Source organism: Phocoena sinus, chromosome 8 (genome assembly GCF_008692025.1).
Source record: "Phocoena sinus isolate mPhoSin1 chromosome 8, mPhoSin1.pri, whole genome shotgun sequence".
NCBI lineage: Eukaryota > Metazoa > Chordata > Mammalia > Artiodactyla > Phocoenidae > Phocoena > Phocoena sinus.
This window is the reverse complement of record NC_045770.1, coordinates 55094638-55313139: the sequence shown is the minus strand read 5'-3', so window position 1 is coordinate 55313139 and position 218502 is coordinate 55094638. Positions and strand designations below refer to the sequence as shown.

At 40.2% G+C, this 218502-nt stretch overlaps 2 protein-coding genes across 5 annotated transcripts; both read right to left on the bottom strand.

Moving 5' to 3' along the window:
* Window positions 1–257: 257 nt before the first annotated feature.
* On the bottom strand, window positions 258–27651 carry GDPD4 (glycerophosphodiester phosphodiesterase domain containing 4). The gene is made up of 6 exons (XM_032641142.1): window positions 27646–27651; window positions 27337–27558; window positions 26098–26252; window positions 12928–13075; window positions 1104–1186; window positions 258–327 (listed from the first exon to the last, which is right to left on the bottom strand). Exons 1-6 carry the CDS (start codon window positions 27649–27651, stop codon window positions 258–260), a joined length of 684 nt encoding a protein of 227 aa, XP_032497033.1.
* Window positions 27652–64660: 37009 nt separating this feature from the next.
* PAK1 (p21 (RAC1) activated kinase 1) lies at window positions 64661–215713 on the bottom strand. Of its 4 annotated transcripts, none has more exons than XM_032641290.1 (15): window positions 215133–215713; window positions 132355–132565; window positions 120657–120757; window positions 120003–120150; window positions 115957–115994; window positions 98988–99104; window positions 95637–95811; window positions 93457–93520; window positions 90580–90628; window positions 84918–85030; window positions 78921–79038; window positions 74770–74869; window positions 73534–73730; window positions 70630–70767; window positions 64661–65999 (listed from the first exon to the last, which is right to left on the bottom strand). In XM_032641290.1, the coding sequence occupies exons 2-15, from the start codon at window positions 132542–132544 to the stop codon at window positions 65913–65915; spliced, it is 1635 nt and encodes a 544-aa protein (XP_032497181.1). In that variant the 5' UTR covers window positions 132545–132565; window positions 215133–215713; the 3' UTR covers window positions 64661–65912. The 4 variants fall into 4 exon arrangements, with proteins under 4 accessions (XP_032497181.1, XP_032497184.1, XP_032497183.1 ...); XM_032641293.1 differs by having other exon boundaries at window positions 64661–67665; window positions 215133–215269; XM_032641292.1 differs by lacking the exon at window positions 215133–215713 and adding an exon at window positions 199209–199309.
* Between the last annotated feature and the right edge of the window lie 2789 nt (window positions 215714–218502).

Here is a 218502-nt window from a genome sequence, read left to right as displayed (position 1 = left end):
TAGGTACTCAATAACTATGTGATGAATGAATGTATCAACAAGTGAACAAAAAATACCCGTGTTCAAAATCTTCCAAGGAGTCTCATTGTTTAGAGGATAAAGTCCACAATGAATCCTGATGCCAAGGGCCCTCCAGAATCTGTGCCCAGCCTCTTTGTCCCAACTTCTCACTGGTCCCCACTCTTTCAACGCTTGTCAAAAACATTAAAGGCAGGCCCTGTATCCTGGAGGCAATGGGTAGGAATTAAGAGAGTGGGCTAGGCCTCTGATTTACCTGTGTGAATGCCAGTGCTCTGGAGTAATTTTTCTTTTTGGCTCTCTCTCCACCTGGAAGGAAGCAGACTATCCATGAGCCTCACAGACCTCTTCCAAAATAGGCCATAATTCAAGGCAGTGGCCAGAAAAGAACATTATCCAGTCAAATTCTACCTTAAGCAGAGGGTTTGTAGTTTCCGCCTTTAAAGGAGAACTCAAATGAGGAAATGATGGGCATGATGAAGTCTAAACAACCATGGACTCTTCTAGCTAAAATTCTTCTACCAGATGTCCCCTCTCCCACCCTGAACCTTGCAATCTTGAAGCATTTTCCCTCAAGAATTCTCAAATGTTATTTTCTTGGACAGATAAAAAGACTATGGTCTGGAAAGGGGCAGTGATTTTCCCAGGGTCACCCAGAAACTAAAGGCAAAGCCACAACTAAAATCCAGGCTCCCCAGTTTGTGAACTTGCTCTTTACACAGCACTCTGCATGTCCAATTTTGTGGAAGGTGGGAAGGTGGAGACACTTGTTCTGAGCAACCTTCAATCCCTGTCCTCTCCCAACTGATCCACACCAAAACAGTAGTAACAGGATTTGATTAAGCTTTAGTGAGAGTCCTTATTCTTAGAATATGGTCTCATTTTTAGGAGGTAGAAGGGGTTGTGAGGAGCTGCAAGCAGCATGAGGAGAAATGGGAGGTTCAGATGATAAAACCCTGTCTTCCTGAGAATTCGCCATATAGAATTATGGGGAAAATGTAACTGTTTTTTCTCAAATTTACATAAGGACCATTTATATTTTTATTTTGGGAAAAAATCATTTAAAATTACAAACATACGCTTACCAATGAAAATAAAATATGGCAACAATGAAAACTGCAGAAACACACTCCATGAGAATCCACATGAACTTATAGTAACTTGGTGTCTGCAAAATAGAAAATAGTTAAAGGATTTACAGCTAGAAGGGATTTTAGATCATGTAGGCCAGGTCCCTTGCTTGGCTGCCAGGGAGGAGAGGGGGCAGACCAGGCAGAGGAACCTTGATGATGGGGTTGGTCTCAAACACAGAGAGTACCTGCTGCTATCCTAACAATCCCCCCTTACATGTGCCAAAGGATAAAATACTTCCCACACTTCTCCCTGGACCCTCAAGATAGGTGTTTGAGGGAGTCCCAGAGATGTCACAGAGCAAGTGTATTCTGGACCCAGGACTACAGCCCAAGTTTCTTGACTTCCAGTGTTCTATGTTTTCATGGCATGGCTTCCCAAACCTGGCTGTGCATCCAAATCTACCTGAGCAGCTTTTAGTAATACAGGTTCCTGGGCCTCACTACAGACTCAGGAATTAGAATTTCTGTATTTTTAACAAGCTTCCCAGGAAAAAGCAACCAGTCTGTGAACCAGCATTTAGGAATCCTTCTCCTAAATCAGCATGCTTCAGATAAATATGTTGAAATTATAATTCTTAATTAACACGCCAACTTCTCCAGTCTCCTTGCCTGAATCACCCAGTTCACAGAGCTCCATCTTCTAGGTTCTCTTGTATGAGTTTTTCATTTCGCTAGTTTACTCATCCCTTTCCACCTTCATTGTCCCCCTTCTAGTATTACTTGATGGTACTGGGTCTATCATTTTTATTTTTTCTTATGCCATTTCCACCCTATCCCATGGTCTTTCCTTGGACTGATTAACCATGATAATAATAACAATAACATGAACTATCATGATAATGATGAGAACAACAACTAACATTAATGAGAATTTACAGGAGTTAAGGAAGCATTCCAAGCACTTCAAAGGTATTTTCACAGTTAATCCTCACAACAGCTCTACTAGGCACGTACATTAGAAGCTCTTAACCAACTTCCACTAAATTGAGGCTCTTCATCCTCTCTGGGAACCTAACTGACCTGTGCTTTGGCCTGCTTCAGGATGCCCACTAAGTGAGCTGTACCGTCACCAAGAATCAGTTGTTCTTACTACCCAAATGGCTTAGAACAGCTGCACCAGTTGTTTAAATTGCGCTGTGTAATTCAGTGTTACTTAAATCTGAGCTTAAAAAAGTATGTCATTTTCAAGGAAACTAAGTCGATGCTTTGAAAAACTTGATGAAGAAAGAAAAGGTCATTAAAAAATAAACTGCTTTTGATTTAGGTATGAGAGAAACACTAAGAGATGAGGGGAGGATTATAAAAAACTGGGTGGCTTCCTCATTCCCGTCATTTCTCCAAATGACTTCACGTTGTTTTACTTTTAATTTTTTAAAGTATTTATTTATTTATGTATCTTGGCTGCGCCGGGTCTTAGTTGAGGCATGCAGGATCTTTTAGTTTCGGCATGCAGGATCTTTTTGTTGTGGCATACAGACTCCTAGTTGCGGCATGCGGACCTCTTAGTTGTGGCATGCAGACTTAGTTGCAGCATGCAGGCTTTTTGGTTGTGGCATACGGGAATTTTTAGTTGCAGCATGCGGGTTTCTTAGTTGTGGCATGCAGGATCTTTTAGTTGCAGCATGTGGGCTTCTTAGTTGCAACATGCGAACTCTTAGTTGTGGCATGCATGTGGGATCTAGTTCCCTGACCAGGGATCAAACCCAGACCCCATGTATTGGGAGCGCAGAGTCTTACCCTCTGGACCACCAGGGAAGTCCCTCAAGTTCTTGTTGTGCTTTAAGGAAACAAAACGTAGAAATCATAGATGGTTCATTGGAAAGTATACATAAGCAAGAGAATACAGAATTCAATCAGCTGAAATACACTCAAAGGAAAGACATTGAGTCTATGTCAAAAAGTGAATGATTTAAATTAAAATGTGTGAGGTATGTATGTGGTAGATTGTTAATAAAAAAGACCAAAATATTCCTCCCAAAATGCAGGTCTATATGCAATGTGACTTTGCTGTTCCTCTCCATCAAAAGGTAAAGTCTGTTTCTTCCCTGCCCCACCTTGAATCTGGACTTGACCATGTGATTTTCTTTGGCCAATGGAACATTAGCAAACATCACACTGGGATATCCTTGAAAAGGTATGTGCATTGGGACTTGACCTCTCTTGCTGCTGAGAACCCAATGCAACCAGGTGAACATACACAAGCTGGATTCCTTAAGGATGACTGACCAAACGAAGAGAGACCACAGTCATCTCAGGTAAGACCATAGACATATGAATGAGGCCATCCTACCACTTAGTCCAACCAAACTGGCTGAGCACAGAGAAACCACTCAGCCATCATAGAGAATGTGACAAACATTTATTTGTTTTAAGCCACTAAGTATTAGGTACATTTTTTTTAATGTAGTAAAAAGCTAATACACTGTATATCATTTTTTTTTTTTTTTTTTTTGCGGTACATGGGCCTCTCACTGTTGTGGCCTCTCCCGTTGCGGAGCACAGGCTCCGGACTCGCAGGCTCAGCGGCCGTGGCTCACGGGCCTAGCTGCTCCGCGGCATGTGGGATCTTCCCAGACCGGGACACGAACCAGTGTCCCCTGCATCGGCAGGCGGACTCCCAACCACTGCGCCACCAGGGAAGCCCCACTGTATATCATTTATTTCACGATTCCCCATTTAGAATTTTTGAATTAACAGACCGCTAAGCAAACAGGATTATTTTGGATAAAATTGCTTCTATTGTAGTATTTTTTTAAACATCTTTATTGGAGTATAATTGCTTTACAATGGTGTGTTAGTTTCTACTGTATAACAAAGTGCATCAGCTATACAGATACATATATCCCCATATATTCTCCCTCTTGCAGCTCCCTCCCACCCTCCCTATCCCACTCCTCTTGGTGGTCACAAAATTCCAAGCTGATCCCTCTGTGCTGTGTGGCTGCTTCCTACTAGCCATCTGTTTTAGATTTGGAAGTGTGTATATGTCCACGCCACTCTCTCACTTCGTCCCAGCTTACCCTTCCCCCTCCCTGTGTCCTCAAGTCGATTCTCTACATCCGCATTTTTATTCCTTTCCTGCCCTTAGGTTCTTCAGAACCTTTTTTTTCCCCACATTCCATATATATGTGTTAGCCTACAGTATTTGTTTTTCTCTTTCTGACTTACTTCACTCTGTATGACAGACTCTAGGTCCATCCACCTCAGTATAAATAACTCAATTTTGTCTCTTTTTATGGTTCAGTAATATTCCATTGTATATATGTGCCACATCTTCTTTATGCATTCATCTGTCGATGGACACTTAGATTGCTTCCATGTCCTGGCTATTGTAAATAAAGCTGCAATGAATATTGTGGTACATGACTCTTTTTGAATTATGGTTTTCTCAGGGTATATGCCCAGTAGTGGAATTGCTGGGTCGTACATTAGTTCTATTTGTAGTTTTTGAAGGAAGCTCCATACTGTTCTCCATAGCGGCTGTATCAATTTACATTTCCACCAACAGTGCAAGAGTGTTCCCTTTTCTCCACACCCTCTCTAGCATTTATTATTTGTAGATTTTCTGGTGATGGCCATTCTGACTGGTGTGAGGTGATACCTCATTGTAGTTTTCATTTGCATTTCTCTAATGATTAGTGATGTTGAGCATCCTTTCTTGTGTTTCTTGGCAATCTGTATATCTTCTTTGGAGAAATGTCTATTTAGGTTTTCTGCCCATTTTTGGATGGGTTGTTTGTTGTTTTAATATCGAGCTGCATCAGTTACTTATAAATTTTGGAGATTAATCCTTTGTCAGTTGCTTCATTTGCAAATATTTTCTCCCATTCTGAGGGTTGTCTTTTGGTCTTGTTTATGGTTTCCTTTGCTGTGCAAAAGCTTTTAAGTTTCATTAGGTCCCATGTTTTACTTTCGTTTTTATTTCCATTTCTCTAGGAGGTGGGTCAAAAAGGATCTTGCTGAGATTTATGTCATAGGGTGCTCTGCCTATGTTTTCCTCTAAGAGTTTTATAGTGTCTGGCCTTATATTTAGGTCTTTAATCCATTTTGAGTTTATTTTTGTGTATGGTGCTAGGGAGTGTTCTAACTTCATTCTTTTACATGTAGCTGTCCAGTTTTCCAGCACCACTTATTGAAGGGGCTGTCTTTTCTCCATTGTATACTCTGGCCTCCTTTGTCAAAGATAAGGTGACCATATGTGCATGGGATTACCTCTGGGATTTCTATCCTGTTCCATTGATCTATATGTCTGTTTTTGTGCCAGTACCATACTGTCTTGATTACTGTAGCTTTGTAGTATAGTCTGAAGTCTGGGAGCCTGATTCCTCCAGCTCCATTTTTCTTTCTCAAGATGGCTTTGGCTATTCAGGGTCTTTTGTGTTTCCATACAAATTATGAAAGTTTTTGTTGTAGTTCTGTGAAAAATACCATTGGTAGTTTGACAGGGATTGCATTGAATCTGTAGTTTGCTTTTGGTAGTACAGTCATTTTCACAATGTTGATTCTTCCAATCCAAGAACATGGTATATCTCTCCTTCTGTTTGTAGCATCTTTAATTTCTTTCATCAGTGTCTTATAGATTTCTGCATATGGGTCTTTTGTCTCCTTAGGTAGGTTTATTCCTAGATATTTTATTCTTTTTGTTGCAATGGTAAATGCAACTGTTTCCTTAATTTCCCTGTCAGATTTTTCATCATTAGTGTATAGGAATGCAAGAGGTATCTGTGCATTAATTTTGTAACCTGCTACTTTACCAAAACCATTGATTAGCTCTAGTAGTTTTCTGGTAGCATCTTTAGGATACTCTATGTATAGCATCATGTCATCTAAAACAGTGACAGCTCTACTTCTTCTTTTCTGATTTGGATTCCTTTTATTTCCTTTTCTTCTCTGATTGCTGTGGCTAGAACTTCCAAAACTATGTTGAATAATAGTAGTGAGAGTGGACAATCTTGTCTTGTTCTTGATCTTAGAGGAAATGTTTTCAGTTTTTCACCGCTGAGAATGATGTTGGCTGTGGGTTTGTCATACATGGCCTTTGTTATATTGAGGTAAGTTCCCTCTATGCCTACTTTCTGTAGGGTTTTTGGCTGTTTAATTAGGTCGAAAGCTTTTTCTGCAGCTATTGAGATGATCATATGGTTTTTCTCCTTCAATTTGTTAATATGGTTTATCACATTGATTAATTTGCGTACATTGAAGAATCCTTGCATTCCTGGGATAAACCCCACTTGACCATGGTGTATGATCCTTTTAATGTGCTGTTAGATTCTGTTTGCTAGTATTTTGTTGACTCTATGTTCATCAGTGATATTGGCCTGTAGTTTTCTTTTTTGTGTGACATCTTTGTCTCGTTTTGGTATCAGGGTGATGGTGGCCTCGTAGAATGAGTTTGGGAGTGTTCCTCCCGCTGCTATATTTTGGAAGAGTTAGAGAACGATAGGTTGTAGCTGTTCTCTAAATGTTTGATAGAATTCATCTGTGAAGCCATCTGGTCCTGGGCTTTTGCTGGCTGGAAGATTTTTAATCACAGTTTCAATTTCAGTGCTTGTGATCCGTCTGTTTATATTTTCTATTTCTTCCTGGTTCAGTCTGGGAACGTTGTGCTTTTCTAAGAATTTGTCTATTTCTTCCACATTGTCCATTTTATTGGCATAGAGTTGCTTGTAGTAATCTCTCATGATCCTTTGTATTTCTGCAGTGTCAGTTGTTACTTCTCCTTTTTCATTTCTAATTCTATTGATTTGAGTCTTCTCCCTTTTTTCCTTGATGAGTCTGGCTAATGGTTTATCAATTTTGCTTATCTTCTCAAAGAACCAGCTTTTAGTTTTATTGATCTTTGTTATTATTTCCTTCATTTCTATTTCATTTATTTCTAATCTGATCTTTATGATTTCTTTCCTTCTGCTAACATTGGGGGTTTTTGTTCTTTCTCTAATTGCTTTAGGTGTAAGGTTAGGTTGTTTATTTGAGATATGTCTTGGTTCTTGAGGTAGGATTGTGTTGCTATAAACTTCCCCCTTAGAACTGCTTTTGCTGCATCCCATAGGTTTTGGGTCCTCGTGTTTTCATTGTCATTTGTTTCCAGGTATTTTTTGATTTCCTCTTTGATTTCTTCAGTGATCTCTTGGTTATTTAATAGTGTATTGTTTAGCCTCCTTGTGGTTGTATTTTTTACAGATTTTTTCCTGTAATTGATATCTAGTCTCATAGCATTGTGATTGGAAAAGATACTTGATATGATTTCAATTTTCTTAAATTTACCAAGGCTTGATTTGTGACCCATGATAAGATCTATCCTGGAGAATGTTCCATGAGCACTTGAGAAGAAAGTGTATTGTTCTTTTTGGATGGAATGTCCAAAAAATATCAATTAAGTGCATCTTGTTTAATGTGTCATTTAAAGCTTGTTTATTTATTTTCATTTTGGATGATCTGTCCATTGGTGAAAGTGGGGTGTTAAACTCCTCTACTATGATTGTGTTACTGTCGATTTCCCCTTTTATGGCTGTTAGCATTTGCCTTATATATTGAGGTGCTCCTATGTTGGGTGCATAAATGTTTACAATTGTTATATCTTCTTCTTGGATTGATCCCTTGAGCATTATGTAGTGTCCTTCTTTGTCTCTTGTAACACTCTTTATTTTAAAGTCTACTTTGGCTGATATGAGAACTGCTACTTCGGCTTTTTTTTGATTTCCATTTGCATGGAATATCTTTTTCCATCCCCTCACTTTCAGTCTGTATGTGTCCCTAGGTCTGAAGTGGGTCTCTTGTAGACAGCATATATATGGGTCTTGTTTATGTATCCATTCAGCCAGTCTATGTCTTTTGGTTGGAGTATTTAATGCGTTTACATTTAAGGTAATTATCGATATGTATTTTCCTATTACCATTTTCTTAATTGTTTTGGGTTTGTTAGTGAAGGTCTCTTCCTTCTGTTGTGTTTTCTCCCTAGAGAAGTTCCTTTAGCATTTGTTGTAAAGCTGGTTTGGTGGTGCTGGATTCTCTTAGCTTTTGCTTGTCTGTAAAGGTTTTAATTTCTCTGTTGAATATGAATGAGGTCCTTGCTGGGTAGAGTAATCTTGGTTGTAGGTTTTTCCCCTTTCATCACTTTAAATACGTCCTGCCACTCCCTTCTGGCTTGCAGAGTTTCTGCTGAAAGATCAGCTGTTAACCTTATGGGGATTCCCTTGTATGTTATTCATTGTTTTTCCCTTGCTGCTTTTACTATTTTTTCTTTGCATTTAATTTTTGATAGTTTGATTAATATGTGTCTTTCTCCTTGGATTTATCCTGTGTGGGGCTCTGTGCTTCCTGGACTTGATTGACTATTTCCTTTCCCATATTAGGGAGGTTTTCAACTATAATCTCTTCAAATATTTTCTCAGTCCCTTTCTTTTTCTCTTCTTCTTCTGGGACCCCTATAATTTGAATGTTGGTGCGTTTAATGTTGTCCCAGAAGTCTCTGAGACGGTCCTCAATTCTTTTCATTCTTTTTCTTTATTCTGCACTGTGGTAGTTATTTCCACTATTTTATCTTCCAGGTCACTTATCCGTTTTTTGCCTCAGTTATTCTGCTACTGATTCCTTCTAGAGAATTTTAAATTTCATTTATTGTGATGTTCATCATTGTTTGTTGCTCTTTAGCTCTTCTAGGTCCTTGTTAAATGTTTCTTGTATTTTCTCCATCCTATTTCCAAGATTTTGTATCATCTTTACTATCATTACTCTGAGTTCTTTTTCAGGTAGACTGCCTATTTCCTCTTCATTTGTTTGTTCTGGTGGGTTTTTACTTTGCTCCTTCATCTGTTCTGTGTTCCTCTGTCTTCTCATTTTGCTTAACTTACTGTGTTTGGGGTCTTTTTGGAGGCTGCAAGTTCGTAGCTCCCGTTGTTTTTGGTGTCTGCTGCCAGTGAGTAAGGTTGGTTCAGTGGGTTGTGTAGGCTTCCTGGTGGAGGGGACTGGTGCCTGTGTTCTGATGGATGAGGCCGGATCTTTTTTTTCTGGTGGGTAGGACCGTGTCTGGTGGTGTGTTTTAGTGTGTCTGTGACCTTTTTATGATTTTAGGCAGCCTCTCTGCTAATGGGTGGGGTTGTGTTCCTCTCTTCCTTGTTGTTTGGCATAGGGTGTACAGCACTGTAGCTTGCTGGTCTTTGAGCGGAGCTGGGTCTTAGCGTTAAGAGGGATATCTCTGGGAGAGCTTTTGCCATTTGATATTATGTGGAGCTGGGAGGTCTCTGGTGGACCAGTGTCCTCAACTCGGCTCTCCCACCTCAGAGGCACAGGCCTTGACACCCAGCCGGAGCACCAGGATCCTGTCAGCCACATGGCTCAGAAGAGAAGGTAGATGGGAAAGAAAGGAAGGATGGAAGGAAGGAAGGAAGGAGGGAGGGAGGGAGGGAGGGAAGGAAGGAAGGTAGGAAAGAAGGACGGAAGGAAAGAATAAAGTTATTAAAATTAAAAAATTTTTAATTATTAAAAACTAAAAAAATTTAAAGAAAGAAAAGGAAAGAAAGAAGAGAGCAACCAAACCAAAAAACCAATGATAACATGTGCTAAAAACGACACAGACACACACACACACAAATGGACAGATAGAATCCTAGGATAAATGGTAAAAGCAAAGCTATACAGACAAAATCACACAAAGAAGCATACACATACACACAAAAAGAGAAAAAGGAAAAAAAAATATATATATATATAAATAAAAAAGGAGAGCAACCAAATCAATAAACAAATCTACCAATGATAATAAACTCTAAATATTAAACTAAGATAAACATAAAACCTGAAACAAATTAGGTGCAGAAAGCAAACCCCAAGTCTACAGTTGCTCCCAAAGTCCACTGCTTCAATTTTGGGATGATTCGTTGTCTATTCAGGTATTCCAGAGATGCAGGGTACGTCAAGTTGATTGTGGAGATTTAATCCACTGCCCCTGAGGCTGCTGGGAGAAATTTCCCTTTCTCTACTTTGTCCGCACAGCTCCTAGGGTTCAGCTTTGGATTTGGCCCTGCCTCTGCATGTAGGTCACCTGAGGGCGTCTGTTCTTTGCTCAGACAGGACAGGGTTAAAGTAGCAGCTGATTAGGGGGCTCTGGGTCACTCAGGCCGGGAGGAGGGAGGGTTACAGAATGCAAGGCGAGCCTGCGGCGGCAGAGGCCAGCATGACGTTGCAGCAGCCTGAGGCACGCCCTGTGTTCTCCAGGGGAAGTTGTCCCTGGATCACGGGACCCTGGCAGTGGCGGGCTGCACAGGCTCCCGGGAGGGGAGGTGTGCATAGTGCCCTCTGCTTGCACACAGGCTTCTTGGTGGCTGCAGCGGCAGCAGCAGCCTCAGCGCTTCATGCCTGTCTCTGGTGTCTGCGCTGATAGCCGCGGCTCACACCTGTCTCTGGAGCTCGTTTAGGCAGTGCTGTGAATCCCCTCTCCTCAAGCACCCCAAAACAATGGTCTCTTGCCTCTTCGGCAGTTCCAGACTTTCCCCCAGACTCCCTCCCAGCTAGCTGTGGTGCACTAGCCCCCTTCAGGCTGTGTTCACGCAGCCAATCCCAGTCCTCTCCCTGGGATCTGACCTCCGAAGTCCGAGCCTCAGCTCCCAGCCCTCACCCACCCCGGCGGATGAATAGACAAGCCTTTCAGGCTGATGAGTGCTGGGCGGCACCGATCCTCTGTGAGGAAATCTCTCCGCTTTGCCCTCCACACCCCTGTTGCTGCGCTGTCCTCCGTGGCTCCGAAGCTTCCCCCCTCCGCCACCTGCAGCCTCCGCCAGCGAAGGGCCTTCCTAGTGTGTGGAAGCTTTTCCTCCTTCACAGCTCCCTCCCAGAGGTGCAGGTCCCGTCCCTATTCTTTTGTCTCTGTTTTTTCTTTTTTTTTTGCCCTACCCAGGTACGTGGGGGAGTTTCTTGCTTTTTGGGAAGTCTGAGGTCTTCTGCCAGCGTTCAGTAAGTGTTCTGTAGGAGTTGTTCCACATGTAGATGGATTTCTGATGTATTTGTGTGGAGGAAGGTGATCTCCACATCTTACTCCTCCACCATCTTGAAGGTTTCCCTATTGTAGTGTTTTTATTCCCAATTTACAAATAAACAAATAACCTGTCTGAGGCCCAGACAGGTTAACTAACATTTCCAAGGTCACACAGTAAGTGGTAGAGCCAAGATTTGAATCTGCATATTCTAACCCAGAGTGTGGGCTGCTTAGGAAAGTCCTTGGGATACTGGCCCCACCTCCCTGAACAAAGTGACTTTGGGTCCTTAAAAAAAAAAAGCCCAGGCCAGGTGTAGAAGGAAGTTTTTTACTTACATTCTTTTATACTCTTTGAATTTTGAATCACATGAATTTATTATCAATTCAAATATTATGAATTAAAATATTAAAATGAAAAGTTTTACTTAATAAAGTTTTATTTGATATATACAAAGGGACAACTTTAAGACATTACTGATTTAGGGGGGATAGGATTATGGAGGAGTGTACTGCTTTCTAATGTATGGATTTTCATAATGATTGAATTTTATATAATGAACAAGTTTACTTTGCAATCAATTTTAAAAAACAAAAATGTTAGAAAAGTATATAGTACATACATGAAGCGGGATGGTATGGGGACAGACAAGTGGAGAGGCTTTACCTATGCCAAGGGACCTGCCATCCAAGGTTTCCTTGAGGGTCATCTATAGAAAACTGCCCGAGCCACCAAGAAAGAAGAGGTAAGCAATTTTACACTGCCACCAGAGGGCCTCAGTACAGCACTGGCCCTGTGAGATTGTGCCCTTGGCCTTGATCCCCTTTCTCCTGCTCCTGACCCTGATCAAGACAGAAACAAGGGCCAGTGAACCTGGAGTTATGGAGAAAGCAACAAGAAATATTTAGGCCTCTCATTTAAAAAGCTTTAATTTTCAAGGCAGTTTAGAGTCTGGGTTATTCTCTGGACTAGACTGTTGATGCTGAACTGAGGCTTTTTGGTGACTAAATTATCTAAGAGTGACTAGAAAAGCTATGGGATCTGAGTGAGACCGCATTCAAGGGCAAGGAAAGATCTAGTTCACAGAGCAGTTTACAGAGTCAGTGGAGAGAAATTAAGCTGTTTTCTCTTATAGATGTCCGACTCAGTCAACATACTCTACACTGATTTGAAAAACAGCTTCTGTAGCAGTTAACTGGTTAGCTGGGGTTCCCTCTACAGACAGTAAGTGGTGGGATTTAGCTGGGATTAAAACACAGGTCTTCAGGTCCCCACACTTCTGGCCATAAGCAGTAGCAGGACAGAGGTGAAATCAAGCTCGGTGGCTGGACACTCACTCTCCTCTGCTCAGGACACACAGTTTTCACTTTGGAATCAAGTACACTTGATTTTCTCCCCACACCCCATGCCACTGTCATTGTTGTTGTGCCTATAGGAAGGTGTGGCTGCAGTAACAAAACTCTGGAGTCAGACCTCATTTTGAATCTTGTATCATGTGAAGCTACAAACTTCAGATCCCCCATGGGGATACTCCTAGTGGCTAACTCAGAGGGTTAAATTACATAATGCATGAAAGGCAGTGTGAAGATTCAATATTAATTCAATTATTAAAACAACATTAATTTTTCCCTGAAAATCACAGAAGGATCTGGGTGAGAGAAAGGGGAATGCCATTTCCAATGTCACATAAATCTCTGCTCTTAAGCAGCTTCCCTGGGGACTGCACAGTAGGCAGTGTAGGGGTGGGGTGGGGGACAGAGACCCCTATTATACCAGAGTTGGAAGAACAATCTGGACCATTAGCTCACCATGAAGAAGTAAGGGTGATTTATCTCATTTAGGACCTGAATGTTGTCTGTGGTCACTGAATGAATGCTGGAGCACCAGGCCAGTGAGAAAAGCCAAGGTTCACTGACGATGTATAAGTTGATGTTGATGTTAACTGCTTTATATTCTCTGGGAAGAAAAAGAACCCACAGGAGATTTAGACTTAATCTTACTCTCATCATGTAAAAGGGAAACAGCCACCATGTCTGTGAAAGGCTGTTGCTTAAATCACCAGAAGTAGTTGGTAGTAGGACAACTTATGATATGACATGCAGAATGAGCTCATGTTACGGTGAGATAAAGGACTGGATTTAATACCTTTCCTCCTGTACCAACAGTAGTATTTTAGTAAACTGGCTTCCTAAGGGAAAGAGGAGGGAAGGAAGGAAGGAAGGAGGAGAGGGAGAGTGGGAGGGAGGGAGGAAGGAAAGGGAGACAGAGGGAAAGAAAAAAGAAGAAAGGCCCTAACTGTAGAATTTGCCAATTTCCATGGTGTAAATACTCCCACAATTTGCTCCCATAAGCTGAAATGCACCAGCTCCAGTACATTGTTTTATAGCAAATGTACTTCCTTCCATCAGAGTACTTACCACACTCTACTCTATTTATCTGCTTTCCTATCAGTCTTCTTTACTTGACTGTAAGCAAATTAAAAGCAGAGACTGTGTCTTACTCATCTCTGTATATCCAGTACCTAGCATACCTGCCTTCAGAAATAGTTAAAGGAAGGAATGAAGAAATGAATACCAATTTGGTGAATATTTAAATTTCAAATATAAAGAATTTTTATAAGCATTGAGTAGGGGGAATGGAACACAACACTTCCCAATGTCAGAACTTCAAATGTCAGTAAATATTTGTGCACTATCTACAGAAACAGTAGAAGAACACCTAGTCAAGTTGTTATTTTCAGAGATTAAATTTCTCAGAAAATACACCATGTAAGTGCCTTCAAAAGACTTTTTAAACCCTGAGATGGTATAGCATATTGAAAACAGCTCTGTACAAGCCTGGGTTTGAATCCCAGCTCTGTCACATACTAACCTGGCAATTTCTTAGGCTCAGTGTATACACTGTAAAATAAAAATAACCATACCACCTTTACAGGAGTGCTTGCCATTAGTTACCCAATATGTTAGATTGCCTTTAAGAGAATTCTACAGATCACCTAAAGATAAATTTAAAAAATAGAAATAAGGAAATGGTTTTTAAAAACCTACTTTTTATACTTTTTGAAACCAACACATAAAAACCAAACACATTTCTATATATTAATAAACATATAGAAATTGAAATTTAAAACAATACTATTAGCAATCACTCCAAAGAAAATTAAATACTTAGGTATAAACTTAACAAAACAAGGAAGGATCTGAAAGCTGTAAACTGCATAATAGTGATGAAAGAATATGTTTAAAACATAGGAGAAATCTTTGAGATCTAAGAGCTAGACCAAGAACTCTTAGACTTGACACTAAAAGCATGATCCATAAAAGGTAAAATATTAACTATTTTGTAACTATGGAATCTATTGAAGGCTTTCAACTTCCAGGGGAGTTTTGGATGGTAAGTTATAGTTAACTTTGGTTGATTTCATCACTTGGCACAGCAGCAGTTACAGTACACCAGCCCCTAGCCCCATGGCAGGCAGCTGTGCCCATGTTCCTGAAGCAGCTTGCACACACCTTGTAGGAGCCAAGGTGAGCCAAAAGGATGCTATCCTTCATATATTAGGTATCTGTGCTCTGATCACTGACTGATGCTTCCATCCACAGAGCTGTAGACAGAGTAGGGAAGCCATGATTTTTGTACCTTCCCCCATTGTTGCAAACCCCTCCCACTCCCACTGAAGTGACCACCAGGGGTTAAAAGGGCCAGCACTCTTTCCTCCCCACCTTTTTTCTTTTTTTCCCTTTTTGGGAGTCATACATTAAAGACTAGGACATGCAAAAGCAACTTTATATATGGGGAAAATTAGAAAGTGACATGTATGAGCAGGGAAAGGAACAGAAGAGATTTGAGAAGAACTCAGGCTGATCCTTGGCACAGAGACAGCCAACAACAACAAATAAATAACAAAAATACAGCATACCTTGAGGAAGGGAAGAATCTGATTTCCAGAGTTACCAGATTATTAGATTGAAATATACATTTTTCAACAAAAAAAAATCACAAGGCATACTAAGAAACAAGAAAATAGGGTCCATTCAAAGGAAAAAAAATAACTTGATAAAAACTGTTCCCAGAAAAGAGCTGTTGGCAGATATGCTAGACAAGGACTTGGAAACAAGTATTTTAAAGATACTCAAAGAACTAAAGGAAGATGTAGATAAAGTTTTAAAATGTGTAAACAAAATTTAAATATTAATAAAGAACATAAATCCTAAAAGAGAAACCAAAAAGAATTCTAGAACTGAACAGTATAGTAACTGAAATGAAAATTTTATTATTAGGATCCAAAGGCAGATTTGAGCAGGTAGAAGAAAGAATTGGTGAAGTTGAAGACAGGCCAATAGACGTTAACCATTCTGAAGAACAGAAAGAAAAAAATTGAAGAAAATGAACAGCCTAAGATGTCTATGGGACACCATCAAACAGATCAATATATGCATTCTTGGAGTCCCAAAAGGAAAAGAGAAATAGACCAGGACAGAAAGAATATTTGAAAAAATAATGGCTTAAAACTTCTCAAATTTGATCAAAGATATGAAGGAAAACATCCAAGAAGATCAACAAACTCCAAATAAGATGAATTCAAAGGGACTCACACTGAGATGCATTATAATCAGATTTTCAAAAGCCAGAGAGAGAATGCTGAAAGCACCAAGAGAGAAGCAACTTGTCTCATACAAGGGATCCTCAACATCACCAGCAGATTTCTCATCAGAACTTTGGAGGTCAGAAGGCAGTGGACCAACCTATTCAAAGTGTTAAAATACCGTCAATGAAGGATCTTATATCCAGAAAAACTGTCATTCAGAAGTGAGAAACAAATTAAGATATTCCCAGAAGAACTAAAGCTGAGGGAGTTCATGGCCACTAGACTCACCTTGCAAGAAAAACTAAATGGAGTTCTGCAAGGTGAAATGAATGGACACTAGACAGTTACTCAAAACTGAAGGAAGAAATAAAGATCTCAATAAAAGCAAATATATGGGCAATTATAAAAGCTAGTACTATTGTAACACTGGTTTGTGACTGTACTTTTTATTTTCTACATGATTTAAGAGACTAATATATCTAAAGAAAAAAAATTATTAGTCTAAAAGTTAGTATTATTGTAAATTTGGTTTGTAGCTCCAAAAGTTGTTTTCTATGTAATTTGAGACTAATGCCTTTTTTTAAATTACTAGTTTACGTTTTGGGGCACACAATGTATAAAGATTTAATTTTCTGATGTTAACAACCCAGAAAGGTAGGAATAGATCTGTAAAGGAAAAGAGTTTTTCTATATTATTGAAATTAAGCTGATATAAATTCAAATAAGAGTGTTAAAGCTTTAGGATAGTAAATGTAATTCCCATGCTAACCACAAATAAAATAGATATAGAATATACACCCCCCAAAAATGAGAAAAGGATTTAAACATTTCACTATAAAAGGTCAACAAAACAAGAAAGAAAATTGTAATGCAGAAACCAAAGTGACAAAAAAGGCATAAGGCATACAGAAAGTAAAGAAAGAAAAAAAAAACAGATGACAGAAACAAAATAACGAATATTTACAGAAATGACAGAAGTAACAGTGTGACAAAATCCCTCCTTGTCAGTAATTATTTTAAATATAAATGGGTCAAACTCTCTAAGTAAAAGACAGAGACTGGCAGAACAGATAAAACATATGTTTCAATTCATGATGTCTACAAGAGACTCACTTTATATTCAAAGACACAGATGGATTACAAAGGAAAGGATGGAAAGACAATCCATGCAGATAGTAACCAACAAGAGCAGGGGTGGCTATGCTGATATTAGACAAAATAGGCTTTATATCAAGGTTATAAGAGACAAAGAAGGACATTATATATTAATAAGAGGTTCAATACAGCAAGAAGATACAACAATTATAAACATTTACACACCTAATGGCAGATCAGCAAAATTTACAGAGCAAAAACTAACAGAATTGAAGGGAGAAATAGACAGCTGTACAATAATCATTAGAGATTTCAATATCCCACTCTCAACAATGGATAGAACAACCACACCAAAGATAAGTAAGGAAATAGAGTACTTAATCAACACAAGGACTAACTATATCTAACAGACATATACATAATACTCAGCCCAACACTAACAACATACACATTCTTCTCAGGTGCACACTTTGCAAGATAGACCACATGTTAGGCAACAAATTAAGTCTCGATAGATTCAAACAGATTGATACCATACAAGTATCTCCTCCAACCACAACAAGATGAAATTAGAAGTCAATGACAGAAGCAAAACTGGAAAATTCACATATTTGTGGAACTTAACACACTTTTAAACTACCAGTGGATCAAGAAAGAAATCACAAGGGAAATTACAAAATACTTGGAGACAAATGAGAATAAAAACACAACATACCAAAACTTATGGTATGCAGCAAAAGGGGTGTTGGGCGTAAATTCATAGTTATACATGCTTACTTTTAAAAAACAAGAAAGATCTCAAATCAGCATCCTAACTTTGTAACTTAAGGAACTAGAAAAAGATGAACAAATTGATCCAACATAGCAAAAGAAAGAAAATAATACAAGATTAGAGCAGATATAAATGAAATTGAAAACAGAAAACCAATAGAGAAAATCAATGAACCCAAAGGTTTGTTCTTCAAAAAGATCAACAAAATTGATAAACCTTTATCTAGATGTACTATTAATAAAAAGAGAAACTCAAATTACTGAAAGCAGAAATAAAAGTGGGGACATTACTACCAATTTTACAGAAATAAAAAGGATTATAAGAGAGTACTATGAACAGCTGTATCCCAACAAATTGGATAACCTAGATGAAACAAATTCCTAGAAACACAAAACCTACCTTTTAATCATAAAGAATTAGAAAATACAAATAGACATACAATGAATAAGGAGATTGAATCATTAACCAAAAACCTTCCAACAAAGAAAAGTCCTGGACCCATTGCCCTCACTGTTGAATTCCACCAAACCTTTCAAGAAGAACTAATACTAACCCATTAGGATAGCTACATCAAGAAAAAAAAAAACAGAAATCAACAAGGGTGCAGAGGATATAGAGAAATTGGAACACCTGTGTACTGTTGATAGAGCTATTATGGAAAGCAGTATGACAGTTCCTCAAAATATTAAAAATAGGATTACCATATGATCCACAAAGTCCACTTAATGGATATATTGCCAAAACAATTGAAAGAAGGGTCTTGAAGAGATATTTGTACACCCATGTTCATAGCAGCATTATTCACTATAGCTAGAATGTGGAAGCAACTCAAGTGTTCATCAACTGATGAATGAATAAGCAAACTGTGGTGTATACGTGCAATGGAATATTATTTAGCCTTAAAAAAGAAAGAAATTCTGCAATGGATGGATTTAACATGGATGAACCTAGAGCATTTTATGCTAAGTGAAATAAGCCAGTTGCAAAAAGACAAATACTACATGATTCCACTTATATAAGTCAAAATCAGAGAAAGAATGCAGAATGGTGGTTGCCAGGGTCTGGGGGTGGGGGAGCTAGTAGGGATGTTATTGTTTAATGAGTATAGAATTTGAGCTTATAAGACAAAAAGAGTTAGGTAGCTTGATGGCAGAGATGGCTGCACAATGTAATGAATGTATATTAGAATGACTGAACTGTATGTTTACAAATGATTAAAACAGTACATTTTATATTATATGTATTTTTACCACAGTTAAAACACTTTCTAAAAATGACTAAAATCTGAATAAACTATAGACTTTTAATTTAAAAACCTTATGTTCACATGAAAACCTGTACACAAATGTTCATAACAGATTTATTTATAATAGCTCATAAAGAGAAACAGTCAGATAGCCATAAGTTGGTGAATGATTAAACAAACTTCAGTACCTCCACACAATGGAATACTACTCAGAAATGAAAAAGGATAAACTATTATATACGTAATAACCTGGATAACTCTCAAAGGGAATTATAGTGAATGAAAAAAAGCCAATCACAACAGGTTATATACTCTACGATACTATTTATATTACATTCTCAAAATGACAAAATAATAAAAGTAGAGAACAGATTAGTGATTGTGGGTTTGAGGTGAGGGGAAGTGGATGGAAGTAAGGGGAGTGTAGTTATCAAAGGGAAACAAAAAGAACACTTCCAGTGATGAAACTAGTCTGTCTTGGTTGTGGCACTGGATATACAATCCTACACATGTGATAAAACTGCACAGAGCTATATATACAATAACACACAAGATGAATATAAGTAAAACTGGGGAAATTTGAATAAGATTGGTGGATTGCATCAATGTCAATACCTTGGTTTTGATATTGTACTAAAGTTTTACAAGTTTTACCATTGGAGTAAACTGGGTAAAAGGTATACAGGATCATTTTGTGTTATTTCTTACAGGTTAATATGCAATTATCTCAAAATAAAAAGTTTAATTTAAAAAATACAATTTTTTTAACATCTTTATTGGGGTATAATTGCTTTACAATGGTGTGTTAGTTTCTGCTTTATAACAAAGTGAATCAGTTATACATATACATATGTTCCCATATCTCTTCCCTTTTGCATCTCCCTCCCTCCCACCCTCCGTATCCCACCCCTCCAGGCGGTCACAAAGCACTGAGCTGATCTCCCTGTGCTATGCGGCTGCTTCCCACTAGCTATCTACCTTACGTTTGGTAGTGTATATACGTCCATGCCTCTCTCTTGCTTTGTCACAGCTCACCCTTCCCCCTCCCCATATCCTCAAGTCCGTTCTCTAGTAGCTGTGTGTCTTTATTCCTGTCTTACCCCTAAGATCTTCATGACATTTTTTTTTCTTAAATTCCATATATATGTGTTAGCATACAGTATTTGTCTTTCTCTTTCTGACTTACTTCACTCTGTATGACAGACTCTAGGTCTATCCACCTCATTACAAATAGCTCAATTTCGTTTCTTTTTATGGCTGAGTAATATTCCATTGTATCTATGTGCCACATCTTCTTTATCCATTCATCCAATGATGGGCACTTAGGTTGTTTCCATCTCCGGGCTATTGTAAATAGAGCTTCAATGAACATTTTGGTACATGACTCTTTTTGAATTATGGTTTTCTCAGGGTATATGCCCAGTAGTGGGATTGCTGGGTCATATGGTAGTTCTATTTGTAGTTTTTTAAGGAACCTCCATACTGTTCTCCATAGTGGCTGTACCAATTCACATTCCCACCAGCAGTGCAAGAGTGTTCCCTTTTCTCCACACCCTCTCCAGCATTTATTGTTTCTAGATTTTTTTCAAGATGGCCATTCTGACTGGTGTGAGATGATATCTCATTGTAGTTTTGATTTGCATTTCTCTAATGATTAATGATGTTGAGCATTCTTTCATATGTTTGTTGGCAGTCTGTATATCTTCTTTGGAGAAATGTCTATTTAGGTCTTCTGCCCATTTTTGGATTGGGTTGTTTTCTTTTTGGTTATTGAGCTGCATGAGCTGCTTGTAAATTTTGGAGATTAATCCTTTGTCAGTTGCTTTATTTGCAAATATTTTCTCCCATTCTGAGGGTTGTCTTTTGGTCTTGTTTATGGTTTCCTTTGCTGTGCAAAAGCTTTGAAGTGTCATTAGGTCCCATTTGTTTATTTTTGTTTTTATTTCCATTTCTCTAGGAGGTGGGTCAAAAAGGATCTTGCTGTGATTTATGTCATAGAGTGTTCTGCCTAAGTTTTCCTCTAAGAGTTTGATAGTTTCTGGCCTTACATTTAGGTCTTTAATCCATTTTGAGCTTATTTTTGTGTGTGGTGTTAAGGAGTGATCTAATCTCATACTTTTACATGTGCCTGTCCAGTTTTCCCAGCACCACTTATTGAAGAGGCTGTCCTTTCTCCACTGTACATTCCTGCCTCCTTTATCAAAGATAAGGTGACCACATGTGCGTGGGTTTATCTCTGGGCTTTCTATCCTGTTCCATTGATCTATCTTTCTGTTTTTGTGCCAGTACCATACTGTCTTGATTACTGTCGCTTTGTAGTATAGTCTGAAGTCAGGGAGCCTGATTCCTCCAGCTCCGTTTTTCGTTCTCAAGATTGCTCTGGCTATTCGGGGTCTTTTGTGTTTCCATACAAATTGTGAAATTTTTTGTTCTAGTTCTGTGAAAAATGCCAGTCGTAGTCAATTTTTTAAAATATAATAAAAATGTACTCTGGGTTTATAACAAAAATATTATTTATAACAACAATAGCACAAAGGGCAGCAGTCAATGGAATTAAGATTTTAATATTCTATACTCTATATTATGGAATAAGTTAACTCAAGGTAGATTGTAATAAGATAAGGATACTTTTTATAATTCATACAGCAACCAGTAAAAAATAATTTAAAAATGTAAGAAGCCAGTAGAGGAGATAGAATAGAATACTAAAAAATAATTGATTAACTAAAAAAATTAAAAGGCAGGAAAAGAATGACCAAAATAAACAACCTAGAATAAAAAGGACAAATAGAAAAAAATAGTATGATGTAATATAAACCCAAGTATATTAATTATTAAACTAAATATTAATGGGCCAAGCATTCCCATTTAAAGGCAGAGACTGTCCTACTAAATATAAAAGCAAGAACCAATAATATTTTATGACATGTTTATAAAAGACGTACTTTAAATATAAAGACACAAAGCAGTTGAAAGACAAAGGAAACAAAAAGAAATATCACACAAATACTAATTATAAGAAAGCAAGTGTGGCAATATTAATAAAAGTAATCTTTAGGCAAGAATTATAACCAGAGAAAATGGACATTTCATAATGAAAGGGTGGATTCACCAAAAAGATCTAACAATTCTAAAATGCAAATACACCTAATAAAAGAGCTTAAAATATGAGAAGCCAAACAACTATAACAATCACAATAACAGCAACAAACAGAGCTAAAGGGAGAAATATACAAATCAACAATCATAGTTGGAGATACTACACCCCCTTCTCCATAACTGACAGATGATGCACAAGGAGGCCTTAATTTCTCTCTGACTGAAAAGGTTGCTCCCAGAAGAAAGAAGGAAGAAGACATGGTCTAATCTCCTTGTCAACATGATACCCACATATTTTCTAAATATAATAATAATATTTACCAGGAAGAGAGGCCTTATGTATAGAACATTTTTTAAAAGGATGTTTCTGGTTGAGTATTTCTTTATTATATATTTTGTAAATAAATACAGAATGTGGATTTATGAGGCATGCATCCCTGGAGAAAGTCACATAAGCCATACAACTCCCTGGGAGTATTAAATGCAGATGTTCTGTGACTCAAATGCTCTCCTTCTAAGTGAAATAACCCTGCAAACACTCACTTGGAGGCCGTATCTATTACTGTGGGCCACAGAGTATGGGTCCAATAAAGGAAGAAACCTGCAAAGTTGAAATCAATGTCTCTAACCTCTCCTTGCTTTGTCTGAGCCTCTTGATAGACTGCTGTATCTTTGAAATTAATAATAAAACTTCATAGTAGGTAAGTTCTCTGATGTGCGAGTTTGATCTGCAAACTAATGTTTCGTGTTAACTGAATAGAAAAAGCAGGGGGAAGATGCAGTATAAAATGCTTAAAAAGACTATCAACCAATTTAAACTAATTGATATTTATAGAATATCACACCCAACAAATGAAGAGAGCTCACCTTTTTCAGGTGGACATGGGAAGTTCACCAAGATATACAGCACAGTGGTCTATAAGAAAAGTTTAAATACATTTAAAGTATTGAAATCATGTGTTTTATAATGTTCACCGAGCACTCTTGATTAGCACCAAGGTGAGCTTTGGTGAGATTTTTTATCATTTCTATGTGTCTGGACTACAGGAAGAAATCAATGGGGAGGAGATTTATAAATCAGCATTCATGTCAAGACAAATCAAAATAATGCCTCTATTATTTCAATCAATAAACCATCTTTATTCCCAACATCTGATATACACATTGTGTCCATCTGTTTGTATTTCAAATTGGCAGCTTTGCCTTATACCAAAACAAACCTTTCAAAGGCGTGTCAATAAAATTAAAAATTTAAAAAGAAAAAAAATAAAGTATTGAAATCATATAGAGCTGTTCTCTGGTCACAGTGACCTTAAACCAGAAGTCAATAACACTAGATAGACGGAAAATCCTCAAATTTTAAAAAAGTTAGCAACATGTTTCTAAATAATCCATGAGTCAAGTGGGAAATAAAAAAACTTTTAAATATTTTAAGTTGGACAATAAGGATATATCAAAATTATCTGTGGAATGCAATTAAAGCAATGCTTGCAGGGAAATTTACAGCCTTAAATGTTTACATTAGAAAGGAAGATCTAGAATCAATCACCTAATTTTCTGCTTCTAAAAGAAGAGCAGGGGCTTCCCTGGTGGCGCAGTGGTTGAGAGTCCGCCTGCCGACGCAGGGGACGTGGGTTCGTGCCCCGGTGCGGGAAGATTCCACGTGCCGCGGAGCGGCTGGGCCCGTGAGCCATGGCCGCTGAGCCTGTGCTCCGCAACGGGAGAGGTCCGCGTACCGCAAAAAAAAAAAAAAAAAGAAGAGCAAATTAAACCTAAAGGAAATAGAAGAAAGAAAATAATAAAGATAACAGCAGTCAAAGAAATAGGAAAGAAAATGTGCAACAGAATAAAGCTAACAAAGCCAAAATTTGGTGTTTTGAAATGGTTAGTAAGATTCATAAACCCCTGGCAAGACTGACCAGGAATCAGAGGGAAAATAAAAATGTTCAGTACCAAAATGTATTGGAACTACAGGTGACAGTTGCACAACACTGTGAATGCACTAAATGCCACTGAATCGTTTACTTTAAAATGGTTAACTTCATGTGAACTTCACCTCACTAAATTTTTAATAAATTAAAATTTTTTAAACACTCAAAAATTCCCGCATCAGAAATAAAACAGAGGGCATCTCTATATTCATATAAGTTTGATCAAAGTAATGTATTTAAAGCATTCTCAGTCAAAATGGCAAGGTCACAATGTCTTGTGAGTGTGGTCTGATGGAAGTAGGCACTGCTCACAGAGAATGTATTGGAAATGTGATCATAATAAGTATTCTGGTCATGAACAGTATACAAATAACAAGTTACAACCGCTTAACTTCTTAAAATTTAGTGTTTCTTGAGGGGAATGACTTGGAATAAAGTCTGCTCATGAACTGTCACAATCAACCTTGTATTATAGGCATATGGAAGAAACCCTTCTTCTTATTATTAGAATATATAGTTTCCTTAAGAGAAAGGATGATGCCTCGCTTATGTTGACTTTTCACATAAAACTAGCATGGCGCGCTGTACATATTACTACTCAGTGAATATTTGCTGAGCTAAATTAAACTGCTTGGTTTTCTAATAGGACTTAGGATATGATCTCTCTTAAGTCTGATGCCAGCTGAAACTATGCCCATATAACTACGGCCAATGAATAACTAAAGGCTTATTAGTGAAAGAATTTGGACTCTGGAGTCTGTCAGGCCTATATTTAAATCTCAGTGTGGTCCCTTACTGACCAACTGTATTGACTTTGGTGAATTACCTAACCTCCCTGAACGTTTCCTCTTTAGAGGCAAGATTCCTCATTCGCAGAATGGTGGTGATGATAATTTCCAGGGCACAGCATGTAAGGATGGTGATGATAAAAGCAACATTCATACAACAACACATGAACAACAATATGTTCATACATTTGCCCAGCATTTTGCTCTGTGCATATATGCATTATGTCACTTAATCTTTTAACCATTCTATCAAGTTACTGTTATCCTTAATTTTCAAATGAGAAAACTGATGAGTAGAAACTTGTCCAAAGTCACACGTGTAGCTGATGGGTAAGCCAGAATTTCAAAAAGAGCCTGTGGTCTACCAACAGAACTTGACACATAATAAAGGCTCAATAGTGGAAGCTATTATAATTATTTCCAACTACTAGATTAATCTAAATTATGGTTAGGAGAGAAGGAAATCATCTTGGAGCCATTTTCTCTTTGATAAAAAAGTAAAAGGAAATAGAAATACACTCAAAACAGAGGAGTAGTTGGGCAAAGAGAAATCTTCTGAATGGGAAAAAGAGGTAATACATGTATAATTATCTAATTCTAAAAGAAAAAAGACATATTTTATGATCATCTCCCCCCATGGCCAGAGAGGCTGGAAAAGTCGGAACATGAACAGAGGTGTATCCAACAGCCTAGCTCATGGCTTGAGATACAGAAAGATATCTAGGGGAATTTTTACTAGCTCAAGAGATTTTGGAGATATATATGTATATCTGAACAAAATACATATACATGTTCAGACTGTCTCTGAAGCCTTTACAATTATCTGGAAAAAATTATTTTTAATCTAAGAGAAAGGGAATATGGATTAAATTAAACAGTGATTAATAATATTTAAGTTTGAAAAAGTTACCACTTTATTCCCAGGTGCTTTTAATTCTAAAAATCTGTCTCTGATTACATATTTATAAATGTGGTGGTTAAGAATTTCAGTTTCTTCTCATACTTGGCTGTTTTAAGGGTTTTTCTAATAATGATTTAATTATGTTCTGAATTATATCTATAAGAAATCTGGCTATCTGGATTACAAAGTTATTTACAAGGTACTGCAATCCATCTAGTAATGGCAGAAGGAAATCGACAACTTTCTGAGTTCTGACTTTTCAATGATCAATTTATATAAAAACAAAAACACCAAGCATACAAAAAGGTGTGTTGAATGATGAGAGATTGAAGCATGAAGGAGGAGCTGAAGAGTATGTTCCAGGAAGAGTCTACCCTTGATAAATGTTTGTTGGCAGAGATGGAGGGAAGGGTAAGAAGATGAAAACAGGAGATTCCAAAAAGATAGCCACACACAGAAATCTTGAGGTGGGAGGGGGAACCTAAGTAGCTTGGTTGGGATACAGATTTCGTGCAAGTAAGGCAATATATGCCAAAAGAGATGTGGTCAAACACTTACCTCAATCCACTGTAGAACAGCCTCTTGTGGTCAACATTTATTCTACTGATATTTTCTTTTGTGAGGCGTTCAATGGAGAATAACTGGCCCACTTGCTGAAAACCAGGAGCTCTTTTCCTGACATACTCCCTATCAAAACCAGGCAACCAAAAAATCTGTAAGGAAAAACAGGAAGTCTTTCAGTGGATAATCCAGCTGTTTAGGTACAAACAGCCCCAAGTAGAATGGCTGGAGCCCCATTCCAGCATGGGTAACAGTCTATAGGGAGCAGAGAGATTCTAGCCCTTGGTGATAGAGTCAACCTGGCCTAATATTGTCTAATGAATTCTTATAATGGGGCTTTCACCCAGGTTGTTCTGGAGCTGAGTTTTCCCAGTTAACATCATGGGACCAAGGGTCCACTGTGTCCTCACACTGGCCAGAGTGGATGAGGAGCTGGTACGTGTGCATGAAAGGTGGGAATCATAAACATCTCCTCTGGCTAATGATGCTAAAAATCATCTTTGCAGGGGGTCATTTCCTGCCTATGGGGAATGCTATTAGGACTCATCGGTGGAAATAGTTCTATTTGCAAAAAGACACATATTTGTCCCACTCATAGCCTTCTTCTATATTCTGAGAATTTAAGACATTTGGAATGACTGACTGCCCAAATGCAGAGTTGCTTCTGAAAAACATGATAAAAAAGTCTCTGCTCAAAAAGTCTCTTTATATGTCATTAACGAAAGCCAAGTCCTCAAAGCCTTAGTGTTCCATACCAAGGCTCTTTCTTTTTTCTCTTTTTTTTTTTATAAGGACCAATGGCTATAGAACTTGAGTGGCTTGGCCAATTAAATAAATTATTCCCCCCAGTGGGGAACAGCAACTAAGAGAAGAAAGATGGGGTAGATTCTTTCTCCCCGTTACCTCGAGGCTCCTTCTAATAGCTGTATGCTGGTGACGGTGCAGGTCACATCATATAGCCATTACACACATTCCCTTTTAACAGAGTGGTGACATTTCATTTGGTTTGTAATAGCAAATAGCCTCAATGTTTTTCCCCACTGATGTAAATTTCATTGGGTCATTCTTAGATGGCCACATATAGCTGTATAAAGTAGTCATCTCCATTTTTACAGGGAGCAGAATTATTTTAGGATCCCAGGGAAGATCTACAAGGTAGGTCAGATTCAGCTGCTATGCTCCTGGGACATGCTACCCACCTCCCAATCTCTACCATAAATACTAAGATAGACATACCAGATGTTGCTCAATCTTAGAGTCAAGGATCACGCTTACTACATGGCGGACATACAAGCTTCTGTGAAAATGTCTTGGTGCAGGGGCATTAAGATCAAATATCACAGATTTTTTTTCCTTCTGTGCAAGTTCCAATAATTCAGTTAGTTTTGGAATCTTCTGATTTCCTGCTTTTTCTCTATCAGCCTCTGATAGGGACTTTATATTGTAAAATGGTTTGAACTAAAAATAAATATATCAGAGAAAACACTGGCTCCTATCAAAAGCATTTTCCAATTCTCCTGCTTTTAGTCCCACACTCAGCCCTACCTCCATGTTGGTCCATTACCATTCAACCCACCAGGCCCTCCAAAATACTGGTCCTGAGAGAAGATTTGCCAAGAAGAGATATTAAATGTAATCTCCATAGGTAATCATGGTATTTGGAATGATTTATTCTATATTGTAGAACCTGCTGTATTTGTACTGAAGGTCCTTCATGTTCTTGTCTTGAAGTTCCTTTTCAACCTTTTTTTAACTATAACTCAAAATATTACAATCCCCTTTCAGTTGCACTGGCTTCCACATTTTCTCTCACTGTTCTAGTTTTGTGTAATGGAAAGAGAATAGGCTTTGACTTCAGACTGAATTGAATTCAATCCCAGCTCTATCACTCATTTGCCTTTGATACCATATCCACCTGTTAAAATCCTATCCTCAAACTGCAAAGCCCAGTTCAAATGCTACCTCCTTAATGAACCCTCCCTTAAATATTCCTAAACTAAAGAGACTTCAATGGTGCTAAACCCCAATGACCCATTTTTAGGCCTTTGTAACTGTATGTCTCATTCTGCCTTCTTCAGTCATTTGTACATATCCTAGACCAGATTCAAATCCTAGCTTCATATACTTCTTGCTGTGTAACATTGGTAAAACCATTTAAAATGTCAAAGTCTTCATTACCCTAATATAAAATGGGGAAGGGGAGAAGTAATCTATGTATTCACAGGATTATTTTGAAGATCAAGTATGATAAAATATTTACCAGGTCTAGGAGCATGTCTGGTACACAGAGAAGTGCACAATTCACAATAGTTCCCTCACTCTCTACTGCTTCTACTGCAGTGCAACTCCCTAATGGCAGGAACTGTTATAATTTCTTTGCAGTACACAGCATTTCATCTTATACCTCAGTCCATACATATGTTAGCTATATTAACTTTAATAGATGACTACTTTTATTGTCATTTGCCAATTTGTAGGTAAAGTCAGTGATAACAGGCTATCTCTCAGAAGGAATAATCTCTCTTTTTCTCTATACAACTTTATCTTCATTCTCCTTCTCACACTTTCCATTTCTTCTCCATCCTTTGACTTCCTAAGCAACCTGCCCTTTCTCACCTTTTTCTCAAGAAAGAATAAATCACATTGCACAATATTCCCATGCTATACCTGAAGGCAGATCGTAAGTCTGGAATTAAACCATGGTCTACATCTGAGTAGAGGTTTATAAGTAAAGGTTTTCTTAATCCTCAGGAAAATCGAAATTTGCTTTGGAATAAAAGCTTTTGTTAGATTCTACCAGATCTAGACCAACTGATGCACTTAATCATTAGACCTTCATGAGGGGAAAATTGTTAAAAGAACAGGATGGGAAAGACCAAGAAAGGATTTAAATAACTCAGCTGTGCATAATTTTTAAAATGTCCCTGAATGGGCAAAAGGAATAAGAAATGCACTATACAAGGACATTTATTTATGAAACCTTTACTTTAATGATAAAGTGGATGAAAAATTCAAAATAGTAAAACTATAAAGATTAATCAATAGGAGAGTTTAAAACTAGATTCCAGTAATCTCTAAATAGCATTACAGGGTAGATCTAATATCTGAAGTAAGTTGAGCCTCTTTTTTATATATAAAATGGGAAGACTTATTCAGAAAAATAAACTGGAAAGGGACAATGCCAGTTTAGACTATCTCCAATGTAAAGTTGAACATTTTCAAAACAGTACTAAAAAGTCCTTGGTTCTCTATGCCTATGCTTAGAAAAATTTCAAGTAGAAGAGCCAGTGGGTGATTCAATGTATCATATTGGTTTAGAAGTAGGAAAATTATCCACAATCTGCCCAATGATGCCACTTTGAGGGAAACAATACCACTCAACAGACAATTATGAGAACTATCTGTAAATATCAATGAACAACAATACAGTTTTCTTGTTGATACAGGTACAACTACCTTTACTATTAATGTCACTACCATAGAAAATCACATTTCTCAGAGCACTAAAACCAAGAAGTGGGAATTTTTAACAATCCTAAGTCCTTTTCCATGTCTTTATCTATAACTGTTAGAAGAATACTACTTTCTTCTCTATGGCACATTCTTATAAGCTTTGTTAGGAACCTACTTTGCAAGAACCACCAGAAGAAATGTACCACAGAAAAATTATTATCAGGAGTCACAGAAAATTCTACTGCACATTATCAAATTGTAACTATGGACTTGAGTATGTTGATTCAAAACAATAACCAAATAATTGTCCACGGTACCAGAACCTAAGGGGAAAAGAGGCAGAATAATTGGAGTTAAACCCACAAGAGTTCAGATTGACTCTGTTGACACTGTTGCCTAAGATCCTATTAATGCTGAAGTTAGAAAAGATCTAAGCCAACTATAACAGCCAACTATAACAGGCAATATAACAAGGCTTAATTATCCCTTGCATTAGTCCAAGCAATATGTCTATTTTACATGTTTTTTAAAAACCCCAAAACTGAGATGGTGGTCTGCCACCAATATCTGTGAGCTATTAACCAAAGAGTTATACCTCATTTTCTAGCACTGCCTAACCTGAATGTACTCTCTTTGGTCCTATCTTTACTTTCTTTCATTTCCTAGCTTATAAAGATAGCCAATATTTATTGCTTTCACCAGAGCAAAATCAACACTTCACCTGGAAAGTTATGTTTCAGGCATTTATGGAAGTCCCATCCTACTTATCTCAAGTCTTAAACCAAGATCTTAAGGATATGCAGTAACCCATACCCATCTTGAAATTCTAAGACTGACTCTATAATTCTATTCACATAGACTCTAAGGAGAAATTTTAACTCTACAAAATAACATTTCATTATCCAGGAATCAGCGTGGCCCTGTGTGAAGGGCCATACACTAAACATTTTTGACTTTGTTAGACATATAGTCTATGTCACGATTATTCAACTCTGCTATTATATTGCAAAAGCAGCCATAGACAATTCATAAGTGAATAAGTATGGCTATGTTCCAATAAAACTTTATTTATGGATACTGAAATTTGACTTTTATATAATTTTTATGTGTCATGAAACATTATTCTTTTGATTTTTCTTCAACCATTTAAAAATGCAAAAACCATTCTGAGCTCACAAGCTATAAAATAGTCAGTGGGCTGGATTTGAACAGCAGGCCATAGTTTGCAAACCCCTGACCTCGGCCATGACCTATTGGCTAAGGAGAGACATAATCTAGTGAGAGATTACAAATTAACCAAAATTATCCAAGGCCAAACACTCAAGAAAATTAAGATGATTTCTGGGATTAACTGGATGTTGTAGAGTATAGGTGGCAAGCTTTTTTGAAATAGCTCTCTGTATGATTTGACTTACATCTTGGAACCATTCTCACAAAACACAGAAAGACCTTCAGTGATCTCAAAATTATTTCTTCAACCATCATCTTTGCTGATCTTCCAGATCATCATAAATCTTTCTTTTTGAAAGTAAAAGGGAAGGCCATAGTCTATGGGTATTAATTTAACGACAAGACATACATCAAAGACTCTGCCTATTTATGCCTATTCCTTGATCCAAGGCTTTTTATCTTTGCCTCAGAAAAACATGCAGTCTTAGCTAAATTAGTCTAATAATCTTCAGATCTCATAATAGGTTCATCTATTTTATGGTACCACATTCAATATAATACCTCTTGTTAACTTAAAATATCCAGTATTTTTATATTAGTTGATTAATTACAAAATACCTACCTTCTCTTTCTCATATTACCAGTTACTAATGTAACACGCTTAAGAGCAACTGTATTATCCTTATCAACAAAGGAGAATCTCATCATTTCTATAATTTGAGAACTGCCCATACCTGGAACAGATCTTTTGGATGCTGCTATATCAAATCTTGATTTAATGTTACTTATTGATAGGTTAAACTTAAAAATGAAAAAAGGTAATAATAGGCTGATTATGCAATAATTTTTCTAGATTCCCTTATAGAATCTCAGATCCATTACCAGATATCAAATTGGCTCAACTGGCCAAAATTATGGCTGTCTCTATGGCATGTGGGATTACTAAAAATAAAAGGGTAAATATATGCATTGCTTGTTTGCCTTTCAAGTGATTCACAACTTTGGAATGTTATGGGGGAAAAAATAGAGATTTTTAACCTCTTCAGTTATCTGTATTAAAAATGAATAATAAATACGCATATTACTAGATGTTTTGGAACTCCCCAAACAAATTGCTGTCCTGAAGGTAGAGCCCCACAGTAAAACAGACATTAGAGGAAATACTTGGACAGATCATCAACAGATGATCTAAACAGAATGCTCTGATTAATGTCCTTAGACAAGGGCCTCTTATAGAAAAGAAAGACCAACCTATGGAATTCAAGAATTCCATCATTAATGCAAACTTGGTAATTGAAGAGAAATTTATTCTCTCACAGTTTGGAGGCCAAAATCCTAAAACCAAGGTGTTATCAGGCCCATGCTCACTCTGGCGGCTCTGGCGGAGAATCTGTCTGTACTAGCTTCAGGTGACTGCTGACATGCCTTGGCCTTCTTTGGCTAATAGCCACATCACTCCAGTTCCTACCTCCATGATCACATCGCTTCCCTCCTCTGTGTGGTCTCCTCTATATGTATGTCTGTTCTCCCCTTGTCTCTCCATTACAACAATACATGATTATATTTAAGGCCCACCCAGATAATCCAGGATAAGCTCCTTCTTTCCAGATCCTTAACTTAATCACATCTTTTGCCTTTATGATAATGGTCACAGGTTCTAGGGGTTAGCATGTGGCTATATCTTTTCTGGGGTGACCAATCAACCTACTACACCAACTCAATAATGATTATCTGTGTAAGTAATACCTAAATGAAGGGAAATGTACTTAAGCTAGTAGAAGATTTTTAAAAATGCTTGGGGTGTAATAGTGAATGTTTGTCATGACAATTCTCAGAGAAAATATACATAAAACTTCACTAAAGTTGGTTGTGTCTCTTGCATAATTTCTGTCTTCTTTTAATATGTGGGAATCAAGCTTTTTGATATTAACCCAGGACAAGGTTAAATGTTCTATGGGGCTGTTAGACCTCTCCAATTGTAGGACTCCCCAAACCCTTAGAAAACAATATCTGCTTATAAAGGCAGACATTGACTTTATATATATATATATATATATATACACATATATAAGTTTTCCTAGGAAACAGCCTTCTAAGGATATTGATTCCATCAACAGGAATTGAATAATTTGAGGTAATTATCAAAAATTTGTCTTTCACTTTGGCTGATACAATAAATATATAATTTATTATAGTATTATAAATAACATAGCCCAAGCCCTTGGCATACAACATCACAGTTTAAATTCTTTAGCCTGAGTAAATATAGAAAATAAAAAAGCACTAAATTTACTTTTAACCAACTAGCACCACTGTTAACACTTTGTGTTGTAGCTCCATTGGGTGGGTGATGTTTATTAAATGCAATTATAAGGACCTGCATTGGACTTGGTTTTGTGGCAGTGGATGGTACTTGAAATGCAGTGTTACAGGAAAATTAATTTATCAATGCCATTAACTATACATTTTCAACAACACTGAGAGAGAAGAAATGAGTATGACACACAGATTTGCTTACTAAACCCTGGATAACCATTCATTCAGCAAGCTTATGCTGTGCGTTCATAAAACACCAATCCTGCTCTCAAGATATTCACAGTATAGTAAGGGAGATAAGACAGACAAATAAAACATGATATAAGTTCCATGACAGTGGTCACTGAAAAAGTGACCTTCTTAGAGTTGGACTACAGTAACAATAAAATACAATTTGCAGAAAACTTCAAATGCATTATTTAATTCAACCGCAGAACACTACATTAAAAATGAAAAAACTGAAGCTTTAGAAGCATAAATGACATGCCCAATGGTTCAGCTAATAGGTAAATGATAAGAGACACCCAACTGTTCAACAATTGATGAACAATTCCAGGCAAAAATCTAACCCTGATGCTGGGATGCTTTCCTCAGCTGTATTATTTCCCACTATAAATATGCTAGAATAAGGGTCTTCAAAGTACTGGTTAGTAATGAGGTGGGGAGTTTGTACCAGAATATATTTTAACCAACTACTTTCTTCACCAAGAAATCTTGCTATGTAAAGAAAAAAGTCAACTGAACTAAACAGTGTGTTTAGTGACACAGCTGATTTAAATTATCCGGTTGTTCTAGAATAATAATAATTAAAAACAAATAGGTGGGTACAATAAGTTACAGAAGATTTGAGAGAAAGTGAACTATAGTTGCTTTAGTTTATGATAACTGAAAATAATGAATGTGGTAAGAATCAATTAAACACAATAAAATTTTGACAAAGTTGGTTCAGAAACAAACTCATTTAAGATTTTTTCAAGTCTTGTGAATCCTTTACCAACAAATGTTATATTATTGCAAGATTGTAATTCAGTTTTCTCTTTGTTAAAATAACAAAAACTGATCTTTGAATATTCAGTCTTTTCCTTAAAATATGGACTAAATCTTTATTTACATTGTGGGTCATCTGCCCAAAACATCTGTCCCATTTTTCCCCAAAATAACTGCGTACTTTGTGGTAACCTTGGCATGCCTGGTATTATTTTTAAATAAAAACAGAAGTTCCTCACTTCTGAAGGAACTCAAGTTCCTTTAAATTATGTTATCTTCTGCTATTTTTATTTTAAAACATTGTATTACCAGTCTGCTTAATAGGTAGTAAAACTACAAACATTCATTGTTCTCAAGTACTTAATATTCTTAAGTGACCAACCCACTACAATAACATTTTTTATATCACCTTTCCAGTATAGGACTCTAAATTCAGAAAAACAGAACTCCTTGAACAACGCAGGAGTTAGAGGTGCTGATCCCCACGTAGTCAAAAATCTGACTATAACTTTACAGTCGGTCCTCTTTACCCACAGTTCTGCATCTGCGGATTCAACCAACCCACAGATGGTGCAGTACTCAGTATGCATTTTTTTTTTTAAATCTGCATGTAAGTGTACCCATGCAGTTCAAGCCCATATTGTTCAAGGGTCAACTGTAAAATTATTAAATACTTTTACAACCAAATTATGTGCTGTTTCTTAGATAGCAAAATATCAAAGGTTGACTTCTTCATGCTATATGCCATATCCTACTTACAAGCAAGAAGGATGCCAGAAACACTTAGATATGTTTGGTATGCTCTGAATTACTCTTAATCTTGGCAATATTCCTTGTTTACAAATCTATGGTAAGTGTATGCTTATCATTATAAGCAACAGCCAAATGGTTTTCCAGAGTGGCTGTATCATTTTGCATTCCCACCAGCAATGCATGGGAGTCCAATGGATCCATATTCTCACCAGTTATTGCTATTCCCAAGACTTTCTTTTTTTGAAGTCATTCTATAGGTTTTACCATAGTATCTCATTGTGGCTTAAATTTGCATTTCCTTAATGATTAATTAAATTGAGCATTTTTTCATGTGCTTATTTGCCATCCAGGTACTTCTTTGGTGAAGTAGCTATTCAAATATTTGGCCATTTTTTAAATGGCTTAATTTCTGATTTTTGAGTTTGGGGTTTTTTTTTTTAATTATTCTAGATAAAAGTCATTTATCAGATATGTGATTTGCAAATATTTTCTCCCAGTCTGTGACTTGTCTTTTCATTCTCTTAACAATGTATTTCACAGAGCAAGTTTTTCATTTTGATAAGGATCAACTTATCAATTTTTTTCTTTTAAGGAGCATGCTTTTGTTGTTCTAAGAACTCTTTACTAATCCAGGGTCACTGCAATTTTCTTCTACACTTTCTACCAGAAGTCTATACTGAATAATAAAAATAGAAGATTTTATTTAAGTGTCATTTATTCCTTCTCTGATGCTCTTTCTTTCATGTCGATCCAAGTTTCTGACCTATGTTATTTTCCTTCTCTTTGAAGAACTTCTTTTGATGTTTCTTGCAAGGCAATTCTCTTGGTGACAAATTACCTCGGTTTTTGTTTGAACAAGTCTTTATTTCTCCTTTAATTTTGAAGAATAATTTTGCTGGATATATAATTTTAGGTCAGTGGGTTTTTTTCTTTCAACATTATAAATTGTATACTCTTCTTGTTTGCATGGTTTCTGATGAGCAGTCTGACGTAATTCTTATCTTTGCTCCTCTGTAGGTGAGGATTTTTACCCTTCTCTTTGGATTCTTTTCTTTGTCTTTGGTTTTCTGCAGTTTAAATATAGTATGGCTAGGTATAGATCTTTTGGGTATTTATCCTGCTTGGTGTTCTCTGAGCTTCCTGGATATGTGGTTTGGTTTCTGTCATTAATTTTGGAAAATTTTCTGCCATTAGTACTTCAAATATTTCTTCTGTTCTTTTCACTTTTTCTTTCTCCATTTGGAATTCCTATCACATGTATGTTATACCTTTTGTAACTATCCCACAATTCTTGGCTATTCTGTCCTGTTCTTTTCTTTTCTTTTTTTTTTTTACATTTCAGTGTAGGAAGTTTCTAGTGATATATCTTCAATATCACTGATTTTTCCTTATCATTTTCCAGCCTACCGATGAGTCCATCAAAGGCCTTCTTTATTTCTGTTAAATGTTTTTGATTTCTAGTGGTTCCATTTGATTCTTTCCTAGAGTTTCCATCTCTCTGCTTACACTACTTATTTTTTCTTTCATGTTGTCTACTTTTCCCACACTTCTAATATGTTAGAGCCCTTAACATATTAATTATAATTATTTTAAATTCTCTGACATTTCCAAAGTCTGTGTTATATCTGAGTCTGGTTGTGATGCTTGCTTTGTCTCTTCATACTGTGTTTTTTCTTGTCTTTTAACATATCTTATAATTTTTTTGCTGGAAGTTGGATATGACGTAAACAGTAATAGGAACTGAGATAACCATGCTTTTACTGTCAGGTTTTATATTAATCTGGCTAGGACCTGGACTATGTTTAATGTCTGCTATAGCTATAGGTACCAGAGGATTCAGTTTCCTTGTTTTATTTTGTGTCCTATCCTATTTCTCTGGGTTCCTTAAGAACTTAAACAGAGTCTGTTTAAGTTCTCTCAGTCATAATCCACTTTTATTATACAAAAGCCCTGTTCATGTAAGGTGCTGAGGAAGGGAAGTATACTATAACCTTATGATTAAATCTTTGTATTTTTTAGTGGGTCTGAGTCTGGGCTATGACTTTCAAAAGCATTTCTTAGTATTTTTTTTCTCTACCTTTACATGACAGAAAGGCTAGAGAGGGCTTGAGTTGACTGATTTCCCTCCCCATGTATTTGATAAGGTTATGGTAATGTGGTTACTTCTGGAGACTAAGCCTTTGTAATGGAGAATACTCTGGATGTATTTCAAAAGGGTTATATTCTCCTTTCCCTGTTCAAAACCCGGAGATGATTTTGTTTTCTTGATCTTCACTGTAAGAACCTGATGGAGTTCCTGGAGGCAAAACCCACAAAAATGTGGGGGCCTGTATAAAACTGGGCCCTCAGGAGTTTTTAAGACTCAAACTAGTTCACACTCAGCCTTCAGCAATTACTCAATATTACCACTTAAACTGCTCCTACCAGTTACTGGCTCCAATGGCTTCTGCTTCTGGTAAGCTGATCTTGGCTGTGATTCTCTATATTCACTTGTCTCTCCAGATTTCAGAGTAACGGTTTGCCCTACAACTTCAATTCTCAAATGTATCCAAGAAAATTCATTGATTTTCAGTTTGCTTGGATTTTTTCTTGTTTTGAGGGCAGTGACAACTTCCAAACTCCTTATATATCGAAGTTGAAAACTGGAAGTCCTCTCTGATTAGATTAAGGGGGTTTGGGGGTTTGCTTTCTTCAAATATTGACTTTGTATCCTGTGTCCACCCTAAACTCACCTATTAATTCTTGGATATTTCTGGTAGATTCCTTGGGATTTTATACATAGACAATCAGGTCCTCTGCAAACAGAAATAGTTCTCTTTCTTCCTTTGCAATCTGAATGCCTTTTTCCTTACTTATTGCACAGGCTACGACTAACAATATGATGTTAAATAGAGTGATGAGGCATCCTCCCTTTTGCCAGGTCTTATGGAAATGAATTCAGTCTTTCACCACTCAGTATGATGGAGGCTATAGGTATACTGTTAAGAAAGTTGCTTTCTGTTTTTAGTTTTCTGAGAGAGTTTATCAAGAATGGAACTTGATTATATTATTTTCTTCTTTGTGTATGTTAACATGATAAAATTCATTCATTTTCAACTGTGAACCAGACTTGCATTCTCAGGATAAAACCCCTTTGATCATGACATGTTATCCTTTTTATATATTACTGGATTCAGTTTGTTAATATTTTGTTGAGGATGTCTACATTTCTATCCACAAGGGATACTGTTCTAAAGATGTTTTCAAATGGCTGGGACTTCCCTGGCTGTCCAGTGATTAAGACTCCATGCTCCTGATGCAGGGGGCAAGGGTTTGATCCCTGGTCAGGGAACTAAGATCCCCCATGCCGCACAGTGCAGCCTAAAAAAAAAAAAAGGATTTCTTCAAATGCCTTTTTATGGATTTGTTACCAGAGAAATGCTGATATCATAAAAATTCATTAGAAATTATTCTCTCCTCTTCTATATTCTGGAAGGTATTTGTAGAATTGGTCTTATTTCTTCCTTGTGCATTTTGTAGAATTCACCACTGAATATGTAACCAAGCAGGACCCCATGGGGGCCTTCCCAGGACAGATCCTCCCCCATATCCTCTGCTTTAGCTCCTCTCTGAAGTACCTAGATAACAGTATTTGATGCACATTTCCTGAGTTGTTTTGCAGATGTAAAAATCCCCCCTCTCCAACAAACGGAAGGTGTTAACTACTTGAGACCATGAGCACATAGCCCCAGGCCTTCTGGAGCCTAAGGACTGATAATGTTAATCCCTGTGACACCACCCTTATACCTCACCATCAGCCAATCAGAGAATTGTGCACAAGCTGATTACATACCCTTCAAACCCCTGCTCCCTCACCTGGCTTGTAAAAGTGCTTTGCCGAGGGCTTCTCTGGTGGCACAGTGGTTGAGAGTCCGCCTGCTGATACGGGTTCGTGCCCTGGTCCAGGAAGATCCCACATGCCGTGGAGCGGCTGGGCCCGTGAGTCATGGTCGCTGAGCCTGCACATCCGAAGCCTGTGCTCCACAACGGGAGAGGCCACAACAGTGAGAGGCCCCCCGTACCGCAAAAAACAAAACAAAACAAAGAAAAAGTGCTTTGCCGAAACCCTTCAGGGACCTCAGGGCTTTTTAGGGCATGAGCCACCTTGTCTCCTTGCATGGCCTTGCAAAAAATCTTGCTCTGCTCCAGACTCTGACGTTTCAGTTTGTTTGGCCTCAATGTGTGTTGGGCACACGAACTTATGTTAACAAATACATCAGCAACTGGAATCTTCTGTTGGAAGTATTTACACTACAGATTCAATTTATTTAATAGATATAATACTATTTAGTTTGTGCATTTCTTCTTGAGTGAGTTTTGGTAGTTTGTGTCTTTAAAGAATTGTTCCATTTCATCTAAATTGTCACCTTTATGAGCATAGAGTTGTTCATAGAAAATGGTGTGCTGCTACATGTTTAACAATGGGCTCTCCATGAATATAAAGGCCTGATCTGTACTGTTTGCCAATTTTTGTTGCTTAAATACTACAACCATGCCTAATATCATAACTGGTTTAACAACTAGTTTCAAAAAGTTCTGAAATGTAATAACTGGCCCTCATGAGCCAATATGAGCCAGCTCCACAGTTCACACTATTTCATTATTATCCATTTTTAATGTCTGGAGAGTCTGTAATGAGGAACATTCTTTCTTTCCTTAATATTGAAAATTTGTCTTCTCCGTTTTTGTCTTGGTCAGTTGACTAGAGGTTAATCAATTTTGTTGGTCTCTTTAAAGAATAAGTTTTTGTTTCACTGAGTTTTCTATTTCTCTGTATCTATTTCATTGATTTCTGTTCTTTATAATTTCTTCTGCTTATTTTGGGTTTAATTTGCTCTTCTTTTTCTAGTTTCTTAAAGAGAAAGCTTAGATTATTTATCTGAGACTCTTCTTTTCTAATATAAGCAGATAATCCTAGGGTTTTTCCTCTAAGCAGTGCTTTAGTTGTAGTCCACCAATTTTAATATGTTGTATTTTTATCTTCTTTCAGTTCAAAGTATTTTCTAACTTTCCTTGACATTTGCCTTTTATCTATGGGTTATTTAGAGGTGTGTTTGTTTAATATTTGGGAATTTTCCAATTCTAAAAAAGAACCAAACAGAAATTCTGGAGTCAAAGAACTCAACAAATGCAGTAGAATGCACTGAAAATAGAGCAGATCAGATGAAAGAGAGAACAGTGAGCTGTAAGATAGGAGTCTAAAAATAATTTGGGTAGGAGATAGAACTAAGGTTTTTAAAAAGTAAAAAAAAAAAAGAAAAATCCCTGCAAGAGGTATCAGACTCCATTATTAGAGCCAACATAAGAATAATGGGTATACCAGAAAGAGAAGAAAAAGAAAAGGGGACAGAGAGTTTACTAAAGGAAATAATAGTTGAGAAATTCCAAACCTGGGCAAAGACCTGGACATCCATGAAATTAATTGATCACCTTATTATCTCAGTGCAAAAAACCTTCTCCAAGACACACTATAATGTAGCTGTCAAAAGTCAATGATACAGAAAAAAAATCTTAAAGACTGCTGTTGGGGGTGGTGGGGAGTAACCTTCAAAAAAAACCAACCCACTAGACTATCATCAAATTTCTCAGCAGAAACTCTACAGGCCAGGAGGGAGTGGAATGACATATACAAAATATTGAAAGATAAAAATTGCCACCCAGAAAACTCTATCCAGCAAAGTTATCCTTCAGATATGAAGGAGAAACAAAGGCTTTCCTAGACAAACAAAAGCTGAGGGAATTTGCTACCACTAGACCTGCCTTACCACAAATGTTGAAAGGAACTCTTCTATCTGAAAAGAAAAGACAAAAGTACACAAAACTCTAAGTAAGGTGATAAATAGGATTAGGAAACTGTAACTCTATTTTAGAATAGGGTGTTAAACATTTGATTATAGCATAAAGGTTAATGGAAAAGAGCACTAAAATGGACTATAGCCACTGTAATTCAGTAATGAACTCACAGTATAAAAAGAGGTAATTTCTGGCAACAAAATTATAAAAGGGGAAGAAGAAAAGGACAGAACCTGTATGGGCAAATGAAGATAAGTTGCTATCAGTAGAAAACGGACTAATTTATTTATGAGACATTTTATTCAAACCTCATGGTAACTGCAAAAGAAAAATCTAGTGCAGAGACATGAAACATTTAAAAAGGGGGAAACTGAGCAAACTATCATGGAAAACCAATTTAAAAAGGTATACGGAGAGCTTGGCCAAGACGACAGAGTAGGAAGACCCTCAGTTCACCTCCTCTCATGGGTTCACCAAAATTACAAATATTTACAGAGCAACTATTGATGAGAAAGACCAGAATCTAGCAGGAAAAATCTTCTATAGTTAAGATATAAAGAAGGAATCATGAGACATGTAGGAGGGGTGAGGTTGCAGTAAAACCATACCCCCAGGTGGGAAACCCACAAATGGGAGGTTAATTGCAATTGCAGAAGTCTTCCCCAAGAAGCAATAGTTCTGAGCCCCACATAGGGCTCCCCAGCCAAGGGATCCTGCACCAGGAAGATGACCCCACAGAGCATTTGGCTTTGAAGGCCAGCAGGGCTTACTTTGGGGAGACGCAGAGGGCTGTGGGAAATAGAGACTCCATTTCTTCTTTTTTTTAATAAATTTATTTATTTATGGTTGTGTTGGGTCTTCGTTGCTGCACGTGGGCTTTCTCTAGTTGTGGCAAGTGGGGTCGTTGTGGTGCACAGACTTCTCATTGCAGTGACTTCTCTTGTTTCAGAGCACAGACTCTAGGCACGTGGGCTTCAGTAGTTGTGGCACGTGGGCTTATTTGCCCTGCGGCATGTGGGATCTTCCCGGACCAGGGCTCGAACCCGTGTTCCCTGCATTGGCAGGTGGATTCTTAACCACTGCATCACCAGAGAAGTCCCAGAGACTCCATTCTTAAAAGGCGAACAGAAAATCTCACATGATCCAGGACCCAGGGCAGAAGCAGAAATTTGAAAGAAGCCTGGTTTAGACATACCTGCTGATCTCAGAGTCTCCCAGAGAGGCAGGAGGCAACTGGAGCTCATCCTGGGGACAAAAACACTGGTAGCAGCCATTTTCGGCAGCTCATTCTACCACATGGACACTGGTGCTGGCAAGCACCATTTTGCAATCCTCCCTCTAGCTTATTAACACTGGGACCCAGCCCAACCCAACAGCCTGTCAGCACCAGTACTGAGACACCTCAGGCCAAGCAGCTACCTGGGTGGGGACACAGCTCCACTCTCCAGTAGGCAGGCTGCCTTAAGACCCCCTGAGCCCACAGGTGACCTGGGACACAGCCCACACACCAGTACACAGGCACTAGACCCAGGACCCCAGGGCCCTGCAGCCAGAGACCCTAGGACACACCTCTGCCAGTGAGTGGACTGGCACTAGCCCCAGGACTCAGCTTCATCCACTGGTGGGTGGGAACCAGCAACAGGATCCCTTGGGCCCTGATCCCACCAACCAGCAGGTGGACACCAGCCCCAGGACCAATGTAGCCCCAGAGCCTGCCATAGCAGGACCCAAACCACCTACCAGCAGGCTGGTACCACCCCAGGACCCCCTGGGTCAGAGCCCTACCTACCAGAAGGCCAACACCAGCTCTGAGACACCTTGGGCCCCTCACCCAGCTATCCCAGGATAAAGCCCCACCCACCAGTGGGCTGACATAAGCTTTTGGACACCCTGGACTCCAGAGCCAGCTGTGTAAGGAACTGGCTCCACCCAACAGCAAGCCACACCAGCTCCAGTACCCCCAGGACCCTGCAGCAAGAGATTCTGACACCCACCTCTGCCCACCAGTGAACTGGCACTAGCCCATGATGCCCCAGGCCCTGGCCCCACACCAGCAGGCCACACCAGCACCAAGATACCTTGGACTCCTCAGCCAGCCACTCTGAGGTCCAGTGCCACTCACCAGCAGGTCAGTACCAGTTTTGAGATACCTCGGAAACCACAGCCAGCCATGTCAGGAACCAGCACCCCCACCAGCAGACCAACAAAAGCAGTAAAATCAAATACGTCTGCAATTAGCATTAAAGGATACAAAACAAAAAGCAGTAAGATATGATGTCAAAAACCATGGGGAAAGAAGACTGAAAATGCAGAGTTATTAAAATGAGTTAGAAATTAAGAGATTAGCAACTTAAAATATTTACATATATATATATAAGTATATATATAAATAGATATATGTAAATAGATACACACACACACACACACACACATAAACACACATTGCTCTTATACACCTCAGGGTAACCAGAAACCACAAATGTATAACAGATACACACACAAAAAAGAGAAAGGAATCCAAACATAACACTAAAGGTAGTCATCAAATCACAAGGAGAGAGGAAAAGAGAAGACAAAAGGAACAAAAAAGAACTATAAAAACAATTAACAAAATGGCAATAAGTATATACCAATCCGTAATTACTTTAAATATAAATGGCCTAAATGTTCCAGTCAAAAGACCTAGAGTGGCTGAATGAATACAAAAACAAGACCCATATGTATGGTACCTACAAGAGACTCACTTCAGATCTAATGACACAGACACAGAGAAAGCAGGGGATGGAAAAAGATATTGCATGCAAATGGAAACAAAGAAAAAGCCAGGGTAGCAATACTTATATCAGACAAAATAGACATTAAAGCAAAGATTGTAACAAGAGACAAAGAAGGACATTACATAATGATCAAGGGATCAACCAAAGAAGATATAAAAATTGAAATATGTATTTACCCAACATAGGCGCACCTAAATACATAAAACAAATATTAACAGAAAAACATAAAAATACTATGAGAATTTAACACCCCACTTGCATCAATTGACAGATCATCCATAGAAAATCAATAAGGGAGATCAGCTCAGTGCTTTGTGACCACCTAGAGGGGTGGGATAGGGAGGAAGGGAGTGAGACACCACAGGGAGGGGATATGGGGATATATGTATACGTATAGCTGATTCACTTTGTGATAGAGCAGAAACTCACACATCATTGTAAAGCAATTATACTCCCATAAAGATGTTAAAAAAATAAATAAATAAAAATAAAAAGATAAGTGTAAAACATGAAAAAAAAAGAAAATCAATGAGAAAACACGGCTTAAATGACACATTAGATGAAATGTGTATCTATTAGACTTAATAGAATATTCCATCCCAAAGCAGCAGGAGACAGACACATTCTTTTTGAGTGCACATGGAAAATTCTGCAGGAAAGGCCACAAAACAAGTCTCAATAAATTTAAGAAGATTGAAATGATATCAAACAACTGTCCTGACCAAAATGTTATGAGACTAGAAATCAACTACAAGGAAAAAAACTGCAAATACACAAACACGTAGAGACTAAACAATAAGCTTACTAAACAACAAATGGATCACTGAAGAAATCAAAGAAGAAATTTAAAAATACCTGGAGACAAATGAAAACAAGCCAACATCTATGGAACACAGCAAAAGCAGTTTTAAGAGGGGAGTTTATAGTGACACAAGACTGCCTCAGGAAACAAGAAAAATCCGAAATGAACAACCTACCCTTACACCTAAAGGAACTAGGAAAAGAAGAACACACAAAACCCAAAGTTTAAAATGAAAGAAATACAAAGATCAGAGCAAAAAATCAATGAAATAGAGACTAAAAAAATAAACAAAAGAAAAGATCAATGAAACTAAGATCTGGTTTTTTTAAAAGATAAACAAAATTGATAAACCTTTAGCCATAGTCATCAAGAAAAAGAGAGCATCCTTAGCAGGTGCAAACTATTATATATAGAATGGATAAACAACAAGGTTCTACTGTATGGCCCAGGGAACTATATTCAATATTCTGTAATAAATCATAATGGAAAAGAATATGAAAGACAATATTATATATATATATATATATATCCAGAAACTAAGACAACATTGTAAATCAACTATACTTCAATAAAAAATAAATTAAAAAAAAAGAAAAAGAGAGGGCCCAAATCAATAAATCAGAAATGAAAAAAGTTACAACTGACACCACAAGAATATAAAGTATCACGAGAGATTACTACAAACAACTGTATGCCAATAAATTGACAATCTAGAAGAAATGGAAAAACTCCTAGAAATGTAAGATCTCCTAAGATTGAACCAGGAAGAAATAGAAAATATGAACAGACCAATTACCAGTAGTGAAACTGAATCAGTAGTATAAAAACAAACAAACAAACAAAAACAACAACAACAAAAACCCAATTCCCAATAAACAAAGTCCAGGACCAGAGGGTTTCAAAGGTGAATTATACCAATGTTTAGAGAAGAGTTAACACCTATCTTCCTCAAAATATTCCCAAAAATTGCAGAGGAAGGAATGCTTCCAAACTCTTTCTATGAAGCCAGCATCACCCTAATACCAAAATCAAAGATACAACACACAGAAAAAATTACAGGCCAATATCACTGAATAACATAGGTGCAAAAATTCTAAACAAACTATTAGAAACTGAATTCAACAACACATTAAAAGGTCCATACACCATGATCAAGTGGGATTCATCCCAAGGATACAAGAATGGTTCAATATCCACAAACCAATGTGATACACCACATTAACAAATTGAAGAATAAAAATCATACGATCATTTCAATAGATGCAGAAAAGCTTTCGACATGGTTCAACATTCATCTATGATAAAAACTCTCAACAAAGTGGGTATTGAGGGAACATATGCCAACATAAGAAAGACCATGTATGATAAGCCCACAGCTAACATCATTGTCAAAGGTGAAAAGCTGAAAGCATTTCTTCTAAGATCAGGATCAAAACAAGGATGCCCACTCTCACCACTTTTTCTATATACTAACAATGAACTGTCAGAAAGAGAATTAAGAAAATAATTCCATTACTGTACCAAGAAGAATAAAATATCTAGGAATAAATCTAACTAAGGAAGTAAAAGAATTGAACTCAGAAAACTATAAGATGCTGATGAAATAACTGAAGACAAAACAAACAGATGGAAAGATATACTGTTCATGGATTAGAAAATTAATATTATTAAAATGACAATATTACCCAAGGCATCTACAGATTCAGTGTAATCCCTGTCAAAATACCAATGGCATTTTTCATATATCTAGAACAAATAATTTTAAAATTTGTATGGAAACACAAAAGAGTGTGAAGAGCCAAAACAATCTTGACAAAGAAGAACAGAGATGTAGGAATCATGCTCCTGGACTTCAGACTATACGACAAAGCTACAGTAATCAAAACCGTATGGGCCTTTCCAGTTTTTATAGCAGGAGGTGGTCCTGTCTCTTAAAGTAGAGGACTTCCCAAATACAAGAACAGTCTGGGGCTCAGAGTAGCCTGCCCAAGATATGCCATAATGCATATTATTTTGAATTAAAGTTACTTGAGAGAGGAGATTCAAGATGGCAGAGGAGTAGAAGGACGTGGAGTTCATCTCTCTCTATGGAAGCATCAGGAATACATCTATAGATGCAACAATTCTCACAGAACACCAGCTGAAAACTAGCAGAAGACCTTGGACCCCGGAAAGAACTATAAAAATCCCTACATAACTGGGCAGGATGGAAAAAGAAGGGAGAGGAGGAGGAGAGGAAGTGGGACAGGGCCTACACGCCGAGGCAGGGGAGCTGAAGCAGAGGAGAGATTCCCGAATTCGGGGAAACCCTCTCTCCAACACAGAAATCGACCGGGACAGAAGGGAAGCATCTGAGGCTGTCGGAAGAGGGCCAAGTGGCCAGTCTGTGACAGATGGGACAGAGTGAGAAATACACAGATAGTCTGTACCATGGCCCAACGTGCCCCGGACTTGGAGGTGTGTTCACAGATGTGCAAGGGGGCTGGGAGCTGGAGTGTGGGGATTTGAGAAGAGGCCTGGAGGGAGAACTGCTGTTGGCTGTGGGTAGACGGACTGAGGGGACAGGAGGGAGGAAACCCGCAGCAGGGAATGCCTACAGAGGAAGACTGGACTGCCTTGGAAGCAGGGCATTCTTGCTGAGTCACACACAGGGGAAGGAGCTGCTCTTGTAACCTCTCTCTCCCCACATGCCAGTGCCTGCTGCTGAGCAATAAAAAAAGCCCCCTCAGAGCTGGCCTTCATGCACTGGCTGCAGGGCAAAAAAAAAAAAAAAGCCCGGGGAAGGGACCTTCACGATGGCGGAGGAGTAAGACGTGGAAGTCACCCTCCTCCCCACAAACACATCAGAAATACATCTACATGTGGAACAACTCCTACAGAAGACCTCAGACTTCCCAAAAGGCAAGAAACTCCCCCACGTACCTGGGTAGGGGAAAAGAAAAAAGAAAAAACAGAGACAAAAGATTAGGGATGGGACCTGCACCTCTGGAGGAGGAAAACTTTCCACACACTAGGAAGCCCCTTCACTGGCAGAGACGGGGGGTGGGAGGGGGAAAGCTTCGGAGCCATGGAGGAGAGCACAGCAACAGGTGTGCAGAGGGCAAGGCAGAGAGATTCCCGCACAGAGGATCGGTGCCAACCAGCCCTCACCAGCCTGAGAGGCTCGTCTGCTCACCCACCACGGTGGGTGGGGGCTGGGAGATGAGGCTCGGGCTTCAGAGGTCAGGTCCCAGGGAGAGGACTGGGATTGGCTGCGTGAACACAGCCTGAAGGAGGCTAGTGTGCCACAGATAGCTGGGAGGGAGTCCGTGAAAAATTCTGGACCTCCCTAAGAGGCAAGAGACCATTGTTCCAGGGTGTGTGAGGGGAGGGGATTCCTTTCCAGTGTGCCAACAGAAGGCAGAGCACCACCTAAACAAGCTCCAGAGATGGGCACGAGCCATGGCTATCAGCTTGAACACCAGAGACAGGCATGAAACGCTAACACTGCTGCTACAGCCACTAAGAATCCTGTGTGCAAGCACAGGTCACTATACACAGCTCCCCCACCCTGCCCCAGGAGCCTGTGCAGTCCGCCAATGCCAGGGTTCCGTGATCCAGGGACAACTTCCCCGGGAGAACACAAGGCACACCTCAGGCTGTTGCAATGTCGTACTGGCCCCTGCCGCTGCAGGCTCACCTGGCATTCCAATTATAACTACTGTACACCTCCCTCTCCCCGGCATGAGTGAGCCGGAGCCCCTAATCAGCTGCTGCTTTAACCCCATTCTGTCTGAGCGGGAACAGAAGGCTGAGGGCAACCTACATGCAGAGGTGGGGCCTAAACCAAAGATGAACCCCAGGAGCTGTGCGAACAAAGAAGAGAAAGAGAAATTTCTCCATGCACCCTCAGGAGCAGTGAACTAAATCCCCAAAATCAACTTGAGGTACCCTGCATCTGTGGAATACTTGAATAGACAATGAATCAGCCCAAAACTGAGGCAGTGGACTTTGGGAGCAACTGTAGACTTGGGGTTTGCTGTCTGCAACTGACTAGTTTCTGATTTTTATGTTATCTTAGCATAGTGTTTAGCACTTGTTATCATTGGTGGATTTGTTTATTGGTTTGGTTGCTCTCTTCTTTTTAATTACTTCTTTATTTTTGTATTTTAATTATTTTTTTATTTTAATAATTTTATTGTATTTTTTTCTCTTTTTTTTCTCCCCCTTTTCTTCTAAGCCATGTGGCTAACAGGGTCGTGGTGCTCCAGCCTGCTGTAGGCCTGAGCCTCTGAGTTGGGAGAGCCCAGTTCAGAACATTGGAACACCAGAGACCTCGTGGCCCCACGTAATATCAATCAGCGAGAGCTCTACCAGAGACCTAAGTCTCAACGCTAAGACCTAGCTCCATGCAACAGCCAGCAAACTCCACTGCTGGATGCCTCATACCAAACAACTAGCAAGACAGGGACACAACCACACACATTAGCAGAGAGGCTGCCTGAAATCATAATAAGGCCACAGACACCCCAAAACACACCACCGGACGCGATCCTACTCACCAGAAAAACAAGATCCAGCCTCATCCACCAGAACACAGGCACCAGTCCCCTCCACCAGGAAGCCTACACAACCCATTGAACCAACCTTACCCACTGGAGGCAGACACCAAAAACAACGGGAACTATGAACCTGCAGCCTGTGAAAAGGAGACCCCAAACACAGTAAGTTAAGCAAAATGAGAAGACAGAGAAACACACAGCAGATGAAGGAGCAAGGTAAAAACCCACCAGAACAAACAAATGAAGAAGAAATAGGCAGTCTACCTGAAAAAATATTCAGAGTAATGATAGTAAAGATGATCCAAAATCTTGGAAATAGAATGGAGAAAATACAAGAAATGTTTAACAAGGACTAGAAGAACTAAAGAGCAAACAAACAATGATGAACAACAAAATAAATGAAATTAAAAATTTTCTAGAAGGAATGAATAGCAGAATAACTGAGGCAGAAGAACAGATAAGTGACTTGGAAGATAAAACAGTGGAAATAACTACCATAGAGCAGAATACAGAAAAAAGAATGAAAAGAATTGAAGATAGTCTCAGAGACCTCTGGGACAACATTAAACGCACCAACATTCGAATTATAGAGGTCCCAGATGAAAAAGAAAAAACAAAAGGGTCTGAGAAAATCTTTGAAGTGATTATAGTTGAAAACTTCCCTAATTTGAGAAAGGAAATAGTCAAGTCCAGGAAGCACAGAGAGTCCCATACAGGATAAATGCAAGGAGAAACATGCCAAGACACATGTTAATCAAACTATCAAAAATTAAATCCAGAGAAAAAATGGTAAAAGCAGCAAGGGAAAAACAACATACATGGAATCCCCATAAGGTTAACAGCTGATCTTTCAGCAGAAAGTCTGAAAGCCAGAAGGGAGTGGCAGGACATTTTTAAAGTAATGAAAGGGAAACTCCTACAACCAAGATTACTCTACCTGGCAAGGATCTCATTCAGATTCGACAGAGAAATCAAAATGTTTACAGACAAGCAAAAGCTAAGAGAATTCAGCACCACCAAACCATTTACAACAAAAGCTAAAGGGACTTCTCTAGGCAGGAAACACAAAAGAAGGAAAAGACCTACAAAAACAAACCCAAAACAATGAAGAAAATGTTAACAGCAACATACATGTCGATAATTACCTTAAATGTAAATAGATTAAATGCTCTGACCAAAAGACATAGGCTGGTTGAATGGATACAAAAAGAAGACCTGTATATATGCTGTCTACAAGAGAGCCACTTCTGACCTAGGGACACATACAAAGTTAAGGGATGGAAAAAGAAATTCCATGCAAATGAAAATCAAAAGAAAGCTGCAATAGCAATTCTCATATCAGATGGGGAATTCCCTGGCTGTCCAATGGTTAGGACTCCGTGCTCTCACTGCCGAGGGCCCAGGTTCAATCCCTGGTCGGGGAACTAAGATCCCACAGGTCATGCCGTGCAGTGGAAAAAAAAAAAAAAGGAAAAAGATATACCTTTTACATGTATCAGTATTCCATTACCAGGATAATGCTATGTACCAAGCATGGACAAAACCTTAGTCACACATAACAAAAAGCATCTACTACTCACACATCTGAGTTGATTGGCTCTCAATTCTGCTTATCTAGACTGGCCTCAGCTAGAATGACCAGACAACTCTGCTCCATGCGTCACTCAACCAGGTTGGCCTGAGTATGTTCTCATGGTGATGGAAGTTGTCCAAGAGAACAAGTCTCAATGTCAAGCCCATCTCAAGCTTCTGCTTCAAGGGGTGTCTTGAAGTCAAAGTCAACTCATGGTAGAGGGCACTGTAAAGTTGCATGGCAAAGGGTGTGAACACAAAGAGTGTAATTAAAGGAAGGGTGAGAATCGAGGCCAAATGATATAATCTACCTCACTATATTATCAGCAAATCAAAAAACCTTGAGGCAAAAAGCATTAGCAAAGGGGCTTCCGTGGTGGTGCAGTGGTTGAGAGTCCGCCTGCAGATGCCGGGGACACGGGGTCATGCCCCGGTCCGGGAAGATCCCACATGCCGCGGAGCGGCTGGGCCCGTGAGCCATGGCCGCTGAGCCTGCGCGTCCGGAGCCTGTGCTCCGCAACGGGAGAGGCCACAACAGTGAGAGGCCCGCGTACCGCAAAAAAAATAAAATAAAAATCATTAGCAGAGACAAAGAGGGACATTTCATAATGATAAGAAATTACTTTTAAACAATTTTCCATTTATAGGCAACTAATCACACAGCCTCTGTAGGAGAAACAGACAAATCCACAATCATTGTGGGAAATTAAGCACACTTCTCTCAATAAAAGATATAATAAGCAGATAAAAAAGTCTGTAAGGATATAGAAGATTTTAACAACTTAATAAATTAGTCTTAATAAACATTTATAAAACACTGTACTCAATTATGACTGCATAATTTATATTCTTTTCAAATGGAAATGGAACATTTATCAAAAGTACAATTAAGCCAGAAATCAGTAAGAAAAAGAGAACTAGAAAATCCCACATTTGGGAATTAAACACCATATTTATAAAAACCCATGGGTCAAAGGAAAAAGACCACAATTGAAATGAGAAAAGAGTTTGAATCGGTTAATGATGAAACTACATGAACTTGGTATGACTAGCTGCAAATATTGGAGCGTCTAAGAAATATGCTGTGAACCAAAGTTCTGTGACTGGGAGGAAGGTGAGCTGCTTGAATACCGAATAAAAGGGAGCATTTAAACCAGAATCATTACCATAACCACTCTCCACATATCTACAGATCTCTAATTTTGTGTTCAACAGCCAGAGTAGGCAAGTTCACATGAAAATCAACAATATTTAGGGAAAGATCAATAGATATTGTTTCCCTTGAAGCTCCTTCTCTGATTTCCAAACCCATGTATCCAACAGCCTACTGAAATCCCCACCTGGATTTTTCAGGGGCATTTCAAAATTAATATGTCCAAAACTGAACCCTTGACTTTCCTTCCAAAACCTATTCCTCTTGAAGTCTGTCCCATCTCAGCAAAGGGCACCACTCTTCACACAGTTGCCTGAGGCAAAAACCTGGGCTTGCCTGTCAGGATTAAGATACCAGAAGACGACTCACTCTCCCCCCATAAAAACTAGAAAACTGGACAAAATGCATGAAACAACTACTTTCAGACATTGAAAAGGCAGCCGTGAGCAGTGACCCTCAAGAGAGAAACAGACGAGCGCGCCCTTCACACCTGCAGGGACTTCCAGATAAGCCGAGCCACCGGGCCTGCCCAGGGGGTGCGGGGCTTGGTACCGCTGTGCCGAATGGGGACTGGGGGCCGGCTCAGGTGGAGCCCTTTGTTTTCAGCGTCGTCCCTCGGACAGGGGTCACAGTGGCAGCTTGCAGCTACAGCTTCACCTGACGTGGTGAACTGACTGGGTAGAGGGCCTCAGGTGTGCCTGCCAACTTGAGAGTATTAATGTATTAGAGCATTTTCTAGAGATGCTTACGGGGGAAGCACGGAACTGGCCACGGTACTTACTGTAACTTCGCAGCCCCAGACCTAAACCTGGAACTCAGGCTGGAGAAGCCGGCGTCTCTCAAGATGGAGGCCAGGCGGAAGGAGGAGCCCAAGGCTGCAGGGGCGGGTGGGCGTGGCTAGGGGCCTGGCCCCAGATGCCCAGTCAGACACTAAGACTGAATCTAAAGCCGACACCCGACCTTAGCTCCGAGCACCACGCTTTAAATGTCTTTTCAGGTTTACCCTGTTTGTTTTGTTTTTGTTCTTCTAAAAATAACATAAATATAAACTTAACTCTTGTTAACATTTAGTTCAGGCATTATTTTCCAGCCCACTTATTCATAGATTGTCTTTTTTTTTTTTTTTACTATTTTTTCTTGCCTTTTTTTCCCCAAGCTGCTTCAAAAATAGACCTGTTTTAGTCTTGTTTCTTTGTTTAATCTTTGATTCATACAGCTATTTCTCTAGCTCTGACCTCATTTCTGAGCTCTAGATTCTTGTCTCCAACTGCCTGCTGGTCATCTTCATCTGAATGTCCTGCTGTAGACACCTCAAACTCAGTAAACCTTAACCTAAATTATCTTTCCATCTCCTGTGGCTCCAAATTGCTAAATAATAAGATCTGAAACCTACTCCTCATTCTTAACTCCTCCTTTTCCTCTGCAAACCCCCTCCCACCTTATACCAACCAAATTCTGCTTATTATATTTCCTTATTAATATATGAATATATTAATATTCATTTCTATTCATTTCTCCTAGTCATTCTCTTGTTAATTTCAATGCCCACTAGGCCCCTAATCATCTTCCTGGGTATCAACTGCTTAGTACTGCTATCTATGATAAGCGTTAAGGTAGTTACTACAGTAGACTCCCAAAGAATCTCACTGCTTCCAGTTTATCTTTCACAAAATCTACCTTTCAAAGATCAGGTAGTGATCTTGTTAAAATGCAAACCTGAACACGGTTAAAATTCATTCCTAAGGTTAAAGTTTAAGCTCCTTAAATTGGATCCTGCCTTTCTCTCCAGCTTCATCTTCCACCTACTCTCCTTCATCCTCACTCATATTGAAACTCCAGCAAAACCAAACCACTTGTACTGCTCCCCTACACCATTGTGTATCTTTCTTCGTGTTGTCCCTACTGCCAGGCTGACCCACTTCCCACCCCCCAACTTTCACCTGTTAACTCCTCTTGTTGGTGGAAAACTCAGCTCAGGAAGCCTTCTTTGATCATCACCACCCATTCCTCACCACCAGACTCGGTTAAATACTTCTTCCTCTTGTCCCATATGTCCCTCCAAATGATTGCACCCACTGAGATTAGGTAGCAATCAAGGGATTAAGCGATCTTTTATGATATGAAGATTTTCTGAAACTTCATTCTGACTTTTTCTTTAGACACCTTTTCCTCTTATCAACAGAGAATGAAACAAGCTGTAGAGGTTGGTCCCATGTTAGGGCAAATACAGACCTGATCCTATCACTCTTGGTTTCAAAGCAGAAGCATAAAACTAAAGCATGCAATACAGAATATAGAAAAGGCTACCAAAGAGCTTATCAAATAAGTCTAATTATCACATTATTATTTCAAAGAACACAAGTATTCAATTAATCTCTGTGGGAGGCTTTAACTTTTAACTTGCCTGTTAAAAATCAGTAATGAAAGTTGACTTGGGGACATGAAAGTAAGAAACCACAGATTTCCCATTGATATCTAGGAAGGTTATTTTCCCAGCTTTATTGTCCCAACAAAACAGACTCAATTTTGTAAACTCATTAATCTAATTAATTTGTAATAAATATTGTTTTAAGTGTGGTGGGCCCTATCTGATCCTAGACAAAAAGTATGATGAACTCAAACAAGACTGTGTTGGAAGAACTTAGGTTTTTTTTGAAGACTCAAAACTACAAACTGAAAGTTTGTTAGTCATTTCTTCAAAACTCTACTTTCCTTCTGTAGAATATAGATTCTTAGTCCAATAGCTTCCACAAGGAGCAAGATGACCTGAGATGGTTTTTTCTAGTGATCATTGTTACACTATCATCTAAGGGAAAATTCTGCTTAAAATGACATAAGAGAAATTGTAGTTTGCTATGGACCATAAAGTCTAATTCAAATACTTTGCAAACGTATATTCTCCCTCTCTGTCTCTCTCTGTCTCTCTCTCTCTCTCTCTCTCTCTCTCTCTCACACACACACACACACACACACACACACACACAAAGCTGTATGCTATTTAAACATCTAGGATGGCACATGGTCACCTAGGCCTTTGCATATAGGAGAGGTTTCTCAGCAAAATATAAGAAGCTAGTAGTAGTATAAAAACACAGCAAATTCCTAACTTTGCCTGCATCCTAAAGTCTAGTCAATATCTATCTCAACTTTTTGTTTTCTAATTACTGTAAAAGCAATTTTATTGCTCACTGCTTGGAATGAAGGATGAGTCAGGGGTTGTTTTAAGTACCAGTTACCTAAATCTGAACAATGATAAAATTGACACAAAGAAAGAGATAAATTTGAGACCTATAGATAAATGTCACCTCATCAGCTGAGTGCCAGCCTCTGATTTCTCTTTCTTGGCAGCATGCTGGGGCTTGATGCAGATTCTAGTCAACTGTGCAGCAGTGTATCAACCCCAAAGTTTGGGCCTTATTGCTGCTAAATATATACGGCATGCCTGTTGTAACAAATGTCCTTATTAAAAGGAATGAATCTCCTTTTAAGTGGAAGGTCACTGAAATTAACATTTTGCTTTTAATACACCCATAATAAAGAAATATTGAACTACAAGTCTGAAAGAGATACTAAATACTAACATTAGGGCTTAATCCCTTAGCAGCTTGGCAAGAAAGAAAAAGAGGTCCATGCTTTTGAACAGAATATCCTCAAGCAGCCTCAAGTGGATACAGGTTTTTATCAATGTTGATTGGCCTTTGATTCTGTGGACCAAAACCAGTTACTGGCTAACAGGCTCAAGCACAACTTAGACTCCTAGTTGTTGGTTCTTCTATGAAACCTTCAATTTAGTGCCAATAAAAGAGTACGAGGCATAAAGTCTCCTGACAGACCAGGTAATTCCAAGCATTATAAAATAGGACTGCATTTGCTATGTGACAGGGATCGTGTTGAATGCTTGCACACGTTTTATTTCCTCAGGGTCTTAGAGTTAAATACTATATTGTACTCATTTCACAGGTCTAGAAACTGAGGCTCAGAAAGATTAAGTAGCTTCTCCACAGTCACACATACCTCTGACAGAGCCAAAAATTAACCCAGCCCATTTGACTCCAATTACACTGTGCTACTTTGTTTCCTTAGACCTATGTGCTTCAGTTAAGTGGCTACTAGTCACCTATGGCTATTTAAGTTTTAATTAATACAAGTTAAATAAAATGTAAAAGTCAGTTCCTTAGTCACTAACCAAATTTCAAGTGTTTAATAGCTGCGTGTGGCTGGTGGCTACCATACTAGACAATACAGTTATAGAATTCATTATTGCAGAAAGTTCAATGGACAGTGCTGGTCTAGAGTCTCTGGTAACTGGGAAGCTCTCTCTCTTTTCTGATAATGAGAATTACCTAAATTACCTTGTTACTTGACTTCCAGGAAGTCAAGTATCAAGTATACTTTAGCTCAAGTATAGCAATACTTTAGCCCCTGTGGTCAACATATTTGTGTTCATCTTTTTTTTGGTCCTGATTTTCTGCTTGTATTTTTTTCTTATTGTTTCACTGAAAATGTTCTGTTTGCAGGTTTTCTTAAATTATTTATGGAAAAGGCAGGATATAAATATAAATAAATAAAAAGCAGGACACATGACCTGATTTTTGTATGACCTTTCTGGTATAAGGTGCAGAATAGGACTCATGAGCCAGCTATATGCTGTCTTCAATAAGCTCACTTCAAATATAACAATATAGGCTGGATTAAAGTAAATGCATGGAAAAAGTTTTATCATGAATCAAAGGAAAGCAGAAGAGGCTACATTCATACCAGATAAATTATATTTCAGAGCAAAGATAATTACTAGAAACAGAGAAGGACATTATATAATGATAAAAAGGTCAATCCACAAAGAAGATATAGCAATTCTAAATATGTATTTGCAGCAGACAACAAAATTACAAAATATGTGAATGAAAAATTGATAGAACTAAAAGAGAAATGGACAGATCCACAATAACAGTTGAAGTCTTCAACACCCAACTCACAACAATTGATAGGACAATTAGACTGAGAATCAGCGAATATGTAGAATTCAACAACAACATCAACCAACAGGATCTAATGGATATTTATAGAATACTCCACCCAAGAGCATCAGAATATGCATCCTTTTCAAGTGTGTATAGAACATATAATAACATAGACCATATTCTGTGCTTGAAAACAAACCTCAACAAATTTAAAAGGGTTTAAATCATACACAGTGTTTTGTCTGATCCACTGGAATCAAACTGGAAGTCATAACAGAAGGATAACATAAAAATCTACAAATATTTACAAACTAAACCACATACTTCTAAATAATCTATGGGTCAAAGAACAAATCTCAAGGTAAATTTTTAAAACACACTGAACTGAATGAAAGTGAAAATACAACACAAAAAATTGTGGGACACACCTAAGGCTGCGTTGAGAGGGAAATTTATGGCACTAAATGCATAAATTAGAAAAGAGGAAGTCTCAAATCAATAATCTAAACTCCCATCTCAAGAACCTAGAAAAAGAAGAGCAAAATAAACCATAACATAGAGCAAACAAAGCCAGCAGAAAGAAAGAAATTATAATAAAGAGGTATGAGGCAGGAGGGAAGTAGATGTGGCTATAAAAGTAATATGTGGTAATAGAAATGTCTGCATTTTCATTATATCGATGTCAACATTTTGGTTGTGATATTGTTCTATAGTTTTGCAAGGCATTACCAGTGGAGGACACTGGATAAAGAGTGTGTGGAATACCTCTGTATTATTTCTTACATTTCATGTGACTACAATTATCTCAAAATAAAGAGTTTAATTTCAAATACAAACAACAAAATAAGAGTATTTTATAACACAAATATAAAAAGAATAATTATCCAGAATATACAAAAAATTTCAACAAATAAAATATTTAAAAGATGACAAAGTAGAAAAAAATGAGGAAAAGATTTGAAAAGTCACTTCACAAAAGAGTAAAAGCTATATGAAATACTGCAGTACACACACCAGATTGGTTATGATGAAATAGTCTGACAATATCAAATGTTAGCAAGGACTGACTCAGCAATGTGAAAAAGGTTGAGCAATGTGTATGAACTCCAACACTGGTGGGAGATTAGAGTGGTGCAACTTCTTTGTAAAACTCTTAGGCATTATCTTAAAATAATTGAAGAGATACATGCCCTGTGATCTAATAATTCCACACCTAGGGTATCTTCTAGATAAATGTGTGCTTGTGGGCACCAGGATAAATATACAACACTGTTCACAGCAGCATTACTTGTCATAGCCCCAAATAGCAGCTAACTTACGTGCTCAACAGAAGAACGAATAAATAATACCTGCACATTCATACGACTGAATAACATAGACCAAGCAAAGTCAGATGACCAGACAGCACACACACCAGGCCTTTAGAATAGGATTTATAGGAGGAAACCAACAGCAGGTTTGGAAGTCCCCTGTTGCTCACTGCAATTTGGAGTCAGCACACAGGGATGAAAGGGATCCTGGTCCTGGCATGAATATGGCTGTACAGTGTCTCCTAATCAACTCCCTCCTCTCTCACTGCCAATAAGGAAGGTTGTTTCTTCACAAAGGAAGAGATTTAAAACCATAGAGTGGCTGCCTGACAAGGGTTGTGATCCAATAGATGCATGACATGGCAGAACCATGGCTTCTAGCCCCATTCACCACTTTATCATACATCAGGTAGGAGTGCACAGGCTGTTTCCTGACGAGAGGCAAAAGGACATGTCTTGATATGGCAGACAAGCATTCCAGTAGAATTGATTTCCTTAAGCATTCAAATGTAGCTAGTTCCCATGGAGCTCAAAAGCCATGTCTTTTCTAGGAGGCCAGCCTGCAGAGAATCTTGGGAAAGTTAGCCCTTATTTCTCCACCACCTCCAATCTCGGTGTGGCCTCTATGCATTATACCCCATTCCATCTGTCATATACACCATTTCAATCTATAGGCAACCCTGGAGAATGGTTACTACAGTGACTAGGGCAGTGGTTCTCAAAGTGGGGCTGTTGGAATCACCTTGAGGCCTCATCTGCAGAATGCAGATCCACGGAGGTCTCTGAGAATTTGCAGGAGTTCTCAGATAACGCTAATGTTGCTGGTGCAGGTACCACACTTTGAAAATCTCTGGAAAAAGGAAAGCCATGAATAGTCCTTTCCTAAATCAGGGGCTAAGGGAACTTAGACTCAGACAAGAAATGAGGTACCGGAGTTCTGACTGGGGTACATTGGATAACTATCGTGCCTTTCCCCGTATGCAGAATACAGATTATTCTACTTGCCACTAATCATGATCCATAAAAGCAAGATGTGTTGATTAGGGCACAGACAGCCCTTTGGCTATAAGATTATGAAGATCAGTTCTGTGATCTAAATCCACCTGGTTAAAATAATAACAATAATAAATAAAATCATCCTGGCTAAGGAGTCCAGGCTAATCCACCCAGTGACTAGAATGGTCTCTAGTTAAGAGACTCTAGGACTAGAGTTAAGCTATAGCATAACTGGCAGATTTCCTACTGTCTTCAGCCACAATTACCCCCAACCAGGAGTACGACTACGTCATGTCTCCTAGCCCTCCCCGCCACTGCCAACTGGGAAGTTTTCTCCTTTACATCTCAGCCAGGTGGTGGCTATGGGCCTGAGAATCACAGAAAACATGAAACAGCTGTGTTATCACCTCAGGTTCTAGGTCATGGTTCATGGAGGGAAACAGGTGACAGCCATTTGACCACACAGGAAAATAGCCTAGGAAGGGCATATTATGCCGTCCATTGTTGTGTGTTTTTGTGTGTACGCGTGTACACTGTGTGTAGTTAAAGTTAACATTCATAGTTACAGGGCTTGAATAAAAACTAACCAAGACCTGTAGGATTGCTCCCAAGTCTTTCCCAATCACCAAGAATCTTGTCATCCCAGGAGGTAGGAAAAGAACTAAACATGGAACTTAAGTGTCCATTGTTCACAGTCAATTTCATAGGCAGGGAGTGGGTAGTATAATTCAATGGAGTAACATAGGAAACTGGGAGTAGATAAGTGTTAGGAAACACTGGAGTGCTTCAAGCTCCCTTTGCTGCATCCAGTAACTGATGACTGATTCAGCATTGTGACAGATTAGCAAAGGAGCCACTGTCAATAAGTGATGCACGGAAGAATGGGGTGGGCTGGGTGATAATCCTCCGGAAGGGATCCAAGTATAAGATGTACTTCCTCCAAATGCCTCCCATGGTTTCAGGTATTCCCTTATTTCTGGTGAGAGGCTTCTTCTGAAAACATCTATAACTGGCCCAACATAATCACCTTAACAGGAACCCAGGAGTAGCCCCATCACCACCAATCTCCTTGCTCCATGGTCCCATAGGAGTTGGACTGCATTTAGTTACACCCAGAGGTGAGGACACCTAGCACAATGCTAGGTGGCAAGGTTTACAATAATATCAAATGCAGGATAAAGATATTACTGTGACCTCAGTTGGATGGGCCGCCACTACCCAGCCTCATGGCGTAGCAGTGCCTTCAGGTTGGATCTGCTCACTCTTAGTACAGGGTATTGTGCAGACTTCCCAACTACCAAAGAGAATCAGGTTTAGGAAAAAGTGCAGAGGTGTAGAAAGGAACATCTAGGTTCAGGTCCATGTACTACTCCAGTTATTTCCCCATCCCCTAACTGCTGGGTCCCTAACAGATGGCTGAGAGCATATAGACCCTTGCAGGGTTTGCTGGGCAGAATTCTAAGATGGCCCTTCTACGGTCTGAATGTGTCCCTCTCCCCCAAATTCATGTTGGAATCCTAATGCCCAATGTGATGGTATTAGGAGGTGGGCCCTCTGGAGGTGCTTAGGTCACGAAGGTGGAGCCCTGATGAATGTGATTAGTGCTCTTATAAAAGAGACCCCATAGAGCTCCCTAGTCCCTTCCACTATGTGAGGACACAGAGAGAAATTGGCAGTCTGCAACCTAGAAGAGGGCCTTCACCAGGACCTGACCATACTGACACCATGATCTTAGACTTCCTAGCCTCCAGAACTGAGAAATAAATTTCTGTTGTTTATAAGCTACCCAGTCTGTGGTATTTTGTTATAGCAGCCCAAACAGACTAAGACAGCCCCCCAATATTCCCTGCCTTTGGTATACGTGTACCTTTTCCCAGTTGTTCAATACATACAGTAATATAGGTACTATAGTGAAGGGATTTTGCAGATGTAATTAAGTTCCCAAATCAGTTGACTTTAAGATAGGGTGATTATCTAAATAAGGTTGACCTAATCATGTAAGCCCTTTAAAAGCAGTTTTCTCTGGCTAGTTGCCAAAGTGGATGTCAAAGAGCTATGTTCTAGCTGGTATAGAAGAAAGCAAACATTCATTTTATGAACTGCCTATGGGGGCCATGTGGCAAGAAACTTCAGGCAGCCTCTAAGAGCTGGGTCTCCCGCTGACAGCAAGAAAATGAGCACCTCAGGAACTTCTCTGGTGGCGCAGTGGTTAAGAAGCTGCCTGCCAATGCAGGGGATGTGGGTTCGAGCCCTGGTCCGGGAAGATCCTATATGCCACGGAGCAACTAAGCCCACGTGCCACAACTACTGAGCCTGCAAGCCACAACTACTGAGCCCGTGTGCCACAACTACTGAAGCCCATGTGCCTAGAGCCCCTGCTCCCCAACAAGAGAAGCCACAGCAGTGAGAAGCCCATGCACTGCAACAAAGAGTAGCCCCTGCTCGCTACAACTAGAGAAAGCCTGCATGTAGCAATGAAGACCCAACACAGCCAAAATAAATAAATTTTAAAAAAAGAAAATGAGGACCTCAGTCCTACAACTACAAGAAAATGAATTCTACCAACAACCAGTGAGCCTGGAAGATAACTCCAAGCCCCACATGAACTACAGCCCTGGCTCACACCTGGACTTTCAGCCTGATGAGACCTTGAACAGAAAAACCAGCTGGAACCGAGCAGAACCCTGCGCCCCCCTCCCAAGTACAAATCCCCTCTATGTCTCCTGCCTCTTCTTTATAGAAAAGCTGAAGTCTCCAGGCCTTCCTGAGTCACAAAAGAGTAGGCTCAAGCAGCTAATGATTAGGACAATAGAATCACAGACTCAGTGTCTGATGCACATTGCTGAGTTGTTTTACAGACACTGTAACTGCCACCAGAGGGAAAAAGCTAACTGCACGATGATCAGACATGATCATGACATGAACTGCTCCATCTTGAGCAATATTGAACCTATGGCTAGCACAATTCCAAGAACTGGCCTTAAGAGAATGGGATTAACACTATTGCTCATAATAATCTATATCCTTGTGGGCATCAAAATAATTTAGCTTGTTCTGCCTTTCTATGTAAATGAGCAACTACAATGGTCAGCAAAGAGATGGTACAGACCCACGTCAACATCTTCCACTCTAAGAACATGACGCCCTATTTCAGCGTGAAGAAGTTACAGAAGACCGACCTTCACTCATAATCCCATAGAAATGGAACGATGTTCTGACAAGCGGGGATTTGTAAGGAGCTTTTGGCAGGAAAGAGCTCTTGGCAGGAAAAAGCTCTCTGCAGGAGGCACCCTTTTGTCTTGTCACTAACCTTAAACCAGGCACCCCCATGCTCTACTCATCCCTGGCCCTAGCACACCTTTCAAATCTTTTGATCACACAATACCTTGTCTAATCTCTTGGTTCATTCTGTAGATCAAAGAAGTAGAAATGAAGTAATTAACAGATGACCAGATCTCTTCCCTAGGTTCCCCTTCAGTAATATTGTGAACAAACTCTGTGAACAAGATAGCATCTAAAGAAAAATCACGCGAAGTCAACAAGCCAGCACACAAGCCTGCACAGTGTGGGATGGCGACGACTCTGACCTCCATCTCAACGATTAACTGAGATTATGTCCCTTTTTCCCTTTAAACGCTTTCACGGCTGAGCAGAATCTTTGGAGATGGTTTTGGGGGAACAATGAATCCACCAGCTCCCCGGATTGCTGGCACTCTGATTAAAAGCAACTTTCCTTTCTACCAACATCTGTCTCTTTCTCTCGAGTATTGATTTTCGAGCAACAACCAGATGGACCTGATTCGGTAAAACAGCCACATCATGCTCCAGCTTCTGACCTATAGAAACTGCGAGACAGTTTGTGTTGTTTTAAGCCACGATGTTTGTGGAAATTTGTTATGCAGTAATAGAAAACTAACACATAGGGGACAGATGTGTTCAGTACTCATATAGAATTAGATAAGCAGTGATTGTCTACGAGTAGAGAGTTTCAGAGTTCTGTTTCCACACTCTGCAGGCAAGGAAAGGCATGGAAATATGCGGTTAAGCTGCATGGACCTGAAGAATATTCCATTATCTGAGTGGATGTCTAGATATACCAGTAGTAAATGTTACCAAACAAAAGTTTGAGTGTCAGACACACAGTAAGGCCAAACAAACCGAAACACGAGAGTCTGGAGCAGAGACAGGCTTATTGCAGAGCCAAGCAAGGAGAACGGGTGGCTCGTGCTCAAAAACCCTGAACTCCCCAATGGTTTCTGGAGAAAAGTTTTTACAGGCAAAATTTGGGGTGAGGGCTGAAGGGTTGTGTGACTTCTTCTGATTGGTTGGTGGTGAGGTAACAGGTTGATGTTCCAGGAATCTTGCGCTCAGCCTGTACCATCCTCCACCTGCATGGGGGCCTTAGTTTCTGCAGAAGAACTCAAAGATGTTGTTACGTATATCCCTTGAGGAGGAACCAGGATCCTGCTTTAATGGCTACATTACAGTTTCTTTTTTTTTTTGGCTGTACTGCACAGCATGTGGGATCTTAGTTTCCCAGCCAGGGATCAAACCCACACCCCCTGCATTAGACGTGTGGAGTCTTAACCACTGGACCATCAAGAAAGTCCTGCACTACAGTTTCTTGATTATTCCTCCTTTGTTTCTGCATTTCCTTACTTCACTGATTAGAAACTGTTTAATCTGCTCTTTGGAACTCAGTAAGGTCTAGAAGGCTGAAGCCTTGATCCTGCAAATAAGAAAGGAGGGGACATGGAACTGCTTTTGTGCCCAGGTGGGCCCCACAGGGTCCTGTTTGGTTTCATAAACAGTCATCCCTCTAATGCTTAAACTGAGTGTTGGAAAGTTCACAGGACAGCCAACACTGGGGTTTTAAAACCCAACCAATCAGATAACTCTAAGATTCCAGAGGGGTAATTAACTAACAATTCCTCAGCCCTCATCAGACTAACCAGTTTACTTCTGCAATCTCAAAGTAAGGAGGTACAATCTTTGGGTCTTCATCATTCCTGTCTTCTGATGGGCCATACCATCATCTAACATTCCTTCTACCTTATACATAAGCAATCCAATTGTACTTGTCCTTTCAGTAACTGCATGGAGGTTCTCCTGTGCCTGTGTATTTTTTTTCATAATATTGGGGGTCACCAATCATCACTTTTGACCCCTTAATCTAAAAGCCATAACCACATAGCTTTATAAGAGTTGTTGGCTCACTCAGTCCTCGCTGGAGTTACCTCCTTCACTTGGAGGTGGGGATGGGGAGTGTGATGGTTAGTTCTGTCAACTTGTCTGGGAAGCCCATTATCTGGTTAAATGTTATTTCTGGGTGTGTCTTTGAGGGTGTATCCAGAAGAGTTTAGCATTTGAATTGATGGACTGAATAAAGCAGATGGCCCCCCCAGTGTGGGCATCATCCAATTAGTTGATGGCCTGAATGGAACAAAACGGGAGAGGAAGGCTGCTCTCTGACTATACAGCTGGGACATTGATCTCTGTCTGACTATACAACTGGGATATTGATCTTCTCCTACCCTCAGTGCTCTTGGTTTTCAGGCATCAGACTTGGACTAGAATCTACACCATGGTTCTCTGGCTGTCTGGCCTTCAAACTACACCACTGGCTTTCATGGGTCTCCCACTTGCAGATGCAGATCATGGGACTTCTCACCCTCCACAACTACCTAAGCCAATACCTTATAATATATGAACATTTTTGGCCCATTTCTCTTAATTAAATTATACTTTAAAGTGTTAAGAATAAAGAATACACATTGAAGTATATAGTGGTAAAGGGGCAGCTTATCTGCAACTTAATCTCAAATGATTCTGGAAGAAAAAAAAATTTTTTTTCCCCTTAACTTTCAAAATATCAAAATAAAAAATTAGAAAAGAAAGGAAGGGGAGAAGGAAGGAAAGAAACAAAGAAAGGCATACTCCAAGTAGAATATTTTCATCTCCTTTTATTGAAGGAAATAAAACTTGTGCTGCAGAGGCAGTAGTACCTCAGAGCATGACAAGGTGGCCATTGGGGCTGACATGACAAGCCATAATGCTGGCCAGGGGTCCTACCATAATGGGAGGACCAAAACCACAAAGATAGCAGGAGGTAGCAAACATCCCCAACACCCAGTGCAGGCATTTCCATTTGCAGAGAGCTTGGCCATGCATTGTAAAAACAGGGTCCCCTCACAGCTGGCAGACTATCATCTCAGGCCAACAAATCCATCCAAAACTAACACGTAGCCTCAGATTTGGAGATCGTTCCCTTTGACCCAAAGATTCAGGCCATCAGAAGATCTGAGTTAATCTTTTAGCTCCTTATTGCTGATGGAAGAAGAGGCTGAGTTCTTGAAACATCACATAGGTATAGCTGGACAGGTGCTGATGCCCAGCCTTGTTCTAAAAGCAGCTAAATTTTTTTTCCTGACTTTTCACACTGCTCTCACCCAGCATGTGCTCTAGGAAACCTCTCAACGTTCTAAACAAGGACAGAATGAGGGCAGCAGCCTAGGGGGATTTAGGGAGTCAAAAGCTGCTACATAGCCAAGACCATTTCACAAGAAATAGCGTGGGGAACACTATTGGGTCAAGATCCTCCCAAACAGCTGCTAGAAGCATACACAAAGAAAAATGTGGTAGCTCTCCCTCCCATATCAGGATCAGCTGTGCCAAAGTCATGGTCCAGAAGAAAAGAGCCATTTCATATCCCTGGAAGAATATCAACCTCCATGGCATTTCTCAAGTTATTCCAATTTTCAAGTACAATAGTGTGTTTGGGCAGTTTTGAAATAGAAAAGCAAGCACTAAAGAAAAATCTCAACCGACTGCAAATTGATAATGTTATAAAGCCAAAAATTTATACAGTCAAGAACTGATGGGTGGAGGAAGGATTTTGCTATGTAGAAACAGGAGTCCAAGGGTTTATTCATATAAGCCCTTGATCATAAACCACCCTCACATCCACAGATTGGGAGCAAATTCCTTATTTTAAAATGGCCATCATCCGATTAGTCAACTGCAGTTCTCTTCGATGCTGGACACACGGTTTTCAAGGATCAAAGTCTTGAGAGCACTAGATCAGGAAAGGGGAGGAGCAAGACAAGGAAGAGCATCAGGGGCTGGAATTTCCGAAATGAGCATTTATTTCACAGAAGGCGTGGCACAATGAGGCTGGGGTGATGTGGTTTTAGTGATTGTTCTTGGTTGCCTCCTTTGCTGCAGCAATCAGTGGAGTGAGGCTGGAGAGGGGCTTGGCAATCTTCAGGAACTGATGCTAAAGAGGAGAAAAAGAACAAAAGACACATGACAATTTACCATTCTTCCTCAGCAACCATTACAAGATGATATGGGCATCCATGTTTGCACAAGGTGCTGCCTGGAGAGCTTCAGATCATCATCCCCAAATTGAAGCATATCTTTAAAAGATAACATATCATTTTGGAGAACTGTTTGGCAGTATCTACCTACAGCTAAATACACATCTATCCTATATCCCAGCAATTCCACTTCTAGATTCCACTTCCAAGGGAAATGAGCTTGTGAATCCACCAGAAGACACAAACAAAAATGCTCATAGCAGCTTTACTTATTACAGTCATAACTGAAAAGAACCCAAATGTCCAAGATAATGGAAGAATGAATAATATTATATTTATATAATACCACACAAAAATTACAGAGCAACAAGAAAGAATAAATAATTGATACACTAACAACAGGATGAATCCCACAGACATTATGTTGCATGAAAGAAGCCAGACACAAGACAGTTCATATTGTGTGATTCTATTTTATATTAGGTTAGACCAAACTATGGTGATAATCAGCTCAGAGGGAAGGTTATTAATTGATCATGACCCAATGGTACATTGCGATACTGCATTTCAGGAGCATTGATCTAGCAATTTGTTGTTCTATCCTTGAATCTAGTAAGGCTAATTAACCCAGGAAGGACTTCAATGGCTTGGTTCCTTTCCAAACCACTTTCACTGGGCTGTATTTTGGGCCACACTCACAACTATTAAAGAAGACCGTTTTGGAGAAAACACCACATGAAACCTATTTTTATGTTTTCAGTAAAAAAACATTATGGAAAGCGAATCTTTATGTAACTCAGAGCCTCTTAACTATAAATGACTTTTCTTACATTTACTAGTGAAAAAGCTTTATGTCTTGAGGATGTAGGATGTTTCTTCCATTTGATAAGAAACATAGGAACTAACATATCTCCTTTTCTGTCCTCGCTACCAGGAAACTAAGAACCAAATCTGATGTTTAAACAAAACTATTTAACTCAAATGATTAGCATATTTGATTCTTCTGCCATCCTCATAAGTCTCTTTATTAATCATATTGTATATGTATATACACACACATATAGACATATTTACACATATTCTTTGCTGGAAGTGCTTCAACTTCTTTTTGGACAGAGATAGGATATAAAGAGGTACTGAGAGCAAGAAGTTACTATTACTACAAAAGGAATAAAAGATCTTGGCTAAATCATGAAGATACGAATTCAAACATAAAACCCTATGTATTTCTGTCCATATATGTGTTTTCACAGGAGACAAAGATGTGAAGCTTGCATGATTTAAGACTCTGAAAGTCACGGTTTTGAATATTTACAATGTACAGTAACAAATGAAAGAGTCAGTGTTCTCAGATCACATGTTTATACAACTCCCCTCCGAGCTGAGAAAGCAGCATGATCCAGCACCCAACTGGGAGGCCTCAATTTCCTTCTCTGTGTAATGAACAAAGCAGACGAGATAAGCCCTAAGGTCTTTCAAGTTTTAACACTCTGAGCCAAGCAGTGGCCAAGAGCATACACACTTGAGAGCCAAACAGACATATGTTGACATCCTGGATCCACTGCTTATCAGCTACATAATCATGGAAAAGTTACTGAACACTTGAAACCTCAGTTGCCTCACCTGTAGAAATGGGAAAACAAGAATCTATTAACTCACAAGGTTATTAAAAAGAATAGATGAAAAAATATATAAAGTGCTTAGTGCCTAGAATGTGGTAAAAATTCAACATAATCTATTTATTAGTAGTTATATTAATCAGGAAGGAAACTCTAGAAGGCATTCATCTTTCAATAACTATATTTTAAGACCTAATTAACAATATCATCTTGAGGCTTAGAATAGCATTTGCACATTTCCCAAAGCTTAGGGTTTCCAGAACAAACCTCATATAGAAGGCAAAGGATCCTATATTATACTGCCTGTTATAAGGGGATTTTATTCCCAAAGGATGCTAGAAACTAATGGGTTACACTTGGCAGAACTCAGATCTCATATCTAATAGACCAGTGCTCTGTAGTCAGTTACTCTGATAACAAAGAGGTGCTAAATATATTCCAGAGGGTAACATTTCAATGAAGGTTTAAGCAATCCCATTTAATTCAACAAGTATTTTCTGAATACCTATATTTTACTGAAGTGTAGCTGATGTACAATGTTATATAAATTACAGGTGTACAATATAGTGATTCACAATTTTTTTTTTTGCGGTACACGGGCCTCTCACTGTTGTGGCCTCTCCCGTTGCGGAGCACAGGCTCCGGACACGCAGGCTCAGCGGCCATGGCTCACGGGCCCAGCCGCTCCGCGGCATGTGGGATCTTCCCAGACCGGGGCACGAACCCGTGTCTCCTGCATCGGCAGGCGGACTCCCAACCACTGCGCCACCAGGGAGGCCCCACAATTTTTTTTTAACATCTTTATTGGAGTATAATTGCTTTACAATGGTGTGTTAATTTCTGCTGTATAACAAAATGAATCAGCTATACATATACATATATCCCCATATCCCCTCCCTCTTGCGTCTCCCTCCCACCCTCCCTATGCCACCCCTCTAGGTGGACACAAAGCACCGAGCTGATCTCCCTGTGCGACGCAGCTGCTTCCCACTAGCTATCTATTTTATATTTGGTAGTGTATATATGTCCATGCTACTCTCTCACTTCGTCCCAGCTTACCCTTCCCCCTCCCCGTGTCCTCAAGTCCATTCTCTGTCTGCATCTTTATTCCTGTCCTGCCCCTAGGTTCTTCAGAACCATGTTTTTCTTAGATTCCGTATATATGTGTTAGCATATGGTATTTTTCTCTGACTTACTTCACTTAGCATAGTATCCTCCAAATCCATCCATGTTGTTATAAATGGCAAGATTTCGTTCTTTTTATGGTTGAGTAGTATTCCACTGTATGGAATATTCTTTATCCATGCATCTGTTGATGGACACTTAGGTTGCTTCCATATCTTGGCAATTGTAAATAATGCTGCTGTGAATATTGGGCTGCATGTATCTTGTCAAATTAGTGCTTTTGTTTCTTTCATATATATACCCAGGAGTGGAACCACTGGGTCATATGGTAGTTCTATTTTGAGTTTTTTAAGAAAATTCCATACTGTTTTCCATATTGGCTGCACCAATTTACATTCCCACCAAGAATGTAGGAGGGCTCCCTTTTCTCCATACCCTCTCCAGCATTTATTATTTGTGTTCTTTTTGATGATGGCCATTCTGACAGATATGAGGTGATAACTCATTGTGGTTTTGATTTGCATTTCCCTGATGCTTAGCTATGTTGAGCATCTTTTCATGTGCCTGTTGACCATTTGCATTTCCTCTTTGGAGAAATGTCTATTCAGGTCTTCTGCCCATTTTTTAACTGGGTTGTTTGGGGTTTTTTTGCTGAGTTGTATGAGCTGTTTATATAGTTTGGATATTAACCCTTTATCAGTCATATCACTCGCAAATGTTTTCTCCCACTGAATACCTATTTTGAGTCAGGTCTCAGGTATAAGAGGAGACAAGAGATTAATAAGATAGAAGTTATAATCTAGTAAGAAAGACAGAATTGTTCATAACTAACTTTAATGCAGTACAGTATGGTAGGTCCTGCCCTGCCCTGACCAGTTGCTCTTCGTCCTCATAATACAAAAGTAACTGACTATGAAAGCCTACAAATTAATCACTGTCATTAAGTTGCATGTGATACTTATTAAAGCACCAGTTGGCACTGTAGTAAAATAACACTAGGCATGAGAAATTGTACCCGAGACATAAATGTTAAATAATGTGGTCAGCTAAAAGCAGTTTTTACAACCATATGAAATAATTATGCTGTAATTTCAGGATTAAGCTGGTGGAATATAAAAGGCTTGGTAAACCCCCAGCTCCAGGTTCCCCACAGCCTGGGAGGATCTTACTCCAAACAAGCAGACTATATGGGACTTCCCTGGCAGTCCAGTGGTTAAGACTCTGCACTTCCACTGCAGGGGGCGTGGGTTCGATCCCTGGTCAGGGAACTAAGATCCTGCGTGCTGCGTGGTGCAGCCAAAAATTTTATAAACAAACAAGCAGACTATCATCCCCACCATCTGAGAGGGTTTCCAATGAAGAAACTGGGAAGACTTGAAAAGCTGCACTAACTATCCTCTAAACTAATGCCCTCTGATATACTGAAAATCTATCTTTTGAGCTTATCCCAGTAAAATATAACTTGTATAAGATTTGAACATCAAAGAGTTTCTTCTCATTAAGACTCACTCAAACTCTGCCAGACTAATTCAGGCCGAACAAAACAGGCACCGGAGGAAGATACAAGCAAAGCTCAACAGGAGCTCAGAAAGTAACTCTATAAGATACAGCCTAGGAGAATGTACAGAGTTTTAATAGGCTGAAGAAGAGCCTAAGGGAATAACATGAGCAAAGGCCCAAGGATTAAAGATGAGGGAACTAGGAATACAAATTGAGCATGGGATGTGCTAGGACAGAAGCTTAGTTCTATAACAGCCAGTACCTCACAGACAAAAATGAAGCAAAAAAAGCCTTGGTTTAGTGATTTCTCGAATTAGGTGCTTCCCTGCATAGGGACAGTTACCTGCAACAGCTCTTTAGCTGAACCTCTCTTCTCCACATCCATTTCAAGACAGCGGTTCAGAAAGTCTCGGAAGATAGCCGACAGCTTCTCTGGGTTCTGAAGCTCCGGGGTCCCATTGGTGGCGATGAGGTACAAGGCCTGGCAACACAAACAGAGAATTGCCTTGGGCTCCAACTGAGGTTCTCTCTTGGTCCCCAGACAGGCCCTCTAGAAATATGGTCAGCTGCTTTCTGCCTTCAGAACACAAAGAGGCAGCTTTGGTATACTGGAAAGAATATGAGTTAAGGGTCAGGTTTAACATTTAAAGGCCATGTAACCAGGTGCAAGCCAGTGAACTTCCAACTTCTTCATCTGTAAAACAGGGATGATAATAGTGCCTATCTCACATGTCTGAAAAATAAAACAAGATAGTATATTAAAAGCACTCTGTAAGCTTATGAAGTGTGTTACTGACCCAAGGGTTTATTATTATCCTTGATTATAGATCTAAATGGTTTATTATTCATTTAGCCTGATGATTTAAACACCTGCCCATTTGCTGAAGGAAATTATTCCTGGTGCCATCACTTCAGTCATCTAAAAACTCATCTCTTCCAGCAGGACAGAAATATGTATAAAGGAAGAGTTCTGTAAAGGAGCAACCTGTTTCACTGTTGCCATCCTGGTCCCCTAACATGAAGTATCTCCTGGGAAAGGTAAAGAAAAACAGAGTCAAACTAAACCTTTTAAAGCACTCAGCACTTTAATTCATAAAGTGTTTACACAAATACTGTTTCATTTAATGACCACAATAACTCTGGGTAATAGGCAGGGCAAGAATTATCATCCCCATTTCACAGATAAAGCCCAGAAACATAAAGAGATATGCCTGGAATCATGCTGTTTACACAAGTTCATGTCCTCTGACTCTACTCCCAGTCTTATTTCTGTCACGCCCTACTGATATCATTTTCAAGGCCACTCTAAGGTGGAAGAAGATGAGTGGCATATGGATCCACAGGGCAAAACTGGGGGCCGAGGGTAGAAACTATGAAGGTAGTTTTACTTTGGTACACTAAAGCACTTTTCAATAATCAGAGCTATCCAACTAAGATTAGATGACCACCTATCAGTGACAATGCACAGGGAATTCCTGCACTGAATGGGAGGTTGGAATAAACAACAAAATGAAAATAAAAATAACTCTCACCTTTGCCCATGATCAAAATTACCAACCTACTTGCATCGGTATTCACATACCCTGCTTTCCCTCTCCTATTACAACGGATAAATTGGGCATATTCTAATATAATGCTCTTTACTTCAGTACTTGATCCAACCCCCTTCATCTACTTAAGGACATCACTCCTACAGATGTCACTTCTCTCTTGAACATGACCATTTTCCTCTCCACTAGATCAGTCCCATCTGCACAAAAACATGCTATAATAATATCTTTAATAAAAAAAAAAGGGACCTCCCTGGTGGCACGGTGGTTAAGAATCCACCTGCCAATGCAGGGTAGACGGGTTTGAGCCCTGGTCCGGAAAGATCCCTCATGCTGCGGAGCAACTAACCCCATGCGCCACAACTACTGAGCCTGCACTCTAGAGCCCGTGAGCCACAACTACGGAGCCCGCATGCCACAACTACTAAAGCCTGCGCACCTAGAGCCTGTGCTTCGCGACAAGTGAAGCCACCACAATGAGAAGCCCACGCACCACAACAAAGAGTAGCTCCTGCTCATTGCAACTAGAGAAAGCCCCCGTGCAGCAACAAAGACACAACACAGTTATAAACAAACAAACCCTCGACTCCACTTAAAGATATTGCTCCACTGTTACCTTAACAAAACTCCTTACCTTAAAGCAAAACTCCTTTAAAAGAAAACAACAATGAAAAGTAAAAACTAACTGCTTACACATGCCATCTCAACTTTGCCCACTCTGGTGAATTTACTCTAATTAGGCTTCCATTCCTATCACTCCAGTGAAACTGACTGTCAAAGTCATCAATAACCTTCACACTGGCAAATCTAATGATCATTTCTTAGCGTTATCTTAAATGCAACCTATCAGTCAGGTTTGACACAGTGATCCATCCTCCTTCTCGAAACACTTTGTCCTCTTGGCCTCCAGGACACTTCTCTCAGTTCTCCTACCTGGAAGGCTACTCATTGGCCACTTTGCTAGCTCCTCTAACCTGTAAACATGACAGTATCCCAGGTCTCAGTACTCTCCCCTCACTCCCTAGGTGAGTGATCTCATTATCAACTAGCTCAGATTTTTAAATAAACCAACTATATAATACCTACTAATAAATTTATATTTAGAGTACTGACCTCTCACCCTTGAACTCTGAACTCTTATGCCCAATTCTACTCAGTATTTCCACTTGGATGTTTAATAAACATTTCAAATTAACATAGAACCTTGTCCACTCTGTTCACTCACTTCAGGGACACTGGCCTCCTCCTTGGTTTTCCCTAGGATGTATCAAGCACGTTCTCAAAACAAGTTCTTTATATACTTGACACCTGGAAAACTCTTACGTCAGATTAATCTCATGGCTCGCTACTTTATTTTCTTCAGATTTCTCCTCAAATAACTTATAAGAGAAGACTTCATTCTCTACCTAGAATAAAATAGCACACTTCTCCCTCCTTCCCCCCTTATTCTCTTAAGCCACTTACTCTGCTTTTTTTCACAGCTCTTATCTTCTCTTACTATATATTAATTTATTATCAGTAGAACAGTTTCTTGCCCATGATAAAAACTCAAATAATCATTGAATAAATGAATGAATGACTGCTAATATACCTTTTCTTTAAGCATTTATACTTTAAATTCAACAGTGCCTAGTTTTTATCCAGAAAAGAGAAATCCAACAGCCCAAACATCTTGATATGGGCCTAGTAATACTCACTCTCAGAGGATTTTCATTAAGGTATGGGGGCTCCCCTTCAATCATTTCGATGGCCATGATGCCCAGGGACCAAATGTCAACCTTAGGCCCATAGGCCTTCCGTGTCACAACCTCTGGTGCCATCCAGTACGGTGTTCCCACCATAGTGCTCCGTTTGCTCTGCTCTGGGGTGATCTGGGCACAGAATCCAAAGTCAGCTAGAAAAAGAAAGGACAAGACAGAAAGGATTTATATGTAGGGTATGCCTTCTGTAAATATTGACTATGTGCCTACCCCTAGGTATCAAGCTCTGCCTGCATCCTAGCCACTGCATCCCTTGTCTCTCCAAAGCCAGAATCACTTAACTGCCACCTTCAGCTCTTAGCCTGTCTCCTGTTCAACCCTGAAGGAGGAACATAACAAATATCATCTCTGGCTTCCTTACCCCTCCTCAAACCAGAAGCGCTAGGCATTAAAGTCCAAGCCACCCCCATTGACCTTGATTACTTGCCCCAGTACTACTTTCTTCTTGAAAATCATTCCCATACACCAGTATCTGGTAACTAGGTCCTTGCTTTATTGCCTGGGCATGAGTCCTGGACTTAAACCCTAATCACCTACAACTAGGCATGGCCCTGCTTTAATAAGTTCCTCACCCTGTGCCCCGGGACAGAGACTGCTAACAGTCCTCCCATAAGCAGCCCATCCACCTGTGACACAACCTGTTTGTCTGGACTATTGGTCCTTACACATTCGAACAAAATGTTCTGCCTGCAGTTCATTCCCATTATATTGCAATTATATGTTTATTTAATTATGAGGCCTTCAATGAGAAGGACTGCCTTCTTACTCATTTTTTTCATTCCCAGAGGGCCCAGCATACAACAGACAATTTAATAAAAGTTTGCTGAATGAATGACTGAATGAAAGAAGTTACACTAAACTCTTTCTTCTAATTATGTATTTTGTGTTTCCCATACTAGATTGAGAACTACTTAAATACAGCCAAAAGTATCCTCAGCGCCCATCACGGGTCCTAGCACATAGTGGGCATTCAGTAAAGTTTTTTGGCTGAATGTATAAATGAGTGGGAAAAAAAAAGAAATGTCATCCTATATAATGCTGAGTAATATAAAGTGCCCACATATCCAAGGAAATACAGATTCTCTGGTGAGTCTTGTAGCTACTCTTCTATGATTATCATCCCAGAGGAGACAGGGTCCCACAGGGAAGAGAAGTATTACCACTCCTACTCACTTAGCTTGACAGAGCCATCCATTCCCAACAGGATGTTGTCACTCTTGATGTCTCTATGAATAACTTGGCTCGAATGCAGAAACTCCAAAGCCTGCAGGCACTATTGAAGTGGTGTGGGCAGAGGGAGAAAGAAAGGACATATAATATGAAGACTTACAGAAAATCGCTAATCCAGCCTGCTCATTTGATGATAACAAAAGAGAGGCCCCAGTGAGTAAAAGGACTTACTCCAAATAAGTGGAAGAGGCAGGTCTGGAACCTAGTCTCCTGTCTCCTAGCTAAGCATTCTTTTAACATTCCGTGCTGCCTTATATCTTTCTTATAATATACTTGACCATACTGTATTATAACATAGCTTATAATAGTTTTCTTTAACTACGGGAGTTCCTCCAAAGTATTTTAGAGTTGTTTACAGAACATCAGCACCTTGACAAAGAACCCGAGGCAACAAAAAATAAATAAATACTGAGAAAGAATGGAAGGGATTTTGTAATGAAAAAACTGGAGGAAAGTGAGAGTCACATTTGGGAAACTAGACAAACGGAAATGATATTAGAAGCAGTGAACTTAGGAGGATAATCTTATTTTGGTGAGGAGATAAATTTGTACTGTTTGGGGTATGCTGGTTTTTATATTCCTATAAAGAGTTGCAGACTAACGTCCGTAGGCCACTGCAAATGTGAATCTTGAGTTCTGTAGAGAGACTGGACTTGAAATAAATGTTTACAAGTCATTCGTGAAGAGGTGATTTTTTTTTTTCTTTTTAAGTTATGGTAATGGTTGGAACTGGCAAATGCTATAGGAGATAGAGGAGAAAGAAAAGAACCTTGGAAAATACCCAGACTTAGCAAGCAGAATAAGTAACATAGAGACTGAATGGAACAATGAAAATGCATGGTTCTGACCAACAATATTATTCTAGACAAATCTCTTACTCCCTCTGGGCTACTGGCTATCTCCCAACTGTAAAATATGGGGATCAGAAAAGATACTCTCAGAGTTACTACTAAATCTACTAGTTTAAGTTCATAACTGAAAGCTAAAATTTTAGGGGCTTCCACTGATTAAAAAACACTAAAAATGCAAACCAATTAGAAGATACTATTTAAATATTCTCAACTTAATACTTCCCTTTCTAAGAACATATCAATGGCTAAATTAAAAGCAAAACAATATCCAGAAGCGGCTTTTCCCTGGAAAAGTATGACTTGCTTTCCTAAGGAGGCTAGAGACTTTGGCCTCTGGATGTAAAAAATTATGAACAGGGACTTCCCTGGTGGCGCAGTGGTTAAGAATCCGCCTGCCGGGGCTTCCCTGATGGTGCAGTGGTTGAGTCCACCTGCCAATGCAGGGGACACGGGTTCGTGCCCCGGTCCGGGAAGATCCCACATGCTGCGGAGTGGCTGGGCCCGTGAGCCATGGCCGCTGAGCCTGAGCATCCGGAGCCTGTGCTCCGCAACGGGAGAGGCCACAACAGTGAGAGGCCCGCGTACCACAAAAAAAAAAGAATCCGCCTGCCAATGCAGGGGACATGGGTTCAGTCCCTCCTCCAGGAAGATCCCAGATGCCACGGAGCAACCAAGCCTGTGCGCCACAACTACTGAGCCTGTGCTCTAGAGCCCGGGAGCCACAACTACTGAAGCCCACTCACCTAGAGCCCGTGCTCCACAACAAGAGAAGCCACTGCAATGAGAAGCCCGTGCACCACAACAAAGAGTAGCCCCCGCTTGCCGCAACTAGAGAAAGCCCACACGCAGCAACGAAGACCCAAAGCAGCCAAAACTTAATTAATTAATTTAAAAAATATATAAACAAAAAGGATGATTTCAAGAAATTGGAACCCTCATGCATTGCTGGTGGGAATATAAAATGGTACAGCCACTGTGGAAAACATTTTGGCCAGTCCTTAAAATCTTAAACATAGAGTTGCTGTATGACCAGAATTTCCACTCCTAGGCATATACCCAAGAGAAATGAAAACATACATCCAACCAACAACTTGTACGTGAATGTTCACAGCATCATCCATAACAGCCAAAAAGTGGAAATTACCCAAATGTCCATCAACTGATGGAAAGATAAGTAAATAGAATCTTATTTGCTAGTAAAAGGACATATGCTATAACACGGATGAACCTTCAAAACATTAAGCTAAGCAAAAGAAGCCAGTCAGATGCACATATTATATGATTCCATTTACATGAAATGCCTGGGACCAGCAAATATACAGAGACAGAAAATAGATTAGTGGTTGCATAGGGCTGGGAGGGCTGGGAAAGAGGGTGGGGCGGGGTGACTGCTAATAGATACGGAGTTTCTTTTTAGGGTGTCGAAAATGTTCTAAAATTGATTATGGTGATGGCTATATAACTCAATATACTAAAACCCATTAAGTTATACACTTTAAATGGGTGAATAATATGGTATGTGAATTATATCTCAATAAAGATATTTTTAGAAAGGGGAACTATCTCTATGAGAACTTAAGGATATAGTAATGCCACCTATTTAGGTAACATTTAAATGTTTCTCCAAATGCTTTTTGATCCATATGGTACCCCTAAGGCATATACAGTGTGAATGTTGCAATTTCTAAGATAAATCACTTGAGGCTTATTGATTTCCCCAAGCATACATTTGCATGTATCTCAACCAGTGAAAGTCAGTCCCTGGGGTGACTGAAAAACGTCTTAGATATTACAATGGTTGTGGCTTTCCAAAGGTCCCCAGTATATAAACAGATATACAGTTTACCTATGGTATCAAATTTCATGAAGGGAATGTGATTAGGCAAAAATGTCTTAAAAGGCTCCTGGGTGGGGGAGGGAAGATAATGAAACAAAAGTTGAGAAACACTGCCTTAGTGGTACAGCAAAGAAAAGAAATCAGATCTCCTAAGAATCCCAGGCCTGTGTTAATTCCATTAACCTATGTGTGTATGTGTTCTAGATCCCAGGGTTTTTAATGAAAATGTGATATTTTCTAGGACAGTATTGATTTCACATGACTTTATCTTTCCTAATATTAATATAAAAGTACATCGCTATGCCTCCAAATCTTGCATCATCAAAACCCAAGCATACTGATCCCCAGAAAACTCTGAACCTAATCTTCTAATCACTTAAATCTTCTACTCTCCCTCATTCCCAAACTTTTCTATTATTAGGCTATCAGAAAGTTCCAGTCTCTTATCAGCAAAGCACCCAATATGCTCAACTTCTAATACTCCCCTCATCTTCTTGCTCTAACAAAAATGTGGCTATCCCCTGAGGACACTGCTTTTCACGGAGGCCTTGCAGAGGTATTTATTTTCCCTTCTTATACAAGCATTTTACAGACTTGAGATATATAATAGCAATGAGGAGAGAGGAGAATACCTATTTAAGCTTTGTTTCCTACTTCTTTTGCCTGGAAGTATTTTACCCTAGATTTTTGCTTGGCTTACTCTTTCACACCATTCAGATCTTTACTCAAATCTATGGCAAAACCTTCCCTGACTACCTCCTCTGTCGCTATCTTTTTACTCTACTTTATTTCCTTCATAGCACATGAATAAAGCAGGAAAGCAGAATAAAAATATGATTAAAATATATACCCATATAAAAGAGGTAAAGGAGGGCTTCCCTGGTGGCGCAGTGGTTGAGAGTCCGCCTGCCGATGCAGGGGACACGGGTTCGTGCCCCGGTCCGGGAAGATCCCACATGCCACGGAGTGGCTGGGCTCGTGAGCCATGGCCCCTGAGCCTGAGCGTCCGGAGCCTGTGCTCCACAACGGGAGAGGCCACAACAGTGAGAGGCCCCCACACAGCAAAAAAAAAAAAAAAAAAAAAAAAGAGGTAAAGGAAAATAAGTGTTCATAGCAGTTATTTTTAAGAGGTTGAAATTATGCATGATTATGCATATATATACATATGTGTGTATATATATATATATATATTTGGAACTTTCTAACTTTCAGAATATAGTAATCTTTAAAAACAGGTATAAAAAGAGGATGATGAAAAAAAAAAAAAAGAGGATGATGGGAGAGAGTACAACTAATTTCTCCCACCTCTACAGTGCCCAGGCTGAGATTCCTTCAGATGCAGGACTTTGAGATATATGGATATGGAGACCATGTCCTGCTCAAGTCTGGTTGGCCACTTGCCTTACCTCACGGCACACAGCTGCAATCTGGCCTTCATCCATACAGGTTTCTGTTACCACGTCTGTCAAAGAACCTCCAGCCAAATATTCCATGACAACCCATAGCTCATCTCCCACGAGGTAACTGTAGGAGTAAAGATAAAGGGTGAGAAGGAATAGAGTACCCTGGACCAGAGCAGTGGCTTTCAAAGGATAAGCATGTACCAGAGTGACTCTGCATTTCCCTCAGTTCTGGAAGAGTCCAGCGTTCTTTTTTCTAAGGAAAAGCAGGATCTGTGGGACAGGATCACTAACTTGACATCTCTTAAGGATTCGCCTGGGGAAATCAAAGCACACTGTTCTGTGAAGCCCCAAAAGACAGAACTACAATCACTAGGTTGAAGATATAAAATTATTTCATCACAACACAAAGTAGTACTTCCTAAAATCAGGCATGATTCCCACACCTCTCTGCATGAAAGGAGAGAGCATCCAAACATTTGACAAAGATGGGATTTGGAGTCCATCTTACCAATATTAGGGAAAGTCACTAAACCTCCTTTAGAATTCTATTAGATTTGAGATCCATAAGACCCATACTGGGTCTTGTTCAAGATTCCATTCCCAGAAAGTGTGGCACAGTAGATGTCAATATTTACCGAATAATTCAATGAGTAAAATAAAAGATAATTGTAAATGTAAAATGAAGTATTGACTATAAGAGCCATTGAAAAGCTGTAGAATTTTATACCCATAGCCATTATGCTGACAATGATCTCCATTTTGAATGTCTCTGATTCTAAGAATGGAATAATTCAGTAAAGGCTGCAAAACCAAAGCTGCTTCTGGAAGGGTTCCCAATTAGTACTGTATCCCTAGAGAGATTATGTGGCTAACATGAGTTAAAACTGATAGTCTCACTCAGGGACTGGATCACTCAGCTCTATTATGTGATAAACAAAAACATCACCTAGGAGAGACCTTCAAGATGGTGGAGGAGTAAGACGTGGAGATCACCTTCCTCCCCACAGATACATTAGAAATACATCTACATGTGGAACAATTCCTACAGAACACCTACGGAATGCTGGCAGCAGACCTGAGACTTCCCAAAAGGCAAGAAACTCCCCACGTACCTGGGTAGGCAAAAGAAAAAAGAAAAAACAGAGACAAAAGAATAGGGATGGGACCTGCACCTCTGGGAGGGACCTGTGAAGGAGGAAAGGTTTCCATACACTAGGAAGCCCCTTCACTGGTGGAGACGGGGGTCGGGGGGGGGAAGCTTCGGAGCCACAGAGGAGAGCACAGCAACAGGGGTGCAGAGGGCAAAGTGGAGAGATTCCTGCACAGAGGATCAGTGTCGACCAGCACTCACCAGCCCGAGAGGCTTGTCTGCTCACCCACCAGGATGGGTGGGGGCTGGGAGCTGAGGCTTGGGCTTCGGGTGTCAGATCCCAGGGAGAGGACTGGGGTTGGCTGTGTGAACACAGCCTGAAGGGGCTAGTACGCCACAGCTAGCTGGGAGGGAGTCCAGGAAAAAGTCTGGACCTCCCTAAGAGGCAAGAGACCATTGTTTCCGGTGTGCGAGAAGGGATTCAGAGCACAGCATAAATGAGCTCCAGAGACGGGTGCAAGCCACAGTTATCAGTGTAGATGAAACGCTATGAAACGCTAAGGCTGGTGCTGCAGCCACCACGAAGCCTGTGTGCGAGCACAGGTCACTATCTACACCTCCCCTCCCGGGAGACTATGCAGCCCACCACCACCAGGCTGGCGTGATCCAGGGACAACTTCCCTGGGAGAACATACGGCGTGCCTCAGGCTGTGGCAAAGTCATGCTGGCCTCTGCCACCGCAGGCTAGCCCCACACCCCGTACCCCTCCCTCCCCCCACCCCCGGCCCCGCCCCGGCCTGAGTGAGCCAGAGCCCCCTAATCAGCTGCTGCTTTATCCCTGTCCTGTCTGGGTGGGAACAGATGCCCTCAGGTGACCTACATGCAGAGGCGGGGCCAAATCCAAAACTGAACCCGGGAGCTGTGTGAACAAAGAAGAGGAAGCAAAATTTCTCCCAGCAGCCTCAAGAGCAGCAGATTAAATCTCCATAATCAGCTTGATGTACCCTGCGTCTCTGGAATACCTGAATAGACAACGAATCATCCCAAAATTGAGGTGGTGGACTTTGGGAGCAACTGTAGACTTGGGGTTTGCTTTCTACATCTAATTTGTGTCTGGTCTCATGTTTATCTTAGTTTGTATTTAGAGTTTATTATCATTGGTAGATTTGTTTATTGATTTGGTTGCTCCCTTCCTCTTTTTTTTTTTAATATATACGTATATTTTTTCCTTTTCCTCTTTTTGTGAGTGTGTATGTGTATGCTTCTTAGTGTGATTTTGTCTGTATAGCTTTGCTTTTACCATTTGTCCTAGGGTTCTGTCTGTCCGTTTTTTTGTTTTGTTTTGTTTTAGTATAGTTTTTAGCACTTGTAGTCATTGGTGGATTTGTTTTTTGGTTTGGTTGCTCTCTTCTTTCTTTCTTTTATTACTTTTTAATTTTTTTATTTTTAATAATTTAAAAACATTTTTTATTTTAATAACTTTATTTTTTTCTTTATTTTTTTCTTTTTTTCCTCCCTTTTCTTCTGAGCTGTGTGGCTGACAGGGTCTTGGTGCTCTGGCCGGGTGCCAGGCCTATGCCTCTGAGGTGGAAGAGCCAAGTTCAGGACACTGGTCCACAAGAGACTTCCCAGCTCCACGTAATAACAAACGGTGAAAGCTCTCCCAGAGATCTCCATCTCAAAGTTAACAGCTCCACTCAACGACCAGCAAGCTACAGTGCTGGACACCCTATCCCAAACAACTAGCAAGACAGGTACACAACCCTACCCATTAGCAGAGAGGCTGCCTAAAATCATAATAAGGTCACAGACACCCCAAAACACACCACTGGATGTGGTCCTGCCCACCACAAAGACAAGATCCAGCCTCATGCACCAGAACACAGGCACCAGTCTCTTCCACCAGGAAGCCTACACAACCCACTGAACAAAACATACCCACTGGGGGCAGACACCAAAAACAACAGGAACTGCGAACCTGAAGCCTGTGAAAAGAAGACCCTCAAACACAGTAAGTTAAGCAAAATGAGAAGACAGAGAAACACACAGCAGATGAAGGGGCAAGGTAAAAACCCACCAGAACAAACAAATGAAGAGGAAATAGGCAGTCTACCTGAAAAAGAACTCAGAGTAATGATAGTAAAGATGATCAAAAATCCTGGAAACAGAATGGAGAAAATACAAGAAACGTTTAACAAGGACCTAGAAGAACTAAAGAGCAAAACAAACAATGATGAATAGCACAATAAATGAAATTAAAAATTCTCTAGAAGGAATCAATAGCACAATAACTGAGGCAGAAGAACAGATAAGTGACCTGGAAGATAAAATAGTGGAAATAACTACCACAGAGAAGAATAAAGAAAAAATAATGAAAAGAATTGAGGACAGTCTCAGAGACCTTTGGGACAACATTAAACACACCAACATTCAAATTATAGGGGTCCCAGAAGAAGAAGAGAAAAAGAAAGGGACTGAGAAAATATTTGAAGAGATTATAATTGAAAACTTCCCTAATATGGGAAAGGAAATAGTCAATCAAGTCCAGGAAGCACAGAGAGTCCCATACAGGATAAATCCAACGAGAAATATGCCAAGACACATATTAATCAAACTATCAAAAATTAAATGCAAAAAAAAAAAAATAGTAAAAGCAGCAAGGGAAAAACAACAAATAACAGACAAGGGAATTCCCATAAGCTGATCTTTCAGCACAAACTCTGCAAGCCAGAAGGGAGTGGCAGGACATATTTAAAGTGATGAAAGGGAAAAAACCTACATCCAAGATTGCTCTATCCAGCAAGGATCTCATTCAGATTTGATGGAGAAATTAAAACCTTTGCAGACAAGTAAAATCTAAGAGAATTCAGCATCACCAAACCAGCTTTACAACAAATGCTAAAGGAACTTCTCTAGGCAGGAAACACAAGAGAAGGAAAAGACCTACAATAACAAACACAAAACAATTAAAATGGTAATAGGAACATACATATCGATGATTACCTTAAATGTAAATGGATTAATGCTCCAACCAAAAGACATAGGCTGGCTGAACGGATACAAAAACAAGACCCATACATATGCTGTCTACAAGAGACCGACTTCAGACCTAGAGACACATACAGAATGAAAGTGAGGAGATGGGAAAAGATATTCCATGCAAATGGAAATCAAAAGAAAGCTGGAGTAGCAATTCTCATATCATACAAAATAGACTTTAAAATGAAGACTATTACAAGAGACAAAAAAGGACACTACATAATGATCAAGGGATCGATCCAAGAAGAAGACACAGCAATTGTAAATATTTATGCACCCAACATAGGGGCACCTCAATATGTAAGGCAAATGCTAACAGCCATAAAAGGGGAAAAGGGGTAACACAATCATAGTAGGGGACTTTAACACCCCACTTTCACCAATGAACAGATCATCCAAAATAAAAATAAATAAGGAAACACATGCTTTAAATGATACATTAAACAAGATGGACTTAATTGATATTTAAGGACATTCCCTCCAAAAGAACAGAATGCATGCTCTTCTCAAGTGCTCATGGAACATTCTCCAGGATAGATCATATCTTGGGTCACAAATCAAGCCTTTTCAAATTTAAGAAAATTGAAATCATATCAAGTATCTTTTCCGACCACAACGCTATGAGACTAGATTATCAATTACAGAAAAAAATCTGTAAAAAATACAAGCACTTTGAGGCTAAACGATACACTACTAAATAACCAAGAGATCACTGAAGAAATCAAAGAGGAAATCAAAAAATACCTAGAAACAAATGACAATGAAAACACGAAGACCCAAAACCTATGGGATGCAGCAAAAGCAGTTCTACGAGGGAAGTTTATAGCAATACAATCCTACCTTAAGAAACAAGAAACAACTCAAATAAACAACCTAACCTTACACCTAAAGCAATTAGAGAAAGAAGAACAAAAAAACCCCAAACTTAGCAGAAGGAAAGAAATCATAAAGATCAGATCAGAAATAAATGAAAAAGAAATGAAGGAAGCAATAGCAAAGATCAATAAAACTAAAAGCTGGTTCTTTGAGAAGATAAACAAAATTGATAAACCATTAGCCAGACTCAGCAAGAAAAAAAGGGAGAAGACTCAAATCAATAGAATTAGAAATGAAAAAGGAGAAGTAACAACTGACACTGCAGAAATACAAAGGATCATGACAGATTACTACAAGCAACTATATGCCAATAAAATGGACAACCTGGAAGAAATGGACAAATTGTTAGAAAAGCACAACCTTCCAAGACTGAACCAGGAAGAAATAGAAAATATAAACAGACCAATCACAAGCACTGAACACGAGACTGTGATTAAAAATCTTCCAACAAACAAGGATCAGAGATTTGAATTGACTACAAACTTACCAGGGGTCAACAATGAAACAGAACTCTTAAAAAAAAAAAATCAAATCAAGTTCTGTAGTGTTTAGAACAAAGGAGGGGTCCCAATGTCTCCGTAATGGTGAAATCTCAAACGAAACTACTGAATGTCACATTTTAAGAGAATGCAGACAAACTAGAAGTTATTCAGCAGGGTAAGCAGGATAAGGAAAGATTTGAGATGCAGAATGATTTAAAGACCTACATGTTTGACTCAGGCAGATGGGCTGAAGGCGTTCCCTAGGGCAGAACAAACAGTATCAGGACCAGCTGTGAGAAGCTACAGGGTGGTAGGGTTTAGCCTAACCCCAGAATACTGTGCAGCAATCAGAGGTGTCCACCAACATGCAGGGTCATTGGCAGAGAGCCAAGCATCATAGATGAATCTTAAATGGAGGCAGTTCTGAGTGCTGGTGTTGCCTTCTCCCCTAAGAGCTCCACCATCCATCCATCCCTAAGGCCCTATCTCTCTGACAGGACTACCACTCCATACCTGTCCAAGTAGTTCACAATATTTGGGTTCTTGTTTTCCCTCATGACCAGGATCTCATTAATAATCAGCTCTTTCTTCGGCTGCTGCTGAAGGTTCATCTGCTTAATGGCCACCTGAAATCAGAGTACATTCAATGTACAACCAGAGTCACTCAGCATTTACTGAACACCTACTAAGTACCAGACATAAACACTAAGGAGACAGAAATGAGTAAGATATGGTCTTAGCCCTTGAGGAAATCACAGTTCATCTCCGGAGACCAGTGGTACTCAGCGTGAGGTCCCCAGACCAGCAACATCAACATTATCTAGGAATGTGCTACAAATAAAAATTTTCAGTCCCCACATAAACCTACTGAATCAGAAATTCTGTGGGTTGTTTTTTTTGTTTTGCTTTTTTTTTTTTGCACAAACTTTCTATTTAATGGAAAAGTTCACTTGCTGAGTATAAGGATCATTTATTACTTGGTATTGGTACTGGTGTCACTGGAGATGAGGATAAGACATAGTTATGAAGAATTTAAATGAGGAAGTGAAAGAATTTAAAAACTGATCTTTCCATTCATCTCTCTACCTTACTAGATCTCTACTTAATCCAAGCCTAAGTAAACAGGGACTTCCTTTTCCTCAAAAACTCTGCCCTTTAATAAGCCCTCCAGGCAATTCTCATGTGCACCAAAGTGTGAAGATCAAACTTGCTACTAAATAAAATACATATATTAGAAAAATACTTTTAAAAATCACAATATAAAAGAGGTATGCTATAACAAAAGTCCCTACAAAGTGTTACAGGAACATAAAACTCGGCCAAGAACTCTTTCACACTATCAATGCAGAGGTTTCATAAAGGGGAGATGAGTTTTTTTTTTTTTTTTTTTTTTTTTAATTTTTTTATTTTTTGTGGTACACGGGCCTCTCACTGTTGTGGCCTCTCCTGTTGCGGAGCACAGGCTCCGGACGCGCAGGCTCAGCGGCCATGGCTCACGGGCCCAGCCGCTCCGCGGCATGTGGGATCCTCCCGGTCCGGGGCGCGAACCCGCGTCCCCTGCATCGGCAGGCGGACTCTCAACCACTGCGCCACCAGGGAAGCCCGGGAGATGAGTTTTTGAACTTGTTGTGGAAAAATAAATCAGAGTTGACCAGGCTAAGAAAGAATAGAAAAAGGGGATCCTTAATGTTTATGTATGAAAAAGATATTGATAGGCTTTGTGTCTACGGAAATAAACAAATTTTCACATAATACAAATTTAAGGAACACGTTAGTTTCCAAGGCACTTTTGTGTCCTTTTTATGTGTCGGGTACTATGTAGGGTATTCTCAAATGTATTTCATTTAATCCTCTGAGACACGTTATGAGTTAAATATTACTATTGACCCCCTTTGACAGATGAGGAAATTCTGATTCAGAGAGGATATGTGACTTGCCTACACAGCTATTCAGTAGCAAAGTCAGGATTAGAATCTCAAAAGTGATGCCCATTTATCCTGCACACACAACCAGATTAACCTTCCCCACAGTACACATTTGGTGACTCTCTCCCCTGTTCAAAGCAGAAATGGCTCCTGTTTGCCTAGAGATGCTCCTTGGCCCAACATTCGAAGTCCTTATGATCTGACCCCTATCTTACTTCTTTCTCACTGTATTCCTTCATATACTACAATCTGAGCTTCTCTCCATGTAGAACATCTTGCTCCACTGTTTTCACATGTTCCAAACCTTCTCATACTTTGTATCAGACCAAAAGAAACCTTATTCTCCAAACCAGATAGGCTTTTTGCCTTCTTTAAAGCCCCATAAGATTATCCTTATACCTCTCTTGTGGAACTCAGCACATACTGAATTGTATGATGATTAGTTAGGGCGTGTCTCTCGAGAAGCTTGAGAGCTCATTTGAAAGCTCAGAATCCCTGGTGCCAAGCACAGGGCCTGACACACAGTGGGTGCTCAACAAATCTTTTCAGAAATGAAGAGGAAAAGACAGAATTGAGTGGGTTGATAAATACTTTGTTTTTAAACCACAAAGAACATTAGCAATAGGCTGCCCTATCCTATAGGAGTAGACTTTAAATTATTTCCTAAATGTTTATTCCCTAGAAATAACAGCCAAGAACATGAACACCTAACAGAACAACTAAAATTAGCCTTTCCAGAATCAGCAAGAAGTGTAGAGATGAATAATTCAAATTTTTATGGGAAAATCCTAGACTCTATTATTTCTTCAAGTCAAGTATAGACAATCTTCTGCCAAGAGCCAGTTCATCAGTAAGAATAGAAATGATTTTTTAAAACAGTTTGATCACCTCCATTCCCTGCCCCAAGTGAGAAAAAATTGCTTTGGAGTGGAGTCTCCTATCAGGTTAGGTTTCTGGTCTGGCTGCAGCTTGCTATAACAGCTGATGATTAGCTTTTTCTAATGTCTGAAGAGGAACACAGTGATCTAAAGACACATTACATTAAGACTGTAAGCCCTTACAACACATACTAAGACCTGGAGCCTCTGCAGTTCCTCAGGTCATCCTGGAGGATGGGACAGTGCTAGTGAACCCCACAGAGGTCACTGCTGGCAGCAGCAAGGGAGAAAAGAGGCAGCCTGTGGGTAACAGACGGGCTGGCAAGACACCGGGAATCCTTTTCAATAGCCACTGACTAACTATGGGCTAGGCTAAATGCCCTTCACCAAGTCAGATCCCTCCTATTCAGGCCAGCAGATAGCACTCCTATAACAGAAAAAGAACTGGACTTGAACTCTGGGGGCCTAAGCTCTGGGGCTGGGTCTGTCACTTACTAACCTTGACTAGTCACAAGCTCTCTGAGCCTTGGTCCCTTTATCAATACTGAGAATAATAAATCCCAACCCTGAATCCCTTCCTCACAGGATTGTTCTGAGAACTAAATGAGACAGTTACTCATACATAAGAAATGTAAATAATACAGTAAGACAACAATGAAAATGCTAATCATTGTCATAACTGCATTTGATGAGTAATTGGCACAGAGCAGCAAGAGTGACAACGTTATCAGCAGGAATGACAGCAAAAACAAACCACCCTCCCACCACTACTGTTTATTGAATGCCTACTCTGTGCCAGCGCTGTGTTAGGTGCTCTACTGACATTATCTCTGTAAAACCTAACAACAAGCCTGTCGAGCAAAAATCATTATCTGGGGCTTCCCTGGTGGCACAGTGGTTGAGAGTCCTCCTGCCGATGCAGGGGACGCGGGTTCGTGCCCTGGTCCGGGAAGATCCCACATGCCGCGGAGCGGCTGGGCCCGTGAGCCATGGCTGCTGAGCCTGTGCGTCCGGAGCCTGTGCTCCGCAATGGGAGAGGCCACAGCAGTGAGAGGCCCGCGTACCGGGGGGGAAAAAAATCATTATCTGCATTTTCAGGGAAGAAAATGAAGACTAAGACTTACAAGAAAGTTGCCCAAGGTCATAATCAATGCTTTCAGGTTCATATGACATCAAAGCCACTTCCAGTTTACTCTATTACACACATTCCCTCTAAAAAATGGGCTTGAAAATTAATTGCTGTATCTGTAACTGGAAGATTTCCAGCACTAATATGCTAATCTTCTTACATATGACAGACAATAGCTCTCCTCTTCTCAGCTGGATAACTCCCAATAGGCACTTGCTCACAAACACAGAGTATCCCGCTAGCTCCACTAAAGATTTACACTCCCTGGGGGAGGAAATGAGGCCTTCCTGGCTACACTGCATTAGCCACCCTAATGGACTCCTTTCCATTCATAGTTTTCTAACCACAAGGCAGGCACATAGTGAAGTCAAGTTTGTTTCCTGTGGCCAGCTGCTCACACATGAAGCCTCAAGGCCTTCCAGGAACCGGCCAGCCCCAGCCTGCCTCCCATCAAGGGCTGTGAGGCCCCAGAGGCCAGAAACACGACAAGGGGCCGTGGTGCCTAACCTTAACTCTGCTGTGGCCTTGCAGCCCAGAAAGCACAAGTTAAAATTTTAGAATCAAAAGATTCTAACCCAGCCCTTGCTAACTGCTATTAGCACAACTCGGCCAAAGTTACTAAACTCCCAAGTCTCAAATTCCTCATCAGTAAAAAGGAAATAATATTACCTACCTCATAGGGTTCTTTTTAATATTAATATTTAATATAACCTCCTTTTTTCTATCTCTACCTCCAATACAGCATATTTAAAATCAGCAGAATGATACCATCCTTCCTTCTTTACCATTATTTTATCACAGGTTCCTGTCAGCATTATAAGAGTTTTATATGTACACAATAGAAAGTATGGTTTCTTACATTTATATATATGATTTTAATGCCTGAATCTTTCACATAGGTCTTAGCGCAAAGTGTAGCGTAAAGCAAATGTTCAGTAAACAGTCTGTAGAATAAATAAATATTAATATAAATGTAATTCTTAGTTTATGGTATATTTTTGCACGCATTACTTCACTCAACTTTTTCAACACTTTCATGAGGTATATGTTATCATGCACATTTTATAAATAAATAAAATTCAGGCTCAGGAGGTCAAATGACTTGCCCAAGGTTTTATAAGTAAGTAAAGGTAAACATCTAGGTTATTGGATTCTCACATAAAAGAACAATTAATAAATCTTTAAACATAATAATGTTTTTTCTTTTAAGTTGACTTACCCTCAATGGAGCCTCAATATTTGGCTCAGACACTTGTAAAAGCTTGACAAAACGTGCTTTCCCTATTAACCATGACTTCTCTAGTACACCATGGGGTTTCAACCACCTAACATATACAAGCAGGTCCTAGTAGCCTCCCTCAGAAGAGTCCAACTCTGTTTTCACTGGAACTGGAGGTGCCTCTCTTAAGCTCTGAGCCCCATTAGTCTTTTGAGCTAAGATCTTCCCCAGGCAACTCCCATATACAACCCACCTTCCAACATTCCTGCTCTGCAACCAAAGAGTACAATGCAAAGAAACTTCAAGCCTTCTAGATTCCCTTCATGGCTTCCTTCTGCTGAAAATAAGATCTTAGGTATCAGGCCTTAGCAATAAGATCAGAGCCTTCCCAGCTTATGAAATGTGAGAGACAAAGAGGTGCCTCCAAATGAGGACTTCAATGTCTACTGGAATCCTGGGCACAGAGTAATGGAAGGACCACTAGATTGGGAGGCAAGAGACACATGTTTAAATCTCTTCTATATCAGATTTCTCTCCCAAGCACCAGACTTGTAAAAATAATTGTCCACCAGGCAGTTTCACAAGAAAGTCTCTCAGGCAACATCTAACTTCCTCAAATCTGTACCTCCTCCTTTGTTCTTTCTCCTTGACTAGTACCACTCACTTGTGAGCCATCCTCACATTCACCAAATTCTGTCATATCTACTTAAGTACCTCTCCAATTCATCCACTTCTCCCCATTCATGCTATGCTACCACCTTAGTCCAGACCATCATCTCTCACATGGAATTACACAGTAACCTCCTGGCTCATTGCTCCACTCTTATCTCCCCCAATCTCTTCTCTGCACTGTAGGCACAGTGACTTTTTCCAAAATCTGTAAATCTCATCATGTTAAGGAGTTCTAGTCTGCAATACTGATAAACTAGAAGTGTCCCTATTGAGCTAAGAAGGGCAAAAACTTAACAAAAAGAAAAAAGAAACAGTGGAACTGAAGGAGTAGTAGTTGGTGGTGGATACTTACCTCCTGTCCTGTGGCAACATCCATTGCAGTGTACACAGTGCCTGAAGCACTGAACAACAGGTGGGGGAAAGAAAAAAACAGGTGTTAGATGAAGTGACATTTGTCAAATGAAGCTCTACACACAATCTGGCAATGCAAGTGTTAATAAAAATAGCAGCAAAAATAATCCTCCCCATTGCCTCTCCCACTCCACTCTCATGAGAGGCAGTATGTAGTAGTAAAGAGAATATATGCTCTAGTGGCCATCAGGAAGTGAGGGAAGAAAGGAGGGATGGACGAAGAATGGCAGAGAAATACTAGGAATAATGCTAGGAAAGTAATCATGTCCATTCTAAATGACTAAAAACCACACTTTATGCCTATAACCATGAACCCTGTGTGTTTGTAGATGAGTGATATGCAACAATATTTGTAACCTTACATGTCAGTATGTCAGATTTATATGATGCGATTGAAAGAAACTTAAAATTCTATGTACTGCAAAAATGTATTCCAGGCAAGCTCTGTGATTATGCTTCCCAGGGAAGTCATGTCAATTCGGGGGAAAAGTCACTTGTAAGTTTGCCTGGAAGACAGAAATTATGGTCACCAGCTTCCCAACTACAACTCTTTAGTTAGGATCCTAGCTACATGTCAGGAAGTTGGCATCATAAGATATGGACAATCAAATAAGGATGGGGGCTTCCCTGGTGGCGCAGTGGTTGAGAGTCCGCCTGCCAGTGCGGGGGACATGGGTTCGTGCCCCGGTCGGGGAGGATCCCACATGCCGCGGAGCGGCTGGGCCTGTGCGCCATGGCCGCTGAGCCTGCGCGTCCGGAGCCTGTGCTCCGCGACGGGAGAGGCCACAACAGTGAGAGGCCCGCGTACCAAAAAAAAAAAAAAAAAAAAAAAAACAAATAAGGATGGGATTCTTTGCATTGGCAGTTTTTTTTCCCCATTGCCTGATCACCCTACCTCTAGACATCTTCTGTCATAAAGCTGATGTCTATATTCCTGTCCCCATTCTCCCCTATGCCACCAGATATACCATTCTTTAAGGGCAAATATGCCCAGTCCTCAGGGAACTGGACATTTTGAGACTGTGTCTCCATGATTACAGAGGCTCAGAAGCTATTGAGGCCCACTGGTTAGTTCCTGATTGTTTCTGCCTCAAATAGACATATGATTAGACATATGAATTCCAGGTCAAAAAAACCTTCAGGTGTTAAAGGGAAAAAACAAACAAGCAAAATGATAATAGTACTAATTTATCTTATTTGTGTGCCATGCACAGTTTTAAAATCATGGAATGTGGAAACATCAGCATAGGTGCTTAATACATATTGCATTCCTCCCTTAGCACTAACATACCTGACAAGTAAGCAAGGAAAAAAACTTCTGCAGATAGTGCCTATTTATGGGCCTCATACATCTGAACACACACATCAGCAGTTTGGGAGGTGAAAGACCCTGAATCCACAGCCCCTTTCGCTTAAATGAAGAAACTGAAGTCCAGAGATAGGACCTGATTTGCCCACACTTGTCTGTGTACCTTTCTGCTACATTCTTAACATCTCAATGTAATTATCTAAAGGAAATACCATCCCAGATTACTCTGAGGCAAGCAAAACAATTTCTTCTCAAGGTGTTAACTACCTTATACCGGTTCAGACTCACAAAAGCACCAGACCAGGAAAAAATGAGATGCACTCAAGTCCAGGGTTGTTTTGAAGATTGAATTAAACAATAGATGCAAATAACAGATGTAAGCTGTAGAATACTATACAAATACAACATCAGTGTATTATGCATTACTTTATCTTATTTCAGAAGTTCTTGGATGCATAAAAAAGAAAACTAAAACAGAAAGCTTCAATTACTTCATTAACAACAATGCTTTCACTCAAGTTAACACTGAGAGCTTTCTACAAGCCAGACACTTTTCTTCAGTTTCTTTTTAATTTTAGCTAATTGGGTATATCTGTAGAAATCTTATTATTTTTCTTTTTTATACAGAGGTATAACTTACCTAATCTGCACAAATCTCAAGTATACAACTTGATGATTTTTCAATACGTACACACCTACATGTTCACCATCACCATCACCCCTGAAGGTTCTCTCTTGCCACATCCCAATCAACACTCCCCTCCCAGACGCAATGATTATTCTGACTTATATTAGCATTAGTTTTGCCTGTTCTTTAACTCCATATAAATAAAATCATACAGCATCTGCTCTTTTGTATCTGGTTTCTCTTACTCAAAATAATGGCCACTTTTAAGACTTATCACAGTATATTATAATTTTTTGTTTGACTGTCTATCTCCTTCTGTAGCCATGGGGTCTCTGAAGGGAGAGACTGATTCATAGCTGTATTCACAGTGCCTAGCACCTAACAGGAATTCAGTTAAGATTTGCTGAGTTCAGTACATTGAGGGCAGTATACAAGATGCAGAGAAGGAATCAGAGAGCAGGAGACATGAATTCTGGCATCCACTAGAAAAACAGTTCCCATTATACTAGCAGAAGAGTCTGCAGTTCTGAGTCTTCCATTACATATTAGTGCTGGTAGGTCTCAGCATCAGGTAAACAGGGTTAATCTGGAAAAGCAGAGCTATAATTTGGGAAGAAGGTTTTGTGCCAAGAAAATAAATGGGTTTTTCACTCTCACCACAGGTGTATTTTTAGCAACCATGTCAGCTAATGGCACATCTCACATATTAAACATAATTCTGTAAACCTGAGGTCAGCCTAACAAAACACCTTCAGATGGGTGAGGGGTGAGGTGGAGAAAGAAGAACAAGATTTATGTGAGGCAAAACAAAAGCAAAATCGTATATACCAGCACACACAATTTTAAGTCATTTTTCTAGGGAAGAAAATGCCCCTACTAACCCTTGTCCAATCTTCTCAAATCGTGTATATTTCTTCTTAGGATCACCCACACTCACTATGCTCCCTTTGAAAGAAACACAGAACATGAATCAGTTTTTCCCAGATCAACATACAAAACAGGCCCCATATTTTCCCAAATGCTGAGCTGGCAAGGATTAAAGAACTATCTCCAATACCTAAAAACCACACTAAGCAGGTCCTTAGTTTTTCCTCTTTAAGTTTCAACCAGAAGTTTCATCTCCTTACCACTTTTATTCATAGTACTCTAATCCAATTCTAAACTCCTAAAAATTATTCATTCATTTTAAAATCCATTCATTCAATAGACATTTACTCATTTTAACATGCTCACTTACCATGTTCTAAGCTCTATGTTGAATGCAACAAATAAATAGATTAGACACAGTTAAGACAGTCTCTGCTCTCAAGAAGCTCTAATCTCAGAGGAGACAGACAATAAGTATAAAGTTCCATGAAAATATAATAACTGGTGATACAGAAAGAGGCAAAAATATAGACTGGAAAGGCTTCAGAAGGGAAGTGATATCTGGACTAATTTTTACAGGGTTAGTAGGAATTAGCCAGGGAGAGAAAGTCAAGAAAGGGTTACAACAGAAAGTACTTCAAGTACAAAGACACAGAGGTATGAGAGAGTTGACAGTTTCAAAAAAAGTATTCTGGAGATGGTAAAACTGAGGCCCACAGAAAGGAAGATACTTCCCCTCAAGGTCACACAGCAAATTGGTGTCACAGCTAAGATTAGGAGCTTGGTTTTGGTCTCCCAGTCCAAAGCCCTTTCCACTAATGCCAATTACTAGTATTTGGTACTTTTCACATACATTATTTCCTCTGACTTACAAATGAGACAGGTATTAACATCCCTATTTAAAAGATGAGAAAAAGGAGGGCCAGAGAACAGTAGGAAATCACCCAACATGCAGGTTAGTGGCTGTGCTTCAACCCAAGGGTCCGTAACTCCCAGGCCAGTCTGCTTTCCATAATTCTATGTTCTAAGTATTACTGTTTAAAAAAAAATATGGTTCAGAGAAAAAGAATACATACAAGAGTAAACAGACGGCTAGGTCAGTGGCTTTTCTTATTTCATCATTTCGTAAGGGCTCTGGGCAAGGGCAACTTTTAAAAGAGTGAAATATTTTTTAAAAGTCAAGTAAGAATTATCAGGACAAAATCGAGAGCTGCTAAGCTGAGGAACCAGAAACCTCAGCTTTAAAAAGCAGTGCCAGTGTGCAGACTTGACCAAATCAGTCACATCAAATCCTCTTTAGAAAAAAAAAAAAATCCTCTTTAGAAGTAGATAAGTTCAAAGAATAAATCAAAGGCCTTGTCAGATGATTCTTCCAAGCCTACAGACCAACCCAGTCCTTTCTTCTCATATGAATTCTCCTGCAGATTACTGAAAAAGAAAAACAAGCTACCCTAATATTTCTGGTCACTAAAAAAAAGTAAAATGGAAGTTTCCACCTGACTGCAAGAAACAGCATGTTCTGATTACAGGAGCACAAGCTGCGCTCTAAGCCCAGCTCTGTCACTGTTTGGCTGTGTGAATTTTCGCAGAGTATTTCACATCGCTAGCCTCAAATACCTTAACTGCAAAAAATGAGGATTATAATGTCTGTCTTCAAGGGTTAAAATGAGGAGTAAATGAAAAAAAAATCAAGAAAATGCCTTGCTTGTCATTTGGTACATAACACAGGCTCACAAAATGTTCGTTTCCCTTACTTCTTTTCCTTCAGCCAAGATGGCAGATCCATCTTATGTCAACAGGAACATCAATAATCAACATAGCACTCTTTCCCACCAGGTTTAGACAAGGCCTCAGTCTTTCTCAACACAACATTCCAGACTATTCACTAGGTAAAAGCTATCTGTCATCTCCATAACCCATGCCCAGTGGTAAGTGATTTCTAGCCCTTAAAGTGGGCTATCCACGCTATCATCACATTCCCATCCTAAGGTTGCATCTAATCAGGGCTGGGGAGACAGAGGAGGTGGGTGCAAGGACAGGTGAACAGAAGCACAGTCTGGCTAAGATATAAAGCACAGCCAGCCAGCCACATACACCTAGCGCAGAACCAAGATCTTTATAGCAACAGAATTCCACCTTTGTGCTTGACCAGTCACATACCAGAGGGAAATTAAAAAACCTGGGAAGTGCTTACGTAATTTCTCCAAGATCTCCTCATCAGACATTTTAGGCTTCTTCTTCTGCTTCTCAGTATTCCGGGTCAGAGCATCTGGCGGAGTGGTATTATTCTCAGTAGGTGAAATGGGAGATGTAGCCACATCCCGAGTTGGAGTAATAGGAAGTGGTTCAATCACGGACCGTGTGTATACCTGCATTGTTGGTGCAAAAATTTGGCAAGGCCAGTCTCTCTTAGATGTGTGTGTTAGAACATCCACAGAAGAACAAATCCCAGTAAACTCATCCCTTCTCCTAGGTCAAAATCTATGTTACTCTTCCTCTATACTCAGGCTGTGAGGATGGAATGGCCTTCCTTGCTCTCACTATACACAACAAGGGTTAGTGAGAGTCTGAGCACTTAAGATATTCAGTACAAGTTAGACAACTCTCATTATAAATAGTTTAAAGGACATTCTGTCATTAGATGGGAATCCCCTTCATCTGTAAAATTCTATTCTTTCCCACGCTGAAATGAACATCCTGTATTCCCATAGTACTTTCCACGGCTAATACAACACAACATTATCTTCATTTGAGTTACTGCCTCTTTAAATCCTGAACCCTCACAGAGAAGGAACTGCAATTGTTCTTCTTTAAGAGGCAGTAACAGTGTAGTCATTTAGATCACAGACTCTGGAACCTGACTGACTGGACTTAAATCCCAACTCTTATTCTGTTTTTTTTGTGTGTGCGGTACGCGGGCCTCTCACTGTTGTGGCCTCTCCTGTTGCGAAGCACAGGCTCCGGACGCGGAGGCTCAGTGGCCATGGCCCACAGGCCCAGCCGCTCCGTGGCATGTGGGATCTTCCCGGACCGGGGCATGAACCCGTGTCCCCTGCATCGGCAGGCGGACCCTCAACCACTGCACCACCAGGGAAGCCCCCAACTCTTATTCTTACCTTGTATGACTTTGGGCAGATTATTTAACTTCTCTATGCTTTAGTTTCCTTATTTGTAAAATGGTGATGTTAGTGATACCTATCTTATAGAGCTGCTGTGGTAATAAATTAATTAATGTGTGAAATGAGTAATATCACACCCCAAAGACACTAAGCTTTCAAATTTTGGCAAATATTATTATATTTCCTATTCATTCATTTACTTAATAAACATTTACTGAGAATCTATTCTTTGCCTTGCTGTACAAAATGCTGCCCCATCCACTATTCCTGTGAAGGAAGTCTTGGAGAAAGTCCTAACTGCAAGGCAAAAGGGATAAATGTCAGAAGATACGAGCAAACTGTATACTATTAATGTACAGAAGAGGTGATCATACGTTATACTGCCTTTCCCCAGGAGATGCATCAAGGCATTTATCACCTTTTTTCATAAAAATATCACAACAATTTTTTGGTTAGTCTATAAGCTCTATGAAGACAGGGAATCTGTGTCATTCATCCCTGAGTTCCTATATCTAACCAGTTGCCTAACAGAAAGCAAGCATTCAGGAAAATGTTTGATGAATCGATAAATAAATAAATAGGATTCTTCAGCTGGATCTTGAAGGATGGACATGATTTTAATAGGTAGAAAAGGGAGAGAACTTTCCACATAGGGGAAATAGCAATAAGTCAAGACACAGACCAGAGACTACAGCTTCTTTCCTGACTATTCCAGCATAATGATTTCTTAATTTTCTATTCTTGTACCTGTAGACAAACTATATCCCTGGCACCTTAACCTGTACTTTCATGCCTTCTCCTCCTCCTTTAGTTTTCTTGACATGCCTCCTTAAGGGCACGAACCCTGCTTTTTCCTTCTCTAAAATTCTCTTTTTCTGGCTCCCAGCACAGGTCTGCTCACATAAAAAGGCCACTGCGCTACGCTGGAATACAACCTGGACCTGGGGTCAATTACCTGCTTTCAGTTCTAGCTCTTTTGCTTACTTAGAGACTTTGGGTAGATCAATTAACCTCTCCAAATCTCAGCTTCTTCTATAAATTAGGAATTAACAATGTCTTTTTAGAAAGGAATGCTATCAAGATCAAATTTATCAATTCATTCAATACTAAATGCCTTTCTAAAACCTTCCAAGAGCTATATTAAGCACTGCAAATACATACATATATATATATATGTATTTGCATATATATGTGTGTAAGTGTATGTGTGTACACACACACACACAGGAGTTCGTGGTTTAGTGGAAAAAATTTTTAAATGAACATACTTGCAAAACAAAAAAACATACCAATATGAGATATCCTGAGAATGCTCCAATTTGAAGCTCATTTTCCTTAAAGTGATTTTGTAGCCTACAGAGAGGGTGATTCCACAGATTCTGCTTATAAATTCTAATCCTAAAAGGTCATCTAATCCTCCTGAGTTTCCTCCACAGCATCTGCATAGTCAGTCAACCAACATCTGCTTGAACACTTCCACGAATTCTCTAATCCAGAGACAATCTTTTTTTGTATTATCACAGAGTTTAAGCCCTAGATCATTCTTTCATTATGAAGCTCTTGTCATAATAAAAAGTCCAAACAAAGAAACACTAGTAGAGTATCATCTGATGAGAGATCAGTGCTCAATGATGCTAAACCATGTAAAAGGCAGATTGTGCCAAGTGAGGGCAGAGGGACCTGGCTATTCAGAGATGCAAGAACCTCAAAAGAAGTTAAATAAAAATCACTGCTGGGCTTCCCTGGTGGCGCAGTGGTTGAGAGTCTGCCTGCCGATGCAGGGGACACGGGTTCGTGACCCGGTTTGGGAGGATCCCACATGCCGCAAAGCGGCTGCGCCCGTGAGCCATGGTCACTGAGCCTGCGCGTCCAGAGCCTGCGCTCCACAATTGGAGAGGCCCGCGTACCGCAAAAAAAAAAAAAAAAAAAAAAAGCACTCCTGATGTCCAGCATATTAATATCACTAATGTTTTTATAAATTCTCTTGAGTCTTACAGTATCATCAATGATGTACTAAGAGGCTGAACACTGCACATTTAACAGAGAAGAAAAGATCTATAGCAGACTAATATGTTGCTTCCCAGGAGACTGGAAATAATTTATGTTAGTCTTGCACTAAGTAACATTAATTCTGTATATCTTTCTGTATGTGAACAGGCTAAGTAAACTAGGCCTAAGTTGGTACAAAGACCAATTATCTAGGACACTTTTGGACTATATGCAAACTAATGATAAATAAATACACCACTTCTTGTCTTTAATCATACAGAAAATACCTTTCAATCAAGGTAATTTGGTGATTTCACCACCTGCAATATCTAAGGACCGCTACCAGATTATTAAACCTCTAGGCCTCGGCACCCACCCCTCACTCCCCCTCCAAACTCTAATATATCACAAAGCTGCCCACGTCCGCAAAGACTCACAGATTTTGTGTGCTCTGGGCGTGGAGCAATCACTGGAGGTGGGGTAGCATCATCATCATCATCTTCATCTTCTGAAACTGGTAGCACTGCAGGAGTCTCAGACACCGTCTTCACGTTCTGCACAGTGGAGAAAAGCCAGATTCAGCATGTCCAGCTGACATGCAACTTAAGCTACCAGAGTCACCAATCTCCCAGAAGAAACCTTCTCCTGACACTCCTTCTGAAACACACATCAGCCTCAAGATCTCCACCTTTCTGTAGCCAGTCTCAGGAACTCAGCCACCTTCCCTCTCTTCTTTTAGATACCACTCCCCACTCAGGCCCTTGGGGGCTTCCTTCTCCCACCCAAAGCCTAACTGTGGATGGGGAAACCAGCTTACAGCTTCTCTACGTGCCTAGCCCAATCCAAACCCTGAACACAAGATCATAGTTCCTTCTTCTTCTATGAATTTTACTCCCTATGCTAAAGAGAGGATAAAGTACAAAATGCAGGGGAGGGATCAAAAGTTTGGGATTTCACAAAGTTTATCATTGTAATTCCTTAGTCTTTTCTGATACGATAAAAGTGGAAGTCCTGAGAGGCCTTTCCCTCTCCTTTTCCTTTCTTTACAAAAACTTACTGCAACCATTATGCCATCAGGTGCCCTTGCCTCAACCTGAAGATACAGAACATCAGAAGACCCTTGTCTCAAGAAGACAATGAGTTTTTCCCCAGATTGGATGCTATCTATTTCACTAAGCTTTTGCCCTTTCCTGGAATGAACCTTACCAGCACCACTGATTGAATATGCTATAATCTCAGCAACTTGATTTTCCCATGTAAACTGTACCAAAGCTGGGCTAAGACTGGCAGGTTTTAGGGCAGGTCCAGGCAAAAAGATCATACCATTACTGTTTATAACACATATTCAAGAGACAAAATAGCTCCAAAACATGAGATTTTTGATAGAGATTAAATGATTACAGTGTAGGGCCAGAGAAGCAAGGGATTTTTTGTATATATTGATATAATTCAACAGTTTCAGATATTTTCAGAGCATCTGCTTTGTGCTCAGTAAGATACTGTGATGAATGCTTTTGATATAAATGCACAAAAAAGAAAAAGATGGCCCATGTCCTAAAGCAGCTCACCATATGATGCAGGAGACAGAGGGACAATTCCCTTCTGCTGCCATTTGGGACCTCTGGAGAGAGGAATGTCAGGAGTCAGATTGACAGGGGATAAGTGAAGGAACTGTCTAGTCAAATGTTAGTCTAGAGCTACTGTGTGGGAGCCTGGTCTTTACTACATTTAACATACTAAGATAAAGAAAACTGGCAAGCTCATAGATTCTAACAGGGCCTCCAGTGCAGGGCATAACTAGAAAACTGCCAGTGACAGGCATATGTAAGCAACTAGCTTTGGTGATCACAGGCAATGAATCCATCCTCTGGGTCTCAAGTTTCATCACTCGAGGAACGTGGAAGAATAGGACAGGTATAATTTGAGGGGTGACCCTAAGTCACTTTTAGTTCTAAAATCCAATAGAGGTTCTTCCCTTGTCAAAGCACATATTTTGATATTTTTCTGCTCTAATTTCTTTTCTCCCTAATATTTCACTCAGCAAAATTTAACTAGGAACCCAAAATGAGAATGAGGTTAACTCAGCAGCCTCTTCATCATCAGGTGAAGAGGCCCTAGGTCTGACTAATGTAGACTATAAACACTTGTTTGTTGCCTCCTAAAACTCTATAAAGAAGGGGATTTCTGTTTTCCACAGGTGATGGCTTTGTGTGGTAGTATTAACAACTACCAGAATCAAGAGATTTAGGTTTTTGTCCCAGATTTTTATTTCTTATCCCTGTGTTCTTTGGCAAGCCTGTCCCACTCTAAGCTACAGTTTCTCATCCATAAAATGGAGGTGATGACAGATGCTCTCTGCCTACCTCAGAGGGCCACTGGGAGGAAGAAATGAAGTGATGTGAGTATACAAGCACTTTGTAAATGGCAAGGGGCTAGAAAGATGTAAGGAATCAATTAAATTATCATTATGTTTAATAACCACAAACCTCTTTTTTAAGAAGTGACTTCAACTCACCCATTCATTCACTGTGTACCAGGCTCTATTCAAAGCTCTGGGGCTATACTGAAGAACAAATTAGATAAAGCACCTGGTTTTATGGATTACATTTGAGAAGAAGATACAGTCAAAATTAATCACCAAACTACCAGGCAGTAATAAGATAAACACAGGAGAACAGAGGATGGTTGAGGGTAGGGAATTATTACTTTACATACAGTAGTCATGGAAAGGCCTCTCTAATGGCCTGAATGAAATGAGAAAATGAGCCATCAGACCCTCTGGGAAAAGAATATTCCTGGCAGATGGAAGAAATACAAAGACTCTGAGAGAAGGGGACATGCTTGGTGTGTTCCCAAAACCTCCAGGTGCCTACCTATACTACTGAGAAGTGCTTATGATTTTAAAACTGCTGAACTTTGGGTAGAAACATAGGAATCTCTGACGTTCTGGCCCAGGATTGCTCCCAACCATCCCACCCTAGCTCCATCAGAGGAGGGGTTCTTCCAGGACGAGGTAGGCTGTAACTATGGGACCCAAGAGGGCTTACATTCATTTGAAGCAGTGGGCAATGCCCAGGCCCAGTGGTGCCATCAGTGGAAGTGACCTCCCAGAGGTAGTAGCAGGAGAGTGTCAACCACTACTAGCCTGAGGTTGCAATACTGAATAAGGCAAACAAATTCTGGCCAAAGGTACAGCAGACACTAGAGAGAGGCCCCATACTAGTCATACATGTCTGGCTCTGTGCAGGTACCTAAAAACTTCGGAAGAGCCAAGCAGAACGTAGAAGTCTCTGGACAGCCCTGAAAGAGGTCTCAATAATTAGCAAGGATATAGATTTTAACAACACTATCAATCAACTCAACCTAACTGACATGTACAAAACTTCCCACCCAAGTTCTACAGAACACACATTACTTTTAATCACTTATGGGTAATTCTTCAGATAGAACATATGCTGGGCCATAAAACACATCTCAATAAATTTTGAATGACTGAAAACACACAAAATGTATTCTTTCACCACAGTAGAATTAAATTAGAGATAAACAACAAAAAGGAAATTTCTCCAAAGAAGATAAACAAATGCCAAAAAGCACATGAAAAGATGCTCAACATCATTATTAGGAAACGCAAATCAAAACCACAATGAGATACCACTTCACATCCACTGAGATGGCTATAATCAAAAGACAGACAATAGGGACTTCCCTGGTGGTCCAGTGGCTAAGACTCCACGCTCCCAATGCAAGGGGCCCAGGTTCAATCCCTGGTCAGGGAACTAGATCTCACATGCCACAACTAAAGATTCCACATGCCGCAATTAAATATCCCACATGCTGCAACTAAAAAGATCCCACACGTGGCAATGAAGATCCCCATGCTGCAATTAAGACCCGATGCAGTCAAATAAATAAATAAATATTTTTTAAAAATGACAGACAATAACAAATGTGGGGGAAGATATGGAGAAATTAGAAGCCTCCTAACGTTGGTGGGACTTTAAAAGGGTGCAGCCACTGTGGAACACAGCCTAGCAGTTCCTCAAAAGGTTAAACATAGAGTCACCATACGACTCAGAAATTCTACTCCTAGGTATATACCAAATAGAAATGAAAACATAGATCCACACCAAAACTTGTACATGAATGTTAGTATGAGCATTATTTAGAATAGCCCAAAAGAAGAAACAGCCAAATGCCCATCAACTGATGAATGTAAAAAATGTAGTATATCAATACAATAGAATATTACTCAGACATAAAAAGGAATCATGCTGATACATGCTACAACACGGATGAACCTCGCAAGCTTTTAAGTGAAAGAAGCTAGACACAAAAGGCTACATGTTATACAAGTCCATTTATATAAAATGTCTAGAAAAGGTAAATTTATACAGACAGAAAGATCAGTGGTTTCCTAGGGTTAGGCATGGGAGTTTGAATGAAGTGTAAATGAGTACAAGGGAACTTTTGTGGTGGTGGCAATATTCTAAAACTAGACTAGTGATAGTTGCACAAGTCTATAAATTTAATAAAATCATTGAACTGTACAATCAGTATGGGTGAATTTTATAGTATGTAAATAATACCTCAATAATGCTGCCTTTTAAAAGTTAAATTTTTAAATTATATGTAAAACCAGTAGGTTCTCATTACACATTTCATATAATACAGATATATAAGGAGTTAGAAGTGAAAATTCCTCAGGAATGCCTGACAAAGATGGCAGATTGAACACAGGCATTTATTTCTTAAAACCTCACTAGAACTATAATAAATGAATGGCCTTTTAAAGGCATTAAACCTGAAGGTTGGAGAGAACAGGATAGGAGGCAAGATTAGCAAAGGAGGCAATGACTGATGGATGAGCAGTAACTGTCAAGGAGAATGATTCCAAAGCTGATGGTAGGCAAACCTGAAAACCAATCTACATATCTATGCTGCAAAATCAAGGCAAGGTAAAACAGAGTAAATTTTTTTAAAAACAGAGAATCAGTCCAGGAAGTCTAAAAAACCAGGAGTTCCAGTAAGAGAAAACAAAGAAAAGTGGGGAAGACATCATCAACGAAATAATTCAGGAAAATTTCCTAAAACTGAAGCCTTGAGTCCAGGTTGAAAGAGTCCACAAAGCTCCTCACAAATTAAGTAGGTGAATATAGGGATGTAATTATGAAATTTCAAAGCAGTGGTGACAATAAAGATGCTACAAACTTCCCAAGTGAAAAATAAAAAATAGGTCAGATGCAAAGATGCAAGAATAAATAGCTTTGAACTTGAATAGCCACTGCTGAAAGCTAGATGACAAAAGGGCAATGTTTTCCAAATACTGGTAGAAAATTATTTTCAACCCAGAATTCCATATTCAGCCAAATATCAATCAAATGGTAGAATAGAATAGAGGCGCTCCATTTTGAGACCTGAAAGATATTAAATATTTACTTTCTCAAAGCTACTGGAAGATGGACTCCACCAAACTGGGAAGCCAACTAAAAATGAAGAAGCATTGCACAGAGAAACTCCAATACAGAAATTTCAAAGACAATAATCTTAAAAAACAATAATCTTAATCTTCTAATCCTCTAATTCTTCCTGAATCTCCTTGAATAATCTTCTGTGTCCCTTATTCTCATACTTTCCATGTGTTTTTATATTTTATATCAATAATCCACCTTTACATGCATTTTTTAATCCTTGGGAATTTGTTTCTTCAACTATACTTTTAATTTCTAAGAATTCTTTTTTTATCCTCTGATTGATCTACCTGCAGTGTTTTTGTGGATGCAACATCTATAGAACCTCTCAATATATTAGATTTTTTAAAACTTTCTTTCCTGAATTATCAATTTCCTCTGGGGTCAGTTTTATTTCTTTTTCTTGGTCCTTTTCTTTAACGCTTTGTTTCTCTCAAATGTCTAGAGATCCTTGGCTCTCCCCTCATATTTATCAGTGAAAAACCATATTAATTAGTGTATTCGACTAGCATGAGTTTCCTCTGTAGTTGTGTAAGTCTATTTCTCTGCTGTACCTTCCTCTGAATGGGAGGTCTGATGCAGTCTGTACGTGAGTTATACAGATGTGGTAACTGGCAAGCATCACTTTAGGGTGAGCTGCCATGGAAGAGTATGTATGGTATGTATACCTCTCCTCCCAGTTGTCAAAAGCATCAGGAATTTATCCTTGGGATGCAGAAATTTAATGTATTTTCTTCCACTGCAGAGCTATTTCTCCTTTTTCCTCTACTTTATGCCTGTTGCAGAGATCTGTAGTTAACTCCAGTTCTGCTCTGCTTCTCTCTCTTCTCTCCCTGTACCCACACTAGGCATTTTCCTCAAGTAGGCAGTTTACCTTCTTCAGACAAGTATCTGGTTTAAGCTTAGGATCAACCTTCTGGTACCTTTTGCTCACTGTAACATGGACAGTGCCCCTGCTGTTTCACTTACAGAATTTAATTTACTCTTGAAGATGACCCAAGATTCCTTCCTTTTTTTTTTTTTTGCAGTACGCGGGCCTCTCACTGTTGTGGCCTCTCCCGTTGCGGAGTACAGGCTCCAGACGCGCAGGCTCAGCGGCCACGGCTCACGGGCCCAGCCGCTCTGCGGCACGTGGGATCCTCCCGGACCGGGGCACGAACCCGCGTCCCCTGCACCGGCAGGCGGACTCTCAACCACTACACCACCAGCGAAGCCCTCCTTCCTGCTTTTTATATATATTCTCTCAGACCATTTTCTCTTGAGCTACTCTTATCTTCCTAGGAAATTTGTCTTCCACATACATACAGCAGCTGTGCTTTCGGCTGCTCCAATCAATCTGATCTTATCTGCTTTCTACCTTCCATGAATTCCCGACAATGGTTTATTAACATCCTGTTTTTGTTTTGGAGCACTGTTTTGAATTAATTTTTTATGTATCTTTTCTGAAATTAAGAAATTTAGTATAGCAGGAGACGTAAACATATGAATTCACCCCACTACACTGACCCAATTTCCAGAGGAATCTTTCTAAGATGGTAGTTTAGACTAAAACGCACAACTAACTATCTCACTTAAAATACTTCCGATTTAAAATATTTCCTTAGGAGACCTTCAAGATGGCGGAGGAGTAAGAAGTGGAGATCACCTTCCTCCCCACAAATACATTAGAAATACATCTGCATGTGGAACAACTCCTACAGAACACCTACTGAATGCTAGCAGAAGACCTCAGACTTCCCAAAAGGTAGGAAATGCCCCACGTACCTGGGTAGGGCAAAAGAAAAGGGAAAAAAGAGAGACAAAAGAATAGGGATGGGACCTGAACCTCTGGGAGGGAGCTGTGAAGGAGGAAAAGTTTCCACACATTAGGAAGCCCCTTCACTGGCAGAGACGGGGGTGGGGGTGGGAAGCTTCAGAGCCACGGAGGAGGGCACAGCAACAGGGGTGCAGAGGGCAAAGTGGAGAGATTCCCGCACAGAGGATCGGTGCTGACCAGTCCGCTCACCTGCTGGGATGGGTGGGGGCTGGGAGCTGAGGCTCGGACTTCGGAGGTCAGATCCCAGGGAGAGGACTGGGGTGGGCTGTGTGAATACAGCCTGAAGGGGGCTAGTGCATCACAGCTAGCCAGGAGGGAGTCCAGGAAAAAGTCTGGAGCTGCCAAAGAGGCAAGAGACCATTGCTTCGGGGTGCTCGAGGAGAGGGGATTCAGAGCACCGGCCTAAACCAGCTCCAGAGACAGGTGCAAGCCACGGCTATCAAACGGACACCAGAGATGGGCATGAAACACCAAGGCTGCTGCTGCAGCCACCAACAAGCCTGTGTGCAAGCACAGGTCAATATGCACACCTCCCCTCCAGGGAGCCTCTGCAGCCCATCACTGCCAGGGTCCCGTGATCCAGGGACAATTTCCCCAGGAGAAAACACGGCATGCCTCAGGCTATGGCAATGTCATGCTGGCCTGTGACGCCGCAGGCTTGCCCCACATTCCGTACCCCTTGCTTCCCCCGGCCTGAGTGAGCCAGAGCCCCCTAATCAGCTGTTCCTTTAACCCCGTCGTGTCTGAGCGAAGAACAAAACTCCTCAGGTGACCTACATGCAGAGGCGGGGCCGAATCCAAAGCTGAACCCCAGGAACTGTGAGAACAAAGAAGAGAAAGGGAAATTTCTCTCAGCAGCCTCAGGAGCAGCAGATTAAATCTCCACAATCAGTTTGATGTACCCTGCATCTGTGGAATACCTCAATAGACAAAAAATCATCCCAAAATTGAGGCGGTGAACTTTGGGAGCAACAATATATACATTTTTTTCATTTTTCTCTTTTTCCCGTGTGCCTGACAGGGTCTTGATGCTCACACCGGGTGTCAGGCCTGTGGCTCTGAGGTGGGAGAGCTGAGTTCAGGACATTGGTCTACCAGAGACCTCCTAGCTCCATATAATATCAAACAGCAAAAGCTCTGCCAGAGATCTCCATCTCAACGCTAAGACGCAGCTCCACTCAATGACCAGCAAGCTACAGTGCTGGACACCCTATGCCAAGCAACTAGCAAGACAGGAACACAACCCTACCCATTAGCAGAGAGGCTGCCTAAAATCATAATAAGATCACAGACACACCAAAACACAACACTGGATGGGGTCCTGCCCATCAGAAAGAGAAGATCCAGCCTCAGCCACCAGAACACAGGCACCAGTTCCCTCCACCAGGAAACCTACACAATCCACTGACCAACCTTACCCACTGGGGGCAGACACCAAAAACAACGGGAACTACGAACCTGCAGCCTGTGAAAAGGAGACCCCAAACACAGTAAGTTAAGCAAAATGAGAAGACAGGGAAACACACAGTAGATGAAGGGACAAGGTAAAAACCCACCAGAACAAACAAATGAAGAGGAAATAGGCAGTCTACCTGAAAAAATATTCAGAGTAATGATAGTAAAGATGATCCAAAATCTTGGAAATAGAATGGAGAAAATACAAGAAAGGACTAGAAGAACTAAAGAGCAAACAAACAATGATGAACAACAAAATAAATGAAATTAAAAATTTTCTAGAAGGAATCAATAGCACAATAACTGAGGCAGAAGAACGGATAAGTGACCTGCAAGATAAAATAGTGAAAATAACGACCACAGAGCAGAATACAGAAAAAAGAATGAAAAGAATTGAAGATAGTCTCAGAGACCTCTAGGACAACATTTATCGCACCAACATTCAAATTATAGAGGTCCCAAATAAATAAGAAAAAGAAAGGGTCTGAGAAAATCTTTCAAGAGATTATAGTTGAAAACTTCCCTAATATGGGAAAGGAAATAGTCAAGCCCAGGAAGCACAGAGAGTCCCATACAGGATAAATGCAAGGAGAAACAGGCCAAGACACATATTAATCAAACTACCAAAAATTAAATACAAAGAGAAAATAGTAAAAGCAGCAAGGGAAAAACAATGAATAACATACAAGGGAATGCCCATAAGGTTAACAGCTGATCTTTCAGCAGAAACTCTGCAAGCCAGAAGGGAGTAGCAGGACATATTTAAAGTGATAAAAGGGAAAAACCTACAACCAAGATTATTCTACCCAGCAATGATCTCATTCAGATTCGATGGAGAAATTAAAACCTTTACAGAAAACCAAAAGCTAAGAGAATTCAGTACCACCAAACCAGCTTTACAACAAATGCTAAATGAACTTCACTAGGCAGGAAACACAAGAGAAGGAAAAGACGTACACTAACAAACCAAAAACAATTAAGAAAATGGTAAAAGAACATACATCGATAATTACCTTGGGGTAAACAGATTAAATGCTCCAACCAAAAGACAAAGACCGGCCGAATGGATACAAAAACAAGACCCTTATATATGCTGTCTACAAGAGACCCACTTCAGACCTAGGGACACATACAGACTGCAAGTGAGGGGATAGAAAAAGATATTCCATGCAAATGGAAATCAAGAGAAAGCTGGAGTAGCAATTCTCATATCAGACAAAAGAGACTTTGAAATAAAGACTATTACAAAAGACAAGGAAGGACACTACATAATGGTGAAGGGATCAATACAAGAAGAAGATATAATAATTGTAAATATTTATGTAACCAACATAGGAACACCTCAATATATAAGGCAAATGCTAACAGCCATAAAAGGGGAAATTGACAGTAACACAATAATAGTAGGGGACCTTAACACCCCACTTTCACCAATGGACAGATCATCCAAAACGAAAATAAATAAGGAAACACAAGCTTTAAATGACACATTAGGGCTTCCCTGGTGGCACAGTGGTTGAGAGTCCACCTGCCGATGCAGGGGTCATGGGTTCATGCCCAGGTCCGGGAAGATCCCACATGCCGCGGAGCGGCAGGCCTGTGAGCCATGGCCGCTGGGCCTGAGCGTCCAGAGCCTGTGCTCAGCAACGGGAGAGGCCACGGCAGTGAGAGGCCCATGTACCACACACACACAAAAAAAGACACATTACACAAGATGGACTTAATTGATATTTATAGGACATTCCATCCAAAAACCACAGAATACACTTTCTTCACAAGTGCTCATGGAACATATCCAAGATAGATCATATCTTGGGTCACATATCAAGCCTTGGTAAATTTAAGAAGACTGAAATCATATCAAGTATCTTTTCCGACCACAATGCTATGAGACTAGATATCAATTACAGGAAAAAATCTGTAAAAAATACAAACACATGGAGGCTAAACAATACACTACTAAATAACCAAGAGGTCACTGAAGAAACCATAGAGGAATTCAAAAAATAACTAGAAATAAATGACAATGAAAACACAATGACTCAAAACCTATGGGATGCAGCAAAAGCAGTTCTAAGAGGGAACTTGATAGCAATACAAGCCTACCTCAAGAAAGAAGAAACATCTCAAATAAACAACCTAACCTTACACCTAAAAGCAGTTTGAGAAAGAAGAACAAAAAAACCCCAGTGTTAGTAGAAAGAAAAAATCATAAAGATCAGATCAGAAATAAATGAAATAGAATGAAGGAACAATAGCAAAGATCAATAAAACTAAAAGCTGGTTCTTTCAGAAGATAAACGAAATTGATAAACCATTAGCCAGACTCAGCAAGAAAAAAGGGAGAATACTCAAATCAATAGAATTAGAAATGAAAAAGGAAAAGTAACAACTGACACTGCAGAAATACAAAGGATCATGAGAGATTACTACAAGCAAGTATATGCCAAAAAAATGGACAATCTGGAAGAATTGGACAAATTGTTAGAAAAGCACAACTTTCCGAGACTGAACCAGGAAGAAAGAGAAAATATAAACAGACCAATCACAAGCACTGAAACTGAGACTCTGATTAAAAATCTTCCAACAAACAAAAGCCCCAGACCAGATGGTTTCACAGGCGAATTCTATCAAAAATTTAGAGAAGAGCTAACACCTATCCTTCTCAAACTCTTCCAAAATATAGCAGAGGGAGGAACACTCCCAAACTCATTCTAAGAGACCACCATCACCCTGATACCAAAACCAGACAAAGATGTCACAAAGAAAGAAAACTACAGGCCAATATCACTGATGAACATAGATTCAAAAATCCTCAACAAAATACTAGCAAACAGAATCCAACACCACATTAAAAGGATCATACACCATGATCAAGTGGCGTTTATCCCAGGAATGCAAGGATTCTTCAATATACGCAAATCAATGTGATACACCACATTAACAAATTGAAGGATAAAAACCATATGATCATTTCAATAGATGCAGAAAAAGCTTTTGACAAAATTCAACACTCATTTATGATAAAAATCATCCAAAAGTAGGCATAGAGGGAACTTACCTCAACATAATAAAGGCCGTATATGACAAACCCACAGTCAACATCGTTCTCAATGGTGAAAAACTAAAACCATTTCCACTAAGATCAAGAACAAGACAAGGTTGTCCACTCTCACCACTATTATTCAATATAGTTTTGAAAGTTTTAGCCACAGCAATCAGAGAAGAAAAAGAAATAAAAGGAATCCAAATCAGAAAAGAAGAAGTAAAGCCGTCACTGTTTGCAGATGACATGATACTATACATAGAGATCCTAAAGATGCTACCAGAAAACTACTAGAGCTAATCAACGAATTTGGTAAAGTAGCAGGATACAAAATTAATGCACAGAAATCTCTTGCATTCCTATACACTAATGATGAAAAATATGAAAGAGAAATTAAGGAAACACTCCCATTTACCACTTCAACAAAAGAATAAAATGCCTAGGAATAAACCTACCTAAGGTGACAAAAGACCTGTATGCAGAAAACTATAAGACACTGATGAAAAAAATTAAAGATGATACAAACAGATGGAGAGATATACCATGTTATGGATTGGAAGATTCAACATCGTGAACATGACTATACTACCCAAAGCAATCTACAGATTCAATGCAATACCTATCAAACTACCAATGGCATTTTTCACAGAACTAGAACAAAAAATTGCATAATTTGTATGGAAACACAAAAGACCCCAAATAGCCAAAGCTATCTTGAGAACGAAAAACGAAGCTGGAGGAATCAGGCTTCCTGCCTTCAGACTATACTACAAAGCTACAGTAAACAAGACAGTATGGTACTGGCACAAAATCAGAAATATAGATCAATGGAACAGGATAGAAAGCCCAGAGATAAACCCATGCACATATGGTCACCTTATTTTCAATAAAGAAGACAAGAGTATACAATGGAGAAAAGATAGCCTCTTCAGTAAGTGGTGCTGGGAAAACTGGACAACTACATGTAAAAAAATGAAATTAGAACACTCCTTAACACCATATACAAAAATAAACTCCAAATGGATTAAAGACCTAAATGTAAGGCCAGGCACTATAAAACTCTGAGAAGAAAACAGGCAGAACACTCTATGACATAAATCACAGCAAGATCCTTTTTGACACACCTCCTAGAGAAATGGAAATAAAAACAAAAATAAACAAATGGGACCTAATGAAACTTAAAACCTTTTGCACAGCAAAGGAAACCATAAACAAGACCAAAAGACAACCCTCAGAATTGGAGAAAATATTTTCAAATGAAGCAACTGACAAAGGATTAATCTCCAAAATTTACAAGCAGCACATGCAGCTCAATATCAAAAACACAAACAACCCAATACAAAAATGGGCAGAAGACCTAAACAGACATTTCTCCAAAGATATACAGATTGCCAACAAACACATGAAAGAATGCTCAACATCACTAATCGTTAGAGAAATGCAAATCAGAACTACAGTGAGGTATCACCTCACACCAATCCAAACGGCAATCATCAAAAAATCTACAAACAATAAATGCTGGAGAGTGTGTGGAGAAAAGGGAACCCTCTTGCACTGTTGGTGGGAATGTAAATTGATACAGCCACTATGGAGAACAGTATGGAGGCTCCTTAAAACACTAAAAATAGGTGCTTCCCTGGTGGCACAGTGGTTGGGAGTCTGCCTGCCGATGCAGGGGACACGGGTTCGTGCTCTGTTCTGGGAAGATCCCACATGCCGCGGAGCAGCTGGGCCCGTGAGCCATGGCTGCTGGGCCTGTGCGTCCGGAGCCTGCACGTCCAGAGCCTGTGCTCTGCAATGGGAGAGGCCGCAACGGTGAGAGGCCCGCGTACCGCAAAAAAAAAAAAAAACAAAACACACACTAAAAATAGAACTACCATACGACCCAGCAATCCCACTACTGGGCATATATCCTGAGAAAACCATAATTCAAAAAGAGTCATGTACCACAATGTTCACTGCAGCTCTATTTACAATAGCCAGGACATGGAAGCAACCTAAGTGTCCATCGACAGATGAATGGATAAAGAAGATGTGGTACATATATACAATGGAATATTACTAAGCCATAAAAAGAAACGAAATTGAGTTATCTGTAGTGAGGTGAACGGACCTAGAGTCTGTCATACAGAGTGAAGTAAGTCAGAAAGAGAAAAACAAATACCGTACGCTAACACATATATATGGAGTCTAAAAAAAAAAAGGTTCTGAAGAACCTAGGGGCAGGCCAGGAATAAAGTAGCAGACATAGAGAATGGATTTGAGGACACGGGGAGGGGGAAGGGTAAGCTGGGATGAAGTGAGAGAGTGGTATGGACTTATATATACTACCAAATGTAAAATAGATAGCTAGTGGGAAGCAGCCACATAGCACAGGGAGATCAGCTCAGTGCTTTGTGACCACCTAGGGGGTGGGATAGGGAGGGAGGGAGTGAGACGCAAGAGGGAGGAGATATGGGGATATAGGTATATGTATAGCTGATTCACTTATAAAGCAGAAACTAACACACCATAGTAAAGCAATTATACTCCAATAAAGATATTTAAAAAAATAAAAATTAAATAAAATACTTTCTTAGCTCCAGCACAGAGACCAAGTTCTTTTGCCTGACATGATGGATCCTTAACAACTTGGCATTTGTTCATGCTACCTCACACAAGAAAGCATTGATTGCCCTTTTCTCTGGCTAGTATCATTGCCTATGTTTACCTGAAACTGTATTATCAATCCTTGTTTACGTGTTCTGATTCCTCACTAAACTGTAAGATCAAGAGCAATGACCTTACCTGCCCTTGATCTTAGGCACTCAAAGAGCCTATCACATAATAGATGATCATTTTATAAATGAGAATTCAGGCACTTAAGTGCTATGTAATCTGGGAGATATATCTCAGACCAATGAGCCACAAATAAAAGAATTTTCGAGCTAGAAGAAACCTTAAAGGTTATGTTTATTAAATGAACAAATCGTAGGGCCCAAGAACCTTGTGCAAACTGTTCTGTACTACCAAGCAGAATAAATCACTCCATTAAATATGACCCCCATGGTACATTATTCATGTACCCCTCTTGCAGCCCTTATCCTTCTATTCTGTTGTTAATTTTTTCTCAAGGACTAAGACAGTGTAAAATTTATCTGTGTATCACTAACACCTGGGCACAAAGAAAGTGCTATGTAAATATCTATGGTATGAATGTATAAATGAATGCTGAGGAGAACTGAATTTTGTATTGGTTTCTACTACTAATTCATTCAAGGATAGGGAGCAAGTCACATAATCTCTCTGAGTCCCAATTTCTTAACTTGTGTCATGGAGGTTATAATCTCATCCAATTATTTCCCAAATCAATTGGAAAGATCTGTGTGAAACCAATATGGAAAACAATGCAATACTACCACAGTACAAACCAATACTACCACAGTCACATATCCCCCATGTGAAACTAGTAAGAAAATAAAGAGGACTGAGCCACAGGGAAAAGTCTGAGTTGGGGAGAAAAATGTCCTTTACAGCCTGGTAAACCAGTACACGTTTTTACCAAGCAGGTGTCATCCTCTCTGCCATATGGCATGAGCCCCAGGGCCCCTCCTCCTCACTAAGGAACAACAGAGCTAAGGCTTTACTGCAGTCTCCTTTATAAGACCTCTCTGACATCATCTTTCTCAGTTCCCTGCCACAGTGAAAACAATCCAGGACAGGGACTCAGACGACCCTAGTTCTAATCTGGTTGTGCCACAATAGCAATTATGAGCCTTCAGGAAAGTCTGTTTTCCTACCTGTGAAGTGGGGATGCTAATCTGTTCACTAAGTAATTGTGAGGACTAATTATGCTAACATACATAAAGTTACTAGCACACTGCCTGGCACATATTAGCTACACGATAAATAATAGCTGTTACTCCTCCTATAAAGGCATAAAGACATTTGTGCCACAAGGCACAGCTCAGCTTTGGTTAAGGTCCCTTCTTCAATAATTTGCAGTTCAATAATGGGGAGAAACTCCCAAGGATCTTAACATTAGCAAATTCTTCCCCACCTTTTAATTGTATCTATTCCATTTGATGAAAGAATGAATAAGGGGAAAGCGATACAGACTGGGAATCAGATATCTACTGCCATTAACCATTCTCAATTTCAGTTTTATCATCGATTATACAAGGATAATAACCCACCTCATTAAACTCCTATGAAGATTAAAAGAGGTAGTGAATAAGAAAGGACTCAGTATGCTACAAGGCAATGGACATATGAACATTTTTTATTATTGATTACAGTATAAATGACTCAGAATAAACCAATCCCCATTGCTGAAAGCATGGTTCAAAGTATTTGGATGGTGACTCAGTATTGTGTTAGAATGTATGACTCCCCCACTTAAAATTCTTCAATAGCTTCTCATTACCTTTAAGATAAAGTTAAAATTCCTACATGATCTGACCTGCCTCCCCTCCCCTCCCCTCCCCTCCCCACCAGCCACCTCTAGTCCCTTCACACTTCACATCCCAATCATAACAAACCACTTGCAGTTCTCTGTACAAGCCTACCTCACGAACTTCCTTGTCTTGGCACATGCTAATTATTCTCTGTCGGGAATACGCTTGTCTCTTCATAATTCTTCCCCAAGATAACGAATTCAGCTCAGACTGCACCATCAAGAAGCTTTCTTTATACACCCAACCTTTTATTCAGTAAATTGTTCCTTGCCAGATGCCAGGGGTCCAGTAATTGACAAGTGAGACACAGCCCCTGGCCTCGTGAAGTTTTAGCAGGCTGCACTGTAAGTGTTTGTGCCTTCGTGTCACTTACAGGATTGGGAGATTCTTAGGAGTTGGGATAATGTCTGATTCATCCCTATATTGCCACTTCTCCACACAGGACCTGGCATAGAATAGGGGCTTTGCAAATGTTTAGTAAATCAATATGAAATAACCAACTTTGCACAAGAGACAACACTGGATATAAAGAATAGCAGTATTCTAGTATATAAGTCACAGCTTAATAGCCATTAAGACCCTTTTGGATACATCAGCATCTCATCTTATAATCTGCCTTGGAAAACAGAATTTGTAAGTTATGAAGGGCAGAGGGACCTTTGAGGTCACCAGTGACTCCTATCACATTCCTTCAAGTGATAGGGCATTCACTACAACTTCAGAGGACAGAATGAATGACCTTAAATTAATAGGATCTGCTCCCTTCAACAATTAGCCCTAATCCTGGTTTTGTAGACCCAACCAACCCAAAAGAAAGAATTCTCCTCTAAATGCAACTATTTGAAGACATCTCTAAGTAAAGTGTATCATTCTCATTTATTGATGAAAAAACTGAAGCTCAGAAAGGCAAACTGGCTTTCGTAAGGGTCAAAGTGAAAACTGAAAATTGAGCCTAGCAGCCAGTTCTTCTGGTTCCAGGGTTAGGATTTCTAGCGCATTCATAAATTAAAGCTGGAAGGGATGTTTGTTGTTTATTAAGTCCAATTCCTTTACTCTGAGGCCCAGGGTGGGAAAGTGACCAAGATGAGTACCCCCCAGCCCAGGCTCTGCATCTACCACACTTGACTTGATCCCTAAAAAATCATACCTGCCCATATCAGAATAGAGGAAATAAAGGCTTACCAAAGTGTTAGAAGAATTATAATCCTCAGCTGATTTATCTGCAAAAGGAAAAAGACAAGGGACTCAGTCAGTAAACAATTACAGTTAATCCTTTCTTGAGACCTAAGGAAGCCTATTCACTAAAGCACTTGCCAAGCTCAGAATAATAACAGTGTTACTGGTACTACAGGCCCAACACCATTTTAAACACATTATACACATTACGTCCTCTAATCCTCACTACAGTTCTCAGTACTATTAGTATGTCCACTTTCACAGATTTGGAAACTGATGTTCAGAGAAGAGAAGTAATTTGTCCACAAATTACTTAGCACAAAGGTTATTAGGAGTCAAGATTTGAATCCTGGTCTAATTCTAAATACTAGGTTAGAACTATATCCACATCATCAGGCCTCAATGATCAAGGAAATTTCCTGTATTCTAAGAGAAAGGGAAAGCATTCCTGGCTGGCATCACCCTGAGCCATCTATAACAAATCATGACCAGCAAGTGGCTTTAGCTTTTAGAAAGGATCCTTCTACATCCATGTCTATTCCCCACAAGGAGAGAAAGACTAAGCCTTAGGAAAAGAGATGTATTAGTCATCTCAAGTATAATTAAAGGCAGGGTCTTATTTCTAAGAATAGGTCCAAGCTCCTTCAATCAGATAATCACCATATTTTATTAATTCCGAGACATGTATTTTTTCACGTTAACATTTCAGAAAGAGATGTGTCCTACAATCAAAAGTATTTCATGATTTAATTGGCAGCTTCTTTTTCTTTAGGGGCATGTAAAATAACAATGCACCTTACAATCAATGATATCTTAGACTTGATAAACTATGAAACAGACCCAATGGAAATCTTAGCAAGAAAATAAGTTTAAAGACCAAGTATTGTGTTTGGATTTATTCTTTAATTCCTAAAAGTCCAAGAAGAAATTGATTTCACCAGTTCACCACCAATGGGAATTAAGGAGAAGAAATATTATATCAAATCCTACATCTTCCTCACCGAGAAACAAGCCCAGAGAATGTCCAAGATCTCAATTCCATCATACATGAAAGTATCAGGTATAGCTTCTTTGGTCCTATGACAAATTATGAACCCATAAACTGTGACAATATGTTCTTAAAACAAACCCTGAATAGCCAGCTGTACTCTGGATAAATCAATTCAGAATATAGCTTAAACATAATTCACTTGTTTTTCTTGTCCAAAAGCACATTCTATACCAAGTGCAATACTATGCCTTCCTTGCACCACCCCTAACCTTATGTACTGCTAGTATTTTTGAGGACTGGGTATTCTGGTAATAAATATATCTCCACCATATAAAAAATAAGTACGTTTGCTCCTTTTAAATGTGATGTACAATTTCTGTATATAAAAATCAAATTCCATAGCACAGAATGACAGAGCAGAAAGTACTTGCAATCCCTTCATTTTACAAATAAATAAACTCGGGTTCAGAGGAAAAGAAACTGGTTCAAGGTTACATAAATCAGTCGCAAAGTAGGGCTAAAACCCAGAACCTGGCATTGTCAATCTAGTCAAGGCTTTGCTTATCACATTAGCTACTAGTTGGTACAGAAGATAAAGTGATGAAAAGACAGGAAACTTAACAAAAAATTGGCACGGAGGATTGTGCTTGGGCTTTTAGACAGCGAAGGATTTAAAGGCCCAAGTTGAAAACACACTTCCAACACTGGTATATCACTCAACTGATATGTTGAGGTTCTATGAATAAGTCACTTAATTTCCCTGAGCCTAATTAATTTCACTGAGTCTGCAAAATGGGGATAATGCCCTTGCGTTTCCAATCTCCCAAGGCCGTCATGAGAATCAAATGAGATGGTTTATGTGCAAGCATATACAAATTGAAGTAGTGTTATCATAATTAATAGTATGAGAAGAAAGGAAATAGGAAAATGAGAGATAGGACATTAAAAATAACTGTGCCAGGGCTTCCCTGGTGGCGCAGTGGTTGAGAGTCCGCCTGCCGATGCAGGGGATGCGGGTCCGTGCCCCGGTCCGGGAGGATCCCACATGCCGCGGAGCGGCTGGGCCCGTGTGTCATGGCCACTGACTGAGCCTGCGCGTCCGGAGCCTGTGAGGCGCAACGGGAGAGGCCACAACAGTGAGAGGCCCGCGTACCGCAAAAAAATAAAAAATAAAAAAATAACTGTGCCATAAACAACAAGGTCCTGCATATAATACAGATAACTATAATCAGTATCCTGTGAAAAACCATAATGGAAAAGAATATTTTAAAAAAGAATGTATTTATAACCGAATCACTTTGCTGTACAGCAGTAATTAACACAACATTGTAAATCAACTATACTTCAATTAAAAAAAATTTTTTTTTTAAAGTGCCAAATATACAGTTTTGCTTGGAGTTGCCTTGGTCTTCAACTTACAGAAAACAAAAAATCCCTCACGTGTGTATGCATGTGCACACACACACACATTTGCACAAATTTATACACACAGAAGTAGCTGTATGGACACATATCTATACATTCTATACATATACACTCAATGTTATTCATTTATGCATGCATGGAACATATACACAATTACCTGAATGTGTATATCTATACCCATATTTAGTCATAAATACTTAAGTGGACTTTAATTCCAAACATATGCAAACCCACATAGCTATGCTTCCATATACATAAATAGTATTTGTACACATCTACACACATATACATAAAAACAGATTCTTCGAAAGACTTTGCTGCTGAGGCTTTCAAAGCCAGCTTCTAATCTGAAGTCTCCACAACAAACTCTTGAAAACACAAGCCGTAACCTAGAAAACTTTCCTACCCATCACCCCTCAACCCCAATACTGCCTTGGAATGACCCAGTCCCTCAATGGAAGAAGTGATACAGACCCAGCAGGCCAGATATCAGGAAGGAAACATGCTAGGAACATGTATGACCCTCTCCAGGGCACCACTATGCAGCATGAGCAAAGCTGCAGTCTGTCATCCTCACCACCTGTGCCTACTGCTGCAAGCCAGATACTTGCTGGGGAAAGCATCCTTCAAAATTAGCTAGTTCATCCCGGCTCTCACCTTCCCCAACAATACTGCCCTTTGAAAGAGACAGCATGAACACCAGAAAAAGCACTGGACTCAGAGTTAAGACCAGTGGTTAAGAGATCACTAATGTAGCCACATTAGAAGGGCATTTTGGGCTCTAATGTTTGCAAAACAAGGGGAAACTGGAAGTGGTATATACTAAAGATACTTCTTGCCCTAACATTCTAAGATGCTATATACAAGGCAAGTTTCCAGAAATGTAGGCCTTCCTATGACTTGCCTAAGAAAAGAAAAATCTCTCTGCTATGGAAGGAGGTGCTCCAAATAGAGTTACTAGAAGCAAGTGGTAAACTGAAAAGGTACTGGTCTAGGAATTAGGAGACCTGGATTCTAATCCCAATTCTGCAATTAAAAACATTCTGAAAAACACAGTCCCTTATACATATAGAGAGAGTACATCTAAAGAACATTTATTATTACTGGCCAGTTTTTCATTGGACTGATTGGACTGATAAAAATCAGTTCCTTGAGGAAGAAAGTGGGCTTGCCTACTTAACTGGGTTATCACATAACCTACTGATATTGAAAACGATGATAATGATGGCTACATTTTCATGGTGCCATTTTGCAACCTATAAAGAACTTTCGTATCAATGAGCTCATTTATCCTCATTACAACCTCTTGAGATAGGAATTATTATTCTCATTTTGAAGCTCAAAGAAATGAACTACTAGAACATAATGAGTATCAGAATCTAGATCTTCTAGCACAAAGTCTATGTTCTTAACACGTAATATCACAGTACTTTTTCAAAACATGCAGTTTCAGAGTAAAGACTCAAGTTTGATGCAAAAACCCATGATCTTGGCTCTCAAATTCCAAAATTCCATCTTAGCGAACGTGCCATCTCCACTCTTTTGAAAAACGCTCTTCCTCCACCCCACACCAATAGGCATCTACTAAGATGAAAACCTCTTTTTTCCTAGACTGCCCTGGACACAATCCCCATACCTGTAAAGCTCATGTACTTCTGGCTGTTGGAGGTCTTCTTCGAGTTATAAAATTCTAATACATCCAGGACAGCCTGCGGGTTTTTCTTCTGCTCCGACTTGGTGATATTTGATGTCTGAAGCAAGCGGGCCCACTGCTCTGGCATCCCCTACAAGAGAGACATGCGAGGCTGTCAGCAAGGCATAATCACAGGGGACCCTGAATGAAATTCAGAACTAACTCTGACAACTGATGGCAGCTAAAGATGGGTTTAGTCATTCCTTTCTCTCTCTGCCCTCAGAGTTCCACACTGGTCTCTCTTATAACACATCTCTTACTATATCTGTCATTTCTTGTGGTATTTGCCCCTTCACCAGGCTATTCCTCCTTTACAGCAGCAATCATGTCTGATTTGTCTCTGGATCATCAGTGCCCAGCACAGAGCCTGATGTTAAGGGGCCACTTAACCGAGGTCTATTTAAGGAATAGAGATTCAAAGGCTTCTCTAGTACAATTCTGGAGGGGAGGAATGTGTCCCTCTCATTACTATAAGAAGATAGTAATGAGGGTCTCGGGCAAAGATAGAGGCATCAGGAAGTCTGGAAAGGATTAAATCTAACAGTGCATAGCCAGAACTCTGAAAGACCAAATGTCTTTCTGTGGCCCAGGACTTACTGTAAACTCGCCTGTGACAGCATCAAAACCAACGTGAATCGTGTGCTCAAAATCTGAAGGAAGAGAAATCTCTGGCCGTTCCTTCTCCTTCTTTTTATTTGCTGTAAGAGAAACAGGAAAAAGGAGATAAAAACAAGGACATTACTACATTTTTAGGCTTATTTAGCTCTTTGTTGAGCTCTAAGCTCCTTTAGAGGCCAAGGACTGTGATACAAATGAGTCAGTTGACCCAGAGCAAGTCACTTCCTTTTTTCTGAACCCTGGTTTCCCCATCTGCAAAATGAGAAGACTCAAGTAGATGGTCTCTAAAGAGCCTTCCAACCCAGACATCCTACATTCTATGAGCTTATATAACCTGCTTCTGTTTGTTTGATCCTTGATTATGGACCACTTTAAGGTTCTCTACATTACAGAATTTTAGATTTGGAAATTGTTTTAATTAAATGAATAGCTAATATTTTATCATGTGCAATGATTCAAGTTCCTTCTTTTTTCTATTATAGTTGATTTAAATATTATATTAGTTTCAGGTGAACAACACTGTAATTCAATATTTGTATAGATTATACTCCATTTAAAGTTGTTATAAAATATTGGCTATATGCCCTGTGCTGTAAAGTATATCCTTGTATCTTATGAATTAATTCAAGTTCTTTATTAATATTCACTGTAGCCTCACAACAACCCTGTAGTTAGGTACTGTCATCCTTATTCTGCAGATAAAGAAACTGAAGCACAGAGACTAAGTTATTTGCCCAAGATCAACTGGATAGTAACTGGCAGCAGTCAGACCCAAATCCAGGCCGTCTGGCCCAGGCCCTGAGCACTAAACCACTCTACTATGCTGCTTCCCTAGGCTACAAACTTAAAGAATCACTAAGTCTGAATATTTGTAATCATCAAGGGTGTTGCATACAGTAGGTGTTCACTAAGGTTCTGGCATAAAAAGCTTCAATATTTAAAGAGTTGTCGTGCCCTTGTCGTACCCTCGTATTCCACCAAGATTCATATGTTCTTAACTCCCAGTACCTCAGAATGTGACTTTATTTGGAAACAGAGCCATTGCAGATATAATTATTTAAAATATGATTAGGTCAAACTGGAGTAGGGTCAGCCCCCTAATCCAGTCAATGTCCTTATAAAAAGGGGATATTTGAAGACAAACGTACACAAGGAGAACACCTTATGAAGATAAAGACAGAGATCAGAGCAATGCTTCTTCAAGCCCAACAAATCACCAGAAGCTACGAGAGAGGAATGGAACAGATTTTTCCTCACAGGTATCAGAAGGAACCAACCCTACAAACACCTTGATCTTGGACTTCTAACCTCCAAAACTAAAACAATAAATTTCTGTTATTTAAGACCCCTAGTTTGTGGTAATTTGTTGCAGCAGCTCTAGCAAACTAATATAATCCTTTTCCAACTCAAAAGACTTTCTGGCCTTGGTATTAGCTAGACCTAGTCCACTGGAGCCTCAAAACAACTGTGTGACAAGCAGGGTAGTGATTTTGGTGCCCATATGACAGAAGAAGCCAGAGGTTCCAAGAAGTTAAGTAGCCTGCCCAATGTTACAGAGCAAGTTAGAAGCAGATCTGGGGCCAGGACTGAGGTCTTCAGCCTCCCAACCCCAAGGCCTTTGTATTCTCTTACACTACTATATATAAAATAGATAACTAATAAGGACCTACTGCACAGCACAGGGAACTCTACTCAATACTCTGTAATGGCATATATTACATTATATAATAGTAATATATATTATTACTATGCTTTTAGAAAAGAATCTAAAAAAGAATGGATATATGTGTATGTATACCAGATTCACTTTGCTGTACACCTGAAACTAACAAAACATTGTAAGTCAACTATACCCCAATAAAAATTTTAAAAATAAAAGCTATAATTTCATACACAAGAAAACCCTCAACAATAAGAAAACGCAATTAATGAAATACGCAAAAGACCTGAAGAGACACATCACCAAAGAAGATATAGATAGAAAAGATACTCAATATTGTATTTCATTAGGGAACTGCAATTAAAACAACAATGAAAAACCACTACACACCTATTAGAATGGCCAAAATCCAAAACTGACAACACCAAATACTAACAAGAATGTGGGGCAACAAGAATTTTCATTCATTAGTAGTGGGAATGCAAAATGGTACAGTCACTAAGACATGTTGGCAGTTTCTCACAAAATTAAACATACTCTTACCATACAATATAGCATTCGTGCTCCTTTGTTATTTACCCAAAGGAGCTGATAACTTGTTCACACAGAAACTTTCACGTGGATGTTTGCAGCAGCTCTATTCATAATTACCAAAACTTGGAAGCAACCAAGGTGTCCTTCCATAGGTGAATGGATAAGTAAACTGTGATACATCCAGAAAATGGAATATTATTCAGCACTAAGAAGAAATGAGCTATCAAGCCATGAAAAGATAATGAGGAACCTTAAATACATATTACTAGGTGAAAGAAACCAGTCTGAAAAGACTATATACCATATGCTTCCAACTATCTGACATTCTGACAAAGGTAAAACTATGGAGACAGTATTAAGGGTCAGTGGTTGCCACAGATTTGAGGGGAAGGAGGGGTAAATTACCAGAGCACAGAGGAATTTTAGGGTGGTGAAACTATTCTATATGATACTATAATGGTGGATATTTGTCTTTATATACATACACTTGTTCAACTCATAGACGTAAAACACCAAGAGTGAACTCTAACGTAAAATACAGACTTAAGGTGAATATGATGTGTTGATGTAGGTTCACATATTGTAATGTACCACCCCGGTATAGGATATTGGTAGTGAGGTAAGTTGTACATATGTGTGGGCAGGAGGTTTATAGGAAATCTCTGTACTTTCCACTCAATATTGCTGTGAACGTAAAACTGCTCTAAAAAATAAACTCTTTTTTTTAAAGACTTTGAGAACTCTGCTCTACAGACTTACATCTTCTTTATCTCCCACTACAGGCATACCTCGTTTTACTGTGCTTGGAGTTACTGCACTTCACAGATATTATACCTTTTACAAATTGACGATTTGTGGCAACCTTGCATTGTCAGATGATGGTTAGCATATTTTAGCAATAAAGTTTTTTTTTTTTTGCGGTACGTGGGCCTCTCACTGTTGTGGCCTCTCCCGTTGCGGAGCACAGGCTCCGGACGCGCAGGCTCAGTGGCCATGGCTCACGGGCCCAGGCGCTCCACGGCATGTAGGATCTTCCCCAACCGGGTCACGAACCCGTGTCCCCTGCATCGGCAGGCAGACTCTCAACCACTGCGCCACCAGGGAAGCCCGCAATAAAATATTTTTTAATTAAGGTATGTACATTGTTTATTTAAACATAAATGTACACTTAATAGACTACAGTATAGTGTAAACATAAGTTTTATATGCATTTGGAAACCAAAAAAATTCATGTGACTTTTTATTGTGATGCTCACTTTATTGTGGTAGTGAGCATCACAATAAAACTGGAACTAAACCCACAGTATCTCCAAGGCATGCCTGTACTTATGTTTCACACATTCTACACCACTGAACCAGTGATGGTTCACCAAACGTAATGGGCTCTTTCACACCTCTTCCTATTGTCTCAAGTTACTCCCTCTGCCTGTGAATCCTGCCTTTCCCTTTCCCTTCCCTTGCCACCTCACCACACAAACCCTTTTATTTATCCTTGTCAGGTCTCAGCTTAAAGGTCATCTCTTCTGTGAAGTCTTCCCTGATCTCTAGGTTGGGGAGTTCTTCACCCTCCCTTCTGTTCCCACAGCACCATTATAGTAATTGCCTATTTTAAGGGTCTATTTTTCCAACCAGACTGAATTCTAAGTTCAGGGGCCATGTCTAATTTATCACGAATCCCCAACAGCTAGCAAAAGCCAGGCATAAAATAGGTGCTCAGACACTGAGTGAAGAAAGGAACAAACAATCAGACACCTAACTCAACTTGACAAGGAGTCTAAGGAATCTGCCTAAGACATGCAAATTCTCTCCAGGGCAGGAATAAATGTTCCATTTTTATCAGCTCTGACATGATTTTCACAATCCCGTTTTAAAATCCTGCTCTGTGGTAGCTCAGCACACTGGCCAAAAGATATTCTGAGGTCCTAATGCCTCCACAGACCCAATATAACCCTGATGAAAGGCAGCAAAATGCAGGGGGCGGCGGTGGGGGGTGGGGGGGAGGACACACAAGAAGGTCTAGAATCCAGGCCAGTTTTGCCTCTACCACACCATACAGTCCAGGTGCTCAGCTTTCTCATCTGAACAATGGGGAGAATGAACTAGATGATCTTAAGTGCCCTTTCAGCTCCTACACTCCAAATGTCTTTGAAAACAGAAAGATCAGCACTCTCAAAGCCCTGTATCTACATTTCTTCCTGACACAGCATCCCACAGTTTTAATAGGTACTTCATATACATCATCTCATATAATCACCACAATCCTGAGAGTCAACTTTACCTGGAGATTAGGAAATTGAAGCATGGACCTGCCTACAGTTCTTGAAGTAATTCAAATTCAAAAAGTGTGGCATCAAGAGCCAAGGCCCTTTACATTCTACTACTTTACCTCCCCTAAAGAATTTCAAGTTGAATCAAGAAAGCATACTTTGTTATGATGAGAAGAAATGACATTAAATAAGAACTTACCATGTATAAGACACTATAACCATAAAATATTTTCCTTAATTCTTATAATCCTATGGGATACATTATTACTACTGTCATTTTACAGATGAGGAAACTAAAAAGCAGTTAAATAATTTGCTCAAGCTCATACAGCTAGTAAGAGCTGGGATTTGAACCCAGGTCTGATTCCAAAGGTTCTTTCCTTAGTATCTTAGTGAGAACCATTTGCCTACATGCCAATTGCTAGGGTTTAAGCTATTTTTACACTTGGCAATTTCCCTTCCAGAAGCAGCTGCTTTGAGAAAGGGAACGGTTTATTACGGTTCATAAATGGTTCATTTATGACATAAGTCCATCTGTCTTTCTCATAGCTAGAATGCATGGGACATGTCGCAGGGCTTTGGAATTGCTTTCTGTTCCTAAATTTCCTCTGATCTAGTCAATTAAAAGATTGTAGAGAAGAACACTTATTTTTATGCTTTACTTAGATTATTTTTATGTTTTACTTAGATTTTTGTTTTATAGTTATATATCTTATATTTTATATATTATTTCTATGATATGCTATTAATATGCCATATAATATACCATCACAGGCACGGAATGTCAAATACAAAACAAACTTCGGTAATGGAAACACAGAAAGACAGTGGCTCAGAGGATGAATAGCCTATAGAAAAGAGCCCCAGGGAAGTGAAATCACTTAACACATGAACATATAAAGAGTATCTGACATTTGTAGTTTTAAGAGGCTTACCTTTTTGGCCTCAGTTTCAAATAGAGTATTTGTTCCAGAGGTCCAGGCCCACGTCCAGAGCTTAGAATCCTGCTTCTGACATTACAGAGAACTCTTGAGAACTCCTTAGGAAACCTCTCCTTGGGTCTGTTTAGCCTCAGTGCACAAATTCTTTAATCTGGCTTAACAGCCCTATCTAAACCAACAGGAAATACAGGCTATATGTAGGAAGAGAAAGGTATTTTACCCCAGGATCATTCTTTAATTCTATCTTGGAGGAATCCCATTAAGAGTTGTTCTTTTGTAAATCTCATAACAACTCTTAAGTGTTAATCACAGATTCCAAAAGAAAACCATGACTGCAAGCAATAATAGCCACAAAATTACTTCCAACTCTTAATAAAGCTGCAGTTTGCATAACCTTTTTCACACCTTTAGCCTTATAATCCACTCAGCAACTCTCTGAGATAAATATTATTATGTACCCATACTATGGGTAAGATAAGTGAGGTGAAGGAAGGTAGAGCAACTTACCAAAGGTCCCAAAATTAGGGATGGTCAATGGTGATAACCTCCAGTGCTTGAACTCCAATATAGCTGCTTCTACATGCACTATGCCTTCTGCAGACTAAGTGAATATGAATGGAGGTCATTAAATGCAAATTTGTTTTAAAATAAGTTAAAAGAACTAACCAAATCAGTTCTACTAAAGGCATTAGTCTGAACATCTCTAGGATGGGAGCCTTCAAACAGTACATGGTGTCTGAGGACTTAGAAGAATTAAAGAGCACAGTCCAGAAGTCAAGAGACAATTGTTCAAATGCAGACTCCATGCACCGCAACCATGTAGCATATGACCTTGGGCAAGTCCTTGACTCTCTGAGCACAAGAGTATCAGTGGAAAGGTCCCTGGAATCATAGAAAAAAGCTATAATCGCAGATCAGCCACTCCTAACCAGATGACCTTGGGCAAGTTACTCAAACTGAACTACCTCAGTTTACTGTCTACAAAGTGAAATATTTATCTCCCTGAAAAATTGGCACATTTTACAAACATCAAAGTTCCTAATATAATATGTAGTAACTAACAGGCATTCAATAAATAGTAGCTCGGTTACTGCTGTTACTTTTTATGGTTATTACTACTGTGTTAGTACTATTTGTTATTACTATTTTTATTACTGTTGTTCTTATTATTTTAAGGATTAACGAAGATAAAGAAAATGTACGTGCTGTGTAGAAGCTAGAGAGCTTTACAAACATGAGTTATCATTAATAAAAGAAAGTGTCAGAGTAAGATTTCCCAACCCACTCATTAAGACAGTTTAGAAACTGTGGCTAAGGAAAAAGAAGAACGAATCATCTGATTTCATGAAACTAGAGATCACAGACTTGAGGAAATAAAGTGAAAAAAGAAGCCTGCAAAACCATCCATCCTAATATTAACCCTATCTTTGGCCAAGTCCATTTGGCTTTCTGGTAACATGGGAAATGAGGCTGACATTACAAAATCCCAGGTTGCAGTACAGCCATCCAAGTTTCAGCACAAATCATTGACCTTATTTTTTTTTTTTTTAAAGATTTATTTTTAAGAAGCCCTTCTCATTGGTTCAGATGACCTAATCTAAGCTCAAGGCAGTAAAACACTCCAAACTTGGAGAGATAAACACTGACGTAGTCCAGTTTTAAAATTAACTTTGCTAAACTCTTCCCAAGCTTGGAGAATTCCACTTCGGTTGTGAAAATGAAGCCAGGAAAAGATTCCAAACTAAATGCTACAGGACTTCTTAGAATAAACCAAAGGCTCCAGATCCTAACCACAGGAACCAGGCTTTCCCACATGGAATTCTGCAACTCAGCGCCACCTATCACAGGCCCTCAATTACAGCTTCTTGCAATCATTTATGCATCCCCCCAGGCACACACTGAAGCCACGCTGGAGGTCAGCATTAGGTAATGCCCATAGACATTCTATCCATTGCCAGCTCAAATCTCAACCACTAACGCAGCCCACAGAGAGCTCTTCTTTCTCATCCCCCAAATCCCTTTAGACCCCAAAACTACCCCTCTGGAAATTCTGGCTCCAAAAGTCTGGGTAGGATCTGGGCAACTGTATTTCAGAAAAGCACCATGAGTGAGTTGGACGTGTAATCTGGGTTGGGAACAACTAACACAGATAGTATGTTGTGATGTAATAGATACTTTAGGAAGACTTAGTTCCATACTCATCCCTGCCACTTTCCAACTGTAAGACGTTGATCAATTTACTTTTCTCTAAGCCTCAGCCTCCCCAACTGAAAATGAGTTGTTACAGATATCAGATCAAACAAGAAATGAGGTTTCCCTTAAAAGAAAAGAAAAAAAAAACTTCATATTTGTATAGTGTTTTAGAGTTTAGAAAATGCTTTTACATCCACTACGTCAAATGACAAAAGCCTACTCATGATATGGGATGGATGGGAATTATAATCATTCCCCACTTTACAGTTAAGGATACAGGGATTAAAATAAATACGTAAAAGGGCAAAAAATCACAGAGTTAATAAATGTTAGAGGTAGGACTCAATCCAGACTAAGTCCAGTTCTAGCCCATTTCTCTGTATAGCTGGTATAAATTCTCAAATACTTCATGAAGGGCATACCACTTCAAAGACTGCCAACACTGCGGTGCATCCTTCTAGGACTAAGTTAAGCACGAAGTGGCAAGTCAACAAATCCTTATTGGTTGAATGATAAAATCAAAAAGCACAAAATCAAGCTGAATAAAGTTTCCAAACAAAAGGAAAAAATTCATTTATTTCATTTTGATGTATGCATTAATTATAGCCATCTAAGGTCTTAAAGCAAAGGAGTGAAACCTATGTGCTCAGGGTATGTATAGGCAATACAAAACTAGGTGGTGAAAGAGAGGCCACTACATCGTTTCACAAGAACTTCTTAGAACTCTATGCTTTCTACATCTATGCTTTGAATTTATAGAGCTACAGCTTTGATCTTGAGCTATGAGACTTATTTTCAGACCAGATTTGGCCTAGGGTTACTCAGCGAGGATTTCCAGAAGAACCTCTGCATCTACAGCTTTATTGCTGAACAAAGTACTTCACAATGGCCTAGTTTTGTTTCACATACATATACAACCTGATCCAACCTCATCTTTATATCTCATTTATGTAATTACAGCATTTCAAAATTATAAGAGGCTGTATATGTCTACTGGTTTGACTAATTTTTTAAAATTGTTTTTTATTGAATGAAAGATTCTTCAAATTCTAGAGTGCTTTACAATTTTCAAAGGTTTCACACACGATTTCTTTTTTTTTAACTTCATTTTATATTGGAGTATAGCCAATTAACAGGGTTGTGATAGTTTCAGGTACACAGCAAAGCAACTCAGCCATACATATACATGTATCCGTTCTCACATGATTTCATATAACCCCATAATAACCCTCTTTTTCCCACACCCCTATATTATCTTTTCCCCCTTCCCTCTCCCCACTGGTAACCACTAGTTTGTTCCCTATATCTGTGTGACTCTAATATTTTAGATGAAAGCACTGAAGTCCAAAGACAAGTAACTGACCCAAACCAGGCAGCCAAATTATGAGAGAACCAAGACTACAACACCCATATCCCAATCGCCATCTCCCCATTCAATACATAAGGTCATCCCTTCGGTTCCCAATGATGTCTAAACACTTCCATCAGCTGTTCTGTTTTTTTTTTTAACAGAGTATTATTGAGATATAATTCACATACTATACAATTCACCCATAGAGTCTAAAATTCAGTGACTCAATACATTCATGGAGCTGGGGAATCATCTCCACAATCAACTTTAGAACATTTTCATTACCCCAAAAAGAAATCCCATACCTCTTAGCCACCGTCCCCTAAATCCCATTCACATCTCCCTACAACCCTAGGCAACCACTCTTCACTTTTTGCTTATGAATTTGCCTGGATAATATGAATTTGCCTGGAAAATTCATATAAGCAGAATCATACAGTATGTGATCCTTTGTGACTGGCTTCTTTCACTAATAATAATGTTTTCAAGGTTCCCCCTTTTGTAGTATGGATCAGGACTCCATTTCTTTTTGTTACCAGCTAATATGTCTTTGTATGGATATACCATATTTTATTTATCCATTCATCAGTTGATGAACATTTGAGTTGTTCCCACTTTTTAGCTATTATCAATAATGCTGCTGTAAACATTCATGTACAAGTTTTTGTGTGGACATATGTTTTCATTTTTGGTAATATAGTAACTCTTTATATTTTTGATATAACGTCCTTATCAGATATATGATTTGGGAAAATTTTCTCCCATTCTGTGGGTTATCTTTTCTCGTTCTTTCTGAAGCAGAAAAGTTTTAATTTTGATGATGTCTATTGGTCAGGAATCTCATCATCTTCCTGGTTTGTCAGTAAGAACAATTCCAGCTTTTTATTTTTAAAAGTCCTTCTTATTGCATGTAGAAACTTGGGCTGAAAGCCTACTTATTTATAGAGATCAAGAATTATGGCTGATAAAGTGCAATATTAAAAATAAGCACACATCTAAACTGAGGGATAAACAAAGTGGCTATATATGTGGGAGAAGATTCTATGGTAGAGTAACATCACCTAGATCATAGCCCCTCACCTAGGAAGTTGGCAGCTACTACATAAATGAATTAGCCAGAAAACAAAGTTAAGCAACTTATGTGTGCCTCTTCTATCTAGACCCCAAAAGAGTTCACAATGAAGGTGGGGTAGAGGAAAGGGTAAACACAAAGATGCATGCCCAATGTACTCAATAAGAGTCCTCAATAGTTCTCATTTCAGTTTTTCAACAATCATTTCCTATATGTAAGATCACTGCCTATTAGACACCTCTATGTCAAGACGTCTCAAATACAAAGTCTAATATTATCTTTTCACTTCAAATGCAATGCGTTTAAGTCATCATCTTTCCTGCTCTCCAACCATCAACCTTCCTCACTTGTTCCTCTTCCTGTGTTCCCTATTTGGTTAATGATACTATTATCTACCATCTCCCCTGATCTGTAGTTATGCAGGTATATTTTTCTGCAACATATTTTCTGCAATTCACCACTGTACTTGACATATTTGGCCTACTGTTTCAGAATCCTAATTCTGACTTTACCATGTAGCCTACTAGCTATGCCTCCTAGCTTCAATGAAAGAGTAAGAGAAAGGGTACTGGGACTTCCCTGGTGGCAGAGTGGTTAAGAATCCGCCTGCCAATGCAGGGGACACAGGTTCGAGCCCTGGTCTGGGAAGATGCCACATGCTGCAGAGCAACTAAACCTGTGTGCCACAACTACCGAGCCTACGCTCTAGAGATCGCAAGCAACAACTACTGAAGCCTGCGTGCCACAACTACTGAAGCCCGTGCACCTAGAGCCCGTGCTCCACAACAAGAGAAGCCACTGCAATGAGAAGGCTGTGCACCGCAACGAAGAGTAGGCCCTGCTCAACGCAACTAAAGAAAGCCTGGGTTCAGCAGCGAAGACCCAACGTAGCCAAAAATTAATTAATTAATTAAAAAAAAAAGAATCTGGATACAAGGGACTTCCCTGCACTACTGGTGCAGTGGTTAAGAATCCGCCTGCCAATGCAGGGGACACAGGTTTGATGCCTGGTCCAGGAAGATCCCACATGCCGCGGAGCAACTAACTCTGCGAGCGACAACTACTGAGCCCGCATGCCACCACTACTGAAGCCTGAGCACCTAGAGCCAGGGCTCCGCCACAAGAGAAGCCATTGCAATGAGAGGCCTGCGAAGCGCAACAAAGAGTAGCCCCCGCTCAACACAACTAGAGAAAGTCCGTGTGCAGCAACGAAGACCTAATGCAGCCAAAAATAAATTAATTTAATTTTTCAAAAAAAAAAGAATCTGGAAAGATGACATTGCAAATGAAACTAGTTTGGGGGAAAAACCATATCCAAATGAAGACATTTCAATATTTCTTATATTTTGTGAGGTCATAAACAGTTTAAGAACTTAAAAAGTAAGTAAATATATGGCTTCAGATTGCCCAAAATCTGGCAAGAGCATAATTATTTTCCTAGAATTTTGGTCAGATATAGTTAATAGAGTATAATAATGGGTCTATTTTCCATTTGACTTCACAGTCATTTCAGGAAAAGAAGATAAGGAATAGGGAAAATAATGAGAAAAAGAGGGATTAAAGGAAAATTAAATCAAGGAAGGGACAAATATTATATTCAGGTTACCAAAAAAAATTTTTTAAGTATACAAATGATGAGAAAGAAATGAAATACTGTACTTTTATCACCAGGTAAGATGGCTCGGTAAAATCGGTCCTTCTTTTTCTTCTCCTCGGGGTTTGGAGGCAGAGGTTTGGAACCGTGGTTTAGGGTTCCAGCATCTTTGCTGCCAGCTCCAATCATAGTGCTGGTATTTCTCATCGGAGGGGCTGGGGGTTTGTCTTGAATGTCTAGGCCGTTATTCGACATTGTCAGCACCAGCAGCAGCTACTGGAATCAGAAAGAAGAACATAACTCTTTTATTATTTTTTGAGCAAAAGGAAATAGGTATTGAAAATTTTAAAGGAATCCAAATTTTACAACCCTTCCTCCAGGACCCACCTCAAGCCCTTCCACTGCATACCATGACTACTGCTATCTTATTCAGTCCACCATACTCAAAGATGTAATACCTACTCTGTGCCAAGCACTGCTGAAAATTCACAAGGTTCTTGCTTTTTTCTTCATTCTCCTATCTAAGGCATTGGAGAGCACAAAAAGCCACCATGATGTGATTTAAAAGGCAGAAATTTGGCCCAGTTAAACTGAGAATGAATCCCTGTGCTACTTAACAAGCTTTAGAGAAATTCCTTAACCACTTGGGTTCCATTCAGTCATTCACATGAAGATTAAATAAAACTGCCAACAGCATTCCACATAGTGAGTTCTCTGCCAAGCTCTAATTTTGTTACCTTAGGAACATCATTCCTTCTCTGGTAGGAATTGTATCACTATACCAATGGTCAGTAAAGCTGCTGGTTTTGTAAACAGTTTTACTGGAACACAGCCACATCCATTCACTTACATATTGTCTATGGCTTCTTTCACATTCTAAGGGCAATACTACGTAGTTGCAACAGGCCTAAAATATTTAGGTTGTTCACAAACCTACAATATTTTACTATCTGGTCATTTACAAGAAAAGTTTGCTGATCCCTGGCCTTTATCAGCTCTCCAGTATCTCCTTCCTCTAAAATTTGACCTTGTTCTAAATATATGATGATCAATGCATTAACCATCTTGTCCTATATGGTGCTGAATTTACAGGCAATTTCCAGTGCTTCCGGGAAACGGAATAAAATCTAAAAGAAAAGGAAAAAAATCCCTATCACATGGAACCACTAGTTTTAGTGAAGATAGATGTTATTACCTTAAATAAGTGTGCTTGACAATAGATAAATATGAATATATCCAGAGTTAATAAAGTTTCTCATTATTCTTCATGCTACAATGGAAATTATATCTTTTGTTTTGTTTTGTTTTTTCTCGGTACGCGGGCCTCTCACTGTTGTGGCCTCTCCCGTTGCAGAGCACAGGCTCCCGACGCGCAGGCTCAGTGGCCATGGCTCACGGGCCTAGCCGCTCCGCAGCACGTGGGATATTCCCGGACCGGGGCACAAACCCGTGTCCCCTGCATCGGCAGGCGGACTCTCAACCACTGCGCCACCAGGGAAGCCCCTGGAAATTATATCTTTAACCATGACTATTTAGAATGTAAGCTCCTTAGAGTCAAACACAATAGTGCTTTTTAGACTGAAGTTTCTAATCATCAAAAAAAAAAAACAACAGTGTAATAATCATCGAAACTTTTCAGAAATATAGATGTCCTTGTATGACCCTCATAAATTCTGATTTAGTTTGGCTGGGTTAAGCCCAAAATTTATAATTTTAAAACTTAGTGATCCCAGTGCCTGCCAGAATTGAATACCACTGCTTTAGAAGTTAACTATTTAAATGCTATGGACAAAATCTATAGGAGTCTTAACATTTTCTAATAAGTGCAGAGCTAAATGATCCCTTGCATCCATTTTTTCCCTCAATCCTTTCTCCACATGCCATCAGTGATCTTAAAACACTCATACCTCTACTTAAAACCCTTCAGTGACATCCCAGAATAAAAGCTAAAGTTCCTTAGCTTGCTTTTAAAGGCCCTCCCATTGTTTAACCCATTCCACCATCAGCTTCATTTCCCACTACTACCACTCCCTCTAATTCCCCTTATACTCTAGCCACACCCAACTTCTTCAAGTATACTGTAGCTTTCACACTTTCATTCCTTTACACATGCTGTTCCCTCTGCTTAGAATGCCAATTTCCCTATCCTCAAATTCACTCATCCTTCAACTGCTTTTTTTTTTTTTTTGCCGTACAAGGGCGTCTCACTGTTGTGGCCTCTCCCGTTGTGGAGCACAGGCTCCAGACGCGCAGGCCCAGCGGCCATGGCTCACAGGCCCAGCCGCTCCGCGGCATGTGGGATCCTCCTGGACCGGGGCACGAACCAGCATCCCCTGCATTGGCAGGCAGACTCTCAACCACTGTGCCACCAGGGAAGCCCCTCAACTGCTATTTCTTCTATGAAGCCCTTTTGAAATGTTCTCACCTTCAAGAAGTTAAGGTCCCCTCCTCCACACTCCAAAGGCAATGGGTATATTTCCAGGTTATCACATTTATTTTTACTATGTTTTAATTATCTTCGCCAGAAGAATGTAACCCAAAGGTCAGGCACGATTTTGTCACCTTTGTAATCCAAAACAGCCCAGTATAGTATCTAACTCAACAGTGGATTCAATAAATATTTCTATTAATCAAAAGTTTGACAGAGTTATATACCTTGCCTTTAAGGAATTCAGTACAGACGAAATTTTAAGGTCCTTTGCAATCTTTGATATTGAACTGTCTCACAAACTAAGCCATTGTACCTGGACACAGCTTGCATTCAAACCACACTTCAGAAATCTCTGTTCTACTGAATTTGCCAAGTACTCTCTTACCCTCCTCTTGCCCTACCCCCCCCACCCCCAATGCTTCTTGTCATCTCCTCTGACTGATAAAAATCTTACTCATCTTTTAAGATCAAATTTAAACTTCATCTGTTTATATAATTCATCCTGACCTACCTCTGACAAACCCACTGCTCCTCACTTCTATTTTTGAACAAAAGAAATCAAGTAAGCAAGGACAATCTTGTTAATCTAGAGTAACTCTCTGGGTGGTGTGCTTTTTATCCATTTCTTCCAGTTTCATTTTGCAGATTTGTCTTTGCTTTCCCTCCCAGCCCCAACTCAAGTCCCTCAGCTCCCCCAAAGAGAATTTCTACTGGCCCAGCTCTCAAGAGTACCTTCCCACTCCAGACTGCCAGTTCCAAAATTACACTCCCTGCAGCCACCTGATACCCTAAGCAGGCCCTTCCTTGCCTCTTAGGTCCTTCAGCCAAAAGCTTCATTGAATATTACTCCTTTTCAGGATGACAGCCCAGAATTGCACCAAGAAAGGTTTCATCAGGGCTTCCCTGGTGGCGCAGTGGTTGAGAGTCCACCTGCCGATGCAGGGGACACGGGTTCGTGCCCCGGTCTGGGAGGATCCCACGTGCCGCAGAGCAGCTGGGCCCGTGAGCCATGGCTGCTGGGCCTGCGCGTCCGGAGCCTGTGCTCCACAATGGGAGAGGCCACAGCAGTGAGAGGCCCGCACACCGCAAAAAAAAAAAAAAGAAAGGCTTCATCAACCTTTCTGATAAGGCTTTTCTTCATTTCTCAGTTCTTCCACTGTGTTTGGAGAACTCTAGGTGGTAGATCACCACTTTCAAAAAAAATTCTAAATTATTAAAACCTAAAATCTGTTGTTGGAATACAATGTTTGAATACTCTGTACCACATTCCAGACCAGGTCATCTAGCCTGTGCTTGAAAACCTCCAGTGATAGGAAATCTACAGTCTCACAAGTCAGCCTATTCTATCTTTGGTGACCTCATTTAGAGAGCTCTCACTTATATTGCCTTTTTTTTTTTTTTTTTTTTTTTTGCGGTACGTGGGCCTCTCACTGTTGTGGCCTCTCCTGTTGTGGAGCACAGGCTCCGGACGCGCAGGCTCAGCGGCCATGGCTCACGGGCCCAGCTGCTCCGCGGCATGTGGGATCTTCCCGGACCGGGGCATGGACCCATGTCCCCTGCATCGGCAGGCGGACTCTCAACCACTGCGCCACCAGGGAAGCCCCCACTTATATTGTTTTATCTTCTCACACTGAATTGCAATTATTTGTTTACACATTTGCCTCTCCCTGCACTTCCCTTCCCTGCCAGACTTAAGACTATGAACTCCTCAAGAACAAAGTTCAGTCATCGCAATCCCCAACACCAGGCCTGGCACAGAACAGGTAATCAGTAAAGATTTGTTGAACAAATGAACAAGCAAATGAATAAATAAATGAACAACAAATGAACAAACACTACTTCTATCTATTATTTCTAAATCCTAGATGAGGGTTGCTCAGCGAAAGTCTATTGCCTCTTCAGAACTTTACGTACCTGAAATCATCTCTCAAGACTCCCCCCACCGCCCAAAATCTATTTTCTCAGTGCTAAACATTGCCAGTACTTTCAACTATACTCACAGAACACAAGTTTGTGCCTTCTTGAACCTTTCCTTTGAACTTACTTGGACTTAATATTTTTACACTACTTTCCAGTTTCTCTGCAGCCCTCCATCCAGTTCTTTCCTATGGCTTCTGCACAAGTCTTTACTCTCTTTACACTTCATAGATCCACTCAGAGGTCATTTTGTCCATCTATACCTAGCACAATAATTAGCACATTTTAAAACCTACACTATTCTAAACTTTGTTTATAGGAAAACAAGTCCAAAATTTCAATCCTGATAGGAAAAAGAATTCTTTTTTTAAAAATTTTTATTGGAGTATAGTTGATTTACAATGTTGTATTAGTTTCAGGTATATAGCAAAGTGAATCAGTTATACATATATCCACTGTTTTTTTTAAGATTATTTTCCCATATAGGCCATTACAGAGTATTGAGTAGAGTTCCCCGTGCTATACAGCAGGTTCTTATTAGTTATCTGCTTTACATACAGTAGTGTGTATGTGTTAGTCCCAATCTCCCAGTTTATCTGTCCCCACCCTTATCCCCTGGTAACCATAAGTTTGTTGTCTACATCTGTGACTCTACTTCTGTTTTGTAAAGAAGATTCATTTGTACCCTTTTTTTTAGATTCCACATATAAGCGATATTTGTCTTTCTGTGTCTGACTTACTTCACTCAGTATGACAACCTCTAGGTCCATCCATGTTGCTGCAGATGGCATTATTTTGTTCTTTTTTACGGCTGAGTAATATTCCATTGTATGTATGTACCACATCTTCTTTATCCATTCCTCTGTTGATGGACATTTAGGTTGCATCCATGTCCAGGTTATTGTAAATAGTGCTGCAACGAACATTGGGGTGCATGTATCTTTTTTTGAATTACAGTATTCTCCGGATGCCCAGGAGTAGGATTGCTGGGTCGTATGGTAGTTCTATTTTTAGTTTTTTTAAGGAACCTCCATACTGTTCTCCATAGTGGCTGCGCCAATTTACATTCCCACCAACAGTGTAGGAAGGTTCCCTTTTCTCCACACCCTTTCTGGCATTTATTGTTTCTAGATTTTTTGATGATGGCCATTCTGACCAGTGTGATGTTACCTCATTGTAGTTTTGATTTGCAAGAAATACACTCAGCTCTTGAATAACATGACCAAATATATATTAAATCTTCTAGCAATCTCTGCTGGTCAAAGATTTGGAAGGATGACAAGCCAACGCCTTCTGACAAGCTGCAGAATAAAGCTAAGCCCGAGGCCAACATTTAGAATGAAAGTTCATCAATCTTAAGTCCAGCCCAAACATGTTTATATATTTCTGTATTTGCCATTGGCTAGATTTGACGGATCTAAATGTAAATCAGAAGTAGCATAGTTTAGGTCAGAATAGGTACAGCGGGGTGAGAATTACCTCAAGTATAGTTGGAAAATCCTTTGGCAGAGAGTCAGAAGACTTGAGTTCCAGTCCCCACCTTTAAATTTCTGTGTGATCTTTGATATTTACTAAATGTCTGCCATGAGCTAAGCAACAGAGAAGATAAATAATTTCTTGGTCCTCAAATCAGCCATGTGAAAGTTATGTACACCTTTTACTGCACTTGTAGGCTCTTCATTCAAGTACAATTCAAATAAATAATTTTTAATGAGTACTTACTCATAAGGTGCTATGCCAGAAACCAGGGATATAGAGATAAATAAATGAATACGTTCCCAACTCTAGAGGTTCTCACGGTCTAGTAAGCAAGACAGACAGGACCTAGAAAACCACAATGTCAGGCCAATTGTAAACAGTGCTGTAGAATAGTACAAGCAGTAAAATGTCAGAAGAGACAGAAAGGAAAGACTATATTAAACTGAGGTCATCAGTGAGGCTTCACAGAAGAAGTGGTGTTAAGAGTAGGGGCTTAGGAGAATGCCCTGGTGACCCAGTGGTTAGGACTCCACACTTCCACTGCAGGGGGCATGGGTTCCATCCCTGGTCGGGAAACTAAGATCCCACATGCTGCGCAGTGCAGCCAAAAAAAAAGAAAGAGTAGGGGCTTAAAGAATAAATAGGTCAGACTAGTGGTCTTTGACTCTGGACTATTAGAATTCCCTAGGAGCTTTTTAAAACACCGGATGAAGTACTTAAGAGAGGAAGTATACTAATATCTGCAATTTACTCTGAAATGCATTTTTAAAAAGTAAGATACATTAGTGGATGAACATAGGGATGTGATATAATATACATGTCAATATATAATATATAATGGATGTGATAAAGCAAGTTAACATGAAAATGTTAATGGTAGAAGAATCTACATGTCGATTACACAGGTATTCACTATAAAATTCTTTCAACTTTGCTGTATGTTTCAGATTTTCCTAATTAAAAAGCGGGGGCGGCAGGGGTGGGGGGGGGGAAATACCACTGCTTTAACTCTGATTTTAGTTGGTCTGGGATAGGCCCAGGCATTGGTATATTACCTTGACCAAGGAAAACAGACAATAAAATGAATGATTTTGACAGAGAACGATGACAGCAAATATATCCCAGACCACAGGAATAACGTGTGAGAGTACAGTGTGGTAAAACGCAACATGAAGGTGAAAAAGTAGGACACAGCAATCACAGAGGACCTTTCATTTTCTGCAATACATACAGCGCTAGTCAGAAAAATGGTCCTTTCTGAGCAGTTCTAGAACTGTACAATGAATGTCCCATGTTAAAAATAAAAGATGACGCTGTTGATTAAAAAAGGCTGAGGGATGACAATGAGAAAAGAAGTGTTCCCTGGAGGAGGGGACCAGCTGCTATCCATCTGCACTAACGACTCTGTGGTGCCTTGAGCTCACACAATGGGACTTGGAATTTAGGAGAGTTCTCTAAATTGCCTAACAAAGTTGCTAAAATTCTTTTAAGAGTATCCCCATTGAACCTCCTGGACTAACGGTCTTTACAAATAGGGTTTCAGCCATCAGCTGGGGCTGATATTTCAATAACCACTAACATTAATGGAGTGTACAAGAAAACCTGGAAATCTATTTGGTTGGTATTATTTTTCTCATTCATTCATGTAAATATTTATTCATCACCTACTGTTTGCCAGACTGTGTTAGGTGCTGGGGATAAAAGAGTGAACAAATCAGAAGAAGCAAAATCTCAGAGATGCTGCCAGCCACCCAGGGTCACACAGCTAGTGGAGAGCAGAGGCAGGAACCTGAAATGAAGTCTGTGTGACTGCAGAATCACCTCTCTTTCCACTATACCATACCTCACTGTTCACTCTAGAGGCAAAGGAATGGACTAGATAACCTTTAATATTACCTCAGGCCATTATTTAAATGAAGATGCGGAAGGAAAAAAGAAATAAAACCTATCTCATGTATTAATCACATTTCTCAGTTCCAACAACTCAGAGCTGCTAAGACTGGCATGCTCAACACTCCACCCAAGACTGGGGAGTACTGCATGCCCTTGACACCTGGTTATGAGAATCTGATCTTTAATTAATTTGTGCCAGGAGGTTTTCTTGGCAGAAGCCTGGAATGCTACAGTCTTGAATTTGCTGAAGGATGTCCTTCTGACAAGTCAAAGACATTCCCGCTATGCAGCCTCCAGCCACTCGCAGTGGTTTAGCAACAAGAAAGCAACTGCTGAGGTAGCAGGGAGGAAAACTGGAAGCTCTTTCTGAGCTGTTAGGAAAGCTACTTTAATTTTTGACCCTCAGTTTCCTCTTTTTAAAAATACAAATAGGATTGTCTATTTTACAGAGCTATCATGAGAATTGAAAAGCATATATAAAAGCTCCTAGCGTGCTGCCTGACACAAAATAGATGTTCAAAAAACACCTGTTCTCATCCCCCACTCATCTATCCAGTTTCATCTCTTCTATCTCTAAACTTGTCATTCCAACCCAATCTGCTTTCAGGCTACTGCCTTTGCCCACACTGTTCTCTCTGCCTAAAATGTCCCAACTTGTCTGCCAAGAAAACTCCTACTCATTCTTCAGGACCCCGCTTGATTCACTTCCTCTACAAAACCTTCACACAGCCCTCCTATTTCTACCTTGCCCCAAATTTAATAGCATTTTACACATAATTCTATGCAGCAGGTTCCATATTTCATGATATCAACCTCACCAGACCATGAACACGTCAAGGGACAAAACTAAGTCTGATTAATGTCTATGTCCCCGAGTCCCACCCAGCACAGACCTGGCACAACTAGGTAATTAGTAACGGTTCACTGACTAAAATGCAGCCTGGTTTAGAGAAGAAAAACACAGGAGTTGGAAGGATCTTGAAAAATCAGCTAGTTTCAAATCTTTATTTCATAGTTCTAACATGAAACCCATAAGGGTATGCAACTTAGCTAAGATCACTCAATGAAACAGAATACCTGGAAAACTTCCTACAATTGGAGAGGTATGAGAGGCAGCAAAGTGAAATGGAAAAGGCAGAGAGATTTGGAGTCAGAGACTTAAATTAACTTATGTTGATCCTATACCTTCACCCTCTCCTCCCCCTACCAATAATACTACACATCTTCCTCACCCCTATCACCCCTGCAGATAGTCACTAGAGTCACTCACAGAAACCAGCACCAAATGTCTTATAATCCTCCTCCTACCATCTTGGGAAATTCCTGACTTGTATCCCCCGTTGAGCTATTCCCAATAGTTAAGGGAAAAATTCAAATTTAAGCTTCAAACCTCCAGCCCTCCCCACGGATGGCCTGAAATGAGAAAATAATCACTAAAACCTGAGGCTCATACAATCTGAGAGCTGAAGGAACCAATAAGGTGATCTAGTTTAACCTCCCAAGAAACACTGGAATCTATTCTGCTGTCTCCTAGATAGATGATCTTCCAGTCAATCTTCCTGAACATATCCTATGATTTCCCACACTGCCACACGCTGCCTCAAAGGAACATATTCTCTTGGAAGTATTAGGAACAAAAGAATGAAAATAGACTGCCCTCTCTCCTTTAAAAGAGAATCACAACTAATTTAATCAAGCTTCCAGTGTCCATTTACTTCAGACAGCCTTGACCACCCAAACTCTCATACCCAACCTTTCCTGTATGTCCTCTAATCTGACCAAATTCCTCAACCCTTTCCTGACTCTGGATCCCTCCCACTATTTCCTCTGGAACTTCCCATTTGTCATGGGCTCATTCCCCTTGCCTCTTTGCCTTAAAAGAAATTTGGTTATCTCCTGAGAAAGAGACTTCTCTAGCACCTCTCTCAACTGAAGGCTGTTTTCTCTCTTACATCCAACCTATCAGTGTGGTCCTTAATTTTCAGTGCCATTTCCAAACCACTCCTTTTTCTTCCTCTTGTAAAACTTCTGTTCCTTTGAGTAGCCTCCACTGGCTGCTATCACACTCCCTTGCTGCCTAATACCTACTTCCTGGACACTCCACTCAAAGGTCCCTAGATCAGTGTTCTTCTGTACCCTTCCAGTTAACATTCTAGGTGATTCAACAGCCACAATGATGACCCTTCCAATACTCTGGCTATTTCATTTGCTGACCTATAGTCCAAGTTAACCAACACTCCCATGATCACACCCTGGACCTTATCCTCAAAATGTTCACTGACTCCAATATCTAGAGAGAATCATATATACTCCAAACACAACTTCCTATCCATGTAGCTCACTTGTTCAAGAACTTCCACTACAATTCCCAGACTTTATTTTGAGCTCCAATCCACTATCGGTTAGTCCCCACTACAATCACTTTCTTTTTTCCCTAAACATAGTCCAACAAAATCACTTAAACATCAAAAACCATCAACCTGGGCTTCCCTGGTGGCGCAGTGGTTGAGAGTCTGCCTGCCAATGCAGGGGACACGGGTTCGTGCCCCGGTCCAGGAAGATTCCACATGCCGCGGAGCAGCTGGGCCCGTGAGCTTTGGCCGCTGAGCCTGCACATCTGGAGCCTGTGCTCCGCAACGGGAGAGGCCACAACAGTGAGAGGCCCCGCAAAAAAAAAAAAAAAAAAAAAAAATCAACCCTCTAAAATTCAACAACAAAAAAAACAAACAACCCAATTCAAATATGGGCTAAGGATTTGGATAGACATTTCTCCAAAGAAGATACATGAATGGCCAACAAGCACAAAAAAAAGATTCTCAACATCACTAATATTTAGGGAAATGCAAGCCAAAACTACGAGACACCACCTTATATCCTTAGGATGGTTACTATCAAAAAACCCCAGAAAACAACAAGTGTTGGTGAGGATGTGGAGAAACTGGAACACTTATGAATTACTGGTAGAAATATAAGATGGTACAGCCACTATGGAAAACAGTAGAGCAAACAGTTCCTCAAAAAATTAAAAATATTACAGAATTACCATATGATCCAGCAGTTCTACTTCTGGGGTATATACCCCAAAATATTGAAAGCAGGGTCTGTAAGAGCTATCTGTACACCCATGCTCATAACAGTATGAACAATAAACTATTGGCTCATTGGTTAAGGGAGGGGTGAATGAGAGGCCCAGCTGATGCTCATTTGAGGCAAAGTAAATCTGATAAAAAACAAAAACAAGAACAATCAACCCCCTTGCCTTCTCTCCCTTTCCAAAATTCAATTGACAAAATCCCAGCTTTGGGATGGTTGAGCTCAACTCTCTCCAAACTGTCTCTATATTGAAAGAGCTGAGTATCCTAGAGAACATTACCTGGTTGACTGTTTTAGCTTGAAAATTATGAGGCTCTCCCTACTTATGATTACCTTGCCTCAAATGAGCATCAACTGGGCTTCTCATTCACCCCTTCCCTTAGCCAATGAGCCAACTTTCAATGAGAAAACAGAAATCTTTGCAGAAGAACTCTATCTTCCCACTCCTAAATCTGTATGCTTCCCTGCACTGTACCACCCAGTTACAATGAAGGAGGTGACCCTTCTCCCATCAAAAGCCATCCTCTCATTCTCTCTTCTCCCTCTACTCCTTTGCTTGTACTCCCTCCTCTCACCTGGAATGATCTCCTCCTTCAGCAGCTACATTAATCAATCTCTCTCTCTCTCTCACACACACACACACACACACACACACACACACACACACACACACATATTCAGTCATTCCACAAACATTTATTTAGCATCTACAGTGTACCAATACTAATCTAGCTGAACAGGACAAAGTCCCTGTGTTCATGAACTTTATGGATTAGTAAGAGAAGCAAAGAAATAAGCAAATAAATATACAATGTCAAGTCCATAATAAAAATTAAAGAGTAGTTCGTGTGAATATGAAGGGACAGGGATGGGGATGGTACATAAGATAGTGATCAGGAAAAATCTGCTATGGAGGGGAAAGGATTAGAAAGGCGAAGCGTGAGAGGAAAGGGATTAGAAAGGGGAGCAGTAAGAATGGAGAAAGTGGGGATGGGAGAAAAGGTGGGTAGAGCGCAGGACAGGAAAAATGTTCAGGAGTAGGAAGCAGAAAGAAAAGTGGGGAGAAGATGATAAGGAGGTAGAGTCACAGAACAACTGGGGGGAGGAAGGCAGTCCAAAATAATCAAGGTAGGTTAGTATCAGGCCTGACATGTGTTTCTTAGTTTCAGATGATCAAAAAGGAAAGAATGATAGTGATTAAGACATTACACAGCCTCAAGGTCTGTCATTAGCTTGACGGAGTACGGAGGAAGCTCCAGAGAAGACAGCCAAGTTTAAAGCAGCTTTATGCCCAAGTATCGAACAATTGGCCAGTTTGGAGAAAAACCATTAATATACCTTGATCTGCTTCTTCCCAACCCCATCTCCCTACACCCAATATACCTACACTCAACACTAAAATAATCAGCATTCTCAACCTCTGCCTCGTCTGTGAAGCCACTGGGTCCTGAGCAGCCCAGTAAGATGCCATTCAAAAGACTGGCTGGAAGACAGGGTACCAAGGTCTTTTTCCCAAGTTTGCCTCCAAGGTCTGTTTCCCAAGTTTGCCTATCTCCTACAGTGTTGAGGGGGACATTTCTGCAGTCCATTCTAGGGCTTTTACCAACTCACCTGTCCAAAAGGCAGTTTGACAGCCTGAAAATGCCAGAGTCACAAACAAAATGTCAAGCCCTTCATTGCACAGGTAAGGAAACTGAGGCCCCACAGAGGCTGCCTGAACAGGACCAGCCCCCCCACCCCACCCCACCCCAGGTCTCACAGCTCTCAGTTTACTCCACCTCTTAACAAGTCACTTATAATGCAATGCACCCCCCCAGCACCCAAGAGAAAAGCCCCCATGGTCCCAGCAGGCCAGCTGCTAATCCAAGGCTGAGGGAAGCATCACCCTAGCCGCCAAGCAGAAGGGTGCTTACAAAGGGGCAAGGCTCCTGAGGCAGAGCAAGTTCCTCCAAAACCAGCTTCCCCTTCACACTCTTCCCTAGCCAGAGCTCTGATTCCAGGGATGGCCTAGGCCTGGGTGGGCTCATCTGGGGGTTCCACCCTAAACCCCTTCTCTCACTTAGGGTCTCTTAAAGGAAGAGACCCTAAATCTACCGGACTCGCGTCACCACTCCCCGGAAACCAGCAGAGACGTCCCCACCCCCCCCACCCCCCGCCCCAGCACCGCGCAGCTGAGCGCGCCCCAGGGTGGGCCAGCATTACCTGGCGGCGGGATATGGCCCCGGCATCTCTGCTTACGGTTTTTGTAGCAGAGCCGCACCTCCCTCACGCCTGGCCGGCCGCGCAACACCCTGGGCTCCACCCAGGTGGCTCTACTTAGCTGGGGCCGGGCTCCCAGCAGCTCGGCCGCCCCAGCTTTGGCTCCAGGGCGCAACACGCTCCCGCCCTCGCAGGGCGCAGCGAAAGCTGTGCTCCAGGGTTGGCGAAGCAGAAGGGGCGGGGAAATAAGGGAGGGAAGGAGGCGGGAGAAAACCGCGCTTCTCCTTTCTGCAAAGAGGCTCTGAGGGAAGGCAGGGAGACTACTACCTTGCCACCCTCTCAGCTATTCTCCCCAACCTAGTCTTCAGCAGGGGGTAATTTCTCAGTGAATCCAGGCTTTCCAGGGACTGTCAGAGCTTCCTGGGTGGGCCCCAGAGTCAAGGAAGAGAACCAGAGCTCCCCTGTGCCTTAGTTTCTCCAGCTGGGTCTGGACTCCAGGACAACTCAAATCAGACCTAGCATTCTATCAGATTAGGCTTCAAGGAAAGAAATGAGCCTACCCACCGCCTCGAACAAAGGGGTCAGGTGCTAATTCTAATGCCCTAGGGAAAACACTGGGTGGACGCTTATAGCTGCTTCTAAGCAAAGAAAGCTCAGCAGCAGCTACTATTTATTAAGTGCTGTTGTGTACCAGGTACTTTACAAAATCTTATGTCTGTCTGACCACAACCTTATGAAGTAGACACACTACCAATTCACATGTGTCAAAACTGAGTTCCAGGAATTATATGGTTTTGTACAATAAGTATTTCTTAAACACATATTGTGAATGAGGCATTGTAAAGGGCCCTGAGCAGAACAATACAGAATATTTATCAACACTGGTCCAGACCCCCTAAATGCTAGTAGTGCCCCTCAATAACTGAAACAATAATAAACACCTTCACACATTTCCAAATGCTCCGTAGGACGTAAAATTACCTCGTCAACTACCCCTCTATGTCTTGCTCTTGAGAGAGGTGTCAGGAGTCAGATTATGCATGGTCTCTTGTGGGTCATAACTAGGAGTCTGGGATTTGTTCTAGGCTTTAGCAATGGGAAAGCTTTGGAAGGTTTTAAGCCGAATGACAAGATCTAATCTATATTTTTTAAAAATCACTGACTGCTGAATGGAGAACAGAGGGGAGAGTTATGGAAATAAGAAGACAAATCAGTAGATTCTTTCAGAACTCCAGGCAGAAGAAGACGGTAATGATTTAGAATAACATATTGGAAGAAGAGATGAGAAGAAACAAGAATATTCTAAGCATACAGCTTGGAAGAAGCAGCAGCCGAACTCGGTAAAAGACAGGATGTGATGAGTGAGAGAGGGCAGTGACTTCCCCAGGACCACACAGCTGGTAAATGGCTGAGTCATTCCAACTTGGGTCTGACTCCTAAGCCTATGCTTTATTTCTCTCTGCCATGTCAGTCATCTTTGTATTGACTACCATATCCCTCTCCCTATAGCCTGGCAAAGAGCAGGTAACCAGCATTATGTCTGATCAATAATTTAAGTGTGCTAGAGAGAAATTTTCCCTGACAGAGGTCTACACCTCCATTTGATATGCTCAAAGTAATCTAATTGCAGAAGGATGTAGAGGAAGAACTCCAGGAGGACAGAAAGAGCTCTTCTGTTAAGTATTTTTCACCTTTCCCAGACCCTGAGTACTTGTGCTATTCCAACTATCAAAGTCTCAAATTTGGTAGAGGAGACAGGAAATTTCTTGAAGATCCCCTTGCCCACACAGAGAATCGGTCAGTAATACAGACTGGAGGGATCTGCTGCACTATGAGAACTCAGCTTCAAAGTAGTTTTAGGATGTTCTTTTGGGCCCACACCCTTGTCCTTCAACTTATGAATGAGAGGAGAACCAAAAAGAGTCTGCAGTCTTGGACATAGTTTTTCAAAGTAATCATCAATAATCATAACATCTGACCTTACCCAACTTCCCATCCCATGCAGCATTTGCTCTTACAGATAGGCTCTGCTGGAATATGCAGGAACAGAAAGCTCATCTGCAACGAGCACTATGAGACAGTGCTTCCTAATATTCAGCCAGGTGCCTCTCTGTAAACTTCCAATTCTGGCTACTAGAGCACTCAGAAAACATCCTTCAATGCCAAATCATATTAAAGGCTTTCAGATATGTGTATATGGTGATCTATCAAGGCCATGCACATTTTCTCTTCTCCAGAATAAACACACTCAGTTCTTTTAATCATTTGTTTATTCAATAACTATTTAAGCATCTTGTACAAGCCACCAGAGACATACACACCATCGAACAGGACTACACCTTCAAGAAGTTTATGGTTTGAGTACGGCAGTTTTTAACTTGCCCTGTGTATCAGTATTACCAGGGAAGCTTTAAAAATATATACTGAAGTCCTAGCAGAGATTCTGACTCAACTGGTCTGGGATGTAGCCTAGGCAACGTATCTGATCAATATAACTATAGCTACATATAGATATCTATCAGAGGACTAATACTACCTGATTTCAAGACTTACTATAAAGCTACAGTGATAAAGGTGGTGTGTTATTGGTGAAAGGACAGAAAAATATATCAGTGGAACAGAATAGAGACCCTAAATAGACATACACAAATATAGTCAACTGATACTTGACAAATGAGCAAAGGAAATTCAATGGAGAAAGAACAGTCTTTTCAATGAATGGTGCGAGAACAACTTGACATCCACCTGCAAAAAAATTTAGACACGGACTTCACACTTTTCACAAAAATTAGCTCAAAATGTATCCACAGACCTTAATGTAAAATGCAAAACTATAAAATGACTAGAAGATAACAAAAGACAAAACCTAGATGACCTTAGATTGGGTGATGGCTTTTTAGATACAATAACAAAACCACAATCCATAAAAGAAAAGGTTGATAACTTGGACTTATTTAAAAATTATAACTTCTGTTCTGCCAAAGACAGTATTAAGAGAATGAAAAGACAAGTCACAGACTTGGGAAAATATTACCAAAACACACATTTGATAAGGACTTATATTCCAAATATACAAAGAACTCTTAAAACTCAACAATAAGAAAACAAACAACCCAATCAAACAATGGACAAAAAAAATCTGGACAGACACCACACCAAAGAAGATATAGAGATGGCAAATAAGCACATGAAAAGATAATCAACATCATATGCCATTAGGGACTTGCAAATTAAAACACAACAAAATACCACTACTTACCTATTAGAACGGCTAAAACCCAAAAGAGTGATAACAGCAAATGTTGGTGAGGATGTACAGCAACAAGAATTCTCACTCACTACTGGGGGAATGCAAAATAGTACAGCCACTCTGAGAGACAGTTTGGCAGTTTCTTATAAAGCTAAATATAGGCTTACCATACAATCTAGCAATTGCACTCCTAGGCATTTATCCAAATGAGTTGAAAAACCTGTCCACAAATATTTATTGCAGCCATACTCATAATTGCCAAAATTCAGAAGTAACCGAGATATTCTTCAATAGATGAATGGATAGACAAGCATCCATACAATGCGTATTATTCAGCAATAAAAGAAATGAACTATTGGGCTTCCCTGGTGGCGCAGTGGTTGAGAGTCCGCCTGCCGATGCAGGGGACACAGGTTCGTGCCCCGGTCCGGGAAGATCCCACATGCCGCGGAGCGGCTGCGCCCGTGAGCCATGGCCGCTGAGCCTGAGCGTCCGGAGCCTGTGCTCCGCAACGGGAGAGGCCACAACAGTGAGAGCCCCGCGTACCGCAAAAAAAAAGAAATGAACTATCAAGCCATGAAGACCTAGAAAAACCCCAAATGTATACTGCTAAGTGAAAAAACTAGTCTGAAAAGGCTGACTCCAATTATATAATATTCAGGAAAAGGAAAAACTATAGAAGCAGCAAAAAGATCAGTGGTTGCCAGGGGCTAAGAAAGTGGGGGCAGGGATGAACAGGTGAAGCATAGGGCTTTTTTTTTTTTTTTTTTGACTGCGCAGCGTGCGGGATCTTAGTTCCCCAACCAGGGATGGAACCCATGCCCCCTGCAGTGGAAGCTCGGAGTTGTAACCACTGGGCTGCCAGGGAAGTCCCCACAGGGCATTTTTAAGGTGGTAAAACTATTCTGTATGATACTATAATGGCGGATACCTGATACGATGCATTTGTCAAAACCCATAGAAATATACAACACAAAGAGCTTTAGTTAATAATAATGTATCAATACTGATTCATCAATTGTACCCACTGATAACAAGATGTTAATAGAGGAAGTGCTGGGAGGAGTGGGAGAGATGGAGTACACAGGAGGTCTGTGTACTTCCTGGTCAATTTTTCTATAAGCCTAAAACTGCTCGAAAAATAAAGTCTATTAAAATAAAATAAAAAATAAAGGGCAAATATCAAACAAAAAAAGACATATAAGATAAACCTCGGGGCTTCCCTGGTGGTGCAGTGGTTGAGAGTCCACCTGCCGATGCAGGGGACACGGGTTCGTGCCCCGGTCCGGGAAGATCCCACATGCCGTGGAACGGCTGGGCCAGTGAGCCATGGCAGCTGAGCCTGCATGTCCAGAGCCTGTGCTCCGCAACGGGAGAGGCCACAGCAGTGAGAGGTCCGCGTAACGCAAAAAAAAAAAAAAAAAAAAAAAAAAAAGATAAACCTCATTTTCTTTTTCATTAGATTCATTAGACCTAAAATTACTCTGTCAAATTATTGTAAAAGTTTCTAAACTCTCTCAATTTCTATGCTTACCTCATTGCAGACTGGGAACAGTTCAAACTCTACTTTGAGTGATCTAGGCACCTTTTACTAAACACAGTCCTGTTTGCAATCACCCTGGTGCAACTAGGGCACCTTCCACTAAACACAGTCTTGTTTGCAATGACCCTCTTACTGCCTGGTACCCTGTGGGAAAGGTGATAGTCTAAGGGCAGTCTATCCCCTATAGAACGTAGTTGGACTATCACCTCCATTAACTATACTTTGTACTTCTCATAATTCAGTCTGAAGCTGCACTAGCTTTTTAGCCACTGCAGTGCCTTTGGCTGACACTGGCCTTAGGCAGCCAAAACCACAATTTTCATAAGAATAGCATCAGGCTAGGTCTCCTCTAGGCTCCCCATATTTTGCTATTTCTTTCAGACTTAAAATATAGCACTTCACTGCCATCCACCTTAAATTTCATCTTTTTTGGCTTCAACCCACCTTTTCAAGCTCACTCGTTCTCACTCGCTCATTCTGTCTCTCTCTGTCTCTCTCTCTCTGTGCCATCTAGCATAGTAGTTTTTCCTTCTAGTCTTTATCACCTGCAAATCTAGTCAGTATTCTATCTCTTCAAACATTTATCAAACATCTACCATGTGCCCTTGCCTGTACTTGGTTACAGGGATTAAAGATGACCTAGGGGCTTCCCTGGTGGCGCAGTGGTTGAGAGTCTGCCTGCCGATGCAGGGGACACGGGTTCGTGCCCCGGTCCGGGAAGATCCCACATGCCGTGGAGTGGCTGGGCCCCTGAGCCATGGCCATTGAGCCTGCGCGTCCGGAGCCTGTGCTCTGCAACGGGAGAGGCCACAACAGTGAGAGGCCCGCGTACCGCAAAAAAAAAAAAAAAAAAAAAAAAAAATGTTTGTTAAAAAAAAAAAAAAAAATGACCTAGAAATGGCCTATGACTCCAGGAATCACCACTAATAAGGGAGAGTGGCATACATAAAACTGTAAAAAGTACTAGAAAACTGAATAAACAAAATAAACAGGATAAGATGGAAGAAACTACAAAACATGTATCATATAGTATAAGGCAGGACCACTAATATCTTTAGCAAGGAAGATCAAATTCAGGCATCTTCTATTCTAGATTTCAGTTCTCAAAAACCAGATGCTGGTTTGGTTATAGAATGCAGACCAGCCAGCTCACATGCTGTCTCTTTCAATGGTGGGTACTGCTATAGGAAGCTTGGCTAACCATGGCTTCCTCTGATGAAATACAAGACTCATGAAATTGAGGTATATTAATAAGAAGCCAGCATTTTATTTATTACTGAGGGCTAGCAAATTATAATCAAGGAAGAAACTATTAGCTAAAGAAATGAAAAAGCAGAATCAAATGAGGTAGAAGGGACTTTAAAAGACTAAACTACATAGTCAATGAAAGAAATAAAATCCTACATATATCAAATAACTGGCCCAAGTTTACACAAGTTAGCAGTTAACTTGTTTTAAGTGCAATTACTCCTTGCATTTATATAGTCCTTTGGTTTTCCAAAGTAAATAATTCACAAACTATTCATTCAACCCATGGATCTTGACCAGTGATGTTTTGTCTATGTAGTCATCTTAGCCTAATCAGGCCCTTTCAGGTCATTCAGCTGACTTCTACAAGCATATGAGTTTGCAACCACTGTTAACACTATACAAAGGCTAATGATCGGTAATAATTAGCAAAATTTGTTTAGACATTACAGGTTTCAACTGATAGCAGCTATAGGATTTGAAAGTGATTGTTTTTATTTGATTCTTGTGCAACCACAAATAATTTAAGACCAATACATTTACTGATTGAGAATTACAACTTCTGATATTACCAGTTAAATGTAGGAGGAAGTGGGGACTTCGCTGGTGGCGCAGTGGGTAAGAATCTGTCTACCAATGCAGGGGCCACGGGTTCGAGCCCTGGTCCGGGAAGATCCCACATGCCGCAGAGCAACTAAGCCCATGTGCGCACAGCTGCTGAGCGTGAGCTCTAGAGCCTGCAAGCCACAACTACTGAGTCCGTGCACCACAACTACTGAAGCCCGCGCACCTAGAGCCTGTGCTCCGCAACAAGAGAAGCCACTGCAATGAGAACCTCACGTGCCCCAACGAAGAGTAGCCCCTGCTTACCGCAACTAGAGAAAGCCTGCACGCAGCAACAAAGACCCAACACAGCCAAAATAAAAAATAATAATTTAAAAAAATAAAGTCTTTAAAAAAAATGTAGGAGGAAGTCAGTCAACAATGATGATTTGGGTTCTATTAAAATAGTCACCTAATATACCATTCTTTCTTGTAATTACATGGCAGAGCCAGTTGTCTATTAAGGACTATGGAATGAGGTGGAGAATAAAATAAATAGATAACAATAATGGCTTACCAAAATACTTCAAGAAAAGAAATAAGCAATGGAAGGATGGAAAAGGGGGGAAAAAGGCAAAAATCTATTCAGTGCCAGTCAGATACAAAGCAACTAACTAAATCAAAATGTACACGAAGTTCAAACAAGGCAAAAAGTACAGAGAAGGGAGACACCAACTACATCTGTAGAGCTGGGGGAAGTTTTGTGAAGGAGACAGTATTTGGGTTGGGTATTAAAAAGGAGTAGAATTTTCATAAATAGAGGTACTGAGAATGGGGGTGAGGGTTGAGAATCCCCTTGAGGGAGCCACAAAAGCAAAGGCCCAAAGGAGGAAAAAGCATGAGCTCTGTTTAGGAAATAATAAATAATCTAGACATTCAAGGAAATAGTAAAATAATCTCATCATTCATTCACCATTTACTGAATTTGTTCTACATGCCAGATACAGTGCAGTCACAAAGGATGAAAATATGAGGAGACCTACTTCTTACTTTCAAGAAACAGAGCATTTTTAAAGACAACAGAAGACAAACCTGTGTCACTGGCAGTCAGACTTAACAGATCCAAAAATCTGTTCCTTCTTCACCTGTCCCCATCTCAATGCAATTCTACTCCTCCAATTACCCAAGCCAAAAATCTGATTCATCTTTTTTTAATATATAAAAATTTATTTATTTATTTTTTGCCGTGTTTTGTCTTCGTTGCTACGCGTTGCAGCGAGCAGGGGCTACTCTTTGTTGCAGTGCGTGGGCTTCTCATTGCAGTGGTTTCTCTTTTTGTGGAGCACAGGCTTTAGATGCGTGGGCTTCAGTAGTTGTGGCACGTGGGCTCAGTAGTTGTGCCTCACGGACTCAGTTGCTCCGCAGCATGTGGGATCTTCCTAGACCAGGGCTCAAACCTGTGTCCCCTGCATTGATAGGCGGATTCTTAACCACTGCGCCACCAGGGAAATCCCAATCTGATTCATCTTTGACTCCATTTTTTCTATCAGCTTTACCTCAAAGTCACCAGCAAATCCTAACAACTCTACCTTCAATATATATCTACAATCCAATCACTTCTCATTACCTTTACTGCTACTGCCTTGGTCCAAACCATCAGCAACTTTTACCCAGAATAGTGGTTCTCAATATTTGGAGGCTAGGGGGGAGAGATTTTTCTCCAAAGGAGAAATTTGGCAATGTCTAGAGAAATTTTTGTTGAAACAACTGAGGAGGTACTACTGGCATCTAATGCGCAGAGGTCAGGAATGCTACTAATAATACTATGATGCACAGGACAGCCCCTCGCAACAAAGAATTATCTGGCCCAAAATGTTAATAGTGCAGAAACTGTGACTTAGAGTATTGCAGTAGACTCTTAACAGATCCACTCCTGCCTCCCAGATGATCCTTTTATAATGTAAGTCTCAGATCACATCACTCTCTTCTGCTCAAAATCTTCCAGTGGCTTCCCAAGTCCCTCAATGTAAAAGCTAAAGTTCTTATGAAGACCTACAAGGCCATACATGATCTTACCTCTATCCTCCTCCTCCACCCCCCATCTTACCCTGCTACATCTCTGACCTGGTCTCCTACTTTTCTCTCCTTCGCTCACACTGCTCCAGGCACAATGGCTTCCACCAACAGGCTATGTACACTCCCACCTCTGGGCTTTGGTACCTATGGTCACTCCGCCTAAAAACACATTTTCCCCCAGATATCCATATGACTCCTTTCCTCACTTCCTTCAGGTCTCTACTCAAATATCACTTCATCAGAGGTCTTCCCTGACCACTCTTCATAAAACGACAGGAACCTCTCTTCACCCCATCTCAGCACTCTTTATTCCCTCCTACTCTGCTTTATTTGTATCCATAGCACTTACCATCAACTGACATATTTGTTTGCTTTTTGGTTGACTCCCACCAATAGAAAATATGCTCCACAAGCAAAAACTTTTCCTTTATCCCCCGACCTAAGAACTATTCCTTGCACACAGTAGGAGATTGGTAAGTAATGGCTGAATGGATGAATAAGTGAATGAATAAGTGGAGCTGGAAAGACCAGTCAGGAAGAAACTAGAAAGACCAATGAAGGCCAGAAATGTGGATATAATCTTAGAATTGGCCTAAAGAAGAGGTTGCCCAAGAGTGATTATCTTGTCATATGCCATACAAATCACCTTGTCTTCTCCATCAAATAGAAACAGAGAGAGTAACAGGGCATTCTATTTTATATCAATATAAGAACATTATAATAATCAGAAGTATACAATAATGAAATGGATAATCTTTAAAGTATTAACACCCTCAATCAACCTCTCAGCACGTAGGATGCAGTAACAAACTACTCTCCCATAATTTTCCCCTCTGCTTATCCTTTTGGATTCAGTTCAAATGTCACCACCTCTACCAAGGTTTTTCCAAACTCCCTCAAACAGAGTTAGCCACTGCTACTTATGGTCCTCAGAGCAATCTGTCCACTTATCTCAATTTACTAAAAGTGTTTGTTAATATATTATTATGACTGAATTCTGCCCTCCTTACCTCCATAATTCATATGTTGAAGCCCTAACCCCATCTGTGCCTGTATTGGAGACAGGGCCTATAAAGAGGTGATTAAAGTTAAATGAGGTCAAGGAAGTAACTTCAGAGGAGGATCTGATGGATATGGAAGTGGTCGTGGATTTGGGGATGGCTATGATGGGTATGGAGGAGGACCTGGAGGTGGTAACTTTGGAGGTAGCCCTGGTTATGGAGGAGGAAGAGAAGGATATGGTGGTGGAGGACCTGGATATGGCAACCAGGGTGGGGGCTACGGAGATGGCTATGACAACTATGGAGGAGGAAATTATGGAAGTGGAAATTTTAATAATTTTGGAAATTATAATCAGCAACCTACTAACTATGGCTCAATGAAAAGTGGAAACTTTGGTGGTAGCAGGAACAAGGGGGGACCATATGGTGGAGGAAACTATGGTCCAGGAGGCAGTGGAGGAAGTGGGGGTTATGGAGGGAGAAGCCAATATTGAGCTCGTTTCTATTTACCATGGGCTTCACTGTATAAATAGGAGAGGATGAGAGCCCAGAGGTAACAGAACAGCTTCAGGTTATCGAAATAACAATGTTAAGGAAACTCTCATCTCAGTCATGCATAAATATGCAGACTACACCAGAGGAGATGCAGAGAACCATTTTGTGAATGGATTGGATTATTTAATAACATTACCTACTGGGGAGGAAGGATTGTAAAAAAAAAAAAGCCTTTGAGACAGTTTCTTAGCTTTTTAATTGTTGTTTCTTTCTAGTGGTCTTTGTAAGAATATAGAAGCAGTCCTTCCTTGATAATGTTAAATTTGTAAGTTTCAGGTGACATGTGAAACCTTTTTTAAGATTTTTCTCAAAGTTTTGAAAAGCTATTAGCCAGGATCATGGTGTAATAAGACATAACGTTTTTCCTTTAAAAAAAATTTAAGTGCATGGGTAGAGTTTAAAAGCTGTTATACATTTATAATTTAATATAATAATTCTAAAGGAAAAAAATGTTAAGTGTGGTCATAAGGGAGTAACCTTGATCAAACAGAACTGCTGTCCTTATAAAAGAGGAAGAGATACTAGAATCTCTCTCTGTCTCTCTCTCTCTGCCTCGAGGACAGAGTGAGAAGGCAGCAGTCTGTAAGCCAAGAAGAGAGCTCTTACAAGAAGCCAAATCCTGCCAGAACCTTGATCTTGGACTCCTCAGTCTCCAGAACTGTGAGAAAATAAATTTCTTTTGTTTAAGCCACCCAGCCTAGCAGATTAAAACATATACCTTTTCACCTCTAGACTGAAAAATTACTTTATGTCCCCATTTACTATTATATCCCCAGACCAGAATATGGCAACTTTAATAAAATGTAGGTACCACGACATATTTTTATGGAATGATATAGAGTACAAATACATTTTTTAAAACCATATTAAAAAGTCATCAAAGTCAAATGACTTTCAAATGCTTAACCAATAACTATTCTTCCCTTCATTCTCGCTAAATAAACCCTAATTTTGTTCAGGAAGGCAATGAGACAACTAAATATTCATTTTCCCAGCCTTCCTCAAAGCTTGGTGTGCCCATGTGACACAGTTTTAGCCAGTAAAGTCATGAAAAGCTTCTAAGAATTCTGGGGAAATGGTTGCTTTAAATACAAAATAGGACATAGAAGAAGTGCTAGTTCTGCCTTTCCCCCTTTCTTCTTCCTCGAACATTCCTGCTGGAGCTACAGTAGCCATCTTGTAACTATGAGATCATAAGCACAAAGGCTGAAAGCAAACACTCTAAGGATGCAGACTGGAAAAACAGAAATAGCCTGGAATCCAAATAGTATTGTGAGTAACTGAACCCATGCCAGCAACCATCCTTTCTCCTCCAGACTTCTTGTCAAGAAAGCTAATCCCTACATTTTAAGTCATTGTTAGGTTTTTCTACTACTTACAGCTGAAGACATTCCTAATTAACACAAACAAGAAGCATACTAGAGAATAAAGAGGAAGAGGATTCTTACTAGTCTGAATCCTCTATCCCTTATCAGCCACTGGCCTCTAACCATAAATGAATTTCTCTTATTAGCATGAGATTGGAGATCATCTAGCAAATTTTAAAAATACAGAGTAGATATAAAAGGAGGACTGCACAGTAACAGACACCAGACAATCACTCTTCCTAGTAAGTCCTTATTTTTATAAGAATAACGCTATAACTCTGTCTTATTCAAAAATGGCTTTCAAGTTGCTTGCACATATAAAAGATAAGATAGATAGACAGACAGACAGACATCCTAGGACAATAGTAATCATCAATGGGGTATAGGTCATAAAGTAGAAGAAAATCACAGCAAGTACCAAAAAACCCACACTGAATGTAGCTATTGCAATTCATGACCGAATTTTGCTCTGTGTATCCTGGAAGCCAAATCAAAATCAAAAGGAGGGCTTCCCTGATGGCGCAGTGGTTGAGTCTGCCTGCCAATGCAGGGGACACGGGTTCGTGCCCCAGTCTGGGAAGATCTCACGTGCCGCAGAGCGGCTGGGCTCGTGAGCCATGGCCGCTGGGCCTGCGCGTCCAGAGCCTGTGCTCCACAATGGGAGAGGCCACAACAGTGAGAGGCCCATGTACCGCAAAAAAAAAAAAAAAAAATCAAAAGGAAGGGAGTGAAATTCAAACTATTAACTCTCATTGTCTAATGGAAGAAGTATATCAGTTTTGTTACGAGACAACCATCATCAGTTGAAGCAAGGATTGGAAAACTTTTTTCTGCAAAAGGCCAGACTAAATATTTTAGGCTTTGCAGGTCGTATCATTGCTGTGTCAACTACTCAACTCTGCCTGTGTAGCACAAAAAGAGCCATAAACAAATGAGTATGGCTGTATTCTAATAAAACTTTATTTACAAAGACAGTCAACTGGCCAAATATGTCCTACAGGCTATAGTTTGCTGACCCCTAAGTCAGAATATTCTTGGATGTAAGCACCAGACCTCTTCTGGCAGTGCAGGAATTTGGCTTGAGTGCAACAGCCACTAGCATCAATGCTACTTCAGTGACAGAAACTCAACCTTGCAGGTGATGCTACCTGCCTCTACAGCCAAAGAAAGAAAGTTAGCTCCTCATTACCTTTTCTCTCATGTCATTAAGTCCTAAACCAAGTGTGGTGTGGGCATACGGTATTGGTAAAAGCTAGGTCACTGCCAGTGCCCTAGAAGCAAGGAAGTTTGAGAAGCAAGTATCTAAATTTTTATCTCCTTTAGGGGACAGCATCTTTGCCACCAAGAAGACTCATAAAACGGGGGACACGCGGCTTCCCTGGTGGCACAGCAGTTAAGAATCCGCCTGCCAATGCAGGGGACACAGGTTCGAGCCCTGGTCTGGGAAGATCCCATATGAGCACGTGTGCCACCACTACTGAAGCCCGCATGCCTTGAGCCCGTGTTCTGCAACAAGAGAAGCCACCGCAATGAGAAGCCCGTGCACTGCAACAAAGAGTAGCCCCCCCTCGCCGCAACTAGAGAAAGCCCGCATGCAGCAACAGAGACCCAACTCAGCCATAAAAAAACAAATAATTTTTTTTAAAAAACGGGGGACACAAAGTGCTGTGCAGTAAAAACAAATGACAACTATCCATTTCAGTTAACTCTTACTTATACCTTCCTTCCATATATAAATTGGTTTTTTAAAAAATACTCCAGCCTATCATCATCACTAATCAACAGGGAAATGCACATCAAAACCACAGTGAGGGCTTCCCTCGTGGCACAGCGGTTAAGAATCTGCCTGCCAATGCAGGGGACACGGGTTCGAGCCCTGGTCTGGGAAGATCCCACATGCCACGGAGCAACTAAGCCCGTGTGCCACAACTACTGAGCCTGCACGTCTGGAGCCCGTGCTCCACAACGGGAGAGGCCACGACAGTGAGAGGCCCGCGCACCGCGATGAAGAGTGGCCCCCGCTTGCCGCAACTGGAGAAAGCCCACGCACAGAAATGAAGACCCAACACAGCCAAAAATTAATTAATTAATTTTTTTTAAAAACACAATGAGAGGGCTTCCCTGGTGGCGCAGCGGTTGGGAGTCCGCCTGCCGATGCAGGGGACATGGGTTCGTGACCCGATCCGGGAAGATCCCACATGCCGCGGAGCGGCTGGGCCCGTGGACCATGGCCGCTGAGCCTGCGCATCCGGAGCCTGTGCTCCGCAACGGGAGAGGCCACAACAGTGAGAGGCCCGCGTACCGCAAAAAAAAAAAAAAAAAAAAAAAAAAAAAAAAAAACACAATGAGATATCACTTCACATCTGTCAGAATGGCCATCACCAAAAAAACCAGAAATAACAAGTGGTAGAGAGGATGTGGAGAAAACCGTTCTCATGCACGCACTATTGGTGGGAATGTAAATTGGTGCAGCCTGTGGAAAACAGTACAGAGGTTTCTCCAAAACCTAAAAATAGAACTACCATATGATCCAACAATTCCACTCCTAGGTATATATCTGAAGAAAATGAAAATGCACCCCAATGTTCATAGCAGCATTATTTACAATAGCCAAGATACGGAAGCAACCTAAGTGTCCATCAACAGATGAATGGATAAAAATGTGATACACACACACACACATACACACACACACACACACACACACACAATGGAATACTACTCATCCATAAAAAAGAATGAAATTTTTGCCATTTGCAGCAACACAGATGGAGGGTATTATGCTAAGTGAAATAAATCAGACAGAGAAAAACAAATACTCATATGTAGAATCTAAAACTACAACAAACTAGTGAATATAACAACAACAAAAAAAGCAGACTCACAGATATTGAGAACAAACTAGTGGTTACCAGTGGGGAGTGGGGAATGGGGAGGGGAAAGATGCGGCAGGGGATTAAGAGGTACAAATTGCTATGTATAAAATACATAAGCTATAAGGATATATTGTACAACACAGGGAATATAGCCAATATTTTATAATAACTATAAATGAAATATAACCTTTAAAATTTGTGAATCACTATGTTGTACACCTGAAACATAGACTATTTACCCCAACTATACCTCAATAAAAAAAGAACAGTAGAGAAAATAATACACTCCAGCCTAACATATTGTCACTAACCCTAACAAACTAAAAACGCTCTCACCTTCTCCCCAAAAAAGGGACAACACACAGTCTCATTAGTTGCAACATCCCAGCATTAAATTCTAAGGAATTTATCTCTATTTGTTGAGTGCTTTAAGTACCAGGTACTACTCTAAGCCTTCATGCCTTTGTTCATGCTGCTATTTCTGACTGGAATAGCCTTATCTCTCCTTATCTCCCTTTGTTTCCAGGAAAACTCTTAATCTTCAGGTGTCCTCTCCTCTAACTGGCCATCTCTGATGCAGTCCTGCCCAAAAGTTTGAATAGGTCTTCCTCCCTTAGGATATTAGAGCACCTCATGAAAACTCTTCTCACCTTATTTACCACAGGTGTCTTACATTTCCAGCCAGACTGTAAGTCCCTTTGGTAAGGGAATGTTTCATTCATTCATTTCCATTCCCTCAGTACCTAATCAAAGCCTCATACATAGAAGGTTCTCAACAATTATACCTACTGAATCCAAACAAATCTAAACAATAAGAGCATCACATACATTTTGGCCCAGCTGCCTAATTTCCTTTTGTCTTGCTGATTCCTCTTATATCCCAGGATATATTCTTGGTTTCAAGGCTGCCTTAAATATCTCTCCTAAATATTTTAAATCCTGCAGCAACACAAGTGCTTCTTTAAAAAGATGATTATAAATAAGTTCTTTATAAATCCAAAAGCAGTTTGAAGGTCCACTGTGTCGTCAAAGCATAAGACCATTTTAAAAGGTATATCCCATTTTAAGGACTCCTAGACTCAAAACACTTTTAGACACAGATTTCTCTTTAATGAGCTCCCATCTTTCTTGCCACTGAAATCTTTCTTCTCAATTAAGCTTGGACTCCAACTATAGTGTTCCACTGTGTCAGCCAAGGCTTCGGAAAATAAGTACCTTCTATAAGATATGACAATCCCTAACGTTTAACGTTTATGCAGTTCTTTTTTTTTTTTTTTTTTTTTTTGCGGTACGTGGGCCTCTCACTGTTGTGGCCTCTCCCGTTGCGGAGCAAAGGCTCCGGACGCGCAGGCTCAGCGGCCATGGCTCACGGGCCCAGCCGCTCCGCGGCATGTGGGATTTTCCTGGACCGGGGCACGAACCCGTGTCCCCTGCATCGGCAGGAAGACTCTCAACCCCTGCGCCACCAGGGAAGCCCTATGCAGTTCTTTACAATCAACAAAGCACAGTCGTATCCATCATCCAATTTAATTTTTGCATACAACCCTGTGAGATTTCTCCTCACAAGCAAAGCCCAGTCCCAAAGCCGTCTCTCGTGGACTACTACCACCACCAGGGCCACCCCCTAACCCCACCAAACACACACACACACACACACACACACACACACACACACACATTTGCTATAGCTCTTCTCACTCATACAGATAATCTATTATCCATAGTGAAGTGTGAGCAGCCTCAGGGAAGGAAGCAGGCCTACCAGTGTAGAGCACAGTAAATGTTTGATAATTGTCTGCTGAATAAACAAACCAAAGTGAGTTAGGCAAAACAGTCAGCATTTTTATTTCAATAAAGTAGAAACTGAGATGACTTTCCCATATTTTCCTAGCTAAGATTATAAACAGGGTATTCTTGATTTTCAATTCAGGACTGTTTTTACCATGCTGCCCTCTCCACGGATTGGTCAGTGTACAAAAGAAGGAGTCCTGAACTGGGACTCATAAGTCCCGGTCCTCAGACAAGCCACTTAACTTCTCTGAGCATCAGCTTCCTCATTTTTTACAAGTGGGAACAATCACACAGTCTTTTCCTCTCAGAACACACTGTGAAGACTAATATAAGATAATGTGAGTAGAAGTGACTTGAAGAGTGAAATGATATACTAGGCTACAGACAATGCTTAGGTTGATGACTCCCACTGTCACTGACAGTCAAAATCAGTCTGCCCTAGAAGAAACATATTCATCCTAATAGCTAAAAAATCAGCTTTATTATCCTCATTTTACAGATGAGAAAACTGAGGCACAGAGAGCATAACACTTGCCAAAGACTGCAAACCTAGTAAATATTAGGCCTGGAATTAGATAGAATTCTAGTCCATCACATCCTAAAGATCTTCCCATACTGCTTCGCCAACATTACAGAATAAAAGCTTTCAATTGCTCCTAGACTGATGGAACAGTGCTAATCTTGAGTTGAGAACATTTCATTGTCTCTCAGACCAAATCAAACTAAGTTAGCCTTGTAGGTAAGTGCAGCTTGATTGCCATCCCTGTGGTGCCACGCCTCAGTAGGATGAGCTAAAAATTGAATATGTATATTAGAAAATGTTCTGATGTGAATTTTGAAATTAACTAGACTGAAAATCTGACAGGAAAAGCAAAAGTGAACAATCTATTTTTTTTTTTTACTATTCATTACAGTGATTATGAAACATGGAAAGAACCTAGGCTTTGAAATCAGACAGTTCAAACTTAACAGTAGAAAAGAAAAACCTAGACAAAGGCCAGGAGAAGGGAATTAGCAGAGAGGATCAAGATCTGACAATGGCTGGAGCAAGTAGGACTGGTAGTGAGACCTAAGAAAACACAGTCCCCTATCCTCTTCTTCCTCCCCAAACACCCCCACAACCTGCAAGAAACCTAACCTGTGATGCTTCTTTTCTCCCTACAGCACCTGAACAATACAGATTAGTAAGTCATTGAGAAAGTCTAAAACCCTCCTTTGCTAACACTTCCTCCTAAATGCCTCTCCGGAGACAGACTGAATGGCAGACAGGCTGTCAGAAGACACATGTTGTCATCATACTGTCCTTCATACAGTTTGGGATAGGGTTTTTTTTTTTGGTAGTGATGTAGCTGCTATTACTGGCAGCTTTAAATACCCACATACGTGTAGCCAGCAATTATTTTATTTGGGAAGAGAGTGTAAAGAAATTTGTTTTAAAGAACATATTTGGAATTTACAAAAGAGGAAAGCCATGTGAATACATAATTTTCTCAGCAAGAGCTCTGGCATACGCCAGGTATCTGACCCAGCAGTGCCACGGTCCAAACACCTTCCTGTAGTTAGAGCCTCTTAGACCTCACCAAGGCCTATAAACAGATTTTAAATAAAAACAACAGACTCAAAGTTGCTGTATGAACCAGCAATCCCACTCCTGGGCATAAACCCAGACAAAACAATAATTTGAAAAGATACATGCACCCCTATGTTCAGAGCAGCACTATTTACAATAGCCAAGACATGGAAACAACCTAAATGTCCATCGACAGATGAATGGATAAAGAAGATATGGTATACATATTCATTGGAATATTACACAGCCATTAAAAAGAATGAAATAATGTCATTTGTAGCAACGTGGATGGACCTAGAGATTATCATACTAAGCAAAGTAAGTCAGAAAGATAAATACCACAGGATATCACTTATATGTGGAAACTAAAATACGACACAAATGAGCATAGCTACAATACAAAAATGGACTCACAAATATAGAGAACAGACTCGTGGTTGCAGCGGGTGGGGGGGAAGGATTGGGAGATTGGAATTAGCAGATGCAAACTATTCAATATTATATATGGGATGGATAAACAACAAGGTCCTATTGTATAGCACAGGGAACTATATTCAATAACCTGTGATAAACCATAATGGAAAAGAATATGAAAAAGAATATATATATACATATATGTGTGTGTGTGTGTATAACTGAGTCACTTTGCTGTACAGCAGAAAATAAACACAACATTGTAAATCAACTATACTTCAATAAAAGTAAAAAAAAAAAAAAAAAAAAAAGACTCACAACCCAGAATTCATTCCCTCGACAACTTCCATCAGGTGCTTTCGAGGACCAGCCAATGAATCAGAGACAACAGATAAAAATTAATCATGAAAACAGGAAGAATGAGCTAAGTACTCCATCAGAAGAAAAAAAGGGATTAATTTTTACTGTAAAGGTCAGAGAGGCTTCACCAGGTAACCCCCTCCCCTTAAAAGTCCCCTCCACACTGTTCTCAGATTCTGACATCTCACACCAGACATCTGAAATAGGACCCCAAGGGATTCTGTCAAATTGTGAAGAAAGGAGTTGGCTAAGTCAGGTAGAGGAGAAGGCAAAGGCAAAATGGAAGAGTATATGTACTGGGCTATGTCTAAGGAATGGCCAGTGACCATGACTGGAGTGCAGGGTACACAGAAGAATAAATAAGAAATGAGGCAGGAAAGGCACATTTGGGTCAGATCTTAGAAGGCCTTGAATGCCAGCCTAAGGAACTTGAAATTTATTCTACAAACAAGGGGAACTATTATTAAGCAGAGCTATGGTGTTTGACATATTTTAGAAAGATCACTCTAGAAGTATGTAAGGTAAGGGAAGATTAGAAGTGGTAAGACTGTTAGGAATCTACTGTGTTATAATAGTCTAGTTAAGAGATGATAAGAGCAGCCCAACATTGTCTACACTGTCTATACCCCAGGTCTACACTGGGGAGGGTAGAAGGGAGAGGAAGCCTGGTAAGAAGAATCAGAGCCCAAGGTGGTGAGAAGGGCATCCACACATGGGGCAGGGAGGAGGACTGAGTATAGTGAGGAGGGCATCCATATTGGGTGTGGGGAGGGTTGCCTGATACATTATGTCAGAGCCCAAGGTGAAGAAGTGAAGGAGTCCCAATGGTAGAGCAGCCTGGTTTAGGATGTTGGAACCCAAGCAGAATGAGGAGGGCATCCACACAGTGGGAAGAGCCTATAATAGGGAGCTGGAACTTCGTTTCCTCACTATGTCTACTGAGAGGGCCAGCACCCAGCACCAATCCAACAGCAATAAGCATATCCAGCAGCCAGACCTTGGCTTCTAAATACTACTGAACAATAAAAGAAACTATGGCTCCTTGGTGAAATGGATTATTCCAGGCCTGGGGCACAGAAAGCACAAATGAATCTAGAATATCTTGTTTGGTCAGAAAGAAAGGGAGTGGTCAAAGAGTAATAGGGACATAAAAGCAGACAGAAGCCAACCTGAATGGGGCTCCTAGTAGCCAAATCAGGGAGAATTTGAACATCAATAAAAAATGATATAGCAATAGATTGCTACCCATTGAATAAAGTAGGAAGCCAAGAGTCCAAACAGATACAAATAACTAACTATATTGAAAGTTTGGCAAAGAGAAAGATATTTACATAGTTTCGTAGTACCTTCCTATAAAATACTTATTAATTATAGCCTCACAGTGGAGAAGTCTGGCAGACACCGTCCTGAGCAAGTTAGCAAACTGAACATCAACAGTAATGAGACAATGGCAGCAAAATATAATAGAAAGAATATGGACTCTAGAGTTAGGTCTAGTTTTGATTCCATACTCTGCCACCTTGGGCTGGTTATTTAACCTTTCTGAACTGGAATTTCCTCACCTACCAAATGAGATAAAGTTGTTCTTGTGAAGTGTTGGAGAAATAATGCTTACAGCACCTATCAAAAGTGCCGAGAACAGTAGCAGCTTAAAATATATCTATTACTTAGCTCTTTTTTGCTACATTTTATAACATTTTGCTTTTACAACATTGACAATCATTTGCATTATTGTTTATGTTTACATTATTTGATACATTATTTGCAACTCTAACTTCTGCAAATAACTCATGTTTATACCCAGTTCTATATGCATCTAGGATATCATTTACAACTAATATATCAAGCCTATGAGATTATGCAATAGAAGTGGTATTCTCTTTTCAATTTGACAGATGAGGGAACTGAAACATGAAGAGAATGCATTGATGTGCCCAACGTTTAACAGTTAGCTAAATGTACATCTCAGCCCTGAAAGATATCCCCAGTGACCTTTCTTCCTCATAAAATTTATGTGTTACTTAGGGACATGGCCTTTTTCAAGGGAATTTGGAATAATATGAAAGAAAATAATCTCTCCGAGATGGGAGTGTGATTAAGGTGAACTAAGAAGGAGTAAAGGATCTTTTTACCACTCAGAACACGAATAGGCACCTAACTACCTAGCCACTTGAAACTTACCAAAAAAAAAAAAAAAAACCCAAACTCTTCAGAAGGACTTAAGTGAAAGAAGCCCCACAAAAGGCAAGTAATTTCACAATATGTTAAAACTAGAAGGGATCTGAAATACCAAGAAGTCCAACCTTCCCTTCCCATGTACAGATGGTGAAGCTGAGACTTGGAGAAGGGAAAGGACATACCTCACAAAGAGTTACAATATGCCAACCCTAGGGAATTCCCTGGCAGTCCAGTGGTTAGAACTCCACACTTCCACCTCTGGGGCACCAAGTTCGATCCCTGGTAGGGGAACTAAGATCCTGCAAGTCTTGTGGCGCAGCCAAAAAAAAATGCCAACCCTATAATCACTGAATGGCCTGAAAATAAGGTCACTGTAGAGTTCATTTGGTAACTATTTATCACACATCAACACAAGATACTGTCTTTATCACACTCGTGTTCTCAACTTTAAGCCTGTGTTTTTTTCTGTCTCCTCAATTACAGTGAATGGCGCCAACATCTTAGTAATTCATGTACTCCTACAGGCTTGGTAAGTAGCTGGTGCCCAATAAGTACCTGTCATAAAATACAGTATGATCCCAGGTAGCTAGGTTGTTTTCACATCCAATAACATCAGTCAATACACCATATTAACAGAACAAATGAAAAAAAGCCATAAGATCGGGCTTCCCTGGTGGCGCAGTGGTTGAGAATCTGCCTGCCGATGCAGGGGACACGGGTTCGAGCCCTGGTCTGGGAAGATTCCACATGCCGCGGAGCAACTAGGCCCGTGAGCCACAACTACTGAGCCTGCGCGTCTGGAGCCTGTGCTCTGCAACAAGAGAGGCCGCGATAGTGAGAGGCCCGTGCACCGCGATGAAGAGTGGCCCCCACTTGTCGCAACTAGAGAAAGCCCTCGCGCAGAAACAAGGACCCAACACAGCCAGAAATAAATAAATAACTAATAATTTTAAAAATGAATATCTGCTTATAAAAAAAAAGCCATAAGATTATTTTATTGATAAAGAAAAGGCATTTGACAAAATCCAACACCTTTTCACGTTAAAAGCACTTAAGAAAACAAGAACAGATGGAAACTTCCTTATACCTGATAAAGAGCATGTATGGAAAACTCACAGCTAATATCATACTTAATTGGTAAATAATTGAATGTTTTCTCCCTAAAATCAGGAACAAAACAAGGATACCTGCTCTTGCCACTTTTATTTAGCATTGTATTGAAGGTTCTAGCCAGAGCAATTGGTCAAGAAAAATAAATAAAAGCATCCAGATTGGAAAGGAAGAAGTAAAACTTTTTCTGTTTGAGATGACATGATCTTATATACAGAAAATCCTGAGGAACCCACACAGGCGCACACATATACACGTACACACAGACACACACACACACAAAAACTATTAGAATTATAAAGTTCAACCAGGTTGCAGGATACAAGATCAATACAAAAATCAATTTTATATCTATACACAAGCAATGAACGATCCAAAAATTGAAATTTTAAAAAATTCCATTTATAATAGCATCAAAAAGATGCTATTAGGGCTTCCCTGGTGGCGCAGTGGTTGAGAGTCCGCCTGCCAATGCAGGGGACACGGGTTCATGCCCCGGTCCGGGAAGATCCCACATGCCACAGAGCGGCCGGGCCCGTGAGCCATGGCTGCTGAGCCTGTGCGTCCGGAGCCTGTGCTCCGCAACGGGAGAGGCCACAGCAGTGAGAGGCCCGTGTACCGCAAAAAAAAAAAAAGATGCTATTATATGTGCCTATTGACCATATATAAATGGTCAATAGGCACATTAAAAGTTGCTCCACATCATTAGTAATTAAGGAAATTCAAATCAAAATCACAATGAGGTAGATGCCATTTCATATCCACCAGAATGGCTGTAACAAAAAAAGAGAATAGTAAGTGTTTATGAACATGTGGATAAATTAGAACCCTCATACACTGCTGTGGGAATGTAAAATGCTGCAGTTCCTTTGGGAAAAAGTCTGGCTGTTCCTCAAAGGGTTAAACATAGGGCTACCGTCTGAGCCAGCAATTCCATTGCTAAGTATATACCTAAGATCAATAAAAATATACATCCACACACACAAAATGTTCAGCATACCATTATTCATGGTACTAAAAAAGTAGAAACAATCCAATGTCCATCAACTGATAAACTGATAAATAAAATGTGGTATATCCATACAATGAAATATTATTCAGCAAAAAAATCATCAAATATTACTCAGCAATAAAAAGAAATTATACAAGTTACAACATGGATGAACCTTGAAAACACACTAAATGAAAGAAATAGGATACAAAAGGCCACATACTGTATGATTCCATTTATATGAAATGTCCAAAATAGACAAATCAAATCTAAAGAGACAAAAAGTAGATTAGTAGGTGTCTAGGGCCAGGGTGATGAGAATGGGGGAGAATGGTGAGTGCCTACTAATGGGCACAGGGTTTCTTTTAGGAGGCCTAATGTTCTAAAACTATTCAACGGAACATGTGATGATGGTTGTACAACCCTGTGAATATACTAAAAAACATTGGATTGTACACTTTAAGTGAATTTTATGGTATGTGAATTATGTCTCAATAAAGCTGTTAAATACACACACACTATGGTAGAGTGACAAGAGCATCCCCTGGTCTTAAGAGTAAGACCTAGGTTCAAATCCTGGTTCTTACTACTCACTACCTGCATCACGATGACTTCTCCCTGGACCTTATTTGCTTTATTTGTAAAATTAGGATAATAATAGTAATCACTACCTTTGCAAAGTGGCTGCAAAATAAGGTAAGAAAACAGACATGAAAAGTGCCTTGCATACAGCTAATTTCCTAAGACAGTTACTTCTCTTGATAGACATTTCTTGTCACTAGTTTAACTGACAAAAATATTTGAAACAAAGAGAGGACATTTTTCTCACCTGATTTAAGTAGCTTTGTGGTATTTTCCTACAAGCTATTAATAAAAAGAAAATGAGCAGACCCCCAAATTTACAATGAAGAGTAAGAAAGCTCTAAAGTTATGAACATAGGCACTCAGCATGCAGTACTGAAGAAAGAAGGGGTATAAGTAGATACCCGATTGCCTTCTTTCCCTAGAACCTAAAACTACTTTGTTTCAATTCCTATACCCTGACCACCACATTACCACTGAAATATGACGTCATTGTTCAGGAGAGATAACAGGATTCCTAGTTCTGGGTTGGCAAGGAGAATGAGGCTTTCCTGGTTCACGGTAGACATTTATCCTGTGGTTGGAGGCCACACCAGGACACCACTGGTGGGCAACCAAAGATGGAAAGGAGAAACAAGCAGCTGTTTAATACTTTTTGTTTATAGAAGGGAACACCGCGGGATTTGCCTAAGGCCACACAGCAAAATCATATAATCTCAACTGTATGATAGGTATATGGCAAGCAAAACAATGTTTTACAAAGAATTCTGGGCCTGAAGATAGGGAAAATCAGATCTAGTCCCAAAATTGCTACCAAATTGCTGCCTAATCTTGAATAAATCATTCTCTCTGACTCTGTTCCCTTCCCATGTGCCTACTAATTCAGAAATTTCACAAATAAAAGTAACTACTGCACACACGGCACTGTGCTGAGATAGTGTGTTGAACAGAGTCTGTTTACATGTAAGTCTGTATTTATGGAGTTTACAGAACAGAACGCTACAGAAGTCAGATATCAAAAAATAAATAAGCAAGCCCATTGTAACATAATTACAACTTGTGATACACAGCCAGTGTCAATCAGGAAGTAAGAAGTGGGTAGGAGAGCACATATGCAGAAGAAAACGTCATCAACAAACTTTAGATTACAAATCAGAAGGAGTTCCTCTCACCTCTCCCTCCATCACAAATAGGGGCTCAGTATTTCTTTGCCATACATGTTGTCACCTGACTGCCTGCTGCTTTGTGTGGCTAGAGCATCACGGTCAACCACAAAAAAAACATAAAACATATACACAATAAACGCCAGCTCCACCAGTTTCTTCTCCTCTCTCTGAGTCTCAGTGTCTTCAACTATAAAATGGCCATAATTCTATCTACTTCACAACACTATTCTGAAGATAAAATAGGAAAAAGTGCTTTGGAAGCTAATCCACTCCAGAGTGCCCCCAGTGCTCAGTACAGAGTTAGACACAGTACAGCTTCCCCATCTGTAAAACTGCAGTAACATCTGTACCCACTTCACAGAGTGACTGTGAGGATTAAATGAGATAACATATACATAAGGTACTTAGCAGAGTCCCTGACACATAGCAATTCATAAAAACATTAGCTGCTATCAATTCACTGAACCTTATTCCCTCAGTTTAACCATTTGTAAAACAGGGACAAGAAGAGTACCTAACTCATAGGATTATTATGGAGATTAAATGGGCTAATATATTTAAAGCCTCAGAACAGTGTCTGGCACACAGTAGGTGCTATTTGAGATTTTATTATTATTATTATCATCATCATCATCATTAAATTTATCTTTTAACTGTCCCTACAATTTGCATGTATGTAGACCACTGGTTCTCAATTAGGGCTGATTTTATTCCCTAGGGGACATTTGGCAATGTCTAGAGACATTTTTGATTGTCACAACTGGAGTGGGGGTAGACGCTACTGGGTAGAGGACAGGATGCTGCTAAACATCCTAGAATATACAGGACAGCCCCTAGCCCCTAACATAAAATGATATGATCCAAAATATCAATAGTCTCAAGACTGAGAAACTCCAATACAGACTAAACAAATCAAACAGAAGTTCTCTCTTTCTCCTCCTCTAAACTCCTAGAGTATTTTATTTGGATCTTTCTTCTGGACTTTATTAAACAGGTATAAAAGTTTTAGACCTAAAACAGATTTTAGAGAGCTCCTTACTTTACCAAGAGCTAAAATGGGCAAGTAGTTTATGAAAGAACAGAGATTCAGTGGGAAAGCCAGAACTGGAACCCAGACTGGTGCTCCTTCCACGAACTAATTCACATACCTAGCAAGCACTTCCTCTTTCTCTTTCCCACTCCCTCCAACCCTCTCCCTCTTCATCTCTCCCTCCCTCATCCCCAGGTTTGGAAACAAAATCTGTTTCTTTTCTAGCATCATCAGAAGTCAGAGAAGGGCTGACCTTTCTCCCCACCCTTCCGTTGCCTGCCTTCTCAAGGACCTGCCCTTTAGAGCTCCAGCCGAGGCTTTGGATAAGAAGCCAAGATTTCTTCCAATTTACCTGCCCTGGGTCCTTTCTTGCAGGAGCCAAGCTGAAACTGCTCTGGTCACTGCTCTCTCCCGAGGTTAGGCAGGCGTTCTGCCTGAAAGTATAACTTGGGTCAGACAACTTGGATTAATCTCCTTTTCCTTGTCTATGGGAATGAACTGGTCTCTGGAAGGGGCCAAAGGCAAGCTGTAAAAACTTACATTGGACTTTCTCCCCAAGAAGGGGTTTTGAAGAGAAAAACGACTGTGGTATCTTGGTGAGGAAAACATGGAGAAAGGATACATAAGAGAAAAACAGTGAGGGCTTTAACAGAGTACTCCGCCACACACAGGACTTCTCGAACATTTCCCACATCTAATTCTTACCAGTACTTCAAGGACAAATGCCTGACTCCTCAAAAAAGCCTCCGATGACCACTTCAGTCCATGAAAATATTAAGCAAGAGTTCATTATGAGCCAGCCACTATAGTAACTTTATCTCATTTAATCTTCACAACTTGAGGTAATTATTTATCCCCATTTTATTTTTTTTAATAAATTTTATTTTTGGCTGCATTGGGTCTCCGTTGCTGCGCGCGGGTTTTCTCTAGTTGCAGCGTGCGGGGGCTACTCTTTGTTGCGGTTCGTGGGCTTCTCACTGTGGTGTCTTGCTGCGGAGCACGGGCTCTAAGTGCGCGGGCTTCAGTAGTTGTGGCACGCGGGCTCAGTAGCTGTGGCTCGCGAGCTCTAGAGCGTAAGCTCAGTAGTTGTGGCGCATGGGCTTAGTTGCTCCGCAGCGGCACGTGGTATCGTCCCGGACCAGGGCTCGAACCCGTGTCTCCTGCATTGGCAGGGGGATTCTCAACAACTGCGCCACCAGGGAAGTGCTATCCCCATTTCAGAGATGAAGAAAATGAAGATAGCAGAGGTTAGTAACTTACTTGCCTATTGCCTTAGCCGATAAGTAGCACAGCTGCAATTTACCCCTACATCTTTCAGACACCAAAAACCTAAGCTCTCAATTACTTTACTAAATTGTTTCTCAAGACAGTTTCCCCTTTCTTTGAACCGCTATCACATTTACTGTCTGTATCATATATTAAGCAACTAATTTCAGGGTGCCTTTTCTTAGTTACATGTGAATCAGATTTGTTCCAGACCCTGTGCTAGATCCTGTGAATAAAAGATATAAATAGAAGTCTCTTCCCTAAAGCAGGGTTTATCAAACTGTTCTGACTACAATCTACAATAAGAATACAATTCAGATGGAATCCCAGTACATACACACACATGCACATGTGTGCACACACACCGTAAATATAAAACTGAGACAAAAGTTTCAAAAGACAATCCTTGTTCTTCGTATATACAGTATATTCTGATATTTTCACTGGTATATTTGACTTTTTTTTTTTTTTTTACTTTTTTAAAATGCTGGTCCAGCGTACTATGTTAAATCCGTGAACCATGGGTTATGAGGTACAGATTAAAAAAAAAAACCAAACACTTCCCTTGAAAGCTCCCAGGTTAAAGGGAGAAATAAGACATGAGTAACAATAAAAATAATTACAATAACAGTAGGCAACATTTCAGGAACTCTTATTACATGTCTAGCACTTTGATAAGCACTCTACATGAATTACTGGAGCCAAGATCCAACCCAGGTCTGCCTGTTTGAATCCAATATTCTTTTCACCATACTATACTGCCCACACAGCATGAAAAGTTCTATAATAAGAAACATTTCCATGAGGCATGGAGGTCAGGGGGAGGGAATGGTTTGGAAACTTCACAAAATAAAGATTTCTGAATTGTGACCTGAAGTGGACACTTTCAAGAATGTGGCAAATGAGCTCCTACAGGTGGTCTATAAATATTTGTTGATGGAGCCCTTCTACATTGTCTTGTGATGGGGAAAAACAGCATGATATTTTTAGATGGAAATCTATGTAATTTTTAACTGATTCTGTCTCTCCTAATAGAAATCTCAAGGTACCCAGGCACATGGCACTAAAAAAAAAAAGTTTTAGAGTTTGGTATAGCTTCTCTGTAAGAGCTGTCTATGAAAAGGCATCCAGGACTGGCTGCCAGGAGACCAGGGTCCTAATCCCAGTTCTGTCACAGAATTTCTGTGTATAACTTTGGGCAGATGTCTCTACCCTCTGGAACGCAGTTACTAATTCATAAAATGATAATGAAAACAGGACATATGATTAGCAAGTTTCTTTCTAGTATTCATATATTCTAATAGTAATAAATTCTAATGATTCTAGTACTAATAAACTCAGCAAGTCCACAAAAAAGAATAAATAGTTTTAATAAAAATCACTCAGACACAAGGTTGAATCTGAGGCTCCAGAACTGAGCTCATGGGTCTCTGTCTTGCTTGATCCCCTTAGCTGGAGGCAGAATGGAAGATGCACACACAATGGCCTGATATACACCATTTCATCTGCCTGAGCCTAAACGCCCTTATGTGAGAGGCCAGTGATTAGAAGGCACACAGCAGCAGATTTTAGTTTTAAGAGCCAAAATGTCAAGCCATGAAAATGACTGCCTCTAGCAATAGAGAGCTCTTCATCATGAAATTATGCAAACAAACACTGGAGAAATACTTGACAGGAACTTTGCAGAAGAAAGTTAAACATGGGGTAAAGGCTGTGTTAGATGCCCCTAAAGGGAACTTTCAGTCCTAAAATTCTACAAGTCTCTCCTCACACAACAGAAAGATTAGCAGATTCTGGAGGGGAAAAAAACACCCAAGGAGTTTTCTTTTCCATTCCCCTTCCCTCCTTCCTTCTGTGTTTCCATCACAGCACACTAGGTCATTCACTTCCATGGACATCATGGCTATACTACCCTCCTCTTTTCAGGATTTGTCTTCAACTCATGAAGAGGAAATGAGGGGTTAAGTTGTCAAGGAAAAAACCACCATGTATATCTGCAGTGGCCCAGGTCCACACCAGGGAATACTTCTCTCCTAGGACAGTACGAAATTATGACATTGGCTCCACCCAGCCGTATGCAAACTCAAGGGGAGCCACCAGTTTCTCATGGCACACAGACTGCTGGCCCTCAAAGCATAAAGTTAGGAACCTAGTGTGAATATCTAATCTAGCCCCAGGCACCCAGATTGGCCTAAGATACGCCTGTCATTGGAGAATCAGTTGTTGTAAACTGAGTCCCTGATGCCATCACAGGGTAACCTTGGGCCATTTACTGCTTCACTCTGAGTCTGAACAATTCTAATTATAAAATGTACTAACTGTAAAACAAATATATAAGATGATCGTACAACTTTTCTACTATTAGTTTGTTATTCTATCAAATTATAAGAAACTGGTATTCTTATAATTAGCATCTATTCTAAATTCTCAAAGAGGTAGTACAAAAGTAACAATAATTAAAAACTTACATACTAAGTTCACAGACACCCCAAAACACACCAATGGATGTAGTGCTGCCGACCAGAAAGACAACATCCTGCCTCATCCACCAGAATACAGGCACCACTCTCCTCCACCAAGAAGCCTACACAACCCACTGACCCAACCTTACCCACTGGAGGCAGACACCAAAGACAACGGGAACTACGAACCTGCAGCCTACAAAAAGGAGACCCCAAACACAATAAGTTAAGGAAAATGAGAAGACTGAGAAACACACAGCAGATGAAGGAGCAAGGTAAAAACCCACCAGACAAAACTAATGAAGAAGAAATAGGCAGTCTACCTGAAAAAGAATTCAGAGTAATGATAGTAAAGATGATCCAAAATCTTGGAAATAGAATGAAGAAAATGTAAGAAACGTTTAAAAAGGACCTAGAAGAACTAAAGAGCAAACAAACAATGATGAATAACACAATAAATGAAATTAAAAATTCTCTAGAAGGAATCAATAGCACAATAACTGAGGCAGAAGAACGGATAAGTGACCTGGAAGATAAAATAGTGGAAATAACTACCACAGAGCAGAATAAAAAAAAAAGAATGAAAAGAATTGAGGACAGTCTCAGAGACCTCTGGGACAACATTAAATAAACCAACATTTGAATTATAGGGGTCCCAGAAGAAGAAGAGAAAAAGAAAGGGGCTGAGAAAATATTTGAAGAGATTAGAGTTGAAAACTTCCCTAATATGGGAAAGGAAATAGTCAGTCAAGTCCAGGAAGTGCAGAGAGTCCCATACAGGATAAATCCAAAGAGAAACATACCAAGACACATATTAATCAAACTATCAAAAATTAAATACAAAGAAAAAATAGTAAAAGCAGCAAGGGAAAAACAACAAATAACATACAAGGGCTTCCCCATAAGGCTAACAGTTGATCTTTCAGCAGAAACTCTGCAAGCCAGAAGAAGGAACTGGCAGGACATATTGAAAGTGATAAAAGGGAAAAACCTGCAACCAAGATTACTCTACCCAGCAAGGATCTCATTCAGATTCGACAGAGAAATTAAAACCTTTACAGAGAAGCAACAGCTAACAGAATTTAGCACCACCAAACCAGCTTTACAACAAATGCTAAAGAAACTCCTCTAGGCAGAAAACACAAGAGAAGGAAAAGACCTACAATAACAAACCCAAAACAATTAAGAAAATGGTAATAGAACATAAATATTGATAACTACCTTAAACGTAAATGGATTAAATGCTCCAACCAAAAGACACAGACTGGTTGAATGGCTACAGAAACAAGACCCATATATGTGCTGACCTAGGGACACATACAGACTGAAAGTGAGGGTATGGAGAAAGATATTCCATGCAAATGGAAATCAAAAGAAAGCTGGAGTAGCAGTTCTCATATCAGACAAAATAGACTTTAAAATAGAGATTATTACAAGACACAATGAAGGACACTACCTAATGATCAAGGGATCAAGCCAAGTAGAAGATATAACAACTGTAAATATTTATGCACCCAACATAGGAGCACCTCAATACATAAGGCAAAAGGTAACTGCCATAAAAGGGGAAATCAACAGTAACACAATAATAGTAGGGGATTTTAACACCCCACTTTCATCAATGGACAGATCATCAAAATGAAAATAAATAAGGAAACACAGCTTTAAATGATACATTAAACAAGATGGACTTAATTGATATTTATAGGACATTCCATCCAAAAAGAACAGAATACACTTTCTTCTCAAGTGCCCATGGAACATTCTCCAGGATACATCATATCTTGGGTCACAGATCAAGCCTTGGTAAATTTAAGAAAACTGAAATCATATCAAGTATCTTTTCCGACCACAATGCTATGAAACTACATATCAATTACAGGAAAAGATCTGTAAAAAATACAAACACATGGAGGCTAAACAATACACTGCTAAATAACCAAGAGATCACTGAAGAAATCAAAGAGGAAATCAAAAACTACCTAGAAACAAATGACAATGAAAACAAGATGACCCAAAACCTCTGGGATTCAGCAAAAGCAGTTCTAAGGGGGAACTTTATAGCAATACAATCCTACCTCAAGAAACAAGAAACATCTCAAATAAACAACCTAAACTTATACTTAAAGCAATTAGAGAAAGAAGAACAAAAAAAACCCAAAGTTAGCAAAAGGAAAGAAATGATAAAGATGAGATGAGAAAGAAATGAAGGAAACAATGGCAAAGATCAATAAAACTAAAAGCTGTTTCTTTCAGAAGATAAAGAAAATTGATGAACCATTAGCCAGGTTCAACAAGAAAAAAAGGGAAAAGACTCAAATCAACAGAATTTCAAATGAAAAAGAAGTAAAACTGACACTGCAGAAATACAAAAGATCATGAGAAATTACTACAAGCAACTATATGCCAATAAAATGGACAACCTGGAATAAATGGACAAATTCTTAGAAAAGCACAACCTTCCAAGACTGAACCACGAAGAAACAGAAAATATAAACAGACTAATCACAAGCACTGAAATTGAAACTATGATTAAAAATCTTCCAACAAACAAAATCCCAGGACCAGATGGCTTCACAGGTGAATTCTATCAAATATTTAGAGAAGAGCTGACACCTATCCTTCTCAAACTCTTCCAAAATATAGCAGAGGGAGGAACACTCCCAAACTCATTCTACGAGGCCACCATCGTCCTGATACCAAAACCAGACAAAGATGTCACAAAGAAAGAAAACTACAGGCCATTATCACTGATGAACATAGATGCAAAAATCCTCAACAAAATATGAGCAAACAGAATCCAAGAGCACATCAAAAGGATCATAAACCATGATCAAGCAGGGTTTATCCCAGGAATGCAAGGATTCTTCAATATATGCAAATCAATCAATGTGATACACCACATTAACAAACTGAAGGATAAAAACCATATGATCATCTCAATAGATGCAAAGAAAGCTTTTGACAAAATTCAACACCCATTAATGAAAAAACCCTCCAGAAAGTAGGCATAGAGGGAACTTTACCTCAACATAATAAAGCCCATATATGACAAACCCACAGCCAACATCGTTCTCAATGGTAAAAAAATGAAACCATTTCCTCTAAGATCAGGAACAAGACAAGTTTGTCCATTCTCGCCACTATTATTCAACATAGTTTTGGAAGTTTTAGCCACAGCAATCAGAGAAGAAAAAGTAATAAAAGGAATCCAAATTGGAAAAGAAAAAGTAAATCTGTCACTGTTCGCAGATGACATGATACTATACATAGAGAATCCTAAAGATGTTACCAGAAAACTACTACAGCTAAACAATGAATTTAGTAAAATTGCAGGATACAAAATTAATGCACAGAAATCGCTGGCATTCCTATACACTAATGATGAAGAATCTGAAAGAGAAATTAAGGAAACATTCCCATTTACCACTGCAACAAAAAGAATAAAATACCTAGGAATAAACCTACCTAAGGAGACAAACAACCTGTATCCAGAAAACTATAAGACACTGATGAAAGAAATTAAAGATGATACAAACAGATGGAGAGATATACCATGTTCTTGGATTGGAAGAATCAACATTGTGAAAATAACTCTACTACCCAAAGCAATCTACAGATTCAGTGCAATCCCTATCAAACTACCACTGGCATTTTTCACAGAACTAGAACAAAGAATTGCACAATTTGTATGGAAACACAAAAGACCTCGAATAGACAAAGCTATCTTGAGAAAGAAAGACAGAACGAGAGGAATCAGGCTCCCAGACTTCATACTATACTACAAGACTCCAGTAATCAAGACAGTATGGTACTGGCACAAAAACAGAAATATAGATCAATGGAACAGGATAGAAAGCTCAGAGATAAACCCACACACATATGGTTACCTTATTTTTGATAAAGGAGGCAAGAATATACAATGGAGAAAAGACAGTCTCTTCAATAAGTGGTGCTGGGTAAACTGGACAGCTACATGTAAAAGAATGAAATTAGAACACTCCCTAACACCATACACAAAAATAAACTCCAAATGGATTAAAGACTTAAATGTGAGGTCAGACACTATAAAACTCTGAGAGGAAAACATAGGCAGAACACTCTATGACATAAATGACAGCAAGATCCTTTTTGACCCACCTCCTAGAGAAAGGGAAATAAAAACAAATATAAACAAATGGGACCTAATGAAACTTCAAAGCTTTTGCACAGCAAAGGAAACCATAAACAAGTTGAAAAGACAACCTCAGAATGGGAGAAAATATTTGCAAATGAAGCAACTGACAAAGGATTAACCTCTAAAATATAAAAGCAGCTCATGCAGCTTAATAACAAAAAAACCATCAACCCAATCCAAAAATGGGCAGAAGACCTAAATAGACATTTCTCCAAAGAAGATATACACATTGCCAACAAACACATGAAAGGATGCTCAACATCACTAATCATTAGAGAAATGCAAGTCAAAACTACCATGAGGTATCACCTCACAATGGTCAGAATAGCCATCATCAAAAAGTCTACAAACAATAAATTATGGAGAGGGTGTGGTTAAAAGAGAACCCTCTTGCACTGCTGGTGAGAATGTAAATTGATACAGCCACTATGGAGAACAGTATGGAGGTTCGTTACAAAACTAAAAATAGAACTACCATATGACCCAGCAATCCCACTACTGGGCATATACCCTGAGAAAACCATAATTCAAAAAGAGTCATGTACCCCATGTTCACTGCAGCACTATTTACAATAGCCAGGACATGGAAGCAACCTAAGTGCCCATTGACAGATGAATGGATAAAGAAGATGTGGCACATATATACAATGGAATATTACTCACCCATAAAAAGAAACAAAATTGAGTTATTTGTAGTGAGGTGGATGGACCTAGAGCCTGTCATACAGAGTGAAGTAAGTCAGAAAGAGAAAAACAAATACTGTATGCTAACACATATATATGGAATCTAAAAAAAAAAAATGGTTTTGGAGAACCTAGGGCAGGACAGGAATAAAACACAGACATAGAGAATGGACTTGAGGACACGAGGAGGGGGAAGGGTTAGCTGGGACGAAGTGAGAGAGTGGCATGGACATATATACACTACCAAATGTAAAATAGATGGCTAGTGGTCAGCCACCCCATAGCACAGGGAGATCAGCTGGGTGCTTTGTGACCACCTAGAGGGGTGGGATAGGGAGGGTGGGAGAGAGACGCAAGAAGGAGGAGATATGGGCATATATGTATATGTATAGCTGATTCACTTTGTTATAAAGCAGAAAGTAACACACCATTGTAAAGCAATTATATCCCAATAAAGATGTTAAAAAAAAAAACTTAGCAACTAGTAAGCACATATTATGGGGCAGGTACAGTACTTTACTTGCTTATCTCCTTTAATCTTCACAGCAATGCTCCTTTACATATGAGGAGACAAAGTGAGAAAGGTTAAGAAACTTGCCCAAGGTCACACGGGTAAGTGGAAGAGCTGGAGTTTCACCCAAAGCTACTGATTCTTAAATCTAGGCCTTGTTCCACTAAACCATTCATTTCCAGGCTTCTATTCCAAAAAGAATATTTATCTGGAAAGTAAGAGACCAAAGAATAGGGAAACGATTGCTAGAGATTAGCTTCAATCAGCTGGAAAGATCTGCTTTCTACAGCAAACAGGAAAATAACAAAAAGTGCTGGAGTCTCCAAAAGACAAGAGGCCTTCTCAACGATGGAAGCAAAATTCATCTCAATACCTCCCACCCCTACCCACTCCATTAGTTTAGTCTACAAAAGATAGACGGGCTTGGGGACAAATTATAGGCCAGGGAAAGTATGTTTACATCTAAATAATTCAAAGGAGGCAGAGGTCAACTTAGAACAAGCCCTCTCACTTGCTGCTGACTCATCTAGTCCCCTCCTCTTCCAGGAAGTCTGTTCCATGACCTCTACCTCTCTAAAGAAGGTCTTCACTCTCCTAGATCTGGATCCTGATTCCTGAAGAAGCTACATCACCTTAGAAATGGAAGATGCAGCCATCAGCAATGAATGTTCACCTCTCACAACACTGGCTTAAAACAAAAAACTAAAGTGGAAAGGATGAGAAAAAAGTCTAAGTTTCTTAGGAACTGCACTGCTAAGGACCAGTGTCTTAGGCAACAAATGTCTTTGGAGACATCCAGGCCCAGGGTACTCCAGCATCCCTGAGGCAACTGCTTACCCAATGGCAGCAGAAAAACCAAGCCCTTTCTTTACACAGAGAAGTCTTTTGAGATCACTCAATCCAGGGATTTCCAAGCTTTTTTAAAAGCCTCTCAACTTCTTCTTCCAATTAAATCTTATGGAAACACCAATACTTAAACAGATAAAAAGTAGAACTGCTCTGGCTGAAAAGGAGATGGGGAAGTTCTACTTCCTCAGTCTCTTTCCTCTTCCTAATCTCACCCCCATATTCTGTGAGGTTTCATTTCAAAACCCTGAGACTCTAGCTTAACACTACCATGTTAAACTTAAGGAAACTAGGGTCCAGAGAAAACATGTCTTTGTCAAGATCACATAGGCAGTTAGTGCCAAAGCTGGAACTCAAATTCAGATGTGCTGACTTATAGGGCAGTCGATTTCCCATATCATCACACTACTCCTTTGGGATAATCACATGAAAATGAATATGAAAGCATTTTTAAAAGCACTACGTGCACAGACCTGTACAGTTCCCTCAGTGAAATTTCTCTAAGGATAAAATAATTGTAATGCTCAGACTTCTAAGGACAATTTCACCACATACAACAGCACCCAACAGCAAAGAAATCCTCTCGTGTTCCCAATCCCTCAGTAAAGTGTCTGACTATCTATAAAAACAGGCATGATTATGTCACCAACTTAGACTGATGGTAGATAACTGAGACTCAGGAGGCTTCTGAAGGATTCCCTGCTCCCTGCGTCCTGAGAAACCATCCCTTAAAGACATATGGGAATTCTCCTGGCATCCACCATGCATGAAACATGGAACAGAATCTGCACCTGTACATTATGGTTAACTCCTTAATAAATGATGTGTATAGGCTAGGCCTCAAAGATTTTCTACAACTGTGGTAGCTAGCCTCCAAGAAAAATACCCTGCCTCCTGGTATTTGCACTCTGTGTAACCTTTCCTACTTGGTAGAAGGGTCAGTATGTATGATCAAAAGAATACAGTAGAAGTGACAGCATGTCACTTCTGAAATCAGATTATAAAAGACATTGCACCTTCTGTTTTGGTTGCTCTCTCCTCTCTCTGATCACTTGCTGTGGGGAAGCCAGGTGACATGCTGTAAGCTGCCCTATGGAGAGGCCACGTGGCAAGGAACTGAAGATGTCAGCCTGTTAACAGCCAGCAAGAAACTGAGGCTGGCCAACAACCAGATGAGTGAGTATGGAAGGGGATCCGCTAGGCCCAGTTGAGCCTCCAGACACCTGCAACCCTGGGTAACAGCTAGACTGTAACCTCATTAGAGACACTGAGCCAGAACCACTCAGCCTAGCCACTCTCAGATTCCTCACGCTTACAGACTGTGTGAGATGATAAATGTTTATTTTTTAAGCTGCTAAGTTTCAGAGGCAATTTATTTACACAGCAATAGATAACTAATAGAACCACAAAACTAAGGTTTCCTGGGTTTACATCAGAAAGTCCGTTATGAAACCAAAAGTCCCTCTGAAACAAAATCCAAGGCCTCAAGGGTTGGGGCTTCTCCTTAAATAATAACTGTCTCCATTGCTTATTCATAAGGTGACCAGTTGCAAGTCACTTCATCTCTCTTACCTGTGATTTCCTTGTTGAATATATAGGGACATTTTCCTTGCAGAGTACTGTGAGGATTAAATGGGAATAGTTTGTAAAATTATCTTTAAAATAGTTGGAACTATACAAATTAAAGTTGTTACAAAGACCCTGGAAGGTAACCCACCAAGCCCACGCCCAACAGCAACTGCTCAATGAAGTCAAATGGAAAGGCCTCTTCTGGGCCACTCATCCAACTGTATTAAAAGTATCCCCTCTATCACTGCCTGTCATAATAACAATAGGAAAAAATTACCAGTGCTTGATATTACATATCAAGCATAGTGCTAAATGTTATCGCATTATTTTCTCATTTCATGCTACATTTAACCCATAGAGAAAACTGAAAGAGGTTAAAATCATTTGGTTAGTAATGGAGCCAGGATTGAACTTCATATCCATGCAACTCCAAAGACTATGTTCTTTCCACTAAACCCATATGCTGTTCACTACACCAAGGAGTCTGAAAGTATCCAATACAGAAGGCATACAGGCACAACTTAACAAAAGAGCTGAAAATATGAAAGAGACAGGAAGAAAAATCACCTTTCAAGTTAATGGGGAAATTAAAAGATTCAGGAGATGTAGAGTCTGGTCCTGTCTAGGGCACCAAGCAATTGCTAACACCTTGGACAAGTTATCTGTCATTGAAAATTTTTAAAACCCTCAGATTTACATAGTACTTTGGAATCTACAAAGCATTCTGAAGTACCCACAAATATTTGATTGTCACAGCAACCCTGGAAGGTAGTTTTAATAATCTCCATTCTATAAATGAAAAAACTGAGACTAAGAAAGAATTCCAGTAATTTGCCCATGGTTATTAGACAGCTGGTACATGCCAGAGATAATATACCTAGATTTCTTTATTCTCAGAAGTACCTGAGACTCAAAAGGTTTAGGGAATGCTCAAAGGTCACAACAAAGACAAGAATCCAATTTACTTCTTATTCCCCTAATCCAGTGAGCTACAAACTGGATATGCAAACCAGATATGCAAACCTGGAGAACTTTTAAAAAACACTAATGCCTGGGCCCCATAACTACCCCTGCCCCCTCCTCTCCCTGCAAAAAAATTTATTTGGTCCTGGGGGGAGGGGGGGGCAGGGATCTGAGTATCAACGTATTTTTAAGCCTCCTAGGACTAGCCACACTTGAGAACTACTGCCCTAACCCCAAGAGCCACAGGTTAAGAAATGTCATGATCCACCCTCATTTCCTAATGTGAAATTCTCTCAGTGAAGTCATCTACTTTTCTGTAAATTCATTACATTTACAAAGCAAAAAACTTCTATTATTATAAACAACTATCTAAGTTAAAATAATTTAATTTGCTACCTAGAATAAATTTTTATGCATCATGCAATCAATATCTTAAAGGTCAAGACTGGTTATGTGATATGCAGCAATAAAATTGCTTATAGAAAGAGAAAAGCTGCCCACAAGAGTATACTGTGAACAAAACAACTAAGAAAAAAAATTGAAGTAATCTTTTATCTCTAAATGTCCCTTCTTGGGGATCTCAGAACTCCTTGGTTCCACTAAGATGAATTTCCTGGAGCATCCTCTAATGAGGGTTTGGATACTGCAAAGACTTGTCTCATAATATCTCCACTTCTCTCTGCTAATTCAAGTCTTACCTGACCAAGATCTTTCCTTAACCATCAAGCCCATTGTTATGGGTTTAAATTGTGTCTCCCAAAAAAAGATTTGTCGAAGTCCTAACCGCTAGTACATCAGAATGTGACTTTATTTGGAAATAGGGTCTTTACAAAGGTAATCAAATTAAAATGAGGTAATGAGGGCCAGCCCTAACCCAATACAGCTGCTATCCTTATAAGAAGGGGAAATTTTGACACAAGAGACAGATACACACAGAGAGAAGACTGTGAAGGGACACAGGGAGAATGTTCATCTACAAGCCAAGGAATGCCTGAGACTTCCAGAAGCTAAGGAGAGGACTGGAACAGATCCTTCCCTTGTACCTTCATGGGGAGCATGGCCCTGCCAACACCTTGATTTCAGACTTTCGGTTTCCAAAACTGTAAGGTTATAACTTTCTGTTGTTCTAAGCCAACCAGTTTGTGGTACTTTGTTACAGCAGCCCTAGGAAACTAATCATCTACCTTTCACTAAATTCTCAAAGTTTGTACTCAGTTTTTTGGTGGAACTGTTTAATTTTTTTTTTTATCATATGCATCCTACCTTCCTAATGAAAGCAAAGCCTCTCAAGGAGAGGAACACCATTTTATACATCTTTTGTATCATCTACCACTCTTAGGGAAAGACTGACCTCGGAAAAAGTATTCAGGAAACATTTGTTCACCTGATTACTTTCTGGAAAATGTTCAACAACCACTGATGGTTGTTTCAGAATCTGATAACCAGAAAATCACTTTTCCTACTTCTATCATTCTGTCACATTGGAATTAGCTATTCTAAAATCAACATTCTTTTTCCATGAGCTTTTTATATATCTATTATATAGATAATACCGCATACTCTCTAGTACCCATAAATAAAAATTTCACAAAATCGTAGAATCATGTACTGTGTGGGACTGGAAGAGAGCTTACAGACCATCTAGTGCAGTCCTGAACTAATATCTTCTTAAATGTATACAATATCATTTCTCTCTCTTTTATGGTAAATGCCATATTCTCCCTTGGCCATTGTATTAGTTATTGGTCTACAGGGCTCCTTCTCACTACCCACCCACCCACCACTAGGCTATAAGTACATCGAAGGTTGAGAAAAAAGAAGTAGCAACATCAAAACAGTACCAATTTTTAGTCCAAAAAGAAAAATATACTGGTGAGATACTTTAACAGAATTAAACATTGAGGTACCTTAAATAGGTTAGGTCCTGAAGACCCCACAGCTGCCTGGGATGATAGGAAGTAGAGATTCCAAACAGTTCTCAGAAATTCACTCCAGTAGCTCTCAAAAGGGCAGACACTGCTTTCTGCCTAACTGACATAAATGTATTAATAGTACCCAAACCTCAGACTAAGAGCAACAGTCTGGCCAAGTATCTTGTTGTTCCACATCGCCACTAGTATAAACAGAAGTCCAAGCCAGCATCAGAAAAACACTAACTCAAACGTCCAAAGAACTTCTCAGTTCCCAATAGGCTGCAATGACTTCCTAAAGGAGTCCTCTAGGTTTGTGCTGAAGTCCAGAGAAAGGGCTGAGCAACACTAAAAGACATCAACACATTTTCAAACTGGTGAACTCCTGTTCATTTCACACTCAAGTGTCACCTCCTCTATGGAGTCTTTACTGCCTCTTCTGCTCCCTTCCCCCTTCTTGCTTAGATAATACTTTGTACATCCCTCTATTATATATTCATCACTGAATGTTACAGTAATTCTAGTGTCTCTCTCTGTCTTGCTAGAGCAGACACACAATAATCATGGCTGCAAAAAGCAAAAAGCTGCTTCTTCTCATGCTAAGACCTCAGTTACCCTGGCTTATCTTAATACCAGGAGGAAAAGAAAAAAAAGGTGAAATATTTTCAAATAGCTGCCTGTTTACTGTGTATTGTCTAAGAGCCATGGATTTCCACACTGTGATTCCTCGTTTTTTTCAAGTATCGTGCTCTGGTCGATATGGTAGGCCGGTTCAGACAGACTTTAAAATACCCAGTCCTGTTTGTCTGAGTCCTAAGGCCTTAATCATCCTGAACAAGGGGCTGGAAGTTAGCATTAAAGGATCAGTGCTCTTCAGGAATCAGGAAAATCTCAGACTCCTTAGGACAGTAAGGGTAGAAAGAACTCAGAGGGCACCCAGCCAACTTCCTCATTTTACAGAGAGGGAAACTGAGGTCCAAAAAGGGGAAAGGATTTGGTCAAGGTCCCATAATCTGCTACAAGCAAACTCATGTTTTGATTCCCAGTTCAGTGCAACTTCTGATATATCTTTTCTCTTTTTTAAAAAAATTTCAATCTCAAAAATGAGTCACAGGAAGGTAACTTGTCCAAGGCCATATACCTAGTAGAAGATGAAGCCAAGATTTGAACCCAGGACATCTCCTGGGAAGATCTATTCTCTCATTTACTCTCATGGTGAAGTTTTTGCAACTCCATATATAAATGCAACTTTACGTTCTGTTCCTTTAACTTCCTTTGAAGTATGCTTCTAGTTAAATTTGGCAAATTAAAAACACATTTACCTATGTTCTCCCCAAAAATCACACTAAACTGATACTAAAGATATATTTTTTTAAAAAAAGGTATAAACCTAAACAAGGAAGAAAATGGGTGAGGGGACATCAGAAGACGAGACATTTCAACAAAATTTTAGACTATCCATAATGAATGGGGTATTTGTAACAAAAAAAGAATGGCAAAAAAAAAAAGCTTTAACCCAGAGCCTTGCATGGTCCCTAGGCAGCAGAGACATGTGGTATCTGGACAGCAGGATCACATCCCCCGGAAAGAATCACTGGATTAGGACGTATAAAGGAACAGGCCTAGGAAGTATAAATCACTTGCTCAAACTCACATAGGGCTAACAAGAGCTTGAACCTTGGTCTTCATATTTTTGTTACCCTTCTGTAACTCATGTGCTATTAGTCAGACTTCAGAGAATAAAAGGATGACTCAATAGCCCATGTCACAAAACAAGGAGACAGAGGTGTTTCCCAAGGTCTACCTTTTGTCCTCCTTTACCAACTCCAAAAAGTACTTTGTGTTTAGGCTCTCCCTGATGAGAGCTTAGGCTGTTCAAACAGTTGGGGTAAGAACCCCATATTCCAATTCATGTTCCAACTGTCTGATTCTACAGCTCTGAAGATGTAGGTTACCAGCACCTGACAAAAATATGACAAAGTTTGGAAACGAAAGATTTCAAAAGCACTAACAATGTTTCAGGTCAAATCTGAGCTCATCCCCCTTGCCTATGATAGTGTGAGAGAGGCAGCTTTTCATCCCTTTTTAGAACAGAACATGCCCAAATGTAGGTGTTGTTATTTCTGCCAACCAGCTAAAACAGTTTAATTTTAAATGCCAAATTACAGGATTGCCTACAGAACCAATTAAGGCATTAATGACTCTAAGGCCATTTCTTAATACAGCAATAATGTGAGTGCCACAGCTATTTGAACCCTACTCCCATTTGAACTCATGTCCATCACTGCATTAAACACATCTACATACTCAATTTGTGTTTTTCTGATGTGCACAGAAAGAATACTGAATTAGGAGTCAGAAGAATAGTTCTAAACACAGCTCAAGCTTTGGAGTCAGCAAACAAGTTTGAATCCCAGTCCTCTGAGTCCTAATCTCTCTGGGCCTCAGTTACTTCATATGTAATACCTACATGAGAGAACTAGTGTAAGGATTGAGAGTATCTATATAAGGCAACTTGCACAGCAATAAGGCACTCAGTAAACGTTAGTTTCTTCTGTTATTGATCAACTGGTAAATACCAGGTACTTCCAACCTTCGAAGGGCTGATTGTTTTGAGTAAATGTTTAGGGTGAGACAGGATAGATGAACAAATAATTCCAATATAATATAGTACAAATAAGTATAATACAACAAAATAAATGCTGTTATAGCCATTGGAACAAAGTATCACATTAACACTGGGGAAAAAAAAAGGATACTAATTCTGTCTGAAACAGGAGGAGAGTATCAGGGAAGGTATGAGAGACAGAGACATCTGAACTGGGCCTTGAAGGTTGTTGAGTAGAAGCACAGCAAGCAAAGGAAAACATCTTAAACAAAAGAAACCATGATGGGCTTCCCTGGTGGCGCAGTGGTTGAGAGTCCACCTGCCGATGCAGGGGACGCGGGTTCATGCCCCGGTCCCACATGCCGCGGAGCGGCTGGGCCCGTGAGCCATGGCCGCTGAGCCTGCGCGTCCGGAGCCTGTGCTCTGCAACGGGAGAGGCCACAACAGTGAGAGGCCCGTGTACCACAAAAAAAAAAAAGAAACCATGAAAAACAAGTTAGGGAGATATGAAAGAGAACATATGGCTTATTTAAGCAACAGTGACAAAACTTAGGAGAGTAGAAGTGGATGGGTTACACAGGAGCAGAAGATTAGCATAAGGAAGGGCCTACCCATAGGAGTATTTTACTGAGAGAAAAGTGGTATGAGGGGCAAGGAGAGGTAGTCATCTGAGAAGCACTTGAAGAAAATATTTACCAGAGAAGAACAGAAATAAAATCACCATTATGATTATAAAGGGTTGTAATATGGAGGACAGCTTGAATTTATTTTGTATGACCCAAAGGTCAGACCTAGGAAGGTGGATGAAAATTAAAGAGTGACACAAAAATGGCCTAGGAATATTAATCACGTACAAAGTGAGCCATTTGGAAGTGAAAAGGAAATGTCCATTCTTTAAGTGGTGAAATTAGCTCAGGGAGCTCAAGGAAGAAACTCTTATCTACTGGCTAAGGAACCCAGGCTTTCTCTTCCTCTTTGGGGACACAACTAGACTTGATGGGCATTCGGTGCAACCAGGTTTGAGGAAGGTGCTTCTGCCACTTCCTGAAGCCTTACACAATTCATTTCAACCTCAAAAGGGAATGCTAGCCCTCACAGAAACAGCCTAAAAAGAAAACTAAAGCAGGCAATAGACTTTAAGGGAAACTAGCTTCAAGAAAGAGGGGCAATGAGAATGCAGAACATCAGAGGCATCAATTCTCTGTTACCACATTAATGGAGGAAGTAAGCAATGGAACAGCTGCACACCATTATCTACATGTCTGAGTTGTGGGAGCCATAGAGGTCATCCAGTCCAACACCTCATTGTACAGAGTTAACTGAAGCCCAGAGAAGGGCAGGGAGAGCTACGCCTAAAAACAATTTAACATACACTTTACACTTCACACAGGCTCTCTGAGTTGTATTATCTCAATTTTCCTCAAGGCAAAACAGTGAAGGAGGTGTTATTTTCCCAATGAGACACTAAGCTCTTTAGAGCATTATAAAGTTTGCGTTAGTTACTCTTATGGATTTCTGCAGTATATAATGCTTTCCTTTTTGATCCTATGGGTTATAAAAAAAATTCACCTTGAGGACTGGGGTTCTCCCCAGGCAAATAATGCAGACTAGGAAACAGTTTCTTAATACCTCATCCCTATTGCCCTACTCTCTGAGTCTACGACTTTCCAGTGTATAAACTGCTCAATAAAAATTATTCTTTTTCAGTTCCTGTACTGAGAATAGGAAACAGATTTGAATCAGATAACACCCCTGCCTTCAAGAAGCTCCCATTTGGTAAGGAAGACAGACACGGCATTATCTTTGAGTCATAAAGACATGGGTTCACCCAAAGTTAGCAGAAGGAAAGAAATCATAAAAATCAGATCAGAAATAAATGAAAAAGAAATGAAGGAGGGGCTTCCCTGGTGGCGCAGTGGTTGAGAGTCCGCCTGCCGATGCAGGGGATACGGGCTCATGCCCCGGTCCGGGAAGATCCCACATGCCGCAGAGCAGCTGGGCCCGTGAGCCATGGCCGCTGAGCCTGTGCGTCAGGAGCCTGTGCTCCGCAGCGGGACAGGCCACAACAGTGAGAGGCCCGCATACTGAAAAAAAAAAGAAAAGAAATGAAGGAAACAATAGCAAAGATCAATAAAACTAAAAGCTGGTTCTTTGAGAAGATAAACAAAATTGATAAACCATTAGCCAGACTCATCAAAAAAAAAAAGGGAGAAGACTCAAATCAATAGAATTAGAAATGAAAAAGGAGAAGTAACAACTGACACTGCAGAAATACAAAAGATCATGAGAGATTACTACAAGCAACTCTATGCCAATAAAATGGACAACCTGGAAGAAATAGACAAATTCTTAGAAATGCATAAACTGCCAAGACTGAATCAGGAAGAAATAGAAAATATGAGCAGACCAATCACAAGCACTGAAATTGAAACTGTGATTAAAAATCTTCCAACAAACATAAGCCCAGGACCAGATGGCTTCACAGGCGAATTCTATCAAACATTTAGAGAAGAGCTAACACCTATCCTTCTCAAACTCTTCCAAAATACAGCAGAGGGAGGAACACTCCCAAACTCATTCTACGAGGCCACCATCACCTTGATACCAAAACCAGACAAGGATATCACAAAGAAAGATAACTACAGGTCAACATCACTGATGAACATAGATGCAAAAATCCTCAACAAAATACTAGCAAACAGAATCCAACACCACATTAAAAGGATCATACACAATGATCAAGTGGGGTTTATTCCAGGAATGCAAGAATTCTTCAATATATGCAAATCAATCAATGTGAAAAACCATATTAATAAATTGAAGGATAAAAACCATATGATCATCTCAATAGATGCAGAGAATGCTTTCGACAAAATTCAACACCCATTTATGATAAAAATCCTGCAGAAAGTAGGCATAGAGGGAACTTTCCTCAACATGATAAAGGCCATATATGACAAACCCAAAGCCAATATCGCCCTCAATGGTGAAAAACTGAAAGCATTTCCACTAAGATCAGGAACAAGACAAGGTTGCCAACTCTCACCACTCTTATTCAACATAGTTTTGGAAGTTTTAGCCACAGCAATCAGAGAAGAAAAGGAAATAAAAGGAATCCAAATCGGAAAAGAAGAAGTAAAGCGTCTGTTTGCAGACGACGTGATACTATACATAAAGAATCCTAAAGACGCTACCAGAAAACTACTACAGCTAATCAATGAATTTAGTAAAGTTGTAGGATACAAAATTAATGCACAGAAATCTCTTGCATTCCTATACACTAATGATGAAGAAACTGAAAGAGAAATTAAGGAAACACTCCATTTACCACTGCAACAAAAAGAATAAAATACCTAGGAATAAACCTACCTAAGGAGACAAACGACCTGTATGCAGAAAACTGTAAGACACTGATGAAAAAATTAAAGATGATACAAACAGATGGAGAGATATACCATGTTCTTGGATTGGAAGAATCAACATTGTGAAAATGACTATACTATCCAAAGCAATCTACAGATTCAATGCAATCCCTATCAAACTACCAATGGCATTTTTCACAGAACTAGAACAAAAAATTTCACATTTTGTATGGAAACACAAAAGACCCCGAAGAGCCAAAGCAATCTTGAGAACAAAAAACGGAGCTGGAGGAATCAGGCTTCCAGACTTCAGACTATACTACGAAGCTACAGTAGTCAAGACAGTATGGTACTGGCACAAAAACAGAAATATATAGATCAATGGAATAGGATAGGAAGCCCAGAGATAAACCCACGCACATATGGTCACCTTATATTTGATAAAGGAGGCAGGAATGTACAGTGGAGAAAGGACAGCCTCGTCAATAAGTGGTGCTGGGAAAACTGGACAGGTACATGTAAAAGTATGAGATTAGGGCTTCCCTGGTGGCGCGGTGGTTGAGAGTCCGCCTGCCGATGCAGGGGACACGGGTTCGTGCCCCGGTCTGGGAGGATCCCACGTGCCGCGGAGCGGCTGGGCCCGTGAGCCATGGCCGCTGAGCCTGCGCGTCCGGAGCCTGTCCTCCGCAGCGGGAGAGGCCACAACAGTGAGAGGCCCGCGTAACGCATAAAAAAAAAAAAAAAAAAAAAAAAAAAAAAAAAAAAAAGTATGAGATTAGATCACTCCCTAACACCATACACAAAAATAAGCTCAAAATGGATTAAAGACCTAAATGTAAGGCCAGCCACTATCAAACTCTTAGAGGAAAACATAGGCAGAACACTCTATGACATAAATGACAGCAAGATCCTTTTTGACCCACCTCCTAGAGAAATGGAAATAAAAACAAAAATAAACAAAGGGGACCTAATGAAACTTAAAAGCTTTTACACAGCAAAGGAAACCATAAACAAGACCAAAAGACAACCCTCAGAATGGGAGAAAATATTTGCAAATGAAGCAACTGACAAAGGATTAATCTCTAAAATTTATAAGCAGCTCATGCAGCTCAATAACAAATAAACAAACAACCCAATCCAAAAATGGGCAGAAGACCTAAACAGACATTTCTCCAAAGAAGATATACAGACTGCCAACAAACACATGAAAGAATGCTCAACATCATTAATCATTAGAGAAATGCAAATCAAAACTACAATGAGATATCATCTCACACCAGTCAGAATGGCCATCATCAAAAAATCTAGAAACAATAAATGCAGGAGAGGGTGTGGAGAAAAGGGAACCCTCTTGCACTGCTGGTAGGAATGTGAATTGGTACAGCCACTATGGAGAACAGTATGGAGGTCCCTAAAAAACTACAAATATAACTACCATATGACCCAGCAATCCCACTACTGGGCATATACCCTGAGAAAACCATAATTCAAGAAGAGTCATGTACCAAAATGTTCATTGCAGCTCTATTTACAATAGCCCGGAGATGCAAACAACCTAAGTGTCCATCATTGGATGAATGGATAAAGAAGATGTGGCACATATATACAGTGGAATATTAGCCATAAAAAGAAATGAAATTGAGCTATTTGTAATGAGGTGGATAAACCTAGAGTCTGTCATACAGAGTCATACAGAGTGAAGTAAGTCAGAAGGAGAAAGACAAATACCGTATGCTAACACATATGGAATTTAAGAAAAAAAATAAATGTCTGAAGAACCTAGGGGTAAGACAGGAATAAAGACATAGACCTACTAGAGAATGGACTTGAGGATATGGGGAGGGGGAAGGGTAAGCTGTGACAAAGTGAGAGAGTGGCATGGACATATATACACTACCAAACGTAAGATAGATAGCCAGTGGGAAGCAGCCGCATAGCACAGGGAGATCAGCTTGGTGCTTTGTGACCGCCTTGAGGGGTGGGATAGGGAGGGTGGGAGGGAGGGAGACGCAAGAGGGAAGAGATATGGGAACATATGTATATGTATACCTGATTCAGTTTGTTATAACGCAGAAACTAACACACCATTGTAAAGCAATTATACTCCAATAAAGATTTAAAAAAAAAAAAGACATGGGTTCAAATTCTGGATCTACACTTTGCTAGCTAAGGCAAGTCATTTCCTTTATCTAAACTCCATATTCTGTATCTGTGTAACTGAGGGCAGTATCATCAGCTTAATTCAAAAAGCTACTTGTTAGCATTTGGTAAGATAATGTATTTAAAGAATGCAGAAGAATGTCTGATGGTGGAGCTGGCGAGAGATTAGGGGCCACCAAGGGTTTATGGACCCCTATGGGTCACAGCAGTTCTCCACTTCAGATATTCATTCTTGCAATAAAAAACACATTGTATATCTACTGTAAGTCGGGTGTTTGGAGCAACAGAGGACTTAGAGATAGTCCCATGACTTTGAGGCACTATAGTGTCAGAGACTGAGATCATAATGAAAGAAGTTTTCAGCGTTAAGGTCCTGACATACTGATATTCTGTGGGCTGCAGGCAGTGGTGATCAAAAATAGTACCACTTATCCCATTTCCATTTTTCCTCCCAAGTTTCACAGCCACCAAGTTTCCTCCACCTCTTCTTCAATCAATTCACCAATATTCAATGCCTGCCATCTCCAGAGGCCCTTCCCTGGATTGAAGAGCCTGAGCATAGGCCACTACAGTTCAGAATAGAAACCTGACTAACAGCAAATCCCACACCCTACCCCACCTACAGCCTCTGAATCAGACTCCACAAAATAGTTTTAAAGCCCCAGAATAAGTGCTGCTATATCTATGTTAAGCCTTTAGAGGAACAGTTCTGAGGAGACAGAACTAAGTCATCTGAGAATATCTCAAACACTCTCTGAACACCTCTCATGTGCCAGGCACCATTTTGAATGCTTTACATACATTAATGCCCTCAAAACAACTCTGCAAGGGAGCTATTATTGTCCCAATTTTACAAAGGAAAAACTGTGTTCACAGAAATTAAATGACTTGCCCTAAAATCACATTTTATAGGTGATGGAGCTGAAATCCATAAGCAAATTTGCCTTCCTTTTATCCACTGCATCTCACATGGTATTCTAATAATAACCCTGTGAGGCAGGTAAGAAAGTATCAGCATTATCCTATTTTACAAAGGAAGAAACTGGTGCTTAAGGAAGTGATATTACTTTCTCAGGAACAAGTCAGTAAGTGGCAGAGCCATGGCTTTTACTCAGATCTTTTACCCCCAAACCTGTGCTCTTCTCACTACCCCACATTTCCTCTTTCACTGCCTTGCAGAACGGTATAGTAGAAATATACTTAACAGAGTCAGAAGAGCTGAGATGTGGTCCTGACTCTGGAACTAACTTATTGTATATATTTTTTTAATTGTATAATATTAAGTGAGTAACTTTTTCTTCTCTTGGCCTCGGTTTTCTCATTTATAAAATAAGGGTATTAGATTGGATAACCCTTAGGTTCCCCTACATCTGGAAATCTAGGTTTTAATTAGTACCAACAAGACTAGAAGCAGTTTCTCTGGTTTCCTTGCCACCCAACAGTAACTCTCTAAAAGAAAAAAAAAAAATTAACTGTTATTTGTAGTGATAAGGTAAGAAGTGCTCAGCACCACAGAGTAGAAACTACCCATTCAATTTCATTCCTTCCTTCTCCGAACACCCTACATGTAAACATAGAAAAGGCCACAAGCTACCTAATAACACAACACTGGCACCTCCTCTAAGTGGCACATTTAATAACATGCCAAGTATGTCTAGGAGTGAAGAGTGTGTTCATGGCAGGGCCCTTCTTCCCACTGTTGGAGTCACAACACTTCTATTCACTAGGTAATCTTCCTAGGTTGGGACATCAGCTCTGCTTCACTTACAGCAGACCAGGCTTATGACTTTAAATCCCATCAGATATAAACAATTTACAAGTGACTCTTGACTATTTAATATTATAGAACAAAAAATGAAATTTAACCCCAGATGTAATTCTTCCATGCCAAGAAAACAGAAGAGGGCAAGAAGCAGGACCCAAGACTGGATAAATTACTTCCCTGTCTAAGTTTCTTTATATATAAAGTAAGGGAGAGAGTCCAAACCAATCCTAAACACCTTCCCATTGTAACCTAATATGAATTTATAAATATTCTATATTTAGAAAATGTGAAATATGTAAAAAACAAAAAGTAGGAGGAAGAGGGCATAGTGTTACACATTAAAATGACCTCAGATAAGAAAATTCTAAAAAATGCCAAGGCAGAACATAAAATACGTATGGTCACATCACCCCCCAATACATATTAGTTATAAAAGCAAAAATAAAAATCTATAGCCCTGTGACAGCTGAAGTAAATAATACACATAATTCCCTCAGGAAAAGACTACTGAGGCAGAAAACCATTGCTTATGCAGTTAAACCAGAGCTGATCTGAAAATGAATATGATCTGAATATGATCAGATCTGAAACCAGGAAATTGTCTTAAGAGGAAAGACAAGCCTAAGGGAGCAAGCCTCCCCTTGACCTCGGAATAAAGTTCATACTGCTTTAGCCAAGCATCATAATTTTCAGTAAATATTTACTTATTAATACGCTAAACAATGAACTAAGTGCTTCCACATACTTTTGTTCATTTAATTCTCCCAACATTCCAGTAGTTATAGTCCCTATTTTACAGAAGAGGAGTTTGAAGCTCAAAGAGGTAAAAAGACCAGGATGAGAACCCAATCTCTGACTCCAAGTTCAATGTACTTTCTACTTCATCCCTGTTATATTCTATCTCCTTCACTGTACAGGTCCCTCACACATCCCTTGTCTAGTATGAAATCTCACAACAAGCTTGTGAGGCAGACATTCAAGATTCTCATGAACTGATCCCTACTCACCTTTATAGTTCTGAAATGGATGCTACTGGCTAGCCAGCATCCATTCCCCTCTTCCTCCCTCCCAATAGAGCCCTGATTTTTATCCAGCATTCATTCCTCAGTAGCCAATGTAACTAAGGCAGTTCTCAAATTTTAGCATATTATCAGAGTCAAAAATCACCTGAAGAGCTTGTTAAAACACAGGTTCCTGGGCCCCACACCCAGAGTTTTCGATTCAGTAGGTCTGATACCTGGCCCGAGAATTTGCATTTTTAACAAGTTCCCAAGTGACCACTTTTTGAAAACCACTGTCCTAAGGGAAAGCTGACCCCAAACCTAGCTCCAAGGGTAGGTCTTCATTCTACACCCAAACCAAATATAGTAATCCCATTCTCCTTGCAGTGATTATTCCAAGAACTCAGGCTTAACCAATTGGCATCTGGCACATCCCTTGAAACTCTTGTAGTTCAGGGATGGGTAAGTGGCCTAAGGTGGTCCAATTGCACTAAAGGGGAAATTTTGTCCATTTTGGGAGATGATGTCAGTGTCTGCCTCTGTCTCTCTCTCTGCCTCTTTCTGCCTCTCTCCCTGTCTCCCTCCCTTTCCCCCTACCCCCCTGTCTATGTATCTATATCTCTCTCATCCACTGGTTAAAAAAGAAACTTAGCCCCTCCAATGGTTACTATCAATTTACCACCATGATGGAAGGCAGCTTGGGGATATAAGTAACACAATCTTTTACTTTTGTGTTGTTATAATTTTCAATTTAGATAAATTTCAATATGATATAAACCAAATTTGAGTCAGAATTGCTGCTTAAAGAATTCCAAATGACATAGAATTCGGTAATAGAAGATGGTACAAGCCACCTGAATACTCTCTACAGTGGAATCTGTAAATTGCTTTGCTCAACACCTATTCTAACCCCTATCTAGCTTTGAGTACTTCAGAGATTGGAAAGCAAAAAAAACCTGTATTTCCCAGACTCCCTCCTAAAAGTCATTTAGGTTCTGCTAATCAGATGCTCTCACACTAGATACTGATTTGTAACTATGTATTAGATGAGTGGAGAGACTGGGCACAGGACACTCCTTTTGCTGGAACAAACTGCAACAGAGGCAGCATAGTTCTAGATCTAGCAGTTGTACCAACAGCTGCCAGATTCTGCAGCTTCTAGATTATGGCAAAGACAGCAGCATCCTTGAGAGCTTTATTCTTTGGTGCAGTTTGGAAAGTTTATTCCTGGAAGCTCAGCCTGGGTCCATTTCTTCTATTCTCCCAAAGACTCTTTCATCTCGCTGGTATCCTTTAATAAATCAATTTTCCTTGAACTTGCTAGAGTGGATTCTGTTACTTGCCCCACTAATAAGAACCCTGACCAGTAAACTACCCTACACTAAAGATAACATATAATATTTGCCATCATGTTCGCATAACAACTGACCCTTTCCTTCCTTGTCTTTGCATCAACAACTCTTCCCTCAGTGTGGAATGTCCTCCTTCACAATCATCCCATTTGCAAAAGTTGCCCACTTCCTCCATGAAGAGATTTACATAATGAGGAATTAATCACAGAAGAAAGGAAGAAAACCAACTTGACAGAGGAAGACTGAGCCCTGAAGAATGAGCAGTTGACATCTGGCAGAGAAGGGGCAAGGAGGATGGAGGGGGCGTTTCAAGTATAAAGAATAACATTCACAAAAGCAATAAAGTACCTCTTGCCACCAAGGACTGACCCTACAAATTCACAACTTCTTAGAGCTGGGAATGATGCTATAGCATATACTGAGTTTTGCTAAAAAATAATGTTGAATACAAGTGATTTTTATAGTCAGTTGTCAGTAATTAATAAGCACTAATAACTGTGTACAAAAAAACTACTACATTAGGAGCTATAGGGAAATTCCCAAAGCAGAGATCACAGTCTTCCACTCTTAAAGATTTACAGTATAGAGAGAAACAAAGACATCTGAAAAGATCAAGGATACAACACAAATACTACAAAGACAAGTGCAAATTCATATAAACAACTGTAAAGAAAAAAGTTTCAAGTCACTAGAGTATCTAATAATAGGTGTTATTCAGAGAAATTTTTTCTAAAAGAATTCATTAATACACCAAATACTTACTAAACATCTACTGTATGCTAAAAATTATTTTAGTTGCTGAGGAAACAGAAGCAAGCACAAGGTCCTTGCTTTTACAAGGCTTAAACTCTAACTGAAGGAGAATTAGGAACAAAGTTTTCAAGGACAGGGCTGTAAATTAAAGCACTGGTCATTAGGCTCATTTTCACTTCCCTATCCTGTAATATGGATAATTATGAGAGCCAACATTTATTGAGCACTTGTTTTGTGCCAGAATCTGCTAAGTGCTTTACAATTATTACCTCATGTAATCCTGGTAACAAACCTATGAAGTAGGTGCTACTGTTAATACCACTTTAAGGATAAGGAATCGAAAACTACAGAGGTTAAGTAACTGCCCCCAGATCAGAGAGTCAGGAATTGGCAGAGCCATAGGATTCCAAGTTAGGTCAGTAGCAGAGGTTTTTAACTGCTACACAATACAGAGGACAAAATTATATTTATATGAGATAGAGCTTTGTTAAAATAGGAGGCATGGAACTGTTAATGTGGCACGAGGTTGACCATCTCTGAGGGTTTTTGTTTCCTTATGCCATAAAATGAGGGGTTAGATTCCCTAAGCAATGGTCACTTTCAGCTTCTGTTTCTACGGTTTCAAAAACAATGTCAAAAATTTTTCAGGTGCCTGGTCCAGTTGTTGTTAGTGAAAAGGTACTTTGAAAGCTGACACTATACTGTTCTTATCCACTGGCTGAGACCCTGTGTTTCCATGCTTTCATTAAAGGGCATATTAGCATTATATTAATTGGCATAAACAGCTGTAGCATAAACCTCCTGCAGAATAGAAGGCTGGCAGCACAGAGAACAAAGGGAGAGGCAAGAAAGCAATGATTGGCTGACCTGGATTCATCTAGGTCAGGCATGGCATTTGGTCCCTCTGCATTTCTAAGTTCTCGTGAATGTGGATGCCCAGGCAGCAGCCCAAAGCCTTCCTCATTTCCATCTCAATCTCTAGGAAGAATTACAATGAGAACAAGAGCTATTGCGGCAGAGACCAGACTCTGAATATTAAAGTACACACTAGGCAGGAGCTAGCAAAAGGAAGAATAAGAGATGTTCTCTATTTGGACATAACAAAGTATAACAGTCAAACCCTACTCACTCACCTGCCACACAAACTGTACCAAACGGTACCTTTTTTTTTTAGCCACGCAGCACAGTTTGTGGGATCTTAGCTCCCCTCCCCAAACAGTACCTTTTCAAGACACTTTTCCAAATCTCTTCAATTACTGTTCACTTCTTCCTAACCCTTTGCTTTATTAGGTATCTCCTATGTGCCAGACTCTGAGCTAGGCCCCATAGGAATATAATGAATAATGCAAAATCCCCAATGTCAGGGAAATAAATCTAATGGGGGACAAGTGCATACAAAGGGATTCTTGTTATCTGGGTATAACTAATACCCAAAAATGCCACTTAAGTTAACTGATGAAGGACAAAACTACAATAAAATAAATAAAAGTAGATGGGGTCTTTAATTTTTCAAAATAAGTATAAAACAAAATTTTGTAATTTAACAAAATATAAGCTATAATTGCCCCTAAGGTAATTCTTAAACCAGAGAACATTGGTCATTTCACATTTGGCTTTCAGAACACATTGACGAAGAGGATCAGTTTTGTAAAAATATTCAGGAGCTTCACCAGTTTTTGCCAAGGGTCTCTCTTAATCCTTTGTTACTCAAATCATTGTCCTCTGAATCTCCTATTATGACATTACTCATGTTAATTTTTCCTTCAATTTTAAACTGGTCTAATTTTACCTAATCCTCATTTGTCAGTGACTTTTGTGTGTGTGGTTCAAGCCATTCTCCAATATCACTTTATTTCAAATTCATAAAATTCTTTATGTTTTGCAGAAATTTCAGTTTTCCTTTTAGAATCTACTTGCATCATATTGTTAGATGTTAATTATCCTACCATTTGAAATGCCCTTACTGACAAAGAGAGTGAGGAGGACAGAGCCCAGTGGTGAGCAGAGAGGGATGTCTGAGTGGGGAGTAATTTTATAAGTGATCAGTTCCTATGGATAATAAATGAACATCTATATATCTAATTATAGTGTACAGGACCAAAAGAGTGTTATGGAAATTCAAAAAAGCTTAATAAATATTTGTTGAATGAGTGGATAATTTATTCAATAATTCAACAAGCATTTATCGAGAGCCTAGTACATGCCAGACACTGGTCAAGATACTGAGTATACAGCAAGGAACAAAACAAAGTACTACCTGTCTTAGTCCATTTGGGCTGCTATAACAGAATACCATAGACTAGGTGGCTTACAAACAAAAGAAATTTACTTCTCACAGTTCTGGAGGCTAAGAAGTTCAAAATCAAAGCACCAGAAGATTCAGTGTCTGGTGAGAACCCTTTTCCTGGTTCATAGATAGCCATTTTCTCTCTCACATAGCAGAAGGGGAGAGGGAGCTCTCTGGGTCTACTTTATAAGGACACTAATCCTATTCATGAGGGCTCCACCTTCATCACCTAATCACCTCTCAAAGGCCCCACCACAAAATATTACCACTTTGGCATTTGGATTTAACATATGAATTTGGAGGAGGGCTTCCCTGGTGGTGCAGTGGTTGAGAGTCCGCCTGCCGATGCGGGGGACACGGGTTCGTGCCCTGGTCCAGGAAGATCCCACATGCTGTGGAGCAGCTGAGCCTGTGAGCTATGGCCGCTGAGCCTGAACGTCCAGAGCCTGTGCTCCGCAACGGGAGAGGCCACAACCCTGAGAGGGCCGCGTACCACAAAAAGAAAAAAAAAAAAAAGAATTTGGGGGAGACATAAACATTTAGTCTATAGCATACCATCAAGTAATTTATAGTCATGAATGGGTGGATGAGGGCTGCAAGCCTACATGGAAGAAATGGCAGCCCAGCTGGATCTTGAAGAATGAAGAGCTTTAATAGCATAGAGGAAAAAGGAATTCCAGGCTGAGGGAACAAAGTGATATAACATATGAAAGTGTAGTAAACTCAGTCTTTTTAGGGATGGATTAGGGTCAAGAGAGATGAGGCTGAAGAAGTAGGCGGGGTCAAAGTGTAATGTTCCCTGAATAACAAACCAATTTACATGTTATCCTACCAGCAATGGGGATACACTGATGGCTTTTGAGAAAAACAGTAACAGGATCAGAAAAATTACTCCAGGCAGAATAATGGATGAATAAAAGGGCAGAAAGACTGGTGGCCAGCACTATGCAGAACAGTATGGAGGTTCCTCAAAAAACTAAAAATGGGGCTTTCCTGGTGGCGCAGTGGTTGGGAGTCCGCCTGCCGATGCAGGGGACGCAGGTTCGTGCCCCGGTCCAGGAGGATCCCATATGCTGTGGAGCGGCTGGGCCCGTGGGCCATGGCCGCTGGGCCTGCGCATCCGGAGCCTGTGCTCCGCGGCCGGGGAGGCCACAGCAGTGAGAGGCCCGCGTACCGCAAAAAAAAAAAAAAAAAAAAAACTAAAAATAGAGTTGCCATATGATCCAGCAATCCCACACCTGGGCATATATCCAAACAAAACTATAATCGAAAAGATACATGTACCCCTATGTTCACAGCAGCACTATTTCCAGGAGCCAAGACATGGAAACAACCTAAATGTCCATCGACAGATGAATGGATAAAGAAGATGTGGAATATATATACACAATGAAATATTACTCAGCCGTAAAAAGAATGAAATAATGCCAGTTGCAGCAACATGGATGGACCTACAGATTATCATACTAAGTGAAGTAAGTCAGAAAGAGAAAGACACATACCATATGATATCACTTTATGTGGAATCTAAAATATAACACAAATGAACTTATCTATGAAACAGAAACAGACTCATAGATATAGAGAACAGACTTGTGGTTGCCAAGGGACAGAAGGGGTTGGGGGACGGATGGATTGGGAGTTTGGGATTAGCAGATGCAAACTGTGATATACAGGATGGATAAACAACAATGTCCTACTATATAGCACAGGGAACTATATTCAGTATCCTGTGATAAACCATAATGGAAAAGAATATGAAAATGAATATGTATATATATGTGTATAACTGAGTCACTTTGCTGTACAGCAGAAATTAATACATTGTAAATCAACTATAAAATTTTTTAAAATGAAAAAAGAAAACAAAACAAAAAGACTGGTGGCCAGGACACTAGTTAAGAGGTAATTTTAAAACCTAGAGACAAGATAATTATGGTCTAAACCAGAGCACAGAGGATAGTGAGATAAAAACAAATTTGGAAATAACTTCAGAGATAAAACTGACAAGCCTTGATAATTCTTGATAATGTGAGCTCATTCATTCAGCAAATATTTACAACACTCACTGTGGTCCTGGCACTGTACTAGGTGATGGGGTACAAAGGTGAACAAAAGAGATGATCTTTTGACTCCATGGAGCTGAAAGGCTAGACATATAACAAACAGACAGGTACAGAATTACAGGTCATTATAAAAGCCATTACAGAAAATAACAAATACTGTAAGATGAAAATAGAGGGGATCTTCTTTAGGTCAGATGGGTCCTGGCTTCCAGTAGATACCCAATATTTAGAAAGAAGAATATACTCAATTTTCTTAAAGAAGAAAAAGAGGGAGGCAGAGAAAAGCTAGACTTGTGAAGAAGCCAGAAATGGAGAAAAGCATACCAGGGGAGAAGAACAGGTGTGAAGGCCCTGAGGCAAGACTTTCTCAAACTTTGTAGAAGGGGATGGGGAGGGGGGAGGAAAAACAGTGCCAATCACTCTGAAACACAGCCACTGAGGTGGAGAGTGACACAAGATGAAGTTAGAGAAACAAAAAACAAGGTCAGGTCACTCAAAAACTTAAAATCACATTTAAGATTTTATATTTGGGAATTCCCTGGCAGTCCAGTGGTTAAGACTCGTTGCTTTCACTGCCATGGGTCCGGGTTCGATCTCTGGTTGTGGAACTGAGATGATACAAGCCACGTGGCACAGCCAAAAAAAAAAGAAAGATTTTATATTTTCTTCTAAATAAAACAAAAAACTTTTACAGGTTTCAAGCAAAGAACTCAGTTAAAAGATAGTCCAAGGTAGGGACTTCCCTGTTCCCTGGTGGTACAGTGGTTAAGAATCCACCTGTTGGGCTTCCCTGGTGGCGCAGTGGTTGAGAGTCCGCCTGCCGATGCAGGGGACACGGGTTCGTGCCCTGATCCAGGAAGATCCCACATGCTGCGGAGCGGCTGGGCCCGTGAGCCATGGCTGCTGAGCCCGCGCATCCCAAGCCTGTGCTCCGCAACGGGAGAGGCCACAACAGTGAGAGGCCCGCGTACCGGAAAAAAAAAAAAAAAAAAAAAGAATCCACCTGTCGATGCAGGGGACACAGGTTCAATCCCTGGTCCAAGAAGATACCACATGCCTCAGAGCAACTAAGCCCGTGCGCCACAGCTACTGAGCCTGTGCTCTAGAGCCCTTGAGCCACAACTACTGAGCCCGCCTGCTGCAACTACTGAGGCCTGCGTGCCTAGAGCCCGTGCTTCTCAACAAGAGAAGCCACCACAATGAGAAGTCCGTGCACCGCAACCAAGAGCAGCCCCGGCTCGCCGCAACTAGAGAAAGCCCACACACAGCAACAAAGACCCAGTGCAGCCCCAAATAAGTTAATTAATTAATTAATTTTTTAAAAAAGAAAGTCCAAGGTAGAGATGATGGTAGTTTGGATTAGAGAAGTGACAACAGAAATGGAGAGAGGTAGATAGATTCAAGCAATACAAAGGAAGTAAAATTAACAAGATAGGGAGTGGAGTTATCCATATGAAGGACAGGAGAGAAGGGTGTCAGGAGAGAAGGAGGTTTCAGGGATGAACCTTAAATTTCTGGTTTGAGCAACTAGAGAAACAAAGATGTCACTTACTAAGACAGTGATAACTGGGAGAGAACCAGGTTTGTGGAAAAAGACCAAGAACGCAGTTTAGAGTATATAAAGAAGGACCTCAGAGTGGAAATATCAAGTGGGTAATTGAATATATGAGTCTAGAGTTAAGGAGAGAGGTTTAGACTAGAGATATCTGGGGAAATACAGAAGTTGAGAGCATATATATAGTATCCAAAGGTAGGACAATGAATGAAATCAAGTAGAAAGAGAGTACAGTGTAAGAGAAGAGGATCTCTCCCTTGAGGAATTCCAACATTTAAAATCAACATTGTAGAAAAGGCAACAAATTAAACGGAGGAATGGTCAGAGGTAGGAGGCAAACAAGGAAAGTGATATCACAGAAGGCAAAGCATATTTTAAAGAGGGAGTAATCAATAAAGGCAAATATACTGAGAGGTCCAGAAAGATAAGAATGAAATGGAAATTCTGTGGCTGCTAACAACACAAAAAGAGAGCCATCCAAGCACTATGAGCCTCTCAATGAAAGAACACACCAACACCTCGAGTGGCCATGCAAAAAAAAAAAACCTGAATTTGATCAAGCCTCTAGACACTAACTTACAAATAATGTATAACCAAGGAACTTGTTAAATTATAACAGGGAGATGCAAAATCCAGACAGTGAGAAACTTTATAGGACAACTGGTTTCTTCAACAAATAATCTGAAAGGGAGAAAAAAGAGACTGAGAGGAAATTTAGAGATTAAAGGAAACATAAAAGACATGTCAACCAATCTCTCTTTGTAGCCCTTATCTGTTTCAAACTGTTAAAGAAAAAAAAAACAAAGAAAGAAAGAAAAGTATGACATTTGCACCACAACTGAACATTTTGATGATATTAAGGGATTATGGGAAGGGGAGTGGTGTATGTGTGGCTGCGGTTTTGGGGTTGTTTGCTTTTTTTCTTTTTTTTTTTTTAAGTAGATTTGGCACCATAGGGGTCATTATGGGCCTTAGCACAGCAGCTATGATAAGGTGGGGGGATGGGGGTAGAAGCAGAGTGGAGTAGGCTGCCAAGTAAATGGGAGGTAAGGAATTAGAAGCAGAAGTTGTAAACAGCTATTTAAAGAAGACTAGTATTGAAGGAAAGCAAAAATAGCGCTTAGCTGAAGGCTGACATGGTATCTCAGGAGCGCTTTTGTTTGGTGGAGAAGGGGAAAACTGTTTTCCTTTAAATAAAACATTTCAATGCTGCTTATGATAACCCAGTAGAAAGCAAAATGTCATGACGTAGTGAAGTGAGGTTTCTAAGACAGGACCACAGGAAAGAATCTAAAAGCATATGAAGGATCAGGCCTTTCCTTGAAAGAGAATCATTTCCTTCATTGTAAAAAAAGGAGCGAAGGCAAAAATGGGTACAATCCAAGTAGATTCTCAGATTCAGAAGTAGGAATATAAAGCTTCTGTTTTATTTGTGATAAATGAGACAAAGTGAGGGGTAGTAGAGAAGTGAAAGCACAAAAGAGAAAGTGGGGCTTCCCTGGTGGCACAGTGGTTGAGAGTCCGCCTGCCGATAGAGGGGACACAGGTTCGTGCCCCGGTCCGGGAAGATCCCACATGCCGCGGAACGGCTGGGCCCGTGAGCCATGACCGCTGAGCCTGCACATCCGGAGCCTGTGCTCTGCAACGGGAGAGGCCACAACAGTGAGAAGCCCGCATATCGCAAAAAAAAAAAAAAAAAAAAAAAGAGAGAAAGTGACAGGTGGAGACTGAGGGGAGAATTAAAGATAACCCTGAAGGAAAGCAGCTATTTCCAGAGCTAGAAAATACAGGGGGGGAAAAATAGGCTTTTGGAAATGGGAAATAAGTCAGTTGAACAGACCAACTCCTGAAGAAATCATTAAAAGAAAGGCTGTGGTGGTATTCTCAGTTTGCAAATATTAAATCCTGTCAAGAGCCTATTAGGTCTTCATATCACTTGATCCAGTAATTCCACCTATGGGAATTTATTCTAAAGAAATAAACTCTGAAAGTAAAAAGCTATATGTAGTGTTACAGATAAAATTACAGTGTAACTTATTACAGGGAAAAAAACCTAAATGATTGTGATGGTTAGTTTTATGTCAACTTGGCTAGGCTATAGTACCCAGTAGTTCAATTAAACACTAAACTAGATGCTGCTGTGAAAGTATTTTATAGATACAGTAAACATCTACATTCAGTTGACTTTAAACAAGGGAGATTATCCTTCATAATCTGCATAGGCTTCACCCAATCAGTTGAAAGACCTCAAGAGCAAAACTGAGGTTTCCCTGCTAAAGAATTCTACTGGTTCTGTTTCTCTGGTAGAACACTGACTGATACAATGGTATTAGGCAAATTATGGAATAACATCTTAAATTTTATAATGAACACTACACAGTAACATGGGGGAAATGTTTATAAGTCAAGAAAAAAAAGGCAAACAAATGTAGGTCTACATTGTGATTATAATTATGTAAATAGGTATGTTTACATACAATAAAAAAGGAAACAAGAGTTTATTCATTTGACTGATGGAATTGTGCCTGAATTTTAAATTTATTAACAGTATTACAAAATAGTTTGTTAAATAGAGCTCTGTTATTTTTAATGGAATAAAGTTAGTAACATTGTACGTGTTAAGCCTTACTAGCATTGTGGCCCTATAAAGAAATTGGTACTAACCTAAAAGAAGTCTGCCAATTTTGAAATGTTGCCTGGGAGAGTACTAAAAAAAAATTTTTTAAGGAAACTTCTGGAAAGCAAATATACCTAAAAGGGCTTTAATCCAATGCCATTTTTCAGTAACATTTAATTCTTCAACTCAAATAAAATGAAGAAAGACCCGGAATGGCAAAGTAGCTGGCGATCAGCTTAAGAATTTTCCACATCCTTAGCTAGCACCAAGGCATGCATTCAACTTTGACTCAGGTCAGAGATATTTGTACTGGGCACCTAAATATTTAACACAGTGAGGTTTCGTCTCTCCTGGCCTCTCCCAACATCAGACAATTGAAAGGATTCTTGTATGTTTGCTAAACTTGAGTGAAGAAGTCATATGGACCTCAGTTTGAATGCTGGCTCCACTTTCAAATTCATTCAATCAAAAAACATTTATGGCACTTCCCTGGTGGTGCAGTGGTTGAGAATCCACCTGCCAATGCAGGGGACACAGGTTCGAGCCCTGGCCTGGGAGGATCCCACATGCCGTGGAGTGGCTGGCCCGCGCGCCTAGAGCCCGTGCTTCTCAACGAGAAGCCACCGCAATGAGAAGTACACGCACCACCACAAGAGTGGCCCCCACCCGCCGCGGCTAGAGAAAGCCCACACGCAGCAACGAAGACCCAACACAGCCAAAAATAAAAATAAATAAATTTATTTTTTTAAATGTAAAAAAGGTCTTCCCTGGTGGCGCAGTGGTTGAGAGTCCGCCTGCCGATGCAGGGGACGCGGGTTCGTGCCCAGGTCTGGGAGGATCCCACATGCCGCGGAGCGGCTGGGCCCGTGAGCCATGGCCGCTGAGCCTACGCGTCCGGGAGCCTGTGCTCCGCAACGGGAGAGGCCACAACAGTGAGAGGCCCGCGTACCGCAAAAACAAACAAACAAACAAGGGGGTTTGAGTAAAGACATTCAAATTGGAATTGTGACTATCCGACGCTATTTTAGCTTGCTGGACCCTGGTTACCAACTCCTAGAAAAATAATCTATTTAAATGATTAAGGAAAATCCAAGAAAATGCCCACAGAATCTTAGAGCTAAAAGCACTTTTACAGATCACTTAGTCCAAACTCCCAACTAATAGCCAACATGAGTCAAGTGCTTTACAGCTTATGAATTGCTATGCATTTATCTATGGAGCTCACCTGATCCTCACAACACCAGAAAAGTATTAGAGAGCTACAGTGTATTGGAAGAAGCACAAGCTCAAGAGTCAGAAGGACTGGTCCTCAAACCATAGCTGTGCTGTACAGCCTCAGGCAATTCAATTAACCTCTGTTTTCACTTCTATAAAATGGACATAAAATAATTCCTGTCTTAGCTAACCCAGGGAGTTGCTGAAAGAATAAAGTGAGATGACATTAGTGAAAGTACTTTGTACACTATCCAAAAGGCCATTCATCGTCTGAGCCTTGCTTTCCTGTCTGCTCTTACCACTCCCCACCTTGCACCCCATCCTCTAAGTGTACTAAACTACTCAGAGTTCCCCAAACATGCTCTCAAGCCCTCTAGCCCTTATACCTCTCTCTTTCAGAAAGGTCCTCCTTCTCCCTTCTCTTTCTACCTCTCCCCCACTGTCTTGGTTAACCCCTGCTTATCTCTCAAAATCCAACTTAGGTGTCACTTCCATTGAGAAGGCTTGCCAGACCACCCCTGTTTCAGGTGAACTAGATGCCTTTCCTCTGTCTTCACATAGCACCAGTATATATACCCATGTGTCATTTTTTTTTTCTCAATATAGTACAGTTGTCTACAGACATGTTTCTCAAATATAAACTTAAAGGTAGGGACAAGGTATCATCTATCTGTTTCTTCACAGCCCATGACAATGCCTGAGGCTTAATATGTGTTTAGCAAATAAAGGGACTTTAGATGACAATTAAAACAGTTTTCATATAATAAGTACCAAAGACATTTATGCAAAATATTATAAGGCAGTACTTTTCAAACTTGGCTGCATAACAGAATCATCTATAACTTTTCAAGAATAGAGATTCCAAGAGATTTTGATTAAGTAGACCTGAGATAGAGCCCAGGCAACTGTATTTTTTTTCACATCTTCACAAGTAGTTCAAACCCATAGCCAAAATTAAAAACCACTGCTATACAGAACTGCAGTCATAAAATTACAACAATTGTACCTAACATCTATATAACTTAACATCTTACAATTCATTTTCACTTGTTATTCATTTAATCTTCACAACAACCCTGTGAGTTAGGTATTATTTTTATTTTCCAAATGAAGAAACAGAGATTTAAATAAGGTAAGTGTCCAAGTAGGTCTTTGCCTAACTTCAAGTTTACTGCTCTTCCTTCTACATCTCTCTCCTTCCCAAGAAAAATGATAAATAATATTGCCATAATATACAAAGTACTAAGAGGCAAGGATTCAAATGAGAAAGCCATCCATCCCTTTGTGCAAATCAGGGAAAGAGAGAATAAGGAAAGCTAGGCCTTCAAGATATAGGCAGGCAGATGAGGGTGGAGGCCACACATATACTGTCACTGTCATTTATCACCCCAAAAGATTCAAAAGGCAGATTCTATAAAGGAGAAAAATGTCCTTGCAGCCTCAGTTAGTACTTACACAGTCTGAAAGGGAAAGGGACATTGGAGAGAACTGGAAGTAGAAAAGTGGAAGAAGAAAGCCCCATAAACAAGAATGAATTTCCCAAAGCTGCATGCAAATTACCACACCCTGACTCCATGAATAAGAGCCAAAACATAATGGACTTTTTATAATTAAGACTTAGATAAATTTTAGAGAATTAATCAATACCAAACAAAATCATATTTATGAGGGATCAATGAACCTCTGGTTCTTCCTTGACTTGTTACTACACTATTCCTAAAGAGGGGATAATCTGGAGGATCCTGGCACATAGAAGATTTCTCCCATCTCAAAGACTAGATGGGAGAGTGGAGGAAGTTATTTATGAGAGATAAAGCTCAACACTAAAGCAGAAAAATGTATTACATTCTGTTAATAAATCTACATTGGCAAAGGAAAAGTGAATATTCAGGCACAGGTGACTCAGAACATGGATAAAGTCTGATCCCTCAACTTCAGTAAAGAAGTGTTATCCTATAAGTCTGCAACATCATGACCATCTGGCAGAGTTATCTGCAGAGTTATCTGGCAGACCATCAGCAGTTATTTTGGGGGGGTTCAAACTGTGGACTTCAGTTGGGATTTCTTAGTGAGAAGAGGTTAGAGAGATTAGAAAGCAATCTAAAAGGACATTACTAGTGCCCCAAAGTTTAGCCCGATAGAGTTTAAAAGGCAATATGATATAGCGGCAAAAATAAAGTACATTTAGATTCAAAAAAATGTAGTTTTAAACCAATATTTAGTCATTTGCTAATGATGCGCCTTTGCGCAAGCCAATGGAAATATCTCTTTCACATGGCTGTTGTGAAGACTGAACAAAACGCACCAGGGAGGGGCTTCCCTGGTGGCGCAGTGGTTGAGAGGCCGCCTGCCGATGCAGGGGACGCGGGTTCGTGCCCCGGTCCGGGAAGATCCCACATGCCGCGGAGCGGCTGGGCCTGTGAGCCATGGCCACTGAGCCTGCGCATCCGGAGCCTGTGCTCCACAACGGGAGAGGTCACAACAGTGAGAGGCCCGCGTACCACACACAAAAAAAAATGCACCAGGGAAAGGTGCTATTCTTTTTCCTAATGAATGATAAATGTAAATCCATGTAAGTCTTTCTTCACCAGTCTTTCTATGCACAAAAAAAAGAGAGGAGGCTAAATGAAGAAAGATTTTAATTCTCACAGCAGTACACTTACAAAACATTCCTACACCCGCCATACAGAAAAGTTAAAGCAGCTGGGGTAATGAACATGCCACATAACTGCTGGGATCATATGGATACAGACTGGAAATGAGGTTTGCCACTTACTTTCAACAAAAGCTTAAATGAGTTCCCTTTGCCAGTCTGAGTTTCAACTTCCTTATCCATGATATAGAGATACGAGCAATCTTCTTACATGCTTATTTTGAAGATTGGAAAAAATATCTCCCATAGTATCTGGTACATAACAGTTGTTCAATAATGTAAGTGGCTGTTAATAAGTTTACCACCACCTAACAACCAGCTAACAAATTATACTTTTGAAAAGTTTCTTTACATTCAATGTTTTTTCAGTTGCTTCATAGCTGTAAGCTAGTCAAAGCAACTGTTACTAACCCTATTTTACAGTTAGGACAAAAGGCACAAAGATAAAATTACTTCCATAAGGTCATGCAGTAATATAGAGACTAAATTAAGGTCTCCTGACTTTCTCTGGGTTTTATTACCCACCCCACCCCAAATTATAACATTAGGCCTTAGGAATTAAAATGAAACAGCATATTCTTTTTGATAAACTTAAACTTCTCTCTTTACTATTTAAAAAAAACAAAGTTTTTTCCCTACTTTCTAGTCATGATTTAGAAAGATAAAAAGGGGGGAAAGGAAAATTCATTAACAGAATTGAGAATTATCTCAAATTAGCAACTGCTGATTCTACCTTGATTTTTGTTTTAGTTTTCCCCAATAAAGCCATCAACCTCTTAATTAAAAGATTTTGAAGTCTGCTTATCAAAATGATGCTTGTTTGATAAACGATTCCAAAACTGAGAAAAAAATTAGAAAGCTCTGTCCCATCTTTATGAGTATGCATCACTTTATCCCTCTATTTAATTTCTTCATTTCCACACTTATCACATCATGTTTTAGTATCTTTAACTCCTTAAGGACTTGAACCACATCCTATGGATATCTGAACATCCTGTCCAAGCATGGGACTTGGCATATGGTAGAGAAGGACTCAACAAGTGTTTACAAATAAATGAATCAACAAATGAAGCCAATCTCCCAGAGGGAAGTTAGGAAAGGAGAAAACTGGATATGGTATCTTAGGGCTAATAAGAAAGTGAAAGAAACAAAACATTTTAAGAGCTTCACAAGGAAGAGAAACCTTTGTGTGGAGTCAAACAGGCCCTTGTATGGCTTTAAGCATCACTAGAGAAAGACAAAAACCACAGGAGATCAGGAAGAGATAGTTTCAAGTTAAAAGGTTCAAAATTAGGGTGCTTATTTAAACTTGCAAAACCACTTGCAAGTTCCCAAGAAACAATCCTGGCCTAGGATATTTTAAGAGCAATTTTAAGGTCCTGGCTGAAAGAAAAAAAAAAAAAAATCCTCCAGGCTTCGGTGGAGAAAGACAGATGTAAAAGGGAAGAAAAGCTCAATCTAAAATAAATCCCCCAAAATGTTAGAATCCACTTGGCTTTGCATATTGGAGTGTGGTTCCTCTTCCTACTGAGAACTATTCTTGAATAAACCCCCAACGTAGCAGCTGGCAATAAATGGGATTAAATCATTTTTATATTATTCATTCAACAAATATTTGAGTGCCTGCTATATACAGTCACTATTCTAGGCCTTGGGATTAAAGCAGTAAATAAAACAAAATTCTCTGCTTTCAGGAAGCTTTCAATCAAGTGGCAAAAATAGATGATATGGAATGGAATGGAGTATAATAGGATAGGATGGAATGGAATGGAACAGAATGGAATAGATGGAATGGAATGTCAGGCAGTTTGTACCCTGGAAGAAAAAGGAGGGAGAGGGGAGGAGGGGAGGTGGCAAGGAGCTGGTCTTACCAAAAGCAGATCTTTTAACCCAGTGATTCTCAAACTTTAGCAAGTATCAGAATCACCTGGAGGACATGTTAAAGCAAATATTTGGAGTCCCCAGCCCTACAGTTCTTCGTTTGTAGGTCTGGAATGGGACAAACAACTTGCAATTCTAACAAATTTCCAGATTGTATTGATGCTGCTGGTGCAGAGACCACACTTGGAGCTAATTATTCTAACCCAAAGAATTAGGTAACCTCTAACTCATGGGTCTTGACTTGCTTCTTTATTCATACATTCATTTCAAACACTTATTCACTGCCAGAAGCTTTGCTAGGCACTAGAACTAAACAGATCCTGCCCTCAAGAAATTCACAGGTTCATGGAAAAGACAGGCACAAACTCAAATATTTGCAATAGAGAGCTATAGAGACCTCTAAGAGTGGTCTGTACATGAGCCAGAGGGTGGAAGAGCAACTCATTCTATGGAGGTAATAGGAGGAGAAACTAAGGGACTGCTTCCCAGAGGTCCAACAAGCACTTCTCCACAGGCAGGTACAGGGTGGCATTCCAGGCAGAAAGAACAGCACATGCAAAAGCAGAGATGAGAAGAGAGTGGCAAGGGAGTTATAGAAAGTGAGGCTGCAAAGGCTGGCAGTATTCTAATCTCTGAGAGCTTCTTACTCATGTCAAAGTGTATAAAATTTTATCTTTAGGCAATGACTAGTCGGGGTGGGGATAAATCACTGGGTTTTGTTTTACAAAGATCTCTCTGGATACACAGTGCCCTCCTTTTAGACAGCACTCCTTCCTCCAAACCTAGCACAGGGCCTCAAAACATGTGCTTAGTAAATGTATACTGAATTGAACTGAACAAGCTCTTTGTCAAGTGCTATTTTATAGATGAGAAGCAGGTCACCACCTTCCCTGAAGGACTCACTTTGGCCAGGACAAGACCTGAAAAACAGGTCCAGCAGCCTCAATTATTGCACACTACTCCCTGTACAACTGGAGTACAGACTAGGGAAAGCCTTCATTGTTTACATGTCCACCTCACCCGCTAGACTTTGAGCTCTTTGAAGACAGGGAGTGTCTTAATAGATTCTAAATCCCCATAGCCCTAGCAGGAGACCTGAAACACAGCTCTCCAGACTCCAGTAACGTCGGGTAAATGAATGACTGAATAAGCAAATTTACCAGATAGACCCATGAGCTAATGTAGGTAAGCTTCAGCGAATGTTTCAGGGTCCATCATTCCAAAACCCCTTCTGAGAAGCAGAGTTTCTAGTTGAGGTGAGGTGGATTTCATATACACCTGATTTGGGATTTCCCAAATAGGAACAAAAAAATGTTACAAGTGCTGTGGTAGAAATCCTACCAGGCCTCTGAGGGACCCAGTGAGAAAGTTTTGCCTGAGAGGAGTATGGGGGCGGATGCCAGCAAAGACTTCACACTAGGGGTAGTGGGGTGGGGGGATACTTCAGTAGAGTCTTGAAAACTAAGTAGGTGGTAGACATCTGCCTGTTTCTAGGGCACAAGAGCAAACTCCTGGAACTTTAAGACTGGACGTCACCTGCTCAAGGTCACACAGGAAGTAGATGAAGTCATAAGGTAAGACCAATGAGGAGGCATCTGTGTACTGTTGACTCCTGTTTTCTCCTGATAAAGTTGAGAGAGAGAACCCAAAGACACAGTAGGCAAAATTAAAGATTTTTCTCAGGAACAGCTCTTAAAATAAAGGCTAGACTAGTGGATTCGAATTTTTATTGGTAACCATAGTACTAACCCTTCCCTTCACCTTTCACAGTTCGGGGGGGCGGGGGGGGAGCATAAGACAGTTACCCAAAGGGCTTAACAAACAACAAGCACTTTGCTCCCAACACCCACAAACACCCAAAACTTCCCAAGTATTCTTCCAAAACACTCCCGGTAATGTTTGCTGTGAAAATATTCAATACAGTAAAGACTATAATAATCACGTCTTTTGAAATGGAATAATGAACATAAAGTAACTCCAATTCTCCTTTCCCCGTTTGTTTTTAACTCCACATGTTACAGAGTATTCCCGGGGTGGGGGAGGGGCAGCACAAGTCAAGCACTATCCACTCGTATTTTTCAAGGAGTTCAACTCTATAGGTGATTCCCCACCACGGCCTGGACAGGGGTGATTTTTTCGTGCACAATGAATCTGACGCCGCCTTGCTAGGCTTTCCCGTCGCGGGCCAGGGTTAGGATCGGAGGACCACAAAGTTCGGGAGGGAGTCGCTCCCGGGGCCGGACCTGTCGGATCTCCCGTCCCCTCCCCTGCCCCTGTCCTCCCCCGGGCCCCTCAGGGCCCCAGGCGTCCGAGACCGGCGGCTGCGCCGGTTAGTACACAGGGGGCCTTTGTTGGTCCGACAGAAGCGGCCAGCCTCGCAGGGGCCGCCCCCGCCTCGCCTCACCTGGCGCCCCCGTCCAACCGGCCCCACCGCGGAGAATGAATGGGCCCCAGCGCCCCACCCCGCGCCGCCCCAGCCCCACAGCCAGGGGTACCGGGCGGGAGGCCGGCTCTCACCTTCCGCGCACGTTCGGCTCGACTCGGCTCCTCCTCCTTCTCCTGCTCGGAGGCGGCGGCCGAGCCCGGGAGTGAGCGCGCGAGTGCACGAGGGGACGCTTCACTTTCTCCCTCCCGCCGCCGCCGCCGTCGCCGCCGCCGCCGCCGCTGCTCTCTCGGCGCCTCCCCACCCCGCTCGCGCCGGGGAGTCCCTCAGGACCGGGCGGGGGTGGGGGGTGGTCAGCGACCGTGGGGGGAGTCGGATGGGGGGGAGGCGGAGGGAGCTAGGCGACTTGTCTGAGGGGATGCGTGCCCCCAGGGTCAGAGATGTGAGGAGCTCGGGTGGCCTCTGGGGGAGGAGGTGGGGAGACAGAGAGTTCTTTGAGGGGCTCTCGCGAGCGCGGGGCTCCTTGAAAGAGGGGATAAGAGTCTGAGGGAAAGCGTCTGTGGAGTAGGACAGCAGAGCCGGGGAGGGAGGGGGCGGGTAGGCGCGACAGACGATTAGAGGGGGAGGGGGGAACCGTGAGGGGGCGTCTACGGTGCTGCAGACACCTTGGACTCTAGATGCAGCTGCAGCCGCTGCAGGGCCGTCTCCCCAACCTAAGCCAAGCTATTGTACGCCGGCCCCCTGGCCGACCGCCTCGCCCACCGGCCCCCGCCCTTTCCCCCGCGAGGCTTAGGCGCCGGCGTTGCCCGGCTCGGCCCGCCTCCCGCAGGTGGGAGGGGGCGGGGAGGGCTGGACAGACCTACGTGAGCGAGGCCAACCGGGGTGGAGGGGGGGCGTGGAGCAAGCTCCTCGAATGACGTCATCGGTGCATGACGCAAGAGGCTGGGGAATCACCCGGCCGCCGCGTGACGTCATTGCGCCCGCGTCTCACCTCGAGCCCCGCACACTATACAGGGGCAGGCTCCTTGGACGCGGGAAGGCTTTGGGACGGTTTCTGGGGGCGTTAGTGGTGTGTCGAAGAAGATGGCTCACCCCCCAGTCTTATGGTCCTCTTCAGGTTATAAAGCACCACGGCATCTGCTAGCTCTTTGCCAAGCGCTGAATTGGAAACTACCCCATCTCCTGGGACCTCAGAGCCAGACATTTATTATACTGTTTCTTTTTTTTTGGAGGGGGTAAGGGGGTAAAGAAATGATAATGGAGGTTTCAACTGCTGTTACAGACAGAGAAGAATGGGCTTCTTTTCCCGCTTTTCTCCTACCTGAAGGCTACATTCAACGCAAAGCTTTTTCCTGAGCTTGGGTTCTGTATTTCCCAGTGCCTCTTCTATTTTCCAATGCAGTGCTTCCATACCCCACTGTACCTCAAATTCCACATGACCCAAACTGAAACATTAGTGACGAAGGGTTTGGAATCAGATTGCTTTGCTTCAAATTCCAGCTATACAAATGTTAGTGACAGGACCTTAACATTTCTAAGCCACAATTTCTCTATACGAGTGTGTCTTAACTTGATCTCTTTAAGCCTCAGTTTTACCATAATAATAGCAAGTGCAATTTAGCATGTATTAAGCCCTTTGAAATGTTGGCTATTCCTACTACGTTTTTCCCCCAAGCTTGCAACTCACGTTACTTTCTGGTCTTAGAGAACGGACTGCCATCCAGCAGTCCACTGACGCAGAAACCTGAACATAGCCCCCCATTCTTCCTCTCTCAACACTCTTATCAAATTGGTCACCAAGTCCTAACTATTTCTCAAGTCCTTGCCCTTCTCTTCACTCACTACCATCACCTAGACAAATGGAGCAGCTTTCAGTCTCTCCAGATTCAACCCATTCCTACTGGTGACCAGAACGTCCTTTTAAAATCAGAGATCTGATGTCCTCCCCTGTTTAAATACTCTGAAAGGGTTTTGTTGCTTTCAGGATAAAATCTAAACTCCTTAACTTGGCACTGTACAACCTTGGTGCTTACACCAGCCTTTCTAGCTTCATCTCACATGGTATATCTTTTGTTCCAGCCACACTGAAATGATACTTAATGTTCTTTGAACACACATTTCTTCATGTATCTAGCCCTTCTCTCTTTATCTCACTGGCCAACACCTATTCATTCTACAAAGCCCAGCTCAAATGTCCTTTTCATTTGTTCATTAAACTAATATTTCTTAAGTTTCCCTGAGCCTTCACAATGCTGTAATCTTATAATACTTCCATGCCTTTAATGGCATGTAGCAGACAGCATAGTAACTTTCTTTGTGTATCTGAGGCCCTGAGCTCCTTGAGAGCAAGTCATATGCCTACCCGTACTATCCATATCCCCAGTATCTAGAATAGTGCCTGACATATAGTAAGAATCAGTGTTATGAAAATGTGTTTAATAAATGCTCACAAAGTACTTACCTTGTGCCAGATACTGTTCTAAGCACCCTCTCTTTTAAACCTCTAACAACCCTTTGAGATAGACTACTGTTATCCCCCCATTTTATTGGTGAGGAAACTGAGGTACAGAGGGGTTAAGTAACTTAACCCAAGATCATAACCCAGTAAATTAATTCTAATCTAAACTGTTTTTGCATGGTCTCAGTGGTGGGCAGAATAATGGCTCCCTAAAAATGTTCACCTCCTAATCCCCAGAGCCTATGAATATATTACCTTCAACGACAAAAGGGATTTTGCAGGTGTGATTAAATTAAAGATCTTGAGATGAGGAGGTTATTCTGGATTGTCCAGGTGGATTCAGTGTAATCACAAGGATCCTTAAACGTGGGAAAAGTAGGCAGAAGAGTGAGGAAGAGGTAGATTAGACTACGTAAGAGGTCAGATGTGAGATGTGATTCAATGTGAGGAGTACTCCATCTACCTTTTGAAGACAGAGGAAGAGAGCTACCAACTAAGGAATAAAAACAACTCCAAAAGCTGGAAAAGGCAAGAAAACAGATTGTTCCTTGGAACCTCCAGCAAGGAACAGAGCCCTGCCAACACTGTGATTTTAGCCCAGTGATACTAATTTCAGACTTCCGGACCACAGAACTGTAAAATAATGAATGTTTGCTGTATTAAGCCACTACAGTTTGATAGTTTGTTACAGCAGCAATAGGAAACTGACACAGTCTCAAGTCAAGGGTGACTGCTTATGCTAACAAGTGGGAAGGGGTCCTTGTTAGAGGTGCCAGGTTCTCAGTTGCATCCACCCAAATATCTCCATCCCAGGCCTCATCCCACTCCCCACAGGAACGCTGACTTTAGCATAAGAGAACAGTCAAGGGGTCTCTGAAACCCCAACTATTACATTCTGGGCCTGATTTTCAGCACAATCTGCTCTCTAGCTGCAGGAAAAGAGGGTTTTTTAAAAATCTTCCATGTAGGTCTTCTGGATCTCATACATGTCCTGAATTGATAGGTGGATGACCTGAGCCTGAATTTCTCTTTCTTCAGGGCTTTTA

Excerpts from the sequence above, each read along its gene's own strand:
- GDPD4 (XM_032641142.1), bottom strand. Across the intron at positions 1,187-12,927 it reads ATCACCCTTACTTCTTCATG|ACACCAAGTTACTATAAGTT; the intron begins GTGAGCTAATGG and ends TCTATTTTGCAG. Across the intron at positions 328-1,103 it reads GCCATATTTTATTTTCATTG|GTGGAGAGAGAGCCAAAAAG; the intron begins GTAAGCGTATGT and ends GCTTCCTTCCAG.
- PAK1 (XM_032641290.1), bottom strand. The coding sequence starts at position 132,544 with ATGTCGAATAACGGCCTAGACATTCAAGACAAACCCCCAGCCCCTCCG. Across the intron at positions 99,105-115,956 it reads ATAATTCTTCTAACACTTTG|AACGTGAAGACGGTGTCTGA; the intron begins GTAAGCCTTTAT and ends TCCACTGTGCAG. Across the intron at positions 70,768-73,533 it reads TTAATGAAAATCCTCTGAGA|GCCTTGTACCTCATCGCCAC; the intron begins GTGAGTATTACT and ends TTGTGTTGCCAG.